General features: G+C 50.1%; 23 protein-coding genes across 47 annotated transcripts; 14 read left to right on the forward strand and 9 right to left on the reverse strand.

Annotated features, from left to right (window-relative positions):
- Positions 1 to 4,654: 4,654 nt before the first annotated feature.
- GRHL3 (grainyhead like transcription factor 3) lies at positions 4,655 to 26,702 on the reverse strand. Of its 2 annotated transcripts, XM_052698818.1 has the most exons (17): positions 26,581 to 26,679; positions 20,297 to 20,532; positions 19,232 to 19,418; positions 18,503 to 18,564; positions 16,908 to 17,244; positions 16,563 to 16,642; positions 15,258 to 15,411; positions 14,340 to 14,451; positions 13,562 to 13,656; positions 11,382 to 11,540; positions 10,511 to 10,589; positions 10,008 to 10,141; positions 9,127 to 9,161; positions 8,357 to 8,445; positions 8,138 to 8,223; positions 7,124 to 7,188; positions 4,655 to 5,514 (listed from the first exon to the last, which is right to left on the reverse strand). In XM_052698818.1, exons 3-17 carry the CDS (start codon positions 19,397 to 19,399, stop codon positions 5,400 to 5,402), a joined length of 1,770 nt encoding a protein of 589 aa, XP_052554778.1. In that variant the 5' UTR covers positions 19,400 to 19,418; positions 20,297 to 20,532; positions 26,581 to 26,679; the 3' UTR covers positions 4,655 to 5,399. The 2 variants fall into 2 exon arrangements, with proteins under 2 accessions (XP_052554778.1, XP_052554777.1); XM_052698817.1 differs by lacking the exon at positions 20,297 to 20,532 and having other exon boundaries at positions 26,581 to 26,702.
- Positions 26,703 to 54,090: 27,388 nt separating this feature from the next.
- IFNLR1 (interferon lambda receptor 1) lies at positions 54,091 to 60,031 on the forward strand. The gene is given in 8 exon segments (XM_052698759.1): positions 54,091 to 55,560; positions 56,413 to 56,536; positions 56,801 to 56,982; positions 57,501 to 57,643; positions 58,146 to 58,302; positions 58,839 to 58,963; positions 59,173 to 59,872; positions 59,875 to 60,031. Coding segments are annotated over 8 exon segments (1,530 nt in total). The 5' UTR covers positions 54,091 to 55,502; the 3' UTR covers positions 59,916 to 60,031.
- Positions 60,032 to 61,273: 1,242 nt separating this feature from the next.
- Positions 61,274 to 71,227, forward strand: IL22RA1 (interleukin 22 receptor subunit alpha 1). Its single transcript, XM_052698758.1, has 7 exons — positions 61,274 to 63,188; positions 64,889 to 65,021; positions 65,720 to 65,898; positions 67,543 to 67,727; positions 68,202 to 68,337; positions 68,557 to 68,678; positions 70,107 to 71,227. The coding sequence occupies exons 1-7, from the start codon at positions 63,146 to 63,148 to the stop codon at positions 71,112 to 71,114; spliced, it is 1,806 nt and encodes a 601-aa protein (XP_052554718.1). The 5' UTR covers positions 61,274 to 63,145; the 3' UTR covers positions 71,115 to 71,227.
- A 4,920-nt stretch (positions 71,228 to 76,147) lies between these two features.
- MYOM3 (myomesin 3) lies at positions 76,148 to 100,324 on the forward strand. Its single transcript, XM_052698822.1, has 34 exons — positions 76,148 to 76,165; positions 78,435 to 78,592; positions 79,701 to 79,796; positions 80,456 to 80,544; positions 82,632 to 82,676; positions 82,889 to 83,029; positions 83,563 to 83,724; positions 83,998 to 84,139; positions 84,229 to 84,428; positions 84,766 to 84,819; positions 85,567 to 85,694; positions 86,266 to 86,449; positions 87,244 to 87,418; positions 88,039 to 88,160; positions 88,695 to 88,882; positions 89,047 to 89,173; positions 89,642 to 89,820; positions 89,892 to 90,006; positions 90,478 to 90,634; positions 90,811 to 90,920; positions 91,388 to 91,432; positions 91,565 to 91,701; positions 92,814 to 92,958; positions 94,244 to 94,303; positions 94,663 to 94,730; positions 95,021 to 95,131; positions 95,510 to 95,597; positions 96,228 to 96,266; positions 96,808 to 96,913; positions 97,828 to 97,991; positions 98,598 to 98,634; positions 98,746 to 98,768; positions 98,853 to 98,908; positions 99,430 to 100,324. The coding sequence occupies exons 1-34, from the start codon at positions 76,148 to 76,150 to the stop codon at positions 99,727 to 99,729; spliced, it is 3,969 nt and encodes a 1,322-aa protein (XP_052554782.1). The 3' UTR covers positions 99,730 to 100,324.
- Positions 100,325 to 102,439: 2,115 nt separating this feature from the next.
- On the forward strand, positions 102,440 to 106,780 carry LOC128088309 (fatty acid-binding protein, liver). Of its 2 annotated transcripts, none has more exons than XM_052698690.1 (4): positions 102,440 to 102,571; positions 103,368 to 103,540; positions 103,865 to 103,954; positions 106,574 to 106,780. In XM_052698690.1, the coding sequence occupies exons 1-4, from the start codon at positions 102,505 to 102,507 to the stop codon at positions 106,604 to 106,606; spliced, it is 363 nt and encodes a 120-aa protein (XP_052554650.1). In that variant the 5' UTR covers positions 102,440 to 102,504; the 3' UTR covers positions 106,607 to 106,780. The 2 variants fall into 2 exon arrangements, with proteins under 2 accessions (XP_052554650.1, XP_052554649.1); XM_052698689.1 differs by lacking the exon at positions 106,574 to 106,780 and adding an exon at positions 104,713 to 104,823.
- A 285-nt stretch (positions 106,781 to 107,065) lies between these two features.
- On the forward strand, positions 107,066 to 117,669 carry SRSF10 (serine and arginine rich splicing factor 10). Of its 5 annotated transcripts, XM_052698685.1 has the most exons (7): positions 107,077 to 107,345; positions 109,111 to 109,215; positions 110,907 to 111,010; positions 112,615 to 112,777; positions 113,063 to 113,116; positions 113,289 to 113,390; positions 116,454 to 117,669. In XM_052698685.1, the coding sequence occupies exons 1-7, from the start codon at positions 107,281 to 107,283 to the stop codon at positions 116,470 to 116,472; spliced, it is 612 nt and encodes a 203-aa protein (XP_052554645.1). In that variant the 5' UTR covers positions 107,077 to 107,280; the 3' UTR covers positions 116,473 to 117,669. The 5 variants fall into 5 exon arrangements, with proteins under 5 accessions (XP_052554644.1, XP_052554643.1, XP_052554645.1 ...); XM_052698684.1 differs by lacking the exon at positions 116,454 to 117,669 and having other exon boundaries at positions 107,066 to 107,345; positions 113,066 to 113,116; positions 113,289 to 115,483; XM_052698683.1 differs by lacking the exon at positions 116,454 to 117,669 and having other exon boundaries at positions 107,070 to 107,345; positions 113,289 to 115,483.
- Positions 117,670 to 118,135: 466 nt separating this feature from the next.
- On the reverse strand, positions 118,136 to 121,987 carry PNRC2 (proline rich nuclear receptor coactivator 2). The gene is made up of 3 exons (XM_052698688.1): positions 121,829 to 121,987; positions 120,992 to 121,197; positions 118,136 to 120,292 (listed from the first exon to the last, which is right to left on the reverse strand). Exon 3 carries the CDS (start codon positions 120,272 to 120,274, stop codon positions 119,849 to 119,851), a length of 426 nt encoding a protein of 141 aa, XP_052554648.1. The 5' UTR covers positions 120,275 to 120,292; positions 120,992 to 121,197; positions 121,829 to 121,987; the 3' UTR covers positions 118,136 to 119,848.
- Positions 121,988 to 124,383: 2,396 nt separating this feature from the next.
- CNR2 (cannabinoid receptor 2) lies at positions 124,384 to 128,157 on the forward strand. Its single transcript, XM_052698698.1, has 2 exons — positions 124,384 to 124,569; positions 126,559 to 128,157. The coding sequence occupies exons 1-2, from the start codon at positions 124,538 to 124,540 to the stop codon at positions 127,673 to 127,675; spliced, it is 1,149 nt and encodes a 382-aa protein (XP_052554658.1). The 5' UTR covers positions 124,384 to 124,537; the 3' UTR covers positions 127,676 to 128,157.
- Positions 128,158 to 128,174: 17 nt separating this feature from the next.
- FUCA1 (alpha-L-fucosidase 1) lies at positions 128,175 to 133,327 on the forward strand. 4 transcript variants are annotated; one of them, XM_052698694.1, is made up of 8 exons: positions 128,175 to 128,497; positions 129,367 to 129,501; positions 129,711 to 129,848; positions 130,512 to 130,617; positions 130,923 to 131,123; positions 131,333 to 131,523; positions 132,293 to 132,392; positions 133,096 to 133,327. In XM_052698694.1, the coding sequence occupies exons 1-8, from the start codon at positions 128,190 to 128,192 to the stop codon at positions 133,234 to 133,236; spliced, it is 1,320 nt and encodes a 439-aa protein (XP_052554654.1). In that variant the 5' UTR covers positions 128,175 to 128,189; the 3' UTR covers positions 133,237 to 133,327. The 4 variants fall into 4 exon arrangements, with proteins under 4 accessions (XP_052554654.1, XP_052554655.1, XP_052554653.1 ...); XM_052698695.1 differs by lacking the exon at positions 128,175 to 128,497 and adding an exon at positions 128,612 to 128,975 and having other exon boundaries at positions 133,118 to 133,327; XM_052698693.1 differs by lacking the exon at positions 128,175 to 128,497 and adding an exon at positions 128,613 to 128,975.
- Positions 133,328 to 133,695: 368 nt separating this feature from the next.
- Positions 133,696 to 137,282, forward strand: HMGCL (3-hydroxy-3-methylglutaryl-CoA lyase). 2 transcript variants are annotated; one of them, XM_052698701.1, is made up of 9 exons: positions 133,696 to 133,778; positions 134,000 to 134,074; positions 134,186 to 134,293; positions 134,639 to 134,734; positions 135,072 to 135,220; positions 135,828 to 135,891; positions 136,174 to 136,362; positions 136,486 to 136,611; positions 136,788 to 137,282. In XM_052698701.1, exons 1-9 carry the CDS (start codon positions 133,728 to 133,730, stop codon positions 136,887 to 136,889), a joined length of 960 nt encoding a protein of 319 aa, XP_052554661.1. In that variant the 5' UTR covers positions 133,696 to 133,727; the 3' UTR covers positions 136,890 to 137,282. The 2 variants fall into 2 exon arrangements, with proteins under 2 accessions (XP_052554661.1, XP_052554659.1); XM_052698699.1 differs by lacking the exon at positions 133,696 to 133,778 and adding an exon at positions 133,807 to 133,925.
- A 125-nt stretch (positions 137,283 to 137,407) lies between these two features.
- GALE (UDP-galactose-4-epimerase) lies at positions 137,408 to 139,539 on the forward strand. Its single transcript, XM_052698697.1, has 11 exons — positions 137,408 to 137,531; positions 137,635 to 137,757; positions 137,828 to 137,943; positions 138,035 to 138,148; positions 138,248 to 138,424; positions 138,505 to 138,618; positions 138,701 to 138,767; positions 138,845 to 138,930; positions 139,021 to 139,098; positions 139,222 to 139,336; positions 139,412 to 139,539. Exons 2-11 carry the CDS (start codon positions 137,637 to 137,639, stop codon positions 139,465 to 139,467), a joined length of 1,044 nt encoding a protein of 347 aa, XP_052554657.1. The 5' UTR covers positions 137,408 to 137,531; positions 137,635 to 137,636; the 3' UTR covers positions 139,468 to 139,539.
- A 784-nt stretch (positions 139,540 to 140,323) lies between these two features.
- LYPLA2 (lysophospholipase 2) lies at positions 140,324 to 146,707 on the reverse strand. Of its 3 annotated transcripts, none has more exons than XM_052698702.1 (10): positions 146,568 to 146,707; positions 144,862 to 144,965; positions 144,478 to 144,509; positions 143,858 to 143,923; positions 143,672 to 143,719; positions 143,438 to 143,508; positions 143,118 to 143,191; positions 142,859 to 142,960; positions 142,586 to 142,762; positions 140,324 to 142,471 (listed from the first exon to the last, which is right to left on the reverse strand). In XM_052698702.1, the coding sequence occupies exons 2-10, from the start codon at positions 144,937 to 144,939 to the stop codon at positions 142,421 to 142,423; spliced, it is 699 nt and encodes a 232-aa protein (XP_052554662.1). In that variant the 5' UTR covers positions 144,940 to 144,965; positions 146,568 to 146,707; the 3' UTR covers positions 140,324 to 142,420. The 3 variants fall into 3 exon arrangements, with proteins under 3 accessions (XP_052554662.1, XP_052554663.1, XP_052554664.1); XM_052698703.1 differs by lacking the exon at positions 146,568 to 146,707 and adding an exon at positions 146,157 to 146,283; XM_052698704.1 differs by lacking the exons at positions 144,862 to 144,965; positions 146,568 to 146,707 and having other exon boundaries at positions 143,847 to 143,923; positions 144,478 to 144,510.
- A 123-nt stretch (positions 146,708 to 146,830) lies between these two features.
- PITHD1 (PITH domain containing 1) lies at positions 146,831 to 148,459 on the reverse strand. Its single transcript, XM_052698705.1, has 6 exons — positions 148,260 to 148,459; positions 148,146 to 148,189; positions 147,983 to 148,060; positions 147,538 to 147,642; positions 147,281 to 147,389; positions 146,831 to 147,118 (listed from the first exon to the last, which is right to left on the reverse strand). The coding sequence occupies exons 1-6, from the start codon at positions 148,440 to 148,442 to the stop codon at positions 147,017 to 147,019; spliced, it is 621 nt and encodes a 206-aa protein (XP_052554665.1). The 5' UTR covers positions 148,443 to 148,459; the 3' UTR covers positions 146,831 to 147,016.
- A 1,699-nt stretch (positions 148,460 to 150,158) lies between these two features.
- Positions 150,159 to 161,889, reverse strand: ELOA (elongin A). Of its 2 annotated transcripts, none has more exons than XM_052698692.1 (11): positions 161,712 to 161,889; positions 157,943 to 157,999; positions 157,215 to 157,333; positions 155,116 to 156,331; positions 153,712 to 153,826; positions 153,166 to 153,318; positions 152,658 to 152,755; positions 152,368 to 152,548; positions 151,749 to 151,860; positions 151,394 to 151,545; positions 150,159 to 150,847 (listed from the first exon to the last, which is right to left on the reverse strand). In XM_052698692.1, the coding sequence occupies exons 1-11, from the start codon at positions 161,781 to 161,783 to the stop codon at positions 150,786 to 150,788; spliced, it is 2,337 nt and encodes a 778-aa protein (XP_052554652.1). In that variant the 5' UTR covers positions 161,784 to 161,889; the 3' UTR covers positions 150,159 to 150,785. The 2 variants fall into 2 exon arrangements, with proteins under 2 accessions (XP_052554652.1, XP_052554651.1); XM_052698691.1 differs by having other exon boundaries at positions 153,166 to 153,321.
- A 2,034-nt stretch (positions 161,890 to 163,923) lies between these two features.
- Positions 163,924 to 166,958, reverse strand: RPL11 (ribosomal protein L11). The gene is made up of 6 exons (XM_052698846.1): positions 166,873 to 166,958; positions 166,381 to 166,531; positions 165,942 to 166,048; positions 165,435 to 165,566; positions 164,615 to 164,725; positions 163,924 to 163,997 (listed from the first exon to the last, which is right to left on the reverse strand). The coding sequence occupies exons 1-6, from the start codon at positions 166,876 to 166,878 to the stop codon at positions 163,968 to 163,970; spliced, it is 537 nt and encodes a 178-aa protein (XP_052554806.1). The 5' UTR covers positions 166,879 to 166,958; the 3' UTR covers positions 163,924 to 163,967.
- A 65-nt stretch (positions 166,959 to 167,023) lies between these two features.
- On the forward strand, positions 167,024 to 171,063 carry PPT1 (palmitoyl-protein thioesterase 1). Its single transcript, XM_052698845.1, has 9 exons — positions 167,024 to 167,171; positions 167,262 to 167,371; positions 168,040 to 168,167; positions 168,465 to 168,535; positions 169,376 to 169,478; positions 169,570 to 169,660; positions 170,173 to 170,271; positions 170,489 to 170,560; positions 170,875 to 171,063. Exons 1-9 carry the CDS (start codon positions 167,048 to 167,050, stop codon positions 170,995 to 170,997), a joined length of 921 nt encoding a protein of 306 aa, XP_052554805.1. The 5' UTR covers positions 167,024 to 167,047; the 3' UTR covers positions 170,998 to 171,063.
- Positions 171,064 to 171,824: 761 nt separating this feature from the next.
- Positions 171,825 to 183,333, reverse strand: CAP1 (cyclase associated actin cytoskeleton regulatory protein 1). 3 transcript variants are annotated; one of them, XM_052698826.1, is made up of 13 exons: positions 183,241 to 183,333; positions 179,259 to 179,370; positions 178,805 to 178,905; positions 178,176 to 178,253; positions 176,695 to 176,838; positions 176,511 to 176,596; positions 175,904 to 176,009; positions 175,615 to 175,792; positions 174,754 to 174,941; positions 174,441 to 174,564; positions 174,257 to 174,339; positions 173,593 to 173,736; positions 171,825 to 173,216 (listed from the first exon to the last, which is right to left on the reverse strand). In XM_052698826.1, the coding sequence occupies exons 2-13, from the start codon at positions 179,350 to 179,352 to the stop codon at positions 173,133 to 173,135; spliced, it is 1,410 nt and encodes a 469-aa protein (XP_052554786.1). In that variant the 5' UTR covers positions 179,353 to 179,370; positions 183,241 to 183,333; the 3' UTR covers positions 171,825 to 173,132. The 3 variants fall into 3 exon arrangements, with proteins under 3 accessions (XP_052554786.1, XP_052554787.1, XP_052554785.1); XM_052698827.1 differs by lacking the exon at positions 183,241 to 183,333 and adding an exon at positions 182,471 to 182,494; XM_052698825.1 differs by lacking the exon at positions 183,241 to 183,333 and adding an exon at positions 180,090 to 180,424.
- A 1,410-nt stretch (positions 183,334 to 184,743) lies between these two features.
- Positions 184,744 to 192,483, reverse strand: MFSD2A (MFSD2 lysolipid transporter A, lysophospholipid). The gene is made up of 14 exons (XM_052698824.1): positions 192,350 to 192,483; positions 192,119 to 192,241; positions 191,456 to 191,580; positions 188,622 to 188,745; positions 188,427 to 188,505; positions 187,818 to 187,990; positions 187,633 to 187,723; positions 187,057 to 187,178; positions 186,811 to 186,894; positions 186,130 to 186,213; positions 185,907 to 186,019; positions 185,664 to 185,807; positions 185,414 to 185,590; positions 184,744 to 185,107 (listed from the first exon to the last, which is right to left on the reverse strand). The coding sequence occupies exons 1-14, from the start codon at positions 192,437 to 192,439 to the stop codon at positions 185,050 to 185,052; spliced, it is 1,587 nt and encodes a 528-aa protein (XP_052554784.1). The 5' UTR covers positions 192,440 to 192,483; the 3' UTR covers positions 184,744 to 185,049.
- A 3,693-nt stretch (positions 192,484 to 196,176) lies between these two features.
- Positions 196,177 to 200,022, forward strand: MYCL (MYCL proto-oncogene, bHLH transcription factor). The gene is made up of 2 exons (XM_052698833.1): positions 196,177 to 196,803; positions 198,532 to 200,022. Exons 1-2 carry the CDS (start codon positions 196,314 to 196,316, stop codon positions 199,086 to 199,088), a joined length of 1,047 nt encoding a protein of 348 aa, XP_052554793.1. The 5' UTR covers positions 196,177 to 196,313; the 3' UTR covers positions 199,089 to 200,022.
- A 1,815-nt stretch (positions 200,023 to 201,837) lies between these two features.
- Positions 201,838 to 215,416, forward strand: TRIT1 (tRNA isopentenyltransferase 1). Of its 3 annotated transcripts, none has more exons than XM_052698828.1 (11): positions 201,838 to 202,020; positions 206,884 to 207,024; positions 207,464 to 207,562; positions 207,763 to 207,911; positions 208,733 to 208,881; positions 209,143 to 209,254; positions 209,461 to 209,573; positions 210,601 to 210,678; positions 212,107 to 212,216; positions 212,547 to 212,664; positions 214,806 to 215,416. In XM_052698828.1, exons 1-11 carry the CDS (start codon positions 201,847 to 201,849, stop codon positions 214,943 to 214,945), a joined length of 1,383 nt encoding a protein of 460 aa, XP_052554788.1. In that variant the 5' UTR covers positions 201,838 to 201,846; the 3' UTR covers positions 214,946 to 215,416. The 3 variants fall into 3 exon arrangements, with proteins under 3 accessions (XP_052554788.1, XP_052554789.1, XP_052554790.1); XM_052698829.1 differs by having other exon boundaries at positions 208,733 to 208,875; XM_052698830.1 differs by lacking the exons at positions 206,884 to 207,024; positions 207,464 to 207,562.
- A 2,143-nt stretch (positions 215,417 to 217,559) lies between these two features.
- LOC128088373 (CYFIP-related Rac1 interactor A-like) lies at positions 217,560 to 223,172 on the reverse strand. 5 transcript variants are annotated; one of them, XM_052698835.1, is made up of 13 exons: positions 223,027 to 223,170; positions 221,638 to 221,713; positions 221,162 to 221,242; positions 220,068 to 220,147; positions 219,627 to 219,748; positions 219,455 to 219,560; positions 219,210 to 219,346; positions 218,962 to 219,039; positions 218,768 to 218,884; positions 218,563 to 218,642; positions 218,363 to 218,489; positions 218,100 to 218,170; positions 217,560 to 218,015 (listed from the first exon to the last, which is right to left on the reverse strand). In XM_052698835.1, the coding sequence occupies exons 4-13, from the start codon at positions 220,138 to 220,140 to the stop codon at positions 217,952 to 217,954; spliced, it is 975 nt and encodes a 324-aa protein (XP_052554795.1). In that variant the 5' UTR covers positions 220,141 to 220,147; positions 221,162 to 221,242; positions 221,638 to 221,713; positions 223,027 to 223,170; the 3' UTR covers positions 217,560 to 217,951. The 5 variants fall into 5 exon arrangements, with proteins under 5 accessions (XP_052554795.1, XP_052554797.1, XP_052554796.1 ...); XM_052698837.1 differs by lacking the exon at positions 220,068 to 220,147 and having other exon boundaries at positions 223,027 to 223,172; XM_052698836.1 differs by lacking the exon at positions 221,162 to 221,242.
- Positions 220,178 to 226,562, forward strand: HPCAL4 (hippocalcin like 4). 4 transcript variants are annotated; one of them, XM_052698840.1, is made up of 4 exons: positions 220,178 to 220,349; positions 224,871 to 225,040; positions 225,158 to 225,373; positions 225,563 to 226,562. In XM_052698840.1, the coding sequence occupies exons 1-4, from the start codon at positions 220,178 to 220,180 to the stop codon at positions 225,758 to 225,760; spliced, it is 756 nt and encodes a 251-aa protein (XP_052554800.1). In that variant the 3' UTR covers positions 225,761 to 226,562. The 4 variants fall into 4 exon arrangements, with proteins under 4 accessions (XP_052554800.1, XP_052554799.1, XP_052554801.1 ...); XM_052698841.1 differs by lacking the exon at positions 220,178 to 220,349 and adding an exon at positions 224,010 to 224,115; XM_052698843.1 differs by lacking the exon at positions 220,178 to 220,349 and adding an exon at positions 224,227 to 224,351.
- Positions 226,563 to 227,777: 1,215 nt separating this feature from the next.
- On the forward strand, positions 227,778 to 234,750 carry NT5C1A (5'-nucleotidase, cytosolic IA). The gene is made up of 6 exons (XM_052698831.1): positions 227,778 to 227,978; positions 231,635 to 231,802; positions 232,069 to 232,198; positions 232,508 to 232,630; positions 232,993 to 233,177; positions 233,937 to 234,750. Exons 1-6 carry the CDS (start codon positions 227,793 to 227,795, stop codon positions 234,300 to 234,302), a joined length of 1,158 nt encoding a protein of 385 aa, XP_052554791.1. The 5' UTR covers positions 227,778 to 227,792; the 3' UTR covers positions 234,303 to 234,750.
- The last annotated feature ends 8,748 nt before the right edge of the window (positions 234,751 to 243,498 follow it).

A 243,498-nucleotide genomic window follows, 5' to 3' on the forward strand; every position in this document is an offset into this window, starting at 1 on the left:
ACAAGTCACATCACATGCAAGTTCTCCTCCTATTTGATTCTTTAAAATTACTACCATTTCCATTTGTGACTATGCTCAAGACAGATCGTATTGCCTTATCAGTGTCTCTTGAAGCGCTTTTAAAACCCAGAATTGGTTTCCCCACACAGTCCTGTTATACCGGTTCTTTTTTCCCTACGTTTGCTGACTGATATACTCTCATTCCTCAACACCAGTGTTGTAGCCATATTTTGTATTTACATCTCTTTCCTGTTTATTTTGTAGGTCACTACAGCATCAACAATTCCCTCATCAAATTGTCTCCCAAGGGTATAACATCTTGCTTCAAGTCAAAGACCTCCAACTGACAGGGGCAGACAGATATGCTACAAAGCTTGCAACCTACTGGCCACATAAACCTACCAAGGAAGCAAAGAGAAATCATTTCGTATTAGTCCAACTCTGGAAAAAAAGCCACTTTCACATGACGTGGGAAACTATGTCAGACAACAGAGCAATCCTACAGCGTCCCACTATATCACCTGGTCCAATTTGGCCAGTTATTGCCACACATTTGCAGGAACTGGCTTAGAGATGGAAGGGCTACAGTACATAGCCTTGAAGAAGACTGTGGGCTGATAATGCCCTGGAGCAGTGTATCAGGGTACCAGTATCAGATGATCTTTCAGACATTTACAAACAGTAATTAAGTACTGCACCACCTTTGTGATGTAGGGGTAATTTCTCACCCCCTATTTTACAAAGCAAGAAGCCAGAGCACACATGACCTGGAAAAAGAACCTTCTGCTCTCATATCCCAGTCTGGGGCTTTTACACTAGGCTGTGTTTCTTTTCCATAGCCGGCATTATGCCCTAAACTTACACCCCAAAGAACACACTGCCATTTCCCCAGCTCCTCCTGGGGCTGGGAATTAGAGCTGGAAGGAGGCTTGTAAAAGTCTCAAATACTTCCTTCAAGTCAGAACTGCCATTCCCACATATCACATCCTACCCCTTTCAAAGGGATTATAGCCATGGAAGGAAACTCCCTTCTCCAAAGCCCTCTGTTCCCTTCATAAGACTTATGAGAAGACAAATAAATCTGCCTATCAGCAAATCACTCAAGTAAATTTATTGTCATCATGCAGAGTCTTTGCCTGGCCTTAGATTAAGATCAACAATAAATTCCTGACCACAAAGACATGAAAAATCCCATGGCTCTCCTTACTCAACAAGTGTATCTTCTCTACATCTCTCAGCAGTTGCATCTTTTAGCAAAGGTTTTGTAAAAGGATTGGGAAGCTGCGGGGTGGGAGGGAAGCAATGCCAAGTGGCATTTGATAAAGAGAGAGTGCCAGAGGAAAGGACAAATTAACTATGAGAAGTGAAGATCTCTGCTCCATAACATAGGAAAGCACAAAAACATTTCACACTCAACTGCTGGCATTAAAGCTTGCAGCCTCTCCTTTTTCAATCATTGGGAGAGAATGAGAGGAATTCCCTGTTGGAGTCATTTGGCATTGCTGCTTTGGCTTTAGTGCTATTTTGCTTTGGAACAGCTGAGCATCAGGTCTGTGCAGAAGCTGGATCTCTGACAAGGCTTTCTATTTTACCATAAATAAAGTGAGCTCACTGTGGCATTACAATTGGACCTTTTTTTCTTTTTTCTACCTCCCCCTCCCTCCCCCAATCATTTCCCAGGGATTTTGGTTGAGGAAATTAACTATTGACCTCTTCAAGGTATCTGTGTCATTGATCATCTCCGAACATACTGTGTGGGTGTCCTAACAAAACACAGGATGCTGTTTTTCCCTTCACAGCAATGGAGAACCGTGCCACATACTGAGATCTTCAGCTGCTTGAACAATGATACAAGGAATGAATAAAGGAATGAATAAGCATGAATAAAGGCATAGAAACTGGGTGCTATTTGTACAAATGAGCAGCAGAGCCCTCCACCCAGCATCAAGGACACCAGAGCTCTTACAAAATGCAGCTCACTGCCATGTTCTTTTTTCTTAATGCATCTCTGTCACTGCAGGTGTTTATTCACCCAGAGCACTTGGGAAGCATTCCTTCATCTGTGAACAGAAGTGGGTCTCAGTGCTGTAAGCAGCAGAACCTGCGCATCAGAATCAAGTTCCTCAAACAGGACTGCTTTCAAAGTCTGCAACATGCTTACTCACAGCAAGCAGTGCTGTCCTCAGCCTGATAGTGCAGCAGCTGATCTGTAGCACATAGTGCTGCACATTGGAAGATGATCATAAGCTGAGGTTGACTTAAAAGCCTCTAATTTCCTTGATGTTGAATAATTGCTATAACTAATGGGAGTTGTAAAAAAGCTTCTCTTGGTGCTTTTATAAACTAAAAGAAAGGCGCTGCAGGCTGACCATGCCCATAAAAACATAGCCCCTGAGAAGGGAGTATTTTCTTATCAACATCTGAATATATGAAAACAAGAGCACAGACAAATCCTACACTTCTGCTCTGTGCTCGTTCAAGGGATTGACACTTCAGGTTGTGCACCAAAGCCTGATGCTGTGTGACAATACCTGCACAGAGTGCGCATCATACTTGCGCGATGCAAGTTGCTTGCATGTATAGACACCCTCCACCACATACCCCAGTACATTTTACAAACCTTTTTAAGCATTTCTGACTCAGGTCAGCACAAAACAGCTGCTGAATGTCCAGAGCAGATGCTGCTCCAGAGGGAGCTTCTCTCATTTATCAGTCAGTGTAGGGCCTTTGCAAAACACAAGTGGGTTCATACTTTCACACGACCTTTGTTCACTTAGAGATGGATTGCCTTCATCACTTGTATCTTCATCTTCAAAAGGAACTGGTGGGCTCCAGGCAAAGAGTCAAGAATGCTTTCACACATATTTGGGAGCTGCTTTACGCAACCTCTACAGCAACTCACATTTGCTGGAAGGGATGAATGATACCAATCAGCAAAATACCCACCCTCCTGTGATGGCAGGGGGTGGTGACTGTACTTGTTCTGACACTGAAGAAAGCTGGCATGAAGTAACCAGCATTTCCTTGCATGCAGTATGGTTACTATGATTAAAAACCTGACAAATTGAGGCTAACCTAGAATCTGCACCGGAAAAGTACATGTATCTTAGCCACCTTTCCACAAACAGAGAAAGTCGTTTGAATAGTGCAGATGAGCTCAGCTCCATTCTGGGCTGTTCTTACCCTGCAAAATTTAAGACACTCTTGTAGCCAGCATGAAGTGGAGCCTTGTACAATCCAGCAAGACTCTACATTTTTGTGCTGGGAGCCCAATTACCAGCAACACAGCTTTTGCTGGTTTTGATCGAAAGTAATATTACTAGAGTTAGACTTGTGAGACTGTGTGGAGAATCAGATGGGTGACAATGACTTTATTCATACCAGCAGGGAGTTAGCTCTGAAACTAAGACGTTCAGTGTAACTAACAGAGATTAGCAGTCAGCAAGAGCCCATGGCATTGCATACACACACCAGAAAAAAAAAATCCCCAAACAACTAAAACCAACAAAGCTGCAGCCCTTCTAAATCCATACTGCTCCCTCTGAAGGCATGGAAAACACTTTCTTTCCCCCTTCCACCTACCTTCTTGTCTAGCACGCTCCCCTCCCACAGGCAGCAGAGGACCTCTGCTCTTACCTTGCTCAGTAGCCCAGAAGGATCCAACCCACCTGCAGCTACCAGCCATGGCAGCCAACCCAGCACAGGCCGTCATGCTACAGAGGTCTTCCCAAAAGGAGCAGAGTCTGTTCCTGCCTCTACTCCTTGGGCTGGGATGCTGAGGGGACCTGTTGACTTTGGAGCCATCTGTTCCAAGTGCTGTGGGATTCTTGGTGTGCCTGTTTTCTTTTTAACTCAAGCTGAAATTTGGCTATAGCAGGACAGTAGGTAGGCACAGCCCTACAGAACTGATGGTGAATGAGAGAAGTCCTGCTGAAGATGAAGTCTGAAGTATGAAAATGAAGGAGTGCGGAGTGCTGAGAGAGATCTTCAGTGGCAGATAAGTCTTTGGACTTATCTGAATCTCATCTCAAAGGCCCTCCTCATCACAATAACAGCAATTAAGTAATCCAAAATTCACCAGGCTGACACATTTCAACATCTCAAAACCCCCATTCCAGTGGGTGCAGAGCTCCTCTCTCTCTGTGATTGAAGGATTCACGTGCCTTTTGCTTTTATGTAGATAGGTAAATCAGAGGATTAAAAAGGGAAAAGGAAAGTTCCCACTTTTCAGTCATTTAAGGATTAATGAGAAAATGGAGGCCTCTGCTTCCTGTTTTTTGTTTTGTTTGTTTTTTTAACCTATGAGGCAGCTGCAGATGTTTTTTTTAGCACAGGAGACCCAGAGGTGTTAGGAGACAGCAGGTGTGAGGAGTTTGGGCAGCACAACACCAGTAGAGGAAAGTATAGAGCTGCTACCTGTAACACTGCCCTGCCCTGGAGGATTGAGGGTGGGAGGGTTCAGGAGGTATCCAGGCACAGACCTATGTGCACAAAGAGAACCAAGGCTGTTTAGAATGACAGACTTCTTGTGCTGTTAAAAAACACGTGGTGCAAAACCCACCTGGAATCTTTTCTGTTCCTCTCAGGTCCTCTCCCTGCCCTGGCTTCTCTCCAGCCCTTCCTGACTCAGACCTCCAGAGCCAAGTTAAAATGGTTTGTGTTCTGTCTCTGAACCTTTATTACTATGGAATATCCAAAACAACAAAACCAACAACACAGTTACAAAAGAGGTTCACGGAGAAATGTGAAGCAGCCTGTGTTTGAAATGCTCTGTGTCACTGCACTGAGTCAAATATAAAACAATACATATTCATACACATATAAAATATAAAAGAATGATACATTAGAAATGTATAAACGGGAGGCTACGGAGGCCTTGGTGGTATTTACAGAGAGATGATGGTGGAGGGCATGGAAGTAGGCAATGTCCATTTAACTGAGTTTTAAACATATCTCCGAAAGTCTCTGCAGACAGAGAAGCTCAGAGCCAGGCTTAGCCTTACTGGAAATGGTTGGAGGCTTTTGTGGAACTGATGGGCTGGAGAAAGCCAGAGCCCACAGCTGGATCGGCCATGGGCAGAGGCAGGTGGCAAACAGAGGCTGTCCTCACTGCTGCCCAGAGCCATCAGCCACGTTAGTGCAGCTGCGCCTTCCCAGCTTGAACAGAAGGTCAGGCCTGTCTCCAGAAGGGAACAAAATAAAATAATGAATTCAACAGAGAGAAGTTCTACGTTCACTTCAGTAACAGATCTTCCAGCTGGCTCTGGCCCAGCAGTGCAAGGTCCCACCCCGCTGGCAGTTTTCAAGTAGAGGCAATGAGGTGGGATACTCGGCTGAGCTCTGTTGGGTCAAATGTGCTGGTTGGTAGAGAAGTCCCAGTAAGTGCTGACTGTAGCTCCTTATAGCTCCTTGAGGATGACCTGGATCTTGTCCTCCGCTTCTACCATGTCAAGGAGAAAGGCCATGTGGTTGCTGTAGTGCTGGATGATGTTGTTGTCCATGTTGACCAGGATCCTACAGGACAGGTAGAGCAGCCAGGTCAGACAGTGCGTTCCAAGGCTTGAGGTGCTGCTTAACCCGGAGAGTTTGACAGCACCATATGCTCTGGGTCCCCACTTGTAATTGCACCACAGACAAAGTCTCATGGCACAGGGCAGCCCTCTCCAAGCAGATTTTATGTTAAAAATGGCCCATGCTGCTCCATTACTTATCAGTTCTGTGTTACCACAGCATGGAGGAGAAACTTCTGCTTCTCCCCTCCCCACCTTGCAGCTGCCCACAAGTCTCACTTTAGCTCTGGGAGCAAACAGGTCCTGCGGGGGATCAAGTCACAGTGACACCAAATGAGCTGGAAGATCACATCCAGGGAGCTTTAGGACCTTCTCATCTCATGAAATCAGAACCTGAATGAAGAAGCAGAGCATTGGACCAATCCTCAGCTTCCCCTGGCTTCTGCTCCCCTGTGTTTTTATGTGGAGCACCACTCTGCTGGCTGTGCTAGTAAGAATGTAGGACTGCATAAGGCAGGACCCATCATTGGCCTTTCTTTTCTACCAGTCTCTCCCCGTGCTCAAAACTGGGATCAGGGCCAGTAAAAACAATGAGTTCATTTCCCAGGCAGTCACTAGTGCTTGCAAAGCCTGATCGTATATCACTTGCTCTGCAAGAAAGACTCTGGACTTAGCTTTATGGAAATAACTTGGGAATTTATGAGCCCTTCTCTTTCCAACAGCTGGAGGGAGAACTCACTGCCAGAGAGGCGGATAGTCCTGGAGTTGTTCTTCAGTCCAGAAAACATCTCTTAATATAGCACCAGGCCCTACATCTAGCCTGCTGCCTTCCACAGAAGATTCAGCAGCTGGTCCTCTGCTCACGCAAGCCAACATCACTCCATCTCAGCCACATATGTGGTCCATGTTGACTAGTCAATAATAAAGATCACTGTGGAATCATTTGAGAAACCATTTTATATTTACTGCAAACTTCTGTCCATGCCCTGAGAAGCTGTGCTGGTCCCCCAGTAACACCTGACAAGTGTCCGTTGTGGGACCTGCAGCACTGCACTTGGGCTGCATGAGAGCCCGTGTGTGCAGGAGGGTCTGATCCACCTCCTGAAGTCAGAGTGGAACTTCCTGCTGACCTCTTTGATCTGGGGATAAGATGGGGAAGTCGGAAATGAGCACTCCTCTTTTAGAGCTCTTCAGTTCTCTACTGGGGCTTTTACTTAATGGGTACGATCTCTCTCAGGGACAGGGACATTCAGGTGTTTGGTTCAAAGAGGCAAAGATTTATACATCTCTGATGACAGTAAGATACATACTCTAAACCCCCTGCCTTTCAGACTGAGACATAAGGAGTCAGCCATTAACTCCCCCAACATTCCTCCGTCCATCTGCCTTTCCTTGGAAGCCTTTACACTACATACAAATATAAAACAAACAACCACTATCCCAAATCTTTAAAGCCCTCAAGGATCTGCGTTTTATATGGTCCAAGTAGTGCAGACCTCACATGGCTTTCCTTTTTACTGTCTTGTTAAAATGCTATTTCAGCCTATGGCAGCGTACCAAAGAGAATCGGGTTGTAGAAGTACAGCATAAAAGCAGATGAGAGATTAGCTTACCCTCTTTTGCATTTTTTGTAGACTTTATAAATGCTTTCTTCAGGCAGTCCATATTTTTCTGAAATCTGCAAGAGAAAACGCAGCAATTCTTGGTACTTGTAAAATGAAATTCCTATGATAAACATCAAAGAAAACACTGAGCCAAAGGTATTCGGCAGCAAAGGATTACCCCTCCCTTTTTACTGAAGAAAAAATGGCTGAAGCAATGGTTTGAACAGAACAATTTGAGCATGGTTCTGTCTGGTGCTGGGCTGACGGGAGCCATGCAGCTTTCTCCCAGCTGTTTTCAGTAGCTGCTTTTGTCTGTCTGTGGTGAAGTAATTAGGGACGGAAAAGATGGCAAAGAATCTTCTGAATCCTCTGACTCATCTGTACTGACGTTTCTCAGACTCTATTTTTAAAAGTTTGTAAAAACCAACAAAGCCTGAAGTGCAGTTGTAAAGCTATCCCCAGTCCAGGATATTGTTTGTTTTCTTCCTAGTAAGCCCCGGAGAGAGGTAGGATATCAGGGACGCTGCTGATGGTCACTGCAGAAATACAGCTGTGTGCTCCCCAAATACTGCACAGGGAATTTCAGCACAAGGCCAGGGCTGCCTTCACACTGCACATATGTAGCCAGCATGAGAAGGGAGCTTTACAATAGAATTTGCTGTCACAAGATGACACTTACATGATGCTCTGAACAGAACACAGAATCATAGAACCACTGAATTGGAGGGGATCCTTAGAGGCCATCTGGTCTCACTCCCTGCAATGAACAGGGACGCCCCCAGCTCCATCAGTGCTCAGAGCCCCATCCATCTTGCCATATGGTGTGTTCTTCCTCACTGTGGCACACTGCATAACAAGCATTTCTGGGTAGACTTCACCTGTCCTCACAGTTTCCATTTCCATTCTCAAAAGAAAGCAGACACGAGATATAAACAGCCTTATATCCACTTTCCTATATGCGAAGTGCCAGCACCCTATGATCTGTGGTTTGTTCATATGCCGCCATTTTTGGGAAACACTCACAGCCATTCTGAGGCCCTGGAGATCCGGTGTCTTCAACATGAGAGCATCAAACACCTCCTCTGATTCCCTCCTCACATACAACAGCACTGAAATGAATGAAGCACAGCACTGAGTCAGGGCTCTTCGCAGAGCAGCGTGGCCTCACATGCTTCAAGATCCAGAGCTACCTTAGTCCATAGAAACATCACATCCAAGAAGAGTTCCCACTCCAAGGCTTACCTCTCTGAGGATCTTCTTCCTTGGTTTGCTTTGGAGGCACTGGGTCAAATTCATCTGTGAATGAGGCCCCGCTCCGCTTTAGGGGCAGCCTGAGAAAGAGGAACACGGTACTCTCAAGAGGACAGAACAATATAGCAAACAAAACAGTGGCAGCAGTTTGACTTTTGACTGAAAAACTGATTATCCCAATAAACACCCAGCAAATAAATATTGGTTCTGTAATTACAGCCACAGAGTATCTCCAGATCTGCAGCTTCCTGCCTAATGCATATGGGACATTGGTGAATGTGGGCAGTGGTTTTGGTACCATGTAATTAAAAAAGCGTTTTCTGTCTCCATGTCCTCGTTACTCTGTTGGTATCAGCACACACTGGATCAAGCCAGGGGGTAAATCCTGGCTTTTCCCCACACTAAGCTCATTACAAGCGTGATTTCTACTTCATTCCAGTTTCTTTTATAGCAGTGAAAAGATGATGAGAACACTTAAGTGGTCATTCTGTGAATTATTTTTTGCCTCTTTTCAAATTTGGTCTCAGTAAGAGCAGTGGCCAGACACTTGGAGAGGGGCTCACTGACAGGGAGGAAAGAAGTGTCCTCTTAGTATCTTCTAAGCCAAACTTTAACATATACTTTGACACTCAAGGCTTCAGGGAGACACCATGCTTTTATTTTACATCTACAGATATGTACCACAGATATTAAGCTGCCATGATATGCCCAAAGAAATAGAACAGCTGATGGATGGAAAATACAGACTGCTGCATTCTTACCTGTTTGCAGAATTGGGAACAGCAGGAGTAAGAGCCTTGAAACAAAAAGGAAACATCGATCATTTAGTTTGTGGTGTTGGGAAACAACAAAGCTGGCGGGGAACACAAGGGCACATTCTTAATGTAATTCCTTCTCCCAGTCCATCCATTTTTCCTTAAGAACACAATTAAACTCTATGGGCATCTTGGATTAAATGAAAACTGACATAAAGCACTCTCTAGACTCCCCTCCTCTGCCTAGAAGAGGCCTGAACGCATATCTGACTACACCAAAAAGCAGCTCAAATCCCATAACCTGCTTGGGATCAAGCACCAACTCCTTTCTCAGCGAGGTCTTTAGTTGCAACTACATTCTTCCAGTACCTGTTTTGCTGTGATGCATCAGTACAGCAGCCACTACAGTGCTGTCACAGGTGGCTTTTCTCCCTTCTTTTGATAAACCGACAGCTGTTTCATGAGGAAATGGTGATGAGCTCTGAAGGAGGCTGTGTCTAGGATGTCTCAGGCTCAAGGGCAGATAGAAGGGCAGAGGAGCAGTGAGAGATGTCTCCTGCACAGGGACAGATGTGGCTGTATTTTTCTACAGTTTACTTTCTGCCAATATTTCTCCCACCACTCTCATCCTCTGTGGCTCCAGATGAAACGTGTAAACCACAGGACTATCTGCAAGGAACACAGAAAAGTCATCCTGCCCATCACTGCTGCATGGCATCTAGGCTACTCCTGACAGCTTCATCTTCAAGTTCACCACATTTCCACAGAGGAGTTGTGGTTTGGTTTTCTTTTTTGACATAACACAAGTCATGCTGGGGGGTCTGATCAGGTTGGAAATGATGGGGGTGATGTGAGCAACAGGTTGGCTGTTCTGCAAAGGGACTTACCGTGCCACATCTCTGCTGGTTTGAAAAATGGAGGTTGGGGATGAACAGGACTGGCTGGGTTTCGAGGTCAGTCTCTGGCCTCAGGAACGTGATCTCATTCCCTCTGAAGCCAGACAGCACACAGCCTTTCAGACCTACAGATGGAAAGTGCAGTTCACTTCAGTCCAAGCACTTAAGAGGTGACTATATGTGAGTGGGAAAGTGCCTGCTCAACATCACTCAACAGAAATATTAGAAAATGGATGGATCCCAAGAGACCCAAGTCTTCAGGGCCTGCTTACTACCATGTCCTCCAGGACTATTCTCTTGCATGATCCCATGGCAATTCAGAAGGGTTGGTAAGTATCAGTAATGAGCTTTGAGAGTCTTGGCAGGAGGAGACCTGACTGACAAGTTGTTTCTGAATGAGGCTGATTCCATCAGACATGGCAATACTCAGGGCCAGATCTCATGGAAGTTAACAGACAGGCCACCATAGATTAGGTGACAAACATCGCACTAACCATTGTTATTGGAGTCCAGGCATTTTCCTTTCCTTCTGAACTGTTTCCGTTCATCATCCCTCATTTTCCTCTCTGCTCCCTGTGGGAAACGTGAGGCAAAAATTAGGGCACTGACAGCTTTAACGTAATGTTGGGAGTAGAGGGTTTACTGACAAGAAGTTGAAGGTGAATCACAGAACGGCTGAGGCTGGAGGGGAACCTCAAAGCCCATCCAGTTCCAAGCCCTGTCATGGGCTGGGTGCCCCCACCAACTTAGGTTGCCCAGGGCCCCATCCCACCTGGCCTGGGGCACCTCCAGGGATAGGGGCACCCACAGCTCTGGGCATCGGTGCCAGTGCCTTGCCACCCTAAAGGCAGCCTTTATTAAAAGTGATCATCTCAGAGACCTCCTAAAGGCCATCTGAAAAAAAAAAAAAAAAAAAAAAAAAAAAAAAGAGAACTGAACTTTCTCATACTTATAATTCTTATTATTTTTTTTTTTTTTTTTATCTTTTTAGAAACAAAAAATGCAGACAAAAATAGCTGTTAGAAATGTTTCAGTGGAAGGATGTCTGAGGCTGGGGAAGAACCTCAGAGTAAATTCTCATCTCTTCTACTATTTAAAAACTTGTCAGAATAGGAGAATCAATTAAAAAGGTAAAACGCTCATGCAGGCCTGAAATGGAGAAAACTTTCTTAGGGCTTTGTTCTACAAAGGTCCTGGTGGTGCAGACACATCCTGGCTGCCTTGTCTTGCTCAACCAAGCATGCTGAGCCATCAGTGCTCCAGTACACTGCCTGCTGCACTGTTTGGCCTCTCACAACTTCTCTTTTTCACCTCCTGGAGTTTAATGTTTCTCTCAACCAAGCTGGCGGAAGAGCAGTTTTGTACCTTATCACAGAATATCTTGATCTGGCAGACAGCGCGGTGCACCAGCTGGTTGGTCCCATTGCCATAGTCATAAGTGTCAATCTGGAGGTTCAGCGGGACACCTTTCACTCCTTTCTGAGAGGAGAAGTCGGTGCTCAGACAATTCACCCCAATAAACACCTGCAAATAGGAACAGAAATGGCTACAGCTTGTTGGCACTGAAAACATCCTCAAACATCCATCAGAAGTTTGATGGAATAAAAGGAGCTCACAAGACATACCTCAACGTTCCCGGCCTTGGCTGTACTAGTAGGTTGTGGTTCCCCACCTGAGCACAGCTGTGGGTTGTTTCTAACTACATGCTCCCCCATCACCCACAGCAGCAATCCAGAGAAAGAGTTTTGCACAAGCAGCTCATAAATCTCCAGCTGTCTCCTGCTCTCTGTTGGGTCATCCACTCCCATCAGTTTAGGGAATCATAAAATCCTTAGAGTTGAAAGGGACCACTGAAGGCCACTTAGTCCAACTCCCCCGCAATGAACAGGGACACCACAGCTAGATCCGGTTGCCTAGGGCCTTATCCAGCCCTGCCTTGACAGTCTTCAGGGATAGGGCATCAACCACATCACTAGGCAACCTATTCCACTGCCTCACCACTCTCACTGTAAAATATCTTTTCCTTATATCTAACCTAAATGTAACCTCTTTGAACTTAAAACCTTTCTCCCCTTGTTCTGTCAGCACAGATCCTCCTAAAGAGTCTGTCCCCTTCTTTCAGACCAGAAAGAAACTCTGGCCGGGGACATTCTTGCTGATATTTCTGCTCTTTCAGCTGAACAAGTGACTTTCAGATGGCAGTGCCCCAGAGGAAGGGAGAAGGTCTAGGCTTCATCTTTCAAGAATCAAGAATCACTGTTGTTGGCTAAACAAATACTCCTCTGCTGGTCTCCCTGGTCACTACTATGGAGTCAGTTACCTCCAAGTGGGAACTTATGAAGAAAAGCTGTATGCAGGTAATCCGTGTTATATCTCCAAATTATCAACTCATTTGTGTGACTCTGAAATTTCCACCGGACTCCCTGGGAACAGATTTGCAGCGGCTGAAGCTCATATAGCTCCCTCCACAGAGCTTTGGCTGAGGATTTCAGCCTTAAATCTAGCATCAGATCTACTCACTATCTACAGACAGAAAAGAAACCACTTATCTGTGAAATTTAGTTGCAAGAAAAGAACAGGTGCAATGGAAGGCCCAGACACTGGACACCCTCACACTGTGGCTCCCAGAGGAACTCTCTGAAGTCTCACTCCTACTAGCCCCAAGCGAGTGCATGCACAGAGTTTCTGCTGAGAGTTAAATCCAGTTTTGCTGAGGTGCCCCTGAGGGCTTGCCGCATACCTGACATATTTCCATTTCTGACAACTTTGCCTTGAAGACATTTGTTAACCTCTTGGGTTGTAAAAGAGTAAGGTTGCCTTTGGGCTAAAAGAAGGGCTTAATGAGATTCCAAAGCAAACCAGAATTTTCCCAAGATACCAGTTTCAGGGAGACAGAATTTATGTTCTTTTTTTTTTTTTTTTTTTCCTTAGGTCTTTCATCTTTTTTTTATATGCTCCTTTCAATCTGCACCGGAAAGCAAAGCATTAACAAGAGACGAAGAGATACAGAAGAGACAGCAGAGCTCTTTCTCTTTGTAGGAAAGATGTTGATATAAGCTTTGCAGATTTTAAGGTCAAAAGGGATTTTGTGACCTGCTTGGCTACCTTCCACATCACTCAACTCAGAAAAGGGTGGTCAGTCAATTCTGCACCAAAACTCCGCCTTGGAAGAGTTCCCTGAGCTTTGTTCCCTGAGCTGCAGTTTATTTAAATAGGCTTCAGCCACATGTGAGTAGAGCCCTGATCACTGCTGGCTGCAAAGGGCTTTTTTCAGGAGTCATCCATCAGCACTAAGAAAACATCTCTGAGCCAGTCTCAGGTGTAGCCAGAATGTTTATTAGCTAATGGCAATGCTTAAACACACAGAGAAGCACTGTGTCCTTCCCTGCAGTTCTAGCAGACAAACACAACCTGGGGCCACTGGAATATCATTGTTTGAATTTGAAACTTTCTCTGTCTTCCAGAGAACCAGAGAGTGGACGGACATGGCTGTGCTGTTTGAGAGGCCTAGGGCTTCCCATTTCCCCTCCATAAGCAGATTGTACCTTTGCTTCTTCATGGATATTCCACACAAAGGACAGCGCGTTGTAGGCCAATTCCTCAATGTTCTGAACTGTGTTGAAGTTCTCCTTACAGTCAGCTGAAACACAATGAAGAAGCAGTTTATACTCTACCTGCCGAACTGTTCACATTCCCTGGGCTTTCCAACCCCTGAAAGTCTTCCTTTCACTGGCTGACCACTGCTTAAACCTTAGCATGCATCTGTAAAGCCAGGAATGACCCAATGTCCTAGCTGGCAACTGCTGTATGAGCAGTGATTTTATACAATGTATATTGGTTCTAAATTCAAACAACCACGTGTCCTGCTCTGAGCCATGACATGTTCCAGAAGATGCTACTCCTAACCCTATCTCTGTCCCTACCCTTTGGCCCAGCACAATGAGCTACAGACCCTGTGTGCTAGCAGTGGAAAAGGACAAGCAGCATCAAAGCCTTTCCTAACTTGGATTCCTAGATTCCAAGAGGCCATAGGTCACATCTCTAAGAGCCAAAAGAGTTCAGCAGTTTCTGCTCCTCAGACTGAGGCTCTTCGTTGGTATATTTTGAGCTCCTTGTGCATATCCCAACACTTGGCAAACAACATCTTAAATGCTGGAGGACCATTCAGACAGAAAAGATCTGAAGCCAGCAGATCAGCCTGCTCCCCTCTGCTTCCCCCCAGGCCAGAGTTTTGAGCTGCAACAGTGTTATTGTGTATTGGAAATGCAGTAAACTGATGATAGAAGCTGTCAACCCAAGCCATTACCACAGCCACGCTCATACCAACGTCAATGACTCTCTGCTTGGCTGTGGGCTGGCGAGAATGCCAGTGCTTCCAGAACTTGAGCTGCTCTGTCGGGATCTTCTCGTTGTCAAAAACAATCATCACAACACTCTGTAACACAGTGAGAATATCCCATATCAGTACACAGTGCAGGCTCATGCTCGGTGCCCTCACTGCCCTTTCCATCTGGTGCATCCATGCACGGGGCAAGAGCAAGGGCAGCTTAACATCATTGTTAACGTTACATTGCTGGGGAAACTAAGGCAGACAGGGAAGGGACTTGACCACGACCCTGCAGACATGCAACCACAGAGTCAGAAGCAGAACCAAGGTGCCCTGCACGTCCCCTACTTGCACTATCCATGTGTTTCCACTGACACCAAGGCATCCTGCACTGGAGAGTTGTTAGCAGTGCGACAGTAAGTATTAGGCTGTGACATTCTAGAAGGTCTCTCGAGATATTCTCAGTTTCAGGAATCCTGTAAGCTTTGAGTTGTCCAAAATCTAGCTCCTAGACACAAGTCAGGGTTGGAGGACTACGTTTCTTTGGTGGAAGCTCAAGTTCAGCCATAGCCTTGGGGGTGACTGAGGCCTGGTCACACACACCAGAAGCAAGACAGAGCACTTCCCTGCAGCTCTGGTCTTTCTACCAGGCCCCTCAGCCAACCAGCAGCTGGGGGGCATTTTGTGCATCCCAAACTCAACTGCAAAAAGTTTCAGCTGGCACATTACATGAAGGCTGTTGCTGTGCATCAGAGGATTAGCCTGCTATGACTGAATCCATTCCATTCATCACTTTAAGTCAACAAGAGCCACAAAGCCATTACTCTTTATGTTCAGCTGCTTTCCCAGGCCAGTACAATTGCTGGATGCCTGACTACAGCACATGTCAGCAAAATTGTCAGCTTGTCTCTTACCTTCACTTTATTTGAGGACAAGTGTAAACATTTGCTGTCTCCAGCTGTCCGCAGCGTGATGGGGTAGAACTGTCCTTTGTTGAGGTAGGCCATGGGAGAGTCCCCAGATTTTATATGAATGGCTTTGGGCGACCCCAGAGTATATTCAAAGTCACTTGTATTGAACAAAGAGAGAATGATGAATAAGTACATGCTGCTGTTTCACTTCAAAAGCAAAACAAGGCATGCCTCCATCCTTACAGGTGACAGACACTGCACACACAAGTCTCTACCCTATTCCCATCTCACATCGAATCATAGAGCCCTTAGAGGGTCAGCTAGCCCAACTCCTTTGCCATGAACATTCCCCTACGGCTGTGGCCAAGCACCTTGAAGCACAGCACATACTGATTCTCCCAACACCCTGAGGAACAGCACTTTTCCAATAGCCACATTTTACCATTTGTTATATTTTCTTCAAAAAAGAAAAATAACATACATTGCTTTGACCCATCTTTTTGTGTGGATGGCTACAGAAACAGCACACAATCAAAAGCCTGAATCCAAACAAACCAAAACAGGCACTGCCAATGACACTTTCAAAACATCCTAAACTCAGATTCCTGTTGCCAAATTGTCTCCTGTCACCTGTAAACGGATAATTCAAGAGGACTGTGTCCTAATGGGTCTGTAGAAACAGGAGGACTTGCAGGATGGGGATATCTCCAACTCCTGTTTAGTCACCTGCTCTTTTTCCTGCCCCGCCTTCCTGTGGTGCCATCTCTGAAGACAGACTCAGCAGCTTCTCTTCTCTAGAGCCAGGAGAGCCTTCAGTGTGGGGACAGACAGCAAGCAGAAAGCCTCTGATTCATAAATGCGAGCTGCTGTCTGTCATAAAACTCCCACAGCTGATAGCTGAGTCATAGAGTCAGGTGACTCAGGAGGCAAATGAAAGGTGGGAAGTGGGATAATGCCTACTTGGAGGTTTGGTGCAATATCAAGAGCAGGAAAGCTCTCTGAGGGAAGGATGGGAAATGGAGAAATCTCCCATGTTTTAGAAATGAGAGGCAATAACATTACAGCAAAAGCCTTCCAACACTAATCTTTACTTCAAACACCAAACACTAAAATTCATAACTCCTCTGCATCTAAAACATCAAAGAAGAGCAATTTGCTTTTGAGATACAACCTCTCTGCAAAAGATCCTGGAGTTTGCTGTGGCTGCTGCCAAGGCCAGTACTGGGACGGGGAGAGGGCTGCAGCCATTCCCTAGGAAAGGTGCACAGTCAAGAGCACTGGAAACACAGAGTGTGGACTGATAATTACCTCTTAACATCACCTGTAGAATAACTCTCAGAGCAGGGTGGCTCTGGCTGGGGCTTGAGGATATCACTGAAGAGTAGTGACTATGGAAAAGTGGAAATGAAACAGTCACATTTAGAATCTTTCACCGCTTTGTCTGTTCACCTTCTCCCACTCGTTACAACAGAGGCCTCATTTCAAAGCCTTCTAAAACTAATGTAACACCCCCAGTAATTCAGTGGAAATGCCACCAAGCTTTTAATGCACAAGCAAAGCTCCCCCTGACTCCAGCACGAGGAAATCCCAAATTATAGACATTCTTGTGTGGTACCCCAGCACTGCCAACGTGTAACCCACTGTATCTCTGACCTCCTGAGGATCCTCTTTGAAAGTGCTGTCTGGCTGCCACCTCTGCTGTGGTGTGGTCACGGAGTTGGTCTCGAAGAGGGAGTTCAGTGAGCTATTGTCGTACAAGTCTCCTGGAGGGAGCATGTAGGTATTTGGGGTGGCATCCAGTTTGTTGGTTCCTGGTGGAAGCATGGCTGGCTTGTGAGGTGTAGGGATACCTTCAAGACTTAAACCATTCTTCTTCTGTGGTTCACAATATTCTTGGGTCATGGAAGTGTTTTCAGACAAGAGCTTCATGAGATGGGCTGAGCCGTCAAAGGACATGATATCTGAGTCATACTCCATTCCGTGGCACTGCCTGGTGGAGAAAGGGGTCTATCTCAAACTAGAGAAGAGGGTGGACCACCCCAGCAAGTTGTTACACCAAGGTGCAGATGTGCCGGTACACAGCTGAGGAGCAAGCTGCACAGTCTAGCTGTTGAGCCAGCTATGTACATCTGCTTGGTACGGGAATCTGACAGGGCCAAGGGTGATCTCCACTCACTCAAACACCTCGCAGTGTGAGCCAGAGGTGCTCTGCAGGTAAGAGCTGATTGCACAGAATCAGCGAATATGGTTTAGACTTGGTTGGGAGCTTGGTTGGGTCCAGAGCCTATATCCACCATTTCTTGTTATGGGCTATTAAATGTTTAAAGCAGTGGGGAATATGAAAAAGAGAACTGCTATATGGACAAAAATGCATTCCCGTCCCTCTCAACAAATCATCCTTCACTGCAGCATTCCAAGAACTGATCCCCTCTGCTGGAAGAGGCAGTTTGTTAACCCCGTCACCATGCTCAAAAAAAAAAAAAAAAAAAAAAAAAACCACAAACCAGCCCCCACACCTTTTGGGAGATAGAGCTGAATGGATAGCTCCCACCCGCTCTGCTTCAAGACTTTCACCTTTTGGTATGTGCTGGAATCTGTGTAGTTAATAAATATACTGCTGTTATAAATACGGTCCAGAAGTCTTTCAGAGAGAAGAAAATAACTTACTAAAGAAGAAGGAATGGAGGACCATTTAAGAGGCTTATTCTGTTGAGGATTTAAAAATAGACAACCAGAAAAGGTTGCCAAAGTACACAGCACCCAGGAAGAGGAACTGAATTCATAGTGGTGAATGAGCTATTAATTTCATAGTTAATTATCTGAAAACCTCAAAGGACAAATGGGATTCACCGGAAGAGAATCCTGGGAGACTGCAAGCAGTTGGAACAGAAATCCTTATGAGCCTGGTGGTGGTGGAGAGGACTTCACCATTACCTTCCCTCAGTGCCTATCCGATTGGCACCACATAGGAAATAAAGATAAAATCTTCAGCTACTGCACATTAGCGCAACTCCTTCTGAACACAGTGAGATGGATCCTCAGTAGTGTAAATGGGTGTAGCTCAATGTATACCTGCTTGGGATTTGGCCTAAAGAATTTTAATACATGTCTCAGGGTTAATAACCTCCACTGTTGCTGGTAATAACACTCTGCTTTGATGTTTATTTTATGCAAGTGAGGAGATCTATCATGCATGCAAGCAGCTGCAGGGAAATGAGACAGCTAGGGAGAGCAAAAATGAAGCTCACCTCTTTCCTAGTTCATTACGTCCCATCATACCCGATGGAAGAATCCTCTTCTCCTTTGGGACCTAGAACAAGGCAGAACAAAGAGTTAGTTTGTTGTTAGATTTTATTCATGGAAAGCAAAGGCAAATTCCACCCTGTCTGCGTGGCACAGATAAAAAACCAGGTGAATAATAAACACAGGGTGAGGATGCAGAAGACCCAGACCCTCCTTCTGGTTCTGGCATAGATTGCCAAGGTAACCTGAGGCTACCCAGCACATCACGTTCTCAAAACAAGTCTGAAAAGCACCCAGGTGAACGGGAACATCAGTTTGTCGGTTCCATTGCATTCCTATCTGCATTTCACGCAGCCCCAGCCTAAAGCACTGCTGGAAGTGAGAAAGCTGGAGAATCTGCAAGGCACCAGGCTGTTTCAGCTTTGTGTCTCTCAAAGCATCCCCACTTCTTATCAGAAAGCTGTTATATACAAAGAACCCCATCCTGAGACCCAAGACACTCATGTTCAGTTTTCCACTCTGTTCCGGCTTTGTAGAATTATGTAGAATGAGATCAGTTTACTTCTGTGACTGGGGTCAATAGTGGTCCTCTATTGCTGGGTGTTTCCTAAGGATCACTGCACAACCAACAGAGAGCTTGGGGAGGTTCCCTCAGAGGACTCAGCATATTTTACCTTCACACTTGTCCTGTGTGACTGACTTCCCCAGGAAACCCAGCCCCAGTAGTAACGTACCATATAGTAGTCATAGAGGAGGCTCAGGGCAGCCACACTATCATCATCTCCATTCACCCTCATCATTGCCTTAGTTGCTGCAGTCAGGGGGTTCTCCAGGTAGGTTTTCCAGGCTTCATCTTCATTAGTGTAGGAGAACTTCTGGAAGTTCATGGTGTCATTCTTCATCAGACGCACAGATCTAAAACTGAGCCAGACAGAGGGAGAAGGGGATGAAGGACATGGATTTTTCACAGTAACTTCCATGCCACCCAGCTGGAGTCATGAAGGGCTTCTGAAAGGCACTGCTGCAATGGAGGAAGGCCACCTTCCTGGTCCTCAGCTCCCAAAACCCAAGATCTCAAAAGCAGGCCAGGGTCACGCTGGGGGCTGCATAGAGGGGCAGGATTTTCTGTCATTTGTAGGCGATTTCTCTTTGAGGGAAGCAGACAGGCCAATCTCAGCACACTCCCTTCCCCTAAGAAATAATACCTGTCAGAGCTGAGGCTCGTGGGACTACGCGTGCTGAGAAATAATGCACCAGAATACTGTCCCTCCTGTTCTCTTCTGGCACTTTCTCCAGGTCTCTCTATCTGATGTTAACGAGCTGCCAGACACATAGTTATCCAAACACTGGTCACCCTTCCTTCTTCTCCAGCAAATCCTACATGCATACCCCCTGAGGCTCTGCACTGTGGGCTCACCCCACTCGGGGCGGATGAGTCAGTGGCTTCACACTGTCACATCCACACAGATATGCTGTTGCTGCAACAGCTCATGGTATTCCCCATAAGAAAACACAACCTCTGTGCCCAAACTTACAGTGGTTCCCAGCCTCTCCCACAGCAGCACAAGAGACCAACAGTTGTCCCGTTGTCCTCGCACAGGAGAGAGCCTGCTATGGGCACTGCTAACAGCCTAGCACCCAGTCCCCACTGTTGTCAGTGCCCCCATGGAGGCATGGCAGCAGCTCCTAGTTACGGACAGCCCCCAGCACTGCTGTAAGGATATGCTGAGCTCACTCCTCTTCCTCACGCGTCAGGACAAGACACCAGCAGAGGTTTTAACCCATGCATGAAATCTCACCAGGTGCTCTGTGAGTTCTGTTGTCTTTAGCGTTTCTCACGCAGCCTTCCCTCCCCATCAGTGCCACTGCCATCTCCAAGGCGAGCAATAGGCATGACTCAGATTTCATCGGGTTGGCTTGGCGATAGGCAGACGGTCCTGTCTGGGCAGGACTGCTCACCCGCTCCCAATCCTATCTTCTCAAGGAAGAATAGGCAGCGACAACACACTCTCAGGGTGAGATGCAGCTCCTGTTGCTGGTAATCAACACAGATAAACACACCATGGGAGGATGTAGCAACAAAGCACCCAGGAGCTTAAAAAAAGAAAAGATATCACAAGGAAGAATGCTTCAGAGCATTTTTCTCCCTCACCTAAGCCCTCAACCAGGCCACTGTTGGTCGTGAAGATCCATGAGCCACTGTGAGCTCTTGAGCATCTTCCCATACCGTGGGGGAGATGCAGATGGGGCAAGGGCAGAAGCTCCTAACTGCTCACAGCTGTGTCCAGTTTATGAAGAATTAAGTTTGACAGGTGCGCCAGGAGCCTACATCTTGTGTCCACATGTGGCTCTGTTTTGCTGGCCAGCCCAGCCGTGATGCTCACAGCATCACTACCCCAGCACGTGCCTGCCCCATCATAGGCTCCATCCCATCTTTTTGCAAGCACTCTGCTCTGACCTGAAGGCTAACAAGGTGAGCCCAAACCTGCAGAAAGAGGGTGATCCAAGGAGATAAGTAGATATGATAACAGGTTTGAGCCACCTCTTTGGCACCAGGTGCATCTCAATCCATGCAACTGCAACATACAGTCATGTCAACATGTTCTACACCTACCTCCAACCCAGCATTAGCAATCTCTGTGAAGTAGAGATCTGGAAAGAAACATCCAAATCCAGATCCAAAAACATATGAACTTTACTTTCATCACTCTCCATGATGCCTCTTCTGTGTGGCTATGTCAAGTTTGTCCACAGCAAACTGTCTGCTCTGTTGAACAAAATGATCTTTCCTTTGCAGGCACTTGCCGTGGTGCAGAGGCTCAGACAAAATGGGGATCAGTCAGTAGAACACAGACCCATGGGGCCAGAGCTCTCCTTTCCTGGGAGCCTTGGGATCATGTGCAAAGCAGATTTGGGAAGGGAGCAGTCTGTTTCCAAACAGCTCCCAAGTTTGACACAAGGTGATACCAGCCCTTTTTCCCTGCTCCATCCAATTCCATCTGTTTTTCCAACTTATCTGCCCAGCCTAGCATAACAGAGGCCTCCTGATTATGAAAAAACACTCAGGGCTACGCTGAAACAGAAGAATATAACCAGAGGATCTGGGTGGGGAGATCAGTCCTGAAGGAAAGAAGCACTCATACTCCTTTCACTTTTTCTTGGTTTCAGTGGATGATTTGCTGGCCTTTAAGCTTTGTGTTGCTCATCTTTGTTCTTGCCCCTCTAACTGCAACCCAAACATGAGCAGTGCCAGATACTCTGCAGAAACATCAAATTGTCCATGGCAACCAGCAGCAGAACTCAGAGCAGCACAGCGAAGCCCGCAGCTTACAGCACTGCAGAGACACTGCTGGTTCTCAGCCCCGGTTTAGTGCATTGCGCTCACCTCCCTGCTGGGATAGCCCCAGTGTTCCCCAGGGCCCCGTATGAACACATGGGAATGGACCAACACCACACTTAAGAGCAGGGCAAAAAAAGGAGCGCTCAGCATAATGGCTGCATCAGAGCAGAAGTTTTATCCATATCTCAGGCCCTCCTGCAAAGGAAGGACAGCATCCCCATGTCTAAACCCAAACTTCTGAGCAACATTCTAATTTTTACCCTATCTTTGCCAGTTTAATAAATAAGCACATCTGAAAACACTCAGCACAGAGCCATCCTCAGCTCTGTTGTCTCCCCCAGAACTGGGCTGTGCATGAGGCAGGCTGACCCTTGCACCAAGCAAAGATCCCACACTGTTCTTTACTGTGTGTGGAAACCACCAAGCAGATGCACGCTGCCTGAGATGAAGAGGGAAAAGGCTGTTGTATGTTTGACAAATGACTCCTGTTCCCCACAGACTTGATCCTGCTTAGTGAGCACAAATGAACAGAACTAGGCCCAAATCTCTGCTCCCAGCTGCCCTGGACCATTCCGCATTGGGGACACTGCTGGCACCCTGCTGTACTTAACATCATCCCAAAGGCATCCACCTATACAGCCATATTTCACAAACAGTAGCACCTTTCAAACAGCACCCTTCCTGCCTAACATAACAGGTTACAGCACAGAGTTTGTTGGCAACTCAGGAATTACAGCTGCTTTTTCCCAAATCTGCATGTGATATCATGTGCTTCAGCCCTTGGTTTCAGGGTGATCTGCCTTCAAAGGCTGGATATTAGAAAACCTTCTACCAAAGAGTGGTTGGACAACGGCACAGGCTGCCCAGGGAGGCTGTGGGATCACCAAGGAGTGTTCAAGAACCATGGAGATGTGGCACTTGGAGTCAGTGAGCAGCATTGGTGGTACATGGACCATTGAACTGGATGATCTTAGAGGTCTTTTCCAACCTTAATGATTCTGTGAATGCACAGCACAGCAGGCCCTGAACCAGTGTCCCTGGCAGCATCTGCCATTCACCAGCACATCTGAAGCACTTCCCACTCATATTTGCATGGCAGACAGATCAGGACACACCTCATGTATGTGTTCAGAACACAAACCATCCTCTCCACCAACACACATAGTTCATTTATTTTCTACTGCTCTCCAGGTAATTAGTTTTTAACATAATAAATATTTGTGGGTTATGAGGTTCCCAACAGAACAGAGACTGTTTCTGTTCACAGTTCCATTCTTCCCTCATTGCATCCCCCAGAGAGTCGTGCAGTCAAACACTAGGAGATGGGGCTGTCTCCTCCTTATGTTGTTTCATCTACTTCTCAGTGCTCATTTACAAATGCCATAAGAGCAGCGGTGGCTGTTAATCTCACAGAAGGTTTGCTCTGTCGGTACATAGCCAGGTCAGTGCTGGAGCCACAGAACCACTACCCCACTCCACAATGCATTTCAAGAAATGCTTTGCCCTACAAGTGATTCAGGTTGTATAGGAAAAGTTTCTTTTCTGAAAGGATGCTCAGGAGCTGGAATGAGTTGCCTGGGGAGATGGTTGAGGAAGTGTTCAAGAAATGTTTAGATGTACTGACGGAGATGGTTTAGTGGGGAAATATTGGTAGTAGGTGGACAATTGGACTGGATGATCTTGGAGATCTTTTCCAACCTTGGTGATTCTATATAATTCTGTGATACAAGTATGAATCATCCCATCCTGGGTGTAAGCCTGTTAAACAATGCATTTCTTGAGAGCAAGCATTCCAGCTCAGATGCTCGGTAAAGACAAAAAAACCAAAAAGAAACAAAACTTTGGCACCAGGAGTCAAGTGTGTTGGTAAGCAACTCCTGCTCTTTGTCTTTGAATGCTAAAGATTATAAACACTGCAGGGACAAAGAAGTACTCTGGGATCAGGTACCTCACACTCCACTACTCTCACCCATAACCACAGCCACCAGCCAGAACAGCAGCACTGGGAAGGACAACAACAAACATCAGTGCCACCACACTCCCTCATCTCCTGAGCCTCCGAAACTTGCATATTGGCAATAGAGTTCCAGCCAGAACACAGTCACACTCTACTCCACTCACTGTAGTGCTCACAGTGCAGCGCGACCCCAGCAGAACAGTTTACATCAACCAACAATTCCAGTGCCAGACTGAAATGGAGAGAGCAAACTCCCATCACTGTAACTTGTATCCATCAGTTGAAACTGTGATTCAAAACAGAGACACAATGTAAATGTTGACTTATGTCTGCTTTGAGTCTCCAGTTTATTTGGGGGGGGGAGGAGAGGGGGGTTGGTTACTCCTTCGTTTTGAATTGCATAGCAGTTATTGCATCTTTAATTTGCAAATCCCTACTCATACAACTTATAAAAAAAACAACACATCCAATGCACATTTGCCGTGGAAGTGTACTTTGCTTCAGTGCAGTTATCCCTTGTGTGCTTTGCTGCCAGCATTTCATAAAAGGGCTTTAACTTTTCATTCACTAGGAGCATAACTCAAGTTTTAATAACACGCCTTATGCATGACAAAAATTTGCTTCTGGCAATCATGGTTTCGACCACAAAACCACAACTGGGAGTAACTCCTGGTTAACTCCTTCAAGCCCACGCACTGCAGCACTAGACACAAGTTCAATACAGGCGACAATGGAAATTATCAGTCAGAATATTTTAGAATAGGCAAAACATCTCATTCTCTCATGTCATGCTAGCATCTTCCCAGGTCTTTCTGTGAAATTAAAGTCACAAAGACGAAGATAATAAATCACAGAATCACTGAGGTTGTGGGGAACCCCAAAGCCCATCCAGCTCCCACCCCCCACCATGGGCTGCTTGCCCCCACCAGATCAGGCTGCCCAGGGCTCTATCCACCTTGGCCTCAGGCACCTCCAGGGTGGGTGGGATCCTGGGCAGCCTGATCTGGTGGTTAGCAGCCCTGCCCATGGCTGGGAGAGATGGCTCACTCTGCCAATTTTATGGCAGCAGCAGTGCACGGGACTACAGCAGGTACCTGACAGCTCTGCCTGGCATGTTCCACAGCTTGGATCCATCCTGGGATCTGTTCTGCTATCTGTCCTGCTGTGCTCAGCCTCATGCGAGGGCTGCATTACAACACCTTATTTGTGAGAGAGACACAGACACCCACCGTTGCCCTTCCTGAACCTTAGCTGCAGTCCCAACAGCCTATTCCTCACTGGGGTCTGCACACCTGCCCCCAGGAAACCCTCTCTCCAGCTGCGGGCTGGGGACCTCTAAAGGGAGATTTTCACAGAGATCTGCAAAGGTGTCCCTGGGTTCAACCTACAGGAGCCTTTCACCTGCATTTCACTATGCTATCTGAGAGAAGATAGCAGCAACCTTTGTGTGTTATCAGTCCTTGGAACTGAATGACAAAGGGATGCTGCCCCTGCCAGCCCCCCCTTCCCAAGTGAAAGGCCCAGAGTTAACAGTCCGTTAGAAAAAGGAGTCAAGCAACCATGTAACTCATGGGTCACATCATGCCCTGCTCCATAATTACCGATACATCAATCTCAGTTCTCAGTCTGCAATGTGCTCGTGCACTCAGGATTACTACACAGCCTGACTTGAAGCCCCAACACAGTGACTGCAGATCACCTGAAGAGTTCAGAAGGTGAAAATTTGTCACTGATTCTTAACTGACCCCTGAGTGTAAGGATCCCAGTATTTACATTAACCAACAATTAGCTCTGCACATTTTCAGGGCTCTTAATTAGGAAGAAGTCAGTTGTCACAATGCCTCTGTCAGGTCTGTAAAAACACACACCCCTGTGCATTTCTTTCAAAACAACCTTCTGAAGTGCCATATCTGTACACAGATACATCCCTGTCTGTGCATATACTGTAAATATATCTTGTTGTACCTATATTTCTAGATACGTTTTATTACACGTACGTATTTCATACACGGCCACACATCTGGGCAGCTCGGGAAAGCTCCATCAACAACAGCATTCACTGATTTTCTTCATCACTTTCCAGCATCGATTCACATCACACTGATGTCACACTCCTTAGCTTTGTTACAGAGGTGCGGGATGCAGGGTGGCAATACACAGCCATCAGCATCCGCAGCCACACACACGGAGGACAGGGAGTTATAGGGCATCAACAAAAAGTGCATTTTCTTGTTTTAAAAAAAATACATGTCAAAACGAGTTTGTACAGTCAACTACAGTTATTTGATGGAATAATGTGAAGCCATGTACCTTAGCATGCTGTCCCACCCCCAAAAAAATAAAGTAAAAAAAGAAAAACAGAGAAACTCATCAAAAACTGTTAAATAATTTATACTTTTTTTTTTTTTTTACTAAAAAAAAAAAACAAACAAAAAACCACAAAACAACACCCGGAAAAGCACGGGATGGCTGCAGATTGTGTTAGATGGCAGATTTCCCCTAGATAGACCTGATGTGTCACATTTTATCCCAGGGGAAAAAAAAATAAATAAATAAACCAGGTTTGGGACTTAAAAACCTGCTAAATAACACGAGTGGAGTGGAACCTCTGCCGGGCAGCAGCAGGTGGGGGGGGGAGTAGAACATCCCACAGACATCCAATCCTCCATGCTGCTGGAGAGGATTCCCTCAGAGCTCCCTGAGACCTGCAGTCCTTCAATCAGCCCCCAAAAAGACGCTCAGCCCCATATTCAGGGGGGCCAGAATGACAAAAACACTCTACTTACTCGAGTTCATTGGACATCTTTCCTTGTGTTCCCAAATCCTTGCCAACGGTAAAACCCCCAATGACTTCTTTCGTCTAGGACCTGCTGCTCACAGACATTGCCTGCGAAGTGTTTGATTTATGTTGAGGTTTTGCAGGCAGGCATGTTGCTGACAGCAGCCCCGGGTCGGCGCCCATTGGCTGTCGGCACAGGTGCGGTGGGACAGGTACACCCAGACAGGTGCAGCTGTAACCCTGTGTGCGCCGGCACGGCGCTTCAGGAGGAGGAGGGAGAAGCCCTGGGGGCAGACGGGGCGATAAAGGAAGGAGTGGGTTTGGTTATTCATCTCCGTGATAATTAGTTTCAGTTTGGCGGACATGTTCCATGTACTGTAGTGCCAAGAAGCTGTCATTTTAATGGATCTAGTTGATTTCTCTTCTTTATAGATAAATATACGGACAAAAAATGCATACACATATACACACAGGAATAAATCAGGGAAGAAGAAAACATCTTCATTTTGTCTCGTTCCTAAATGGTATTTGCACTTACAGACCTCTTCTTCCTTTTCTCCCCTTCCCTGAGCTGCTCCCTCCAGGAAGTCTATGCAGGTTGGTGTGTTTTCATCTTAAAACAGCAATTTATAGGAACCCAACTGTGAGATGCCACAACACGCAATGAGGACCCTGACTCAGAATATCTCTACCATTACACTGAGTGCATAAAGACTGGGATGTGGGATAACTCCTCTGTATGGCCTACACAGCTCTGCCACACTCCTCTGCAGGAATACCACCCGGGCAATGACTCTAGAGCAACTCACCTGCAAAGGGCGAGTAGATTTATGCAATAGAACAAAACTCATCATGGATTCAAGCACTCCTGTTGGATGGTTTCTGTCATCCGTGTTGCAATGAGAGGCAAAGGATGGGCTCGGTGACTCATGTTGACTGGATTTGAAAGGCAGGAGAGGATTTTATGAGACAAGTTGGTGCAAGTCTTAAGACAAAGGGAAAAAGAAAGGCTTCCACCACTCTATACCATGCCCCCATCACACCGTCTCACTGAATCTACCCGATTCAGTGCCCTGCACCAGCAGATGGATACAAAAGGGGAGAGGGCTGCTGAACTCTCAGCCTGGTGGCCAGTGGCCTTCCCAGCCCACTCAAGCAGGCAAAGGGCATGTCCACACAGGCAGATGTGGAAACAGCACATTACTCTGAGTACAACACCCTTTAAACACAGCTACACAGCACATGGCCATGTGCTGGGTCTGGCCCTGGATCAGGAGCCAGAATGCAGTCACAGCCTGTCCTCTGGGAGTGAAACCAAGGGCCTGGAGAGCACCTACTACCAGAGCTGGGGACAGGGGAGGAGGGCAATGTTCAAAAATCAGTGGAGTGAAGGCTGGAATCAGAATTAATGCCACAATAGGGGTCATACCATGTGAGCACAAAAAAAAAGGAGAGAATACGCACACCCTTTCCAGCCAAAGAAAAACATAGAACTTAGGCAGAGGTAGTCTTAAGTGATCAATACTCTGATTATACCTCCAAATTAAGGAATCCTTGCCCAGGGCATGGCAACCAGAGTGGGAGCACTGGGAACTTGCCCTTCACTGGGGTCCAGCCAGAGGGAAAGTCCCCTCTCTAGGCAGTGCAGCAGGGAGGTGCATCCCTTCAGGGCATTTCCAATCCCTTCTGAATTTTAGAGAGACTTACTAGATTCCAGCAACAAAAGTGAAGGAGGGAAAACGTTTGCAGAGCCTGGCCATGCTGGTGAATAGCAGGGCACAGGATTCTGACTTTCCTAAGAAAAAGCTAAGCTGAAGAGAGGAAGAAATGCATGTGACAAAGCTGACATGCTTTCTCTTAGAGAAAGGCTCCCCAGCACCTCTATTGGATAGGTCCCATCTCCCCCTCTGGATGGAAAGGTTCTGATGTCCAGACTCCACTGATGGCTTAATAGTGGGGTTGATGTTGTCTGCTGCTCTGTGACAGGGGATAGCTAGGGAAGTTTGCGAACAGTCCCATTCCCTACACAATTCATGTGTGCCTACTGCAGCACCGAGGAACCCCACAGCCTTCAAGAGTTACAGGGCCTCATTAAAACTGCTGACATCAGAAAACAGCCCTTTAGTGACAGCATGTATGGCCTTGCACATGTCCTTATGGAAGCACTGGTGGGCTCTGCTCTCCCTGGTACCTTCCTGGGGCCGAATAAGTCCTAGCTTCCCACAGTGAGGATCCTCCAAACTGTAATGATGCCAGAGGACCAGGACTCTTCTGCACACTCCAGGGGATGTGGGGACCACCACCCTCACCCTGCCACATCCCTTCTCCAAGGTATCTCTGTCTTTTTTCTAATAATGAAAGTTTCATTGTGCTCATGTGCCCATCGGGCCTTTGGGCCCAAATACCCTGACAATTCTTTAGACTATGATTTTAGTATTTTTAATAATTATTTTTTCTCTTTTTTTTGTCTACACTCCACCCTCCAAGAGTATCTGGTGAGAGGGTGGGATAGAAGAAAAAGACCAAGAGATTCATTCCCTGTGCACAGAACCCTCCTACTTCCCTTCCACTCCCCTGTTAAATATACCTTGAAACAAAAGCTCTTTATTATACTCTAAAAATAAAGCATGCAGCAGTCAAGACAAACTGCAAGGTTTAAAAGACAGGGCCAAATTCTGTTCACAGCTACACCCTCTCTAAGGCAACAGGGTTGCATTTGTGTTTGGATTGTTAAACCCTCTTTAAACATCCAGGGGCAAACTGTGATTAGCTGCATTTCGTTACCAGTAGATCAGCATGTGACTAAGGACAACATCACTCACTGGCCCCCCAGTACTCACCCCCCAGTGACACTGCTGCCCTGTGACCTGGCCACCCTAGTGCTGCCACTTCACCCTCAGCCACCAATCTGGCACTTCAAACCCCCTGCTCCCAGCTCTACTTCTTTTCCATGTAACCTGAAAGTAACTTCAAAGCAAGGTTTCTCACAGAGTTACAGAAGCACAGCATGGCTGGGTTGGAGGTGACTCCAAAGCCCCTCCAGCCCCACCCTCACTATAGGCTGGCTGTCTCCACCAGCTTAGGCTGCCCACGCATGGCCTCGGACACCTCCAGGGATGGGGCACCCAGAGATCTGGGGCAGGAATGCCAGCACTTAACTGCCTTCTGGGGAGAGAATTTCCACCTGACATCCAACCTGCATCTCCCCTCCTTTAGGTTAAAGCTATCCCTCCTTGCCCTGTCACTGTTTGCCCTGTAAAAAAAGTCACACTCCCTCCTGTTCTAAGCTCCCTGTAGGTACTGGAGTCCTTTAGCACACAGGGCTTTCCACCTGAGAGCTGTCAAACATCCCTCCTCATTGCCCTGCAGTGTGCCAGGTATTTCAGCTGTGCTCAACCAAGGGTTATCAACACACTTCAGCAATTAATACACAGTAAGTGGAAGCAGCCTGAAGCGGGTTAAAACAAGTTGCTCTGCAAAGGGAGATGTGGCTGCTTCAGGTGCTTTTCAGTATTAAAAAAAAAAAAAAAAAAAAAAAAAACCAAAACGCTTGCAACACACAAATTTTAAGAAACTTTTGAAACCCAAAGCAGGCACTGCTACTCAGTGATACCCCCACCTCCAAGAGCCCTTTCCTTGGAGGCAGAACAAAAGCTGAATGGGCACCACGCACAACACAACAGCAGCCACAAAGAATCACTCTGTTGTGCTACTGTAATAGCAGTAATGCAGAAAAGAAAAAAGAAGAATTTGCTCTGAAGTGAGCAAGAGACATGGACCCCACAGTAACCCTCCGCAGCGGCTATCCTAAGCCAGTGCCTGGGGGGCTGCAGGGTCTACCGGGTCCCGGTACCACTAAGCAGCCCAACCCAATGCTAAACCATCCTTTTAACAGAGCCAGGCCTGTTTATTATTACCTTTTGTAGCCCACAGGGCTATAGGAAAATTCCTGTCATCTTTATCTAGTTCTACCTGTTCTTACACAGTAACAAGTTGGGGTTGCAAACAACTGATTCAACCAACAGTCCTTGGGGCAGCACCTTCAGCTGAAAAGAACAAACACAGCCCACAGCCACAGCTTCTCTCTGTGGAAGGAACTTCACTTTCTCACTAACTAGAAGGATTGGAGTGCTTGGGAAATTTCCAAAATGGACCAAGTATTCTGAAATATTCTGAAAGTATTTCTGAAATGGATCAAGTACTGCTCCCAACCATTCCTTCCACTGACACATTCTGATCGGTTCTGCTCCCCTCAGGAAATTACCTGCCATCTGTCAGTAAGGATACAGCAGAGATGGGTCTGGTCTCAGATACCTCAGCTGACCCTACTCATCATCAGTCAGCCCTCTTTGAGGACAGGCAGGGAAACATCACTGGCAGAAGCTGCTCAGAAGAAATAGCCCCCATTAGCCAGTGGTTAACCCCCAGCAGAAGGGACTGGGCTAGGGTTCAGCCTCCAGCTGCGGCCTCGAGGGTTTGCACTCCACTGTCTGCACAGCCACACATCTGCAGCCCAAGCATGGCACAGAAATGGATTTCATCCATTGAATTCCTAACTAGTGAATTAAAAAGAAAATACGAATATCAGTCAGCCGTAGTGGACCATAATGAATCTGCTTACAGAGCCTAGAAAGACCTGTTTACATGACTGTTTCTTTTCTGTAATGGTTTAGAAAAGCTCAGGCCAGAAATCCATAACTACCTGCAACATCTGTAACTCATAATGTCTTGGGGAGGTTGTGAACTTCGATGGTTTCATCACAAATCTGCTGATACCTGTAGTACTGTTACCAGTTCATTTTATTGCCTTTTTAAACCTTGACTTCCTGTAATTATGCGATCATACTAAAGTTTTTTCTAAATAAAAATCTCTGTCCTACAGGATCTTTGCAATATGCCGCAGAACAAAACCTCAGTAAGCTTATGAATGGAGAGAGATGCATGAAAATAACCCCCTTATACACCCAAATCAGTCCTGTGGTTGGCAGGACCATGGCAGGTGATGCTGGGGCTGGTCAGCATTGGGATCTGATAGCAACAGGACAAAGAGGGATGGCATAAACCAAAAGAGGGGAGTTTTAGCTTAGATGTTAGGAAGAAATGTTTTACTCAGAGGGCAGTGAGACCATGGCACCGCTGCCCAGAGATGTTGGGAGTGCCCAAACCCTAGAGGCACCCAAAACCACGGATAGGGTCCTGGGCACACTGGGCTGCTGGGAGGCATCCAAGTCATGGTTTTTAAGGTCCCCTCTGAGCTCAGCCATTCTGTGGTTCTATTATTTCTGCACCTCAGCCCTTTGGCGGGAGCCAACTTTCCCACAGTACGTTCAGAAGACAGCTGTTGGACCTGGTTATCTATAGAGAAAAGGAAAGAGAAGTTGGCTTACAAGCTTGATTTGACTCTAAAATTAACTCTGGATTTAGTATTCTTGTGCTTAAATCCCAGGTCTGGTTTGGAGCCACCTTTCACTCCCGGAGCATTCAAACAAAAAGGCAAACATGGAGGGAGGGAAGCAGCAACAGGCTGGGCAGGGGCTTGGTACATCAACTGTGGGAAATGCATCTCATTTCCACTGGATGCATCAGATCCCCTGACAAAGGGCTGCCAGGTGACCAAGCTGTCATTCTGTTGCTGAGCTCTAGCTCTCGGCTACTTACAGGCAGGGAGGGATTTACTTCCCTTTGAAAAGCCCCATCCAGCAGGCCCAGCATTGGCCCTGCTTGCTGCCCAGGGGCTCCAACTTTGCCATCAAAGGAAAAAGCAAGACTCCTGCAGAGCACACTGCACACAGGTGCCGCAGCAAAGCTAGCAGTGCCAGAGCCTTTTGTAAAAATGACAATTTGGGGCTGGCAAAAGGGGAAACGTGGGCTTTCACAATTTATCTTCTGGTGCAAGCACAGCTCAGCAGAGGTCCTGCAGGACATCAACTCCACCTGATGGCTCACTGACTACTATAGCTGCTCATACTGCCCTAACCCAACAATGAAGGTGAAAAATCTGCCCATCATAAATTAAATTTGAATTCAAATCACATCAGTATATTGCCGTTTTGGATAACAAATCTAACTAAAACTCATACAAACTCACTAGATCCTTTTTTAATTGTCCAGTGCTGGGACAGGCTGCCCAGAAAGGTTGTGGATGCTCCAAACCTGGAGATGTTCAAAACCAGGTTGGATGGGGCCCTGGGCATCCTGGTCTAGTACCAACCAGGGAGGCTGGTGGTCCTGCCTGTGGCAGGGGGTTGGAACTCAGTGATCCTTGGAGTCCCTTCCAACCCTGGCCATTTTATGACTCTATCTCAGTGAAACCAATAAATTCACAAGCTTTCCTACATAGAAAATTCAGCAGAGGAGTTTGCTTTCAGTCTGAGTACATAGGAGTAGAACCCCCACCCCAAGGCAAGAGGTTGAGGGATTAACAGAAATTTAACGGCATGGACCCACTGTCCCAAGGAGTGGAAAAACAGCAGGTAGTATTGCAATACTGAAAGAGATACACCATGATGCCTTGGGTGGTAGTTAGCACATACAAGCTGCCGGCCCTTAGGGGCTTGCAGATTTTCCTTCCCTGTAGAAAACACCTGCTGCAAGAACAACATACCTCTTACAAAAAAAAAAAAACAAACCTGCTGCTTCAGCTTTGCTACATCGATGACTCCATCAATTCTGTTTTACTTTCAGGTCTGTGATCGGACTCTCTTCGAAGCTGACATTTCCATGCTTTCCCCCCCACAATGCTGTGTAGCACTGAAATGTGAAGTTTACATCAACTTTCTAAGAACAGCACACTTGATTCACCTGCAAGCCTCTGCTGCTGGGATTGAGCAGAATGGCACTCGTCACTGATAGATCTGTTGTCACAGGGAGGATCTGTTGTCACACCTGGCACCTATGGTACAGAAACGGGAAGCGGGAAAGCAAAGCACTGCTCACCACATATCAGTGTGCTGAGCTTTGTCTCACACAACCACTGCATCCCTTGGACAGATGCCACCCCTGGGGCTCTCATGGGATCCCTAGCCATGACCGTACAACAAGTAATTTTATGCAACTCAGAAAAATTTGCCTACCTGCAGTGTCTAGTCACCCACGCAAACCACTGGTGGAGATGTGACTTATAGCAATGCATTTTTACCCCAGTTTGAAACAAGATCAAAAAAATTGCACTGCACCAGCAGAAGCCATGCCTGTGCTAGAGCCAGAACTGTGCTTGTGGCCAAAGCCTGAATGCACCTGAGTCCTAGAAAGACACAGAAAGGAAGATACAACCTCATCTGGACCTGAAGGGTTTATAACCACGAGTTATAACCACGGAGTCCTTCTCCTGTGAGGTCCTACTGTAGCTTTAGGGTTAATCTCTGCCCATGAAATCAGTGCTTGCTGCTCAGATTTTCAGCACAGAACAAAATCATTTTAGGATGAACTGGAAAAAAAAAAAAAAATCTGGGTCAGTCCTGGGAGAAGCCAGAGCTCAGTGGAAAGGTTAAGACAAGAACTGGGTTTGGATGAGCGATGCCACACTGTAACAGGAAGCCTTTCACAGGAGAGGAGCCCAGAAGAAAGCCTTGGAGGTAGAGTGTATTTTCCCCATTCTTGAATAAAAAGTCAAACAAACACATCACAAGGCCACTGCCTGGCCCCTGCCTCCCTGTATGTTCTTGTGCTTGCAGGCCTCAGTAGGGGAGGGCTTGCTCCTTGTGCTTTGGATTGCGGACCGGTTCCTTTCGACACAGAAGAGACAAATGCCTTACAAAGAGCCCAGGGGGCAGTGGACGCAGCCATGGGCAGAGGATGGCATTGGGAGACATCTCCCCCTTGACCTGAGCATGACTTCTCACCAACATTCATGTAGAGCTCATCCCTGCCATATCAGATCCTCTCTCCCTATGAACTCATCTGTCCAAAGGACCCTAGGCAGCTACCCTGGGTAATGTGAACCTGCATCCAATACCAGCCATGTGCTGCCTGAGGTCAAGTCATAAAATGAACAATCCAAAATTGCCCTGAAAGGCAGATGTACTAATTAGAGAAACTTGGGTGGCAATTCTGAATACGATGCTTTTAATAACTGCAGGGATGTTGAGAAGCAAATAAATTACATGATGAAAGTCTACCAGGCTGCAAAACTCAGATATGTAATAAACAAGACTGGCACCACGTCTGAAGTTCTGCCCCTGGGCTTGGCATTCTGTAGGATTGCCTTTCCAGATGAGAAGCAGCTGGAGCTTCCTGTCCTGCTAACTGCCTGACAGAAAGGGATTTCTCAACAGCATCCTGGGAAATCATCCCAGAGAGGCTGGAATTAGAGAGGCAGAACTCACCAGGGACAGGCAGAGAAAAGGTGGAATGGCTTTGAACTAGAAGAGAAGAGATTTAGGTTAGATTTTAGGAAGAAATGTTTTACTCAGAGGCTGGACCTTTCCTAAATGTGAACCCCTGGACATGTGCAGATCCCTTCAGTTGTGAGACAGCAGAGACTGCTGATGAGGAGCAATGCAGAGAGTGCCTGTTCAGCCCTTGCCCAGAGCTGCCCTATGAAGGACAGCTCAGCAGCACTGCACCTAGAAGAGCTTCCACTCTCACACAGGCTGCTACAAGTCCCAAACATGCCACACACACAGTTATTTTCAATGGCAATTAAAGGCTAGTTCTTGTTTCAAGGGCTGAAGAAAGAAATTGCAGGAAGAGCTGCCCTGACCAGTATGCCAATTCATTTCTATTTCTCCTGACCTGACATCCTCCTGGAATAATACATGGAGTTTGTAGCCATTGCGTAAGGTACTGGAAGCAGCACTTGCTTTAGAAATAATCAGCCCAGCAGGAGTAAAGTTTCTCCCTGCAGGTCTGAGATCCTTTATTGACCCTGCCTCAGCACAATGATAGTGCACTTTGTCAGTTTTGCAGAGAGCCTCACTGGGCTTTGCACTGTTTTGTCCTAACTCCTGTGTGGCTCTATTATGATTTTTTCAAAGACCTCTGATAAGGGTTAAATGACCTCACATTAAGTGCAAATTTGGGACTAAATTTCCTATTCAGCACATAACAAAGCAACTGCTGTTCACTCAATTCCCATAAAGTGAAGAGACCACACACAACTTCACTGCCCTCAGCCCTCTTAAGCTACTGCTGTCATCTTAGAGACAGGGAGGAAAACAGAGAGGCTGGTGGAAAATCACCACCCAAAAGCACTCCATGGACCAAACTGAAGCACCAGCAGAGCATTCTGCAGCAGCTCAGATGCCATTCATATAGAGCAGAGAATGGCTATCTTTCCACTTCCCTGCATGGCTGAATTGCAACCCGCTGAGTCACAGCCCCACAGAACACTTGCCTGCTTCATTCCTTAGCTGCTTTCCTTCTCCACAGGCTCCCTGTTAAGTGAATTTTGCTTGTGTCAATTTGATGCCCATAAATCACCACACAGCTAATAAATTAAACGTCTCATTGACCCTGCATCTGGGATGGGAGGGGTTGGGCACAACAAGGGTAGTTGTGTGACCATCACCACAAAGGAACTGCCAGCCTCATCCCATTCACTGCCACATGATTAATTATGGATGCAAAGTAGGGCAGGCTGAAAGGAAGAACAAAGCGTGACTGATGTTCCCAAGCACAGAGTTAAGACATTCAAACGGTGCCATGACTGGAGCTGCACAGCACACCATGCACCAGCACTGCTCGTGGCATCAATCAGACATTTGTGGCACAGTTGAGGTTGGTAGGGGCCTTAAAGACCATCAGTTTCAACTCTCCTTCATGGGATATATGCCCCCCCAACAAGTCGGGCTGCCCAGGGACCCATCCAAGCTAGCAGAGACAGAATACAAACATGTTACTGGCCGAATGAGGAACCATTTGGGGCTCTTTTGCAATCAATAATGATAGTAGAAGGAGCGCATGAACTTCCTGCACACTGCTCTGCAGTTCATCCTGAATGCAACTAGGGCATCTTTTACGCAAGAGCTGAAATTCGCCTAGATTGATTTAAGTATAATTTCCTCTTCAGAACTGCTGGAAATTAATCATCACTTCTCCATGCTCCATCTGGAATTCACTCTGTCAGCACAGCAATAGCGGTGGCATCTAAGAGAAATGCATGGTTGTTGACTTTGCTCAAGTATTTCCTATACTTAGGCTGAGAAATATCCCAAATATGCAGCAAAGGCAACTATCCCAGCATGGCACATGCTGATTTTTTCCTCTAGTGAAAACCATCATGCAGCCAATAATCCCAGTTCTTCTTGTAGTAATTTTCATGGAGGCAAGTGTATCAACTTAACAGAATGAACTGTAACTTTTAGGAAGTGAAAGTGGTGGAAGAAAATAACAGAATACTTTTAAAATAAATTGAAGAAATACATGCAAGTTACAGTTCTTCTGCATTCACACATAAAAATGTCAATTTGTGCATGCAGTCACCTTGTTCCTTATTTTCAAGGTTATCTGCCCAATTCAGGTGTGCAGACAGAATTTGGGCAGCTCAGAGAGCAGTGAACGTTTCTGCTGTGACAGTTATCTGGATTCCAAGAAATCTGTTCTTTCCTTCCACCAAACTCAATGAAAAATCAATAGATGGAGTAAGACAAAGAAAAACAAGAGATAGGCAATTTCATAGTATATGGGGGCACTGCAGAATTGACTAGCAGCTAAAAGACTAGAAGGCTTCAGAAAGAAAACTGTTTTGTTTATTAAAACAATTAACATAGCTTAAAAGGAAGAGCGCTTTAGTAAGTAGGTGTGAATGAACTGCCCTTCTCTAAACTGAGGTGTGGCTGCTCCAGAGGTTTTCCCAGCATTTTGGTGCCTTTTGATGTGAACCACAGAAACTGAACTATATGAATTAAAATCAGAGCTCCTTAAAATTCACCAGTTCCAGAATTATTCTAGGGATAGGTCAGCTCCCAAGAATACCTCCAGGTGTACAGTCACAAAGGAACTCACATGAAAGTTTGAATGAGTCTTTGTTGACTTCTTCCACCCAGTGCTGACCCATTTCCAGCTATCAGTAGCTTTCAGCTTTTTTTTTTTTTTAAAAAAAAAAAAAAATCTCTATGAATTCTCCATTCTTACGTATTTAATGAATTTAAACCAACTGACAGTAAGCTTTCTTTCCTCAGTTACCATCTGCGGACTCACGAAAAGTCATGCAAGTCTCCTTAGAATCTATAGTTAAAAAGACTTGATGCCCATCCCTTCATCGCTTTTCTTGGGAAAAGCCAGAATTTACTCCAGCATATTTTTGTTCCAGGCAATAAAAGTTAGCTCAGCCATAGAAAGCAGCATATTGAAAGTACTCTACTTGCACCATCTAATTAAAGCTAACAGCATCCCTAGGAGATAAATAAACCCAGCTAATTATGTCTATTGATAACAGGAAAAAATAGAATCAAAGGTGTAGTAACTCACTCAAGAGTACAGAATGAAAGAGCAGCAGAACCAACAACAAGCACTACTGACTTGTCATGCTGTTTCAGATTCTAGTTGGGAAAAGAGAAAAAAGGCTCCTAAAGTCTTCCTCTTGCTAACTTTCTGCTTCTCTTTAGAGAGATAAGGGATGGAAATTGGTTGGATATTAAGAAAAATTTCTTCTCAGAAAGAGCAGCGATGCATTGGCGTAGGCTGCCCAGGGAGGTGGTGTGGTCACCATCCCTGGAAGTCTTTGAGGAAAGGGTGGATATGGTACTTAGGGAAATGATCAGCAGGCAATACTGGTGGCAGGCAAATGGCTGGACTGGATGATCTTAGAAGTCTTTTCCAGCCTAATTACTCTATGATTCTAAGAAATCCATTGAAAATATTTAGTCTTAGAATACCTCCATCCAGTATTGCCAATAAACCCCCTAGCGAGGAAAAAAGATAACTAGCTGGGCTCTGGGATGCAGAAACGCGTAAAAAGTGATCATATAATGGATGGCAAAATAGATGTGTAGGAGACAGAGTTACAGACAATTCCAATAGGATAAAGGAGGATTTGAATTTCCTTTGCAAAAGAAAAGCCACAAACCTGGGAGATGTGTGGACCATAAGGAAAGAAAAGGTGGGGTAACTGCACCAAGTAGGAAACTGCCACAAAAGACTTCAAGCTTTATAAGTCTTCTCTTTTATCTACAGAGCTCTAGGGTAATAATGGAGCAAGATGGCGTAATAAGCATAGGTGCACAGGGCATCTCCATGGAGCTTTAGATTAAAGACTCCAGAACCTTGGGGAGTAAAGGAATCTGTTGATCTTGGAGACAGTAGGTGGGGAGGCAGCTGCACCCTTTGTTACCAACCTGCCTCCCTTCCCCATCTGATCATGTAAATGAGGGCTACAACTGCTGGAGTTTACAGCATGCAACATCTGAGCTGGGATCTCAGGAGAGACAGGGATGGATTTATTTACACATTCAAGTTATCTCTGCAAACCATCTGACAGAGGCCCCCTCGCATTTGTGCTGATGAAAGTAAAAACATTGTGCCTGGGTGTTTCATGCTTTTAGCACTGAAGACCAGGTCTCCCTCTTAGTGCTTGTACTGCTTATAGTCTGCTCCTATGAAGCCTGGCACACCCCTGACAATGAATACGCATGCTTTTTGGGGGGTGGAGAGGGGGAAAGCAGGTTCAGACTCACTCCTACAATCCCATCCCTTTGCTTTCCTCTGCCAACAGCAAAGGGGAACAATAAGAAACAAAGCTGCAATCATTGCAGGGGAAGAAATACTGCTGCTCCACCAACACCAAGCCTACCTGGCATAACACCCCAATGCTGTGCCTATACTGCTGTACCCAGAGAAGTTTCAGCAGAAGAAAATTGGCTGTAACCCTAAGACATGGGAGCTGTTGGGCTGCAGGCATCGCTCACTCATCCCAAAACCCTGGAAGTTCCTGATTTTCTGCAGGGCGATGGTGGCCCAGGACTGCTGAATTCACCATGATTCATATGCTCCTACATGACTGACCTTACACCCGCAGTAACAACATCAGAGAGCTTTTGGAGCAGGCTCTCATGGAGTAAGCAGTCTTCATTCTCGTCCATCCATCCACCCACCCGCCCATCTATCCCTTAATACTGGGGGATAGAGGTAGAAAGAAGCATCAGATGAACCGCCCTACAAATCAGCCTCTGGAGCTATTTGTAACAAGTGTGCTGGCAGGTGTGTAATTACTTGCCCTCCTACCATTATCAACTAGCACTCACCTACAGTCCTGAGAATTGCAGTTCTGCAGCAGGACCCAGCTCTGCTCTCCCATAAAATAGCTTCTGCTGCAGAGCAGTTACAGCCTTGTTTGCCATATCTGCTACACAGAGTTTTTAGTGCTGGCTCAGGGGACAGCAAAAACACAAAAAGCTTATCTATTCCTTTTTCACTAGAGCAGTTGCTCTTTAGCACGGTTGAGGAAGATTTTGCTTTCAATAACATCCTTCCTTTGAAATAAAAAAAATTTACACATGTGTTATGGAAAGATGATTCAGAGAGCTCCCAGTAGGGCTGCTCTGCTTGCAGCAGGTATTGCCAAAACTGTACTCTTTGCTACCAGCATTGTGGTGCTGAGCAAAGCAAACAGCTCCTGCAGTATCACAACAGGAAGACTCTGTGCCCTGTGCATCTCTCCTTGCAGCTCTGCTGGCCCTAAGCTGGTCCCAAGCAGGATGCAAAATTAGGGTCAGTGTGCAATGAGCTTCTAAAAAGTTAAAGCTGTGTCCAGTGCACAGCAGAGCAGAGGTATCTGCAGCCACAGGAAGACTGCTGAGACAGTGTTGACTGGAAAACATTATGGCTCCTAATAACATTGGCAGTCATATAAGGGAGGAAAAAAAGGGATAATGAAATCTCCTGCTTCAAGACATGTGCAGGTGGTCTCTAGGGACAATGAAGATTTTTTTCTTCCCATGCACAGCGTTGCTCAGGTAGTTGGGTGCTTTCTGTCAGGTTTTTCAATCCACAGAAGTACCATGCATCAGCAGGTGATGGTAAAAACAGATACTGCACTGGACTAGCCATTGGATTAGTTTGGTAAGAGCCTAGAAGAAATAAGCCGCGCAGTAGTACAGTAACAAAATAAAGAGAGTGCTGGAGGTGAATCTGGCCCTGGGATCCTAAAGAATCAACAGGGAGCTCTCCAAAGACGAGAGAGGAACAGATCAGACATAGAGAAAGAACAGGTGCGGGCCAAATCACCGTGCTTTGAGTGGTGCAGCATATTCCATCCTGTAACACAGCCAGGCCAAGTAATGCATCAGCAGGGCTGATTTTCAGTGCTCCAAAAAGGAGTTATCTCGAGTAGACTAAATGGCCAGTTCTCCTAATTGCCAGTTGGTTTGACCCAGGACCTCTTCCAATTCACTGATCATGATTTCAGTATTGCCTTTCCTCTGAAATAGTTCTCACTTTCCTAGATGTTCTTTTCGGTATTTCTGATAATTTCTTGCAAAACCAGCCTCGTGCAAGGGCATTTACTCTTCTCTAACTCCCCTAGAAATACTTTCTTCCTCCATGCATCCTAATAGCTCATCTGACTTGCTCCAGTCCCCATAACCCACAGTTTTGCTGTTGGTACACTCACATACTTCTTTTGTTATCTCCAAATTAAACACTCTTTGTTTATAGCTGGTTAGTTATCAATCCCTGAATGCCTGAATTTGCATTCTGCACTCTTGGTGTCCTCTGCTCTGAGCAGTTGATACTATCAGTGCACACATTTTTTGGAAACACACACATTTGGAAAATACTGAATAAGACCAGGCCCCAAAATGATTCTGGAAGAATTCTTCTACTGACTCCCCTCCTGTAAGTCCTTCAGCTTTCAGCTCTACCTACGAGGTGAGTCCTGCTGCATCTGTTCTCCCTTCTGCTTCAAGTGAATTCTCATGTCTGGACAGCATCTCATTTTCACAAGGCCTCAGACATTGCTACATGCTGATAGTTATTCTTTCTTCCTGTGTTGCTTGGAGATGGGCCTGTAGAGGGGAACAGAGCCCACCAGATACAAGCATCAAACCCTCTCCATTAGAATGATTTGGAAACTTCCCTCAGGAAGATCTGTGCAAACAGCAAGAGAAGAAAGTGCCACATGGAGTCTCTCAGCTGTCATTCATGTGCATGAATCAACAGATATTGTTTTTCTTCCCAGTAATTAATTTCAGTGTATTATTAATTGTAATAACCAGCAATTTTTAATGACACAGTGAGCCTCTCAAAGCCCTAGCACAATTAAACTGTGGCATCTCCTAATGTATAATCAATGGATATTAAGGTGTTACAAACACAGTATAAACAAGAGAATTAGGTGAAGTAGATTACGATAACAAAGGAGAATAAATGGAAGGCTTACCCTTATGCTGGGCTCACCACAAAACACCAGAAGGAGGGATCTCCAGAAGAAATCCTTCCCCCCCTGGGAGCCAGCTCTTAAATAGGTCTAGGAGGGGTGCAGCCAGGCTCCACCCCTTCCTGCAGCACAGGTGAATTGCCTTCACTGTGCTCCTCTGGCTGACTCATGGCTCGCCTCAGGTGATCAGTCAGAGGTTCAGGCCGTGACTCAGCAGTTCCCATACACCTAAGCAGCAGAATGGTTCCTGCCGTGTCTTTCCGCTCTGCACAGCACAGCGCCCAGGCCTGGAAAGCGAAAAGGAGATCAGGGGCTGCAGATTTCCTACAGGATGTTGAGGGAAGCTCTCTTTGCCTTCATCTCATCCATAAGATCAATCCTGCACTGCAACAGTTTACCTGGGGATTAGCTTGTTTAAAAAAATGGGGATTATTCGGGTCCTTAGGATCCATGACATGGTGTCTGCTGAGAAAAAAGGCAGCATTCTGGAAATATGGCTGAAAATGGCTCCAAAAAAAGGCCTCGTTCAGGTTCTAGGCTGACTGGATGACCTTAGAGGTCTTTTCCAACCTTAATGCTTCTCAGATTCTATGGTCAGGCAGCTGTTGCACTGGTTGAACGTTTAACCCAGGCTCACACAGTGAAAGCATCACAAATGTGGGTCATTTCCTCTGCACAGATGCACCAATTAAAAACAAAACAATGGATTGCCACATCTGCCATTCACCTTATCCTTCTCACATCACAAGTACATTATAATCAGATAGAAAAAAAACCGGTATTAACTACAGCATGAATATCTCAGGCACATCCTGGTCAAAACAAAATCTTAAAAAATTATCATTAAAGAAAAGATCTTTCAAATGAGCAGGAAAACACCCCACCTGAACATGTTAATGACAGATCCCATAGCAGCTGTAGTCTCCTTCAGACAGGGACAATCTCCTGTTCTGTCCTGGTCCCGATGTAGCACAGGAGGCCCTGCAGTTGCAAACACTACTACAGTATCAATTAAGTTTCCTATTAAGACGCATATACCTTATTATCAAGAGACAGTAGTCAACATTACTGTAACAAAATACTCAAGGTGAAGTCAGTAAATGGATAATTGTTTTATCTCAATTCACTATATTTGTTTAAAGAGCTCATTTTAAAAATGTTGTCAAGGCTCTAAGAGTCAAAACAGCTAAAAAGACCAATAATTCTCAAGTCAGAGCGGAAGACATGATTAGATTGGGATCTTGGGCAGACAGATCTGGTAGTTGGCAACCAGCCCATGACAAAGGGTTGGAGTTTGAAGATTTTTAACATTCCCCTCAACATAAACTGTTCTATGATTCTGTGTGACACTAAAGTTCACTTCTGTCTTTAACAAAATTATGTGGATCAACTAGACAAAGAGAAAAGGCTCTTGCTGTTTGTGCCAGGTTTTGCTTGTTAGCACAAGTTCCTGTAATGCTAATAAGACCAATGGACTTCCAGGCTGAACCAGCTTCATACTGGGTTGGCACACAGGGCATGGAGATGAAGTTCCTGATACCTGTGAGTGCCCACATAAACCTTAAGATTGAATCTAAGAAAGAAGTTTTTACAGTACGGGTGGTGCTGCTCCATCCCTGCAGACACCCCAGGTCAGGGGATGGGGCTCTGAGCACTGATGAAGCTGTGGGTGTCCCTATGCACTGCAGAGGAGTGAGACCAGATGGCCGTTAAGGGTTCCTTCCAACTTAAAAGATTCTGTGATGTTATGAAACCTGGTCTAAGCTGTGGGCAGTTACCTGTTTAGTCACTTCCTTGCTCTGACACGATCAAACTTACAGATCACGTAAGTAGGTGTAATGTTATCACCTAGCAATGTTTTTTTAAATGAAAATTCTGGACAATAACCCAACATGATGGTTTTGGACAACAGGTGAATCTCAGAATCTTGCTGTCATAAACCCCATCCTCCCTTATGAGTCTGCACCCCTTTGTTTATTGCAATCCCTTCCTGTAGGACATTGCGCCTGGCTTGTAAAGTCCTGAGAGCAGAATCAGATCATGACACATAAACAGCTATTTGCATCCTCTGGGAGAGCAACCTGACCCGAGACTCACTCAGAATGGTAGAATCAAGATCAAATACATTTACATACATGCAAATTTTCCCATTTGCTGTGCAAAAATATTCATCTGAGATACGGGAAAATATGGTTCTGACTCAGAATTGATGCTATCTTTCCAGTCAAGATTAGAGTCTAAATTGTGCAACGTAGTTTAGCTCACAGTATCAGTTGCCATGCAAAAGACTGTTTCATGCAGAGGTGTGGTCTTCTCAATGATTGCAACAAATACAGACCGCAGTTGGCTTCTCCTTCAGATCCAATACAGTTGGAAAGTGCAGCCAATTTTTCAGGTCTGATCCTAAAATAAACTGATTACTCCTCGTGAGCTGTGGACTGGCTTTAAATAATGGTGAAATTAAAGGGATCAAAAAGGTTTTGCATGTCTGTGAAGAATCTGTCTCTGAAGACTAAAACCAGAAAAGGTGAAAGCACTTAAAAAGAAGAAGAAGGAGAAGAGAAGCAGAAAAATAAGGAGGACGAGGAGGAGAAGGAGAGGGAGAAGAAAAAAAGTTTTATTTTTCCCACAGGAAACTTCCATCACTGCTGAATTCTCCCTAAGGATGTTTCTATATCTGCCATTAAAAATTACTGCTGTCAACTGTAATGCATCAGCACAAACCAGAGGGCTAGGCTTTGGTGGTCTGAAAGGCAAAGAAAAAAGTTGTTTTTAACCACCACCTCAGCTTAATTCCAGTTAATATATTTATTATGCAATAAATCTAATTTTGGATGATGTTGGAAAGAAAAATTGTGTGGTGATTTCACAAGCGCATGCCTGATGCTTAATCAAGGCTGAGAGAGACATTTTGCTCAGATAAGGCTGAGAACTGCCAAAACAGAGGTGAGGGGATTAAATCAAAGGTGTGTGATAGGGAAGCAAATGTAGGAATGCCAAAAGCCTTTGAACCCCTGAAATGGCAAATCCATTTTCCACCAGGGCCCCCAGACAAAGGCTTTACAATTTCAGTGGCAAAAGAAACAAGCCAAAAGATTTCCTTCATACCCTGGAATAATCCCCTAGAAAATTGCACTACTGATACAAAGCTTGTGACAATGTCTACAGGGAGCAGTTTTTCCTCTCCAGAAAACTTTAACCTGTCCTTCCTGATCTTAACGAATTCACCTGCCATTCTGACATGCTTCTATGGCACTCAAAGCCCCAGAAATCAGTGTGCAAGCAGCTGTTCAGTGACAGCCTCTGTCCCAGTGGACATGATGTAACTCCTAAAAAGCCAACGATTGCTCATTATTTGTTATTTGCAGAGGGAATAAAAAAGATTTATATGGAACTAACGTATGGGTAAGTGTATCATTAGCAGTAATTATAGTAGCTGCCTCTATGATCCTCCTCTGTTATATGTGAGACTTCTTAAGTACAAGTTTGTCTGCTAAAAATCCTGTCACAACAGAGAGCCCTCTGCAAGCTGCTCTCACCAGTCCTTTCTGGTCGAGTGGGCTCCTTGAGAGAAGCAGTGCTTCCTGAAGGGAAAATGCTACACAGACTGCTGTGTCCCTTCTCCCACATGTGTTCACCAACGGTTTTGATACCAGAGACAGGGCTTTACCAAATCCTCCAAGGCACCGCACAGCAGAAGGCCCTGACCCCTGCTCTTGGTGCAGTAAAACTTCCTGCTTCAAGCTAGAATTCAACAGGGGACCAGGGGTGTGAGGAAAGTCTTCTGCATAAGCGTTGTTGCTGGGTAAGGGGAGCATTAAATAGGATGAAGAGGGTGTGGACTGAAGATTGGCAGTGAGATCTGCTGTGATGCAAGCAACAGCTTTGTGCAACAGTGCAGCACAACACAGAGCCCAGAGGCTGCAGCTGTGTCCACCCAGTGCCAGTGGTTCCCTCTGTGTGACTGCAGAATCACAGAATCGCAGAATCACAGAATGGGGACCATAAAGACTATCTAATTCCAAACCCCCTGCCATGGGTTGGGTGCCCCCCACCAGATCAGGCTGCCCAGGACCTCATCCAACCTGTGCTTGGGCACCTCCAGGAATGAGGTACCCTCAGCCTCTCTGGGCAGCAGTGCTAGTGCCACACTGCCCTCTGAGTAAAACATTTCTTCACAGCATCTATCCTAAATCTCCCCTCTTTTTGTTTAAAGCCCTTCCCCTTTGTTCTGTCCAGGGCCCTGGCTTAGCCCGTGCTTGCACCCAAGAGGCAGTGAGGAGAGGAGCACCAACCACAGCCTCATCACTCCCACACACCCATGAGTTGCCTTCTTTCTCTTAATGAGGTGAGGATTAATTAGAGGAGGTAATGGGCTTCTGTGGACAGTACTGTCAAGTGCCACTGGCTGCTGTGTGTTGATTCTGTCATCCCACAAGTTGCTTTGCAGTGACTACAGAACAGGCATAAAAAGCACTTGGCCTTCCCTAGTTCACAGCAGATCCTTTAGGAAGGATGGCTGATGCTGCGCAGTACTGAACAACACTAAGTGTACAACTGGCACTCGAATAACTGTTCATGCCAGAAAAGAGCAAATCTGTAACAGACACACTGTTTGAGAAAAGGTGACGTGGGAAAAGCTATGTTTTTATAACTCTAAGCAAAACATACATAAAAAGGCATTTTCAACACTAGTGGCGGTTAGTCCAGGCCATGTGCCAATGGGAGCATGATGACGAAAACCACAAATAAGCTGGAGGATGTGAACCAACAACACAACATTTATATTCTATTACTGTTGAAAATCAGGGGCAGAAAATATAGGGAAATTGTCTTTGGCATTTGTTTCCTTTAAACAAAAAGTTGCTTACCTTAACTTTTTCTTACAAATGCACTTTTCATCTGCTGGGGGAAATGCTTCTCAGAGAGGGTCCAAAAATTCCCAATGAAATGGCTTTCGCTTTATTCATTCACTCATAGGGTTGGGGTAACTCTCACCACCCTGGCCAGCCCACCTGGAAGCCAGTGTGCACCCTTCTTCATGCAACTCAGTTCAGAGAGAATGAACAAGCATTAGGTTTAAGCTGCCCCATTTCTGCATTTGCTCTACACAGACCTCAGGGCAGAGTGCCAATGCTGTCTTTGTGTGTACAAAAATAACTGAGCCCTGACTTTTCTTCTTAGATCCTGGCAAGGAAGGTTAGGAATTCACTCACCTGCAGAAAACTTGGGGTCCCTTTAACAGCTCCTCCAGGACTGTGTTTGCCTGTCCTGTGGGACAGGTGATGCATGAGATTCCATTTCATTTTCTCAAGACATGACATTTTTTTTGGCTCATGGAAGGGGAAGATATCTCATGCCCCACTGACGATTTTTGCATGAGCACACCTGAGGGCAGACAAAGCTTCTGCGTTCCCAGGAGACCCTGTGAAGTAGGATGTGCTGTGAGGGGGGACATGACTCCTTGAGAAGTGTCTGTCATGAAGGAAGAGCGATCATTTTGGGAACAGCAGGTGTTCTGGGCCTCTTCTACACTGCCTGAGTCATCTGGGACATAGGCAGATCCCTGCCCTATGGAACAGGGTAGAAAAATGGCACTGAGATCTCATGTTGTTGCTGCAGTTTGGAATCTGATGACCTTCTCTGATCCTGTTCATCAAAATACACTTCGAATTAAATTACAGTAAATCCAGTGAAGACCCTTTTCTAATGGTAATCGAGTATGCATGGACCACTCTGACTCCGACTGAGTGTAAAGTGTAAAGGCTCTTAATAGATCACTTTATACTCACATCTTTAAGACACTATCAAAAAAAACCTTGAAAACACAACACAAACATAACTGTTCTCAGACAAAGAGATCACCCCGTGTTTTTCTATGGAGGCGTTTGAGGAAACAGTGGATGTAGTACCTAGGGACTAGGCTTAGTGGGCAACATTCGTGCTAGGTGGACTGGATGATCTTAAAGGTCTTTTCCAAGCCTACTGATTCCATGATTCTATGATTCCATGAATGTAAAACATCAGGATTTTCTGAGTTACTACATTTAGCTACAGAAATGCCATCTAGAAATGTCTTGCTTACTACAGAAGCTGCAATTGCTGAGTGTACAATGCAGACATCAGAGCAGAGATCCCAACTGTGGGCCCTCCACGTGCCCTCCTGACTCATCACAGTCTTCCTGCTAAGTTGGGCATGCGGCACTGCCTACAGCAGAGATCAAAGCAGGGCCGGAGCTGGGCAAATGGGCTGAGAAACAGAGAAGCCACAAATGGAGCTGCACACTTACTAATGAAAGCCAGGGCTTTGCAGGCATCAGGGCAAAATGACCACATTGGGATGGCAAAAAGCTGGTTCTTCCTGATTTACAGAACTTGCTGTGGGAAAGGCATGTGGGGAAGGGGAGTCTCTTGTTAGGGTGAGCCAGATCCAGGATGGTCCAGTGGCAGCCAGGAAAGAGGACAGGAGTTTGGACCATCTCAAGAAGCAGAAACACACGCAAGTCTTACCGCAGCCTTGCAGTGCTGAGGCTCTCAGTTAACTGAGCTCTTGAGCAATGTCTTGTCTCTGACCATTCCAGAAGTGGCTTCTTACAACTGAAAAACCAATGACTTATTTTCTTTCAGTGTATCTGATAGAGTTAAAAGAAAACACCCTGGCAAATGCCATTGCATCATAGGACAGGCTTCGATCAGCTGGAGCTGCCAATGCTCCTCGATGCATGCTGTACATCACTGACTTGGCTGGCTGCATCCATCAAGTGTTCCTGCAAGGGAACCTTCTTCTGGGAAGGGCAGCATGGGGGAGAAATGGAGTTACCGGATAGCCCTTGAGTTTTCTCAGAGGGAGAACTCAAGAGCACTTTATGTTTAGAATACCATCCGGCTATGGTAAGCAAAGGCCAGATGAAAGTGCATTTCTGAGCAAGATTTCTGCAAGAACTGACCTTCCAGCAGTAAAAAACCTTCAACAGTTCCCATGGAGCTTGGGTGCTCATTCAAACTCAGCAAAGGAGGTTCAGTGCTACTGGACCTCTTAGGCACTACTATGGTGGGGAATTGTCTCTCCACCCCTAGTGTGCAAAAGTGTTCCCGCCTGGAAACAGCACTGCTCAGCTCAAGGACCAGAGCACAGATTTCAGATTGGCTTCCAAAGATTCTGCTCAGGAGAGGAGATAGAGGATAGAGACAAGTATGGAAGAAGGAGAAACACTGTTGCTGAAATGCTATGGCATTTTGACATAAAATATGCTGAGAGATTCCAGAAACTTGCTTTATGGTTAAAAAAAAAAAAAAAGAAGAAAGAACAAAAGCAAGCCCCATTTCCATTAGCCTTTTATTTCCTGCTAATTGTTCAGTACTCCTTCCAGTTTGAAGCATGAAGCACCACGGCTGGCTCATCTCCTGCCTACCCAGCTTTGTAGGTTACCTGGGGTGCGGTGCAGGAGGAAGGGGGAAAGGGAATGATGGAATGCGGTGCAGATGATGCTCATTAATTTTGGAAGAAGATATAAAAAGTAAGCATTAAAGTCTATCCTAAATACAAGGATTCAGCTGACTGAGAGCTCATCTGCTTCTATCTCTTGGCTAATCGTGAAGGCACTTCTGCTGTGTCACTTCAAAGGCTCAGCACAGCTGGGAGGGTTTTCATCAAAGCTTCTACATGTCTGGGGGAGGTTTCCCCCCCATGAATATACATCACTGGAGGCTCATTTTCCCAACTTTTCCCATGCCTCTCTCTGATTGATCCTCATTTCATTCAGATGAGTTCTTTCTCTCTGGATGGCTAAAGGGCAAGAGACAGCTCTCTCCAAAGCTTTCCCACTTGCCTGATGCCTCTCTGAAGCTTTTCCTCCCATCAGAGTGGGGGAGGGAGGGAGCTGTTCAGACAAGAGATTGAGCCTTTAAATTAAATTCTTGTCATCCAAGGGCTGGGCCTGATAGCAGCGGGGGTGGGAAGCATTTTCTCCCAGTATCGAGATTCTGGCTGGATCCTCATCTGGTGTAAATGTGTATCAGTGGACCGACCTCAGCAGTCATGCAGTCTGAACTCTGACCCTTAAAACACTTCCCCTCTGTAGCAGCTGGATGAAATCAGCATCATTCCCTGTGCTCTGCAGAGTACGTGAGCTCCACAGCCAAGGAACACTTGCTATTCCACCTCTTTTGCTCAGTTCCACCTCTTTTTCAGTGGGGAGGGAGGGCTGGGCAGCCTGGTGGAATTTCAAACACTCAGCCACCCTCAGCCAGGCTGGATTTCACAATAGCCCAGGCCCTGGGTGCACGCAGCACGTGAAAAGTGCTGGTGGAAACGCGGGCCCCTCTCCTAAGCTCAGAAGTGAGCTCAGCCCTCCTGGAAATTCTGGGCCTGGTGCCATGCAGTTACAGCACGTCTCCTGGCTGGTGGCCAGGCCAGGAAGCCCAAACCTCACCCCGGCTTTTCCACCCTCCACTCTCTCGTTGCTTATTCCCTGGGGCCAAAATGACCCCAGTAATCGGCAGGTCAAGACAGTGCTGGAGCAACTAGAAACACTCCCTTATACCACTGATAGAGGAACTCAAATTGAGTGATACTACGTTGTTGGTGATGCCTTTTTAAAGAAATATTACAAATCTCCTCTGCAGTAACCGATGGAAATGAGACAGACTTAAGAGGGCACCATCTGGTTGGTCCTCTCTTGCTCCAGTGGCAACCACAGAATATGGGGACATCCCAAGGGCAGCAGGGCAGCAGAGCAAGCATGGACCATCCACCAGCAAGTCTTACAAGCAGAGCCTGCCTGTGTCCTTACAGCAGGGAACATCCTCTCTTAGCTCAGAGTCCCACCAGCCTGGAGCTCTGACAGGGAGATCTAATAAAGTCCCTAAGGACACGTCAACCTCCTGGGGACTCTTCCACCGCCACGATGTCTGTTGGCACCTCCAAATCCTGTCCATCATATTCAGTTCCAGACTGCTGCCCTCCCCTTCACAGCAAGAGGCTCTCTGGAAAGGCATACAGAACCCACTCAGTTGTGTTGCTCCTGCATGGGACTGGGATGTTCCTTCTCCCAGACCATGATGGGATTTTCCCTTATCCATCCCCTAAATGGGTAATTGGATCTTGAATAGTGTACCACTTCTTTCACTGGGATGTGTGGTTGCATCTACTTTGACACAAGCCCCTTTCCGAACTGCAAGTTGGCAACAATAAAAAGAAGTCTTTAATTAGTTATCTGGCTAATTAACTTTTACAGCACTGTATAGCTTTGGCATCCAAATACTACAATGCAAAACATTGCAAACATTCAAACAAATGCTGCCCTCCCTGCCAGGAAGTGCAGCTGCCGCTACAAGTGGTTGCAGAACAGCATCTCGCTGCCTCAGCATGGAAATCCACCTCTGGGCACCCTACACACCCCCTTGAGCAGTAATTCACCTAATGTTGATGTCCACATTAAAGACAGAGTACATACATAGCTTCCCAATGTCGTGTGTTCCCTTCCCAGCGTGTGCATTCACTCCACCATTGAGTGAAATCCACCAAAGACAAAATGTGTTTCCTGGTTGAAAGGAGTATGTAGAGATCCCTGCATCCCCTGTCCAGAAAGAGGAAGAAGAGCCTCATAACAATGGCCAATGCACTGCATCCTGCAGTCCTGAGCCCACAGAGAAACCCCCAAATTAGGCAGGGTGGCATGGCACACAGTACAGAAATGCTCTCAAGGCATCTGAAGCCTGTGGGATGATCCCCGAGAGCATAGTTTGGCTTAGAGAATACAACAGACAGGTTGCTAGAAATAAGTCACTCTCTCTGTTGGAACACGCAGGGTCCCCACCGCTTTTCCCACGCTGATCGGTGAGAGGTGGGGGTTTCGAGAGGCACGGTGCCCCCAGGAGGTTCCCGTGTTGTTGTATCTGCACTGCGGGCTAGCAATCATTTGACTCTGTGCATTGGAGTTTCACCGTTACTGCAAGTCCAGGCAAGCTCCTTGACTGCCTTCAGCATGAATAAAAAGGTGCTGTAAAGGGGAGGGGACAGATTTCAAGAAACATGAGAAAAGCATAAAACCCTGCAGTGACTTGAGTCCACTGCCTGAACAGTGCCATCTTACACTGCTGCCCTGCTGCTTGGGGTGGGGGCACAAAGACAGGACGAGTCCATGATTTCAGTCTGGGACCCAAAATAAGTCTGCTCTGTTGCAGTTCCGGCTTTACCTGAGATCCATATAACTACTGCATTTAATTCACTTGTGGTAGAAAACCAGGTGGCAGGTTTGTGGCCCTGCTGGAGAAGCAAGTGGTTGACTTTCTGGTGATGCAGCCAGCTGCCTGTGAAGGATAGCAGCAGGGGAATTTTGGCAAGGCAGCACGATGTTTGCACACCACATGGCTGCATGCAGAAAGCAGGTCACAGGGAAGGTGAAAATGAAGTCACTTTGGAGCCACAGCATGAGCAACTACTCCTGCATCAGGGGCAAGGCTGTTCCGACATCCCTTAAACATGCACACAGGAGACTCTTTTCATTATTTGTTTGCTGTGAACAAATTAGCAAACTCTCGGGAGGGAGTGGGCTCATCCCAATGAGAGCAGGGTTTTTGCCTTACTCAGCAGGGGCTTCTCCTGCTGAGGAAAAAAATCTCTGCAGATTTGCACCTGTTTCACAACAAAGTAGCCGGGGACAGGGCAAGTACAATGGTCCACGCCACTGTCATGGGACAAGAGATGAAGAGAAGGTCTTTCCCTTTGGAAAAGGGAAAGACATGCATCAAACCTGTCCTCCCCAAAAGAGAGGAAGATCTGAACCTGGAAGTGACAGTGATGCCTGTAAAGGCCCCTGCTCATCTGTCTGAGCTGCAGTCAGGACAGCTGTTCACCTGCACACAGCAGCACCCATTCCACCTGACTGCAGCGTTAGTGGTAATGAGGTTGGTAAGGGAGGAGGGTCTGCTGACTGGTGACTGCACACTGCTTGTGTAGGTATGAAACAGCTGGAAATGCTGCACTCTCTTGGCAAGCACCCTTATTACCTACCAAAGCACAATGGCCTAATGAAGCTGTGACACAAATCCAGTATTTTACACCCTGTTGGGATTAACAGGGTCCAGGTGTCTTTGTGGGATTACTGTACCATGCAGAAGCAGACTTTGAGGTGCATACATTCTTTAATTGTGAGCCTTGTATCTGGAACTGCATCAGTTATAGCTGCTGTGTGTGCTTTGGCGACCCTGAGTTCCTTGAAAAATCCCAAACCAGAAATAAAAATAAAGAATTTGTAGCATTTGTATGGAAAATATGGTATGTCGTTTGTTTTGTTTTTCATTTTAAATATTTCCAGGCTTGGTTTAAAAACCAAATGAAGACTGTTCTTTTTTTCTTGGTGACAAGTTGCTGAGATGCCTGTCTGGGTCAAGGGGACACTGCTGTATTTTATTTGGCATCACTCAGCTCTGCCGACTTTTTAACCCTCTCATTACCAATAGCAATTTGTTCTTTTTCAGCAGAAAAAGGAAAACATTTTCCCCACCAACTCAGGCTTCCCAAGGCCCCAACCAACTTGGCCCTGAATGCCTCCAGGGATGGGGCATCCACATCCTCTCTTGGCAGCAGTGCCGGCACCTTATCGCCCTCTTAGTAAATAATGTCTTCCTAAACATCTGATCGAAATCTCCCCTCCTTTAGTTTAAAGCCATTCCTACTTGTCCTGTCACTATCAGAGCGTGTAAAAAGTTGGTCCCCCATTATAGTCTCCCTTCAGTACTAGGAAGCCACAGTGAGGTCTCCCTGCAGCCTTCTCTTCTCCAAGCTGAACAGACCCAACTCCCTCAGCCTTTCTTCATAGGAGAGGTGCTCCTACCCTCATATCATTGTCACAGCCCTCTTTTGGACCCATTCCAACATCTCTGCATCCTTCCTGTGCTTGGAGTCTGGACACAAAACCAAGCAGAAAATACCTAATCCTTCCTGCAAATTGTGGTCAACTGAAATGTTCTTTAACTTTTAGTTATGGATCATTATGGTTTGGTTTCCCATGGTGCCACTCAGACCAGAGATGCCTTATTAAGTGTTGCTTACACGTGGGCTTTTTCTCACCTGGATCTCAGCACGCAGCACACAGCACCCTGCCAGGACCAGTGCGCGGGTGGGGCAGGGCAGGAAGGAGTGGCATGACAGCACTTTCTGCCGGCCAGTCCCCCCAGCAGTTTCACAAAGCCACACCACAGCATGCAGTGACCGCGCCGCAGCACGCTTCCTGCACTGCCCCTCCTCAGGAAGGGATGGGGCAGGAAAGGTTACTCAGACAGGGTTTGCCCTCGTAGTCTGAATCATGTAGCGCGGACAGGCCAGAGGCGGCAAAACAATGTGTTCCTCAGCTGCCAGCTGTACGCAGAGGCCCAGGCACAGCGCACTGAGGAGGGACAACCCCTGTCCCAAAGCATGGACATGACTGAGTAGGCCAGTGGGAGAATGCGGGATTTGCGCAGTGATGGATGCACCAATGCATCACTAACCCAGACCCTGCAGCAGCCGCATGGTCGCTATGTGCAAACCGCCAGGCTCCCAGCAGCGCACTGACGGCTGCAGCAGCGTTCTACCCCACACATCCCTGTAGATGTGGCTCTGCGTACCGTGCAGGTAAGGCGGAGCGGGGGGGTCAACGCCCAGTGGCACGGGACGGCCAATCGCACTACACAGAGTGTGGCGCGCACACGGCGTCCACCCGGAAGTAGGTTCCGGAAGTAGGAGTGGGTTCCGGTAGTCTGTTCCGGAAGTACCCGCGGCCGGAGCGCGGCTCATCTCTCCGGGCGGCAGCGCCTCCTTGCGACCGGAGCTGGGAGAGCAGCGCAGAGCCCGGCCCCGCCCAACCTGGCCCTGAACGCCCTCAGAGGTGGAGCTCAGAGATGGCTAACCTCTCCGGCCAGCAGTGCGAGCGCTTCACCGTCTTCTGAGCAAAACATTTCTTGGTACCATCTAACCCAAACCTCCCTCTTTTAGTTGATGCCACTCCCCTTTGTCCTGTTCACCCTGGTTCAGAGCAAAATCCAAACATGGAGCATCCCAGCTCCGCACTCTGCTTTCCGCGCGGCGTCATTCTGTATCTTGTAGAACATACTCTTGGCCTGATAAAATACACTGAGAGAATACACCTTGGCTTCTCGTAAGTATGAGGCTGACATAACTTCACATAGTTCTGCTAACAGATTTCTATACCTTCTAGGTTATTATCAGGTATCTCATGCAGTAAAACGTTGTTTGATTTCTATAAATATTTGACAGCCACACAGGTAAATTCCAAAGGTCACTTTTTACGAGGTGCCTCAGAGGAAAGGGCTCATGCCATGTTCCGTTCTCATGTAGCCCATTCCAGAGATCAACTCTGTTACACTGGAGGGCATTGTGCTGCAATCTTTGCAGCATTTCTGCTTTCATCCTAAGCAGTCTCACCTCTGCTCCCTCTTCAGTTCGATGAGTAGTGCCACGCATGGGCTGCACAAGGAAGTGAAGCTGTGCACATGCGTGTCAGTAATTAACCACATATTCCTCCACCATCTATACAACTTAATACAGGAAAACAATACGATGACAAGGTAGCAAGGAAAGAAATAAATTTCATGTGGAAAAGTTCTGCTTCAGTATGTCTGCATGGAGAATCAGAGTGCTGGCAGTTCTCTGCTTCCTGTGGCAGCCCAGAGGTACGTCATGGCTTTGTCACTTTCGCTTTGCTGGGCTACGTGGCTTTGCTTGGGGGACAGAAGACATAGACAACATGTTGAAAGCAGTAAGGATGGGAATGATTTTCATAAAGTAAAACATTTCACTGTAAAGAAATGGCAATTTAAAATCAAAGAATCATAGCATGGCTGAGGTTGGAGAGGACCCTAAAGACCGTCCCACTCCAACTCCCTGCTGTGGGCTAACTGCCCCCCACCAATTCAGGCTGCCCAGGGGCTCATCCATGGTCTCGGGCACCTTCAGGAATGGGGCACCCACAACCTCTTTGGGCAGCAGTGCCAGTTATCTGACTACTGAATATGTCTTGTTGAAGATTGCAATGTACGTGTTTATTTACTGGAAACAGCTGGTGCCAAAAAGTGCAAGTGGTGAGCCTGCATGCTGCATCCTGCTGTACTTGTGACATGTCTGCCTTTATGAGTTGGAAGTGGATGGGTGGAGCAACCCAGTGCCTGATCTGAGCTTCAGGATGTGAGAGAATAAGGGAGTCAGGCTGGAGTTTGTGGGGTTGTAAAACAGATCACAGGAGAATCCAGTGAAACTATGGGGGATGCTGCTCCAATTACAGAATTGGATGGCTCACACACATTGCAGTCCTAATTCTGACAGCTGTTGAGATGAAGATGTTTTGTGGTGAGGTGAGGAAAACGCAACAACATCACAGACATACCTGTTTCCTCAACTAGTTTACAGTCATAAGTGAATTGAGCTGCTGTGCCCCAAATTTTGAAACCACCTTTGTCAACAACAAGTGATATTTCCTATTTCCAAAGCAATGTTTAATAATTCACTTAATTTTCCTTTTTGATCAGGTCATGGTCAACTTCCTCCTCCTCAAAATGTTACATTACTGTCAAAGGATTTTGATATGATTTTGACATGGACTCCAGGAAAAGGATATCCACCAGATGTGTCATACACTGTGAGATATGAAAGGTGAGTGCTTACAAAAGGATCTGATGGGAAGTATGGCACAGAGCAAACATCTCTGGGTGTGCTTAATCAGAGTCATGATCAGTGATCTGACTGCTTCCTTTCACCAAAGTCAATCCTTTTCTGTCCGGAAAGCAGAAAAGCATTCTGCATGGATGTTGAATCTTTCAGTAAGATTCAGCATCCATGCAGAAAAACACTTCCTTCACTTGCCATATAAGTTATAACAAAAGATGTTTGATGTGGTGCATTTGTTTCTTGTTTTAGCAAGACACGCATGGACAAATGGATAAAGGTTCCTCATTGCAGAAACATTCACAGTATCTCTTGCAACCTCACGTGTGTGATTCCAAACTTCTTCATTAAATTCCGGGCTCAAGTAAAAGCCGCTTCTGGACGACTCCATTCGCCATGGGTAAAATCACAGTTCAAGGAGTACCATTTAGATGGTGAGTGTCTGTCAGGTACAGCCTGGCTGGAAGGACACCCCAGCAACAGTGTCTGCATGAGCAAATTAGTTAAACCAGGAAGAGAAACACGAAGCTTTATGAATGCCAGAATTGAGTGGGCACAAGCAACAGTGAGCCATGATGATTTGAAATTAAGTTTTGTGTCTGGTATCAGAATTTGTTTCATCAATGCTCTAAGTGAATGAAGCGGTTTCAAGCTCACCACAACAGAAAGACAGTATCACTGAAGTTATGTTACATTAAAAAAAATGAGATGTTCCTTTACCTTTCTGTTTCTTTTCTCTGGAAAAATAGGATCTTGAGCCCTAACAACTTCAGAGATCTTGGAAAGAAAAGCTGACCACATGTGTCCATTATTAGCATAAAATATAGCACCTCCTTCCCTCATGTCCACCACAAGATATCAGCTAGAAGTTTAGATCAGCCAAATAAAACATTAGTTCTGTGAAACTACGATGTCAGCAAGCACTATTCTTACGTCTGTCACTCAATTGTAGTGGAACTGGCTCCCCCACTGCTAAACATGAATGTAAAGGAAGACGTAATCCATGTGAGTGCCACTTTTCCTATGGCCATCTGTGTGGAGAGTTTATCTTGGATGTATGACTTCAACTTTTGGGAAGCTGGATCCGAAGACAAGGTCAGTAAAAGAAGTACTATGTAGATGAAACAGAGGAATGAAGCTGAAATGAAATAGATGCAAATATCTATGCAGGGAGTGATTGGAGGCTTGCCTAGAAAAATTGAAATGGCCAAACCAGAGTTAACTAAAGCTGGAAAAGATATGAGTGTGTTACATTCAGTACCTTCGTTTTATTGGTAGTTCCGTTTCTTACTGTATTTTTATCTATTATAGATGTGATGTTCAGAAGCAACTGAACAGTCAGAGAAAAATCCATGGTTTAGAACAGCTAGTTTGGGTGCTGCTAACAGCATAGCTGTGGCAGCAAAAAGCATAGCACAGACATAAAGAGATGCTTACTACAAATAGCAAGCAAGGCAAGTGCCTCACTATGCACCTTCCAACCACTGGTGCCATGCAAACAGGATGATGAGACTTATGGCAAAAAGGGTAGAGAAACACCATCCCAAAAATGAAAGAGTCATCTTTCTAACCCTCTGTTCCTTTTGTCTCAAAACAGAAGCAATACAAAAGTATCTTTAGGAAAAAGGCAGTGACTATCGACACCACTGCACTCAGAGGCAATTACTGCTTGAATGCCAGATCTTCCATTCAAAGCATCGACTTCAAGCACAGCAAATTCTCTCAGCCAGTGTGCATGCTGTTAAACCATAAAGGTATGATCTTCCTGAGGAAGGATGTACTAAGATATCAGATGAGGTTACAGAATGTCAAAGAATTCCATCAAAATCAGCTTCTTGGAAAAAAAAAAAAAAAAAAAGACTTTCTGTTAAATTGTTTGGATTTGGATTTTCAAGTAAAAGGTTTCTGCCTTCTATAGCAATGTTTTCATTGGAAATATCCAGTCCTAAGATATTTCCCAAAAATCCTGAATTATTATACTTGGGTTATGCTACCACTAAAGCCTTGGGAATTTTCAAATTTCTCCTGGCAGAGAGAAAAAAGAAATCAATAAAGCCTTACTTTTTACCTCCTCTAATTAAGGCACTGGCTGGTATCAACAATCATTTCTAACTTAGAGGCTGGTCTTAGGCACATCTGCCATCATTTTCTCTAGAAAAACAGGATCTCGAGCTTTAACCATTTCAGAGATCTTGGAAAGCAAAGCTGACCAAGACACAAAGGTGTGTGTTATTAGCATAAAATATACCACCTTCGTGAAATTTGTTTTTGTCTTTTTCTGTTTCACTAGGGGAATGGAAGTTCCCTTTTTCCGCCACGATCCCGGTCTGTGTCCTCCTCATCCTTCTGACAAGTGCCTCCATCATTTGGCTGCTGAAACAAGATGCAAAGCATAAGCAGATGCCTCAAGCTTTGGTATGGCCCAAATGCTGGAGTACCTTCCCGGATCGAAGTTTGGCTGATTTTCAGAGGGTATCTGGGAGGGAGTGTAAACGTTGCTTATGGTCTGCGCTTCTCAGTTCTGCATTCAGAAGTCCCCTTACAAGACAGCTTTGATTCTGGCATATCCTATATCCAAAATTTTCTTTGAAAAGCTGACCTATTTTGTGTCTTTTCTCTGATAGGATTTATCTAATTGTAAAATTGCTGGACCAACCTTTTGCTGTGAGCGCAAAGAAAATGAATTCCTCACAGACTGTCTTATCTGCACAGATAGGCCAGTGTCACAAGGGAAGAAAAACAAAACTTTAGCACAAAACAACAAACTATGGATGGCTTCCTTCCTACCATCATCATCATCAGAAGAGGAAGAGGAAGAAGACAGTAGTAGTTTCATACCATACACTGAAATGCTTCAGTTTCCAAGGAGACACTTCATCTGTCAAACATCCAGAACAGCTGACGCAGAAACTATCTTGGGCTCCACATCTGGAGGTCTCACTCTGGATGGTGGATCCGCATTTGACTTAAGTGCCCTGGGTTTCTCTTTCTTTCCCACAACAAAAAATGAGGTGGACACCTCAGGATCCCAAGGAAATGAAAAGGCATCACATTCTGACAGTTCCTCTTTGGGAAGACTATCACTCACTGATGTGAGATTCCCAGCTCCCAGGGAACATGGACAGCATGACACAGACAGCGATGACTGCCTGGAAGTGAGCATTCTTCACCTACTAGCAAACAAGAGTTGCACCAAGCTTCCAGCTGATGAACACTGTCTGTATAGGAAAGATCATGATTTTACCATATATTACCAGAAATCAACACTTGATCAGCCTGTCCAGGTCAGTGAGAACTCGCTGCTCAATGAGGATCCCACCATGGAGAAACTCATTTACTTTCAGACATCACAGGTGGCAGAAGATGAAGGTATTGCAAGTGACTGTGACAGTGATAATTGCACAGGAGGAACACCTCCTGCATCCACAGTGCTAGGTGATGCATTTAGAACTTCAGATATGGAGAAAAGATATGATAAAAAGTTTAAATTCAAAGGCTATCAGCACTCACATTACCTGAGAAGGAGCTAGAGTATACCTTGCAGTTCTGCAGCATGCCTGGAAGATGCTAGAGAGCTATACAGATCCAGGCAATGATACCTGGACAAGGACAAATAATCGATAGTGCTGTGGATTGTTTGTGTTTGTTTTTTGATGTCTTTGGTTTTGTGTTTTTTTTTAATTTATTACATACTTTTTAATTTATTAGATATTAGGTACTAGATAAGATTTTTTTTTTTCTACTGATGTCTGGTCATCAAAGATATGGCTTTGGGACACAAAAGGTATATTTTACTGCTAGGTAATGTACATTAACTGTGCCCCTGTAGGAATACAGCTGTGACAGACATTAAAACTATGACATGGGACACCATCTGAACCCAGCAGGGGCGAGGCATGCAGTGATACCTCCTGTAGGTATCACATTGCAAACACGCAGTGCCTTGTGTTCTCTTGAGATTTGCCATCAACCTACAGAGATCACCTTCTATGTTTCAGTGGAGTGAACCAAAGTCACAGTGAGAAATGTGTAGCATGTTTATTTATTTATTTTGCTTTTTATACAGATGTACTTACTGTTTTCTCCTGCTGTGCAGGATGTCTGGGAGATGCTATATGCAGAAGTAATATATTTTCATAGATAAATCCGTGTGTGTGCTTTCATATTTCGCAGATCTACAAAGAGTGGCTCAGCTATTCTTGAAAAGCAATTTAAAACAGAACTCTGTCATAGGCTTTCCATTTCTACTCTTTTTTTCCCTGAGTGGGGTTGTATGAGACTTCCCAGCCAGGTCTCCATCTGGGTCACTGAAAGAGAAGGATTGCAGCTCTCTGAGCCAAGAATCAAATCAGAAGTCCACCAAGAACAGACACAGGAGATACAGGGCGTCTCTTTGCTGGGCAATGCTGACTTCTTCAGATTATTTTTAATTTGTGCTCTTTGCATCTCATGGAAACATATTCTCCTAGGTTTCTTCCCTCTCCCCCCCCAGCCCCCCCAGTAAAAGGACATGGAGGAAAGCAATGTGTTTGAAGAAAGAGGGAGAAACAGAACTGTTTCATGTGAGGGAGGGGGTATCAATGTTAACATCTCTAAAGAACCGGAAGAACAACATCAGAAAGAGGTAGGGAGGGATATGAGGTGCTGGGGCTGCTTCAGAAGAGGAGAGCAAGGCATACTAATTAAAATCCCACCTTAAAATTAAAGAAGAAGGTGGTTAAAAATATTACTGGAGTAGAAACCTCTATTTCTTACCCATCACCCCCAAGGTATCCTTAGGTTCATCCTGTATTGAAATCCCTTCTCTTAATTTAGAAAGATACAGATCACCCAAATATAATTACCAACCAACTTCTTGTGCAATCAAGAAAATCCCCTAAGCCTTTAGTTACAGGAAGCTGAGAAGTTGAGTAACTTCTACAAAATTACTTGGATGTGTCATAACTTTCCCAAAAAGGCCTGTGATTAATTCTCTGTCTTGTCCTGGTTCTCCCAGGATGAGAGCTGGAGGGAAGGCTGCCAACCAGATGAGCCTTACTGGTGGAGGCAACATCCCACTCCTGGATGTCCTTTGCCCAGGCTTGAGACCTTCTTTCCACTGGAAAAGGATGAGGAACACCAGAGCACCTTGCTCCCTCTGTCAGTCTGTACCTTCTACCTTACCTAATGGCTGTAGCTATGCAATGAGTAAAGAAGCTCTCCCCTTTCATTGGAAGAGCTGTGATCCAGTTCACTAACAAGTCTGGCTATTGCTTAGCTGCTGAAGAAGCCTGGAGGAATTTGAGCCTTATGCAGTGGCCTAGTTAGCCCTACACATAATCAAGAACTCAGGACAGGACTTTCTCATTTTGTCAACAGTTATGTCCATGGGATAAAGTAATTCAGTGAGGTTACCCAGTCTGTGTTGAATGAGTAGTTAGTGATAAAAATTCAAAAGCAGTGCCTAAGAGAGCTTTCTAAGCTTCAAGTTAGGCTATACGTGTGAAGCTTTCTCTACCGATGATATCATAGGAAAAATAAGCAGCATGCGATAGTACCAGTTCTGGTTTTACACACTTCTGCTGGTTCTAAATCCACAGCTCTTGAAGACAGACTACTGGTTTTCACTAAAGAAGGAAATGTCTTCCCTTTTTCTGAAGAGAAGTTGAAAATGTAACTGAACAACATCCTAAAAGCCTAAGAAAGGAATGGAAAACTATGAGCTATGTCTGTTTCTTGCTTAGATTTCATATAAATGTGTAGTTTTTTATTGGATGGTATTGATGATATCCAGTATAGACCCTCATAGTGTCATTAGCCGCTAAAATTAACTGTAGGTCTACAGATGAGAAAAGCTATTTAAAAAAAAAAAAAAAAAAACAGTGGCAAGACACTCCTGCTACAGGAAAGCAGCCTCCCATCTATGTGAAAGGAAGATGCTCTGCAGCCACCCAGCAGGATGCACACCTTGGCAGACCCGATTTGTGCTCTGCCCAGTGCAGCAGGGCCACATGAGTCATTTGGCTCCCATTCACACCCACTATGAATAACAGCAGAGCTTAAAAAAAAAAAAACTACTGATCTATTTTGACTTTCATTTCAGGAAAATATCAAAAGGTATTTCCTAGGGAAATAGGTGTCTTGTTCGCAGCAGTTACAATGCCAGCTATGTGCAGAGCAGTAAGTATTCACTTCCAGAGTTTTAAAAAGTTAAAGCTATCCAACTAGAAGAGCAAGCCCCAAAACTGAAAAATGTCAACAAGGGCCTTTAGTCAAGGAGCTCTTTGTCAGGAAAATGGCATTTGGCTCTCTTTCAAGAAAAAAGACGGGGATTTTCTAAGCCTCTGGCTTGTGCACCTTTGTACAGTTACGTGTGTATACTCGGAAGGAGTGTTCCTGTTTGTCCCTTAAATACTCTCTTATGTGCTCACACATGCGTACAGATCTTTTGCTGGTGATCTCAGACGAGCACGCATGCGGGACAGCAGCTCTGCAGCCAGTTACTGAGCAACAAATCCAACCTGGCCTCACAAGCAAGAATTTAGCTGCTGTAAAAGGTGATTCACCAGCACACTGGCTCAACCGCCTGCTCTCCCAGCCCGCCTTGCACTGCTATTCATGAAGAAACTTCTGGTCGTCTTGGCTGTGTGTTCAGTGGTCGGTAAGTCCTGACTTCTATCTCTGATGGTGGTTGTTTCAGTTTGGATCTGTATTAGTGGAGGTAGTTCAGTTGTGTTTCCTGAAGTAAGACCTAGAGAATGAGCTATCATTCAAGACTGTCCAAAAGCTCTCTCCTGTGTTGCTCTTACCTTTTAACATTTTCAAAGATAAGAAAAGACTCCTTCAATCTAAAGTGTTTGCCACTGATACAATACAAGCTGAATCCCAGAAGAGCAAAGGATATTTACGGAGTTCAGTCCCTTTGTCTTGTGCAATGAGGCATGTGAACAGAAGAACCAGAAGCTCTGATTTTGAAAGAGATACAAACAAATCATGGAATCATGAAATTGGAGTTGGAGGGGACCCTTGAGGCCATCTGGTCCCTCTTTTCTGCAGCACACTGGAATGACCACTACTCCATCAGTGCTCATCCCCTGACCTGGGATGTCTACAAGCATGGGGCACGACCACCTCTCTGGGAAACCTGTGCCAGTGCTTCACTGTCTGTAGTGTAAAAAACTTCCTTCTTAGATATTGAATCTCCTCTCTTTTAGTTGAAAACCATTTCCCCTGTCCTATCACAACAGACCCAGCTAAAGGTTCTGTCCCCTTTCTTCTTATATCCCCTCCCTAAATACTGAAAGGATCTTGTCCAGGTCACCTCCATTCTGGTTATGAATTTTTGTATAGGTGAAATGTTGCTTCTTCTACCTGCTCAGCACACCACTTTTTTCCAGGGATGAAGACATTTACAAATGCCATAAGGGGGCTGCTCCTTTCCAGCAAGATCAGGCTGAAGCCCAAACTATTTCAAGGAGTTGGTTGACAGTGAAAAGCAAGAGTTAAGAATAATGTATGTGCTGTGTAACTTTGAGGACTTGCCTACAGTTCGAATTTACAGAGCTTATCAGTTCTGAAGGTTACTGTCCCAGTTAGGTTTTCTGAATCATCCTTCAGGAAATTCTGTGCTGTGTTCCCACGATGGAACAAAACCCAACTTCTCCAGGATATGTCATGTGTCGCAGGTGGATTGCTGTTCTGGTGTGCTCTATGTGCTTATCAGACACAGAAGACACTGCTGCTTAGCAAAGCCAGAACCCACTGCCCCTGGCAGGCCAAAGGCTGCAGAGAACCTGGAGAGCTGTGTGCTTTACACTGGCACACCCAGAGCAGAGTCCAGGCCCCAGGTTCTTGGCATGTCACTTTGCACAGGCAGTCTTCATCCCATAAAACATAGACTGTGGGAGGTTAGTGGCTGTCATACCCACAGCGGTGTGAAACTGATCTCAGCACATTACTTCCCTGAGTCTGGGCAGACAGCAGTGGCATTCCTAGACATGAATCTAGCCTCAAAATCAGTCTGTTCTTCATTTTCCATCCACTCAGCTGCTTTAAGAGAAACCTGATAAGACACTCCTGCATTCTCTTTTTGACTCTTAGGTTTTGAAGCCCATTCTGTATAAATTCCTGGCTTACATTCCTTTGTGATGAGCCAGTGATCTGCAGGGCCTACACAGCAGTGTGCCTGATCCAAGTACTGCTTCTGTTCAAGCTTCTGCTTAGCAGCCCCCCTTTAACAAACTGGGAGTGGGATGTCTGCTACTTCTGTTCACCAAAGGGCTGAGCACTCATGGATTCATGTTCATCTGAGGGCTGAGGTGCCAAAATACACATTTTAACACGGTTTCTTTGTTACCATAGGCATTGCGACTACAGAGAGGTTGTCATGTCTGAAACGTGCAGCATTTTCTTCTACAAACTTTGAAAACATCCTAACTTGGGAAACTGAAGCAGATATCCCTCCTGGCACTGTATTTGATGTCCAGTATAAACAGTATGTGAAGTTTGCTTCTTTTTGGGATTTAGTGGGTTTTATGGCCACTTTTCTCAGAGAGAAGGGCCATGAAAGAAAAGTCAACATTGCCCTTTCTGCTGCTTATTTTGCTGTTACAGGCATGGTTCTGCTTAGACAAGAATTCAGTAAAAGATAGGATTATTTAAACTGGCAGATGGTGCTTAGTTAAGCAATACTTTTACACCTTGACTCCATAACACAGTTTTGCCTTCAGCAACTTCTCTCTGTTCTGCTGTTTCCCAATCTGTAAGTGCCATTAATAGCAATTGCCTTCCTCTGGTTCAGTCACCAGAGCTGCAAGAATTCCACCCTCTACTGCATTATACTTTTGTTGCATTTGTGTAAGTCTGCAAACTCAGCAGCAAATCTGCATGCAGTCATTGGGTAAAAGAGCCCAGCAACTGCTGGCTCGCAGGATGTTCCTGTGTGTGCACCTTGAAACAAGCTGGCCTTCCTCAAAGCAACAGCCACGCAGAAGTGCCAATGGGAATAGATTAAGGGCTGTACTCGGGGGGGGGGGGAGTGTTGATTGCCATTTAATTCCCAGCCACTTGCAAATTACGGTAATGAATTTTAAAACTATTAGAGTCGGCAGAGCAGCCTGTCTGCATTATTCTGAAGGACTATATTGCATCTACTCTACCAAACAACCTGAAAAATTTTTTGTCCTGTCAAAGGTATGGCGAGAAAGCCTGGCTTAACAAGCGGGAGTGCCAGAGCATCACACAGCTCTTCTGCAATCTCACTCGTGAAACAGAGAACTTCACAGAGCATTACTACGCCAGGGTGAGGGCTACTGGCCACCGCTGCTCCTCCAACTGGGTGCGCTCAGAGAGATTTGAGCCCAAAAAAGAAAGTATGTACCACTGCTGGGGATTCATCCTAAGCTGGGGATTCATCCTAAGTCTCACTGATGTTTAGGATCATGTCTCCTCCACTTTCAGTACTGCAAGATTCTGTGCTTGCTAGGGAGGGAGTGAAAGCTTTCCAGGGCTGAAGAGGCGTCCAAGGCCAGGTAGAATGGGGCCCTGGGAAGCTCTATCTTCTTGGGAGCAACCAGCCCATGGCAGGGAGTTGGAAGTGGATAGCCTTTAAGGTTCCCTCCAACCTCAGCCATTCTGTGATTCTATGATTCTATGAAGAAGATTTGCTGGACAAAGCAGCAAACAAGCACACAGGCAGGGCCACCCCTGAGGTCTGGCACCCAGCTACAATTACAGGGGAATGTCATCTTGTCCTTGGAGGAAGAGCTGCTCTTCAGGTGGCAGGGGAGCTTAGTGAGAGAGATGATGGGCACCCTGAGTCCAGGCAGTAATGCAGGCATCAAAGCCACGAGACGTTAACTCCAGCAAACAAGCAGCAAGTCCACTTGATGTCCCGGGTTCCCAACACCCAAGCGGGCTTTACCAAACACACAACAAAGTCTCTGGAAGTTCTCTGGCTGACTCTGTGTCTAAAGTTTTTCCACTGCATGTGTCAAGAACAATTCAAGGATTCAGTAACAGTCAGTGGAAGTGAAGAGCCTTCACATCTTTGCACAAATCAAGCCATGAAGGAGCCATATCATTGCCCTGATCGTTAAACATTCTCTTTCCATTGCAGCATAAGCCTTAACAATCCCAGTTAGGCGATCATACTCCCCAGAGCCATTCTTTTGACTTCCTTAAGCTACGCACCCTTGAAGGAGTACTGAATGCTGCTTTTAAACATCATGTTATAGATTGAGTTACACCTGTGTATAATCAATGGCTATCAAGATGTTACAATCACAGAATAAACAAGAGAGTTAGGCAAAGTAGATTATGATAACAAAGGAGAATAAATGGAAGGCTTACCCTTATGCTGGGCTCACCACAAAACACCAGAAGGAGGGATCTCCAGAAGAAATCCTTCCCCCCCTGGGAGCCAGCTCTTAAATAGGTCTAGGAGGGGTGCAGCCAGGCTCCACCCCTTCCTGCAGCACAGGTGAATTGCCTTCACTGTGCTCCTCTGGCTGACTCATGGCTCGCCTCAGGTGATCAATCAGAGGTTCAGGCCGTGACTCAGTAGTTCCCATACAACCTGTGTTTAAACATTCAGTATTGCCCACACTTTTCACTGCAGATGAGAGTAGATGCACAAGAGCTGAATGGCCCTAAAGACACAATCTGAAGTAGGAACAGGGATTTAAGCAGCAGTGACCTGTGATGTGATCATCTCATCACATGCATGTGAAGGCAAGGGAACCAGTGCACAGTGAGAACTTGGTCCTAAGGAAAAGCCTTGGGAAAGAATTTACAGAGACAAATGTTGGCTGTAGGCAGCAGAAACCTGAGGGAAGACAGTATCTCTCGTCTCCTGATTTTTCCAATGTCCAACAAAGCACAAATCAGAAACTTTTTTGTATGTAAGCAGACATCATCTCTTACAGACTGGGGTGCATGTATAAGATAGATTTAAAACTTGATAACCTATCAGCTTTCATCTAAACAGCTGATGCGTTCTGTTCTGTATTTTCTAGCTATTATTGGAGCACCAGAAGTGGAGTGTATTCCTCATGTACGGTCCATAAAGTTTCTTATACACCCCCCTTATACGCCACTGAGAGGTGAGGATGGCCACCAGCTAACCATAGAGGACATTTATAGCAAGTTCGGTGCTGTTGATTATCACTTAACAATATTCAACCTAAGGACACGTCAAAAGGTAACAGACAACCTCAGGGCATGAGGCATTGACTTTTGTGATCAGATTTTGCGATCAGGTGGAGAAGGGCATCGAAACTGATACACGATGGATACAATTTCTGATTACTGAAATCCCACAGGGGATTTTTCCACGGGGGGAACTCTCAGCCTTTGACATTCAGCGGACAAACAGAACTTTAAGCATTTCTCTGATAATTTCGAAAAGAAGCCAGACTTCAACAGTCTAAGTAGACAAAAGTACCTGACAGAGACTGGAAAAGCAAGGGATGTAGTTCTAATCTCAGTGAATTGAAATGCAAAAACTGAATACAGTAATAGTGAAAAGTAATTGTATGTTTAGAACTGTACAGAATTATTGTTTCCTGTAGCACCTTATTAGTGAATAAAATATGCTGTATTTTGCAGTCTGAGTTCAGGAAATCGTATGTATGTAATCTTTCTGACATACAGACTTTGCTTTTGTTTTAAATAGTGGATAAAGAATGAGCATAACAAAGAACTTGAAGTTTCCAATCTGGACCCAGACACAGAGTATAATGGAACAGTGCATCTATATCTCCTTGAGAGAAGCAGCAAATCTCAAGTATTTTGGGTTAAAACACTACCAGGTGAGGCTGTTAACTCTGCTCAACTAAAAGTCTTTCTGGGATACCAGGTGCACAAAAGAGACCAATTTTTAGCTGGTATAGAATAACACAGCCTTTACAGAGATGTTGAAGCAGTGCTAGTTTAAAATTCTTGTCCAGTGCAACCTATAATCATTTGGGTGATCCCTTGCAACCGTTCTGACACTACATTTTCTCCTTGTTCTTGCCTTCATTGACCAGATAACACATGGCTCTTCTACTGTTTCGTGGCTCTTGGATTCTGTGCTGGGCTGGTGTTTGCTGCTATTGGTTACGTGATCTATAAGTACGTCAAACAACACAGTGCACAACCCATGTCTTTGGTGAGTGTTCTTAAGTCAATACTGCAAATCTTTGAACTGTTCGGGACTTCGTATATTGCTAGCTGGGGAGGATGCATGAGCAGGTGAGGGCATCGTCTAGGTCATGGTGTCCAACCTGTTGGCTTGCCTGGGCTGCACTGAGTGAACAGGAACTGTCTCATACGTACAAAAACATGTATTAGCAGAGGGATCCCACTGTTGCTGCCACCACTGCTAAAATGCAGCAGATGCTGCCTCTCTGTGCTAAATCCTCTGGTGGGTCTCCTTAAATGCTCACAAGTGCCAGTGAATGTCAATGAGCATAGTTTTCCTCCACATGGAGGAATTCAATTCCACCATTTGCTTCATTCACAAGTCAGTGTCAGATGCCATTCTATCAGACTGTCCCTCTGCTGTTGTCTGTCTCAGGGAATGGCATATTGGTGGGAAGGTTCAACCTCTGCCAACCACTGCCATACCACCAACATCCGCCTCTGACATTGGGGGGCTGACATCATAAACCAGGAGGCGTTACTTTAAGAGCAGCTCTCATTAAATATAAAATTATGTATTTAAGTAATACAATTTAACTTTTAATATTTGCATTAAAACGTAAAAAAAGGAGAGCAACAAAACCAAAATTCCTGTGGGAAATGTGACTTCTTTGTTGAGAAACTGACACATCAGTCCCTGGTTTGATGGCAGTGACTACAGTTCTCATGGTGTTCATCAGAGATTTTTGATGAAATTTTACTCCTCCTGCATTTCATCCTTGACAACAATGGTTCACAAATGTGCTTACTGCCAAAAGGCAATGATATGAATAAGGTATGATGGAGAAGTGAGGGGTATTTATCTCTAGTAAAAGAGGGATTATGGACATCTGGCAAAGAGACATGATCAGATTTTTGAGCTGCATATTTGATTGCAACTCTATACGTTCCATTTGGAAATACTCAGTTCATGTGTTTAAGTCAACTGAAAATGGAGTTGCAAGTATAAATTGATACTTTTTTTGGCCATCTTGAAACCTACCCTCAGGTTTCTGTATCACAATGGAAAGCGCATCTGCATATTTTCTGCTGCTTGCAGGGCTGCATTTGGCCTATTATCAGAATGCATGCAATGATTTGCCATCATGTGAGTCAACTGCACTGCGCTTTCCCCACGTCCTGGATTCAGCCCAGACAGTGCTCATCACACATCATTCCTTGTATCAGCATTGCAAATGCCTGGTGGTGGTTGCTGGCTCTTACTGGTGTTTCTCCAAAGAAAATTTCATAGACTCATGGAATTGTTTGAGTTGGAGTTGTTTGAGTTGGAAGGGAACCTTACAGGTCATCTGGTCCAAATCCTCTGTGATGAACGGGGAATTTTTAAGACCCTTAAGCAGATCTTCAAAGTCACAGAGTTCTTGTTGATAACGCGTTTGTCTGTCTCCTTGAATAGGACTTCAGAGGGATCTCATCGTTCCAGCCTCTAACTCTGACAGTGGAACATGTTATAAAGCCTATAAATTTATCCAAACCTTCACTTCTCATCCCCGAAGCACAGTTCCCACAGGTAGGCCAATGTTTGGACAAAGCACTGGAGCCGCCACAACCATTCCATCCATCACTGTGTACCTACCAGCAGCAAGCCAACCTATCGGTGTTCCAGGGCGCCCATCTGCTGTGCCCAGTGAGTGCAGCTCCTACTGGATATGCTCCTCAAACCTCTGAGCAAAGCACTGCCAACCTCCCCATGACCTATGGTGTGTGTGTTGATCGCATAGACCATGGCAACAAGAATAACTTCCGTCTGAACCAGTTGCTAAAGGAAGTTTTGTCAGATAGCTCTGCTGGTGGGAAGCTTGTCAGTCATACGCTGGGTGAAAGCTGCAGCCCTTGGAATTACAAAGAGCAGCGGCCAAATGTGGCACTGTGGGATAGCAGTGCCATGAGAGACTCAGCTCTTGTACATGGGAGCCCTCAGCAAATACAGAAACTGCTGTTGCAGACTGATGGGGTTGAAAGCGAAGAGCATCTGCTACAGCTGCTGCTGCCTTCAGTGGAGCAAGGAGAATGCTACAGACAACAGACAGCAGAACTGCCACTGCTACTGTCTTCAGTGACAGTTAACACAGACTGTGTTCCAGAGGATGAATCTCTGTCACGGCCATCAGCAGCCCACCTCCTCTCAGTCAGCACTGGTAACAACTTCCCTGGAGAGAACACAGAGTGGTGGGTGTCACCAGATTCAGTGTCACATTCTGAAAATAAAATGCAGTTTCAGGAAATTTGGGAAGCAGAGAAGCTACTGGAAGCACAGGAGTTAAACTGCATGAAACTGGACCGTGTCATGTCCCAGGACACCATCTCGGAGTACAGCAGTGGCATTTCTCTCACTACACTGTTCAAAGACCTGAACTTAAAAGTACTGTGGGATCAAGCAGATGAAAACACAGAATTTTATTAAGGAGAGTTAATGATGTTAAAATCCAGGTTCTGTTTGTTTGTATGAAATAGAAGTGTGTCCTGCAAACAGCACATGCAAATAAATGTAGATAGTCTTGTCTTGTATGTAACACAGCACTGACAGTTTCCACTATGGTTCCCTCATAGACATAAGTATCTTACTAATGTAAGTACTTCCTACTGTACTATCATACTGTATCTTTTCACTTAGTACATTTTTAGTCTGTGGGTATTCCTCAGGTTGCTTATGAATTGGACTACTTTAAAGCTGAGTTAAGATTCAAGTTCTAATTCCAGATCCAGTTTCCTGAAAATTTAGCTGAGTTCACAGCAGAAACTGCATCTGCTCTTTACCAGCACCAAACCTCCAGGTCCAAAACAAACCCTCCTCTGAAGAAATTAAAGTGCAGACATATGCAAAGCTGAAAGAATTAAATATAACATACTACAGTGGAAGAAAGAAACAGAAATTGGTGTTCTAGTCTTGCCGTATGTGATTCTTTCAAAACAATTGGCTGCTTTGCAGAATGGACTTTGCCTTCAAAGCAGTCATTGAAACTGAGGCAACAGCTCCTAACGTGGCAGTTCTAAGAAACAGAAAGTGCTCTGCCCTGCTATGTTCTTCAGTTCTTCTAGAAAGATAAAGCCTTTTTCATCTCTACAACAGAATTATGCAGCCTTGTCCAAGTTCTAATGCATATTTTTCAGCTGCTGCTCATTTCTTTCTGATGAAATAGTTACATTCTCTTCTTTTCTTGAGAGCTTGAGGCATAAGGCAGCGAGGCTCACACTCCACATAGGTAGGAACACTGGGATTTGCACTAATCAGGGCTCAGCCCCAGGAACCCTGAATGAATTCTGAGTGCATGACAGCCAGTGACCTCCAGAGGAGAACAGGGAGGTGCTGAGCTGCTTCCTCTCATCCTTTACTACCAATGAAGAATGCACTCCATTGGAATGATGGAGAGGAATCTACAACTGCGGAGCTCTCCTTTGCTCCTGTGACCACCACACCATGTCCAGGGCTGAAATGAACCCAAACCAATTTAAAATGAGAGCCAAGCTCCCTTAGCGCTGCACCTTTACCAAAAGCAAAATGGTATTTATTTGAGGGATGGAGGTAGTAATCATTTTGCACTGAGCAGAGTGTAGTTCAGTCTGTTGGTTTCCACTGATGTAGTGAAAAGTGCAAGTGTCTGATGACCTCAGGTTTACAGGAGAACTGAAACCAGGAAAAAGCAATTTAGAATGGGATGAGGAAGTACTCACTTGAAAAGTAATGCTAGGGAAAGGTTGACCAGAAGCAAAAATCAGATGCTCTCTGAGAAGCTGAGACTAAATGTTAAATTCCACTTTTTTTAATGTGCAATTTTGCAAATAATCTGTGGCTGTATGAAGAGCTTGTGATGATTCAGCCCGGGATTGAAAGAGTAATCTTAGAAATGCCGGACTTTATAGGCAAAAATTCAGCCCCTGGCTCCAGCATTAGTAACAACCAAAGCATTATGGCCACGTCATATGAGATCAAAAGGTTGTCAGAGGCCCGAGGTAATGCTCTGTGCTCCCAGCCCCCCTGGGGAAGCTGCATTTCAAACCAGTGATGCCCACTCCTTTATCCGGAGTTGCCACAGGTGACATATCTTATGTCAACAACATTCCCAAGGATGCTACTCAGGGAGTCATCAAATGCCACAGTGCCAATATTTTGGCTCATGTTGTGGAACACAGTTTTCTGTTCAGAGTCAGTATGGGCAGCACAGAGGGAAAGGGAAAAGAAGAGAAGGGAACTGGGTGGGCTTTAAGGTCCTTTCCGATCTGCCATTCTGTGATTCTTTGTGGTGACCTTATTGCCTTCCACTTAATAGCTTTTCGTAGTAATATCGATAGCCTTGTTTGCTTCAAAATGCATCACAGCCAACAGCTCTGGTAGGATCTAATTATCTCATTCCCATTCCATGTAAGAACACTTTTAGATAAACAGCATGGTTTCAGTGCTGTTTCAAAGGTCATGTCATGCAAGCCATCTGTACCAAACAAGAGTCTGTTCTTTGTTTCTCTTGACTTTCCCAGACAACAGCATTGATAGCTCTAGATAAAGAAAAGCAGCACTGCTTCGCAACAGAGACTGTGCTTATTCCCAGGCAGATGTCATGACGGTGACAAGTGAGCAGTTCCAGTTGTCCCAAGGATGGCAGTGCAGCAGGTGGCAGCTGTAACCCTAGAGCAGAGCATTGCTCTTTGTCTTCTCGGCTAAATCAGGGAGCTGTCAGCGAGCTGCTCCCCGTGCCAGCAGCCCTGCTCCAAGCAACCCGGGGAGCTTTGCGTATCACTGGAGTGAGGCTCACATTCTCCATGTCAGTTGTTTTGGCACAGGAAGGCAAACTAGCTGAAGACACTCGTAATCACAAAGTACTTTTTTGATGCATTCCTTGAGGAAAATCATACTGAAGGAACAAATGGAAAGCTCCTAATTCTGGAGATGGGATGAGGCAGAGTTGAGGGGCAGATCTGAAAGCATTAAGACCAGGTTAGAACAGACTTTATAGCTTCCCTCTGGCATCACTGTGGCCTAAATATCACTGTTCGCAATAGGGAGGAATGATGCAGCAGAGCTGCATGAAAGAACTTGCACAGCAGCTGGGCAGTAGCCTTACACTCACTGGTTCTTAAATCATGGAATGGCTTAGGTTGGAGGAGACCCTCAAGATCATCTCATTCCAACCCCCAGCCATGGGTTAGTTGCCCATGTGGTGCATGTAAATCTTTTTCTTTTCAGAATGAGCGTTTTTATTTTGAGAATGAGCATTTCATTTTCCCCACTGATGACACTAAGAATGACTCCCAGAATCAAGCCTTCATTTACGTGTTATGAGGAACACATAATAGTCACAGCCAGCTGAAACGTAAGAGCTGGTGTTGACCCTGATCTAATAATACATTGACATGATTTGGCTGGGGTTGCCATTCACTAAAGAGACATCAAAATAAATGATTTCAGTCCATTATGCATTAAAGGCAGCATCAAACCAAGGGAAATTCCCAGAAGAGGTTAAAACATTCATAATTACTTTTTGTTCCTCTGTGAGCCTCTATCCTAAAGAAGCAGAGGATAATACATTTAGTTACCCAAATTTTGGAGGCACCTCTCATTCCTTGCATCACTGGCAATGGCAATAATTTGCTTGGTCTAAAAATCAGTTTGCAATTAGTTGTCACTGCAGCAAACGGCTCAGGCAGCCCTGCATGGGTCTCCCCATTGTCACAGCGATGGCATGGCAGGATGCTATATTTAAGACTTGAGGATGGGCACTCCAACATGGGGAACATTCTTTTGGGGAGAGTCATTCTTAGTGTCATGAACAGGGAATAGGAAACGCTCCTTTGTCCTTTCTCTTTCGTGGAGACAGGCACTCTCACTGTAGTCTTCATAGGGTAAGTTGATTTATCTGCAAATAAACTCTGGTTTACAGCAGGATTTTAAATGATTTCATAGCAGCATCTTTGTATGATCCTGTTATTTGCATTGCACCACAGAGATGGGTTGTGCTTTGTGATTGATCTGCTCTGAAGTGTTGTTGCTGTTTTTCCAGTGTTGTTCTTAGGCAACTAGTTTTAATTCATGTTTGCTCACATGTATCTATTTTGCTTCGTTGATTTGTTAAGAAAAATGCACATATTTGGATTCAAAAATGTATCTTTTAACTGCTCAGAACTCTACTGCTTTGCAACAAACACCAGATTATAGAGCACTGGAAAATTACCAGGAAGAAAAACAGAAAGCAGTATATATTAAAAAATAACCTCAGAACAGTAACTGTCTGTGTATGTGGAAGCAAAGATTTGATGCCCTGCAGTCATTTTGTGGCTGAAATAGTCCTGAAGAGAGTCATATTCTGGGAAATAAAAAGATATTTCTTTCTATAAAGATCTGTTTTATTTTCCCGTATTTTGTTTTTGCCAGTGCTTCTTTGATTCTGCCAAAGTCAACATCCGCTGAGGAAATCTGTATTTTCATCTGCATTTGGGGATATTTTGCTCTAACCAGAACAGTGCTTTGCCGTGCTGCTGTGCTTCTCCATGGGCTGGTCTTGCACTAGTTGTTTACTTTGACAGAAAACCAGAATGCTTGTCAGAGATGTGGGGTAGTCATGTTTATTATGAAGTATTAAGAAGAGGTAAAGCAAAAATGCAGTGAAAAATCTGTCAGGAGAAAATTCCAAGAACAGAGTATAAGACAGGAGCAGATTGGCAAGTGTGTTTGGTATCATTCAGCACCATTACATCTCCAAAGAAGCAAAGCAAGAAGAAATGAGTGTTGAGCATTCAGAGTGGTAGCTGAGCCTCGTGCTTTTCCCATGCAGGCAGGCTTACAGGAAAAATTAGAGCTCGGAAAAGAAGAATTCCATTGCTTCAGGTGGCAAAAATCAAAGAAATAACAATCACTGACATTTACTTACTCCTGTATATTTCCGAATCAAAGCCCGACTCCTTTCCGTAATAGTCTACAAGACAAGAAGGAAATGCATTTAGGAAATCTATTCCGGTGTTTATCTTCCCCTCAAATATGTACAATGACACTCAGCAAACTGCTCTTTTCTCTCAAAGCAACTCTTAATGTGACCTTCAAAGTGTCATCAGGCAGTAAAACATCAATTTGCTTAATGACAGAGGTCGTTCCTCATCTGGAGGGCAGAGAGTCTCCCACAGAATTCCTCTTTCAGCAGCTGTGGTTCTTTGGAGGCACTGCCCGCACCACCCAATGTTGCCCCAAGAGCTGTTGGTATCACAGCACAAAATGAGATGATTTGGAGCTGGACTCTAAGAACCAATGCGCTGAAACGGGATGAAACCGAGGTGCTCTCTTACCTCTAAGCCCCAAGAAATGCACATAAAATAAGATATTTTTTCATTTTGGCAATAGCAAAGCTCACTCATAAGCACAAGACAAGTATTGCCTGTAAACAGCTGAAGTGGAAAGAAATGGAAAGGATGAGAGGGGAAGCACAGCCTCATGCTGGGTCCTGTGAGACCTCCATGATGTCTGAAGGCACAGTGAGTTATGCTGCAAGAAGCATGGAGCCCAGAGACCATTACCAATTGCTTTCAGGGAGAAACAAGTGATTCCTTGGGATTCACTCGCAGGACTGGATAAAGCATTACCCTGTTGAAGTACTCACTGTAACTATCAGCAGCTTTGATATGCAGTTGTGTTATATGGGGGAAGAATTGCCCTGTGTCAGCAAATGATTAATTACAGCTAATACAGCCCCTAAGTGATTCCTGCCCACATGTTTGGTGTAGCTGCACTATAGGATCCAACCTCTGCCACATTCAGGCAGGGTCAGAACACGGTGCACTTACAGTCTGAATAGCAGGGCACAGGCTATTTGGCATCCACTCCCCCCACAACATTGTTTCCAGACTGAAAATCTGCTTATATTTTAAACTTTTCATTCATAGTTCACTACCTGATGTTCTGTATTTATTTTATCCCTAATCATCAGTGTTCCTCTCATTTCGCTTCTCATGGCTCTCACTTGCCTGTATGCTATATTGGGGGTCTGAGCTAATGGAACACCCTGGAAGAATATCCAGCGGCTTTAGAGCATCAGCCTTCGGAAAACAGATCAGCCCACAGAACGCCGCTTGCTTACTCTTCTGTTTAAACTTCAGCCACCTTTAAAGACTTTCTGACTTATTTGTCTGAGTTCACTTTCGGCTAATGGGTCACAAAACATCTCTTTCTTAGTTCAAATGACAGAAGGCGGTATTATATGAACTTTCATTTGCAGCATTTGAATGTCAAAGCAAAGTAAGGACATAATGTTAACTGAAGGGCACTTTGTTCAGCTGCCTTGTTTGAAAGTCACTTTATGTTTTATTCCATTCCAGCAAGAAAGTTTGCCTCTGACTTCACAGCATGGGAACTCAAATATTCTTCCACCATAGAGAGGAGGAACAAAAGGAGGAGAGGCAGCAGAGGTTGCAAATGACCTCCACGACTAGAAAGAAAAGGTTCAAAACCAGGTAAGCACAGAGCTAGGGATGGTCTGAGTAAATCAGGTCCACACGGGACTTTCTGAAGCACTGCACTCAGTATTGAATACAAACAGCTTTGTTGAATGTTTAATTTATGAAATTATGGGCAATTGTCTGGATTCTTTTTATGTGCATCTATCTCTGGAAGTGAGGAAGAAGAAACTTTCAGCCTTTCGGAGTTATCCATAGCAGCTGCTCTTGCCTTGACCTCTGAAACACCACAGTAAGTCAAAAATCGCTATAACAAAAACAAGCATTGTGTCCAATATCACCTTTCTACGGGGGTCACAGGTTCCAACTCATTCCATTGGAAGCAAAAAGACCAGGTTCAATCAAGAGGTTTTTCTTTGAAAAACGCCATCTGCAAATGCAGGAAACTAAATTATATTCCCTTGGTTCCTGTAGTGCTGGGTAACACTACCTTTCTCACAAACAAGAGCTTAGGAGAAACTGTATTTCATGGGAATAAATGGAAAATACAGATTCAAATTAACAAATAATGGCAACAGATGGAACTCCCTCCTCTTTTATAAAAAATCTTGGCACTGGTCGTGCTGTCCATACTTCTGCGATGGCTGAACAACACAAGTAGTTAGCAGCATCTCTCCTCTCTTTAGCTCTTCTGCCAGCTCTCCATGTGTGATTAGAAGTGATTAATAGCAGATCCCTTTCATGTGCCTTTAAAGCACTATAACTCATGGTAGCAGTGTTGGTTTCTGTGAGGCACAATTGCCTGACATCATACTAGATATGACATTCAAATTGATATTTCTATCCTTGACACTTGTTTACTATAAAACAACAAAACAGAAAGATCAAAATAAAAGAGCATTATCCTAACTTTTGTTAGCTTTTGACATCCTCTGTTGCAGGAATTACAAGCTAAGAAGAGAAGCTGCCATCTTAGAGCTTGAGCAGAGGGGGCAGAAGAGAGTTTGTTTTGGGAATGAGATGGAAAAGTTGGAAGAGGAGGTTATTAAGAACTGCAGATTGCTGCGTGTGAGAGCCGACCGGAGAGTGCTTCGGAGGAAGGTCAGATCAGATATCTCTATTGATAGCAGAAATGCCTACAGGGTTATAATTTCCAAGACTAACTATCATTCAGGAGAGGATACCAAACCTAATCAGGTGATGGGACCACCTCAGTACTGTCAGCAATAAGGACAAGCCCTTGCATCTCTGTCACTGAAGCATTATCACACATGTCCCTTATGTAAGAGAACTTGTGTAACTGGAAAACAATCTCTTTCCACTGCCTTTATTTAGTCTGTCCCTGTCACAGGCTGTAGAGAAGGCACGCAGGGAGAAGGAATACATTGAGCTGTGTTCGGGTCGAGCACCTATGTTCTGGATCCCCCTCAGAGTACACGCAGTCTGGGAGAGGATGGAAGTGACACTGACATGTACAGTCCTGGCTTCCCCACTGCCACAGGTGACCTGGTATGTCAGTCGATGCCAATAGCTCATGTTGCCAGCATGGCTAAAAAGTCTGTGTGCAAGTGAGGAGGCAACCAGAGCGGTAACATCTGTTCCTGACAGAAGAAAGGGAGAGCTTAACAGGTCACGGAGTTTCCCATTTCCACTATTAGGACTAGTGAATATGTGAAGTACTCAGTGGGTCCTGAAGACAGCGGACAGTCTTATGGGGCTCCTTTGAGATAGCACAGACACTTTGATCTCCAGGCCTCCCTTGGTGCTACATACTCTGTCCTGTGGGCAATCTCGGGATTTAAGTGCTACATTTACTATTAATAATCAAGGGACAGAAAGAACCGTTGATGTATTAACCATTCCTCCCATGAAAAGTTCTAAGTATGCAAACATTTGAATTATTAGTGACTCTGCAGGCAGATAGTGCTGGTACTGTCAGAACTCCTGATGAGGAGGACAAGAGGGAATGGCCTTAAGTTATACCAGAGGAAGTTCAGACTGGATATTAGGAAGAATTTCTTCTCAGAAAGAGTGGTGAAGCATTGGCACAGGCTGCTCAGAGAGTTGGTAGGGTCACTGTCCCTACAGGCTTTTAAGGAAAGGATGGATGTAGTATTTAGGGATATGGCTTAGTGGGTAATATTGGTGATAGGTGGATGGTTGGACTAGATGATTTTAGAGATCTTTTCCGACCCTAATGATTTTATGATTTCAGAACAATCTCTTTGAATTATTCAAAGAGCAAAGAGAGTAAGAACCTCCCACACATCTCCAGTTGACAAAAGGAAGCAAGAGACATTGTCTCAGACTCCGTCAAATGACCTGCACAGCAAAGAGCATGAGAGGAGGAAGCAACAAACCAGTGCAGAACAGCCTACAGGCAGTTTCCAAGCGGCCCTAGAGAAGAAATACATGTAAAGTTAGGGTGGATTCTAGGTTAGCTGCAAGACTGTTCCAAGTTGATTTGGGATGAAAACAGTAACAGAGAGATGTGACCAGCTTTCTACTCCTCTTCTGTGCCTCTGTGGTGTCAGACATTGCTAGCTTTAAAAGGAAGTGTTAATTGCATCAGTCAGTCTCTTCATCCCTTTCTCATGTCACCTGTGTGTTCAACTAGGTATAAAAATGGAGTCCCGATTGACCTCCGTTTAGCCCCAGCAGGAAAATACAAGATCAAAAACAAGTTTGGAATGTTGACCTTGCGCATCAGCAGGTAAGGTGTATGCTCTTGTCTTTGAGGAGGTTTATTTTACTTGAATAAGACTCACTCTTCTAAAACAAACACTTTCTGTGTGCTGGAGAAAAAGAGAGCTGTTCTGGAATCTGACCCAGCTTGGCATCGTTGTGTTGTGTTTGGGCTGAGCCTTTGCCATTAGTAAGCAATCTCAACAGTTCATAATGTTAAATATTTGTTATTACCAAAATTTTACAGCCTCGTTAATTTTTACTTTTGGGTTTTTTTTGGCATGGCCAGAAGCCAGAACTTTGTCATTCGGGATGATACCATGCTCATTAAGAGCAATTCACAAAAAAAAAGGTGTACCAGTGTGATTTGGGACTGATCAACATGATTACAATTATGGCGGTTCATCAGCCCTGTAACCCATGTGATAAATATTCCTGCATATCTTCACTGGAATGTGGTGTTTGATGGGTCTCTGCTTGCTTATTACATGTGATTCAAGATAAAAGAGCTGATCCCTAAGAAATTCTTCCAAGCAACAGGAAAAGCAGCTTCTCAGTGGAAAAAAAAGTGTCTGCTTCTAACTCTAGGGATTAAAGGGAACCTCTCTGAATTTGTCCTGTGAAGTATGATGACTGAAACCTAAAAAGGATGGGAATTTTTTTTTTTTTTTTTTTTTTTTTTTCCAGATGCTCCATGGAAGATTCTGCTGAATACAGCGTTGTAATTGAGAATCAGTATGGCAAGGCTTACTCATTTGCTACAGTGCTTGTCAGGAGTAAGTAGAAAATGTTCCTTTGCTTTTAAAATTTTCACATTCTTGAGATTCTTTCAAATATTTTCAGTACTATATGTTATATCATTAAAAACCACCCAAGCACCCTGGAAAAAAAATAATAATTAAAAAAATTAAAATAGAAAGAAGTGAGCACTCTGCTAATGTGAAAGGAGAACACCTCTCGTTTATTAGGGATGGGAAAGCACAACTGCATGAAATACTATTTAGCTACTGCCAACCAATGTGCAATCGCAGATATAATGGCCCTTCTGTCACTTCTGGAGTCAGGCAAAATCTTCTGGATTGCTTATGGACACAGCTGTCCTATCACTACACTGAAATTGTACTAAATTTAGATAGTTGGATATATCTGGACTGATATAAAACTTGTTTTCATGTAAAACAGACAAACACACACAACATACAGAATACATAGCACTCCTAGGAGTCTGGTTCACTTCTAAAGTTAAGCATGAACTTGGTGAACAATTGGTTTTCAGCGGGCTGTCTTAATGCAGTACTGCATGGAGTACCATATTCGTCTCCCACAGTAGTAACCATGAGCTAGTACAGTAGCTGGCACAGACTCTTTGGGGTCTGGTGCAAGCCAAGCTCAAACGTGGTGAAGGAAGTAAACTATGACTGCCTGAAAAGGGAAATTATATCATGCTTTAAGAAATGTGCCACGTAATCTCACAGAATCATGATTTGGCTGTTCATACTTCCTAACTACATATATAAACATATATAGATCATAATTTTGTATCTAAAAGCCTGAATAGTCTAGGCCTACAGAACAGCAGACAACTGAATGCTTTCAGTATGAGTCCAGGGTTTCTGAACAGTTTGCAAGTGTTGTTCCTTGTGATTGTGGTGAGAGGCCCACACTTCTCCTTTTCCCTTGACCCTGTCTAATATTATCTTAGTAATACGATTCTTCTTTTTGCTATTTGTGTTTAACCTTCTGAAAATAGAGACTATACCAAGGCATTAATCCTTCCTCCACTGGAAACATTCCTCTTCTTGCAGGCAGGCTGATCACACCTCTTCTCCCAGCCCTATGCTGTCTGGAATATCTTTGGTGCCAGGGTGAGGGTCTCTAGGCTCAGTGATTCACTATTTGCTGGGTGAAATTGGTTGGAGGGCCAGGTCCAGCAAGTGGTGGTGAATGGAGATGGATTCAGCTGGCAATGAGTCATATCAGTAGTGTTCCCCAGGGGATGGCTGGGGGGCTGGCCCTGTTTAATATCTGTATTGATGATTTGGATGAAAGAGGTGATGGCCTCAAGTTGTGCCAAGGGAGATTCAGGTTGGATATACGGAACAAATTATTCTCAGAAAGTGTGGTGATGCATTGGCACAGGCTGCCTAGGGAGTTGAGGGGTCACGGATTCCAGAGGTGTGCTTTAAGGAAAGCATGGAAGTAATACTTAGAGACATATTTATGGACAATATTGCCAATAGGTGGATGGTTGGACTGCATCTCAGAGGTCTCTTCCAACCTTAACAATTCTATGATTCTTGCAGCGTAACTCACTGTGCCTTCAGACATCGTGGAGGTCTCACAGGACCCAGCATGAGGCTGTGCTTCCCCTCTCATCCTTTCCATTTCTTTCCACTTCAGCTGTTTACAGGCAATACTTGTCTTGTGCTTATGAGTGAGCTTTGCTATTGCCAAAATGAAAAAATATCTTATTTTATGTGCATTTCTTGGGGCTTAGAGGTAAGAGAGCACCTCGGTTTCATCCCGTTTCAGCGCATTGGTTCTTAGAGTCCAGCTCCAAATCATCTCATTTTGTGCTGTGATACCAACAGCTCTTGGGGCAACATTGGGTGGTGCGGGCAGTGCCTCCAAAGAACCACAGCTGCTGAAAGAGGAATTCTGTGGGAGACTCTCTGCCCTCCAGATGAGGAACGACCTCTGTCATTAAGCAAATTGATGTTTTACTGCCTGATGACACTTTGAAGGTCACATTAAGAGTTGCTTTGAGAGAAAAGAGCAGTTTGCTGAGTGTCATTGTACATATTTGAGGGGAAGATAAACACCGGAATAGATTTCCTAAATGCATTTCCTTCTTGTCTTGTAGACTATTACGGAAAGGAGTCGGGCTTTGATTCGGAAATATACAGGAGTAAGTAAATGTCAGTGATTGTTATTTCTTTGATTTTTGCCACCTGAAGCAATGGAATTCTTCTTTTCCGAGCTCTAATTTTTCCTGTAAGCCTGCCTGCATGGGAAAAGCACGAGGCTCAGCCACCCTCTAAATACAAGACAAAAAATATGGTACAAGCTAGAGATCTCTGGGACATCTCTCTCATGCTGCATTTCATTTTTGTTTCATAGGATCTCTTCTTGCCAGAGAGGCAGACTTTGCCTCCTCGCTGAAACCACTATTTTCAAGAGAAAAGGAGCCTTTCACCCTCTCCTGTTACTTCACTTCTGATTTACTTGAACACCAGCGAAACATTACCTGGTTCAGAGATGGTTTGTATGCAGTAGCTACGCTTATACATATAGAATACATATACATATATGACTACATCATTTGATTTTATATGCTTATATGAGAGGATTAGAATTAGGGATTCATGAGCTGCTCTCAGCTCTTATCTCAATAGAGATGTTATTTATTTGCATCCTCAGGTAGAACTGCTAAATTATCTGTCAGAATTCAGTGCATCCTGTTCCCAGCTGTGAAGAGTAGCTTTGACTCAGTAATTTCACTACTCTTTATTGCTTGGATTGTTCTCCAGGACAGGGACTGTTCTTTTTGATCTGTTCTTTCTGTGCACAGTGAACACAGAGGGATTGCAATAAAATAGGATCAGAGTCCATGAGTATAACTGTGAGGTATATTATCAGGAGTGTCTTGCAGATCCCTTATCTTGCTGCTCTAGTTTTGTTTCTCTGGTTTTTGATGGTGAGTTTGGTTGTATTTTATTTTTCCATTTGGAAATGCATCGATCCTCACTCCACCAGTTCAGGTGGATCTCCTTTACCCTTTTCATGCTTTACAGGTGAGTTGCTGCAGAACTCAGAACATCAGGAACTGAAGTATCAAGACCAGGAAGCTTCTCTAAGAGTGTCATGTGCTTACAAAGAAGATGAGGGGTTCTACACAATCCGTGTCCCCTCACTGGGTGGATGCAAAGAGCAAACCACTTATGTGTTTGTTCGAGGTAATAACAGGGTGCTGTCCTACTTAGAACAAAGGCTTGTCCCCTAATACTCTGGCATAAAGGAATTCACTGCCTCATTCTCAAGAAAGTCTGTCCCAATTTTGTGCTTTTTTTCTGTTACAATTAACAGAATGTCCAAATCTTACATTCAATTGTGATTAAGATGTAAAAATATGACTTGTATTGCTGGGACACACTTAACCTTGACTCAGTAACTTAATTTTTTGATACAGAGAAGAAAGTCTTAACCAAAATAGCTTGGTGTTCCTGCAGATGCTGCAGCAGAATCAGCTGGTGCACCTGGATCCCCTCTCAAAGTGAAATGCCATGACATAAATAAAGATTGCTTGATTCTTTCTTGGATAGCGCCCAGTGATGATGGAGGAAGCCCAATCCTTGGATATTTTATTGAAAGGTCTGTACTTCTATCTGTTAGAGAAAGAAACCTCATGATTGTGTTGCGGGAAATCACAAAGGAACTCCATGGGATACATTCCATTCCAGGTGTACGGCTGGGTCAGAGAACTGGGTTCCATGCAATGAAAAGCCTGTGAAAACCTGCAGATACCCCGTGCTGGGCCTTGCTGAAGGACAGGCATATCAGTTCCGAGTGAAGGCTGTCAATAAAGCGGGGATCAGTCATCCTTCAAAAACCAGTGATCCAGTTATAATGTATGACCCCAGCAAAGGCAAGAGAGTGACAGGTGTGTACTCAAAGCAGGAAAATTTGTTCCTTCAGTACAATGTGAGGCTGCAGTACAGATGAATGCAGTTTGTCCAGATTCTCCTCGTTGCTAAAAACACCAATGCAGCACCCTGCTGTGCTGTTCTTTCACGAAGCCCACCTCAGTACTACTCTGGAACAGAAAACATCAAAACACTACAGATATGAAATGTCACTGAGTATGTCATGAAACATACATAGTTATGCATAAAATTATACTACACAGTTCTGATCTCTATCTTTTTCATCAGTCTCCAAGCATTCTGACACAGCTCTGTATCTCCTGCTGGATAACACTGTTCTGTTTGATATTACAGTTATTCCATATGATGAAGGCAGGATGATAGAAATTTTCAAGGATGACCTAGAAGGTAAGCTCAATCTATACTGGGCTGTTCCCTTAAAACTGACTGTTAGAGAGTGTATGGGAACTGCTGAGTCACGGCCTGAACCTCTGATTGATCACCTGAGGCGAGCCATGAGTCAGCCAGAGGAGCACAGTGAAGGCAATTCACCTGTGCTGCAGGAAGGGGTGGAGCCTGGCTGCACCCCTCCTAGACCTATTTAAGAGCTGGCTCCCAGGGGGGGAAGGATCTCTTCTGGAGATCCCTCCTTCTGGTGTTTTGTGGTGAGCCCAGCATAAGGGTAAGCCTTCCATTTATTCTCCTTTGTTATCATAATCTGCTTTGCCTAATTCTCTTGTTTATTCTGTGATTGTAACACCTTGATAGCCATTGATTATACAGAGAGCAAGGAGAAAACCTACCTGTAAGCTGCACAAGGATATAGAAGCTATCATAAACAGTACAAACTCTTGTGAAAATATTGGTTTTCCTGTCTCCAAAATACTTAAAATACTTAATTCTCCTCCTTTATACTGAAGGATCTTATTTTACTCCAGGAGAAAGTAATCTGTTTTAAAGTAACATCGTTGGTTTTGTTTTTTTTTTCCTTTGGCACTATATCTGAAGGCTGGATCAGGCCCTGAGCACTGATGAAGCCGTGGGTGTCCTTGTTCATTGCCGAGTGGGATCAGATGGGCTCTGAGGATCCCCTCCAACTCAAATGATTCCATGATTGTATGATTCTAAAGCATATTTGGTTCTGACTTCCCATAGGACACATCAAGATTCCCCTGCCACCCACCAATGTTCACGCAAGTGAGGTCAGGGAAGATTATGTGGCTTTGGCCTGGGATGAACCAGATCCGAGAGGCAGAGAACCACTGCAATATTATGTGGAAAAGGTAAGGAAATAACATCACAAAGAAAGGAGATTGCTGCTACTCCTGGACAGGAGTGTTTATTTCTCACATGGCCTGAAGCACAGGAATCATTATTGAATGCAGATAATTGCTGATGGCTGTTTAGAGTGGACAGTAGAAATAAGCCATCACTGCGCATAAGGTGGGGGGAAGCCTTGCTCTTAAAAAGACAAAGCGTCAATTAGTGAAATGTAATCCACAGAATGGTAGAAGAGCGTTAACAGGAAAACTGTTTCTGCCCCATGGGCCTCCCAGGTGCGGAAAGGCTGTGAAGAACTGTACAGTAGTCCACTTTTCAATTCCCCTTTAGTCCTTTTGCTGGTTAATGAGTACCTCCTACCAATTTACCGGTACTCATTTCCCATTTGCTGTACTCTTCCTGCTGCAAAAGGACCTTCTGTTTCCAAGGAAGATAACATATGTCAACAAGAAATTGATCATTTACCCTTTTTAATAAAGGAAATACACATATTTTTCTAGGAAGACTGACTCTGTTGTCTGTCAGGAGTTTTAAGCTTTTGTGAATTGTAAATCGCCACCTTTTTCCTTACAGTTGCTTGTGGGCAGCGACTCCTGGCAAATGGTTAATCTGGATATGCCAGTTAATTCCCCAAGATTTGCACTCTTTGATCTCACTAAAGGAAAACCGTACCGTTTCCGAGTGCGGTCCATTAACAAGTATGGAATCAGTGAGCCATCCCTGCCCAGCGAACCCATCACTGCTGGAGCAAAACTCGGTAATTATTTCACTGCTATGCACTACGCTAATGATGGAAGAGGAGATGTGCTACAAAGCTAATGTGTGGATTCCTCCCCGTCCCCCATGCCACCTCCTTTAAACTTCATGTTATTTTGTTACACAGCCGTTGCTTTGATGTCAGGAAACCTCTTAAAGCCTTAAATCCTCCTTCAATTACTTTGCAGTTGGTCAAAGCAGTATAAATCTAACCAAGCCACAGTAAGGGAATTACATTTAATTAAGTAAGGGATGGTGGAAGCCTGTGTTTAATCCAAGTGTGCTTCCAGCACTTGGTTACATGTCGGTGTTGGAAGGAATGATACAACTGTGATTGCAGAAGCAGCTGCTTTCTAGGGCCTTCAGATAAAGAGCAGTGCTTAGAGTGCTGATTTGTTTGGGTTTCTTCCTGGGACTGATGAGATAACAGTCAGACTCATGTCCATGCTTCCATTAGGCAGAGAGGAGTAGCTGTTTCTCTTATTTCATATTCTTGCATTAAATCTTCCCTAGTGTTCATTAATACTGTCCTTTGTTTCTCAAGAGTGAAGCAGGTCCCATTTCATAGAGGTTACATGGGTGTAACTGCTGAAGCAATGGGCTGTCGGGGGAAGGAGAACGAGGAGCAACAAACCCAAATGTGAACAGGGACAGTGTTTATGGTGATTTGCTCTAATTTGTAAACAAAGCTCTGGGGAAGGTGAATAAATCAGTGAACTCGCTTAATAAACACATTTGAGTTTACCTATTCTTCTAAATAACCAGCTATTTTTCTGTGTTTTTTTTCTTTTACAGCTCCTTTACCACCACCGTCTCAGGTTTTAGCTTTCAGAGACACCAAGACATCTGTTGTTTTGCAGTGGGATAAATTAAAGGATGGTCTGGAACCTTTGGGCTACTACATATATTGTCGGGAGACTGGAACAGAAGAATGGCAAACTGTCAACAATAAGCCCGTGATGTGTAATGAGTGTGTGCAGCTATTGTACTCCATTGAGATAGGGTGCAAGCTTGGATTCTTCTCTTTATGGCCAGAGTCATGTTTCAGTTAAAAAAAGAACTTCCTTCAGTGCACACACAGGCATGCATGCAAACACCAGATCGTCTTTTAGCACTAAGTGCTGCTCGTCAGCCAAAATGCCCAGTCGCACTTTTATGCCTAAAGCCAGACTGACAGCAGCGTCTGTGTGTATCATAGACTCTCAGTCTGCAGAAGATAGACTTTGTGGCACGACTGGTAGAACCACATTCCATTTTTTTATGTGCTTTCCAGCAGAGTGTGTTGGTGTCACATGCACAGTATTTAGAAAATCTCTCTTAGTTGTGAGAGTCGCACGTCAACTGCGAAGTCCACTGAAAGTCCTATTTGTTGTACTGGCAGTGCCAGGCAGCAGTGTGACACCTTGCTATCTGATCTATGCTAACTGTCTGACCTATCAGTATCTATTTTATGTGATGCTTCAGTTTGTAATGAGAAATAAGGATTTTGCAAGGAACAGTTTCTTATTAAAATATATTGCCATCTATTCAAAAGACCTTTCATCTGTTTTCTGAACAATCAGCACAAACGGTGATTTTTTTTTCTCCTAGATTTACTGTCCCTGGGCTGAAAGCTGGAAAGGAGTATGTCTTTTGTGTGAAATCTGTCAGTGAGGCAGGATTGAGTGAAAGCTCTCCAGAAACAGATCCTATCACTGTAAGGCCAGCAATAGGTAAGTAACAGATGTGCATGTAAATCCCTCCGAGACAAATCTGCCATGCACAGATATTATTACACGTTATGGGAATAATACTGAGCAGATAAGCAAAGCAACAGGGAACTGATTTTCTTGTATCACCCTGCTTCTGTTGTCATTTATGCTTGGCAAGAGTGGGCGATGTTAATTAGCATTTTGATTCAGCAATGTGTTACACTTTTAGTACTCATTTGGCACTGGTACAAGTGATCATTTTAAATGTACTGTTATCCTGGTAACTGCTTTTACACAGCAGAAGTCATACTATGAGATCTTGACGTAAACAGAGTCACATCAAATGTGCCAGGTATTTCTCCAAGCTGATTTGTCCAATATGTACCCCCCTTTCCCTAATCCCTAGATCGTAAGCCATTAATGTTGGAAAAGAACTCTAAGATCATCCACCTACCGCAAGTGTTACCCATTTAACCACGTTTCTAAGTACTACATCCACCCTTTCCAAACCTGCACTGAGCAGCACTGTCCTTTGTCTGTCCCTTTGCTGCTCAGCTCGCCCATCAGCACCACGTGGGTTTGTTCTGCTGAGCTGTGGGAAGACCAGCATGACCATCGGCTGGAAACCCCCGAAGCGTAAAGGAGGAACAAAGATTCTGGGTTATTTCCTGGATCAGCATGATGCATCTGAGCTGGATTGGCATGAAGTCAATAGTCAGCCGATTCCTCAGCGAGTTTACACGGTATTAATTTCAGATACAACGCTGTCCTTCTTTATGTATAGTGGGAACCATGGGATAAGGTGCTTTCTTCTATTTCCTTCAGTCCAGAACTTTCTTCATACTCTCATAAGGTTACCACCATGCAAGGCCATGCTAATATTTTCTCTGCGTTTCTGAACACGAAGGTTAGCAACCTTGAAGAAGGCCATCTGTATGAATTCCGTGCATGTGCAATGAACATGGCAGGTGTTGGGGAAGTATCTGAGCCCAGCGACTTGTTCAGATGTGAGGAGTGGACAATGCAAGAACCAGGTACCTCTCACAAAATGAACAGGCAGAAAAACACTTCCACATACACTAGTTCTGTTCTCACTTTTCAGTGACTCTGAGGGACTTCTCAAGACTATAGGTCTGTGTAAGGTGAGGTCCCAGTAAACAAATGCACGCAAACATTTCTTGGGATGTTCTGATTCAGATGTAGGGTACTATTTCCACACTTCACTCATAAAGCATCGAAGTACTTTTAATAACATTGTTTAAAAAAAAAAAAAAAGAATATAGCTCTAATATCTTAACGTTATTATACCAAAGCTAATAACATTAAATCATGTGTGCATTTTTTTCCTAGAACGTATCTCTCCAGTTAATTAGCATAGAAAGTGTTGCTTCTGGACACACTGTTCCCAGCTTATCATAAAACTCTGCTTTCTGATTTCAAACTTGTATGATGCATCAAATCTTTTAATGCCGTAGCTTGACAGCACACTCTTCCTTGAACAGGTCCTCCTTATGATGTGAAGTTCTCTGAAGTGAGAGACTCTTCCCTGATGCTGCACTGGCAAGCCCCATTGTACACAGGTGCAGGTCCAGTTACAGGCTATTATGTAGACATGTGTGAAGAAGGGACAGAGGAATGGAAGCAAATAAACAAGCAGTCCACGGCTGCCACTCATATGAAGGTCAGTATATGCACTCAGTATCCAAGCATTGCTTTGCAACACTTATTGATTCCTGTCACTGGTTCCTGCAGGTTTCAGACCTAGACACGGGGAAATGCTTTATTTTCCGAGTAAGAGCGCTGAACAAGGCTGGAATTGGACCCCCTTCACTTGCCTCAGATCCAGTGGTGGCCAAAAGCAAGCCAGGTATGAAACTGAGTGATGAATTGCTATGTCTGTACATGTTATGTTGATTCCTGTGAAAAGAACCGTGCTTTATTAAATATTTGCTACGCATTCCATGGCAAGAAAAAAACCCAGACAAAATAAAGTTTAGTAAATTAATCTGCCCAAATGAATTTACTCTAGCTGTACATTCTGGCTTTAACATCTAATGTCCAGAATCAAAGAGTCATCAAGGTTGTGTAAACTTCTAAGATCATCCAGTCCAACTGTCCACCTGCCATCAATATTGCTGACTAAGCCACGTCCCTAAGCACCGCATCCACCCTTCCCTTAAACACCTCCAGGGATGGTAACCCCACCACTTCCTAAGCAACCTGTGCCAGTGCATTGTCTCTGGGAGAAGAAATTCTTCCTCATATCCAGCCTGAGAAGCTAAGTTGGTCTTTGTAAGTAATATTTTCGTTTACTTTTTTCTTTCATTCTATCATTCAGGCACAAATGAAATTGAACTCGGGGTGGATGAAGAAGGGTTCATTTATATGGCTTTTGAAGCTCCTGAAAAGAATGACTCCTCTGAATTTATCTGGTCAAAGGACTATGAAGGACCACCAGATGCTGACAGAGTTCAGACAGAAGAGAAAGGCAATAAGTGAGTAGATAATGTGCAGAGAAAAATGTCCACTTGCTCCTCAGTGTCATATACAAATGACTAAGTACTAAATTTGATGTTGCAGATGTATCAAATGTGTTGTATCCTTTTAAAAAAAAATGCCAATGTAACTTCTGAGTGAAAAATAAACATTTATTATTGCCTTTATTTTTAAGATCTAAGCTTATATTGAAAGATCCATCAGAAAAGGATCTGGGAATATATTCAGTGGAGGTTACAGACGTAGATGATGATATCTCTGCCAGCTGCACTTTAACACAAGAAGGTAAAAACTTATAATTAACAAGCACAAAAAACCAGTGTGCCATAATTTTCTAGTATTAGATGTCTAAAGGAAAGCTTCTCCCAGAACAGTGGTGGTTGATGTCGCTTAATGATAGTTGTGTCATTGGAAAGATGTTTCTCGTTCCCTGACAGACAGAGGACAGTTTTGTTTTCAGGCTCCTAAGAAAAATTACGATGATCTTGGAAGTAATTTTTTCCATTCAGATTTCACACGCTGTCATAATTATCTAAAATTTCTCTACTGTATTTCTTGAGTTGATACAATCAATGTTCTCTTCAGACAGAACTAAGAGTTACCTCCACCACCTTCTCTAGTTCTCCCTGTTTGGAATGTTTTGTACTTATCTTCTTGACATAAATAAGGCTCACTGACAAATTAAATCCAATTGCTATAATGATTTTGCTTTGGTCTAATTGTACTAACCTAAACAATTTTTTGTATTTCAGATCTGGACAAGTTGCTGAAACGTAGCCATGAAATCAGGAACCCATGTAAGTTGGATGAGTAAATAAGCCACTTCCAGACATACAGATTTTGAAAAGGGAACACTGGCAGAATCTGGGCTCAGCTGAATTTTGTGGCTTACATACGAATTCCTGTGGGCAGTTCTCTTTGTTTTCTAGTAATAAAGCTGATATCTGGATGGAATGTTGATGTTCTGGAGAAAGGAGAAGTGCGGCTGTGGCTGGAGGTTGAAAAGCTGTCACCAAATGCAGAGCTGCATTTAATCTTCAATGAGAAGGAGCTTACAAGCACACCAGTACGTTCTGGTATTTTTAATTCTGACTTACTTTCCCCTTCCTGAACAGGGATACAGACCAACTGGGCACATGCCACATTTTCTAAATTTTCATCAGGCGTTTTGATGTGCGTCTTTGGGAGGCTCTGGGACTTGGTTTCACACTGTGCATAAACAGAAAGCCAACTGTCTGATTCTCAAGCTGTCCAGATCTAACGTCAGGCCAAAAACGGAGAAGAGAAATGGAAAGGGAAAGCAGAAGGAAAAGGGGAAAGAAAAAAGGAAAGGGGAAAAGGAAAGGAAATGAGGGGGGGGGGAAAAACACACACACAAAAATTAAAAATAGGGAAAAAACAACTACCAAGCAAATAAAAAGCAGGGATTAAAAAAGGGATAGGAGTGTGCAAAGAACTTCAGAATTTCATTGCAATCTTTTGGGGTTTTTTTGTTGTTGACTTTTGTTGTTGATGTTATTTTTCTCTTTTAAAGCAGTATGCAGTAAACCTTCGTAGACCTTGTCCATTCTTAGAACTATATTTTCTGCACTGTTGAACTGACACAGAAATGCACGGTTACCAAGTGTTTTCCAAGCTCTTTGTAATGATATTATGTGCCTAAAGCAAACAAGGTGGTAAGGCATAATGATTGTATTCGCATGTGAGCATTAGGCAGGTTTCGGGGTGTGTGTGTACAAGGGATTCAGTAGTGCTTGCATGGTGTCAGAGGGTGGCAGTATTATTTACCATTGCCCAAACATGCAGTTACATGCCCCAGATATGTAATTACGTGCACTGCTTTCATTATACTAAAAATCACAGAGATCCTGGTAATCTGAGAAGTCTGTAAGACACAGCAAGAAAGAAGACATGGTGTTATGTGGTTGTAACAGAAGCTGTCCTGGAGGAAAGTTTTGCTCTGTGAAGTTCTATTATACCCAACCACATAAAGAAACAGCAGATGAATCTCAGGATACAGAATATCAGAATTGGTTCTTCATACCCGTGAGATGGGGGAAATGGATGAGGATGCACACGCAGAAGGGTTGTCTCATATCTGAGTGTTGTAGAAGATGCAGTGCTGGAATCTAGTTTTGAAAACCATTGAATTTATTATATTTGCTTTGTTTTATGCAGACACATAAAATAAACTTCGTCAAAGAAAAAGGTCTGGTTGAACTGATAATCCAGAACTTCTGTGATGACGATAAAGGAGTGTACACAGCCCAGCTGCAGGACGGAAAAGCTAAAAATCAATTCACCCTTGTTCTTCTGGATGAAAGTAAGTGAAAATTCAGTACTGAATACAGGCTGTCATGCTGAGTGGAAATTTTTCTAGGCATGAAAGGACTCCAGGGACTTCTGGCAGTTGCACTGACTGCACTGACACTGAGAATGTGGAGAGCAAATTTTAGCACACATTAAAGTCATAGAATTGTTAACGTTAACAAAGACCTCTAAGATCATCTAGTCCAACCATACAGTTTCCACCAATACTGCCCACTAAGTCCATGAATCATGTAAGAAATAATCTGAATTCCTCTTCTCTTCAACATAAACTGGAGATTCTGATGTTATAAATAGGGTCTCTGATAATAAAGAAGATCTACTGGAGGAAAATATCCAAGGGAATCTTTTGTTGCTGTTTCCAAATGTTTCACATATCATCTTGCTGTGTTGAACACTCTGTATCTTGGCAGTAAGCAGACTGACAAGAATTATGATTTGTGCGTATTTATCTTAGCACAGGATCAGGTTGAAAATTCAGAGTATTTAACAGCTGATTAATTGCATCAAACTGAATGCAGCAAGGAGACCAGTGTCGATTTTACTGGAAGATGAGTCCAAGCAACATGAAAAGGCTAACATAAATCACACTGGGTGAAACACATAGGGTGTATGTGCTACTACAGAGAGGCTCTTTAATTATTTAAAACTAGAAAACAAGAAGTTTAGCACTAAAATACTTCCTATACAATATCTATCCCTATTTTTAGTTCCTGTGAACGGTTTGACCGTTTTAAATGACTTTCCAATGCTTCCATGTTCTGTGAACAGAAGTTACCCACACAAATGTCATGTTACTGGACTCTCTCTAAAAGCAGTGGGGAGAATAAAGTGCCTTTATAGAGCAATTTGGCACGTGGTAATTTCAGAATACAAAATGAGTTTGACTTGTAAACTGTCAGTGATCATTTTTATTTACTGATGATGAAGAAAAACAGTTGTCTGAAACTGAGATAAATTTTATGCTCGCTGCCCTATTTTGTTTCTTACTTTTAAAACATTTTATTTTCAGGGTTTCCAGCCTGTGTTTTTGCAAGGCCAAGCTCCTGTTTCATTTCTTAAATGCATACTGCTCAAGTCTTCAATGACACTTCTATTTTCATGACAGTAATATTACATACTGTTCATAAGTTAAGGTTGTCAGTGGGGCATAAGAAATGCCTTATAGACATATGTTAAAGCTTTTAAGAGAAAGCCTTCTGTAACCACGATCTCTACAGCATTATATGAAGAAACTGTTGTTGTTGTTGTTGTTTTGACTTTGATTACTGCTCCTACAGGTTTTGATAAAGTTGCAAAGGAAGCTGATGCAAAACAAAAGGAATGGAAGAAAAAGCAGGGTAAGATAAGCAGATTAATGACTTACCAGGACTGTGCCAAAAGGATGGCAAAACCTGAGCAAAGGCATTTCATCAAATGCTCTAAATGCTCATATCAACTTTACTAAGTGTATTGTTTATGTTGATTAGTTCACTGACATTTTAAGATCTGATTCCTCAGTGAATACAAGATCTGTTGCCTTAGGACATCACAAAGCCAGCAGTAACTGTGTGATGTAAACTGTGTGTCTGATGCATGTCTGGTGCATGACTGCCCCTCCTAGGCAGCACTGCTGGGACTCAGCATGAGATGGGGGCATCCCAGTGGATCATTTTTGAGCTGTGGAGCTGCACGGCAAAATATTTATTTTCTTTTCTAGGGCCCTATTTTGTAGAGAATTTGAAATGGAAGGTTACCGAGAACTGTGAAGTGCTCCTTACCTGCAAGGTATGTACATCAGTGCAACTTCACAGTCTGAATTCCTTTAGCGTTACATTTCAGATGTCCATTTTAAGGTCTGGGAATGAACAATGCTCATTCCAATGGTTATTTGCAGACTGATGAAGGGTAAGAGACAGCAGAACTCAAACAGACTTTTTAAACAGAGAGGGAAGCTCACAGTATTCTACAGCAATCCTGTAGGACTGTTGTGATGCTTCACATTTAAAAAAAAATCTCTGCATTTATAAAACCAGATGTTTTGGGGACCCCGACTTCTAAGTCTTGACTTTAAACAGGCAACAAATCTGAGAAAGGACACCAGCTTCCAGTGGTTCTTCAATAAGAAAGCCCGAACAGGCGGTGTGTTTGACCCAAGGACTGGGATAGGAACTCTCCATATTAAAAAGGTGAGAACAGAAAAGCAATTTGTTGGCTTTGGTGACCACACTAACTTGAAAAAACTAATTATTAACCTTGTGCTTAACAGTCTGCATGTGTTTTGGGTGATGCCAACTACATGAAAGAATAATTAACATTATAGCCTGATGGATTAGAAATGAGATGGTTTTTAACAGGGGCTAAAAAGGAAAGTGTGGGCTCTTCAGGTTCAGGCAACCTGTCATGGTCAGGTCATGTTCTAGAGACAAACTGGAAGAAGAAATAAAACCTCGGCTCTCTGCCTTTTTTTGTGTCCTGTTTCAAGGGCATGTGAAAATTCTGTTGAGGGTTGTAATTATTTATTTACATTTAGTTTAACGTTATATATTTGGATATATATTTGCCAGATAACCAAAGCAGATGAGGGTCAATACAAAGCAGTTGTTTCGGATGACCGAGGAGAGGACTACACCCAACTTGATCTCATAAAAGGAAGTAGGAGAACTTACTTTTTATATACATGGTGATCATTTTAAAAATCAGAAGCATTTAATGTCAGACTGGGGTCATAAAATAAACTGTTTTTTAAAAAAATCTCTTACTCTTCAAAAGTTATACAAAGCCCAGTGAACAGATTGTTTTCAGAGGGCTTTGTGTACAATCCCTACTCTTTTTATCTATCCATGCCAGGATTCATTTGATAATCCACAAACAAATTCTCAGCCCTGGAACTTCAGCCAGTCCAAACCACTCAGAAAACAAAATTCTGTTTCCATTCTGCAGCTCCACCTGTGGATCAAAACTCACATCTGAACCACAACCACAGAATATCAGTTAAAGACAACACAAAGCACAAAAGAAATGCCATATTATTTCAGCTTCCTGCCTTAATTACAAACTGAGTGCTAACAAAGACAGGAACATCTAAATGTAGTAAGAAATGTATCTACCAGCATATTAAAATAAATCGGTGGCAAAAATTCCATATCCAGCAAGATTTACAGCAGAAAAAGACAATGAATAACTGATATATTACACACATAAGAAAATTAAGTTGCCAGATGAGATGTGATTTGCTCACTGTACTGTATTTATAAGTACTTAGACATCATTATATCTTTGCAGCCTTTGAAGACCTTCTCAAGGAGCTGTGTAGGATCAGTGGTATGTCCTTTTCTCCTCGGTGACGACAGCAGGGGAAGGGGGTGGGGTGCCAGGATAAGAGCAACCAGGACAGGAGCTGCCCCTGGATCTAGAGTCAGTGTGTACCGACTCAAGTACAACATACTGCCCTTTTAATATTACTTTGGCAGTAGAAGCACCTTTAAACTGTCAGAAAGGGCAGTCAGCAAATGTGTCCAGGGACACAAAGCCCTGTGCACTTACGAATTATTTCCATGATCTGCACGTGCCAGCAGCCTTTTCCTTATCACGTCATTCGCTACGTGAATTTGGACAAGTTGAGCTTTTTCTGTCTGTGAGATGCCTACTATAGGTCTCCAGAAGAGATGATGTCATTTTTTTGCTCTCTGCTGGCTAGAAGAGGAGCCTTGCAGAGGCAGAATACCATCCAACATCCAACCAGTCGCATTCTCCAGAGATAAATGTCAATAGGTTGCCTGGGATTTTCTTTGCATAACAAGTAAGATTGCGCAGATGTTTTTGGATTCCCTCTTCAATTCCAGTCTTTCAATTATACCATCAGCTCTTTCTGCTACACCTCTGAAAATTCAGCCTACTGACGAAGGCATCAAAATCTACACAGACGTGAAGTACTACACAGACTACATGAAAACAACCTGGTTTCACAAGTGAGTCCCCTAAAGGCACTGGGAAGGGTTCTGAGGGTACTGTTGCTTGAAATTGTTTATCACAAGAACTGGGTATCTTAAGCCTCAGACCACAGTTTTTTAAGGCAATGGGAGATTTTTCAGAGTCAGGTCTGAAAATCACGATTCTCTATGAATTCTGAAACACATCTGAGAATTCCAAAATGAACGATCATGTTACAAATATTCTGGCGGTGCTGAGATACAAATAACTGGTCATCTTAACTGGAATAGTAACTTTGGTCACAAACAGGAAAGGAAGCTGTTATTTTCTTGTTTCAAGCCCTTTATTGCTACTATTTTTATGCTTCCACAAACTACCGTGTTGCCCCACTCTGAATAACACAGCTCTCAAACATTACAAGGCTCTTTCCAAACGTGAGCTCATTTAGTCTCATAACAACTTGGTAAAATAGAGAAATACTGTCTCATTACGCGCATCCTACAGACTCATGGAAGGAGGCCAGTTTTAATGATGTTTAAGGACTTTATGCATATCATAGGATCATTGGCGTTGGACTGGATTATCTTAGAAATCTTTTCCAGCTGTCACCTACCACTAATACTGCCCATGTCCTGAAGCACTGCATCTACTCCTGAACACCTCCAGGGACGGTGGCTCCACCACCTATCTGGGCAGTCTGTGCTAGTGTGTCTAATTCTTATTTAATCTCCCAAATAAAAACTATGAGGTATTTTGTAGAAGCTGAGAGCTTTAGCAAGCTACCTGAAAGCATGGATGCCCAGTGAGATATTCAAGTGACTGAGTACGTAACCCTTTACAAAATGATGGTCAAGGTCCTGACTCCCACTCTGTTGTTCTAACAGGTAGAGGTCTAACAGAAAGCATGCAGGTCTGCTAAACTGTATTGAAATTGAAGAATTTGTTTATTTAGGGAGAAGCGACTGGAAATTCGTGACAAGCTGAAAGCTGGGAGCACAATGAATCAGATCTGGCTCCACATACTGAACCCAACAGATACAGATAAAGGAAAGTACATCCTGGAGTTGTTTGATGGGAATGACTCTCACAAGCTGTCAACTGACTTGTCTGGGCAAGGTAAGCTGCATCAACAACTGCATTGCAGGAATTAGATCTCCCTGAGCTACTTTCCAAGATTCCTTCAGATCTCTGGCAGCATTACTTCTCTTTCATTTGAGTTGGAGCTATGGTTCTGTGACAGCATGCTACTAAACTGGGCTAAGAACATTCAAGTGCCCAACAAAGCCAAAGGGAGGACAAAGGGAGGAGAAGGGATCAGTGGAAAGGACAGAAGCCTTTAGGGAGCACTGCTGAGCATAAGGCACTCCTGGGGAGGGATGTGGGAGGGCAGCTGCTCCCAGTCTGGGTCCTGGAGGCTGACAGAGCTTATAGGGGACATCCTGGAAACAACATGGCTTCAAGTTTATAAAGACTTGTCCAAACTGTTCAAAAGATTTTTTCCTCCTGAGGAAAGGAAGTACGAGGCTCTATTTTATACACTTTTACAGTTTATAAATAGATTCAGATTTCCTTATGGCAGATGCTCATGCCAAGATGAGAGTTAATAACGCATAGATTTGTGCACAAATACCTGCAATTCCAGCATTGATGCATTATATTAAACCCACTATATCAAAAGAAATAAACAGCAACATTCCCTAAAACCATTTCATTTTTTTGCAGTCTTTGAAGATGCTCTGGCTGAGCACAGAAGGCTAAAGTAAGTTCCTGCCTAAATATTTTTACAGCCAAATTGATCTATTTTGAGTGTTGTGTTCGGTACCATACCTAATAAATCATTATAATTTTGTCTTTGTCTCTTCACTTTTAGAGAAGCAGCAATTGCAGAAAAGTGTAAGTAAATGAATTTCTTCTGCCAAACAAAACCAAGTGGTACATTGAAAGTAAAACTGAGGGGTCATATTTGCTCATTCCCAGGTCGTGCCAGAGTTGTTCAAGGTCTGCCAGATGTAGCCACCATCATGGAGGATAAGGTAATGTTGAGTAATCACTCGGATAACTGGACCTTGCACAGATGTAGGGAAATGACTGCTGGGGAGAAAACTCTTGGTTTTAAATGCTCGCTGTCATTTCTGGCATCGTACTACCACGGATGTGGAAGTGACTCAAAGTCACTATTGTAAGAATTTTCTAGTTTCACAGAAGCAGCAAGAAATATTAATAACATTAAAATGAGCACCGCTATTTACATGGATCCATGATTAGACAGCAAGTTCAACGTAACTGCAAAGTAACAAGAATAACCAAATAACACACGCCTTTCAGGAACTGTCACTCTCATTTTAAGTAACACAGACCTAAGAAAAAATATGTGCGCTCTTTGATGAAGTTAATCTGTTCTAATCTGTTTAGAACAGAGAGATTATAGATAAGAAGCTCCTGTGGATTTTTACTGATCTTGATTTTTTATTTTTTTTTTTAATTATTAACATCATCACATCATCTTGCTTATTTGTGTCTTCGTAATCTATCTCTACTATTTGTTTTACAACAGACCCTTTGTTTAACTTGCTGTATCTCTGGAGATCCTTACCCAGAAATCACTTGGTTCAAAAATGAGAAAATGATCGTCTTTAAAGATCGGTACAGAATGGATGTGAAGGGGACAGTTGTCACGATTACCATAGAGAAAGTCTGCAATGAAGATACGGGAAAATACAGCATCTATGTTAAGAACAAATATGGCTCCGAAACAGGACAGGTGACTGTCAGTGTCTACAAGCGTGGAGAGATACCCATTGGAATGGAAGAAAAGGAAGACCCAAGTGAGACCATAACAAGAAAGCTTAAATGAACCAGGCAACTATATCTCAGTGAATTTAGAAGGAATTTAACCCCTTTGGTTTCTTTTGAGTGTCTCCACCCTAAAATTTAGGCTCATTCCTTTATTTTTGTTTCAGTAATGTTGCAGTATTTTCACTTTTTGGTTGCTAGAAAACAATTCTCATTTGTAAGTAATTCTCGAGTTTTTTACTGTGAGAGTGGTGAGGTGCTGGAGCAGCTGCCCAGAGAGGCTGTGGATGCCCCGTCCCTGGAGGTGTTCAAGGCCAGGTTGGATGGGGCCCTAGGCAGCCTGGTCTAGTATTAAATGTGGAGGTTGGTGGTCCTGCATGTGACGGGGTTGGAAATTCATGATCCTTAAGGTCCTTTCCAACCCTGGCCATTCTGTGATTCTGTAAGTGTATGTGTGCACATGTACTCACTCTCATGCTCTCTTTACAGAGAAACTGCTTCCCTGTAAAAACATGTTGTGTAGGAAATACCAGAGGGTACGTGAGAACCAAGCTATTAGTATAGGGGCTTTTTTTTGTATTAAATTCTTGTATGTTACTTATTATCTTGTAGCTGAGAAACACTTACGTCTGTTATTAAACTTACAAAGAGTGACACCACTGTCGTCAAGTACATTCATTTTGAAATTAGTCAGAAGTTTTCTAAGTACCACGTGAACTGGGACTCCAAAGTGTTGACCTTCACAAACATGAATCGAATGGGACGAAAACAAGGCAGCGATACTCCCAAGGCTTGGAGCTTTGCAGAAGAACGCGGACAGCTTCCCTCTGGACTGGTGTGCTGTAATTGTTACACAAGAGGGCAGAGTGAAAGTCCACAGAGATGGAAGGCACTGTTCACATTGCTCTATGGTAAGGCAGATTATCACATCCTAGAATAACTCCAGTATAAGCACCCAGGCTTTGCAGTCATGTGAGCGACATCCCACGCACACATCCAGCGTTATCCAATACCAGGACCTCATCCCTGCCACTCAGACAACAAGGTATTATTCTGTGTAAATTAAATTAGAAAAATTGTGCATCTTGATTTAGAATATATATATTCACAATTAAAAAAACTAATACAGAAAAGCATTTACACTGGTATTGCAAAGTAGCTCTGTAAACACTGTAAACATGTGAATTCCATCTCAAGTGTGTGGCATTTCTTTTTTGGTTTCTTAGTGTCAAGTTTAGCTTCCCAGAGACAACAGTGCTCTTTAGAGGACAATGGAAAGATTACTAGAAAAGCTTTATCTAACTCTTTGATTTCACACTATTGCTCAGTTTGGAAAGGACTTCTGGAGATCAACTTGTCCAAATCCTGCGCAAGCATGGCTAACTACAGCAAGTTGCTAGGACTATTTTACCAATGATGAGGTGTTTTTTTTTTTATAGCCAGAGACTATGTTACGTACATGAGGAGTCCTTGAAGAAAGTATGTTACACTTGCTGGTATATGGATAGTTTGCAGTAATAAGGAATTTCCCGAAGTCATGAGAAGCGAGCCATCTATTGACCTCCCACTAACTGTTCTGGTCTGAGCGCTGCTAGGAGGAAGAGGTTTGTTTATGCATGTGAATGTAAAAAAAAAAATCAGGATTCTGAAAACACAACAAAACAGATGACAGCATGTATAAACGAAATGTGGTCTTGAAACCATAACATTGATTAATCAGAACTAGAGCACAAGTTTTCTCAGCCCAGAGCCTTGCATGCTCCCTTCTAATAAAAACCAGAAGAGAAATAGGCTTCAGCATGAACATTTCCTCCACTTCAGGCATCTAGCTCTTTGTCTGCATTTTCTTTAAAATTACATACTAAAAATAACTGTGAAATTGTAGGAAAAAGTTCAGCATTGTTTTTCCTGTTGAAATGGAAGAATTACTGATTAGTATGGAGTAATAAAAGTTAACTTAGGAAGGTCGGCAACCCCTGGGATATGGGCTCTATTTGAATTAAGCAATATAACTGCAAGATAGTAATTTAGTCAATGTCTTCCAAAATCAACAATCATTCTTGCACGGACAACAAGGAATATCACTCGCTATCTCTGGGTGAGGAATTCTTGGTGTAATTGGTGAGAAGAAAAATACTTCACGCATTCCACTTACTTCTTTAATTTTGGTCTCCAAGTAATGTTTTGTATTTAATTTTACCTTTAATGTTCCTGTGTACGGTGGCTATTGGAAAGAAAACAAACAACCCTACATTTAATACAGATTTAGATACACTTTACTGACATCTACTGGATGAAATCAAAACTGACTGCTCCAGAATGATTTTCTCTGCTACCACGAAACTGGAGTACCACAATTCCGGAAGAAGCATTTGTGGCTTTATTTCCACCACTTACGTTCCAACTGCTCATAGCGCATACACTATATGCTGTCCTATCACATGACAGTAATCATCTCACATCTAAATTATGCTATTGTATCTGAAGAAATAAAAAACATATTACAAATAGAAGTTGTATACAAAAATAAAACTAATTAATCAAGGCAACACTTTGCAACTATTATGAATAATTATCTGAGTTCAGTGACCCACCAATAAACAGAACATCCCAAAAGATTTGGTCAAGGTAGGACTCTGTAGAAAGCAGAATGAACGAGAGGTTATGATCATTGAGAGCAAATATGAGATTAATAAGTGTTACTTTGCTGTTAATAATTAGCTGATCATCTCGCAGTCTGGGCTGGTGTCACCCTTTCTATAAATAGCACCCGGAGGACCAGCCAGAGCTCTGACTGCTGGCAGCACTGCCCTCACACTGCGCCTTCTCATCCACAATGGCATTCAGCGGCACCTGGCAGGTCTATGCTCAAGAGAACTATGAGGAATTTCTGAAAGCTCTTGGTGAGTGTTAAGTTCTCAAATAATTTGCTCTGTTTGTGACACGTGCTTTGCAGACATCTTTTATTATAGTATTTCTACGTTGTTTTTTTCTTTTGTTTGTGTGATAAACTACTCATCAGTTAAGTCTATTATGTCTGATTTGAAAAAGAAAAGAAACGATGACAAGTCCCTTAGGAAAGAATAAGTACAAGTAATAAAGTGTCTTATTTTGGTTAACGCATGATGTTATAAATACGTTTAACTGTAACCAATTTGTTAATGGCTTGCAGATTTTCAGTGCTCTTTAGCAGAGGGGCACTTTCGATAGCGCTACTGATTAATGTATGTGACAGCTACTCAGTAATCTGTAAAGAATCAACTTGGTGGTTATGATTTCATGGGTACCACATAAATAAAAATGCACTTACCTTCTTGACAATCATGGCAAAACATTCACACTTGAGTGTTTTAAAGCATGTAATAGATACTCGGTAGAATTAAAACTCAGTTATAGTTGAAAAGCCCAGTCCTGCAGCGCGATGCCTACACCAACCCCTTACTGCTAAAGGTGGTACTTTCAAGTCATGCTAAAGACGCACTGAAAAAGTACCTTAAGGTCATTATAGTGCCAAAATCTACACAGACTACGTGGAACGGAATGCTATGTCCATAGAGAAGTGAGGAACCCAAAACAGCATTTGCCTTCAACCTCGCAGACTATTTTCTGTTATTGGTTTGTACATTCTGCATCCTGATTTGCTATTTCATATAAATACACAAATCCATAATAGAAGTCCTTTTCTGTCTTTCTTCACAGCACTGCCAGAAGACCTTATCAAAGTGGCTCGAGATATTAAGCCCATTGTTGAAATACAACAAAAAGGAGATGACTTTGTCGTGACATCAAAAACACCCAAGCAAAGTGTGACTAACTCCTTTACACTTGGAAAAGAGGCTGACATTACTACTATGGATGGCAAAAAGCTAAAGGTAATGTATTTCAGAAACAGGTGAATTTCTCTGCTCACCCTTATACTTCACTTTCTGTTCTGCAATGAGATTTGTTTTTACCATTTCCGTTAGCAAAAGTAAATAAATAAATAAAAAAATAGAGCAAACGCATGCATTTTGACCAACAGAAATTATTATTCTAAAACTCTTATTAAAATACTCCTGCTTCAATCAACAGATGCAATTACAAAGCATCGATGTGACCTGCATTTTTTTCCTATCTATGCTAGAGTCACTTCCTATCCATCTCCTAACTGAAATTCAAAATCTCCACTGTTTTCTGTTTTCAATCTGCTTTAACAGTGCACTGTGCAGTTGGTAAATGGGAAACTTGTGTGCAAATCAGAAAAATTCTCACATGAACAAGAAGTTAAAGGAAATGAAATGGTAGAGGTAAGTGATGGAAAACTATGGTTTATTAAATGCTGAATGAAAACACGTTCTCTGTTGATCAGCTCTTCGTGTAGGGTCTATATGTTCAAAGAATACTGGCCCCCAAATGACTACATTGCTTGCAGAGCTCTTAACAGATGTGTAAATCTGCAAATTCAGAATTTTAGTATTTCAGACTAATCGCAGTGGAAAACACCAGTGTCCCTTACTATTCCTGTTATAAAAACTGGGTGCCCTGAATGACTCTCTTTTAAACAACGCTTGTACATTTAATGCATCTTTCTTAACAAGTGCTTATTAATTGTTATGCTGGGGACAATTCTAAGCACTGAAGTGTGAATGGCTTTAGCTGTTGAGCACTGCATAGGAAAACCAAAAAAAAAGTGCAAAACACTATGCAAAAGAACCCCTTACTATTTGGCATGATGTATTTCCACTATGGGAAGTATATCTTTATGCTCCTTAAAACAGTGATTAAATGCAGCTGATAATGGCATTTATATTTAGATTACCCCTCTTCAGAACTGGTTTTGTTTAAAAAAAAGAAAAAAGAAAGAAAGTAACCAGAAACACTCTTTGATACGAACATTTTTCACATATATTTAGGCAGGCATTGTAATTTCTGTAACTAAACTCTGTAGAATGTTCTTCTGTGATAATCTGGGTTTATAAATGAATTACAGAAACTTCTAATGACTTAACTATTAATAGCTATCCTGAAGTCCAAATGAAAAACAAGTTGTATTTGTCATCTACAGACTCTTACTTTTGGTGGAGTTACACTTGTCAGAAGAAGCAAGAGAGTTTAAAGACAGATCACCTTCTTTGTGACATCTTTACATACTTAAAATAAAGTGCACTTTCCATAAGATGTGTCCATCTTTGCTATTGCTGTACAGTACAAAAAATAATGATGACTTTTACTTTTATACATAAAATCACTTCCTGTTACTGTAAGATTCTGTTTTCCCCACGTATGCTTACAGATCTCTTCTATACCCACAACAACTGAGGTCTCCCTCTCAGACAACCAAAGCTGGACATAGTTGAAAAATGCTGATTTACCATAGTGATCATTGAGAAGGGACAGAAGCTGATATGTTTCTCACTTCCTTACCAGATTAATAAACATATTCAACATTAACCGCTTTTTATAGGAAAGTGCCATGTTCTACTGGAAATTCTTTTCTCTCTATGCTATTCAGCAAAAAAATGAATAGATACCTGTTTAGTTGACCCACACTGGGACTGCAGTGAGAGCAGCAGTAACATCCTAAACGCTGTGAAGTATTTAACAGTCATTACAGAGTGGCCCCTCGAGCCAGCCTACCTGGATCCCTCTGCATCATCAGTGTTTGCTCTGCTTTGGCAGGGGGGTTGGACTCGATGATCTCTGGAGGTCCCTTCCAACCTCTACAATTCTGTGAATCCGTGATTCTGTGATTCCGTGCACCCTTTTCCAGACCTTAAATTCCATGTGAGTTAACATAACTAAAAACAGAATGGAAGCCAAGACGCTGATAAACTCAGGAAGACTTTTAAAGCATCAGGACTGCAGGAGGCCATGTAAGAGTTAGGCAAATTTCTGTCTGGAAACTGCTGTGTAACTGCTGCTAACCACACAGTGACATATGACAACACAACTGTTTTCCAACAGCATGCCTGCAGAACAGTGAAAATCTTCAATGATCAAATGCTCTGTTAGTAAGTTGTAGGATACAAAATAAGAGATATGCCAGCTTGATTTCTGAATGACTTTAACTAAGTCAGATCACTGGACAGAGCGCTTCCAAAGTTACAAAACCGTAATTCTTTGCTTTTGATTTGACATAAGATAGGGTTGACATTAAAGCAAAACGCACATATGTGTGTTTCTTTTTAAAATAAACACCTTTAAAATAAAGGTCTCAGTGGTGTTCATGGACTATTCAGACATTCCCTGCACACTTGAAAAGATGCTCTTCCTATTTGAACTCCTCTCCAAAGTTCAGGCTCGGTACAGGACTGCCAGAATCGAAAGGGGCACTGCACTCCAGACTGCAGATACATCACATGTTGAAAATATCACATACTAAAGCATATTCATTCATATATGGTATATAAAGTGATGTCATTTTAATTTGAAGGCACCAAAAAATTATTAAATTCTTCACAGTTTCCAGGACGTCACATTTCCAGCAACTGTGCCCATCCTGTCAATCCAACGCTCTTTTGCCTTGGGACACCAAGGATGTGGGAAAATCCTCAGCATGGTTCTGTTGGCAAAGCCACCCAAACCTGATGACTGCGGCTGAGTTGTGAGCTTTATCCTATCGCTGGCCGGTGGTACTGATCCCCATCCACGCAGCCGCCTTCTGCAGAGGGCTTCATTTGAATCTTGATGTTAGTACTATTTAGATCTTGTTGAAACTGCTCATTTGCAATTCTAAAAGCTCTAAAGGGGTAACCCTTGCAGCAGGAGTTCCTACCCTTCAACACTCTGCACCCTTCGCTGGTTTCACTGCTTATGTGTCTGCAATAGGAATTTTCCCCGTTTTACCACAGATGTTTTGTGTCACGCACTCCCACATAACTCTGGTCTCTAACGCTTTCCTGGCTCGTGTTCCTGTTCTTTTACAGCTCGCGTACGAACGCAGCCCCTTAACGTGCTGACACACGGAGCCCGTGGGGAGCAGGGAGAGGCAGGGGCTGTTCCTTTTGTGTCTGTGGGTCTGAAAACCCCTCACCACAGCAGGTCGCAACACAGCCTTCATGCTGCCTGAGGTAACGAATTCAGCCACAGAATGAGTTTATCGGCACAACGACCATTAAATGTCAGCCACAGAACTACCTGCTTTATTGTTCTCGTCAAACAAACGACTTAACTGAAGAACGGCCGCTCGCCTCCGCGCAGGGTCCCCCGCACGGCCCCCTACGGCGCCCCACCCGCTGCCACTTCAACAGCGAACAACAAACGGAGCGCCCGCGCTCCCCCATCTTGGGGCGGGAAAATACAGCCCTTCCAGGAGAGGTTCAGAGCGCATGCGCGGAGCCTGCAAGTGGGAGGGGTCCTCTCCCGCATGGGCCGCGAGCGTCTGGTGGTCGCATTCTGCGCACGCGTGAGTCGAAGCCGCACGCGCAGTAAGGGCTGCGCGGGTTTTGGCGCCCGTGGCTCCTTTCTGCGCGCGTTCTTTTTCGCGCGGAGTTCTCGCCGGAAGCCCTGCGAGAAGTCTCGCGAGAGGCGGCGGGCGGGCGGCGGTGGCGCTGCGTGCTGCTTGGAGGGTCGCCTCAGCCTCGGCTCCCGCCGCGCCCGGGCCCCGCCGCTCGCCGCCCCTCGTGCCGCCGCCATGTCGCGCTACCTGCGCCCTCCCAACACTTCGCTCTTCGTGCGGAACGTGGCCGACGATACCCGGTGAGTCGGAGCAGGCGCCAGCGCGGCGCGGGGGCTGCGCAGGCTTTCGCGGGCTCGCCAGGCCGTGCGGGACCGGGCCGCCCACCGCCTCCCCGCGGCGCCGCCCTCTTCTCCTCCACCTCGCGCTGATCGCTTCCCAGGGCCTTGCTGAGAACAAAGCTCGGCCGCCCCGCGGAGCGCCGCTACCCGGGGATGGGGGAGGGGGGACGCCGGCAGCCGCCAGGCTTTGCGGTCTGGACTTAAATGGGCGGTGCTGCCCGAAGGCGTAGCGGTGCCTTCGTTATGGACGTCCCCGAAATTCCGCGCGCTTCGTTCCGTTACTGCGGTAGTTGCCGCCCGCTCGTTCACGCTGGTTGTTACGGGCTGCGGCCTCCGGTGGCGCTCAGTGGGAGGGGAGAGACGGAAAACGTTTTTCTCCGTAATAATTATGTTGTAGCAAAACGTAAACGTACGTGCAGGGGCTTAGGGGAGAGATCTTCGCAATGAGCGAAAAGAATTAAAAGGAATCCATTGCACGTGGCTGTCGGAGTATTGGCGTTCTCCGTTCCGTTTCTGCGACGCGGCGGTTCTGCTGTTGGTGATCGTGGGTTTGGTGTGGCAGTCGTTGCGAGGTCTGGCTGTGTAAATCACAAGCCTGAGCTCTGAGACCTGCTGCCCGGAAGGTTGCACAAAAGGTGTTCAGTTAACAGTGGCGTAGGCATGGCTGAATGAATTAGGAACCTCATGACCGTAAAGAATATAAGTAATTTCAAATTAAAAGTGATTCTTCTTGCACGGCTTTTCTTTCTTCTTTGCCTGCAGATCATTTTCTTCTAGAAGTCATGGAAGAAGGCTCGTTTTCAAACTTCTTTTTTTAACTGACAGTGCTCCCTTTTAGGCTTTCAGTGTAAGCTTACTGTTACATGGCTCATTCCTGTTAGAGATGGTTCCATTGTGAGACCCTGAAGCTGGTTGTTATAGCTGCCTTCTGCTGTCATTGATAATGTACAGTGTAGTTATTTTTCCAACAAATGTGAAAGAGGAATAAGCATCAGTAACTCCTTGATGTAATATTGTGTTTACGTGATGTGAATGTTTCCCTATTGTCCTAAAATGACACCAGAAGATATGAGTAAAGACGTTCCTCTGTTGAGGAGACAGCACTTATTTCAAGTGCTGTCACAAACTTGTTGAACAGTTTTGTCTTCTGCTCTAAAGCCACATCTTTGGGACAGTTGACCTAAGGGCATGAATGGTTTCTCACTCCGGCTTTGTTCTTTGATGTGGTTGTAAGTATTGATTATTCCATAGAAGTCAGTAAGAGTGACAAAGTTATTCTTGTGCTTTTCCTTTGGACATTACAGCTCATGTTTACACTTTGTAAAATCAATGTTAATGATTAGTATAATAATTGTTAGATTCCTTTTTTCACTTTCTGCCCACCTTTGCATTGAACTGGCTTGGCTACTGTGTGTCACTTCTTGTCTCTGTTTACATTTATGTTGCTGAGTTGTGCTGAGCACTGATTTCAAAATACCGAGGTTATCCTAAGCATCCTGAACCGTGGTGGTGATCTTGGGCAGCCTGGCGCGTTGCTTTAGCAATGAACAGCTCATACACTTCCCCCAACATTATTTGCTACATGCATCTTCTACCATATAAAAAGATGAGTGATTGTAGATTTTTAATATATATATATATATATATATATATACACACATATATATAATTATTTTTTAATACCTTAAATAGTGGGAAGACATGTAAGATATTTGTGATATTCTAGGTCTGAAGACTTGCGCCGTGAGTTTGGTCGTTATGGGCCTATAGTTGATGTATACGTTCCGCTTGACTTCTACACTCGTCGTCCCAGAGGATTTGCTTATGTTCAATATCCTTTCTTCAGATGGCTGGTTAGTGAGGGGTGTTGAAGTTTGAAATTCAAGTTTGTGTAAGAGGTAACATATCTAAATGAAAAAGCAGTTTACTTTTGTGTTGTTTCTGATAAGTGTCTTATATGTGTCTCGTTATTTTTTTAAGATTAACTTTTCTCCAATTGTCTTTACCTTTTTGCAAAACTTAAGTCCAGTAATATATAAGCCTTCTTATGTCACTGAAATTGATATTATGCGATTGAAATGAAAATTTATCACTGATTCAAATACCAGGTTTCTATTATAACTGGTACGTAAGTAAACTTGCGCTTAGCAAACTGTGGCTAGTATTTATTGTTAATTTAACAAATGGGAACTGGAATCACTTGATCAAAAGCAGATTGTATAACAAATGAGGTGAACTTTCTTTAATATTGTCCCCTAATTTACTGTCCTCTGTTGTTGCCTCAGAATGTAAAGCTGTACAGTATTGGCGACCCCAAAGAGAAAGCATGAAAGAACCTTTAGAGTAGAGTTCAACAATTGAGGCAAGTAGACAAGCCAAAGACCTCTTAAGGATCAGGCTTGAAGAGAAGGGACAGTTTGGGAAAAGAAAAAATAAAGAAAAGCTGGAAGAAGGACAAGCCATAATGGGAGACAAAGCTTCGCTTTATCTGCAAAAGGGGGAAAAGGTTGTTTTTCAAAGTTAAAGATAAAGCCATCTGTCATTTTTGGCCAAGCATCTCATGACAAGTCCTTCTGACAAGCCCTTAAAGAGTTAAAGGTCAAGATGAAGTTGAATGGTGGCCAAGCTTAAAGGAGTCATACCTGATGTATCCTACAGAATAACAGTTTTTCTTCTGTTTGTCATGTAAGCAGTAATTTTGATGAATGATGCTGGTTTAGTCCATTGGCAAAACCTGTTACATTGTGAGTGCTGTCATAACTGTGGTCTGGAATGAAAGTGCATTCATTCTTTGGTAATGGAGATACTTATACCTGCCACTTGATAGTTTGTTTTCTGTGTAGATGCTGCTGCTGAACTGAGTTACTGTGAGAAGAAAGGCATCTGGCTCTTTGCCCCATAGCCGAAAGGTGTGTGAGTTAAAGTAGCAATCAGTCTCACAGATAAAAATTAGTAATTATTCTGTTCCTGAACGTTGGAGTGCAGGGGCTTCAGTGTATGCCTTTATCTCTGGCTGTTGAAGGTCTGTATGTATCTCCTTGGCATTATGTCATTTAAATGTAAAACAACCAGTGGACAAAAAGGAAAGCATCATCCCAATTTTAAAATTAATAGATAAATATTGATTTCTATTGTTTGTATGCCTAGCAACTTCAGAAGTAAGATTTCTTTTCAGTAAAGTGAATATAGTGCAGAAAGTTGAACCACCGTTAGCAAATAATGCATTTTTGAGAAGGATACAGTTTTCTTCCTTACGAGTGGAAGAAGAAGTTAGGATATTGCATAGCAATTGCTTGCTGATTGGTAAGTTCGTGCCTGCATTGTGAGTTTTTAATTTTATTATAGGAAGTCTCAGGTAATTGGTGGCTAATTAAAAAAAAAAAAAAAAAAAAAAGCTGCAGTACTTACTGCTGTGAACAAAACATTCAGAAATAACGGCCTGTAAAACTAGAAGATAACTGATTTCTTCTCAATACTGAATCTGTAAGCTACTCAAATTCTCAAGTACCTTAACACTGCCACATTTGAAGATGTCCGCGATGCTGAAGATGCTCTCCATAATTTGGACCGAAAGTGGATTTGTGGTCGGCAGATAGAAATCCAGTTTGCGCAGGGCGATCGGAAGAGTAAGTGCCTCCCTGGGTATTTCATCAGATCATGGCTTCAGCCATAATGCTTAGTGCCAGATGACGTTACCCCTGTTATTAATTGTTATGATACATTATTGCTGATATATAAATAGTATGTGGTTGTGGGTTTTTTCCTTTTATCAAAGGATGTTTTGTATTGAAGGCACGTTATTAATGTATCCTGGCTAATTAAAAACAGCTAGCTAAGTGTAACAGTCACCATGATCTAATTCTTGCTACTCGCTGAATGTACTTAAGAACTATCTGTGCAGCTGTCAAGCTTTTTCTTTTTTTCAGGAACACACTTTCAAAAATTTTCCCTGTCAAAATGAGTAACCCAATTTTAATGCATTGCAATGTTTATATTGTGGTTAAGTGTGTTCTTGATTCTTTGTTGATGTTTCCCAGTGCGGTCCGGTTTCCAGGATTGAGGTAAAATCTTCATTTTCATTTGGTTTCAGGAAAATTAATTTCAAAGCATCTCACTTCAACTTGAAAAATAAGTCTTGTTTTCTGAAGAAATAACTGTTATGTATTTTCTGTTACTTATGAATGTATTCATAAGTATAGGTAGATACAGATATATTAAAGAGAAGGAGCATAAGACATGGCTACCTACTGGTATAGAGTAGAATTATAATAGTCATGTGCAGCTAGTTAATAAAAGTGCCTTAAAGATTTTTCAGTTAAAACTATCAAAGTAGCACTTGAAACGTGCACAGTTAACTTTTACTGAACTCAATGGAAATGATGCTCTGCGCAGCAAGCATCTGTCCTGTATGTAAACATTGGGATTTCTTTTGAGTTTCTGAACAAAAAAATTAGCTAGTCTGTTTTAGTATTGTCAGCGGGAGCCATTAAATCATGGAAATGGTAGCTGTCAGTACAGGTAGCGCTCTGTACAGCGTGGTGCATTTAAATCTGTGCTTTTTTTGTTAAGAAAGAAGACTTCTGATTTGTGTTCTATCTAATGATTTTAATGTTACAGGGTGAAGTGCGTTGTTATATAGGGGAGAGGGATCCTTGTAGGATCAAACCTCTCTGTGTGACTTCATCAGTTGCAGCTTCTGTATAAGTTGACTTTTAATAATTAAGACTGTGGATCAGGTTTAATGCGTGGTACTGTGTTTAATTAATTCACTGTTAGCTGCTTAGGTACATTTAGGAATGCTGGGCCGTTTTGCTCATGGTTGAGTTTTTCAGGCAGCCTGTCACTCTTTCCAGGTGGCCTGAAATTGCATTACAGAAACAATTCTGTGTTTCTGGCTCTGTGAAGCATTCCACTGTTGTTACTGTCTGTGCTGTTTTTTTCTGTCTTCCTTTGGGTTGTTTTGGTGGTGTGTGGGTTTTCTGGGGGGGTTTGTTTGCTTTCTTTCTAGGACAGTATTACTCACAAGGCAACAATGCTTTTGTCCAGCATTTAAAGCAGCAAAATGCAAGTGGCTTGCTGCAATCTCTGTCCTTTCCATAAGCGCCTTTGCTAGAATCACTAATAGGTTCTCTACTAAATGTCAAATGTGTGGATAGCGGGAGTGCTGTCACTAAAAGGAAAGTAGGGTACTTAGAAAACTTTCAATGTTAAATGTTGTTGTTTTTTCCAGCACCAAATCAAATGAAAGCCAAGGAGGGGAGAAACCTATACAGTTCTTCTCGTTATGATGACTATGACAGATACAGGCGATCTAGGAGCCGGAGTTACGAAAGGAGACGATCTAGAAGTCGCTCTTTTGATTACAGCTATAGAAGATCATATAGTCCCAGAAAGTAAGTGTAGCGTGTGTTTGGCTTCAACAGCACAGCAGTCTCTTGGAAGAAAAACACCACATAGGCTGTTTAATTGTTAAAAATCTTGAGTTTTCTTTTTTTGTATTGTCTTGTGGAAGTTATGTGCTTGCATGCTGCATCAAATCAGACACTGAATGAAATGCTTTTGTGGTTCATCAAAAAATAACTGAAAAGCAAATGCATGCTAAAAAAAAAATATATTAATCACTTGTATACATACATAGGTATTTGTCACTGTTTGCTTTTTCTGATGTGCCTTTCTAGCAGTAGACCTACTGGAAGACCTCGTCGTAGCAGAAGCCATTCGGACAATGATAGGTAAAATAATTTTTACGCTTTTTACATTGAAAAGTAGACCATTGTATTCCCTAAATGTAGGTTTAAAAAAACGTTTCTCCTGCAAAAAAATGGTAAACAATTTTTAATGTACTAGATGTCTAAGAATAGTGTTTTTACATTCAAATCTCCTCTCTCCCCTTTATTCTGATAGGTTCAAACACCGCAATCGATCTTTTTCAAGATCTAAGTCCAATTCAAGATCACGATCCAAGTCACAGCCCAAGAAAGAAATGAAGGCTAAATCACGGTCTAGGTCTGCATCTCACACCAAATCTAGAGGCACTTCTAAAACAGATTCTAAAACACACTATAAGTCCAGCTCAAGATATGAAAAGGAGTCGAGAAAAAAAGAACCAGCTAGATCCAAATCACAGTCAAGATCACATTCTAGATCTAGGTCAAAATCCAGATCAAGGTCTTGGACTAGTCCCAAGTCCAGTGGCCACTAATAGTGAGTCCACGTTGGTTTTAGGCATGTAAGACTCATTTACACACAGTTCAGTTTACTTAAATTATCAGGAATATGATGTTGCAACAGTGCTAAAAAAATCTTTTCTTCGTCAGTTTTCCCTGTAGCAGACAACAATGGTTAAAGTTTAAAACAGTGTGGAGCAGCCACTGAGACAGAGGGAGAGAGAGAGAGAATGTCCTCTTGGTTACGTGTTATGGGCAGCTCTGAATTGATTGTGGTGTCTCAATGTATATTTTTGTAAAGATTTGCATTTTGAATGCTTAGATATCGGTGATGACTTGATTGGTCGTAATTTGCAACCTTGTCCTGTTCAAAATGTCATGCCCATAGCAATTGATACCAGTTTGTACTGAACAGTTAAACCAGCTGTTTAACGTGTTCTTTAACGCTAAACGTTGTGATGAAATGGAAAACTGGACAGCTGTAGCGCAACACTGACTGCTGTGAAATGCAGACTGGTAATTTTACGTTTTCATTGTTCAGAGGCAGGTTTCTGTGTTCTCCATGCCCAGTGACAAGTAGGTTTGTAAATGGAGCTCTGTGGAGAGAGATTTTTGAAATTTCTCTGCCATCTGGAGAGGTGGAGCTAGCGCTGCATGTACTGCACGGGACACAGCTGGTCTTGGAAGCCCGGTCAGAGGCTGTGCAGTGTTGTGACTTGTCAGGAAAGGGGCTTCACTGCTCTTGGCCTGGCTGCTAATACTAAATATGTGAGGGTTGAGGGGGGGGACCTTGAAATGGAAAATTAAATTCGGATTCCAGAAAATGGCAGAGCATCTAAATATTAGGTTGTGTGTATATTTTACGCAGTTTTTGTATCTATTCTAAATTTTAGTGAGCAGTTAACCATGAAATTGCTTAGTTTTCCCGCTGTTAGATGCAAGTAGATTGTTTCAAGTTGTGTGTGTACAGTATATAAGAACTCAGCTTTTATGCCAATGACTCCTGTGGTTAGTTGGTGTATTCATAGGTATAAAACTGTAGCCATCTCTCTTCTCGAGTAAAAAAGGCTTGCTTTTATACATTGAGAAATATTTAGTCAAGCAAGTCTGAATCACTTCTTCCTCAGAATGGATAGTGGTTTGGTTACAAAATTTCATTTTACTTAAGAACAAGTGTTTAAAGTTGGATATGAACAAGAGCTGCATCTCTAGCTATTTAGTTTCACTAATGCAGTGCATTTAGTAAATCAAATGTGAAAAATAACAAAACCAGTGTGTAATCTTAACAGTATTTCTCTAGAAGAAGGCAAGATATTTTGTTATGAAAATGGCTTTTGGCATTGTTTTTTTTTTCTCTTTGTCTTAAAAAGCCAGCATCAGACACCCGGTGTTCCATGCTGTCTGTGTAGTGAATGAAGACACAAATTTCAAAAAGATCATCTTTAGAGAAGTGTTTTAGGGTTTGGTTTTAGTGTTCAGCAGGGCCTTTCAAGAAATGCAAATGGCTTTTAAATGTTAGTGGCAGAACGTGCTTAGGGGATTGATTCTAGGAACCTTGGTACGTTTGATGGTGTTTCTAACTTTTTCCTTTACTGTTTGCAGTTACTGTTCATGTTCTGCTATGCAATCATTTATATGCACGTTCCTTTAGTTTTGTAGACTTTCCTGGATGTATAGTTTAAAAACAGCATAAAGTCTATTTAAAACTGTAGCAGTAGTGTGCAGCTCTAGCAGAGGAAAGTTGTGGGATTAAACTTTGTATTTCCTTTCTTATAGAGGCTTCTAAAAAGGTATTTTTATATGTTCTTTTTAACAAATATTGTGTACTACCTTTAAAACATCAATGTTTTGATCAAAATAACTAAAGACCCAGCTTATTTTCTGCTTGCTGTAAATTTAGCAAACATGCTGTAATAAAAAAAATGAAGGAAATACTGATCCACTGGAATTATTGTAGCTTTAGAATTTGACTCCAAAGCATGGCTAGGAAGAGCTGTGCATCCCCTATGGAGTAAAATCCTTACTATAGTATTTCAGTAAAATCAGGAATTTATCATTTGTTGCCTGAGTAAATATCATTTTCTATCTTTAAAGGGGTACTAGATGAAATAAGAATGATAAGCATATGCTTTGGTCTAACATATGGACATTTCTTTTTGGTTAACTTTCATTATTACTCGATAGGCTTCTCTATGGTTTTAATTCAGATATTAGTCACATTATGAACTACTGAAAATCAGTGACTGAAGATTCACATATAACCAAATTTCTCGCAATGGCTCATCGCCGTACATTTGTCATATTAAAAAAGTGCCAGCTGAGGTTCTCTAGCAACTTGGTGCTTAGAATTCAAGCTGCCTGTGGTATATACAAGTAGTCCTTTGTCAGCTACAGAATAAAAACTATTCTGAGAATCACTTGAATGCTTAGGAAGTGTAAGAGTGGGCTTACCGGTCACTGGGCTGTGGATATCAGTGTTGTGCATAGAAATGGCTTGCAACAGCAGAAAGCCCACACTTCTTAAGCTTCTATAAATGAATGTGCTTTTCAGAACTGAAATACTGCTTAATGGTTCACCGTTCTCTTGGGAGTGTGCAGTTGTGTTTTAATCAGCAGCCTGCAGAGGATTGCTGCACCTAAAGTCCACATTAGCCCAGCCAGAATTACGGGTACAACTACAGGGAGGAAGGGAAGGAGAACATCTTTGTAGTCCAGACTGTTTCTGATTTGTATTGAAAGAGTAATAGTGACATACCTTAATTATTGTGTCCTTATATTGTGTGCCTCAACATTTGTATATAGCACAGTTTTTATTTTTTTTTTTTTTTGTTTTGAAAATCCAATTCATTGCAAGTATAATGTAGTATCTGACACTTCTGATGGTTCTTTCTTTCTCTCCCAGAGGTAGGACTAAACTTTGACTTGACTTGTGTATATGAACAAGCCAGAAAAGCCGAACACAAACCCACGATGTTTCAAGAGTGCATGAATAAAGATGTTGTCCTAGTTCTTGCTCCCATGGAAAAATTGTGAAGAAGCTGTTCTGTGGGCCTTTCAGTTGGGGACGAGTTAGCAGGATGTGGCCAAAAGGGCAGGGAATGTTTATGCATTCATGCAAGTCAAGCCACAGCCTATCTAGATAACATCTCCCTTCCTTGATGCAGGTATCCCATTCCTGCTCTAAAAAAAACAAAACAGTAGCCTGTCTAGTGCAAGCTACCTGCAGGTTATGCACAGCTGGAATGCAAGAACATGCAGGCTGCAAAAGATCATGTATAAGCATCTTTCTTTTGGAGTCTCAAGAATGGTGGGAATTATGTTTTCTGTGGTAAGCTAGATCTTGTCATTCCTGCAAAATTTGTAGAATTGAAGTAGTGTGTAAAATTCTGCTGAAAGTAATGGCTGTACTCCAAAATATTTGCAGAATATTGATTTATCTCAGCAGTAATAGAAGGCTCTATTGGAACTTCTTTTTCACTAAAAGTCCATGCACCCAACTGATAATTAAAAATCTTAAATTTAGTGGTTAAGTAGCTGGGTGTTTAAACTAGGGACTATGGCAGACCGGTCTCTGAAAGCTAAATGTTATCCTTTCTGTGTCTTTTAAATATGTTTAAATGTGCAGTATAATGGCTTTATTCAAAGTGGAAATTTTCAATTTAAATGTTATTTTGAACTCTGCTCTTGGAAAGAGCTTTTTTTCTTTTTCCTTAATGTTTAGTCTGGGGTAACAGCTTGGAATATACTCAGAGGCCATCTGGATTGATAAACGCTGCAGCACTGCTATGATTTTTGGCAGGAGTGTTGCAGATAATGGTTTGAAGTACAAAGGAAAAATTCACACATTTTTAGGACGTAATCACCCATTAATATTTGCTGGTTTTCTCCATTTATCTTGTAACATGCTTAAAGTCTGTAGTCCATTGCTATAATAATTGTCTAGAGATGCTCTTACTGATGAGACTATAATAGGAAGGGAAAACTATGTACCCTGTAGTGTGTTTGATCAAAAGATGCTAATGTTTTATTCATACACATCCTTTCTTCTGGAGTTTTGTGTTCCATCTGTGCAAATAACCCTGTGAATTGGGAATAAAATGTAAAAGTTTTGACTATAACTTGAGAGCACCTTCTGACTTAATTAATACAGCTGTAGATTGTTGCAGACTCGTCACCAAGCACTGAAACAATCAAGGATGTTTCTCTTCTAGCTCAGCTCTTGAGCCAGCCACTTATGAGGTAACAGAAAGCAGGAGTGCAGCTCTGCTCAGTTACACGAGCTGCATCTGCTCAGACTGGGTTGTCTTGCTTGCGAGTCGCCTTCTGGAGCGGAGCCTGACAGAACTTCAGGGGGCGCTGAAGTTTTTCTTAACTCCATTGGAATTAAGAATTGAGCTCTGTGTTCATAAATCATGGGCAAGACATGAAGGGCAAGACATGAATGACAAGGCCATCATTCAAAAAACATCCTTCACTGCTGAGTTTAACTTCCAGGTTCCTCTGAGATTCATAGACTAGAGCCATGCAGTCAGTACTTTATAGCACTCCATAGAAAGAATGCCATCCCACTTTTCCACGACCATCTTAAAACACTTTTTGGGGGGTATTTTATTTTTTTTTCCACTTCAAATTTGTACATGTGCAGTAAATGACAATTTGAAATACAGTATACACAATTGTAACAATTGTACTCTTACAGCTGTAAAGGTCCAAATCAGAAAGACTTGAGTTTAAAGACAGCCACTTCCATCACATTTTGAATTGACAGATCTGTAAGCATTCAACCAGCTGCCACCACATTTGAATGCACAAAAGAACATTAAGAAGCATTCCATAATGTCGCCAAAATTCCCTTTTGAGTTAAACCACTTTTTCAGTTGTTATTGGATTTTTGCATAATCTCAGACTCTAATTGCTACAGTTCAGTTGTTTTTATTCTAGGATCAGCTGAACTGTGACAGCACTGAAATCAATATGTTGACACTGACCCAAGAACTGAACTTCACAAATTTTAGTAAATACTAAAATTCTGCTTCCAAAATGAAGCAGTCCTTCACTGTCATCAAACTATCCTTTGTGACACCCAATTTGATTGTAAGCACAACATTCAGAGCATAAGTATCTTAAACTAAGCAGTTCTGTTAAATTTTATTACAAATTTCTAAATAATTATTTTTTGCACTGCATTCATTTTAAAAATGACCCCAACACCAAGTAAAATGTACACATTCGCTGTATATTAAGTCCAAGGCTACAGCCACAAATGTCCTTTTGTGTTTAACAAAATAATTTTTTAATTATATTTTTTAGATCAGGCCACAAACTCAGCATGGTCATCTTACATTTACCAGTTTCTAAAAATACCTCTGTGCAGGAAAGCCCAGCATAAATTTACATATGCTACAAAGTATTACATTTATTTACATGGCTCTCTTTTCCCTATCAAACACTACGTGTGCCTACACAAGGTATCGTAACTTAATTATAGGGTAACCAACTTAGTTATCTTAAGTAACCACTCCAGCTTTCTTAAAATTAGCAAATGATACCAAAAAAAATTTTTAGAACTTATCAGTGCATCAGAATACAAATAATTTTTGGAAGATCTTTTTGGCAGTCACCTGGCAATGCATGCGTGTCATTAATTGGCACAGTCTACCTTGCTGAGGTTCCAGTGAAATACTGCTGGAATGAGACTGAAACACAGACCTCCTTAAAGTGTTCTTCCACCTTTTCAAGAACATGTAAAAATGTTTCCTAAAACTAAATTTTAGTCGCAAAAGTTTGAGTGTCAGACCTCAGAGGTATGAAAAAAATTATCTTTGCATTTCCACTGGCAGCTGGGTACAACTAGGAAATTCTGCTCAGAAGACTTTTAACTAGAAAATCTGATACTAGGTTAAAAGGCAGAGTACCTGACTAAAGCTTTCAGCGTGTTGGGTTTTTTTGCTGCATTGAGTTCCATAAAAGCTGGTCTTCCAATACCATTAACAAAAAGGACTCTCAATTTCAATTTTTAGGGACCGTCTCATTTACTCCTACAGTAAGTGGTGACAGTTTAGGATTTAATCAAATTAAGTATTGAGAAATTCCCTATGTAACAGCAAAATCAACAAAGTACACAACTTCTGAGGTAAAACACTGGGGATTTAAACTTCCCCCCCATCCCCTTCTCTTTCACTTATACGCAGCAAGAACATCTGGTCCTGTTACCTGTGCATCTGCAGTTCTGAATAACTACTCTCAAATTTGGAGGCCTATAAATTTAAATAACTGTAAAAGATTTAAAGTTCCATCTCAAGCCTGGACTTTAAGCAGTGTTTTAAGCTGAAATGTCATTATTTCTTTATCAGAAGGTTTAAAAGAAACAGGTACCCAGTGGCTCGGAGGCTTAGGAAGAACACTTGGTGAGGGTGGTTCACTAAACTTTGCTCCAGCATAGTTCTGACTGGCTTGAGGCGAGAAAAACAGCTTACAATTTGATAAATTAGGACTCCAATTTTGATTACAGGGGAAATCAACGCTGTTCTTTCCTGCCTTCTGCATGGCCTGCCATGCACCGGACAGTGAGTTGCATCCATGTCCTCTTTCTTTCTTCATATAGGTTTTCTTCATCTGTGAATTTTGGTCTTTATTCTTCTGCCTGTTTTTAAGTTGTTGATGGTTCTTGGTAATATTTCTAGACTGGGGAACCTGAACGTTGAACCTCTCTCCACCACCCATTTTCAACTTAAATGTCACCTGTAAAGAAAGGGAAAAGTTTGGATTTTTCTTTTTTAAACCCAGGAAAACTGATGTGTCTTAACAATTCTGCTGCTAATGGCTGACCTGCTGGTCATCATGCATTGATCCATCCTGTACACAGACCACTCCTTTGTGTGCAGACCTATACCAATGCGCACCTTTGTCTACCTATTTATGAAAAAGCTGGTCCTCTGGACAGTCCAACCACTGGACGTGCCACCACTTCTTCCCTAACAAATTGTGCTACGAGGAAAATGTGAAAGTTTTACTGTTCGCAAAACACAATATCAAATGAAAAGTGTTAGTATTTATTATTCTTTAAGACATTTAAACCAAACCTGTATTATACTTAAGTGATCTGGGTGAAATCTGCACTGATAAAGCATGCCCCAGTCTAAAAAAAGACTATTTTGATTCCTGATATTCCTAAGTAGTTACACAGTCAGTCAAGGCAAAGTAGAGATCTACTTTCCAGAACCGATTTTTCTGGAAGGAGACAAGGAGGTAGCACACAGAGGCAGACCAGGGCACACCTGTGGAATACAAACTAAAAACCTAAGTGGACTAAAACACACTCAAGTGTGAAGGAGCCATTTGTAACTGGATCTCTGAAGGAAAACCAAGATGCTGCCACATATCTGGCACCTTGATGCTGACTCTCCTGCAGTCATCCTATTTCCTCCATGTCTCATTTACCTTTCAGTAGTCTTCTCCGATTCGACTCTCTCCAATTCTTGCCCCCTTTCTTGCTTCCAAGCCTGAAAGAGTAAGTGCTGCCTTTCGCTACACTCCTTCCTTTGGCTAGGAACAGAAGTTTTCATGGGCCGATCCGCTGTATTCAGCCAGGCAGCCGAGCCCAACATCGGATTCTCGGCACTAAACTCCAAGGGGAGAAGTCGCAGCTGCATAAAAGAGAGTCTGAAATCAGGCACAAGAACAACTGTTTTCCCTTTCAAGTTTGGAACTACAAAAAAAAAGTTATCAAAAGAAGATAAAATTCACGGAATTAGCAGTCAGTTGTGTCCCTCTTAGTTGTTAATGCTGAATATACATTCGAACCTGGCAGCACTGGTTTTATTTTATTTATATTAACCTAACATCGCACTTAGGTTTACACAGAGAACAGCGTTTTTCCTGTACTGCTGACATCTTAGTCCAATGAGCATTTTAATTAAGGAGAGACGATCAAGACCCTCATCCTTGGTCTCATGGAAAAAAAGTCAAATCCAACGGGAAGCGCCCCGCGGGAGGCCGAGGGCCGAAACCTGACGGCACGCAGCGGGCGCAGCTCGGACCGCACCGCCAACCCCCACCACTGCCTCGGGCCGCTTTCCCGCTTTTGTCGGCCCGTCGTCGTTCCTCGACAGCTCTTAAACAATTTCTCGCTCGGCCCACGGCTCGCCCTCTCCTCAGCTCCGTTCTCAGGGGCCGCGTTCCCCTCTCCGCCCCCGCCCCCGCCCCGCTCCCAACAATGGCGCGGCGTCGCGAGCACAACATGGCGGCCCTCAGCCGTTCCGCAGCGCCCCGCCTTACCGACTTCTGTCCGTGCCGTCCGTCTGTAGCCACAGACGCGAGCGCAGGCCCTTCCGAACCGACCCCGCCGCTCACCGCTGTCACTTCCCCGAGCCCCCGCGCAGCAAAACCCAACCACACCACCGCTTCTCCGTCTCCCACACAAAATGGCGGTCGCTCCCGTCGCTTTTTAAAACCTCTTCCCTCTCCATGCCTCCCAGGTCACCGTGCTCTAACCAATAGTAGCGCGTTGCGTGCTCCCTACAGCCAATGAGAGACAAGTCCCGCCCACCGCCATGACGGGGCGGGGTCCGGTTCGAATCCCCGCAGCGCGGGAGCGGCGCTTGGCGCCTGCCCGGAAGCGGCTGCGCTCCGCGTTGGCACAATAGCCGGCCGGGGGCCGCTCCCTTTTCTCCTATCGTTCTATTTCCTGGCACCTACTGTTATGTCTGAGGCCTTGCGGTGGTTCTCTGAAAACTACAATGCCTGCTGTAACCGAGCATTTCAGCCTCGGAAGTGCCCCAGCCACCTCAGACACGGCCTGTGCTGCACCACTTAGCTCTGGTTGCGATCGGTGCGTTCAGGTCAGCAGAACCATCAACTCATGGGGCCCAGCCCCGCGGCACCACCTGCACTGAGCTTTCAGCAGTGGAAGAAAGGAACAGAAGCTGTGGGCACACGGAGCTCCAGGTGCTGCTGCATCCTTAAGACCCAACACAGACCTCGGTCCTCACCAGGGATCTGCCTTACTCAGCTCTTCTACCACACTTCTACAGCTGTGACAACTGAATGAGGCTCTTCCAGCCATAACGCCCTGGTCCATACCACCTGTCCCTCAGACAGGACGCTGCAGGAGACAACATTTTTCATAAATGTTCCATTAAATCCTCAGAGCTTCATTAGCCCCAAAATGAGATGCTCCCAGCTATTCACCATCTCGCAAAGCCTGTTGGGACATACAGCAGTAAGTCACAAGAGCTCATGAAAGCCCTCAGCCCACTTAAACCAACTGACTTTTCATCCTATCAGCAGGAAAAGCATTTCCACCCTTGCAGTGCAGACAGAGGAGTTCTCAGAGCAGCTCCCTTTGATGCAGGCACTGCCTGTGGGAATGGAGGGTGAGCCCAGCATGCTCTGCTTCTGAGCCACAGTATGCAGAAAAAAATAATGCTGTGTTGTTTTTTTTCTTTTTTTTTCCTCAGTGTTTCTTCAGAAGTACTGTCTTGTTGGTGCCTGGGCGTGCTGCTACGTTTAGTTCTGCTAAATGAGATTGATGCACTGAACTCCCCAGGTGATAGAAGCAGACCTTTAAGCGCAGCAGAGCAGGGGGTGCTCCAGCAGTGGTGCTGTGGTTGGTTCTATGCTTGTTCAGTGCCAGCTGACAAAACAAACAAACAGGAAGAGGGGAAAAAAGAAGAAAAAAAAAAAAAAAAAAGCAGAAGGTGACTTTTGTGGGAACATAGAATTGACCACTGATCTCAGCAGTTGGCATGGAGTGGGGAGTTTCCAAGCCAGGGCTGCTCGCAGCTGTGCTAGCTGCAGATAAGGGAACAAACTCAAGCTGGAGGTGAACACAAAGTCCTCAGGCTATCGCAGTCATTCTGCCAAGGCGCATCAAAGTGCAGGTCGGACCGTGCTTCTGGATGTGCTGCGGAGAAAACGTTTCTTTCCTCCGAACCGTGACAGAAGAGCAGAGCAGGCCGGGCGGGGGCAGCCGAGCGCCGCGCACCGCAGCCGCCCGCTATGGGGCAAAATCCTTCGGTTTGGGAGCAGACTCTCACGTTCCCACCATTGCGATGCCCGTGGGCTTCCAGGGGCAGCTTTGCTCCGCGTCACCGCCTCCCGTCCCGGCTCTGCAGCACAGATCCTGCTGCACGGGCAGCCCCAAGCAGTGGGAGCTCCGCCCTTGTTCTCTAGGCCATGGTCTGTCCTGTCTGCAGGCCTTATTGTGTCACTTAGGCTATTATCTTTCCCTGCCATTTACAGTGAAAATACAACCTTACTCTTCTGGCATCAGCAGAGCGTGTTGGTGCACAGAGAACTGGCCCCAGTGGCACAGAGAGGAGGATTCGTGCTGTGAATGGGGCCCAAAGGCTCACATAGCAGTTCCCCGTGTGTGACAGCTGAACATAAATTATCTGCCTTCTGATTCTTTTCCTTCCCTTCCTCTTCCATTCCCTCATAGAAATCAGGAGAAGATACTGGAGGTCTCTTGCCTCAAAACTGCGTGAGCATAGCAGAACCGGGGGGGATTGGGCACATGTGAGTATGGCTGAACAAGGTGGCATTCATGGCCAGCAGAACACAGACACAGAGGGGAAGTGGGGAAGGAAAGAACCACACGCTCACTAAAAGAATGCGAAAGAAAGCAAGAAAGGATGCGTACTGATGGGTTTGCAGCACTGATGGGTTTGCAGCACAGGAGAATAACACGTCATTATGCGTGGAGCCCAGATGAGAGCAGAAGAGCTGTGAAAGAAGGGGGAAGCAGTTGCAGCTGCAGGAGCTGCCCTGGGCTGGAGCTGGGAAGGCCCAGCCACAGGAAGAGGTGAGAAGCAAGCCCCAGCCCCAGGGACGTCCCATAGCGCACCATCCTTTCTCAGGGTGAAGCATCATTCGCTTACTTCGAGCCACAATGCTGATGTGGGGGAGAAGTCTGGTAATATTCAGGACTAACTGCACTGTGTAACAATTTTTGTTTTGTTTCCTTTTTTTTTTTTTTTTTTTTGGATGAATGCTTTCTTAACAAGAGCAAAAAGGAGGTAAGTGTTTCAGTGAAGACTGACTCTTTACAGCTGGTTTTAAAAAATATTTACGTTAAATATACTGGGGAAACTTCCAAATGCTTTTTAAACGTGAGTGGTGCTGAGCTCTGAGGCCAAGCACTCTGCTGATTGATGCTGTGTTTGGCTCCCTGTGGGAATTCAGTGGAGCACTGCTCTGCCATGTCGTGTGCTTCATGCTGGCACAGTGTTGCAGCTCTGCAGCAATGCACTAGTGTGCTTTGGACACTGTTATTGCAGTCACACGTGGGCAAATAGTGACTGAAAACAAATAAAGCAAATAATCCTCAACGTGGCACTTGTGCCATAGAGTTTTTAATGCCAGGAAAATAACTGCTGGGCATTTCTTAATGTAGCTAGAGGGACTAGCCAGAAGGAACAGTTACTTCCAAAATAGTGCCAAACTGTGCAAAGAAGTAGAGCTAGGGCTGAGCAAGGCCCTGTGCCTTCCCTTGCAGTCACCAGAGTTGGAAGGAGGACTGGGGGGAGTTCAGTCCAAACTGCAGAAAGCTATCCTTGTCTGATATCCAGCCTGAGACACAGCAAATATGAGAAGAGGAGGTCTGGGCTGCCTGGCTGATGTCTACAAGCCCAGCACAGTGGCTGCATTTTGAACCTAAGGGCTTCTCTTAATTGTATCAGGTTAATGGAGGAAACTGTCCTAGAACAGTCAGTATGGTGGTTATTTTGCCACTATAACCAGTTTCTCCTGATGCAACACTGCACAGAGGACAGCGCTTTGCTTACCTACAGGCACTTGCTTTTTGTTCAAGTGGTTTCCCGTCTCCTCAGCGTAGAGTCATAGAATCATTAAGGTTGGAAAAGGCCTCCAAGATCATCAAGTCCAACCATCCACCTGTCATTTCCCCACTAGACTGTGTCCCGTAGTACAATATCTAAACATTTCTTGAACACAGCATTGTAGTGTTCTTTGGACACTACATAAATGCAGGTATGGAGAATTTAAGAAAGGGAAAGCCGTTTGCAATTAATAGATATCAAAGTAGAGTTTGCTTAAGTGATGTCTTGGTTTGGATGGCAAGGTTTTGCTGAGGGAGTTTTGGGTCCCCAAGGGCCCTGGTGAGTCCCTAGATGTGTGAAAACCCACCTGGCTGCACAGTGCACTCCTCTGGGGAGACAAGGGCTGTCAGATTTGATAATGGCATCGAGCAACTACTGCTGCATTTGTAGTGTTCTGTGAAGAGCTGCAGGAAACATGAGATGCTGAAGTTGGAGTGCAATAGCTGTGGTCCTGTGTGGTTGCCCTGTGCCAGAAAACCTGACGTAAGAGGAGAGCAGCTTGCTGCAATGCTAAGCCATATTTCATCCCAAGGTCCAGAACTACTCCAGTCCAATACGCCAAGAAATGCAAATCAGGATCAAAATGCTCTGGGTGTAACAAGCAACTGAATACCCTGCAGCTGCCAATGTGTTTCCCAATGGGCAGGTGGGAGGAAAGTGTGGGGTCAGGGTCTTCTCAGTGGGTTCTGCACAATATCACAGGCTGATGGGTGTTTGCAGCTGCTGCAAAGCACAGGAACAACAGCAGCAGTCAGAGGAGTGGGTACTCAGTGGGGAAGGAAGTAATGGAGACAAGTACAAACATCTCTTGCTGCTTAAATGTGGTGGATGTGGTTTTCTAGAGTGTTGGTCACTGCTATCTGTTGTAGCCTCCAAAGACATCTGCTGTCCTTGATGAATGAGAACAAGCTCTTCGGTGTGGTAAAAATGAAGGGATCTGAATGCATTAAACTGCAGAAGTGTAGAGAAAAATGGGACTTGACTGCCACAGCATGCACTGAGTTGCTCTGCACCCCCAGCAGGCATTTCCCCATCACACTACATTTCCTTGAGAGTAGGTTGCAACAGGATCATCTCCTTTTGTGTAAAAGGAGGGATACCACCAAGGGAACTGAATTTACTAATTGTAGTGTTCCTATCCTTCACCTTCCCCTCAATCTTTTTCAGAGCATTTGGAGTACAGAAAACCAAAACTCTCCCTGCACGTTCCTGGCTCCAGTTAAGTATAATGGATAACTGTGAGATGTATGAAAATACCTCCAAATGCATTGCGAGCTCCAAGAGCATGGAATGCTTCATGGTGCTCAGCACACAAGCACAGAAGATCAGCATTGCCACACTTTGTGGCCTCTTTGGAATACTGTGCATTTTTGAGAACTGTCTGGTGCTTTACCTGATCTTCTCCTCCTCTGGCACAAGGAGAAAGCCTTCTTACATCTTCATCAGCAGCCTGGCCTTGGCGGACCTCTTGGCCAGCATCATCTTTGTAGGAAGTTTTGTTAACTTCCATGTCTTTAATGAAACTGATTCTTCTAAAGAATTGTTCCTGCTGAAGCTGGGAGGGGTGAACACATCTTTCACGGCCTCCCTGAGCAGCTTGCTGCTAACAGCCCTGGACCGCTACATCTCCATCAGCCGCCCCTCCAAATACAAGCTGCTTGTGACGAGAAAGAGAGCGTGGACAGCGCTAGGAGTGCTCTGGCTGGGATGTGTGGCCAATGCCTTTCTGCCTCTGATGGGCTGGAACTGCTGCACACTCAACTCAGCCTGTTCCGAGCTGTTCCCTTTTGTGGACAGTAATTATCTGTTCACTTGGATCTGTCTTGTCTTGATTTTGCTGGGGTGTATTGTCTGCGCTTACTCACATGTGCTGTGGAGGGCTCACCAGCATGTGGCATACATGGAGAAACACCAGGTGCATGCGGGAAAGCAGAACGCCAGGATGAGGATGGACATCATGCTGGCCAAGACCCTCGTCATGGTGCTGACCGTCCTTGTGCTGTGCTGGTTGCCGGCCCTAATTCTCATGATTTACAGCATCTTTGTAAGTCTGAACAATCACCTGCGCAAGGTGTTTGCCTTCTGCTGCACCCTCTGCCTACTCAATTCTATGGTGAACCCGATTATTTATGCCCTGCGGAGCAAGGAGCTGTATTCCTCCCTGAGGATGCACCTTTCCCGATGCAGGAGGCAGCTGAGGACCTCAAATGACAGCCCGGAAGCAGAGAGCGCTCGTAGGTCCTCCATGATGGAGACCGTCTGTGAGGACATACATGCCATGTAGGGATGCAGTGCCAGGAAGTCTGAGCTCAGCTGGAGTGTGGATCATTTCTCTTTCGGATTGTTTTTATTTTCTGTCCTTGTAGAAGTCCTGGGAGATGACAGATCGGGTTGTGGAGTCAGCTCCTACTTACGCTTTCTTAGACACCGGGACACAAAATGCCCAGACCTGTACAGACTGCCATTCCCAGGGCTGCCAAGACCCGGTGCCATGCCATGGTGTGCTGCACACAAAGCAGAGGGTGATGCCATACCTCGGAACAGCAAATCCTGTCTGCCTGCCAGTAGCTACCTGACACTTTTCCTTGTGCTCAGTTATGTCTGCCTCAGCATTTCACAAAATGTTGTCCCAGCCCTTTGCTTGGCACGGGCAGAGTTACACAAGCACTGCCAGCAAAGCTCTAGCAGCACATCACTGCATAGTAACAGTACACCTATTTATTCCTGCCTTGCAGACTTACAGAAACTTAAATCTCAGCCACAAATTGTTGGATGTTATACAATTAAACATTAAATAAATGTTTCAGCCTTTTCTTCCACTAGCCTCTAAGGCAACAGATTCTTTTGCAAATCACACAGAAGCAGCAGCTTTGGCTGTAAAACCTACAGGGCCCTTCACCAGCACCCTGAGGACCACAGGCCTGCCTCTGCTGTCTGGGCACGGGAGCGAGGCCCTTGGACTCTGCCCTGGCTCAATTGGAACACGCAGGCGACGCGACCCGGGAGTGAGGGACCTCAGGGAAGCTGAAGTGCCGACCCTTCAGCCTTCCCTTCCTCCTCACAGAGTGCAGGCAGCAGTCACGGACGCGCCGCGGGGCAGAGGCGGGTGAGGAGGCGGAGGGCAGCCTCCGGCCTCGCCGCCGGGCGGCCCGCAGCCTCGAACTGCGGGCTCTGGGTTGCGACGGCGGGAGCCTTTGCCTCGGTAGCCATGGCGGCGGCCGCGTGACGTCAGGCGGCAGCATGGCGGCGGCCGGGCTGCTGTGGCTGGCAGCCGCGCTGGGGCCGGGGCTCGCCGCGCCGCGCTACAGCCCGGACTGGGCCAGCCTGGACGCACGGCCGCTGCCCGCCTGGTTCGACCAGGTGAAGGTGGGGGTGTTCGTGCACTGGGGCGTGTTCTCCGTCCCGGCCTGGGGCTCCGAGTGGTTCTGGTGGCACTGGCGGGGGGAGCGCCGCGCCGACTACGAGCGCTTCGTGCAGCAGCGCTTCCCGCCCGCCGCCTCGTACGCGGACTTCGCGCCCCATTTCACCGCCCACGACTTCCAGCCCCGTGAGTGGGCTCGGCTCTTCCGGCGGGCCGGTGCCAGGTCAGTGCGCAGCACCGGCCGGATGGCACCGGTGGCTGCGGTCCGTGAGGGGATGGGGCCGCGTCGGGGGGTCCGTGAGGGGATGAGACCATTTCGGGGGATCCGGAAGGGACTTGGGTCCCTGACAGCCGTGCCTGAAGTGCTGCAGAGACGGCTGCTCTTACTGCTCCGCGAGACTCCGCTGGTCATCTTTTCCAGAATTAAAATCCATTTTAAAACTTTGCTGTTCATGTCATCTCTTTTTAATTTTAAGGATAATGAAAAGGGCTTCTAACGAGGACCCCTCACGGTGTGGTTTCTCAGTTCCTTGCTTTCGTAGTTTTGGATTTGGCAGTGAGGACTGGGGATGACTCAGCTCCTTTGTCACCCTGATCCAGAGCCTTTCCCTCAGGTACGTGGTGCTGACCGCGAAGCACCACGAAGGCTTCACCAACTGGGGGTCTCCTGTGTCCTGGAACTGGAATTCTTTGGACACAGGGCCCCACCGCGACCTCGTGGGAGAGCTGGGACAGGCGCTCAGAGAGAAGTATGGCTACACTTTGCTGCTTTGTCATCTTCATGCACTAAATTCTCTTGGCTGTTCTTGGCAAACAGCAGAAAATGATGAGTTTGATATGAAAACAGTGCTTGCAAAGTCACGAAACTGTGAAATAATAATGCCAGTAATCTACTCTACACTGATTCTCAATCCCTGCTGCTGGCCTAACTCTTTCCTTTGTGTTTTCTATCCTTCAGCAACCTACGCTACGGACTATATCATTCTCTGTTAGAGTGGTTCAACCCTCTCTATCTGTCTGACAAAGAAAACGGCTTCAAGACCCAGAACTTTGTTTTAAAGAAGACAATGCCAGAACTCTATGATCTTGTCTTAAAGTAAGAGCTGCAACTAGTCAGGATGCAACAGCAGTTCTTGGCTTTCACACTATCTAGAAAGATGCTAAGTAGATGCAGAGAACAGAGATGACAAATGCTAATTTTTGCCAAAGGAAATCTGTTTACTTAGCAGTAATGATTTGAGGTAATTAAAAAAGGCGTTCACGTTTGCCTTGTCAGTAATCTAACTTGTACAGTAAGATAGGGGCAGATCTTGCGTACAAGAGAAATGCCCTTTAATGCTGCCTTTTCTGAGAGCAGTTCTGAAAAAGCAGCAAGCTGTTTAGTAAAGTAGAAGAGCAATTTCGCTGTGAATCTGCATCCCTCCTTTGATTTCCCAGTTGACCAAACTACCAGGCTTGGACACATGCTGCTCACAGTAGCCATTGTAGCAGGTAAAGGATGTACCTCATAACTGCCTCTAAGATGCAGTCTTTTGTGTTTGGAAGAACTGCATCCTGTGCTTTGAGCCATGATAATCACTCTGCTGCTACGAGAAAATCACTTGCAGCTTTTTCTGGAGCAGGAAGTGGTAGCACGAACCTCCTGGTAATGTCAAGTGATGGGAAATGAAAGTGACTCCAGAGACAAGAAATTCTGAAGTGCTGCTTTTGGGGTAGGAGCAGATAAGCCATTCTGAAATAATGTTAATCTCTCTGTTAGGTATAAACCAGATTTGATTTGGTCAGATGGAGACTGGGAAGCTCCAGACTCATACTGGAATTCTACCTCCTTCCTTGCCTGGCTGTATAACGACAGTCCTGTCAAGGTAAAACCTTCAGCTGTCCCTCATGGCCTGCAGCACCGTATAGGTGTGGAAGGTCTGGCAGCATGGGGATATGAATGCGATCAAATGAGTAACCTTCTTGGCAGGTGCCAAACTTGTTTTATTCTTTCACCAGAATTAAAAAGTCCACATTGTGCTTTTAAGAGAAGCCTCTGGGATTCAAATCCCAGGGGATAAGTACTTGGCCCGCTAACTTAGATGCCTCAGGTAACTCAGGACAGATGGATGCAAGCTGAAAAAGTCCCAGACAAAACCTTCTGTTTTCTGAGCTACGTTTCTTCTTCCAGGATACTGTTGTTGTGAACGACCGTTGGTGTAATAATTGCTCCTGCCATCACGGAGGCTTCTACAACTGCGCTGACAAATACAAGCCAGGGACCCTGCCTGCTCACAAGTGGGAGATGTGCTCCTCCATTGACAAGCTCTCCTGGGGTTATCGAAGCAACATGCACATTGATGAGTTAATGGATGTAGCCAGTATCATCAAGGTAAGAAATCAGAATTCAAATGAACAGGTGTGGGAGTTAACCAAGTATTAAAGATTTCTTTCATTCTGCTACATGGAAAAAGATCTGGCATGGGCTTCGTACAGGCAAGTGGAGCTAAAGGAGCATTTCATGAGGACAGAGCACTCTTGAGTTTCTTTGTTGTCAGAAGTGAAGAAAATGCAATTGTGACCTTAATTTGTCTGCCACAGGAGCTAGTGCAAACTGTGAGCTTTGGAGGCAACTACCTTCTCAACGTGGGACCTACAAAAGAGGGAGTGATTGTTCCCATCTTCCAAGAGAGGCTTCTGGCCCTCGGGAGATGGCTGGGCACAAACGGGGAGGCAATTTATGAGTCAAAGCCATGGAGAGTACAGATGGAGAACAGCACAGACACCATCTGGTAAGGACTCCATTGCTCAGCTGGGCTGGGACTTCCAAAGCTGATGCTGCTTCTTAAATTTGGCATTTTCTGAAGGGTTGCCATTAGGCACAGGTGGCCTTTAGGTGATATCCTAGAGCTGGAGTGCTCACTTACTGCCACATGTAATCTAAGGAGCATCATGTGGAAAGAACGGAATAAAATTCAGATCTTCAGCCATCTTACGTGATTTAAAAAACAGTCGTTCTTTGAAAAAAAAATCCATACCATTGCTGTCAGGACTGATTTAAGTAGTGGTGATGGCTAGTTTCTTTCAATGCATATAATCTGAAAATGCAGTAATATTTGCTTTTAGGACGTTAGATAACAGTCCTGCTCACTGTTACCCAACCATTGTACTTTCTGAGAAAAGCACAGTGAGTGAATCAATAGCCAGAAATGCTACAGAACAGAGCTTTTAGTTCTGAGTGTGCCCAAATGTGTTCAGTCTAGAAATGCAGAGCAATGACAAGATCAGCACATGGCAGCTCATCTGATGCATTGACCACAGTCTGAGGCAAGGACTGATGACATTTGCTTTTAGGCAGCATGTGTGGACTTTGTTTCTTTGTTTGGGTTTTATCAGCCAGCACTTTCTGATGAGTGCAAAGTGAGAGATTTTGGAATGAGGGGAAAGTAGGTGACCCCTGTGGAGTGACGGTGGGCAAGCCAGTGTTCTCATGCTGCCAGGTTGGGCCATGGTTGATTCTCTCTTGTGGGCTCTTTACCTCAGTGAACCTTCCTGCCTTAGGTACACTTCCAAAGGAGCAGTTGTCTACGCCATCTTTCTGACCTGGCCTCAGAACAGTGTGTTGCAGCTGTCCGTGCCCATTCCATCCCCAGCCACACAAGTAAGGAACTTGAAGGAGAAAGACCTAATGCACTTTTGGAGCCCACCTTGGGCACACATGGGCTGAGAAGGCCCAGCTTGACTTCTACAGGAGATAACATGAAGTTGTTATCCCTTCCTGATTGGTATGGGGTGCTTTCACCCACACCCTTGCAGCATCCTCTGTTATTCTTCAGGTTTGATCTCACTGTTTAACATGGAACAACAGACAGGGTGAGTTCATCTCCCATAGAATAGGTAGGAACATTTCTCCCTGCAACTGTTTGATCCTATTGACGCATGGAGGTAAAGTAAATAACAAGCCTCACACACAGAAGGGATCACTGGTATTACATCTCCAATTCAGATGAGGTACACTGACTTGCTAATTGTAAATGTAATTGTGACGCAAATGCTACTGTGCCCTTTGCTCTAAACAAACACAGGTAAAGCCTTCTCAGTTGCTTTTTTTTTCTTTTTTTTTTTTCTTTTTTTTGGGGGGGAGTAGGGGGGTAAGCCACCCAAAACCCAGCACACTGCAGTCAAATGTTTGGCCCAAAAATATCCCTTATGCTGTCATTTGTGTTTCCACCACTGAACGGTGGGTGGAAAAGTACAGGGCTGCCTTGAATGTGTAGCAAGTGCTGCAGATGTAGGGACTGGTGTCCTGCAGTGTTCAGTGTCCATCTGAGCTGCAACTAAGTGTCCCTGTGCCCTTTCTGCAGGTGACGATGTTGGGTTTTGCAGGAACTCTGCAGTGGCAGCAGCGTCTGGGTGAAGGGCTGCTCGTGACTTTGCCCTACGCACCTCCATCTCCTGAGCGCTCGCAGCCAGGTTGGGCTGTTCGGCTGGAGGGGGTGCAGTGACAGCCACGGGGTGAAAGCAACCCCCTGTCTTTTCGACTGAGTCTCAGAAGAGTTGTTCATTCACTGTTAAATAAATGGTTTTTCAAGACAGGATTTCTCTTCTAGCCATTCTGTGAGGCATCACCAGGCCTTGCTGCGAAAAAGGGGTCTTGGTCTAAATCTGAGCCTCCGCCCCGCTGCTGCTGGGGCTGGGGGCGAGGCCGGGCAAGGGCTGGCACGGGGCAGCCCATCGCGTCCAGGCACCGTGTCAGCCCGCGCGGTGCTCCGCGTCCCAGGGGAGGCGGACGCGCTCGGAGATCTGCGGCGGCGTTTCCCCATTCGCGGGCTGCGGTACGGCCCGCGCTGACGGCCCTGGCACGGGCCCCCCCCGGTGACGCGGCGCGGGGCGGCCCAGGGCAAACACGGGCTGTTTGCTCAGCGGCGCGGCGTGCGGCTATAAGAGGCGGCGCTCGGCGCATCCCGAGCGCGGCCCGAAGCGCCCTCAGCTCACAATGCCGCGCTTCGCAGCAGGACCGCTGTCACATGACACCACCCGGCGCCAGGTACCGGCACGCTCTGGCGCCGCTCTCATGTGACTGCAAAGCTCCGCCCGCTTCTAAGCACGTGGCAGCTGTCACGTGAGGGAAGTTCGGGCAGCCATGGCGGCGGCGCGAAAGTTGCTGCCGCGCTGGGCCGTGTCGATGCGGGCGGTGAGCGGGTCGGGGGTGGGCGGTTTGTTCCGGTTCTGTGCGGTCCCTCATGCTGCCCTTCTCTCTGCCCTCAGGTCAGCACCGCGGCCTTCCCGCAGAGAGTGAAGGTGGTGGAGGTGGGGCCGCGCGACGGGCTGCAGAATGAGAAGGTACCGCCGGGGCGGGTGCGAAGGGCTCTGTGCGACGCGCGGGCACCGCCGTGTTTGCTGGGTTCGCACAGCGGCTCAGGTCTCATCCCCGCTCTACTCCCCTTTCCTCAGAGCGTGGTGCCGACGCCGGTGAAGATCCGCCTGATCGACATGTTGTCGGAGACGGGGCTGCCGGTCATCGAAGCCACCAGTTTCGTGTCCCCGCGATGGGTGCCGCAGGTCAGCGTTGATGTGGGGTGGCAGCAGTGCGCTGCCAGGAGCAGCCGGTTGATGTCGGACCCGGTGACGGGGCACAGGTCCCTCTTGCAGTGCCTCGTGCAGGCACCTGCAGTGCCCAAAGGCTTCCCTCCGTGCCCGAGGTGCACGCTCAGCTCAGGACGTAGCTCAGGTGTGCACAGCTGTGGTGGGCTGGAGACCTGCGGTGCACCTTAGGCACTACTTCCCCCAGTTTCCTGAGCATTGTCGCTCCCTTTCATAGAAAGTGAATAATAATAATTTTAAAAAGTGTTATAAGTTGTGGAGTGGGTTGTCACCCTCAGAAATCTTTCCCTGTCTCCCTTGCAGATGGCTGATCATGCTGAAGTCATGCAAGGAATCAATAAGTTGCCTGGTGTGAGTTACCCAGTGCTGACCCCCAACTTGAAAGGATTCCAGGCAGCGGTAAGAGGTCACGGAGCCTCAGGGCTGCGCGGGAGGGAATACTTAAGCCGTGGTTAAGGGTGGAAAACACATCTGCAGCTCTGACAGGCAGCAGCTTCACATCATAGCTCCTCTACAAAGGGATCATTCTGCTGGGGAAACCTGTTGCTTATGATGGAGAATAACCCAATATATTTTATTAAAAATCATTTTTAAAAATTCAAATTTGATTTTTAATTAGGTTGTCCAGGGAAATACTGTGGGGAAAAAATAAAATGAGAGAACTGCTGTCTTGATCATACTTGTCATTTCCCTTGCAGAGAAGTCATCTAACATGGTTAATGCTTTCTGTTGGCAGGTGGCAGCAGGGGCCAAAGAAGTGTCCATCTTTGGAGCGGCATCTGAGCTCTTCACGAAGAAGAACATTAACTGCTCCATAGAGGAGAGTCTGGAGAGATTCAGTGAAGTAATGAATGCTGCAAGAGTAGCCAACATCCCCGTCCGTGGGTAAGGAGAGTCCAGCGCCGAGCAGCCCAGGGGCAATGAAACTGCTCCAGGTTTCCACTTTGGAGTCTGACCCACGCAGCACTGGAGAGCGAAATTGCTTTTAAACTTCACTTTTTGGGGAGGAGTGCCTCTGTCTGGTTGAGTGCAAAAAACAAGTGTGAGCTGTGTGCCTTGGGAGTGTTAATTTGAAAATGACAGCAAGCGGATACAATTTCAGGTGTTGGCTTGCTGTACTCTGGACAGCTTGTGACAGTTTACACTCTTCTGCTCAGTTGTTCATTCTATCTTCAGCTTTACCAAATAATCTAAAATAATACTGGCTTCTTGGCAGACTACACACTGAAATGCTTAGATATAAAATGCTTAGATATAAAACTCTCCTGGTCTGGCATACTTGTCTTATCTAACTTTTTATTTTTATGAAAGAAGTAATTGTAGAGTAACTAATGACATTAGTTTTGTCCACTGGAATGTGTGCTGACTTTTAAAATAGAAAATTAACTCTTCTATTGTATAGTGAACACAAAATGCTGCACAAGCTCTGAACAACTTGGCTTGTATAATCTCATGCAGTTCTCTTTCTAAAGGTTTGCTTTTTTAACTATAGATATGTTTCATGCGTCCTTGGATGTCCCTATGAAGGGAAGATTTCTGCAGCTAAAGTTGCAGAGGTGAGTTCATAAACATAACCAGAATTTCTGGGATATTTTTGGCTCCTTCTGGACTCTGATGGCTGGAGAATGTGTTGAACCATTAAACTAAAGATTGGGGGAAGAGACGGAGGGAGGTTGCAGCTATCTAGGCTGCCTAGCTGATATGGATGGGGACATTGGGCAGGTGAATGTTTCCAGAGAAGAGTCTACTGGCATGCTATGGTTCCTCTGTACTGCTCTATGCAGCTCTGGGGAAGGCCATGACAAAGCTGTCTTCTCATCGTCTTGGCTTTTGGGCAGGTCTCAAAGAAGATGTACTCGATGGGATGCTATGAGATCTCCCTTGGTGACACCATTGGCATCGGAACCCCAGGGAGCATGAAGGAGATGCTGGCAGCGGTCATGAAGGAGGTGCCAGTGGGGGCTCTTGCTGTTCACTGCCATGATACCTATGGGCAAGCCCTTGCCAACATCTTGGTGGCACTTCAGGTAGGACTCTTGCTTTGCAGCAGAGCACACTTGCTTGAGTTTCTTCTACTTTTGTTTTTTTGTGAACCATGTTTTGGGAGCCTTTTATTTAAGGAGAATTTACTGAGAATGGTGTTCTTGCAGATGGGTGTGAGTGTGGTCGATGCTTCTGTTGCTGGCCTTGGAGGCTGCCCCTATGCCCAGGGAGCATCGGGAAATGTTGCTACAGAGGACCTGGTGTACATGCTGAATGGCCTGGGCATTCACACGGTAAGTGCGAGTGGCTTGAGTGCAGAGCTCAAGGACCTGGCACAGAGAGCCCTGGAGTAGGGCAGGGTACTGTGGGCCTTGTGCAACTTCCTGTCCCCACTGCCCTGTGCTGTGCCATGCTCCTGGGGCAGTGTTGTGGCAGTGGCACTGACCTTGTTCCCTCTGTGTCCTGGAAGGGTGTGGACCTGCAGAAGCTGATGGATGCTGGCACCTTTATTTGCAATGCTCTGAACAGAAGAACCAATTCCAAAGTGTCCCAGGCCTCATGCAGACTGTGATGTACCCTTGATGTGGGTCAAGGACAGTGTAGCTGTTGTGCTAGCCCTGCTCCCTCCACGGTGTTGCCTTTGGGGCTCCTCCCAGGGCTGTAGCAGGAGAGGAAGTGCATAATCTGATGGAATCTCCGAAGAAATCAAAAAATGGGAATATTTTCCTGAGATGTGGGAGGAGAGGAGGGGGGGGAGAAGAGGCAGCTGCTGTGCAGCTGCGGGTGGTGGGCTCAGCACTAGTGTTGCCATTGTGATTTGGGTACCAGGAGGAGCCATTGGCCTTCTCCGTGGTGCTCAGCACTGTGAGAACCTTCAGTATCTGTTGTAAGATACTTCTGAATAATCGGCGTAATAGACACATTGTTTGATCTAAACTAATAAAGATGTCGTGTAATGACTCGAGATCGCTGCCGGGCTCCTGTTCCACTTGCGGCCTCCCGCCGCCGGGGGGGGGGGGGGCACCCCGCCGCTCCCGGCTCCGCTTGCCGCTCGCCCCGCCAATGGCCGTAGCCGTTCAGGCGGAAGCTCCCGCCCTCAGCGCCCGGCTTCCGGCCAGGCTGACACGTCCGCAGGTGGTTCGGAGCGCGTGGCAGCGGGGGCGGGAGGCCCCGGCCGGCCCGGCCTTAAAGGCGGGGCGGATTTGGGCGGAAGGTGAGCGGCAGGATCGCGGCCCGAGAGTGGCTCCTTACCCCGCGGGTCGCTGGTGGTGATCTGTCCGGAGCGGGCCGGGCTCAGCTTCCCCCTACCCCTGCAGCCATGGCGGAGCGCATCCTGGTGACCGGCGGCGCGGGTTATATCGGCAGTCACTGCGTGCTGCAGTTGGCCGAGGCAGGCTACGAGCCCCTGGTCATCGACAACCTCCGCAACGCCGCCAGAGGTACGCGCGACCCTGCCGGCTTCGATCCCTCCGATGCGGAGCCTTCGGACCCACCCCCCCTTCCCCCCAGGGCCCGGCGCGCTCCCCGAGAGCCTGCAGCGCGTGCAGCGCATCGCGCGGATGCCCATCGCCTTTCAGGAGCTCGACATCACGGACGGGGCCGCGCTGCAGCAGCTCTTCAGCACGGTGCGGCCGCTGCCTCCTGATTCCCCGCGCACTGAATAGCCCTGGGCGAGGACCGAGCTGCTATTGCCTTAACGCGTCTCTTCTCCCTCAGCACCGCTTCTCGGCCGTGATGCACTTCGCGGGGCTGAAGGCAGTGGGTGAGTCTGTGCGACAACCATTGGAGTACTACGGTGTGAACCTGACTGGCACCATTCGGCTGCTGGAGGTGAGTGGGAACGGGAGTGGGGCTGCGGCACGATGCGGTGCTGTGGGGCATGATGTGGTGCCGTGTGCTGGGCTCTGCAGTGCTGCTCCCCGCTCCTAGGCCATGGAAGCACACGGCGTGAGGAACATCGTGTTCAGCAGCTCCGCCACTGTCTATGGTGACCCACAATACCTGCCCCTGGATGAGAAGCACCCAGTCGGGGGCTGCACCAACCCCTATGGCAAATCTAAGTACTTCATCGAGGAGATGATCCAGGACCTCTGCAAAGCAGAGAAGGTGCGGGGCTGGAGCATTGGTGTTATGTCACAGTGTGCTGGGGTTGGGGTCAGGGCTGCCACGTCTCTGTCTCTCCCCAGGGCTGGAACGCCATTCTCCTGCGCTATTTTAATCCCATTGGTGCCCATGAGTCTGGAATGATCGGAGAAGACCCTCAGGGCATACCCAACAACCTCATGCCCTACGTGGCACAGGTACTGCCCAGCAGGAGCTGCAGATTCGCAGTGCTGTGTGTGGCAGAGGCTGAGCAGATTATGTGTCTGTTCCTCTGCACAGGTGGCAGTGGGGCGCCAGGAATTCCTGAGTGTGTTTGGAAATGACTATGAGACAGCAGATGGGACGGGTGCGTTACTGTGGATGGGTGGTGTGAAGCTGTCCCGTGACTCAGGAGGACTTTGTGCTCATCCCCTGTCCCCACAGGTGTTAGGGATTATATCCACGTTGTGGATTTGGCCAAGGGACACATTGCTGCTTTGAAGAAGCTCAAAGAGAGCTGTGGCTGCAAGGTATGAGAGTGGGGCTTGGGTGAACAAAGGGTGTCTGGCTCTCCTGCCTTTGCAGCAGGAGCTGATGTGTGTCCCTTGTCCTCCTCCCAGATCTACAATCTGGGCACTGGCACAGGCTACTCTGTCCTGCAGATGGTCCAGGCCATGGAGAAGGCCTCAGGAAGGAAGGTAGGTGCTGAGTCAGTGACTCCCGCAGTGCTCCCTGCCTGCTTGAGAGGCCCCCATGCCAGTGTTGGTGCCTTCTGCAGAGCCCTGGCAGTTCCCTGCCACATAGTGCTGCTCTCCCTGCAGATCAAGTACAAGATCACGGGCCGGCGGGAGGGAGATGTGGCTGCCTGCTATGCTAACCCAGAGCTTGCTGAGCGTGAGCTGGGCTGGAAAGCTGCATTTGGCCTGGACAAGATGTGTAAGAACATCCCCCCTCCCATCTGCACCATGCCCACCTCCCAACCCTTCCCTCACTGTCTCTCTCCTTGTGCAGGCGAGGACCTGTGGCGCTGGCAGCTGCAGAATCCCACAGGATACAGCAAGAACTGAGCCCAGGTCCGAGGGCTCGTTCTACGGTCCTGGGTTCAGGGCCTGCCCACCCCCACCTGCCTCCATGCTTCCTCATCCTTACCCCACCAGGTCCTCTGCATCTTACAGAACTGAGCCAAGGCCCAGCCTCACTTTCTAGAGCACTAAATCCTCTCCCAGAAAGGTCTGGGACCTGGCACAGGAGGGCGCTTGGTGGGGGTGCATACTGCAGGGGAAGATGTTTCCAGTGCTCCCACATGCAGTCTTGGGTGACCAAACTGTGGAGGAAATTGCCCATTCTTTATAGCCCCAGCCCTGGGACCTAAAAGGAGGCCTGGGCAAGGACCTCCCACCTCTTGCGTGGTCCCAGGCCTTCCTCTCTTCCCCCACAGGACCACAGTCTGAAGCCCCTCAAAGGACCAGCCCCTGCTGCCTGCCAGGGGCTCCCCTCCCTCCCCCTCAGGTGATTTTGGGGACCAAGTCTTGCCTGCTACGTGCTGCTGTGGGGCTGGAGGAGCCCCTGCCTGCAGCCGTGAGGGATCTGGTAGCTGGTTCTGCTTCCACAGTACCTGTGCAGCTGCTTCTGTAATCATGTTCCTAAAGATTGCTCAGGAGCAGGCTCTGCTTGGCTGTCACACACTGATCCTATTTATTACCGGCAGCAATACTGGCTCCCTTAGGAAATGATGACTCAGCTAGCCCAGTTTGCTGTCATGTAGATTAATAACTTATGTTACTAAATTATGAATAGAGCTTTTGATTTGTTTCTAAATAAATTTTCTTACTTTCTGAGTAGCAGCTCTGTTCTATGCCTGCTGCATCTAGGCTGAGCTGCTGGGGCACAGCCAGCGGAGAGTGAATGACAAACACTGCCAGCTCATATGGGAGAGGTTTATGATTTATTTACCTTGTATCTGACTCTGTGGACCACACACAAAAAGAGACCAGACGAGGAAGACAAAATAGAGCGAAAAAGAAGGAAAAAAAAACCAACCCTAACAACGAAAAGGTGTTTTAAGGAATGGAGAGAAGCCATTCTCCCTCCCTGGATCCTCAGCACAGCCCAGCTTAGCACGTGCTGCTCCCTGGGAGCAGGGAATGTGCTACAGAGCTGTGCCTGAGAATAGCCACGGCTCCACAGCCCCTGCTGGCCCCACCATGCGCCCAGTTCCAGTTCGCAGCTGAGATCGGGCTGCCTACCCCCAAGCCTCACTCCCCTCCTCTTGCCAAGAGCAGGAGGGACAGGCTGCAGCAGTTTTAAACACACCAAGCAGAAGAAATAGCAGGACATAATCCCAAGCAAGGGGAAAAGCTGGGCTCCCCTCATGCCAGCAGTGTTTGCTGGTTTAAGACTTTCTAAAGGAAAAAACCGAAAGCCCAACACAACCCAAAAAACCAAGGATGGGTCTGACAGACCCGACTCTCCAGTAAGCAGGTTATTGCTTTGCACATCCCCAGGACTGCAACGAGGTTTCCTCTGTCCCACACAGCCCCTGGGCACAGCTGCAGGCACCAAGCAGGGCTGCGCAGGGCGAGAACAGAACAGACCCACAGAGGCAGCACAGGGGAAGGAGCTGCACCCCGTGGCCCAGACAGGTTGGTTCGTTTTGTTTCTTTTTTCAAAGAAGACAATGACAGCTCCAGCCCAGCGGGCCCAGCAGTGCTGCGGGCTCAGCCCGGGCAGGTGAGAAGGGCAGCACTGCTCAACAGCCTCTGCCCGTAGCCTGGCAGGAGGGGAGAGGGTGACGGGAGCCCACCTGCAGCACTGGAGGAGGTGACTCTGGGCTGTGCCCTTCCAGGCCAGGGAGAGGCACAGCTTCAGCTGGGTGAGGGGCACGGTGCTGGCCCTGGCCAGCCTGTGATTGTACACTGAAAGGCCAACACGGTCTCCACCCTTCACCCAGACCCAAGCAGCACAGAGACCCACGCCATGCTGCCCCACAGAACCAGCACAGCAGCTCCCAGGCATTAGATGCTGGTGAGGTAATGACTGGGAGCCAACCTGTTGCCTCCAGCCATGTCAGCCGGGGCCAGGATGCCTCATCCCACTCTCCACCTCCCTGAGCCAGCCAACTCAGGTCCAAAGGGAAGGAGAAGCAGCAGCAAGAGACATTAAGGACCATTCAGCACAGGGTAGGCGTTGTGGCAGAGGTGCTAAGCAGCCAGCTGTAAACAGCAGCACCTGGATGCAGAGCTGGGCTGATGGAGGGTGAGATCCCTCTGGGCCCCCATCCAGGGCTGAAGAGGAGATTGTAAAAGCAAAGACAGGAAGAGGACGAAGGAGGTGATTATCTGTAGGACACAGCTGCTGCTAGCCCACGGGAGTGTGCGTGTGCGACAGGGCAGGGGCCACAGCCCCATGCAGAGGTGTGGGAGCTGCACAGCTGTCGCTCTGCCAGCCCCTGGGGCTGGGGCAGCCTTTGACGGTACCAACCCAGAGCAGAGCCTCTCCCTGGGCCTTGAGGATTCTGCAGGAGAGTCCCGGGTTCCTGAGCTCTGACTGAAAACCCGTGAGTCACCTGAGTAGAGGGCGAGAGCAGCCATGAGGCCTTGTCCCGTGCCCGCCCCCCTCCTCCCGCTGCACCAGGCGTGTCCCACCCCTAACACTGTTACGGAAGAAACAAATAACAAAAATAACTGGCTTGCCCCACGCCAGCCCCACACACTGCAGTGCCTGAATGGGAAACTGAGAGAATGGTGGTCCCCACGGAAACTGCTCAGAGTGAGAGGAGAGAAAAGGTATCTCAAGGCTCGCCTTAGAGAGCTCCGACCTCAGCTCTGAGAGCAGCAGGGGGGCAGGGCACCCCCGGCAGAGAGGAGGCAGCGCAAGGAGATGGGAAGAGGTGGGGGCCAGACTGCGGTGGGAGGCAAGGGTGGGTGCCATGGCTTCCGTTTGCAGCAGACGGGTCACAGGGCAAAGATTGGCAGCTGCAGCCTCGGCATCCTTCCCTGCGACAGTCTCGACTGGCTCTCCTTAGATCCGGGGCAGCAGCTTCTCGATGAACTCCTTCACCGCCATCATCTCCTGCAAGAGAGCAGAGCCCATCGCACCAGGGCTGCTCAAGGGCCATGCCCACAAACCGATTCCAAAGGTGTGGCTGTGAAAGCCCCTTCCCCTCCCTCTGCCCAAGGCACTGACCTGAGGACAGGAATTGTGCATCACACCAGGGTAGGTTTTGAACTGGACCTTGGCAGGGGTGACAACTGATTTCAGCTTCTCAGCTGTGAGGGCGCCGAAGCGGACAGGGATCATAGGATCCATCTCCCCATGACACTGCAGGATGGCAATGTCCTTGTTCATGCTGTTACTCGCTGCCTGCAACAAGGAAGAAGCACTTAAGGGTGCCCAGAGAGGGGATCCCGCAAAGGCAGGTGCCCCATAGACACGCAGGGTAGCAGCAGGGCAGGGTACCTGTGGGAAGGCCTTGTGCAGTGGGAGCCAGCAGCTGAGCGCCACGATGCCAGCCAGCTGGTGCTGGCAGGTGAGAGCCGTGTACAGCGACAAGGCACCGCCCTGCAGTGAGGAGGAAGGTGTTGGCGCCACGTGGCCACACAGCCCCAGCTCTCGGCCCCTTCCCTGCCAGCAAAGCTCCTCCCCGTCTTTAGGAAGGAAAGAAGGGGCCCAAGCCCTGTGTCTGCCCTGCCCCACAGCCCCATGCAGCTCAGCTCACCTGTGAGAAGCCTCCCAGGATGATGCGGTTGGGTGGGATTCCATTTTTCATCTCATGCTCGATAATTGCTTTAACTGGAAAACAACAGAGAAATGGTCACTAAAAGCAGGGGCATTGACCAGCATTGCCTGAGATGTGCACAGCACACAGGGACAGGCAGCCTCTAGAGGTCCCACAGACTGAATGAGTTTGGCTGCAGCCTGGGAGAAGTGGGCTGGAACCACAGGGCAGGAGAAAGGAAGGAGAAGTAGAAACAAGACACCCGCCCCAGAGAAGGAGAGGCACCCAGGAGGCACCCAGAGGCATCCAAAGCCTCTTACTGCTCTCTGCAGCTTTCTTGATTCCGGCTTCATCTTCAGGTGCATCTGGAGTCAAGCCCATCAGGTCAAACCTGGAAGAAACAGCACAGTCAGCCCCAAGCCTCAGCCAGCACCCGGAGCGCAGAGGGAGAAGGGAGTCGGGTGCTCTTCCCCAATCCTTCTCACTCCCCACAATACCCCTCAAGGATTCCACCCTCTCTGGAAGACCTCACCTCTGCCATCCAAAGCACTCACCAGGAAGGCATCACCATTTTCATGTTCAGGGTTACTGGGATCCGGGGTCTGCAGAGAAAATAATTTGGATGTTCCAGGGAAACAAGTGGCAGAAGGGGCCCGCAGCTGCAGGACGTCTTTACCAAAGGACCGTGGCAGGCTGGGGCACCCGCCCAGCCCTCCCAGGACCCCTTACCAATCACTTACGCATGAGGGCAAATGTACTTCACGTAGGGGAGGCGGATGGAGGAGAGAGCTTCAGCCCAGCTGTGTCTGGGGAGAGAGGAGAACAGAGAAGCCTGAGCACCTGGGGATGTCGATGAAGATGAGAGACTTCCCCTCAAGGATGCTCAGCTTTTATGCTCCTACTCCCTGGCCTCAAGCAGCTCAACCCTCACGAATCTCCAGCAGCACAAAGAGCTCATTAGCTGGAGGCAGGAGAGCTGCCATCAGCAAGCAAAGGGGCAGAACCTTCTGTGCAGGGAGCAGTCTTTTGCTGCTGCTGTATCTCACACTGTCCGTTAAGGCAGCCTTGCACACTCACTCAGATACTCCCAGCCCTCCCAAGGATGGGAAAAAGTATGGCACCTGTCTGTTTGTCTTAAAGCAGAAAAATCAAACCCAGAGGGGATAGGGAGCATCATAAATATTCAAGCTCAAACTCAGACAGCCGCTGGCCAGAGATTCCCTGTTTGGGTAGCACAAGCTCAGCTGCTGTGGCTGAGATCAAAGGCCCAGACACATCCTTGAGATGCTCTGTGCAAAGCAGCAAATGGCCAGGCCCACATCTGGCCACGTGACACAGACGCAGCTCCAGCAATACTCACCCTGTGTCTCCAAGGCCATGTAAAAAAATGACCTGTTAAATAAAGCAGAAAAACGAATTAGCTGATGTGATGACTGTGTACCAGGAGAGAGACAGGGACATTTAGTCACTAAGCAGCAGAGAATCAAACAGGCAGAAATTAGCTGACGCCAACGACATTCCTTTGCAGCTCTGAGCATTAAAGATGGGCGGAACAGGCACGCCATCCCCATAATCGCTGTGCCACAGGGCCCTGGGTGTCACCTTCCTCAGCCCAAGCCACCAAAAATCCCAGGAAACTCATCCTCACTGCTCCCCATCTAAGAGCAGAGCAGCCCCAGAGCCAGAAGGGCCGGAGGACAGAGGGGTGAGGTAGGAGGGATCCCCACCAATGCAGCCCCCTTACCGCGGCAGTCTCCCGCTCTGCCCCTGAGACAGTCACTGCATCAGCGAGGAGGGGGACAGACATGTTGTTACCACACATACACCGAGAGACTCAGATACTGGCACCTGTGGGGCAGAGGGACAAAGGTGAGGTAGGAAAATAACTCTAAGCCAGCAAATGCTGCCCACAATGCAGCTCTGTAGACACACAGGAGCCAGGCGAGTAGGGCCACATGCTTGTGGGGCATGAAGAACATTAAAATTAGCTCAGTGACACCTTATAACCAAAGCTATTCCAGTGACAGCAGCAACATGGGCAGGGAGTAGCCTCAGCATTCTGACTCTTGGTGAGGCGAGGAGGAGCCTGACCCAAATCTGCAGCAGTGGGAAGCAGGAAGCGCCAGAGCAGGCACGCAGCAATTTTTATGGGCATTGATGGCTGTGTAAGAGCTTCAGCTCCTTATGGAACCATCCAAGGATGAGCCAAGCTGTTAGTCCACAGACCCCGGGGCAGCAGAGCCCTCCTGTACTGTCTGCACAGTTCATGTAAGGTGCTGTGCTTCACACAATAGGCACAACTCCCACCTCTGGCAGCAGCCCATGCTCAGCACTAACTAGATGGGAGTGCTTCGGAAGCATCATCTCCTGGCTCCCATCGGGAACACAATCAGACTGCAGTGTACCCTGTCTGGGCTACGACCTGCATGGTTTGTCTCACTGAACACTCTTCAGCTTATCCCCAGCTCCAACAAAAACACTGGAAGCTGGCAGATGCACGCCTACGCACTGCCATGTGTACTCCAGGGTCAAAACAAGCAGACAAACAGCACCTGCCAAAATCCCTGGCAGCCACAGCCACAAATAACAGCAGCTCTCCTGTGGCCTTCTTGGGCACAACACAGCCAACACGAGGCAACAGGAGCTGCAATTCTATCAGACAGATAGCCTGAAAAGTGCGGCCCGGAGCAAACAGCACCGCAGCACGATTCGGTTGGAAGAGACCTTAATGTTCACCCCCTCTGCCCCGTGCGGTGGGCTGGCTAACCCACATCTGCTCAGGCTGCCGAGGGCCCACATAGCCCACACCGGAGCTCTGCCGTCCCCACGGGAGTCCGGGGCAAAGAAAGAACTCCAAGCGCTGCCCACAGTGCCGCACCCCACAGCGCCCACCTCCATCCCCCACGAGAGAACATCTGCGTGTTCCCATCCGCTGCCACGCGAACACCGCGACCCGCGGGGCCGAAAGGTGAGCAAGACCCCCCACCCCGGACCGCCAGAATCGGACGAGGCCGCGACCGCCCGCGACCGCCCCCAGACCTGCCGCTGAGCAGCGTAGGGTCACTCCGCTCCGACGGAAGTAGCAGCGGCGCCGCGAGGCGCTTAATGACCATCGCTAAATGATGGGCCGCGGCCCCGCCGCTCACGCAGGCGCAAAGCGAGGTCAGCAGCGGGAGGACAGGACGGGCCTGCGGGACAGCTTCCCCGGCTCCGACACGGCCGCGGCTCTCTGTGCAGATCGGGCGTCTGGGGACTGGCTACAGGCCGTGCCGGCGCAGCGCCTCGAGCCCGGGCTCGGAGCGACGCCCCACGCGGCCCGCTCAGCGCCCGGCCCGCCTCAGGGCGCGACCGCCTGGAACCTCCTCCCCCCCGTGCCCCGGTGTCTTTGGTACGATCTGCCTTCCCCCTCCCGCCCCGGTGGTTCTGGTCCAGTCCCGCCCCGTCCCGCACCTCCGGTCGGGCCGCCTGCGTGCTGCTCCCGGCCCCGCCGCGCTCCACCGGAACTTCCGCCCGCGGGGTGGCGGCCGGGGCAGCGCGACGGAAGTGACGCTGCCCCCGGGTCGGCCATCTTGGCTGCGCCCCGCCCAAGCCGGAAGTGGTCTCGGCCGGCACGTGGGGCAGCGCCGGAAAACGCGGCGCTCGGCTCCTGCGCACGCACGGGAGAGGCAGCCGCGACCCGCCGCCCCCTCGAGCCCCGGTGAGGCCACTGCGGCTGCTCTGAACTCGGAAGCTTTATTGGCAATGAGAAGGGCACAGTTCGGCAGCAGAGTGGGCAGGCCCGGCCGTTCAGCACCGGCGCTCCACCCCGGCACACCGGGGCATGGTCGCAGTCCCCGGGGCCTCGGGCACCGTCTCTGTCCGTGTCCGTTTCCAGCCCCAAGCACAGAGCAGTGCCACAGTCAAGAGATGCAGTGGCTCTGAGGGGTGACCTGCTGCAGCCGGTGGTCAGCCGGGTTGGGTGATGCTTCATAGTTGCAGATGGTGACCTTGTGGCGGTGCGCCTGAATGGGGACACGTCAGTGGCACTTAATTCCTTCCTGCTCCCCACCTCACAGATCTATCTCAACCCTTCCCACCCCTTCCCAAGAGCCAGAGTTCAGCTTAAGCCGTGATTAAAGCTCTTCATGCACCAGTAGCGCAGTCCTGCTTGTCTTGGCTCTCACCTCCGTCCATTCTCCTTTCAGACCAATGTAAAATATCTTCATTGTCTCGGCTCCAAAGTTCTTTGGGAAGTACATGGAGAGGTCATGGACATTGGAGAAGCGAGCAATTCTGGAAGAAAACAGACGGACAGCAGAGCCTGCACACATCAGGCATGGAGCGAACAGCTGAGGTTGCAGATGCAACTTTTCCCCTCCCCGCAGTGCATATCTGTCACCACCAGCAGCCATGGGCAGAACTGCATGGGCCAGGTCCATACTTGGTGGGGTACTCGAGCTGGCCCACAGGGTCAGGGTTGAGGCTGAACGTCTGCTCTGGCTCCCGGGCAGCATCATCAAAGGACATGTGAGGAATATTCTTGAACCTAGGAACAGACAGAAGAAACCCAGAAAGTTATTAAAGTGCAGTATCACTAATGCGCTCCCTCCCCACATATTAATGCTTTCTGGATCCCCCTCAGCAATAAGGCAGTGCTTTGCCTTCTGCAGCAGAAATTACCAATGCCATCACAAAGCACCACCACAGTCCCAAGCACCAGGAGCAGGCTGGGTTCAGTGCAGCTCACAGCTGTGGCACGAGCAGCCACGTTCACTCACATACGAGCTCCAGCTTCTTTCTCCTCGTGGCTCCGGGCTTCTGCCCAGTACCCAGGCACCGCATTGACCTGTAGCTAAAGAACAGCGCAGCCCAGCAGTGTTACTCACAGCCGCAGCTCAGAGGGGTGCGAGTCATCGTCCTCCCCCATCACGATGACGGCCTTCAGCTTCACGCTGCCTGTGAACCTGGTGGGAGGGAGCACAGCAGAGCGGTGACAATTGCGCACCGCAGCCTCTCACCACCTCTCGCCCGCCCGGGCCGCGCACTCACGGGACGTTGAAGAGCAGTTCCGCGTCCTCGTCGCTCTCCACGAACTGCGGGCGGAAGAGCGGCTCAGGACGGGCCCGGCCTCACCGGCACCGCCCACACGCCCCGGTACCGCACCTGCTCGCGGTCGCCGCGATCCTCCCAGGCACGGAAAACGCGGGCGCCGCTACCCTCGCGTCGCTCGTTGAGGCACTGCAACCGCCCGCGGTCGATGCGCAGATGCAGGCCCCAGGCCGCGCCCCGCTCCCCGCCGTCCGCGCCGCAGCACCGGCAGCGCCCGGGCCCGTGTCCTTCCGCCATGCCCGCAGAGTCACGCCCACCCCGAGCCACGCCCCCCAAACAAACATCCGAGCCGCCCAATCACACCGCGCCCCCTGCAGGCATCGCTCGCCCGTCGGCCCCGCCCAAAAGCCGTGTGCTGGGGGCGGGGCCGCGCATGCTCAGAAAGGAACAGGCGGCCGGGCGTCCAGTGTTTGGGTTTTATTGAGACACGATTGTTCTTCTTTTTCATATAACTTATCTAATTAAAATATTCATCTTAGTTACCACAAAAAAAAAGAACATAGAAAATTGTATATACACATCGGGGACAAAAATACAAACACGTGTCAGAGTCACTCCCACCCCGGCCGCAGCGGGGCGGGCAGCGCTGCTCAGGGCCATCGCTGCAGCTGGACGGACTGCGCGAGGCCGAGGGCCGGCAGTGGGGGATCCGACACCCTCCTGCCGTGGGGCGTGGGATCCCTCCAGCTGGGAACAGGGGGACAAATGAGGATGGAGGAGGGACGGGTCCCAGGGGCTGGATATGGTCACAGCTCAGCACCTGCAGCCAGGCCCAAAGCCAGAGCTGTGCCCCAGGGTAAGAACCGGGAGCACAAGGGGCAGCAGAAGGTTGTGAATTGTCATGGAATTAGAAGTACAGCCAAATTAAATACAGCGAACTGCAGGAGCCGGGAGCAATTATCTTACAGCAGGATGCACTGAAATGCTACACTGTAACATTGAAGCACCTCAGACCGTAACAAACATACAGCACAGAAGAGCTGAAAACACCTTCCCAAGACCTTCAACACAAGAAAAAACTCAACAGAGGACACTGAGAATGGATTAAAACAGAGCAAAAGGAAGGAAACCAGAAGCAGCAGGGTCGTTCCTAAAGCCACCCAGGGAGGACACTCCCCAGAGAGGAGCCCTGGGCAGCGACCCCCAACCAGCAACCCCTACTGTGATCACCTGCACCTTTTTCACCCAAAGGCCTGGGGCAACGAACACAGCCCAGAGCCTCCCCTCTTCCCCAGCCCCCTGTGCACCACTCCAGCACTGTGCAAGCAGGTCCCACCTGCTTCCAGAGGCTGCAACTCTGCTCGCGCTGCCTCCAGCTGAGGCTGTTCCAAGGCAGATGTACCCCACTGTAAGGCTGCACGAGCCATAGCAGTGCTGCAGCGAGCCCTGGAATCACACCTCACACCCTGGCACCTTGCAACGCAGCCACCAGCTGGCATTCCAGACACTGAATACAGCCGGGAGTTCAGCGCTCCTGCCATGAAGTACGTGCACATTAAAACCAACACATTCCATGATGCAGTTCTTTCAAACAAGCGGTTCCAGATTCTAAGACTAAAATCCTCACTCTTTCTGAAGTTGGGCAGAGAAGAACACACAGGGGAAGGACAAGATTTGAGCACCAGCCTCCAACTGGAAACAAACCTTCCCAGTTCCACACAGAAAACAAGATAAAAATATTCCTTCTTACCATTAAAAGAGGCAAAGCAGTGCCTCAATGATGTCTAAAAACTATTTTTAATTCCAGAGGCAGACAAAGTCCACTCCCTTAAAATGAAAAGGAAAAATACTCCTCGGTGCACAGTAAAACTTCTCCTCAAACCCTTCGTCTTTTTATTCCCAGTAGCCAGCAGAAAACAGCAGCAGCAGAGAAAGAGTCCTCAGTGGCTCCTGGCATCCCTGACCAGCAACATAAGCTTCTGTTCGAGATCTACAGTAACAGCAGAGAAGAGGTCAAGAGCTAAGATTTTATTAAGTTACACGATTAGAGAGCAAAGCCTCAGGACCTGATCTGCTTGCCAATGGACTGTTGAGCAGAAGGGTAACCAGTGCCATCTGTCCCAGAGTCCAGACGGGACTCCGGGCCCAGCAGGTATCAGGCTACAAGGACAGGATCCTTTGAGAAGCATCTCCCATTCGGATAGATTCCTGCCAGTGCAGCCAGGGCCTGCCCTTGTGCTGGGCTGGGAGGGGGGAGACTACTGGAAGCGACATAAATAGTACCAGTGGGGTGAGGGGTGAAGAATTAATTAAAACCATTTCATAATTTATTAAGAGGTTAAATAGTAAATAGTCTCTGGATTTTCTACTCTCAGCAGGTGCCAAGACTTCACATTTTCTCACATCTGGAGATCCTGTACATCTTTCTTTAGAGAGAAGACAAGGCCAGAAACAGGAGGTTAGGGAGAAGGGATGAGAATAAAAGATAAAATACTGTGCTGTCATTTTGTGCAGATCAAAGTCTCTCCCAGCAGCTGCAGCCTCCGCAGAGTTCAAAGGACTTGGGCTGTTTTGGTACCTTCTCCCCCATCAGTGCCACTCCCCCACGAAAGAGAAAAATCCCAGCTCTGTGCTTCCAACCTATCTCCTAGAGAACCTGTTTTTGAAAGCTTTGATAGTCTTTGCCATCATGGGTGCAATTTCTGCAAAACAGGAGGAAAAAAAGAATAAACAAAAATCAACGTTAAAGCAGAGGTTACAGACAAGAAAGCAGGAAGTGATTCAGAGCTGCAGCCCTGGCCAATGAAGGCCTGCAGTGCCCATCTTATTTTCAGGTCACGGACAGAGGAGGGCCCACACATCCTCGGTAAACTCACTGCCTTCTTCTGAAAAGAGCGAGCTTTTCTTTATTACAAGCAGCTGGATGGAACAAAGACAGCACAAGGGAAAGGGCAAGCAGGTGAAGCAAAGAAAGAGTGGAGCACAGCAGCTTTCTTAAATACTGCCAGGACCTCCAGAGAGCCCAAAGCAAACTCCAGGCCCCACATCCCGACCCTGCACCTCCAGATTTTCCTTGTGCTTCTTCTTGTGCAAGAAGTTTGAACTGACTTCACTATCCTCTCCGCAGGGAGAGGACAGCTCTCGACCCTCCCCCACAGCCCGGATTTCTCTTGCAGCAGAAAGTCGATTCATCCATGTGCAAAGGAGAAGCTATAGGAGACCACAGATGCTCTGCAGCTTGTACTTACTCTTCACTGGTGGCTTCCTAGGGTCATAGGATGAGAAGGTGCTGCCTGATGATGGGACAGAATGGGCACTGCTGGTGCTGGGCCCATCATAGGACCGCTCCTCGCTCACGCGAGCATGGCTTTTGCCAGATGTGTAGAGGACTGGTTTTATTCTGAAACAAAGACAGGGCAGGTATTTCAGTAAAGGCATCACAGCAGTTTGATGCAGTTCATCAGACAAATGAGCCACATTTGTTAATACTAACATGTCTTTTATCACACAAAGCCAGCACTAACTAGGATCTCCATTCTTCCCTGTAAGAAAAAAGCCATTACAGCCACAAGTTTCACACAAATGCTACCGAGAAACACTTACTTGGTTCTCTCTGGCACAAGAGCACCTCCAGTTCCAAACTTCTCTTGTCTTCTCCGTACATCCCGAGGGGGCTTCACTGTAGAGTTCACAAAGGCCATTTTGGCCACTCTACCTGTAGGTGGCCAGAGGAAAACAGTGCTTAGATCCAAAAAGAAAGCTTTTGGGTATTTGTCTTATTGCAGCAAGCTCCAGACACATTTCTGCAGTTCATCTGTTGCAAAGCTCAGCAGACAGCCTACTCCCTTTGGTCCGAACCTCCTGCAGTCACAGGGTTGGCTGTGGTAAGACTGACTGATTGGGCCAGTAGTTCTCACTATACTCACCAACGAAAGGACGGATGTTTTATCCCACCCTGATATTCTTAAATCCTAGCATAAAGAAGTCACAAGGGTTGTCTCAGCAGCTATTCTGTCCGTACAATACTGGTCCGCAACACCACGGAAGAGATCTACAGACTGCTAAGCTGTTAAGTGAGTGCTACCACAAAGAACGGAGTTGAGCAACTTTTACATTGCATTGGATTCAAACTAGCCACTCCTAAAGACCTTTCTCACACAGACTCCCCCTAGGCATCCTTCCCAGACCTGTCTGGCTCCTCAGTCATTCAGCCCTTCATTACCTTTAGGTTTGTTAGCATGAGCTGAGCCTATGTTCCGCGCCAGCATGAGCAGCCGCTGCTCTCGAGCGTCGTGAAGTCGGAGGTACATCTCCCGCCAGGACTCAAATTCTTCTGGCTTCTCATTCTTGAAGTCTCTAAGACAGTGATTATGCCATAGTTGATCTGTTTCCTCAATTAGGACCTGAAACAATGTAAGCAGAGGTTGTTCCTGACACCTTCATTTCCTTGTCTCTTAGCACATCTATCCACATCCAGACATCAGCATCCCTTCCCCAGACCCAGGCACTCACGTGATTACATTCCTCAATGCGGTACAGCTGCTCTGGGGTGCATTTCTCCAACACTGGCTCCAGCACTGAGAAAGGGACACCACCCACTTCATAGATTGCTAGAAAGAAGCAAGATGCACAGTATTTATCCTCCTCCTTCCTTGCCAAAGATAGGGCTTGAGACCCTGAAAAAACAGCAATGCTGCATGCTGCTGCATAATTCATGGGGAAGGAAAAAGGAACTAGGGTGCAGTACTTCCAGCGAGTCATTAGGCACCAACAGCTCCAAGATAAAAAGTTCCTGTGCAGAGCTCTGTTTACCAGTATTTCCAGTACTTTAATCATTCCTTACAACGTGCTGCACTACTGACTCCTGCAGCACCAGAGCTTTCAGGGAGATCTCTCCCCTGTTACACAGCTTGCCTAGTGACTGAGATACAGAAAAAGAATTGACCAGGACTTCAGTGGGGACAGAGTTACATAAATCTACACGGCAATACAACTGACACAGACCTGGAAAACTACTTACAGTCAATGTTGTTACTAAGGACTCTGATACACTGCTCATGCAAAGTCATCATCTTTGGGAGGTAGGCAGTTTTAGAGCCTGAATACACTTGCATCTTCGAATTCAACCGGCGACCTATAAATCCTGCCTCGCTCTCTTCAACTGGTGAGGACACTGCTGTGGAAAGCAAGACTTGGAGTAAGAAGGAAACAGAGAAACCAAGAGATCACCCTGACAAATGGCATGGGAGACACAAGCCAGAATTTCCCGAAGAAGCCCAGAGAACCACAGTCCGCTCCAGGAGACTTGCAAAATGCCACCCAATTCAGGAAGGGCAATTCCAGAGCTCAAGCTCAGGAAGGGTCAGCAAAGGATCTTCCTCATTTCAGTTAGAGCACATGGGGGGGACATAAAAAACAAACCCCTTTTTCTGAAAGGCTCCAGACATCAAGGCAGGACACAAGATCCCAGCGTAAAGAGAGCAGAACCCAGCCTGCATGCATTCCTGCCACCTCCTGCTACCAGTGTCTGTAGCCCATTACAAACCCCTTTTCCTGCCCAACGTACCTTTCCTTTTTGTCTGGGAGCAGGTAATGGACTCAATGGAGGGAAGAGGGCGGTAGTTGGCCTGGATTGGGGGCAGTGGGATGTCTGGTAAGGTTGGCACCACATCTATCAGCATCTGGAAGGAAAGGATGTATATGCAACAAGCTGAGAACGTTACATCCTGCCAATGTACAAACAGCACCGAATTGCTTTTTGTTTGGCACTGCCAATAAGCCACAATGATGATCAGCTTGCACCAGGAAATAGGAGGAAGCTACACTTCGGCCACGTTGCCATGACTATCTAAGCTGCCAAATACACAGAAACCAAAATTCGGGATCCAAATTACTCAGCACCCCCTAATAAGAGACATCTATGTCTTTAGCCCATTAAGTTCACTAGTAAAGGGCTCTGTTGAGAACCCAGATCAGATTAACAATGCAAAGAACTGAAGGAAAAAACAGCACAGAAAAGGAGACAGAAACACCTCCTTGACCTCAAACACTTCCTAATCTGTGATGTCTCCTTTTGTCTTTCCGCACTCCTGCAAAAGATTCAGCTGTGATGGAACAGAGGGGAACATCAAACTGGGGGAAAGTCTTAAACTGCTATAAGAAACATCAGAATGAATGGCAAGGTAGGATTGTAAAATGCTGTTAGGATTATAAGAGCACTGGTTGAGGAGAAGCGTTTCAAAGTCAAGTAAAAAGAAAGTAGCAATGGCTTTTACACAGTACTCCCTACTTACATAGGCAACTGGCATCTGTGAGGCAATGAATACATACAGAAACATAACTTTTTTTCCAAGCTTTCACAAAGGAAGTTCAGGCTTCTAGAATAAGCTGCACTGTAGCACCAATTCTCCCATCTCTCCCCGATTCCTGGGGCCCAAGACATCCAGTTAATAAAACTACAGTATTGACAAAGAAAAAAAGTTATCTATTGAGATCAGAATTGAGCAAAAGACTTGGGAACCTCTCTAGGAGGCAGAGATGCCATTGCATATTAGGCAAAGTTCTAAGTTTATTCATAACTAGAGACATTGTTAAAGAAGTGTTTCACACTTAGGTTTTCTTATGAGTATTTGCCTGAAAGTAGTCTCTCTTACTTCCCCTGTTTTTGAAACAGTTGAACTCTGGCTATTGAATTTCCTTTTCCCTCCCCTCCACTCACAGCTCCAGCAGAGTTCCACCCCAGCAGCACACACGGGTGCCTGTGGGGCTGTCCTGCAGCAGGTGGGTGAGACACAGCACATCCCAGCAGGAGCCTGGGGTCACCGACTGCACCGATGACACACCTCGAGCACAGCCTGATTCGGGGCAGCCCAGCACACACCAGGGAAAGCCAGAAAGCCCCGGATAGCAGAGGACTAAGGGCAGCTGATCCCAACTTCTTTGAAGGATCTGAAAGCGAGCAAAACCTTACCCTGTTTGGTTTAGGAGGCTCTGCTTGTTTCTTCTCTGCTTTTTTCTCATTTGTCCGCTTGTGGCTTGGGCTCTTGTGACTCGAGCTGGAGCTCTTGGTGCTGGCTTTGGATCCATTCTGTTTGCTGTGCCCTTGATCTTTCTCCCCAGCTGACATAGAGGGTTTGGCCACTTTCTTTTTCTTTTTCTGGGGCTGGTCATAGCTGAGGTATGACTCAAAAGACATAGTAGGTTGCTCAAACTCATCCTCCACTTCCCCGTCCCCAAAACTCGAGGACAAGTCAGTAGATTTTTTGTCCAACTCAGAGGCTTTGTGCTTCCCCTCAGATGTTTTTAAGCTCCCAGAAGTCCCCTTTTCCTTAATCCTATTTGAGGAGTCACTCTCACCTTTGTGTTTCTCCCGCTCTGTGTTAGAAGTCTCCAGGCTTGGCTTGGACTTCCCCACTTTGCTTTTTTCAGAGTTCTGATGTTTTCGCTTCTTAGTGTGGTTGTCCACAGGCTCTTCCAAGCGTGGCTGCACGTGCAGCTTCTCTTTTCTGGAAGAGCTATTTTCTCGGTTTTTCTCCTTCTTAGTGCCATCTGACATCCTGTGCTTTTCCTTGCTGCCCCCTACCACAGGGCTTTCTCGGAGATGCTCTTTAAAAGAGGTCTTGTGCAATTTGTCAGGACTGAAGGCAGAGGTTTTGTTCTCCCCTCGGCCATCAGATCGCTGCTTCTCCTTGTGAGAAGACTTGTGCTCTTTGCTTCCACTCGCATTCCCTTTGTCATGGAGATCACCAGGGTTCCTCTCCCAGCTTTCCCCCAGCTTCTCCTGAAAGCCATGGCCCTTACTGGCTTTATGATGAAACACTGTTGGTTCTTCCTGCTCGTCAGAGGCATAAGGGTCTGTGTACGTATCCTGAGGGCTCTCACTTGGCTCAGGTGACACAGCTTGTCCATAGTCCGAGTACTCCTGATCTGAAGAGAGCACTGGGGAAGATCTGTCCCATCTCTTATCCTCTTGGCTGCTACAACCATAAGCCTCATTAGATTTCTCAGGCCCTAAATACCTTTTGGATTTCTTTTCTCTATGATCTGGGCTGTAGAGCTGGCTGCAGGAAGGCTGGAAAGGCTCTGAGTAGTCCTGGTCTTGTTCCTCATCCTCCTGGGGAGAAGGTGCTTGTCTTTTCCTTGAGCTGCTCCTCTCATAGTCACAGTCTTCAGAATCCAGATTATTTCTAAAAGGACGAGAAAACAAATTACTTAGACTGAAACTTCCCAGTATGAATGGAGTCACTCCCCGTGGGCAATATGGATGGGAATCTCTTACAGAGGACTAAAATTGCATTTGGAAGCTTTGTGGCAAGAATACCAAAACTCTCCCTAGCACAGCAACATTCAGGGATTTAGGAACCACATTTCTTTCATAGGAATTAAGCATTTTTATAAGGACTAAAAACTTCACAGTTCACTGGGCAAGTGGAGGCAAAGGTGTACAGAGATGTCTCTGTGTCATATGCTCCTGGCTGCATGGTGTGTAAGGAAACAGGAGCTCCCAGTTCACTCATTAAAGCAGCAGGGACACCACTGCCATCAAGGTTATCACGAGTACCTGAATCTTTATCATCCAGATCTACATCCCGATCTTGCTGGAATCAGCACATGGCCACATAGTGCCAGCATTAGCTTCAGTTTCTGTGGCATCTGTACACACAGAAATCTTCTTTCAAAGCAAGCCACTTCCTTTACTTGGGCCTAAAACTTCCTCTCTTTGGCATCATGAGTGGGAAGCGAACTGATTACATCTCTTGCTTCATTAGAAGCCCTTTCTTGGCTGCTACTGATAATCTTTTCATCAAACTGCAGTTTCTTGGAGGTTGGTCCCTGCCTTCATTCTGAACTGCAGCCGTCAGCAACTCAACACTGTGGTGAGGACAGGGAGGAAGTTTGTTCCAAAACAAGGCAGACGCCCCACAGAGCACACTGTGTTACAAGTTTTTCCAGAGCCTTCACTTGTTTCCATGATCAGAGTAGTTTGTAATCTGCACTGCAAAAACTTAAAAAAAAAAAAAAAAAAAAAAAAAAAAAGCAACTTTTCCATAACTGAGCAGGTTTACTCACCTATCTGCCTCCTGGGAGACCGGCACCAGCTTCTTCCACCTGGCAACAAGGTTCTTGGCAAAGTCTCCCACCAGCTCATGCTTCCGTAAGCTGTTCACTGTCTTTCCAACGCCTGTCTCCTTCAGGAGAAAGAAAAGATAAAAACTAATCTCAGCAAAGCAGAAAGCACTCACAGCCCCACAGAGCTTCCTGCAAAGTTAGCCTGCTACCTACGAGTTCTAGGTCAAAGTGAGCCTCCTTAATCTAACAGCAAACCACACGTAGCGCACTGTGTGTCCAGCAGACACTCTATAGCTTGCTACAGCACTGTAAATTAGTGAAGACGTAACTCTGTTTTAAGTCAAAAGTTACTTAATTGGCTTAATAAACCAAGGTATTATTTACCATAACTGCTTGAAGACAGAAGTTGGTCACTAATAGTTCCAAAGATTTGCAGCTCCTAATGCGATGCTGCTTCAGTCACCATTAGGAACTGTTCCGACTCGCAAATCCTGAGCAACCGTTAATCTTGGGAAGAGCTGAGCACCACCACCTGTCCTGCTTCACACCCAGAGGAAGGGCTGAGATCCTCTCTCTAATTCTAGAGTTTCATCCCAGCCACATCTATGACTTCACATTGGAGCAGCTGGTTCAGACAGCATATTCTGCTCCAGAAAGCAGCATTTTTCTAGCAGATAGATTGTGTAGCTTGACAGACTTGAAAGCACAAGAGATTTCACAGCTCTTACCACAAGAATGTCAACTGTGATGGGCAGCTCAGACAGCTTCTTCAGACTCTTCAGCAGCTGCAGAGGCAAGGAGGACAGCATTCAGACTTGTCAGACCGAAACGCACTATGATTAGAAAGGGAAGCTCTGCAAAAGCTAGTTAGAAAGATCCAGGTGGCAGACAGCTGTTACCTTGCTCCACATCAAGCCCCTAAGAAGCCAAACTTGAGGGCCAGCTGCAAAGAAGTTACTGCCACTTGGCCAATGAGGGCCACCTGAAAAATCTTAAACTTACTAAAGTACAAATTCTTTCTTTACAGAGAACTGCAACTTAACTTTGCCTTACAGTATTAGTAGCAAAGCCATTACACAGCCCTGAGGCACAAGAAGCTGAAGGAAAGACTTAGAAACTTGTAACTCTCAGAAGTGGCCCTGAGAAGTGCATCCCTTTGCAAGGGAGAGAAAATTAAATAAAGGAGATAACTTCATCAGGTTCTGCAAACCAGACACCGAAGAAAGCCTTTCAGATGTTCCTGAGGATGCACAGAATCCTCATCTCCCTGCAGAACCTCCCCGGGCCAGTTTGCAGACAGCCTCTCCCCTCTCAGACACCACTTGAAAAACCAACCAATGCCTCCAGAACTGCTGCCTCCAGCCCCACTCTCTTCATGCCTTTCCCCAAACCCACTCACTGACTGTGGGGCTGGGCAGCGTGGGCATAAATGGAGCAGTACTGGTGCTTGGGCATCACCTCACTGCGATGCACAGAGGCTTTTTAGCAACAGCACAGACCTAATAGCACCACCACTTCTTGTATTATCTCCCACAGCTACAGCCAGAGCAAAATTGTCAGCATTCCCATTATTGTGGCACCTCTACGACCATCTTTGTACATACGCCATACAAAGGGCTGCCTCGATCCAGAACATCTCCTTAAAGCATTGTGCTCGTGCTGAAATCAGTACCGTCAACCTAAGCAGCTCCCATCACCCTGCTTACACCACACAAGAACCCAGAGGTTCAGGAAGCTCTGCTCTTTTTGAAGGAAATAAATTCTTTTTGCGTATTTGAAGAACCAACAGAGAAAAGAGCCCACCTCACTTAAGCACAATGACATTATGGATCCTATTCACCACAAACCACTGCCCCACTGGTCATATGTAGGACTTCATTACTATGAGCAAAGGATTAGGTCTTCTCCTTGTTCTGGAAGAGTTATACATTCCAATATCAGCATCATGGCATTTTTCAGCACTCAAGTTAGGGTGCCAAGGAGGATGCAGCAGTTCCAGATCTGCTCTTGTATATCCAAGCAGCAATTCCACTCCGTGCCTGCAGCTACGGGCTCAGAGGCCCTGGTGCAGATAACACAGTCCTCCACCTTCCTCAAGGACCAGAAAAGCAGAAACCCATTGAGCCAGGAATCCCACTGTCCCTTCAGCACTCCAGGGCCACCAGTTCTTCACCAGCACTGCTGCTGAACAGACTCACTTGCAGGTGGGGACACGGAACCAGCAGAGGCTCTGTGGCCACAATCCAGCTCAGTGCAGCAATGCTAATGGTGAGGACAGAGCCCTCCCAGCCAGGATCCCTTCAGCAACACAGCAGTTTGGACTGATGCACAAAGAGCTTGCTGGAAGGGAGCGGGCACGGCATCCAAATGCCGGATCCTGCACTTTGGCCACAACAACGCTGGGCAATGCTACAGGCTTGGGGCAGAGTGGCTGAAAGACGGTGTAGAGGAAATGGACCCGGGGTGTTGATTGATGCTCGGCTGAACACAAGCCAGCAGTGTGCCTGAGTGGCCAAGAAGGCCAATGGGATCCTGGCTTGCATCAGAAACAGTGTTGCCGGCAGGAACAGGGAAGTCACTGTTCCCCTGTACTCAGCTCTGGTGAGGCTGCACTTCGAGTGCTGTGTTCAGTTTTGGGCCCCTCACTGTAAGAAAGACATCGAGGCCCTGGAGCGGGTTGAAAGAAGGGCACCAAAGCTGGGGAAGGGCCTGGAGCACAGGGCTGATGAGGAGAGGCTGAAGGAGCTGGGAATGTTCAGTCTGGAGAAGAGGAGCTCAGGGGAGACCTCACTGCTCTCTATAACTACCTGAAGGGAGGTTGTAGTGAGCTTGGCTTTGGCCTCTTCTCTCGTGTAACTGGTGATAGGACTGGAGGGAATGGTTTCAAGCTGCACCAGGGGAGATTTAGGCTGGATGTCAGGAAATACTGCTTATCTGAAAGAGTGGTCAGGCACTGCAATGGGCTGCCCAGGAAGGCGGTGGAGTCACCGACCCTGGAGGTGTACGAGGAACGTTTGGATTTTTTGTTGAGGGATGTGGTTTAGTGAGAACTATTGGTGATAACTGGATGGCTGGACGGGATGATCTTGAAGGTCTTTTCCAACCTTGGTGTTTCTGTGATTACTGTGATGAAAGGAGAGGAAGGTGGACCTTGTGCTGGATAGAAGAGAGTAGAACAGGGTGATATTGAAACAAAGCACCTCTCTAAGCTGATCACCTTCTTAGAGAGTTTGCTTCATATTAATAAAAATGGCAGTGTGAGAGTACATGCCAAGGGAAAACTCCTCCTATTATCCTCAAGGCCACCCTGGCTATATTCTAGCTTCACTCCACTGCAGTATCTCCAACAACACTTTTATTATCGGGGTTGTGACGAGTGCAGCTCTGTGGCTCTGTCTTTCTGACACAGTAAAGCTGTGCCTGCAACTGAATTGTGATAGAAACAGCAGAAGCCTCTACAAGACAAGGGAACAGCACAGCTGACATCACAAGAAAGGCAAACATCTCCCTGGATGCTGTTGAAAAGGTACCAGAAAGCAGTAAGTACAGGTTACAGGTCCTTTCTCCTGAGGAGCTGGAAAGGATTAACAATACAACTGCAGCCAGTAGCAGCTAGCTAACGCTTAACATCTCTCTTCCCCTTGCACTGGAGCAGCACAGAAAGGAATGAGTTCACATTGCAGTGCTACAGGAGACAGCAGCCCGCAGAGTGCTGACTGATGCCTCGCAGGGCCCAAGCAGCAAACAGGCAGCTCTTGCTGCACAATTACAGCGGGGTCAGGAACCAGGAGCTGACACTGCTCACACAGCCATCTCACAATCCAGGCACACAGAGCTCAGCCTCCCCAGCTCCATCTCAGTATGCAGGGCTCTGGCAGTTCCACTCCGCTCTGGTGTTGGCTGAGGTGGAGGGAGAGAGGAAGGGGGGTGAGAAAGGGACTGGCAGCCCCAAACTGAGCCAGACAAGAGGCAGAGCTCCCCGTGCTCAGCCTAGAGGGTTGGGCACTCCGTGGGTGCGTGCTGCTGCCGTCCTCACGCTGAACGAAAGGAAACGTGACCCAAACACCTACAAGAACACTCCTAACAGATGCTGCCCGGCAAAACGCCACGTCCCAAGGAAGGGGAGAGCAGCACGTGCTGGGAGCACGCCAACCCCCGAGCACCGCTCCACGTCCCAATTCCCGATGAAGAAAGCGGCTCAGGGGCCCCGAGCACAGCGGCTGTCAGCGGCCCCGAGCAGTGCCGGGACGGGCCGAGACTTCGGGCACTGCCACCGCGCCACAGGCCCAGCTCCGCACCGAGCAGCGGCGGCACGGCCGGGACGGCCCCGTACGGAGCAGCACCAAGCCGCCGCGGACAGCCCGACAGGGCGCGGCCCGAGCGACAGTCGGGACACCGAGCTCCGCCGCCCCGGGCAGGCCCTGACCCCGCACCTCCTGCCCCTCACGGCCGCACCGGCCCCGTCCCTTCCCCAGCACCCCGCCGAACCCCGGTCACCTTCTTGGGATCCGCGCTGCCCGCGAGCCGAGCCTGCAGCCGGCCCACAACTTCCAGTACCGACTCCGCCATTTTTATTACTGGACGGGCCGCGGCGGCGGAAGCGGCTTCACCTCTCACTCGCCACACGGCGCTTCCCGGCCACCGCCGCCGCCATCTTGGTTGCGGGCAGGAAGCGGAAGCTGCGTGAAGCTACCCCCTTCGTAGGCGGCCACGGCAAGTGAGGGCAGAGCCCGATGGGTGCCATCTTGGGGCCTGGCGTGGAGCTGGCGGGTGCGCCATCTTGAGTGCTGGCAGAGCGCTCCTGAGGGGCAGCGGGGCTCTCGAGAGCAGCGGTCAGCTCGGAGCTCGCGTCAGCTCGGGCCGAGCGCCGGGTCCCAACGCTGAACCGCAGCTGGCGGGAGTGCCAGCGGCGCACGAGGCCGCGGCCAAAGGCCGCCCGGGGAGCCCCTCAGCCCCTCCGCTCGCTCACGTGCAGCGCTGCTTTGTGCCCCCGGTGCCTGCTGGGCGCCAGGGGGCAGCTGGGCCTCGGGCCGCTCCCTAAGGCCGCTCTCTTGGCAGCGGTCGGGCTGACTCGCGGCGACTGCCCGGAGCTGGCTGCGCCGAAGCCTCGGCCGGGGCAGCGGTCCCTGAACGCAGCCCTTCCCGTGCTGCTGGGATGCGGCAGGTTGGCCGAGCTCGGAGCCCGCTGGAAGCGCAGAACTGATGACGGCAAAGCGAGGGGCAGTTGGGGATCGGGGCGTTGCGTGGGGAAGGGTGCGGACAAAGACTGCGCACCCGCAGAGCCCCGCGCTGCGTTGCTTCCCTCGGACCGACCGCTCGGAAGTCACGGCAAGAGCAGGGCCGGCCTGCGGGCGAGCCACGGCCAGGCCGGAGTTTGTGTGGGGCACAGAGCCGCTGAACAGCACCGAACGTGGCACGGGGAGACACTGCAGTGGTGCTTTTTTTTAAATGGTGGGTTTTAATTATTGGCAGCAGAGCAGCAGCCGGAGTTCAGTGCCCAGGTGGTTTCCCAGCTTGGTGTTTGCTGTGACTTGTACCCTCCTCACATGTGAGCTGGGATCATTGGCAGCTAAAGGAGATTGATTAGATACTAAATAAGCTGGGTGCAATTTCCTACATGCACAGCATCACCCGGGATAGCTGCTACTTTGCTGTTAGATCAATAACACGCTACTGCCTTTTAAGAGTAGTCTGAATAACTAGAAAAAAAGCCCAGCTTTTCTACACTGTCTGAGTTCTCTCTAATCTCTTCATGCCACTCCAGCCCCCTAGATTAGTACAGCAGACAGGATTAACCTGTGAAAAACGCCCCTTATCACTGAAGTGGTATTCCAATCAGAAGCAGCAATTATATCCCATTTTATATTAACTGCATGTGGCAGTTAAAGATGGCTCTGCTTTCCTTCAACCAGACGCTGGAATAACACAAACATGTGCTTTCCCTCAGCCTGTCAAAGGTGCCTAAAGTGTTTCGCAGTATCTCACGGCACTGAGATGAGCTGAAACCCAAAACCTCTCATGGCTGCACAGCATGAAGCATTAGATCCAATTAGGTAACTCCTGTCTTACCACAGAGCAGCTTTCTTTTCTCCCTTGACAGAGGCACTGGTGCCAGGACAGAAGGGTCAGCACGATGCTGACTTACAAAAACTCTTCTGGGACAAGATGGGTTACATCTCAAGTTCCTGGTGCTGCTGACAAAGCTCACCCTTCCCTTTACACAATAAAATAAATAAAAGGAGACATAGCTACTATCCCCAGACACCTGCTACAGGAGGTGCCCAAAGTGCTTTGAACTGGAGTAGCTCTGCCAGGCACTGCAATACCAGGGATAGTTCAAGTGCCTGGGACTTTTCTCCCGAATCCCAACAGCTTCTTTGAAAAGCCAGTAGATCCCTCGGCTGTCAGCAGCCAGGAGATTGGGTCTGGTTTCTGGAACTGAGACAGCAAGGCCTGGGCTGACAGATCTACTCTTCCTCCCCAGGGATGACTCACACTTCAACAGCTGGCTGCACCTGGGCAGCAGGCAGCACCAAAGGACACACTGCAGCCTGAGCACCTGCAATGGGCTTCACTGCTGGAGGGTGCAAAGCCAAGGGTGCACTGGCATCTGCTGAGTGCTGTCCCCGTCTTTCTGCTGCCTTTTCGGTGCAGAGTTCCAGCAGCTGCACAGGTCAGGAGGAACTCCCATAAAATTCACTACAGAAGCTGGGGTTAAAAAAGTTTTATTTGCTTTTTGGTAACAGGAACTGCTTATTTGCCAGGAAGGATGATGCCATCATACTGCGAGAAAACCAGAAAGAACTAAGTGAGAAAACAGTCAGGTAAAGGTACAGCGCTGCCGTGGAAAAACTGATGACCACATTCATTCCAAGCCAGACAGGCAACAATGACATTAAACACCACTGAGCTAACTGCCTTTCCACCTTATGCCACGTGGCTTATTTCCATGGTGGAGGTAAGAAGCATTGCAGGTAAGCACTAAGATCCACAAACCAGCCAAGCAAAACAAGAAGGCCAACCCTTCACATGTTGATCTGCCTAGAATACACTCACATCCCTTTCACAGCCCTGTTATTCGACCCCAAAAGTGAAGTACACCGGTTACCAGAACTAGGAAAACGCCAGAGAAAAAGCCACTCAGCAGCAGCAGGCTGGAGCTTCCCCTGCACTAGAGATGACCAGCGCAGTTCATACAAGAGCTGACACTTGTAGGTAGCCTACACGAGCTGCTGCAGCTCAAATAGTTTATACTGCTCCAGAAAAACACACAGTGCTTTGAGCAGAGATCTCTTGCCCAGTTGCTCCATTCCTCCCATAAGGAATATCAAACCAGCCATGTATTTTGCTGACACTTGCTAGGAATCTTGCAGGGTAAAAAAAATGAAGTTGGACTTTACCTTTTGCTGAAACCAGCGCATGGCTTCTTCCTTTCCAATTCTGTGCTTGGCTCCAATGTTGCCAGTCCTGCGCTTCTTATCAGCGATGCTGAAACCAGGTCTGCCCAGCACCTGCCAGGAGAGGACAGCAATCGCACCGCCTGATTCTGGTCTTAAAATAAACCTTTTCTTAAGAAGGAACAATCTAGAACTTCCGGGTCAGCAACATCTCATTATGTGAAGTATTATCATTATTATGGTCAGGACTTAGAGCGTTATCTTAAGCAGTCTTGATGCAACTGAAATCCAGGTAACTGAACAGGCAGGTAAACTGTCAGGACAGCTCTTGGGCCAAGCAACTTACCGCATACACAGAGAAACCAAAGCGAACAGGCAAGATGCACTGTTGCATAGCCAGAGGCCTCAGCTCTCAAGAAAAGATACTGAGCAGAATGGGTTACGTGTGTGGAACAGCTTCCCTCTGCTTCAGAGAGAACAAGTCAAATATGCCGACCACCACCTTCTCATGACCCACCATCCCCTCAAACTGGAGAACCAGTCCACGTTTGCGTCCTCACCCCTGAAGTCCCTCACACTTCTGCCTCCTCCTTCCCAGCAGACTGACCCAAATCCAGGGGTTTCTCTCAATATCATCCCAGGAATACCACTAACAGCAACAGTGTTTCTGAAAACGCCTTAAATCAGGGGCCTTACAGCAGCCCTGTGAACCTCAGCTTAGACTTGGATTCTGATGGCATCTTTCCACCTTTCAGCAGTTGCCAGACTCCTTCTCCAGCTTTCACACAAACCCAATGAGTGCAAGGCAGCAGAGAATACTCACCACATAGAAGTCCAAGCCATAGATGCCAATGCTGGGGTCATACTTGATCCCTAAATCAATGTGCTCCTGGATTCCAAAGCCAAAGTTCCCAGTATCTGAGAAGTTGTTTTTTCTCAGCTCATATTCTCGCACCTGAAACACGTATTGTCAGTCACTACCTCATAATCAACCACAAAGGGAAGTCCTACATGTTCTACTAAATGCCTTTTTACATGACGGTAAGCTTTTAAGATTTCAATCCCACAGCTTGCTTGGGAATAACCAAGTTAAAAACCCAGAAGACAGCAGCAGCTGTATTGACGACCTCTTAAACCTCTTAAACACCAAGGAAAAGAACACAATCACAGTTCGTGTACCACGGATGCTAATCCAACCCTCTGCACCAACGACTGTAACTAGACCAGATGCAACATTTCTCAAAGCTTTTCATCATCTTTCCAGCTGATAACAGTTCAAGTTTTGTTTGTTTTTCCACAGACAAAGGATTCAGACAAGCCCCATTCTCACCTTCAACCCCTTCTCCAGAATCTCCTCTGCTTTGGCCCCACGAACTGTGCAATGAACAGCAATCTTCTCATTTCTTCTGATTCCAAAGGACCTTACAGTGTATCGAGCTGTAAGCAATAAGAGTGACACTCAAGGGGCCATTCAAAGAACTCAGAGCTTGCTCAAGACCAAAGAAGTTACTTAAGAGGAAATAAAAAGAGCCAAGACAATTTCACATTCCCTCCCTGGACACAAGGACACAAATACAGCAGCAGAGACCAAAGACTGCCAGCACTGAGCATTTAAGGCCCATTCAACGCACACGCCAAGGCCTTTATGTGCGTAACTGCATATTCCTCCACATTGGCTCTACTGAGGAACCTCTTCCCACAGCCACACCACCACCGAGGTGCTCAGGAAGACGGGACAGCAGCCTGCAGCGCCGGCAAGGCCACCTCACCTTTGGAGAAGACGGGAGTCTGCCCCGTGAGCTGCTCCAGGACCTTGGCCGCTCGGGTGAGCCTATCCCCGCTCTCCCCAACGCAGATGTTAAGGCACAGCTTGCGGATGCGGAGCTCTCGCATGGGGTTCTCTTTTTCACCCTGGTCTTGCTGCGGAGAAACGCCGGGAGGAATGAGCACGGCTCGCAGGGGAACGGCGCACGGCTCGGCGGCCAGACGCCGCTGCACCGGGCGGGCAGCAACGGGAGCAGCCCGCCAGAGCCCCGCGCCGCAGTCCCAACCCGGCACCGCGCAGGTCGCGGCCTGTCACGACAGCCGCAGCCTCGGGGCGGCCCGCAGTCTCCCCGCCGCCCGTGCCGCCCTACAGCCGCCCGTCAACCACCCCCTCTCCCTCCCGCATGGGCTGCCGCTCAGCCGAGCCCCGCCGCCGGGCGGATGGCAGCGGATAGAGACGAAACGGCCCAACCCGGCCCACGGGTGCCTGCGCTCACCGCCATGATGGGGGCGGGGAAAAGAGCGCCACTACGCCGCGCGGGGCCTTATGGGGCGGCTCGGGAGGGCGCGGCGCGGCTGTGGGCGCCCCCTGGCGGTCAGAGAGGGGCGCTGCGTCGTGAGCTGCAGCGTCCCCGACTTCGCGTGCCGCGCGCGGGTCATGTGACAGCCAAGATGGCGGCGCTCGGGGCGGCGGTGCTGGCGCTGCTGTGTCTGGGTCTCGGTCTCGGTCCCGGTCCGAGTCTGGGACCGGGCCGCGCTATGGCCGCCGTCCCACTGGTCATCTGGCACGGCATGGGTGAGCCGCGGGGGGCGGCACGTGGCGAGGTGAGGGAGGCGGCCGCAGCCTGACGCTGCCCCGCGCCCCTTACGCCCTCTCCTCCTTCAGGCGACAGCTGCTGCAATCCGCTGAGCATGGGCTACGTCCGGGACATGGTGCGGCGCAGGATCCCGGGCATCTACGTTCTGTCGCTGCGCATCGGCAGCTCCCTGGTGCAGGTACTGACTGTGGGACTTCCCGGCGGGTTTGTTCCCTGGGAGGTAATCGGCGGAGACGGGAGAAGTCTGAGTAACGCCTGCTGGGAAAGCCAGTCCGCGTGTAAATGGGATGCGCGTGCAAAGCCTCAGATCGCCACTCTTACTCCGGGTAATACAGAGATGTGATAATATGCCGTTCTCCTGTGATAGGGTGAGAGGTGGTGGCCTCACACCGCGCTGGGGAGGGTCAGGTTGGATGCCCGGAACAATTTATGGGGGGGAAGAATCACTGTTCCTGAACTGTGATGTGGCAGCTGGGGACGTGGTTCAGTGGATGTGCCCCACTGAATGTCTGCAAACTGTCCTTTAACGTGCAATGTGTGCTATCTTCTGGGGTCTGGAAAGGATGATAAAGGCTGATTTATACGTAGAACATACAAAATCTGAAGGGACTGAAGTTGTGGAGGAGTAGAGATGTACTACTGCTCTGCATGGGACTGCTCTGCAGGCAGAACAGGAGGAAAGATGTGATGATGGGAAGCCTCAAAGCTTCAGTTTCACTTCTGTCCTCTTGTGAAGATTAAGGTCCTCTTTCACAAGCAGAGCTGTTAGACTGGTCTGCTTGCAGAGATTAAAGTAAGCCGTTTTGAAGGTACAAGTTGCACTTTCTAACATGACCAGTCTGTCAGGATGTGGAGAACAGCTTCTTCATGAATGTCAATGACCAAGTGAGAGAGGTGTGCAGCCAGCTCGCAAAGGACCCTCACCTGAAAGGAGGATACAATGCAATGGGCTTCTCCCAAGGAGGCCAGTTCCTGTGAGTTTACGTTCCTGTTCTGGCTTTATTGTTTTTCTGGTGGGTTTTAGATTCTGATTTTAAACTTCTGAACTACTAAGCAGGTTTAAACAGACAAATGCTTCACAAAGGTAGGAGCGCTCCAAAGGAGACAAGAATCCAGGAGAGCTTGGCAGGCTGTAACTGTTGTACTCTCCTCTACCAGAAGGCACACGTAATCCATGTGCCTGGGCCCAGGCAGCAGCTGACTGAGCACTGTGAGCACAGCAACACTCGTGGCCACGCGGGCTCTAACTCTGCTCCTTTCCCTGTCTGCAGGAGGGCGGTGGCCCAGAGGTGCCCTTCTCCTCCCATGTTCACTTTGATCTCCGTTGGGGGGCAGCACCAAGGTAATGCCCTCTTCAGCTCTCACAGGTCCTAACCATGGGTGAAGGGCATGGGGGCTTTTGTTGGTGGGAGGAATTAATTGTTTGGCCCTCTTCCTAAAAATTGGCTGTATTCTACTAAATGAAGCGGTCCCTTTTAAATCCGGTGGTCTGCTTTGGTTAGCTGAGCACTTTATCTTCTGGCTTGGTCTTGCTTGACTGGCAGCAAAAAGGGACATTCATAAGCAGATGACTTCTTGTCTCAGCAGAATTCCTATGTACTTTGAAAGCATCTGGGATTTGTTGTTTCTGAAGAACAAGTTTCTAATTGTTTGGCAAAGCCTTGGTGAAACGAAACCTTTTGGGTCACAGGGGTATTTCTCAATCGGTGCCTGCAAGACTAAAGCACCAAAAGAGGCGCTTTTTGCAGTGTATTAAGGAGGCGGTAAGAAATGTAATTTAGGAGCTGTACAGTTAAGAGTATCTGGCAGTGAATTTCAAATAGTCTCCTCTGGGAAGTTCCATGGCTGGAGTCTATTTCTTTGTAGTGTAGGGGGAAGAATTGTAGGGAATCAGCCCCAGACCTGCAGGGATCACAGCAGGCAAGCTGCAGAGCATTCAGCTTATCTGCATGCCCTCATTCTCCAGGGCAGTATCCTGAGTTCAAGAGCATCATCCATTATCTTTGTGTGCAATAGTGCCCAGGGCCAGGAGAGCTGTCTAATGAGATTGCAGGATTAAAGGCTTCCTGATTCCCTTGGTAATTCCTGCCCCTTTTCAGTAAGAGGTGGTTCTTTATCAGCTGGAGGGATTAAGGATTTCTGTCTGGCTTGCTGAGCTGTAAGATGTGTCTTCATACCTCAGGAGTGTATGGCTTTCCACGCTGTCCTGGTGAGAGCTCCCAAATCTGTGACTGGATCCGAAAGATGCTGGATCTGGGTGCCTACACACAAGCTGTTCAAGAGCAGTGAGTACATTCCAGAGGCTAGAGACAGGGGCTGGGCCCAGGTGAGCAGCTCTGGCTTTCCAGTCTGATCCTTGATTTCTCCCTTCTCCAGCTTGGTACAAGCACAGTATTGGCATGATCCTTTGAAGGAGGAGGACTACAGGAAAAAGAGCATCTTTTTGGCTGACATAAATCAGGAGAGGGTAAGGACTTAATTGATGAATAAATGCTGGCAGGAGAACAGAAGCTTTAGTAGTGAGCTCCTTCATGTTCTCCATGCTGAGAACATGAACTCCTTTGCTGGAGCTCAAAAGGAGCATTTTTTTTGCCCTGCAGCCCAGGAATGTACAAAGTGTTTTCACTGATAGATACCAGAATGAGATTTATCCATGCCAGAGCAGTTCTTGTGTTGCTGTGCGTTTCTGGAGTTCTCTGTGGAAAGCTCTACCAAAGGCTCAGTGTGCCCCTAACCTTCCAATGGACAACAACTCTGCGGGCAGGGGAGGACTGTCCCTTTTTTACAGCCTGGAGATAAAGCTGAATGCCACGAGCACAGCAAAGGGAGATAGAGCTTAGAAATTCACATTCCTGCCTGCAAGGCTGGTGCAGTGCAGGATTTCATTTGTTGGTACAGAGTAAGTTGGAGCAGGCAGTTTCCTGGCCACTGTCTCTCTCTGGGTTTTCACTGACCTGGAACTTTCTGTCTTGCTTTCAGAGCATCAATGAGACGTACAAGAAAAACCTGATGGCTTTGAAAAAGTTTGTGATGGTGAAATTTCTCAACGACACTATGGTTGATCCTCCGATCTCTGAGGTGAGGCAGTCAGGGCAGATGCTGTTTCTGGTTTGCGTTTTGGTTCTTCCTTGCCTGTGTTTCAGTGGGCAGAACTTTCTGAGAAGGATGCCTGCACAAATAGGCCCGATGCTGCACCGTCTTGCAGCAGCGCATGCTGGCAGGAGTTGGTGAACTCCTGGCCTCTTTGCCTGCCGGGAGTCCTGCAGCAACTGTGTTTTGTTTTTAATTCTGACAGTGGTTTGGGTTTTACAAAAGCGGCCAAGCCAAGGACACCATTCCTTTGAAGGAGACCTTGCTGTACAGAGAGGTACGTTCTTCTGGGCAGTGTCTGCAACTTTCACTCTAACGAATATCGCGTTCTGAGGACCTTTGGGAGCTCTGAGCCCCGCAGCCTGGCTCTGCTCACCATCTCCGCTGTTCTGGGGGCACGGCCTTTTCTTACCAAGAGCTGTTTCCCTCTGTGCCGTTTCCTGGCAGCAGGAGTTAGTGGTGATTTCACCCCTGGCTCAAGATCTCTTTCCACATACGTTTAAACTTTGCTCCTTTCCCAACCTTTGTTCTGAATCATCCCAAAGTGGCTTTTTCCCCCACCAAGCTGCGGTCACGCTTCTCTTCCTTTAGGATCGCCTGGGGCTACAGCAGATGGACAAAGCAGGAAAGCTGGTGTTCCTGGGGGTGGAAGGGGATCACCTGCACTTCACAGAAGAGTGGTTTTATACCCATATCCTCCCCTTCCTCCAGTGAAGCTAAGGCACCTCATGGGAGCACTCAGAGGGTTTCACTGTAGTGAATGCAGCTGCTACTGCGCAACAGTATTTTGTGTATGTGCACGGGGATGTGGGAAGAGTGGGGCTGGTTGGGGTGGGTTTAATCTCAGCAGTGGCACCTGCTAAACACTGCAGCAAGAGCCTGGAAATCACCTGGATGTAATCAGTTCCAAGACTGGGGGGTTCAGCCTTGCACTAGCTTTGAAGCACTCCATCCCACACCACCCCTGTCTACTCCTGGTCTCAGAGCTGTCGCTGTGCTGGTCACCTGGTGATGGTGAAATGACTGAGCTGGCTGAAAGGTTTAACAGCTGCCTTCACAGCCTCTGTTGCCTATTCCTCTGAAGAAGCAATGGCAGTATTAACCGAAACCACTGGAGCCAGAAAGCTGTACCTCTGAAAGGGAGGAGCAAATGGAATGACAAGGCTGTATGCAAAGAGATGAGCATCTCCTTCACTGTGAGGGGAAAAAGACCGCTTCTAGGAGGTTCTAAGGAAAATGGAGGGGTTTTAATTAAGTGGGGTTTTAATTTAATTAAGTATTAACAGCTTGAACCATTTTCAACTAATGGCTTGTTTTAGATACTTTGGAACAGCAACTGAAATCAATAAAGAACTTGAATCTAACAAAAAAACCCAAAAAACAGCCAGGGTGTGATTTGAAGACCACTGTCAAATTGACACAAAGGGAGTCGAGTCCTGAGCTCCCCGTGGAGCGTCATCCTCTGTGCAACCCAGAAGGGGTCGGGCAGCAGGGGGCATCTTTCCTGCTGAGCTCCTCGGAGCAGAAACCAGGCGCTGCGATGAGCAAGTTGGCATTAACTTTATTCTATCTTCTGTATAATCTTACGTACATAAGAAAGGTTTTTTTCCACAAGCCTCAGGAGAAGACGAGTACAAGTCACAGGACAGTCTTAAAATAAAAAATTGCATATTTTTGTAAGTCTTGTCCTAGAGAAAGAAACATTGACACTTTACAGAGGAAATGCATTTAAGATATGCTTATGCCACCCGAGGCATTGGAAAAATGAAGGTCAAAGCATGTGCAGCTCCCTTTATGGGTCAATACAGTACTATGTCTTAGCTGCAGCTCTCTGTTCCAGTGCTACAGAACAGAGGCTACAAGCTTCCATCAAAATAAAAAGCCAAGCAACGGGGGAAAGGGGAGTCTGAGAAGATTCACCTCTGGTGACTGATTGCAGATGAGGAAGAGAGCAATGAACTGATTTGATCCCACTTGGGCAATTTACAATACTGCACTACTGACCCTGGAATGAAGGAGACCTTTCCTCTGCAGGAGGAACAGGTTCAGAGCTGTCTGGAAGACTGAACCTGAGTTCAGCTGCTCAGAGCAGGAAGCCCTGGAACAAAGCCTCCCTTGAGAAGGTGGAGGGCTCATGGGAAGAGATGCTCAGCTCCAAATTACCAGCAAGACTGCTGGAGGGGAAAAACGCAGTTAGTTCTCCGCAGTCTTCCTGTGGCACTGATTAATAGAAAGCCTCCTGTCATGGCACAATCAGAAACACACTGAGCTAATAGGAATGATGAAAGGGAAATCGGGGTGGAATGCTATGGTCCAGGTCCTCAGCCTTTGGTCCAACAAAGCCATTCCCAAGTCCTGTAATGCCACTGGTTAGTATAAAGAGCTGGAATGGGCAGCTTCCAGGACCTTCTTCAGATATTTGCAATAGCAACCGTGTACTTCTGGACCCCAACAGACATCATTTGTTAAAAAGGGAACAACACTCCTCTCACAGGATCAATTTGCCTGAAGGCAATACAAAAAAAAAAAGAAAACGAACAACACTCTGAAAGCCAGCTGCCAGTACTGGCTTTGAATTCACCCAAAATCTGACATGATTAATTGGTGCAGTTAGATCAGACAAGGGAGGGGGGAAATAAACCTTCCTGCTAATAGATGTGGACAACACCTGGCCCGTCACACATACCAAATCCCAGCCAGAGGTATTTCAGTGATGGCAGGTAGCCGTGTCTCTCGGGTAGAAAAGCAGTTTGAGAGCAGAAAGGTACGAGAAATCTAAGAGAATCATCTGAAAGCAGATTTGTCCCACAGCAGAGCCAGGGAGGGCACGAGCCTTGGAGCCATTCTGCTTAGCCAGCAATTTCTGTCACAGTGGTAACCAGCTTCTGACCGTTCCACACTGTCTTGAACTGTTCTGGGACAGGGAATTCAGTCTGGAGAGTAAGAACAGAAATCTGTTGTCACGAGTCTGTTTATGACCAAGTCTGGTAACTGCTCCTGTTGTTTTAGGAACTTTAATATATGTGTTACGTCCCCTCTTGTACCAACAAACACCTCCCGTTCTGTCCCCCCCACGATCCTGAGGAAGAAGCAGATCTCACAACACAGTCACTGTAAAGACAAACAGCCCCATTTGCTGATTTTAGCATCTAATTGTCATTCACAACCTCCAAGCCTAGCATTAGAATGGCAACTCCAGAACCGTCCCTCCAGGCTCATCCCAACTGTGGCCCATTGTGGGCCGTTCCCGTGGGCCTCAGAGCAAGAACCGCGCGGCGCCCCTCAGCCGAGGCCCAAAGCGGCACTTACAAAGTCACCGCCCTCGGCGGGAATGAGGACGTTCATCTCTGAGGACTTGGCACTGACGATTTCGCAGTCTAGGGAGTTCTTGCTCAGATACACGTGGCAGCCGTCTGTTTTGTTGATGGAGATCGTTGGCACTTTACCCATTACCTACGGAGCGAGCAAAGGAGCCGCTGAGGATCGTGAGCTGGGCAGCCCTGCTCCTGGCCCTTGCCCTCAAGGGAAAGGTTTGCCCCCACTGCCCCCCACAGACACACTGAACTCAAGGACTTCCACCACTGGCAAAAATTTAAGGTTATTTCTTGTTCTGATCTCTTTACAACAAAACCAAATGGAAGACTGGGCAAGCTGCTCGCCCCGGATCCAACATCGAAAGTGGCATCAGGGTAGATTCTACTGCTGACCTCCTCCTTCGGCTTGCTGGCCCTGTTGCCCACCTCACATAGGCCTTTATCTCAGTCCCTGAAGCAGCTCAGTGAGGCACAGTTCAGCCCTTTCCTGAAGATGGGGCAGCCTCAGCTGCACAGCAGTAGGATGGGTGCTTTTTTTCCCAGTCTTTTCGCAGATGCCTGTTGTTATTCCAGAAATCCAGCTTCTCCCAGAGGCAGCTGCTACCGGCACCCTGCGCAGCAGTCGCACTGCAGGCAGAGAGCAGGGCATCGACACTCACCTGAACTTTGATGTCCCTGCTGTTAATTATCTCTACGATGCCCACCACATCATCAAACACCAGACCTAGCTTCTTGCAGTTATCTGCAAAGATAAGACAGGGTAGCTCACAGAAGGGTTTTAGAGATCTAACCTGCAAACAAAACACCATGCAAAAATACAGTTTTCAGGGTTGCTCTACTTACCAAGGGTGATGGAATTGATCTTGCCTTTGATCTGGAGTGTACTATTTGTGCACTTGAAAACATATGCTACCTGCTTCAGTTCTGTGTCACTGATTACCAGGTTAGTGGCGTTTTCCTGGTTTTCCTGGAAAGGCAGGGAAAATGCACCTTATTTTTAGAATGCAGACCAACTCATCAGCACAGCACAACAGTGGAGCTCCCTTAAAAGCAAACTGCATGTATCAGGCTAATGCCTCTTACAAGAAAGGAGACTCTCCTCCCCTGCTGCAAAGCTCCCATCCCACCAACCCTCACAGTGATGCCAGGCACTCACCACTCTCCACTTTTTGCCTTCTAATTCTAGCAATGCAGGTTGCTTTGGAGAGGTTTTTTGGGAGGGATTAACACTACAAGCTGGTTTGGAAGAAGTGAAAGGCTTGGGTCCACTTCTTATAGGACCTCCTTGGTTCTTCAGTGCTGGATTCTTGTGGGTCTTCATATCATCTGAAACATGTCTTAAGCCTGCAAAAGAAATCCGGCCTGAGCTCCAGCTTTCCTCCAGTAATGCAGTTTCACAAACACCGGACAGCAGTGGTCAATACGATAACATTTTTTCAGAACGAAAGTAGCTCCTGAGGTTGGGCTGAAGCCCAAGCACAAATGGTAAGCAAGTGAAAGAGGAAGCCAGAAACACAGATGCAAGCGATGCTAATGAGGAAGTACTGCAGAACCAGGAGGCCCTCACTGTTCTGCTCTGTAGCTGGAAAAAGCCTTGAGCCCAGCACCTTACCTTTGTTCCACATCTGTCCTGAATGTTAACCAGGTAACGTATGAAGGGTAAGTTTTGTGCAGATCTGAACAAGTACGAGATCACATCTTTTGTACTCGAGGAGGACATGCAACTAAAGAACTCCCCATCTCCACCCCAGCCAGCCATTAATCTCTGCCTACACCTGGCAGATGAGGCTGAGAACACCAGCTCAGACGGACCTCCTTTGTCCTTGTGAATTGCCTCAGGGCTGCTCTTGGCTGCCAGCCTCTCTCTCAGACCAGATGCTCTTTTGTTCTGGGGAGCCTGCTTTCTAAAAGCAGGTACAGTCAGGGATGGCAGCAAAAAGCCAGTCCTGTAGCCGCTCAGCACGGCATTCTGGCCCGAGGCTGCCCCCTCCCCCAGCTCGCCTGCTGCGCCACTTACCCGACGTGATGCCCTCTCCCCGATTGATCTGGGCGAAGAGCGCAGATCGGGTCGCAGAGTCGTCTGCACCAGAGCTGGGGGGGGAGGAAGCAGGGGGCGGAGGAGGGCCGGGGGGAGGCGGAGCCGCTGCAGCGGGGGGCACGGATGGTGCTTTGGCCCCTTCTGTTGCCACAGGACCCTGCAAGAGGCGGCAGGAGGAAAGGCATCGCACCAACTCAACCTGCTGCAGGACTGCCGTACTCCAGCAGCGCTCTCTCAAGAGGCGCCCGCAGGCCTGCTCAGCAGTTACCGTTTTGCTCCAGGTCAGCCCCGTGGTGTGGTACTCCTTGATGTAGGCCTGCAGCTCGCTCCAGATACGCAGGTAGGCCTTTACCCAGTCCACTTGCTTCTTATCTCTGAGGACACAAGGAGGTCATGCGGAGGCAGCAGGTGCATTTGCCATCACAGCTCAAGGACTATAGACAGATCATTACATATCTGCCTCAGCTGGACCAGCACTGCGGTCTCACATCTCCAGCACTGAGTTCTAGCCTCACTATTCATCTTGCACTTGCAGGCCAAAGGCTGCAGGCCTGCTCTGCACTGTAACCCATTTAAACTGAGGGGTCTGATGACTCTGACAAGACCATATCCGAGACAAGACTTGTTCCCTGAGAAACAGTCCAGCCACCAGATGATGCTGAGACAAGAATAGCAGGACAGGGCTGCAATCTGAATGCAAGGACTCCCAGCTGTGAGGATTAGGAATGAACAGCTAGGTGAGGTTTTATAAATACAGCCCACCTTTAAAAAAGAACGAATTAAAGATCAGGGTAGCTCTGTTAGCTACCGGCACCGGCCCTGCACACCCTGCTAGCTGTTTTCAGAGATGCTTTTAAGAGAAGAGATGAACTTACACATCCTTGTACTCCTTAAGGATACGGTTGGTGTAAAACATGGCAGCATCAGTCATTTCCTTTACATAAGGACCAGGCTTTGGAGACTAAAGAAGAATGAACATCTTGGTATGAAGCAGCTGAGGCAGCTGGCTCACCAAGCAGCCAGACTCTTCCCACCAGCCAACTTCCCTGCATTTCTTACCATGGCCACCCAGCCCAGGGCTGGGATGCTCTCACTGACTGCTGATAAGTGATTGAACTGTTTGCTGCCTCGGTTCTTCTCCCTTAAATTCTGCACCATCTGGATTTGCTCTGAAATCGGTTTCAGAAGCGTTGAAAACACATTCTGCAAGGCAAGAGGGACAGTAACGATTGAGAACATCAGTGCTGTTCTGGAAGAGTTGCATGCCCTTGTGAGTGGCTCTGCTGAGATGACTCTCATCCAGAGGAAGACCAGCGGGCCTAAGCTGTGGCCGCAGCCCTGCCCAGGTCTGGCCCTCCCACGAGCTGAGTGTGGTCCCACAGCCCAGCTTCTCCAGGGCTGAAGTCATTGCTCCCCACTGGATTGGTACTATGGGAGTACGCCAAGAACTGTGACTCATGTGCAACCCAAGAAACACTGACAAAGCTGTTAGTAACAAGGACAGAAATAGCATTGCCTTTCCAGTGCTCTTTTGTTCTAAGACAGTTTGTCAGATGTTTCTTCTCCTTCAAAAACCCTTAAAGAAAGGTGCTGTGCAGGCTTTTGCAGTTTGAGATTTACAGCCTGCATTACGATAGCAGTCACATAAGATTCTCAACTCATCCTATCAACTTCAGAATTCAAGTTACTTCTCAAGTCAATCCCAGCCTTCAACACTTGAATGATAAGGACAGTTTCTGTATGCTGGTCACCTGGAGCTCTGAATGCAAGTGTTTACAAGATCTCTGAGGTCAGAGTAGAGCAGCCAATTACACATTTTCCGTTATATTTTACAGTGACTGGAAAAGTACCACAGCTATCACAACGTAACAGAAGATGCTATGACTGAGCCAGATAACAACTGCAAAGAAAAGCAAGGTGGGATCTCGTTGCTCGGGAAAAACAGTTCCCAAAAAGGAAAAGCCAATGCACTCAGAATCAAATTCTCAGTCATGTATCCTCCTGAGAGCGAGCAGTCTAGAGAAAAGTGTTAAATTACTTGCTAAGGAGAAATCAATCCTAAAAGCCAAGCTTTTATTCAGAAAACATCCAAGAGAGACAAATGTCTGTTCTACTTCAGGAGCTTCATGCCTGAAGCATCACATAATGAAAAGCACACTACTGAGATCCCACTACAGCTCTTGTCTGGTTTGCATCTTGGGGAACAGTGATTGTCACAGTGTTGATGCTCAGGTGAAACCTGAGAGGGGCAGAAGCAGAGAGATGATATCCAGTGCTGCTCTGACAGCTACGGATCTCTTTGCATCTCTGCAAAACGCCCGTTCTGTAGCTCCACAAATCAGCCTTCAGAATTCTGCCCAGTACCAGTGAGCACCCACAACAGTTCACACCTTCAGCAACTCCTGCCTTATTGATCCAGGAGTCTCCGGTCTTCCTCTGGTTCCTCTTTGGAGGAACTGGAACATCCCAGCTTTCCCTACAACTGCAGGCATCCCGTGCTCTCAGGTAAGGGCACGCAAGGTGTGATTTGCCAGACTTACCTCTGATGGCTGTTGATGTTGAGATGCTGTCACCAGAAGAGACCTCTCGGTCATCAAACCTGCATGAACCATCTCAGCCTGAGAATAAAGAGAAACATGAGAGAGCTTCCATTTTCTCCAGCATAACACTGCCAGTCATTTGAGCTCACGCCGTCCCTTCTTTCTAGTTTACAAGGCAGATATGGTGTCCTAAACACTGGGAAGCATAAGGAGATAAGGTGTGAGTGATCTAGTGGTACACAGAGCTGCCATAATGTTCTCCACACACAAAAATCATGTCGTAGCCTAGGCCAGATCAACCCTCTGCCCTTCTTCTGATTTGAAGGCACGCATAATCTGTTATTCAATTTGATAACACATCCTTGAAGACAACTATCTTCAGGGAAAGCTGATGAGAACCGTGCAGCTCTCTGGGTGGGCAAGGCACAGGCATCCTACGAGCCCAGACCAAGGCCTGTGAGGAGAGCCAGGTTCTCAGCACCCAGAGAGTTCAGACAGTATTGTATTCATCTCATGTGTGGGTGACAATCCACCAGAGGTTATCTGGGCAACTGTCTCGCATCCTCAGGGTGACTAACATCTGACAACACAGTGCTAAGTAACGGAGGGAGAAGAAAAGGATTCCTTACATGCTTCTGCACATCCCCGCCAACTTCTTTGCTGATGGTGATGTATTCAGCTACTGGGCCAGACAGAATGGCATCGAAAGCCTGCACGTACTGAGCCACTCCTGCAGAGAACAGCACAGATATCAGCACATGGCACACGGAGCTCCCACAACCGCTGCTCTCCCACCCCCTGCAGCCGAACTTCTCGGAGTTGCGAAGGCGGTGGCTGCAGCCAAACGTGCAGCTGGGCACAGGCAGGGGAAGTGCTGCAGCCACAGGAAGCTGCCGTCGGGGCCGGATGGCAACCACAGGCTCTGTGCACTTGCGCAGTAAGCTCCACGAAACTCGCTTCCTCTCACACCCCAGCTCCTGCAGCAGCCCCTGCTCGCACCCAGGGCACCGCCTGCTCTGCAGCACATCCCACCGAGGCCCGGCGCTGGTGCTCAGCAGGTGCTCCGGAAGCCACGAGACTCACCCGGGGAAGAGCCATCTCCACACATGCCAGGCCCTTGGCACACGGTCTCCAGGCGCTCCACGGCCCTCTCCAGCCGTTCCACCAGCCGCTCCATTGCTGCGATGTCCTCAGCCTGCACAGACAGACCGCAGTGATTCACGTCCTCTGACGGTACAGAATCCTACACTGAGCGTCGGAAAGGCTTAGCAGCAGCCTGCGATCCTGTGAGACAAACCCTCCCAGCTCCAGAAGAATTTCTACCTAGCGCTGCGTCCCAGTGACAGACAGACTCTCACATCAGCAGGGATTTCGGATTATGCAATGGACATGCACGTGGCTGCTTTATATTGCCACAGTCACTCCTTAATGGCTATATTGTTCCTGTTCCACTGCACAAGCCTGCTAACCTTATAAGGATATTAAAGCTTACACCTTCCAGCCTTGCACTGACACCACCCAATAAAGCAAATATCTGTGCAGAATCTTAGTGCAACTGATTATTGGCCAAAGTCCCATTCACAGCAAATCAAATCAAGTATGACTGCTTACCAGAAGGAGTCTGTAGCTCCTTAGGGTTTCAATTCTACAAATGCGTCCACAGGGACCTCCTGGAGCCCTGAACGCCTCCACAAAGCACTTACAGCTCCTGCATCGCTGCTGCACAGCGTCAGCACAGTGTGGCACGAGCTGCCCTGGCAGCACCGAGGCGAGCAGCTGCAACTGCTGAGATGGCAGAACTGCTTCCACAACAATATGCCCCTGTTTGTGCTCCCACCAAAGGCTTTGGCATCTGAACTACAGCATCTACTCTGCAAGCACTGCACAGGAAAGTGACTTAGGCACATAAATCACCTGAGGCTTCTCATCTGGAGGAGTCTGAAGCGTAATACGAGCTTTCCATTGATTTCTGCTTTGTAAAGACTCTGCATGGAGGAGCATAGCAAGTCACCCTCAGAGCACACTAATGCCCAGGGAACGCAGGGAGGGAACAGCAATTCAGCAACCGTGTTTTTATCTTATCACCACTCCGTCAAAATATTTTACAATGTGAATCACCGCTGTGGCCAGAACAGGCTTCCTTCTGCTCAGCCCTGCCTGAGGAAGGCTCTCCCCAGCCCAACAGGAAGGCAGCGCTATCCAACTGCCCTCGCCAGCTGAGACCAGATCCTCGGAGCCCAAACCTGCAGTTCTAACACTGCTTTGCTTCTGCTCACAAGCTTCGGTCGGAGATCAACTGTGGCCATTCTCACCCCTCAGCCGCCTGCCCGCGGCAGCAGTGAGCTCCGAGAGGAGGCAGCAGCGTTCTGCCCACACAGCAGCGAGCCGGGGTGGCCGCCCTGCATCAAACTGGTCAGCAGCCTCTGGAGGGCTTCCAGATGCATCAAGTTTAGACAGGCTGACACTTGTGGGCGGTCACCCACAGCTGGCAGTAACGAATACTTCTTTTTTTAACTCGTTATGATGCAGAAATCCTGACCGCAGGACCACCAGCACCCTGCTGCAGCAGGATGCATCCAGAACCAGGTTCACATCTACAAGTGGGAGTGCAGACAGCAGCAAGGCCTGTCCCCACTCATGCAAGCTTAAAGAGGAGCTTTTTTTCCCCAAGAAGTCACCACTAAGGAAGCTCTCCCATGCCTTCAGCACAGCAGGACACAGGCACGCAACACAGGGGCATCAGGAAGGACAACAGGTTCACGGAGTGCTGGGTGCGCAAAGCTGCAATTCTGCACCCTTGATCCCCACCACATTCCACACCAGGCTCTAATCTGATCAGCCCCATTACCCAGTCTCAAACTGCAATTCAAATCGGGATTACGACCAGTAAGTCCAGATGGAGAGCAGTTCCTGTCCCAGCAATAAAACGCACTGTTGCACAGGGCGTAGAGTGTAAATTCGAGATACTCTGTTGGGCTTAAGGCCCCTTAGAAGGAGTGTTCCTCGAAGTCCTGGTTCCTGCCATTAGGCACATCCGTCCTGCACCTCGGCTGGGACTCCCTGATGGGAAGCCATGAGCCCATAGCACTCAGTGCCAGCTCTGCAGACCTGAAACTGCCTGGCAGATGGTAAAATCACTTCCATTTCTTTAGTGGGCAGCATTAAAGCAACTTGGAAGAGAAGTCATTTGGTAAAGGGTCTGAGAGGTGCGAGCTACGTGCAGGCAGCACAAGTGCCAGAGCAGGCAGCTACACCATCACTCCTCACACAGCCATCCTGCCTCACCCCCACTGTGCTCTGTAGATGCTCTTTTGATCTACAAACCCAGCCTGGATAAAATAAAAAGGTTCAGCTCCACAGACAAGAGCCTAACTGATATCAGTAGCCAGAACATGGCAATTCAGAGAAGGCAACGTTTACAGAGGGGAAAAAAAGATCACAAACAGACCTGCCTGGGCAGCACCTGAACAGCAATTTAACTATTGGCCGTTGGGAATGAAGAGGAACTTGTCAGTAAGCGACAAACTGACTTCACAGCTCTCAGAACGCACAGCGGGATGCCACCAGCCTTCCTCAAAGAGGAAACTGAGAACCGATCACATCTGAGTCATTTCTGCTCTGCGCTGTACCATGCCCAGAAAAGGGAAAGGCCCCAGAGCTGTGCCATGCAGGGCCAGAGTGCAGCGACGGCAGCGGTGTTCAGCTGAAGCCCTTCCTGCTGGGGCTGCAATGCAGGCCTTAAATCCACGTCTTGTTTAAATTCAATTGAACTTTGATTACCAATGGAGCGGAAGCTACGGACTCTCAGCAAACGCTTGTGCATTTCGCCCTGGTGCAGAATGCCTATTAATCTGCACAGCATGTTTGGTTAATTTATTAGCTAATCTTTACTTCCTCGCAGACTTGGGAACACAGGTTTGAGCACACTGCACAGCATGCAAGCTCTCATCAACAAGACCACTTTATAAAGCAATTGGAGCAATAAAGGGACGAGTTTTTTTCTTGTAAAAACAACACAGCCAATCCTACACCACAAACCCTGAAGAGGAGTTTCCTGTTTAGAGACCATCCCGCGGTCAGCGCATCCCCGGCATCCAGCAGGCGCTCAGAGGAACAGCAGACACCAAACTGCCACAGCCCCAGTCTGATGGAGCCGCAAACTGCAGCTCCAGAACAGAGCCCAGCCCACGCCTCGGTGCAGCACAACGGAACGCTGTCAGCAACACGTTTGCATCAGCTACTTCCTGCTCTGCAGGCAGAGATGTAAAGATGGGAGAACTAAATTAGGAACATACCACAGCTTATTCTGGGCTGACACTGGAATATCTCAGGGGATCAGCTGCCAGATGACTTCCAGCGTTTATATCTTCCAAAAGACCAAATAATTTTTTTTCCTAAAACGGTTCAGCTCAGAAAGGAAGGCCCTCTTTGCAGCGCCGCGGGGCGCAGCCCGCCGGTAGCCGAGGAGCACGGAGCTCCCCGCGGCCACACAGCAGCACCTGTTGGCAGCGCCGAAGACCGGGTGCCCACCGCTGGCGGCTGCGATCTGCCGCGTCGAGGAAACCAAAATCGCCTCGAAGAATTCACCTGAGCCGATCTGAGCTCTGCCAAATAACAAATTCTCCCGAACTCGTTACAGACGGGACGCGTCACGGGACGGGGGCAGCCGCGGTGTCCCGAACTCCCCGGGGACGCGGGGAAGGCTCCGCGCCGGGCAGGGAGCGCTGAGGAGGAGAGGGGAAAGGAGGGGAGCGGCGGTGCGGCCGTCCCGCAGTGCTGAGGAGCGGCGCCCGCGCCGAGCCCCGCCCTGCGCCCCCCGCGAGCAGCGCCCCGGGGCCGAGGGCAGCAGCCGGAGCGGGCAGCGCGGAACGGCCGAGTCCCGCCGCAGGGGGCGGCCGGGGAGCCGCGCGGATCCCCGCCGCGGCCGCCCGCCCCCACCGGCGATACAGCGCCGCTGCGGCCGAGAGAGCGCTGCCCCGACGCTCCTGCCACGCCCCGCAGAGCGCCCGGCCCGCAGCACCCCGCGACCCCGGCTGTGGCGACACTGCGGATCCGCCGCACTCACCTCCCGCTGCCCCGCTGCCGCCGCCGCCCAGCACCCCCCGCACCCGCCGCTTCCGGCCCCCGCCCCGCGCACCGGAAGTGCGCACGGCCAGGCGCGGCGCGCGGAGAGGGGAGGAGCCTTGGGCGTCGGCGACCTGCGATTGGATGAGAGGTGGAGGGGGAAGACAGGAGGGGCGGAGCCCCAATAGGGAGGGGCTTCTTTGGGGGCGGGGTTCCCGCTCTGGGCGGGGTCTCGTGGGCCGCTGTTGCGGCGGGCGCTGCTCGGAGGGCGGCGGCCGTGCTGCCCCCTGGTGCCGGTCCGTGCCGCCGCCCCGCGCCCTGCCGGAGTCTCGTTCTGGGGCAGAGCGAATGGGAGCTCCGCTCCGCCACGAGACGGTGTCGGCAGCGCGGGGCCGTCCGTAAATCATTAACAGCAGCCCACCGAAACGCGGCGGCAGCCTTTGTGTGAGAGGCTGTTTGCAGAGGGGAGCGTGACCTCCCTCACAGCGCAGCGCAGCCGCTCCGCGATCATCTCCCGTGTCGGAGCGTTTCCGCACGCCGTCATCACCGCTGCACGACGTGGCCTTCACTGCGGTGCTGGAGCTCAGCCCGGGCGGTGCTGTCAGTTCCTGCGCTCATTTCCCCCCATCTCCTTTCTTAAAAGTCCCGAATAGAAGAGATGCACTCAGCAAGGAATGTCTGGGCACGGGCTCAAGCTGACAGTGCTTTTAGCCCCTTCAGCTGCATGCAGAGCCTGAACGGAACCTCCTTATGAACCCCACAGAGGCAGAGAAGAGGAGGTGGGGAGTGAAATGCCACTGTTTTATGTCCGAAATCTAAGAAAAGGCAGCAGCAATGGGCAGCTCAGCTTGTTTTCCCCTGCTGAGGTCGCTGCACTTCCACTGGGCCGGAGCAGCACTGGGTGCACATGGAACCCCCCCAGCCCGTGTTCTCGTTCCTATTTCTTAATGCTCCATTCTCATTCCCATCCTTTATAGCTGGAAGTGGAACAAAAGTGAGCCCTCTGTAAGGGACTTCGGCTTTGACCCAGCTCAGTTCTTGTTTGACAAACATGCTTCAAATGGCAGCCACAGCACAGTGCTCTAGGGACAGCACAGAGCTGCACAGCTCTCACAGAAGAGGTGAATATGAGCACACAGTATAAATATCTGCACAGATCAGCACTTGCTGAGAGCTCTGCCTGGGGAAGAAGTGTTGAGTATCACCCACCATCACGTTCCATTTCCCCCTGCTTGGCAGCTGCTGTTCCTGTTTCCAGCACAGTGCTCGCACTCTCCCTCAGCAGCACCTCAGTGTCATTCCTCCCTCCACCTCCCTCCCCCTCCTCTTGAAAGGGAGAAAATAATGGTGCCTTTGTTGGTCTGCTGTAGCGCAGGCACTGTGCAAGGAGCAGGGCTGTGAGGTACGGCTGCGGGTGCCACTCAGCTCCTCGACACAGCTCTGCAAGTCCCCCCACTTTCATGTGAATCAATATTAGCAGGTCCTCAAATTCACTCCCAGTTCATTATATACAAATAGCAAAGTTTAATATTTACACCATTAAGTTAATCATCTATATAAAAAACCCAACCAAACAAACAGAACAGCTTCCTGACTTAGTGTCGTATGTACAGAGCGCAGCGGTGAGCTGCCCTTGGCACGGTCACAGTGTAATGTACACTACCACGGCCCGGCCCCGCCGCGGAAGGGGGCTGCGCTCTGCCGGGCCGGGGAACGGCAGCTCCAGCTCCGCGGGTCCATCTGTGTAATGTACACTACGGGCAGCCCGCGGCCCCCGGCCCCACCGTGCTGCAGGCGGGCAAGCTGCGGGTCACACGATGTTGGCCAGCTCTGTGGAGTCCGACTCCGAGCTGCTGTTGCTCTCCTCCCTGCGGGGGAAGAAGGTGTGAAGCACGGCCCGCCTCCATCCCACAGGGCCGCTGCAGCCAACAGGGAACCCCGCAGCCACCGCGCGCAGACCCAGCCCGGCTCTTTAGCAACCAGGGCCGGTTCTGTGCCAATCTCCAACGCTTCACGCCACCTCCCCGGCAGCCGGGATTGGCAGAACCGCCGCTCCTCACTGCCGCCCACAGCTCCCAGACGCGCCCCAGTGGTGCCCAACGAGCCCAGGCCCGACCCGGCCCTGCAGCCCTGGCACGCGATGCGGCCGCCTCTCGGCACGGGCCCACGCCCACCTCAGGTCCTGCAGGGCCTTCTTGTTCTCCCTGCGCTTCTCCTCGTCGATGGGGTACAGCTTGAAGAGGAGCAGGCCCAGCAGGATCAGCCCCACAGGCACAGCCGACACCAGCAGCTTCAGGGTGACGTTCACCTCGCTGGGCTGGGAGCAGCCCCGCGTTTGGTACCCTGCAAAGCTGTGGACGAGCACACGTCAGATGGGAAAACGGCAGCCGGGCTGCACCCCGCTGCCATCCCCACCACACTCACTCCAGGCTGAGCGTGGAGATGCCCAGCGATACCCCAGAGGTGAACTTGGTAAAGAAGACATAGAAGGAGAAGAAGATGGCTTCGTGGCCGCGGGATTCGGGGTGCTGCAGCTTGAAGTCATCTATGACGTCTGGCAGCATGGACCTGTGTGGAGACAGGTGAGCATCTCCCACCAGGACCCCCAGGGGTCACAGAGTGCCCCGCAGAGCCCAGCCCTGCTCTCAGCACGGGGCCTTTGCTCACCAGGGCAGGAGGAAGGCAGCTGCCACGCTGATCCCTGCTGCCACCGCCACGATGTAGGTGATGACGAGGTTACTGTCCAGGACAACCACCATGATGAGGAAGGGGACAGCGGACTGCAGGGGGGAAAAGAAGTTGGGTTGGTCTCCCAGAGCCCTCAGCTGCTGCCCTCAGCCCCATCCTCCCCAGTGATGGCCCCAGCAGGCAGCTCTGTGCATCCACTCACCGAGATGCCCACGTAGACAGCAGTCTTCTTTCCAAAGCGGGTGAGGAACCACTGCCAGAAGGGGATGGTCAGGGTGGCTGACAGCTATGAGAAGGGAGGCTTGTGGTCACTGCCTGTCCAGGGTATGCCCATCAACCTCAGCCCCTCACCCAACACCCCAGGCTTTCACAAGCCACCCACTCCCAAGACTGAAGTAGGCACATAAGGACACTGCAGAGCGCCCCAGTACCATTCCCCTCAACCAGCCAAGGACCCGCCTGCCGTGGACATGGGAAGGAGCCAGATCCACCCCCGCTGCAGCCAGGAGCCAGACTCTGCAGGGCTTGGCACTTCAGACCTCCCCATCCCATAGGACTCCCAAGGAGATGTTGTGTTCTGTCCCAGGCAGTGAACACCGAGCTCCTTTACTCAAGGGGGGGGAAGGGAGATTAGTGGCCAGATTTGGACAAAAGGCCCCCACGGCTCCTGTTCTTCCATCTCTGGCAGCCTTCATGTGGGAACAAAGGCTTTGCTGTTCCTGCCAACCCACCCCGCTTTTGTGACTCCTTCTCTCTCCTCTGCTCCCAAGGGACTTTTGGTCACTGTCCCCACAGCCCTTGACCTCCCTTGCTCCCCAGCTCAGACATGGGATGCTATTGTGTGCATCCCATCCCTTGGGGGGGTCCAGTAGGACATACGCACCATGATGGCCAGGAGGATGTTCTGGAACTCGTTGCGGAAGCCCAAGGTGTAGGTGCAGAAGAGGGCGAAATTGCCCTCCAGCAACTGCAAAGGGAGCAGACAGTGGTCAGGGGAGGACACCCTGGGCACTCTGAACAGACACCAGTGTCCATCTCCATCTACATCCCCGCTCTGCTCCAGATCACTGATCCTGGCCCACCAGGCTCCAGTTTGCCCCTGCTCATCTTCCAACCCAGCCCTCCTCACCATGAAGGCCAGTGAAGTGAAGAGGAAGCCGGTGATGAGTTTGATGTAGGCACCGTGGTTCATCACCAGCTTCAGTCCTCGGAAGAAGGAGACAGGCTCATCCGACTGCAGCTCAGAGGACTCTGGGGAGCAGAATGAGCCCACTGTCAGAGCCACAGACAGCACCCTGGGGAAAGTACCCAAACCTGATGCAGAACAGCACACAGGACCTGGGGGAATAAGGGCAATGGGGGAAAGGAGCCCCCAGCAGAGTCTCAGAGGGTCACTGCCTTGCCCAGGATAAGCCGAGCTGGGTACAGAACAGAAGGGCAGGACCAGAGCCCTGGACTTTGGATATCACCTTGCACTGGGATGCCCAAACTGGCACCACAAACTCAGCCAGCCAAAGCCAAGTGAGAGGAACATTATCTCTGGCAGCGCAGTGAGATGAGCCAGAGATGCTGTGCCCTCCTCCCACAGCACTGCCATTCTGCAGAGCCATCCCAGCTCCTCAGCCCCTCTCTATGGGGCAGGACCCTCAGATGAGACCACAGCTCCTCCAAGAGCCCCACACATCACAGCCCCTCTCCGTCTCACCTCTCTTCTCCCGCACGCCCACCGATAGGATGACAGCACAGAGGATGTAGAGCCCCCCGATGACCCCTGCTGCGACCATGTAGGCATTTCTCTGTGCGAGAGGGGAAGCAATAAGGGAAGGCCTCATCCCGGCAGCCAGTGCTGCCCAGGGGAGCAGCAGAAACCAGCAAGCGCCCTCAGTTTACCGTGTCTGCCAGCGAGCCGCTGTAGTGGGTCATGTTCACATTCCTTATGGCCGCTGAGAAGTTGTTCTCACTCAGGAAGGGGGGGTTCTCAATGCAGGGGGCAACTGCCTTGCCCACAATCTGGCCCTGGATGGCGGTGCCCAGCACAGTGCCCAGCACCTCAACTGTCATACCTGGGGAGACGCACCGGGGCTGAGCTTGGGGCTCTCTGCTCCCCTTGTCAGCAGCAGAGATGAGCCAGCATGGCTCTCCTACAGCTCCACCCAAACCAGAGAAAAAAGCCCTGTGCTATGCAGGGAACATCTGCTGGAAAACCAAGACGGGAGGCGAGGTATGCCTGCACTTGGGCACAGTGCTGTCTGCCTTATAGCAGAGAGGGAGGGAGGACTGAGGAACAGCTCTCAGACTTAACAGGAACGCGTGCCAGAGGAGATAGGAAAGAGGAACAGAAAGACCTGGACCAGCTGCAGCTCAGGCCCTGAACAACACTCCTAGAGATGGGAGATGCAACCCAACAATCCTCTCCCTGCACCTGCACGAGGATCACACCCCAGCGGGAGCAGCAGCGAAGAAGCTGAGCACCGTGCGGCAAGGGGAAGAAGCACTTACGGTAGGCAGTGGCTGAGTCCCTCTCGCTCTGTTCCCTGCTGATGAACATCGTCAGCGCCGAGTAGGGCACGTGGAAGCACTGCAGCGGCACCAGAGAATGGGCTCAGGGCTGCGAATGTTGGCGGGACCTGGACAGAGGTCCCGTCGCCCTGCTCTGTCCTGCCCTGCTGGCCCAGCAGGTAGAGCCCGACTCACCGTCACAAGGGTCTGGAAGATGCAGTAGAAGATGAGATACCACATCACTTGGCCTCTGGAGATGTCTGGGACGAACCAGATGAGGAAGTAGGAGATGACAGCAAATGGGGTAGAGAAGATGATCCTTTGGGAGGACACAGCGTCAGTCTTGGAGGCAGAATTTAATTCCACCGGCCCAGCTCTCCCCACTGCTGTATGGACAGCAGGGAACAGGGCCATGATTCCGGGGACCCCCCGCTGCCCCAAGTGGCCCACCCTGCTGGACTGCGTGCCACAGGGCTGCAGGCAGCACCTCAGCTCTCACAGCAGGGAGGGGAACGGGTTGACTCAGACTTTCGCAAAAAAGCTGCTTCTGCATGAGCAGGCATCCCTGCTGCGATGGAAGGGACTGATCTGCTCCTGCCATCAGCTCCCCGCCCCGACCCTTCCTGCAGGCAGGATGATCCTTGCTCAGCAGGATGCCGTCACTCTGCACCTCCTGGCAAGGGCTGCAGAGCAGCCAGGAGCGCAGTTCCCTGCCCGCACCTCTTGCCCTTGCCAGCACCAGGCCCTCATCCCAGGGTCAGCCCTGCTCAGCTGGCAGGAACAGGGCGAGTCCCAGCCAGCAGCAACTGCTCCTTCCTGCAGCTCTGCAGTGTGCAGCAGGACATGGGGTGCAAAGCACAACAGGATCAGGGAGGGGGCATTGCTCAAGTACCAGAGCTTGGCACTTGGCTGTCAGAACTGGCCAACAGGCAAACAGCGGTGAAAAGCCACCCACTGTGTCTTGACTTCATTCTGTCTTTACTTGCAGACTTGCAAACACCCTATGCTCCGCAAGACACTGAATGGGGGCTGCACTCAGGAACCAAACCAGCAGAGCCGGGCAGAGCCACACAAGGTCAGAGCTGTCTGCAATGAGGGGACAGGGAAATCTTTCCATCCAAGCTGACATACAGGACACAAAGTTAAATTTAAGTTGAGGAGAGCATTGAGAAACCGTATCTCCATGGATGAAGCATGCAGACACATTGCATGGGACGCAGCACACGCACATTTTTCCGCACAGACGTCACCCCGGCGGGGGGAGGAAGGGGGCGCCCAGCTCACAGCCACTCCTCTCCGGCGCCCTCACTGCCACGCAGATGTGAGCCGAGGAGGTCGGAATCGCTCACTGCAGCCCCACGCACGGCGGGAAGCGGCCGCATTGCTGCGGCACCCAGGTGCACGCGGGGCGAGCGTCACCCCCGCGGGACCCCCAGGGTGCCTCCGGCTCCGCGATGGGGCGCCGAGCCCCGCGGCCACGGGGGGAATGACTGGAAGTGACCCGCGGGCGCGGTGCCGGTGACGCGCAGCTGCGCTCATTGGCTGGGAGTGATGGCGTGTTCCTTTGTGCTCGCTTCCCAGTCCGGCGGTTTAACCGTTTGCAAACGGCCGCTGCCCGGAGGAGGAAGGTCGGAGCCGGGACGCTGCAATCAGCAGCACGTCAGGGGAAAGTTTGGTCATCGGAAAGAGGGGAAATGCTGCATGAAAGCAGCGCAGCATGCGGACGAGCTGCTGGGAGGAAGCGTGCCAGGAAGGGCTTCCAAAGAAAGAGCTGAAAGGAAGCAGGAGCTGCCTCGTGCTTTGAGTCAGAGCCCCACGTCAAGCACTTCAGAGCCTGGCAGAAATTCACCCCCGGGATCCCACCGCAGCGTACCGAGGGTTGGGGGTCAGGCGGCAGCCCAGGGCCGTCACCGTGCCCGGGGAAACCAATGCAGCAGCAGAGCTGCAGTAGCTGGGGGCTGCCGGTTTCCCCTGAAGACAGAAATAACACCTGCAGGCCGAGGGGCCCACCATGCCACAAAAGCGATGGCTAATTTTAACAATGCAAGAGCCGTTCGGAGGAATGCAGCAGCTCCATCCCCACCCCTGCCCTGAGATTACAGAGCAGAGCTGCAGCTGAGCACAGCTATCCTGCCCAGCCCCATGCTAATCTCCAGACCCCAGACCCGCCACGCTGCCTACAGGGAGGCTATTTCAGGCCATGCATGGAACCCAGCTTAACCAGGCAGCTGCCTCTGCCCACAGCTATTCACGGAAACCCCCATGGAAACAGAGGGTGTAATTGCAGGGAAAAGCAGCGTGTCTCTGCAGCCACAGCCCCCTGAGCCTGCCCCCTTTGCTCCACTGTGTTTCAGCACCCTGCAGGTTATTTTGGTGAGAGATACACCACACTCAGATATTAGCACCCTACAGCTCTCATCCTGCTCCTGAAGATCGCGGCGCTCGCTGTCCTGCACAGGGACAGGTGTTGATGGACATCACCTCTGAGCCCACGCCCAGAGCCTTTGGGGTTCTGCAAACACACACACCTCCAACTTCCCCTTGCTCTGCACTTCGCTCCCAAGGGCAGCACCCACTCCTGGAGCTGTGGCAGCTGCTCTTCCTGTTCACACCACATCCTTGTGACCATCAGCTGGTATCCCACCTTCCCACATCACTGCGCACACCCTCCCCCTCCCCCCCCAGCTGTAATGCCACCCACTCTGCAGACAGCATGTCCCTGCCACTGGCCACAGACGGGGGACTGCCACAGGAGCCTGCACTCAGCACCCACGTGTGGCACAGGGCACTCCTGCAGGGCTGGAGCCCGTCCAGGTGTCGTGGCACCAGGGTGCACCCAGGGACAGCTTAAGTACAACGGGGTCACAGACAGAGCAACGCTTCTGCCAGCACCCTGGGCTTTTGGGGCACTTGCCACCTCCGCTGGATGAAATAGGCTGCGGGCACATCCTGCCCTGCCAACCTCATCCAAGGGTCACCCACAGCTGATGGCAGCCAGCACATAGGGAAGGGACACCGACAGCACTCACCATGGCATCAGGCGGCCAAAGCGCGTCCACGGCGTCTTGCTGATGAAGAAGCCCACCATGGGGTCTGTGACGGCATCCCACGCTCGCCCCACAAACAGGATGATAGAAGCATAGAATGGGTCAAGCTGCAGGAGTCAGAACCACAGAATGGCTGAGGTTGGAGTCCACCCAGTTCCAACCCCCACCAGAGGCAGGTTGCCCCCCACCAGCTCAGGCTGCCCAGAGCCCCATCCAACTTAGCCTTGAATGCCTTCAGGGACAGGGCACCCACAACCTGCCTGGGCAGCAGTACCAGCATCTCATTGCCCCCAGAGTAAAGAACTTTTTCTTAATATCTAACCTAATCTCCTTTCTTTCAGTGTAAAGCTACACACTCTCCTCCTATCACTGCCAGCCGGCGTAAGAAGCCGGCCCCCCTCCTGTTTCTAAGGGACCTTCAAGGCACAGATGGGCTGTGAGGGCACAGAACCGCGAGACCGTCTCGCTGAGCTCCCAAGAGCCCGCAGCCGTCCCCCCAGCGAGACTCGCCGTTCAGCAGCAGGGACGCGTGGATCCGCGCGCTCCCAATGCGGAGCCCGGCAGCGACTCCCCCCGCAGGACCCGGATCCCGCCGCCCCACACGGAGCCCGACCGAGAGCCGCCGCCTCCGCCCCGTCCCGGTACCTGCGCCACGTCCAGGAGGTAGATCTGGAGGAAGAAGCCCAACGCGCAGCCCGTGGTCTGGTAGGGGGCCCCGCCGACGGCGTAGCACAGCTTGCTGCACACCGACAGCCGCTCCCGGCTCTCCTGCAACGGCCCGCGGCGTCAGGGTCGGGGAAAGAGAGGAGAACCGAGGACGGCTCGGAGTGGGGCCCAGGAAGCCCAGGGGGAAAAGGGAGGGAGACGGCAGCTCACCCTGCGGCGGGGCTGGCGACAGGAAGGCGGCAGCAGCCCCGCAGCCGCGGCCCCAACGCGGACGCGCTCCGCACCGCCGCCCCCAGCCATGCTGCGCGCGATGAATGGGGCGCGGAGCCGCCGCCCGCGCGGCCTTGTACGCGGCCGCCCCACCTCCTGCCGCCCCGCCTCCTGCCTCCGCCCTGCCCCCTGCCGTCAGCCTCCTTCACTTCGGCCTCCCACCTGCCGCCCCCGACCTTCCCTGCCCCCCTGCCCCCCTGCCCCCCTGTCCCTACTCCTTCGCACACCCCTATGCCAGCTTCGTGCTGCCCTGCAAGGGTTCGGGGCAGTGGAGTCACTGTCACCTCCCAGTGCCACCATCATCCCTCTGTGCCACCATCACCTCCCTGTGTCAGGCACCCATTGCTGATGGCTGGGGATCAGCTCCAAGGGCGCCCTGTGCCCCAGTGCAGCCCCACTACAACCCTCCGTCAAACGGACCACAGTGAAGCACGACTGCTGCTCTCAGCCCCCCCAGTCCCCTCACTGCTGACTCTGTGCCATGCGGGCCCTGGTTTGTGGATGGCAGATGGCAAAAAGTCGGGGCACAGGGATGATCCCAATCTTTACGAGCCCGTGCAGGCTACAGAAGTCTCTTCTGACTCAAATTACCCCAATTTCTATGCTTTAGAAGTCATCAGCAGAGAAGCAAGGCAGCAGCTCGTGTTATCAGGGTACCCTGGAAGCACTGGGATGGAAATGAGCGCTCTGATGTATGCGACATTTCAGCATGCGATGTCTTTATCCTAAACCAGTGAATGCAATTCCAAGTCCTCGTGTTGTCATGAAAGTCAGAAGTTTATTTTCTTAAAATCCCAAATCGTGAAACCCCTCGTTGGTGAGGAGCGTGGCCTTTGTTTAAAACCCTTCTGGACACAGAGTGCCCTGAAGGCCTGGCTGTGAGACAGAGGCAGCAGCAGGTGATGGGAAGAGCACTCTACTGCTGCACCTCAGCGCTGCTCAGGGGGCCGGGCTGTGCCTGCAGGACGACGGGGCTTTGGGATGCAGCGTCTGGTGACAGCATCCCATGCAAGGCAATGAGTTTGGCAAGCTTAAATGTCCTCTTCTAGCAAAAACAAAGCCTTGGTGCCATGTCAGCGCAGTGACAGCCACCAGCATTGCTCAGGCCACCACAGAGCAAAGGTCACACTGAGAAGTGCCACAGGATGGGGCCAGCATGGAATTAACCCCATCCTCAGCCCCTGAGCGCTGCTACTGCCACTGCTGCCATCCTGAGAGCTCCTCGGCTCCTGGTGGAGCTCCTGCTCTCAGGCACAGTGCGAGGAGCTGCTCCTCAGTTTTGCTTTGTGCTGAGTCTGTGCAGAAGGGCCACAAATAGGCACAGCCCAGCCCTGCTGTGCATCTGAAGCAGGAGAAGCAGAATGACCGGGATTTGGAGATTTCCTGGAATTAGGAGGATTTTCTCCCTGCCTGGTGTTGTGCAATACCAGGGAGTGGGTAAGATGTTAAACCTTCTGCCAAGCAGATGCCCAGGGGATACTCGCAGCTGTGAAGCAGTCGCTGAGGATGGCACCCGCGCGCTGGCCCTGGGGTCACAGGGGATGGGGACAGGGGAGGGGCACGGGGTCACACTGATAGTGATGGCTCCGCCTCCTGCCTGCTGCCCGTACGTCCCGGTATCACAGGTCAGGCACAGCCCAGAGCTGAGCGTGTGTGAGTGCACCCAAAACCAGACAGCGCTGCTGGTGGTGTCAGCGCCGCTCCCTGTGGGGGGCAGCCCCAGGGCACCTCCAGGCTCAGCACATTGCTGGCACTGCACGTGGGCAAAATGGGTCTGGGAAGGGATAAGGAGACACCGGGGACAGTTTTCCCCCCTGTTTACTGCACTTTGCTGCCTGCTGCACTCAGCATGATTCTGGTAGTGGTGCTTTGTGTGTTCCTGTACCCGTGGGGCCTGAGGATTTTGCAAGGGCCCCATGGCTTCACAGGGGCAAAGGAGACACGTTGCATGGTGGTACGTGGCAGTCCTGCCCTGATCAAATCCATCCCATGGCACCTCAGGCAGAATGTTGCAATGGGGGGTGGGGGACAAGATGCAGATGCGGGTTGGTGGAGGGACTCAGCCCAGGAGCCCCACGGGGATGACAGGGGAGCTGCTGCAGGATGGGAATGGCCAGAGGCGGGGAGCAGCCTGGGGAGCTCTGGGACACCCTTCGTGATGCACTGATGGGAGCCCTGGGGCCAGAACAAAGTCCAGCCCTGCTGTCAGCGGGGATCCAAAGGGCACCCCTGGCTGGGGACTGCCTCGTGCCACCTTGGAGCTGTGCCAGCCGCTCCTGTGATGCAGCCCCTGCAATGCAGCCCCTGCAAAGGGAGCACGGCTGGGTGTCTGTCCAGCCCCGGGAAGCCACCTGCAGCGCTGCGTCGCCAGGCACCCCAATTCTGGGCACCCACTTCTGTTTGCACAGCCCACGAGGAACAGCTCTCATGCGCTCTTTACTGAGATTAAAGGGCTGCGCGGCTGCTCCAGCCCCTTTCGGCGGTCCTCTCATACCCTCAAAACATCCGGAGCTCCTTGAGAACGGGACAAACTCTTGCCGCACCTTGGGAAAAGCTGGAGAGGTCCAGAGGCCTCGGGGAAGGCAAGGAGCCGCGGCCGAGAGCCCCGCATCGGCTCAGCCTGCGGCAGAGACGGTCCTGCGGGTGGGAACGGGGCGCTCAGGGGGCACCGACCCTCCCGCTGACCGCGGGGCACCGCGCGTTCGGGGCCGCAGTTGAAACTCGGCACGGAGAGGAGCATCTCTGCCCCGCCAGCTCCGCGCCCGGCAGGTGGCGTGCGGAGCCCGCGGCTGAGAGCAGCCGGAGCCCGGGGCCGTGCGGCGGGGTGGGGGTGGGATGGAATGGAACGGGGATGGAACAGGGACGGGGCTGGGGATGGATGCATCCTGGACGGGCTGCTCATCCTGGGCGGGGGCTCAGGGACTCAGCCCCCCGGCTCCCAGCGCTGCTGATTGGAGCTGCACATCCCAGGTGGACTTTGTAACGGTCGTTAGAGCTCGAGCAGAGCCTGGCAGCATTTCCACAACGTTTATTACCCTTCTTAGAAAGAACTTGGCAGCAGTGAAATGCAAAGTGCCAAGGATAGGAACTAACTGTACAGGTAGGGCTCTGCTGGCCCCGGCGCTGTTGCCCCCTCGGACGTCCCCAGGCAGCATCTGTGCCCTGTCTGTGCACACTTCATTCCTCGTGTGCAGCCGGATGGTGAAGCTCACATCTCCATAAGCCAACTTTTCCCATGCACAGCTGCATGCTGCCAGCGGGGCCTGGGTGTCCTCAGTCAAAATCCGCCTTGCAGAGGTCCCAGCTCCTCCGTGCTTGTGGATGGGGCTCCTCAAACCGCAAAGTTTCCATGCGGCTGAGGTGCACTGGGACGCAGAGAAATGGATGCTCTGGGGTGCTGAGGCCGATGCTCTCGGTTTCCCCATTCTCACGCTCGCTCCGCGCAGGCGATTTAGTTGGGAATGTGCAAATCCGCGTTAATGGGAAGAATTTGACAATCAAATGAAGCTTTTCTCCGCCCGGCACACGGCGGCAGTGGGAGCTCCGCCGGCTGCAGCGCCCCGGGGCCGCCACGGGCCGACTCCGCGCCCCTCACGGGGGGAAACTGAGGCACGGCAGCAGCATCCCCAGCGCTGAGCCCCCCCGTGGAGGAGGAGGGGGGCGGGGCGACAGGACAGGCCACTCCCCTTATGCAAATATGGAGGCGTCGATTGGGAGCGGGGCGGGCCGGCGGTCTCACATAGGCTATAAGAGAGGGGGGAACAATGCGCCCGCGTCTCCGTTCCGAGCCGCCGCCGCCACCCGCAGCGCCGGGCGAGGTGGGCGCGGGGGGCGCGGTGGGGGCGCGGAGGAGGCGGCTGCTCCCGGCCCCGCCGCCCCCAGGCTGTGGGCCCCCCATGCAGCCATGGAGCGGGATGCGTACCAACACTACTTCTACGACCACGACGCGGGGGAGGATTTTCACCGCTCCACGGCTCCCAGCGAGGACATCTGGAAGAAGTTCGAGCTCGTCCCCACACCACCTCTCTCGCCCCTCGGGGAGCGGCCGGGCTGCTCGGCGGCGGAGGAGCGGGGATGCCCCCCGCGCTGCTGTCTGCCCGACGAACCCGAGTATCTTATCGGCACTGGGCAGCTCTTCGGCAACCTGAGTGCCTTCATTCTGCGGGACTGCATGTGGAGCGGCTTCTCGGCCCGGGAACGGCTGGAGAAGGCGATGACGGAGAAACTTTCCACGGGAACTCCGCGGGCAGCGCCGCACAAACCGTCCTTCGGCCCCGATCTGGGGTTCGGCAGCTCTGTGAGTGACTGCGTGGACCCCGCCGCCGTGTTCCTGTGTCCCCTGGCCGAGAGCAAAGTGCCCCCGTCCTCGGGGTCGGAGGGCCAAAGCGATTCCGGTAAGGGCGCGTCCGGTGCGGGGGCACCGAGTGCGGAGCAGAGCCTTTGGGGCGGCCCAGCGCCAACAAAGGGGACGCGACGCTGCCTCCTGGGGACGGCTCTGTCCCCTGTGAGGATGGGGCCGGGGACGCTCGTGCCTTTTTCCCAAGCTTTTCAGCACTGCTGCTGGCTCGGAACCTCGAGCGCTGCCTCGCATCCTCGGGACAAAAGGCGGAGCATCTCCGGGGGGGGGCCCGGAGCGGGCGGAACATCACCGACGCCAGCGGACGCAGCGCTGCGGGGGCTGTGCCCACCCCTCGGGGCAGCTCCCGTCCGCCCGCGCTGACCCCCGCCGGGCACAGCTCCTCCCCGGGTCGCGGGTTTTCGGGGCTTCGCAGCCCCCCCGCCCCACACCAGTTCCCATTCCCGGGCTCACGGCCGCCGGGAAGTGCTGACGCGGGGCCGTGACCCCGTTAATAAATCTGCCGGCCGGTGAGTCACGGCGAGGGCCGGGCGCTTAATGCCATTAGCAGCCCGGGCGCGGTAAGCAGGTCGCGGGCGTAAGAGGCTTAACCCGGATCCGCGGGGCTGGGGCGGCCGGGGGTCCCGGGTCGGGTTCTGTCGCGCCACGTGGGCGCGAACAAAAAGCAACAGATTGCAAACAATGAGAGTGGCCGAGCGGATGGGCAGCGCCGCGGGCCAACGGGAACCGAGCGAGGTGGTGCTGCTCCGCCAGGTGGCCAATGAGAGGCCCCCGGGGGCGGGCCCTACGGTCCGGCTTTCATTAATGGACGGCGGCGGGAGTTGTGTACGCACGTGGTTGAGATCGGCCGCGTTGTGACAGTGGTGAATGTCGCATTCCGGCCCGCAGCTCGGCTACCGGGGGAGGCTGGCGAAGGGCCGAGCCGAGGCTGTGCCCTGGGGGCCGATGATGCCGCACCGAGCACCTCAGGACCTGGCTTCAGAGCCAGAGAGATGGAAAAGGTGGCATTGCTCTGCTAAGGCGAGAGCAACAGCAGCGCGTGCGAAGTGGGACCACCTCACTGTCCCCAGCCTTCGCCCCGCTGAGCTTTGTGGGGTCAGCTGCGGTGGCACCGGGCACACAGTGGTTTAGCGGCTTTGAATTATTTGGATCTTGCAGTGCTGTCTCTCCCTCCCCCACTGCCCTCAGGGATTCAGAAGGACTGTCACCTCTGTCCCCGCAGCCTGGGCTGAATGGGGGGATGGGCGTCGGGCCGGGCTCTCAATGGGGTTTGTCACTTGTGAAAAGTAACAAGTCACCACGAGAGTGTGGAATGGGTCGGGGGAACAAAGGGCGGCTTTGCCCCCATGTCCCTCATTTACAATTCCAATGGACCGTGAATGTGTCGGAGCAGGGACAATCTTTGGAGTCGAAGCCTCTCCCTGGTCTCCGGGTTCAGCTCTTCCCCTCCCTTCCCCAGGCGGGTGGGCTGGGGCATTGCCTGTTGCTGCTTTGCCCAGGACATGTGTTACTCCTAGGGCAACAGTGAAGGCCCGGCCCGGTTTTGGGGGGTCTGGACACGTGTCTGTAGAGGGAAATCTGCCTGGTAGTGTTGAAAGAGCATTTAAAATCACACAGATACCTTGTGGAGGTCATGGGGTGGCTTTGCAGAGCATGAGAAACTTCGGGGTACGGCAGCGGGGAATGGCCAGGGCTGCAGGGAGACACACGGGCTGAGGGGCTCTCAGATAACGGGGATTGTTTTTTCCATGTCTGTTGTGAACAGAGGGCGAAGAGATCGATGTGGTGACAGTGGAGAAGAGGCAATCGCTCAGCCTGCGGAAGCCGGTCACCATCACCCTGCGTGCTGACCCCCTGGACCCCTGCATGAAGCGCTTCCACATCTCCATCCATCAGCAGCAGCACAACTACGCTGCCCGTTCACCGCCAGACACCTGTGCCCAGCCCAAATCCCTGCATCAGGACGAGGAGGAGCTGCTGAGCGCTGCGGAACCCCCCGCCCCCTCCCACGCGCTGCCTGACCCCGCTCTGCCAAAAGCTGCCCCCGGCTCTGACAGCGAAGATGTGGCCAAGAGGAAAAACCACAACTACCTGGAGCGCAAGCGGCGCAATGACCTGCGCTCACGCTTCCTGGCGCTGCGGGACCAGGTGCCTGGGCTGGCCAGCTGCCCCAAGACACCCAAGGTGGTGATCCTGAGCAAATCCTCCGAGTACCTGCAGTCGCTCATCAGCGCCGAGCGGAGGATGGCAGCCGAGAAGCGGCAGCTGCGGCTGCGGCAGATGCAGCTGCTCAGACAGATTGCGCAGCTCAAGGGGCTCTAGCATGGACCTGCCTGCCCCCTGGCCCCGCAGCCCCACGGTTCCCTCTCGATTTGCACATTTTTGATCTTTGGTTGTTGAACCCTTGCTGCCGGGGGCGGTGGCTCCACGCTGCTCGGTGACTTCAGCCCAGGGGCTCGCTGCGTCTCGCCGTGCTGCTTGTCCTGCAGCTGTTATCCACCACCAGCACTGCAGGAGCTGCCGCACGCGTCCATCCCAGGACGCCCCCATCGACTGCTGCAGTGGGGCGCGCTGTGTGGCTCATGTTGGGATGGGTTCCAGCAGGGACGGCGATGGGGACGTGTGACCCTGACCTGAGCGGTGCCCTGCAGGCCATCCCCTGCTCCCTTGGCTCGGTGAGGCTGTCCCTCACTTTCTTACCACTTCATGCAGTAGTTTGTGTTGGACTTTGTGTTCTAGGAACTGCTGCTGTAACTGCGAGTCTTATACTGGAGGCTGTGTTTTTATACTGTATTTTTGTACCACTTTTTGAGAAGTATTGGTAAAGAGTTTGCTTTTTTATATAAAAAAAACTTTTTTTTTTTTTTTTTCTTTTTGGAGGGGGTGGGGAGCTTCTGCTGTTGGAAGGCTCCATCCTGCTGCACTTTAGGGAGATCAGGAAGGAGCTGATTCCTGCTGGAACCTTGAGCCGAGTCCTGGCAGAGGCTGGTTCCCACCTCGCAGCTCTCCAACCCACCCGTTTGCAGTCACGGGTTCTCCTCGTTTTCCCCCCCAACCCTGCCGCCACCCCTTTGCCCACAGCTGCCTGAAGCCCCCAGCAATGCTTCAGGCGGTGCAGGATTCGGGCTGGAGGAACACCCTGAGGTGCTGGCAGGGATGGCTCTGCTGACCTGCTGAGAACCATTAGTTAACGCTGTGGTTGGATTTAGCACTTTCTTCATTACCTCACACTTCATAAATAAATAAGTTGCAAAGACGGCCTGGGTTGGCGTTTTCCATGTGGGTGGCTGTGGGTTTCCGTTCATTGTGGGTTTCCATTCATCGCACTTCAATGCTCTGCAAAGGGGAGGTGGAGGGGCCAGCAGCCTGGCTGCTGTTTTGGGCTGTCTGGGGTGCTCAGGGCCCAAGCAGGAGTGAATGCACCCTGCACCAGGGCTGTGTTCTTTGTCCCAGCAATTGAAATGTGAGTGGGTACAGCTGATGAATCACCTGGATTATTTTTCCTCCCTTTAAGTGGGTTTATTGGCACAGGGGACAGAGTCTGTGCAGGGCTCCGAGGGGCCTTGGTGTAACCAAACACTCCGTTAATGGGCTCAGGGCATTCTGTGGCTTGCTGCCTTCCATGGGGGCTGCCAGTAACCCTATAGCTGGGTGGGGGAGAATGCAATCTGCCTGCTTCAAGGGGAACTTTGGGCAGCCGTATCTGCCACGTGGATTAAATTATACATATACATGTACTCTCCCCCCCCTTCCCTGAACTCAGTGCTTTTGGGTTTCATTCATAGTGCCAGCAGAAATCTCACTCCGAGTGGGAGGGATGCAGAGTCCTGTCGCTGCCGAGCAGAGCAGTGCTCACCCCAGGCAGCCAGGCTGAAGCAGCAGTGCTCCTGTGCAGGGTCTCACACATCCCTGCTCCCTGCAATATTTCACACTTTCTGCACGCTGTGTTGCGCTGTGTCAGAGCGCTTCAGAGCTGCATTAGGGGCAGCTCGCAGGAACCACAGCTTAAACATGGGGCAGGGTGACCTAAATCTGACACCTCGCCGGCAAGCAGGAAACAAAGCCTGCATGTCCCCGGCCCGGCGGTTTTGTTGTGTGCAGGCCGGCCATTTCAACGAGGTTTGTGGAAAGGCGGACTTTTTCCTCTCATGCTAAAGGATGTGGGACGTTACAGACTTCACTTCTTTTTCACGGCTCCTGTGGCCTGAGCTGACCATCAGCAGTGGAGGAGCAGTGGCAGTTTTGCACGCACCTTTCAGTTCCCCTGCTTAAAACCCTTGTCCATAAGTAAGTACCTACCCAAACACTCCCAGTTCCTAAAGCAGATGTCTCCCCTTTCGCTGGCATGGTATGAGACATGAAAACGGCGCTGCTAAGTGCACAACATGACCACGCAGCCCTCCTGTCCCCAACTGCTCGCTCTGCATTTCAGGAGTGTCAGCTGTGCCCGCTGCCATCTCGCACCTCCAACCGCAGATGTTTTGAGCCCCCACCCGCAGCACCCCGCTCCCGTTGCTGGAAGGATCCGTGTCGCAGGGGAGCAGCGCCGCCGGGATAACCAACCCCCCCCCGCCGTCACCATGGCAACAACCCCCCCCCATCCCCAGCTCTTCTCTGTTGCCACGGCGACAGCCTCGGCTCCCCATCTCCCGTGTTGCCACGGTGACGAGTCTGCCTCTGCCTTTGGGAGGAGGCCGCCGCGGTTGCCACGGCAACGGGCTCCTCTCTGTTGCCATGGCAACTGCCTCGGCTCTTCTGCCCCGTTGCCACGGTAACGGCATCCTTCCCACCCCGTCTTGCCCCCCCTTCTTTCCCCGCCGGGCGCTTTGGGGCACAATTCAGCTCCAGCTGGCCCGCGGAAGATCAAAAGGGGCCGGCAAGGGAACCGGGACCGGGACCCGGAGCGCGGCCGGGATCAGCGCTGGGACGCGGGCGGGCTGCGGCCGGGAGCCCGGGACACGACGGGGTACGGCCGGGACCGCGGCCCGGGGCGGTGCAAGAGCCCGGGGCCGCCCTCCCGGTCCTTCCGCGGGCGTCCCCGGCCCGGCCCGCCCCCGCCCCGCCCCGCCCGCCCGTTTCCATGGCAGCCGCCGGGCCGGGCCGGGTCATGGCGGCGGCGTTGTGCCTGGGCCGGGCCTCGCCTCCGCGGCCGCTCGTGGTGATCCTGGGCGCCACCGGCACCGGGAAGTCGGCGCTGGCTGTGCAGCTGGGGCTGCGCCTGGGCGGAGAGATCGTCAGCGCCGACTCCATGCAGGTACGGGCGGCGTGGGACCGGGGAGGCTGCGAGGGGGCCGGGCCGGGGGGGGCGGGCAGCGCAGCGGGGGCGGGGAGGGCGCGTCCTGCGCGGAAGGCGTGCGGCGCCGCGGTAGGCCGCAGTAGGCCGCAGTAGGCCGCGCTGCCGGGGAGCCCGGGATCCGTCCGCGGTTGTCTGAGGCGGGCCTGGGGCCTGCGAGAGGCCCCCCACTAGACCCGCAGCCCGTTCAGCGTGTTGGTTACGCTCCCTAAAGAGGTGTTTAACCCCAGCACGGCAGTCTTTGCCGTTCGTGCTGCTCTTTTCATGCCCACCTTCTGTTTCCTGCTCGGGGCTGCTGACGCTGGGCTCAGTGGTTCTCTTGCAGGGCTGAGTTTGTGAGCACTCCGTCCGTCATTTAAAACGAGTGATCAGACGGCTTTAATTTTATTTTAAGTGTTTTCCTTAAACTCATGGGGACAGAGTCTGGAGTTTAAAAGCACGGAATCCCAGAGAGACCTTTGTGCAGGGCCTGCGTTGCCCCACGCTGTCCCACGTCATGGCCTTCGCTCCTGGACCTGTGTCTGTGCACCTGGGGCTCTCGGTGCTCCCAGTGGTCCCCAGGTACCCCCTGGAGCTCCGCACACCTGTGATGGGACTGTGCTGGTTTTCTTGGGATATCTGTCTGCACCAGGCAGCTTTTAGCTGGTGGCTGTGAGGCTTTCAAGGCATGTGCTGCTGCAGTATCTGTGTCAGGTGTCTCTCACCACGCTAACCATCCTGATCCAGAAAAGCTCTAGAGTTATTATTTAGGTCCATTTGTGCACCTTGAAATACTGATTTTTGCAGGCCTTGCAGTGAGCACCAGCATAGCATATGTTGGGTTTTCGTAATGGAAACGGATGTTGACTGGTGTGATCCTGGAATGTGAGGCTGTTGCTGCACGCAGAGCTCTGCACGGTTCTGGAGCTGACTGGTGTGCTGCTCAGTCTTGTTTTGTGCTGGTGGATGCTTTGAAGCATGCATTTTGTGCTCTGGTTGTTTCACATCCCACTGTGGGAATGCAGTCACTTGGAGGATTCTGGCTGCAGGCATCCAATGGCATCTCAGCTTGAGTGGCTCTTGTCCTCCTTTCCTTTTAATCTCATTCTAGCGTGACTGTGGAACGAGAGAGCTGAGCAGCCCGGGTGCCGTTGCGCTGTGCCTGCATTCAGTGTGGCCTCGTGGGGCGGCCGCCTGCAGGCACAGCGCACGCAGCGCGTTGCCCTTCCCCCACCTCGTTCCACTAACCCCCGTGCCCCGCTTAGGCGGCCGCGGCAGCCAACTGGGTCTGCTTTCACACCGGCTTTGTTCCTGTGGAATAGGTTTCTGTGCTGTGTATCCCTCTGCTACACAGCGCTGACACCAGTAGACTTGTGGAAGAGTTGCGGGGCTTTAAAAACCCCACTGCTCATTCTCAAGTGACAGCTGCCAGCGGCCACATCACCCAGAGCCCTGCTCCCCGTTCATGGCTGCGCCCATCTGAGCGCTGCAGCGGTCTGACAACGCTGGCAGTGTCTTTTGGGCAGCTGTTGGAGCTGCAGCCAGGCTCGGGGAGGGGCTGGGAGCCCAAGCCCACCTGTTCCGGTACACAGGCCTCTCCCCAGGGCGCCTTTGTTGTGGCCGTGGGTTGCTGTGATCAAGTTACAGACTTAGCTGGTGCCTGCAAGGCAGCTCTGGAGCTCTGGTTAATCTGATGAGTCTCTTTATTATTTTTTTTTGGTCCTTTCTCTTGCTATTCGTTCTATTCTTGCTATTCTTGCTATTTACATCCCAGAAAGGGATGTGCTTCCTTCAGAAGCATATAGTTTCCCCGGAGAAGCCCAGCAGGGTAAAGGCAGTCCTGCTTTGTTCCCAGCAAAGCAGTGAGAAGACGGCAATCCTGGTGCCAGTGTGCTGGAGGCCCCCCCATCCTCCCTGGTCCCAGTGTCCCTCCTGGATGTCGTACCTCTGAGCAGTTGAGGAAGTCCTCTGGAGGCTGTTGTGGCACGCTGGGTGCGTTTGTCAGTTAGTGTGTCTGGTCAGGACGTCTTAAGAGCTTTGGCCAAAGCTCTGCTGACAGCTTTCTTGTGGCAGTGTATAGAAGGGGGGTGAATTTTTCTTCCCTTTCACCCTGGTTTGCCTTCGGTTCTTCCCTCCACCCCTCGCTGCTGGAGATCTCCAGTACTCTGTGAGCCCTTCCCAGCTAGGGATGGTCTGCTGTGTGGGGTCCCGGGCTGCACAGCCGCCACGACCATGCACAGGACGCTGCCTTGCCCCCTCCATGGCGGATGAGGGGCTGGGGGCTCAGGGCTGCTTTGTGCCTCCTGCATCAGTTTTCCCATCCAGAGTTGGTGCCAAGTTTCCGACCAAGCGCTTCGAGCCCTGGGACTGATTTGCTGGCTCTCAGCAAGAGACGGGAGGCTGTGGTCAGGGCTAAGCACCTTTAGTCCTCAGCTTGTGTGCAGTGTCTCAGAGGCCTGCTGCTCCAGGCTGCTGCTAATCTGTTTTGGGGCCTTGGAAAGCAACAAAGGCTTATCTGAGCTGCCTGCTGAAAATAGAAATTAGTGTCGGGAGGACATCTCGGGTCCGTGGCTGTGCCGACAGCCAGCTGGTGGAAACCTCTGTGCTGGCTGCGTGTGTGTAAAGGCTGCCTTTGTTCCCTCCCAGCCCACACACTGACACCACATTCCTCCTCTTGTTTCCAGATATTCAGGAAGGAGCTCAGTGTTTAATCCCCAGCAGAACCTTGGGGGGAATTCAGTGTAAAGTGTAAGTCCTGGCCCTGCCTGCGTGGGTGCTGGAAGCCCTGTTAGGGCTGCGTGTTGGCTGGGACATTGGCAGACATGTAGAAGCTGCGGGGGGTGCAGGCCCTTGTCGGGGCTGGAAGGCACTGAGTCAAAGCAGCAGGGCAGGCGATCAGTAGGCTGCAGCCCACCACCGGTCACACTGGCACAGAGCTGCCCTGCTGGCTGCTCCTCCTGTCTGCTGATCTCCTGCACCCAGAAGGCAGACAGAAAGAGCACTTGGTTGCCCTGCCTCTCCCCCTGCTTCCTGCCCCCAGGCCAGCCTTTCTTGAGGGGCAGAGCCTGGCACTTGCCTTCAAAGCAGCCAGAAGGGTTAGGCAAGACAGGAAGGGAGAGTCTGCAGGTTCAGCTGCCACAGCTCGCATGACTGCTGAGTGCAGGATCAGGCTTCCCTGCTCCAGTAACCTCAGCTCGTCCTTGGCTGCTGCGCTGTGCCTCCTGCCCACGGGTCACCTCTGTGTCACCTTGTCCTTCTGTCTGGGACCTGCATGGTGGCAGGAGAAGGCCGTGCTGCAGCTGGAGGCTTGGCTGCTTTTCAGGGGGATTAAGGGGACGTTTGTTTCTGGAAGCCTGGCCTCTGGCTGGGGTGGTTTCTGGTAGATAGAGGAGGAAATGACTGCTTCCATATCCAGTCCCTTCTACCAACATGGTAGAAAGCCAGTCTGAGCTGAGAGATGCTGAGCTGCATGTACCTTCCCTGAGCCCTCAGCACAGCTCAGAGCCTTGGCTTCTGCCTGGCACAGGGCGTGCACAGTCCTTGGCTTGGCACAGAGCTGCACACTCAGGACAGAAGGGCTTTATGTGCCCACTGCCCCACGTGCCTGCTGGCAGCTGCCCTCAGCATGCTGGCTGTGGGTCCCCACTCTGCTCAGTTCTGCAGGGCGGCTGTTGGCTGTGCCCAGGGCAGGGGGTTTGGGCTGCAGCGCTGCAGGGATCACAGGTTACTTTGGATCTTTACCAAGAATGCTCCCAAAGGTTGGTTTGGGTGGCTTTCCTTTCTGCTCTGCTTTTAACTACTCAGCTGAGGCCAGCATCTCCCAGGAGTATTCTCCCAGGCTGAATATCCCAGCCTCAAAATGAAACACGTGCCTGGAAGCAGCGAGACGCTGCTCTTGGCTCTCACCAGCAGTTCCTGGTGGGCGGTGCAGACCAGCAGCGTGCAGTCACTGCTCCATGCCAGCTCCACTCCTTCCATTTCAGAGCTCTCAGCAGGCTTGTTTGTTTGTTTCTTGCCAGGTTTGTTTTGTTCGGCTGTTTCCTGATGTAGGTCACTGCTGCCTGGCATGTGAGGGGGCCGGGAGCAGGGAAGGAGAGAGGAATAACATCTTTGACTGTGACTCAGTGACAGCCAGTCTGCAGCCCCACACAAGGCAATGCTGAAGCTGCTGGGGGGCTTCTAGGGGCTCTGCAAGGAGGATGTGATGCTCCCTTCTTCCAGGGGCACTGACCTCCTGATTTTCTTCTCTGCTTGGCTGACTGGCCTGGGAGGAGCAGAAAGCAGGCTTTGAAGGTGCGCATGAGCTGCAACCATCAGTATGTTCAGGAGGCTCCATGACATTGCATGCTGCATACAGAGAGAGATGTGTGTGCTGTAGGAAGAAGTGGTCCTCGTCCCCAAACAAGATTTTGTACTGTGCTGGGGGATGGTGCTTGTCAAGAGGCACACCTGAGCGTGTAGCTGCAGCTTGGAGATGATCATGCTCATTTTGAAGTGCTGAACCTTGGAGCTGGGCTGTGCCAGTTACACTGACCGTGCTCTGATTACTCCATCAGGCTTTTCATCAGTAACTCCAGGGTCAGAACAGGAAAGCAATTGCAAGCAGTTGGACTCATGGTTCATCTCCTCTGTGGGCAGGAGCAAATGCCAACAGAAGCAATTTGGCCCCTTGCAGGAGCAGATTCCTGCTGCCTTTCCTGGGCAGAACACGTCTTGGTAGACCTGCCCAGTCTGAAGGGGTCAGCAAGGACAGAGAACTGTTGTGCCTGGAGGGAGAAGCAGAGGTTGGTGGGGCTCCATAGGGTGTGCATGCTGAGGTGGGCAACGCAGTCTTCTCTTCCTCAGGTGTACAAGGGCTTGGACATCATCACAAACAAGGTTTCTCCTCAGGAGCAGCGCCTGTGCAGACACCACATGATCAGCTTTGTGGATCCTCTCGTGTCCAACTACACAGTGGTGGATTTCAGAGACAAAGCTGTGGCTCTGATATCCTTTTGTGCTGCAGCCTGCCTGGCCGAGCAGACAGGGACTTCCCTCCTCCACAGATAGGCCTGCAAGAGAGATCAGTGCTCACGTCAGTCCTGTGTTCCTTGCATAGCAACAAACTCCTGTTTTCAGGGGATACCGCTGGCAAGAGGGGCTTGGATCTACTTTATCCCCGCTAACAGTGAGGGCAGCCCCTCCTCAGGGCTGGCAGGGCAGGAAGCCTGCTGCACAGCAACAGTGCTGAGCCAGGTGTTGCCCCTTCTGGGTGTCCCTGAATCTCAGCAGTGGCTGGCACAGGTAGAAGAGGGCTGGAAGAGACCAGAGAGCTGTAACACTGCTCTGCAGCCTCACGGGCTGTGTGGCGCAGGAAGGGGGGAGATCTCCTTGCAGCCCTTTCTCCCTGCCATGTGTCTGTGCTTGTGCTCCTTGATTGTAGCACATTGAAGATATCTTTGCTCGAGACAAGATCCCGATTGTGGTGGGAGGAACCAACTACTACATTGAGTCTTTGCTCTGGAAGGTCCTTGTCAACACCAAGGTATTGTGGTGGGGCTTCGAATCCCTCTGGGGAGCAGTGAGCCCTGTGTTCAGGGCAGGCTTCGCACAGCTTGGCATGGTACTTCCTTGCTAGAGTGGGGCACGGAAAACCAAAGGCCCCCTGGGGCCGTAGGTCATCTCGCTCATGCTGGCCTGCATGCAGGTGACTGTTTTGGCTTAGGGCTGCCTTGCACCTCGCAGGAGAAGTCCAGCCTGGTGTCTGGGACAGTCACTGACAGGAAAGTGGAGCTGGAGCAGCTGGATGCTGTTGATCTCCATCGCCGCCTGAGCCAGGTAGACCCAGAGATGGCAGCCAAGCTGCACCCCAACGACAAGCGCAAAGTGGCCAGGTAAGCTCAGTGTGCTCAGCCCCTCACCCTGTCCCAGAGGAATTGTGTGCCCGGGAGCATGGCAGGATCCCATCTCAAACGGGTACTGCGAGCCTTCTAGGAATGTTGGAGCACCGGTGCTGGGAAACTGGAATCTGTGCTGCTGAGACCCATGGCTGTGCAGCCCTGCTGGCTTGTGTGCGATGGGGCTGCTCCCATTACCCTGCCCCAGTAGCAGGGTTTATCTAGAGCTATTTAAAGAGCAAGTTGCTGGGCTGGCTGAGTAACATACCTGAGCTCTGTGGGAACGGCACCGCAGCAAGACCAGGCCTGCTGCTTTTTCAGGCCCGTCCCAGCCTTGCCCTGCCCTGGGGGGAGCAGAACACCGCCCACCCCATTCACACGGTGTGTGTGTGGGGGGGGGGGAGGGGGGGACAGAGGGAAGGACACACTGTGCGGCTTCCTCTGGCTCCCTGGTGTTGATGTCTCACAGTCTCCTCCAGCTTTGACAGTGCAGGCCCCTTACCTGCATCCCTGCCTGGCTGGAAAGGGCAGGGCTGGAGCCAGAAGCCTGTCCCCTGCAGTGATTGTGCCGGTGCCAGGCAGGAGTGGGTGGCTGTGTTCTGGGGTGCCACCACTGTACTCTGCTCTGCACCCCTAGGACTCGGGTGTGGTTGGGATGCTGGGCACGGAGGGAGCTGAAGCCTGCCCTTCCCCCACATGAGAGGGTTGGATCGCAGTGAATGTCTGCGGTTCCCTTTGCTGGAGCCCCCAGGGCTGCTGGGGAAATGGAAAAGCTCATCCTTACCCAGCCTCTGAGCTCTGTCTGTCTTTGTTTACAGGAGCCTCCAAGTGTTTGAAGAGACGGGGATCCCCCACAGTGAAATCTTGCAGCAGCAGCAGCAGGAGGAAGGTGGGGGACCCTTAGGGGGGCCCCTAAAATACCCACACTCTTGTATCTTGTGGCTTCATGCAGACCAGGCAGGTGAGAGTGGGCTTTGCGCAGCTCCTGACTGACTGCACAATGTGATGAGGGGTGAAGGCTGACTCCCTATTCCTGCCCCAGCCTCTTCACTGGAGAAGGCAGCAATTCCTTTGGCATCAGCAGGCATGACAGAGGACTCATTCTCCTCGCCTGCTGGGCTCTGCCTTCTTCGTATGGATCAGGAGGCTGGGAGTGCAGAAGGTCCAGCTGTGGGTCTCCAGGTGCATGACTTGAGCAGCTGAGCAACTCCTGCCCTCCTCCTCCCAGCTCTGGACCGACGGCTGGACCAGCGGGTGGATGATATGCTGGCTGCAGGGCTGCTGGAAGAGCTGCGGGACTTCCACCAGCGCTACAATCAAGAAAAGGTGACCGAAAATCGGTGGGTGAGAAGCCAGCTCCCTCACTGCAGGCATTGCTGTGTGTTCCTGTGTCTAGCTTGTCCCCTGATGCCACAGTCTTGTGTCACCTGGGGTGTCCCTCTCTACAGGTTGAGACACAGAAGCCCAACTGTCACAGGGAAGGTTGGGGTCACCCACTGTTCTGAAAGAGATGGCCCTGACTCTTGGCTATTGTCTTCCTCTCCAGGCAGGATTATCAGCACGGCATCTTCCAGTCCATTGGTTTCAAGGAGTTTCATGAGTACCTTGTCAGTGAGGGGAACTGCTCACCTGAGACCAGTGCCCTGCTACTGCAAAAAGGTGGGAGGAGCACCCTGTGTACCCTACGTCCCTCCGCCCCGCGCAGCTCCAGGTGACAGAGCTTGGTCTGAACCAAGCTCAGACCTGGGACAGGTCTTGCTGGAGCTGGGTTGTACCCTTCTCCGTGCAGTTTTCACTTCAGCTAGACCAGAAGGACAGGGACTCGGCATTCCAGAGCATCTCTGAGCACATCCAGATAATTCCTCCCTCCTTTCCCTCAGATCCTCTTGTAAGATGTATCGGGCAGATAGTGACCTGGGATCTGAAACTGATGCACCAGTGATGTGGGTGATAGAATCCCAGCTGGGCTCTGCATGTTGTGGAGAACAAGGCCAGAAAGAAGAAATGAAATAGAGCTCAGAAATGTGGTGCTGTTAGGGGGCTGCTCTGCTCCTCAGCACAGCAGAGGTACTAGGCAGTCAGACAGTGAGAGTTCAGTTCAAAGGAGATGGACACCGAGGAAACCACAGAAATGATTAAACAGGGCTGGTACTGAAGTGCTTTGTTGTGTCTGTTAAAGAGAAGATTACAGAGGGATACAGTAAGTCTGGTACTGAACACTGAGGTTGTACAGTGACAGATGATCCTGTAGGTTCACTGTGGATGGAACAAGAAATCTTGAGTTCTATTTGAACAGAGAAATATTCAGGTTAGGGATTAGGAGAGCAGGACAGCCCATGAAAAGATTGTCCTACTTGCTGGAAGCTTCTGGGGCACCGGTTTGGGGCCCTTTCCCCCAGTACTTATTTGAGGGCATTTGGGATACTTTGTCCAGCCCTTCTGTGCTGACACTGCCCCTGTATTCTGACAGGGGATTTGCTGTGCTGACTGCTTCTCCCTGCTGGCTTGGAGACCTCCAAACTGATAGCAGAAACATTTCTGTTAAGCAAGCATGGTACTATCCAAAGGGAACTTTTGTCCTGCATGACTTCCCCCCTGTTGGAGCCAACAGGCTCTTCTCATTCTGCTTCAAGCTCAGTTTGTAGAGTTGTGCTGACACAGTATTTTTACATCCTCTGTTTCAAAGGGATCCAGGCCCTGAAACAGGTGAGCAAGAGATATGCTCGGAGGCAGAACAAATGGGTCCGAAACCGCTTCCTGAAACGTGAGTCCTCTGTTCCTGTGCTGCCTCACCACCCCTGCTCTCGTGTCTCTTCTCCCCTGCTTTGATGCTGCCTATGTTCATCTTGCCCTCAGCTGTCTGTCCAGACACTCAGAGAGACAGCTTCTCACTGCTTCTGCTGTGCACACTGGTTGCCTGTCAAGGGAAGATCTTCCCCTCTCAGGAGCGATGCAGCCAAGTGCTTGGCCCTGTGCCAGCAGCCATGGATGAAAGCAGGCTGCAGCATCCCTGCAGCCCCCAGGATCTTGAGGGGATGCCCAGCAGGCCCTCGCACGCATCCCCTGTATGAGGCAAGGAGCCCAGCTGACAGATGCCCGCTGGATTAGGGACCAGAGCCCATTGGCTACACCAGGCCCTGCTTGCTGTGGTGGCAGGGAGCCAGCAGGGCTTCCACATATCAGCCCAGCCTTGGAGCAGGGCCAGCAGCAGCAGCTGGGAGCCGGGCACTTGTTGAAAGGTGCTCGGTAGGGGCAAAACAGTAACAACAACAACAACAACAAAAGGCAGGAGGAAACTCGAGTCAAAAGATAGGCTTTGAACAGAGTGCAAGAGCTTTCATGGAGCCATGTGTTTGGTGGACGTGGCTCACCTTTCTGGTGGCAGGTGTGCTTCAGATCAGTCCTATCGAGAACTTGTTTGTGGTTATAGCAATAAAAAGCAGCACCTGCTGGAGCCTGGCACGCGGCAGCCTCTGGTGGCTTTGTCCGAGCAGGGCTGTGTGCCCGATGGCTGCTGGCAGTCGAGCCACTGTGGGCCAGCACTGCCACCAAAGGGAGCGGTGTGCTCTGGCAGTGGCTGTGCTGCCTGAGTGGGCTGCAGCCAGTGCCCCCCACCCTCATACTGAGTCTGCGAGGGCAGAGTGGTGGATTTGTAAGTGCCTTGTCAGGTGGAGGCACTGACAAAGCAGCTCCCGTTCAGCCCGCTTTTGTGAGCTGAGAACTGCTGCAGCCACACCAGCAATGACAGCTCTGAGCAGCAGAGTTGAACGAGAGCCTGCACCAAAAGATTCATCACCCAGGCTCTGTGCGTGCACCTCCTTGTAAGCACAGCTTTGTGTGATGGCTTTATGCATCCATCTAGCTCTTCATTCTCTGTGGCCTCCTGTGGACCATGGTAGCAATGAAGTGTTTGCTTACTGTGCTCTGACTTTTAATGTTGTCCTGAAGGCAGGCGATCATGAAGTTGCTTGCCTTGAGTCTGAGGTGTTACTGCTGTTTGCCCGCAAGCTGAGGTCTCAGGTAATTTTGGCTCCAGAAAGGCTGGTGCTATTTGCTCCTGAGTGCTGAAGGACAGGTTGATGAAAGAGCAGATTCTCTTGAGGTATAAAAGCCACAGAGCCTGCGTGCTGACTGCTAGGGGTGCTGGGCACCAGGCTGGGGGATGCTGGCACTCACCTCTGTGTCCTCGTAGGTCCTGGCCCCAACGTGCCCCCAGTGTACGGCTTGGAGGTGTCTGATCTCCTGCGGTGGGAGGAAGATGTGCTGAAGCCTGCTCTGGAGATTGTGGAGAGCTTCATCCAGGTATGGGATAAGCAGCACTGAGGTGTGAGCTGTGTTTGAGAAGCCTGTTCCTCAGTTACTGCAGACCCCATAACTTGGCGCTCGGTCTCTCCCGCATTTGGGGCTGTCTGTGTCCTTATCAGCCATGCGTGTTTCTGTTTGCAGTAGCAGTGTTGAAGCTGAGAGTTTCTCCCAGCACTCCACTGGTCTTGCATAGTAAAAGAGCATCTTCTGTCCTCCTGACATTATATCTGAGTACAGAAAATTCACAGCCCAAACCCTACTGAAGTGAACACAGCCGTGGCAGATTTTCTGGATGGAAACTCATTTGAGGCATCATGTGTTCGACAGGGACGCAAGCCGCCCGTGGAGCCGGTAAAGATGGAGTGTGATGTGAAGGAGAACAAACGGAGCCATCGTGTGTGCGAGCTCTGCAGCAGAGTCATCATCGGGGACAGGGAGTGGGCAGGTAGGGCCTGCGGGGCTCGGCACAGCGGGGCTGCGCGCAGGGAGCAGCGTGAGGCGGCCTCCTTGGCTGGCGCTGCGCGGCCAGGTGACCCTCAGCACACGATCCTGGGCTTTCAGGGATTGTTTGCAGCCCTGCGTGAAAGCAGCCATTTGCGAGGCCTGAGGGGGGTGCGGGAGCTGTGCCACAGCAGCCATCTGTCGGGCTGCCCCCGGCCCCTGGGGAGCGCTGTGCTGTGCTGCCGTCACGCCAGGCGCTGGGCTCTGTGTGGGATGCCTGCGTTCGGCCCCAGCTCGTCCTTGTGAGCACTTGAGCTGGTCTAAAAGCAGAGCAGATTCAGATTTTCTGAAATGCTGCGTGAGAAGAAAGGTTCTTAATGTCTGTAATGGTTTTGCTATAATTTTTCTTATTTGTATGTTAAAAAAAAAGGTATTCCCAGCTGCAGTGATGATAGTAAAGGATTTTCTGTTTTCAGTGGACTTAGTTTAAAAGCGCTCTGTTGGAATCAGGTTAACAGAATTTATCAGTGCTGCGAGGCTCATGCTGAGAACCAGAAACAAAAAGTAGTTGAGAAGCACTGCAGAAATGGAACTGATAAACCTCCTTGTGCTGCCCAAATGCGGAATATGCAGAGATAACACACAGATAAGCCGTGCCCAGATCATTGGTGATCAGATTTGAATGAGCCATTCATTACCTCTGATCCAGGGAACTGCTGGAAACAGAGGTGGGAGTTGGCTCGCTGTGGGGAGGCCGTTTCCACCAGACCAGTTTGTAAGTATAACTGGCATTGCAGCCAGTCTCAGGTGTTGGAGCTTGGAGGTACTTTGAAGAAGCTTCAGAGCCAGAGAACTCTGAAAATCAGCAGAATGTGTGCTGTCCTTCCAGGTGCAGCAAGTTGTAAAGATGTATGGCAGGGTGGGAGCGCCTTAAGGTAACCGCAGACACAACAGTTGGAACAGCTTCTCCTCTGGGGACGTCGTCCCAGGTTGAGGTGGATGCGAGCACCATTTCAAACCACGACCAGCTGTGTGTTCTCTGCATCCTGCTGGATGTGGCTGCAATCCCAGATGGCAGGAGAAGGATTGCCCCAAACTTGGTGCTATTTAACTGCAAAATGGGAGAGCTCAAAAGGAAGTGAAGGCAGTAGTGGGGGCTGGGTCAGCCTGCAGTCTGCTCTCCTGCTTTAAGTTGCAGATAGTTCTGGGTCTGCTCCCCGATACCCCACTGGCTCCAGGAGATTTTTAACTTCTAACTGTACAGTGTGTGGCACCGCTGAAATCAGTGCTTCCTGAGCTGCTCTGAGCTTTGGCATTGCTTACAACAAATTGTAAGGGCTGTGACTTTGTTTCAAGCTGGGGGTGACCCCACGGTGTTGCGATGAAGCAGCAGCTTTGCAATTTTATCCTTTGACAGAAGAGGATGCCTGGAAAACACCTCAGGGTCTTGATTCAGCAAGAACATACCATTGTTTAATTAAGGCCCTGCTTGAAAAGTTTGCTGCTTTAATTGCCACTCTGATCTCTTGGCAACAGTGAAACTGCCTTGCTGCTGTTACATTGGTCTGGTTAGACAGAGCTCCTGCTTTGTAGATAATACCACTGACGTGGGAGGCTTTGCTGCCCTTGGCAGTAAACAGAAGTGCAGCTCTTGCTGCCCTGGTTTGTCAGTGCAGTTTGCTTCCTTGGGATCACACCTCTGCTCCCGTCAGACTCCTGCAGGGCTCTCGTAGCTGCAGGCCTTGCCCTGGAGTTGTGCAAAAGCAGAACTGTGCTCTGGGCTCCGTCCCTGCCTGCTCTGCGATGTGCTGTGGTGCAGGCACATCTAGCTTACAAATGATCCTGGCCTCGTTCCATGGGCTGATGGAGCACTGCTCCTCATGCACATTCTGCAGTGTTTGCTAACACTTGCCTTTCTTTCCTCCTGCAGGTGGAAGCTCAGGTAGAGCAAACTTGTGGGGCATTGCATCCTGACAGCTGGGGGCTTTCTGCATACAAACCCGGGACTTTTCCCTTTCCCACCTTCTTCTCCTCAGGGGAAGGCTTGAAGGCTGCGCCCTGATTGTTTGATGCAGAGCAAATCAGGCCAGGAGCTCCCTTCCCCAGGTTCCCCAGAGTTAAAAGCTTGTTTGCCTCTTCCTCCAGCTCACACACGATCCAAAGCCCACCTGCACCACCTGAAGAAGAGAAAGAAGCTGGAGGCTGCTGAGCATGCTGCAGAGACGGCGAGGGACAGCAGGAGTGCAGAGACCTCGGGCGAGGACAGCAGCATGCCTTTTCCATAGGCTTGTGAACGTGCTTCCACCTGGACGGCGGGGAAAGGCCGAGTCCTGGGTGGCCTTGACCCAAAGGAGCCGAGTCATTTTTGGGGGATGAGGCAGGTGTGTGAGTGACAGCCAGAGGGCCATGGCTGCGTCAGAGCCCCTTTCTGTGGCCTCGTCTTGCTGTGTTCCCTGCTTCTCCAGCCTGCAGAGGGCTGGCCCTGGGCCAGTGCTGCTGGGCGTCCCGTGCCCTGCATTCGCTCCGGCCGCAGGCTCACGCTGTCCCTGGGAAGGTGGAGCTTCTCCTTTGTGTCTCCAGGTGTGTTGTTCTCAGAGACAGAAGTACTGTGCTCCTGCAGCTTGGCCAGCGGTGCACCTCAGGGCCCGAGTGAGCTCTCACTGCCTTTTTGTGGAGAGGATTTTTTTTGAATTTATATGGAAATAAAGGCACTGGATTACTGTGGGTTCCCCTGCCTATTAAAAAAGTTGAGCTTGCTTGCTGTCTGTTTCTGTCTTGCTCCAGGCACAGGGTGGAATGTCCAGCCCGGCTCCTTCTTCCCGTCCCCTTTTTGCAGCTTCGCTCCGGGAGCTGAGCAGATGTTCTCAGCGTGGTGCAGGCCGTGCGCAGCAGGTGCAGAAAGAGCTGGCACCTGTTAAACGGGAACTTGGAAATGATCTCATCAGATTTGCAGCAGATGAGTCTGTCCTGGTTCAAGCTGAATTCCCGGGGGTTTACGCTGTGGTTTGGCAGTGGGACCCGCTCCTGCATTTGAATCCGAGTTGCTGAGCAGCAAATTCCTGGTGCTGCGTGTCTGTGAGGCAGTTGCTGCCTCAGCTTTGTTCCTCGAGCATGGGAGCGCTGTCTTCGTTCCCTGCTTGTGGCTCTGGTGAAAGCCGTGAGGCCTTTTCCCGCACAGTTGGGATTCTCCTGGGTTTCCTGGATCACGGATCCTCCTGGGAGGCTTTGGAGGTGGTGGAGCACCGTTTTTTCCTTCGACTGATCACAAATCACCGTGTGTCAGATGGCTCCTAGGGCGCAGCCTACAAGGGCAAGGGCCGCATGGGCAGATCTGGCCCTGGGGCTCTGCAGTGAACCGAAGTTCATCAGCACCAAATTATTTCTGCGGCGCTGCATGAGGCAGCAGCTTTGGGCTGTTGGTAGAAGCATGCAGGAAGCTTGCGCTGAAGTCAACGTCTGGGGAGAGCTGGGAGCACTTTGGAGTGCCAGCACTGTGCGGAGCTGGGCGCGGGCCTTGGGATGCTGTGCGGCTCCAGCTGAAGCCCTGCTCTGGCCCAGACTTGTTTGCCATCTGCTGACCGCAGTGCACTGGCTGTGGGCTCGGCCCTGCTCAGGGCTCGCTGCTCGGGGCCGTGCCGGGCGATAGATGGGGTGAGGCTGGGGGTGAAGCCCCATTCGCTGCTGCCCTGCAGCGCGATGCGTCGCCTCACCGTGGAGCAGCTCTGTGAGTGAGGGGTGGGATCGTCTGCTCTGCCTGCTGGGGGCGCTCAGATGGCCGCGTCGTTAGAAGTGGGTTTAATATCCGTAATCAGTTTAATACGAACTTTGTTATCCCAGCACATACATGTTGTTCCCCACCACAATAACTAGAACCTGCCTGCTCTGTTCGGAGCTTGCTTGTGTGGACGGGTCCCTGCCCCGTGCTGCCCTCTTCCTGTGGGGCAGCGGCTCCTCTATGGCTCAGGAGAACGGGCAGCTGTCAGCATCGCTAACTCAGCCGTGCTGGGAAAGGGAAGGTGGGAGCGCGCACCGGCAGCGCGAAGCAGGTGAGCGTTGTTGCTCCGAGAGGTGGCGGCTGCCGATGTGCTCGCGGCTCCCACGCAGGGCCGGAGGCGGCGTCTGCGCGGCGATTTGCTGCTCGAGAAGCCGGCGCGTTTCAGCTCCGCTGTTGGACTGAGCGCGGGGCGGCGCTGCGCTGTGCGCGGCGGGCGGAGGCGGCGCGGTGCCGGTGGCTGAGCGCCCGGCCCGCCCAAGCGCTGAGCGATGCCTGCGTCTCCCCGGTCCCGCTGGGTTCTGCGCTCTCCGGTTCCAGGCCGCTGCCGAGGCCGAGCGGCTGGGGCTGGGGCTGGGGCGCGGCGCTTCGCTCCATCTGCCCTCCGCTAATCCGCAGACAAACGCGGCTCTTCCATCTGTGCAGCCGGAGCCGCCGAGCCCATCGCGCCGGCCACTTAACCTAAATGGCTTTGGCCAAAGATAAGGTCATTAATTGCACTGGGATTAGAAAACGGTTCGGGCCGGGCCCTGCAACGTCGCTGTCCTCTCCCGCGGCCCCGCTGAGCGGCGCGGCTGCGGTCTGAGCTGCAGCTCCTGGGCGCTGCGCGGGGCTCCCTGCGGCGCGAGGCTCCGGGCCGCCGCTCCGGCTGCGGCAGCGCGAGGCGCCCATCAGCGACCCGCGCCCGGCTCGGCCCCGGTGCCGTCGCGCTGTGCCGCGGTGTCACAGCGCCCCCTGCCGGCGGCGGCGGTTTGGCGGACTGCGACGGTCGGACCCGCGTGTCCGGGATTGGACGTACCGGGCACGGCCCCACTCCGTCCTTGGACAGATTAAATGTCGTCTTATTTCACAACCCACCCCCCAAAGAAAAAAAAAAAAGAGGTACAAAAAAAGAGATGAGAGGCGATTTAATCACGTATATTAAAAATCCACCGGGTGGGGCCGGGCCGATTCCTGCAGTCAGCACAGCGATGCTCCTTCCTCTTCCTCTCCCCTGCACGTGTGGGGCCGGGGGCGATGCCTGTACCCCCGGTATCCCCAGCCCCATCCTGCCCGGCCCAATGTCCCCGCGGTGCCACCCGCACCTCACATCCCTGGGCGCAGCTCTCAGGGCGGTGGGAGCGCATCCAGGAGCTGTTCTGGGAGGAGGGGTGCACAGGAACACGGCAGGGCAGCTTTTTGGGGCCGTTCTGATTTATTTCTGTGTAATCTCTGTTGTCCCTTTTCCCTCCATACAAAATGAGTGGCATGGGCATGGTGTGGGTGACGCAGTGATGTGCGCTGGGATGCGGAGCTGCGCTCACTGCAGCAGCGCCCGGATCTGTTTGGACGTGGTGTCGTCATTCAGGTGCCGGGTGGTGTACCTGGAAGTGGGGACCCTCACCACGCAGCCCTGGAGGGCTCTCGGGAGCAGATGGGTCCCCCTGCTCCCTCCCCCTCCTGCTCACCTCAGCGCATTCAGGAGCCCCTCGGTGCTGGTGGAGGGTTGGTCCTTGAGGACTTTGATGCACCCCTTCATCTGCACAGGGAACAGAAGAGGTGGTGAGTGCCCAAGTGGACCCATATGTTTCCCCCCCCTCCCAGCCCCCAGGGATCAAATTCCCCTCTGGCTCAGCTCACACAGAGGTGTCCCCATGGGGTGTGCCCCATAGGCATCGCTGCTGCTTTAGGACATGCGGCGTGGCTGTGACCTCCCCCCAAGGGCACTCACGTCGATCTTGGAGGTCTTGGCAAAGGCCCCCACAGGGTGGACGTGGTCATAGAGGATGATGACCCCGACCATCACCCGCATGCAGAACAGCAGCGTCTCGGTGTTGGTGAAACGGCTGCGGTACTCCCTGCAAAGAGAGGGTCTGAGCTGGGGAGGGAGCAGAAGGACCCCAAACCAGTGCCCGCAGGGTGGATACGCACGGGGTCTCCAGCATCACCCTGCAGACGCAGGCCATGGTGCTCAGGCAGTCGGTCGTGTCCTCAATTGGGAGCGTCTTGTTCTGAAAGCAAAGGGACCCCGGGAGCTTCCTGCAGGGTCCCCAGCCCAGTCCCAGCCCTGCCTGGAGCCAGAGGGGCTTCCTCACGCCACTGCTTCAGCCCCTCCAAGCGCCCCAGCCCCACTCACCTCTGAGACAAATTTGGTGGTGGCATTGCTGAGTGTTTTGAGCATAGGGGTGGCCTCGGCATAGAAGAGGGACATCCTGTTGGCCATCTCGTTGTTCACCTCGCTCTCCGCATCCAGCTGTGGGGTGGGGGGGCATGGGGTTGGTGGCAGCACCGCTGTTCCTCAGGGAGGTGGTCCTGGGGGGCCCCTCTCACCTGGAGGTTGTTGATGCGGTTTCGGCTGATGGTCCGTCGGTAGTAGCTGAAGTCATTCTGGATGGCGGGGTTGGTCATCTAGGAGGAGTACAGCATTAGGGGACGGGATTAGGGCTGCTCAGTGAGCCCCACGGTTGGGAGGGCAATGCTCCATGGCCCAGCTTCAGCATCATGCAAAAAATCAGCACTGGGGCTGATGTGGGGCCGGGTATGGGGACAGCGTGGGACCTGCAGCCCACGGGGGACACCTTGAGCTCATCAAAGCTGAGGGTGAAGTGCAGAATCTCAGCGAACTGCTTGGCCAAGGCCTGCTCCCGCTCCAGGTGCTGCGTGGGGGGGTACGGGGGGCAGGTGAGGGCCTCCAGAAGGCTGCGCAGAGCGTTCTCTGTAGACAGAGCACTGCTGTCACCCCAGTGCCAGGTTGGGAAAGCGAGGCACGGGCAGCGCAGCAGGGTTGCAATGGCAGTGCAGTGAGGGCGCAATGAGGGCTCACCGAGCCGCAGAGAGAACTCATAGAAGCGCTTCAGCTTGGCAACGAGGGGGCACACGGCGCTCCATGCCCTCTCCTGCAGCTGCAGGTCCCCAGGGTTCTGGATGGCCTGTGGGGAGAGCAGCGGGGTGACCCCCAGCTACGGGGAGAACAGTGGGGCGGGGGCTGCACCCACCTCTCGAATCTCCTGCCCAGCACCCGTGTAGGACTGCAGCTCAGCCAGCACGCCCTGCGACTCCTCCAGCACGGCGTTCACCTGGTTCCACACCGCAGTCTCAGCCTCTGTCGGCTGCGCATCTGCAGAGCAGCGCCCCGGGGAGAGAAACCCGGAGGGCTCTGAGTGGGACGGGGCGGCCGAGGCCTGTGATGTCCCCGTCCAGCTGCCCCAGAGCAGCCCCAGCCCCATGCTGACCCCGGGGGGCTGACCCTGAGGGGTGCAGTGGGAGCAACCGGCCGTGGGGCTGCCCCCTCCCCGGGGAGATCCCTGGGGCGGCAGTGGGGCGGGTGTCTGGGATGGGGGCGGTGCGATGGACGGCGGGCATGGGAACTCAAATGGCGTGGATGTGGAACTCATAAGGTAAGAAACAAAAAAAGGAAAATAAAAATCCCATCTCACTTTCAAAGTCAAGGAAAAAATTAGGGCCTTGTTCAAGTTCGTTATAAGTCAACACTTTAAGAAGGTTCCCCATGTGAAACCTGCAAGAGAAGAAACAAGAGGAAAAAAGCATGACGGCGAGGTGGGATCGGGGAAGAGGTGCTGCGGGCAGCGGGGCAGAGCCCGTCCTCCCGGCCCTCTTCCTCCCGGATGGAGATGGGCGCTGCGATGAACGATGGAGCGGAAGGAGCGGAGCGGAGCGAGGAGAGCCGCCGGGCTCCAGCGAGGAGGGCGATGCGGTGGGTGAGTCCCAGAACGGGGGTCCTGGGGAGCGGCCGCAGCCCCGCGCAGAGGGATGGAAAGGGCTGTGTGCACCGAGGGCCCCTCCTGCTGCGGTCCCAGCCCCGGCCGCGCTGCCTATTTTGGGATGCTTGGTGCTGGCGGCGATGCGGAGCTGCGCGCAGCCTCTTCCCGCCGTGGCTGGGGCCGGGCCCCGCGGTTGCTGCTGCTCTATATTTACGCCCCTCGCTCTCGTTCTGCGCTGAGCTCTGGGAGGAAGGAGGGGGGAGGCAGGAAGGGGCTGGAGGCTGCGCCAGGCTGAGCCCCCCGCCACGGCCACATCTGCCATCGCATCGCTGTACACAGCCTGTACAGGAGCATCCCTGAGCTGCATCCACAGGCATCGTACCAGGAACCCGCGGGCATTGGGGTGCTTGAGCCCAACCCTTGTGCCACAGGTCCTCCTGCCTCGCTCCCGGCATCCCCAGCCTTCAGGCTGTCCCAGCCATGGTGACAGGGGGACGTGCTGCATGGCCTCCAAGTGCCACTGATTAATAGCAACGGGCACGTCCCTTGTGCCGGGTCCCGGCACGTGTCCCATGTCCTCCTCACTTGGCTGGGATGTGTCCCCATGCAGGACCCTTGTGGCAGGTGTGGGACATCTCCTCGGGTCTAGCCTCGCTCCCCAGCCCCATGCAGCCTTTGTAGGGTGCATCCAGGACAGCCTCAAGGACACGATGCTGCTTGAGGACTCTGTGCCTGTCCCCATCTTCTGGGGAGCGGCCACCGCAGCGGCCCCAGCCCCCTCCCCACTTCACCCTGCTCACGGGACTTACTTTCAAAATCCAGGAAAAAATGAGGACAGTTTTCTAAATCTTTGCCCAATACCTTTATCAGGTTGCCCATGGCCAGCAGACCTGAGCGAGAGAAACAGCACAGAGTGGAACAGCACCGCGCTGCCACCGCGCGCCCTGGACCCCCCTCACCCCCCACCATGGCGGCACCTACCTGCACCCCTCTGCCCCCAGCCCCGCTGCCCTCCCAGCTGTGAGCACAAGGCTGTGAGTGGATGTGAGGCTGCTCTCTGTGTTTTCAGTTTCTAGAGGCAGGGAGAGAAGCGCTGCGCTTCCTGTGGGCGCTGCTCACTGCCCCAGAGCAGCCCTCAGGACAAGGTGTCCTCCCCACACAACCCGCTATGGGCAGCCCTAACGGGCAGGGCTGGGTGGGGAGGATCCCACACCAGGATTTCTGCCCCACAGACTCGATTTACAAGCCCATCACCCACACCGTGGCTGCAGCCCTGGTTCCTTACCTCAGTGTGCGGTGCAGCGATGATGAGAGCAGGTGCTGTGCCACGCGCCCTGATTACTGCATGGGCCGGTGGGGACCTGCGGGGGGGTGTGGGGTCAGAGCCCCTGGGCGGCTCACGGCCCTTCGGGGCAGCCCCACACGCCCTCCAGCCTTCACCTTATTTGCCTCTGCTTGCTCTCACTGCCAGCAGCCGGTGCTTTGGAAGCCATCCAGCGCTTCCTCGAGATGCAGTCGATGCCTCCACACCGGCACCGGCCGAGCATCCCCTGTGCACCACGTCCCCCGTGGAGACCTCCCGCGTGGGGACACCATGGGGCACGTGGTGCTGAACCATCCCCCATCACCCCGAAGCACCCCAGGGGTGGCTGTCCCCATGTTGCTGGCTGGCTTTGCTCTTTGCTGCCTGCACCCCATTGTGGGGCACAAAGGGTTGCCCACTGCGCCCCATGGGTATCAGGGAGCTTTTGGGGTTCTGTGCCCTGCAGGGTGGTGCTGGGGGCAGTCAGCCTGGAGGGGGACCTCAACCGCTCTGCTCAGGCGTTTGCATAAATTATGGTATCGCATCTTCACGGCCGCACAGAGCTTGTCCTTGAAGGGCAGAGCACAGCTCTCAGGACTGGGATCTGGGGTGCTGGGCACCCAGGGAGGAGCATGGATGGGTCCCTGTGGGGACATGGGTGCAAGGCCTGGCCCTGGTGTGGGGCTCAGCGCTGGGGGAGGGATGGGGATGGCTGCAGCCCCTCTGCCCTGTGCCAGGGAATGGAGATGTGTGGCAGCGCCAGGCTGGGCCCCTCTGTGTCCTTATGGTCCCCCGTGGGGCCTGAGATTCAGCGCCCCATTTGCACCATTCCTACTCCCCCCATACTGGCCCATGGTGTGAGGTGGGAGAAGTGGTGGGCAGCACACGCCACTGTGGGGGGCTCTCAGGAGGGAAATTTGCTCCCTGCCTCCCCTCTGCCCGTCACCATACAGGGACCACGCACCCCAAATCCCCCACGAAGGACACTCCACGCACTGAGCGCTGTGTGCAGCCGATGCGGCGCTGGGGACAGCAGGGTCCCCCCCCAGCCACGCCCGCGGTGTCCCCAGGATTATTTCCGCACCATCTCCACGCGCATCCCTCCCAGCAGGGGCACCGCGGCACGAGGGCTGGATCCTGCCCCCGGGCGACCCCCGGCGCTGACCCCCCCCGCTCTGGGAGCCGAACCCCCAGCAGTGCCCCCACCCTCCCCGCCGGCTCCGCTGCGGACGCGGCCGATTTATCGCACGGCTCCGGGGTGCGGAGCCGCAGAGCCCCCCCGAGCTGCAGCATCCCGGGGGCTGCACCCTCCCCGCCACCCCCTCCCGGGTCTCCCCACCGCCCCCCGCCCCGACCCTGCCCCGTTCTCACCGTGGCGGCGGCGGCAGCGCCCGGTGCGTGCGGTCGCTCCCGCAACGCAGGTGCGGGGTGAAGAGCCGCCTGCCGCTGCGTGCAGCCCTGCGCCGGCTGCCGACTGCACCACAAAGCCCCCCATGGCCCCCGGCCCCCCCACGCCACCGGGGACGGTGACGTCTCAAGTGCGAGGAAGCCGGGGACGCTTAACCCGCTGCGTGCCGGCTGGCAGCGTTCGCGGCCCTGCGGGTCTCTGCACGCTGTAGGACGCGGGGACGCCTCGCACCCCGGGGATCGGGTGCTGCGGGCCCGGGGCGACGCTCCTCCACATTCCTGTCCTTATCCCAGGGCGTCCTGGGGGGCTGGAGGCTGGGGGGGGTGCAGCGAGAGGGATCCACTCGGTGCCACTGTCATCCCATCCCCGCAACCGCCTCGGGTGGAGGGCTCCGAGCACCGGAAAACGGGGCGTTCCGTGGGGTGACAACCTATGGCGGCTCAGCCGTGGGCACAGCCCTCCCGCACCGCCGGGGGAAGCTGCTGCCCTCTGCATCCCGCGGCGGTGTGGGACGGGGAGGGGTCGGGAGCCGCGGGGAGGGGGCGCTGCGCCGTCCTTGGCCGCTTCCCCCGCCGCGCCCCCTCCCCGCTGCTCCCCGCCGCTCCGTGCAGCCTCGGGTGGGGATCCGGCCCCGCACACGGGCACGGCGCGGCGCAGGGACGATGCATTCGGCCCAGGGGGGTCCGAGGGGATCCGGTCCTCCCGCCCCCGGAGTGATGCATCCCTGCAGCCACGCTGTGTATACACAGCTGCAAATATTTGTGTCTTCTTATAAACCGTTCCTCTGGCCCCGTCGGAGGGGGTGAAATTCTCGCAGGGACTTCGGGTGGCTCTGCGGCTCCGGGCCTAGCCCTGGTGGCTGCAGGCACTGCCCCGCTGCCCAGACCGCGCCGGGGGGGGCGGGTTGGGGGAGGGAAGATCATCGGGGAGAGGCAGAGACATCGCTATGGAAACGCTCCGCTTCCCGCGCTGGGAACGAGCATCTCTCCCGGGCGGCAGCGGAACGGGAGGTGCGGGGGCTCTTCTCCAGGCTGTGACCCGCCCGGACATCGGTGCTGCCGCCCTCGGGTGCCCGTTTCCTCTTCTAGCCCCCCTAGGACGCCCCCCAGCATCGCATTTCGCGCCCCCCACCCACCACCGATTGACAGCGCTCCCAGCCAATGGACGGACGGTGCCGGGGGAGGGGGAGGCGGGTGCTCGAGGCTGCGAGAGGGGCGGGAGCGGTGCGGGCAGAGCCGGGGGCGGCAGCGCTGCCCCTTCGCCAGCGGTACCGACTTCGCTCGGACAGGTAACGAGAGGACGGGGGGGGGCCGTCGGGGCTGAGAGCCGCTGGCCGCGGCGGGACGGACGTCGGGGCCGGTGCCGTCGAGGCCGCGTTGTTGCGGGTGTCGAGGATGGAGCCTCCGAGCCGCCCCCACATCTTGTCATCCCAGAGTGCCCCAGTGAGCTTCTTGTCCTCAACTTTATCCATGGAGAGCAGCTGCGGGAGCTCCATCGAACGCTCTGCTGCTCGGGCTGAGCAGCGGCAGCAGGGCTGTGAGGGAGTGGGCACGGCTGTGTCACTGGGGCTGCTGTATGCAATGCAGCACTGCGGGTACAGCGCTGTGGGGTGGGTGCTGCAGGTGGGACTTTTCCTCGTTTGGATGCCGTGGCACAGAACAGCAGTCACTGCGGTGGCATTTGGCAGTGTGTGAGGGCCACCGGCCGGGACGGTCGGCTCCGCTGTGGGAGTTGTGTGGGGCTGATCGGGTGCTGGGGAGCACGGCCACCCCGTACACCTCGCAGAGCCCCACATTTCCCATCCCAGGCACAGCCATGGGCAAGCACAGCAGCAAGCTGGCCCCAGAGATGTTGGACGACCTGGTGAGGAGCACGGAGTTCAGCGAGCAGGAACTGAAGCAGTGGTACAAGGGCTTCCTCAAGGACTGCCCCACCGGAATCCTCAACCTGGAGGAGTTCCAGCAGCTCTACATCAAGGTGGGCTCTGAGTGGGCACAACCCGTGGGGTCGGAGCACCCCCTCCTGCTGTGCCGAGCTCTGCTCCCTGTGAGCTTCCCTCCCTGTTCCAATCTCTCTCCTCTCCTCTGCCCGCAGTTTTTTCCCTATGGTGACGCCTCCAAGTTTGCCCAGCACGCCTTTCGCACCTTCGACAAGAACAGCGACGGCACCATCGACTTCCGAGAGTTCATCTGCGCCCTGTCTGTCACCTCCAGGGGGACCTTTGAGCAGAAACTCAACTGGGCCTTTGAGATGTACGACCTGGACGGGGACGGGAAAATCACGCGCTTGGAGATGCTGGAGATCATTGAGGTACTGCTGCTCCACTAAACGGGGTAGCTTGAGTTTTCTGTGGGCTTTTCACAGGTTTGGGGCCCATTTGGCCACCAAAGAATGGGTTTTGGTGTCTGGAACCTCGGCTGAAAGGTGGCTGTGTGGGGCAGCAGCCCTGCCTTGTCCCAGCACCTCCCAGCTTCCACCCTGCTGCTCTCCCTGCTCCAGGCCATCTACAAGATGGTGGGGACTGTGATCATGATGCGGATGAACCAAGACGGGCTGACGCCCCAGCAGCGCGTCGACAAGATCTTCACAAAGATGGACAAGGACAGGGACGACCAGATCTCCCTGGAGGAGTTCAAGGAGGCGGCCAAGAGCGATCCCTCCATCATCCTCCTGCTGCAGGGCGATGTGCAGAAATAGGGCCCGGGGCTCAGGGCCGGACTAGCTGCAGCCAACCTCAGCTCCCCATGATGGTTTCTGTCCCCGTGCCCTGCTGAGCGCCCCCTGCCTGCTTGGCCCTGTGCTCCGTTCCTGCTGCCACCCCTCTGCTCTGTTCCTGGGCACTGCTGGCTCAAGGTGCCCTAAACCGGACCTTGCAGCTAAACCTCTGAACTGGGGGAGCATCCTGACACCCCAGGGCCAGCTGTCCTCGCACCCTGTTGCCCACTGCCTCCATGGGGATCCCTGTCCCAGCTCTTCTCCTTCCCACTGACCTGGCTGCTGAAAGTCTCAGGGCCCGGGCCCTGGTGCCTGCTCTGCTGGCGGCACGGCATGGGGCTGTTGGGGCTCAGGACTGGTCCTAGGTTGTGTCCTGCCCTCCCCCCTCCCTCACCCAGCTGTAGATTTTCTGCTTCTGCTTTTGATGGTGGGAATAGTCAAGGGTTGGGCAGGGGATTTCGGGAAGTGCCCGAGGCCACCCTTGGCCATGGCACACATCTGATCCCAGAAACCACCCCATCTTGTCCGGTAGGTGACTTCCAGAACTGCTCTGGCACTACTGAGGATTCCCAGAGTGTTTCTGGCCCTCCTGACTGCTGCAGTGCCTGCTGTCCCAGCCCCCTGCCTCTGCCCTCCTGTCTCAGGACAGCAATATTGTCACAGTGGTATTTATTCTGCACATTGTGGTGACAATGACTGCAATATCTGTTAGGAGGCTGTGGAATTACCTACTTTTCTTCCTTTTTTTTTTTTTTTTCATGGAAAAATAAACTGTCCCCCATTGGTGGCGTACCTCCTGAGTGGCTCAACAGGGGAGCAAGGGGAGAGCAATGCTCCAAGCACCACTTTGGGGCTCCCCGAGCCTGTGACACGCTGGGGAGGGAGCAGTCCTGGCACAGGAGGTGGTGTAAGCATAACCCTCCAGCTGTGCATGAAGCTTTGAGAAGGAATAACATCATCTTGGGTGTGTGTGTTTGGGGAAAGGGGGCCGGGCATCTCTTGCTGGGGTTTCATATGTCCCAGGAATGGGACTGCAGCTGCCCCCTGGGTTGGGGGCTGCATCCTGGGCCCACTGCAGCACTGCCAGCCGCTGGGACCTGCTGTTGCTGCACATCAGCCCTCCACCCCCAGCTTCTCTGCACGTTTCGTTCTTCCCCACCGCCAGCCTGCACAGACGGCGCCTGTTGCTAAGGAGCTCTCACCAACTTTAAGTGCTTCTCCGGATTTAGCAGCAGCTCTGGCTCAGCCTGCGGGCAGGAACGTGGCTCTCTTTCCATCCCACAGTGCTCCCACATCTCCCAGTCCTGAGAAGGAGGATGGGACGGTGCCAAAGCAGCACTCGTGCTCCCGTGCTCTGCGCCCATCCCGGAGGAGTGTGCAGCTCAGCGTGCCGGGGAGGGAGGGACGGTGCGGGTCACGTGCGCTATGGGGACATATGGGTCTGTGCCAGGGCTGCCGTGTAAAGAGCAGTGGCTCAGGGCGATGAGAGGGTGACCCCGGGAATGGGAAATTCTTGCTCCCCTCGGGGCCTCCGCGGAGGAAGCTCGGGGATTTGCCGCAGAGAGCTGCGAAGGCCCTGGGGAAAAGGAGGCTGCGATGGGGCTGCGGTGGCGTTCAGCTGCCAGAAGGGCGTCCCGAAGGGCTTGGGGTGCGAGCAGCTGGCTGAGACCTGGGCATCCCGGGCTGAGCCGCCATGCAGGGAAGGGGGCACCTGAGCTGCTCTCCTGGGCAGGGAGAGGGCTGTGCTCAGCGCGGGGGCGGTGGTCGCCCCGCAGCCCCCCGCCCCCCCAGTCCCGCAACACCGCGACCGCTCGGATCTGCGCACGGCACGGAGGAATCCTCGGCTGGGGCGCATCTCTGTGCAGCAGCTCTTCTCCCACAACCCCGAGTTCGGCTGCCCTGGGACTGAGTCCGCCCTGGAGCGCTCCGTTCCCCCGAAGCCGTTAATGTGGGGTTGGGGGCGGCGGGGCGGAGCGGGCTCGGTCCCGAAGAGGTTAAGCCGCGGCCCGGTGGGATGAAACCCCGGAGCTTCATGGGATGCCGTATAAAGGCGTTCCGCCGCCGGGAGCTCCCGGTGCGCACGGAGCGCTGTGCCATGGAGCCGCCGGGCACCGCCGGGGCACCGGGAGCGGCGGGGCGGCCCTGGGATGAGGCGAAGGCGTTCTACGATAACCTCACACCCAAGAAGAAACCAAAATCGGTGAGAGCTGCGACGGGCGCTGCGTCCCGGCTGCTCCATCTCCGGGTGCTCCGCTCCCCCCTGCTCTCCTCGCCTTCTCCCTCGGGCGCGCATCTCCTCCCGGTCCTCTGCGTTCCTTTTGGGTCTCCTCCAGCTCCCCCCGGGTGCTTTGTCTCCCGGTTTCCCGTGGTTCCCTCTGGGTGTGCGATTCCTCCAGGTGCTCTGGGTTTGTCTGGGTCTCTGCAGTTTTCGTTTGACCCAGCATCTCCTTTCAGGTCCTTGGGGCAGCTCTGGGTTCCCCTTCATCCTCCGTGACACCACCTGGGTCTCTCCAGAACCGGAGATATCCCCAGGTCCCTCCCGGGCTGAGATGTCCTTGCAGAGCTACTCGTGCCCCATGAGCTGCTGGTGCCCGGCGCTGAGCCGTCAGCCGGGAGCTCAACGTGGCCGTGGCAGAGCTAGGGGCAGCCTGGAGCCACGGCCCCTACATGGGTTTGGGGATTCCGTGGGGCACAGCCACCCCACTGGGCTCTGAGAGATTTGAGCAGAGCCTGTGTTATCTAACCAGAGCTGAGCTCTGCTGGGTTTAAAAACGGGAGCTCATCCGTGTCTCAGAATAGCTGCACAGTGCTGGCAGCCCGGCCAGGGGCTGCAGATGGTTCTGGCCTTACTGCCTGTGAGCACCCAGTGCGAGGTTAGTGAGATGGGAAGCATGGGGGCACGTGGTGCCGGTCACACTGGGTCTCCATGTGTGACCCTCGATGAGGAAGGCTGGGCTCTGCAGACCCCAAGTGGGGGCATCGTGCTGGGGAGCCCCTGGTCCTGTACCCACTGGGGAACGGCGCTGCTGCTGCCTTCCACCTGCGATGGGAAACTGGCGGCAGGATACAGCCGTCCGTCTTTCATGCCGAGCTTTCTGCCTCCCGCAGGTGTTTGCCCAAGCTCCTCCTCTTCCTCTCCTTGCGGCACTCTCAGCTTTATGGATGGGGAAACTGAGGCACGGCACAGTGCAGAGGTTTGCCGTGTGCTGGATCCGCGGCGGGGTGTGATGGGAGCGATGTGGGTGCCCGGAGCTCAGGCTGTGCCACCCCTCCATGCAGAGCCGTGCCTGCGGTGCCCACCCAGCCCCGCGCCCTCAGCCCGCAGCCAGGCTGCCGTCCCACCTCATGACGAGCGGCTGCAGGGCACTTTTCTGGATTATAAATAATGTGTTTTGAAAACTCAGAAGCATCTCGGCCGCTGCCGTGAGCTTTAATCTGAACCCAAGCAGGGGGCTTGCAGCCTCCCGTGCACGAGGGAAATGGAGCTGGCCGTGGCCCATCTGTGCCCTTGCATGTGCTGGGTCTGTCTGTCCTGTCTATGCGTCCGTCCTGTCAGCAGATACTGGACCTTCTGGTACCTCTGCTTCCCGCAGCAGGGCTGTAGGGTGGCAGGAGGCAGCGTGGTTTTTTGGAGAGCGTTTCTGGGGAGTGCCTTCCTGGCTGGGGAGCGGGTGAATGCGGTGTCCCCACAGCCCGTGGGGATCCGTGTGCAGGATCTCTGCTCTTCCCGTACTGCTGCAGCCATGCTCCTGCCAGCTGGGGGAGGTCAGCGATCAGGTTTGTCACTCTTCAGCAATGTGGAAAATGTCCCTGGCCTCTCCAGAGTCACGGCGCAGGGCTGAGAGGCTCCCACATTGCTGGGAGCTGCTGCCTCCATGTCTGTAGGTCCTGCGCTCGCGTGCCTTGTCCCACTGACCACATGGCCTCCTGTTCTGGGTTTCTGTGGCTGCAGGGATTTTTGGGATGTTTCAGCTTCAGTTTCAGGGGATCTGTCCTTGACCGTGGAGTGAATCCCACCTCTCCCATTTCTCTGTCCAAATTTCATAACGAAACTCACCTCCAAATTTAAAATTTGGCCATGAGGACTCAGTCTTCTCCTTCATCTGGAGCTGTCATAATTTCTCCGTGTTTTAGGAGGAAGGTGAGTCTGGCAGATCCAGTCCTGGGTGATGCAGAATCCCCGCGTTGGGGAGCGCAGAGGGGTCCCTCGGGGGTGGCAGTGGGATGTGGGTGCTGAGTGCCATCGTGGGTACCCTCAGCTTTCATGGGATTTCCATATCTCTAACGCTGGGGGGGCTGCTCGGGATTTACGTGCGATTAGGAGGGTGATTTGAAGGCCTGCCAGCTGTTGGGTCTGTGGAGGGAAATGTGATATTTGGAGCCACTGCCAGAATCCACCTTTAGACTGAAAGAGGGGTGTGAGGCTGCAGTGGGTTTTGCTCCGTATGGGGCCAGCATGTGCTGGGAAAGTCACTCGTGTCAGAGATGGGATTTGGAGCTCAGGAGCCGCCTGAGACTTTTCCAAGCGCTGGGCTGTGGGCGCAGGTCCTGCACAGCTCTGCTGCGCGGCGCCACCGAGCCCTGCAGCGCAGCAAGCAGGATCCGGCAGGTCTGCGCTTCGCACCCGCGGGGCTCCAGCAGCCCACGCCAGGGCAGAGCTGGAGCTTATGGTTATTTTTATTGCTGTGTTTATTACCTCTTAAATTAACCTCCTGAAGGCTCTAAATGGCAGTGAAGGGATCTGGAGCAGCCCGCTGATGTTTGCAAGGTGCCCGCGCTGCGAGGTGTGTGCTGCACGGCTGGATGCCCTCGAGACCTTTAGCAGTTATTAATATTTTCACATAATAAATGGCCCGTGACACCAGAGTTATTAATTAATGAGTTAGAGCATGGAGATGAGTTAATAGCTAACACCTAGCAGGCAGCTGCACCTGAGGGGGGACCTGGGTGGGATGCGATGCTGTGTGTTTGGGTCCCTCTGGTCACAGTGATGCTCTCAATCTCAGCTCATCTGTATCCAGTCCTAATCGCCCACTGCTTAATCTTCTTGCTGGGGATTTTGGGTACTGATGAGGCTGCTGTTGGCCTCGGGGGCACCGGGTGCTGGGAATGGCATGGGGCTGTGGGTGACTCAGTGCTGGGTGCGCCCTGAGCTGGGCAGGACTGGCAGAGCCAGATGGGGCAGAACAACCCCCAGGGCATGAGTGGGGAAAAAAGGCCCACGGTGAGGATGGGGGCAGCTCATCCTTGCCGGGCTGCTGCTTTTGCAAAGCTCCTCATTGACTGTCAGCATCAAATTTGTTTCCATGTTTGCAAGCGGTGGAGATGAATGGAGAGGAAGGACTGGGGTGGGGGTCAGGGTGAGGTTGGCTTTGCTGGACGCCCCTCTGTCGCTGCCAAGCCCCACCGAAGGCCCCTTGTTGACTTTGGTGGATTACGAACATCAATAATAATGACTCATAAATCACTGCCTGCACCACCTGTTTGCCACGTTCCCACCCACAGTAACTATGTCGAGTGTTTCTATGAGCTGAGCTGGCATGGGCTGCTCATCACATCTGGACAGCATCAAGGGAGCGTGGATCTGGCTGAACAGCAGCGTGTGGCTTTTCCTGGTGAGGGGGAAAAAGCTGCACAAGTCCGTTCTGAGCCGGGTTGAGCTGCTCCTCCAGGGCAGTGCTGTGGGTCTGGAGGTGTTGTGGGAGCCTGATTGTCCTTTAGAGGTCTGGGCAAGGTGCTGGAGCAGGGGAGGGTCTGGTAGCAGCTCCCCACTTCATGCAGCCCTGCCCAGAGGAGCTGAGCATCGTGGTGGGGGCTGACGGATGCCCCCTCCCCACTGTCACCCTTCTCATGCAGCCAAAGCCTGAGAATGCCATCACCATCGCAGTGTCCTCACGGGCTCTTTTCCGCATGGAGGAGGAGCAGAAGATTTACAATGAGCAGGGGGTGGAGGCCTACGTGAAATACCAGCTGGACCATGAGAACGAGCCCTTCCTCCCCGGCGCCGCCTTCCCCTTCGTCAAGGTGAGTGCTGCCCATGGAGCCAAACCTGTTTTGGGGAGAGGGGTCACCGAGGGTGTGTGTAACTGAGCAAGTGCATTATTTCCTAAGGGAAGCTTCAAACCTGTTGTGTTAGACAGCAGGAAGGAGGCTGGGTGATTTTCTCCAAGCCAGCCTTTTCCCAGTGTGACTCGTGGCCGCACTCTGGGGGATGTGATGTCGAGTGGGGCGCTGTGCCCCTCTGGGGCTGCGCCTGGGCTCACCGACCTCCCTGTCCCCGGGTACTGCAGGCGCTGGAAGCGGTGAACGCGCAGCTTCGGGAGCTCTATCCTGACAGCGAGGAGCTCTTTGATGTCGTCCTGATGACCAACAACCATGCCCAGGTTGGGGTTCGCCTGATCAACAGCATCAACCACTACGGTGAGCTCAGCACAACGCCGGCACGCGGGCAGGGAGTTACTGTGAGGCGGTGCTCCCTGCTGCCTCCTGCACCAAGCCGTGTGCCGGGCCGTCGCTCCCCGTATGGTAGAACCATGAAGGCTGGAGGAGACTGCTGAGGTCGCCTGGTCCAGCCATCTGCCCGCCGCCGTGCCGCCAGTCGCTGGGCTCTGAGCGGCCACTGGCACGATGGCCCGGCTGCCGGCAGAGCCGTTGGGTTGTGGTACCAAAACCTGTGCTGGCGGTTCTTGGAGCTCCTGGGAGCTCATCCCGTTGTGTCCCTGCCCACAGATCTATTCATTGAGAGATTCTGCATGACGGGGGGGAACAGCCCCATCGGTTACCTCAAGGCTTACCACACCAACCTCTACCTCTCCTCCGATGCCGAGAAAGTGAGTGGGGCCATTGAAGAGGGTGAGTCCGGGGTCTGGCCTGGGAGCTCAGGGGGATCAGAGCCTGTGGTGTCAGTGGGCAGGTGGGGCCTGCCTTTCCCCCATCAGGATGGGACGTCCTTCATGCCCCAGAGAGCCTCAAGTTTCCATGGGAATAAGGCTTTCCATGAGCCCCGCAGCTCTTCCAAGGCAAAGGCACTGTTTTCCCCCTTTATTTCTTGCATGCAAAGTTAGGTTTGTTATCTAAGGACTTGTTATGGCTGTAAGATGTCTTGGGGCCAAGCCGCAGGCTCTGTTGGTGTGTGCGTTTCCTTGTTGTTTGCCCACATCTTGTTCAGGTCCTTGGGTAACTGCCATCCCTCGCCTCTTGCTTTATGTCCCCAGGGATCGCCGCAGCCACCATCTTCAGCCCCAGCAGAGACCTGGAGGTGTCAGAGAAGCAGCTGCGTGTGGCGTTCGATGGCGATGCTGTGCTCTTCTCAGATGAGTCGGAGCAGATCGTGAAGGCTCACGGCCTGGACATGTTCTTCGAGCATGAAAAGGCTCACGAGAACAATCCTCTGGCACAGGTAGTGGGGTGGGGTGGTGTGGGGCAGCCTCTGGGGCACGGAGTGTAGGGAACTGGGACAACTGGGAACAGACTGGTAGGGAGAAGGGAGTCAGTACTGGGGCTGGTCCTGTGTGGTATCTTTCCTGACAGGGGATGGAGTGCACCCTCTGTAAGCTTGCAGATTACATCCAGCAGGGAGGAAGTGTTGATCTGCCTGAGGGCAGAAAGGACCTACGGGGGGGATCTGGATAAGCATCGATGAGCTGAGCCCAACTGTGTGAGCTCTAGCAAGAGCGAGTGCCAGGTCCTGCACTTGGGTCACAACAGCCCCACTGAGCACCACAGGTGTGGAGCAATGCCTGCAGAAGAGAAGCACGGGGGAGACCTCACTGCTCCCTGCAACTCCCTTGACAGGAGGTTGTGGTTTTGCTCCCAGGGAAGACAAGAAGTAATGGCCTCAAGTTGCACCAGGGGAGGTTCAGATTGGATATTAGGAAAATTAAAATTTCTTCTCAGAAAGAGTGGAGGTGCGTTGGCACGGCCGCCAGGGAGGTGGTGCAGTCAGTGCCCATGGAGGTGCCCAAAAAACGTGGAGATGGAAGGGACACGGTCAGTGGGCATGGGGGGGTGGGGGGCTGGGGTTGGACTCGGTGATCTCTGAGGTCTTCTCCAACCTTACTGATGCTGTGATCCTAAGAGGTGCATCCAGTCCTGGTGGAACGGGGAGCAGAGCTCAGCACGGAGGTCTCCAAGTGACAGCTTCCCTTTGCTCCAACAGGGACCCCTGAAAGGCTTCCTGGAGGCCCTGGGAAAGCTGCAGAAGAAGTTCTACTCCAAAGGGCTGAGGATGGAGTGCCCCATTCGCACCTACCTGGTCACAGCCCGCAGCGCTGCCAGCTCGGGCGCCCGGGCCCTAAAGACTCTGCGCAGTTGGGGTCTGGAGACGGACGAAGCGCTGTTCCTGGCTGGCGCCCCCAAAGGCCCCCTGCTGAAGAAGATCCGTCCCCACATCTTCTTCGACGATCAGATGTTCCATGTGGAGGGAGCCAAGGAGATGGGCGCCATCGCTGCCCACGTCCCCTACGGCGTCGCACAGAAGCACAAGCGGCCGCTGCAGGAGAAGCAGCCCCAGAACAGCAAATAGGGCACGGCATGGAGCTGTGAGAGGAGGAGGAGGAGGGCGCCGAAGGCTTCCTGCCTCCTCAGTGTTTTGTGGTGTCGTGATGTTGTCCCCTTCCTCACGGCACCGCCTCCCCGCTGGGTTGGTGTCACCCATCAGCTGTTCAAAAGTCAAGATTCCCAGAGCCTTCGGTTCGACGAGCGAATGTTGAGGCTGAGCAGTTGGACTGGAGAGGGGTGAGCACAGAAAGCCCCTCCTGCAGCTTTCGACAAAATGCTAAAGCAAAGCCCCTTCCTGTCATGGAAACATGGAATCTTCAGGGTTGGAGAAGAACTCTGAGGTCCTCCAGTCTGTCCACCGCTGCTGCCCACTGAGCCACACTGCCAAGTGCAGCTTTCCTTCAACACCTCCAGGGCTGGTGACCCCACCTCCGCTCCTGTTTCATATTTGGAAATATACAAACAAATGCTTACATGAAGAAAAAAAGATGGGAATCCCATTTTCTGCTTTTGGAGTTTTGGGCCATTGGCTCAAAATTTGGATTCCACAGTTGCACCCACAGTAAGGCAGCCAAAGGCCAGCTCTGGTGTGTGCCTTTCTGGGTCTGCAGACACATCCCTGGGGCTTAAATTAAACCAAAAGCAGCCCTAAGATATTAGGAACATCATTCAAAGTCCATTTATTCAAATCTGCAGAGAATTTCAGCCTCGGGGACTTAATTAAAGGATTTTTTCCCCTCTCTGAGCTGAGCCCATAGGGGTGGATAATCTTTTTCTTCTCAGCTTCTTAAAGCTCTGGTGCTCCCAAAATAGATCCTGGGAGAAAGAGCTGCCTCTGCGATTGGGGGGCAGGAAGGGGAATCGGGGTGTGCAGCTCAGCGGGCTGTGAGCGTCGCACCGACGTCCCCAGGGAGAGCCCCCTCCTGGGGATGGGCAAATGCGAACATTACTTTTGCATGCTTCTCTCCCTTCTGTTTGCTCGTTCTGAAATCAGAGCACGCACCACGGGGTACAGAGGGCACTCAGCATGAGTTCTTTGCAGTGACTTCCAGCTTCCCAGCACCTCCCTGGGACGAGCTCTCCCTGTATGTGCCTGTTCCGCTTTGCAGGACGGCTCCAGCTGACGTGGGGGTGGCTGTGGCCCTTTCGACCGATCCCCCGTGGGCTGACAGCGCCCTCAGCGGCTCTGCAGACTTCTGTTGCACTGAATCTTGCTTTGGCAGCGCAAAGCTAATTGCACTTTTTCCTCCTCCCTGAACGCGTTCGTTTTGACAGACGGTTATCTGTGGCACCTGGGTGACCAAGGCCTGCAATCCCAACAAAAAAACTAGAAAGAACTCTATTAGTATTCGTGTCCATCCAAAAATCCCATCTTCATGTGAACCGCGGATGTCGGGCTCTGAGCCGCGTCTCCCAGCCCTTCTTATCTTCAGTGAACATTTCCCAGGTGTTTCCTGAGCATCCCATCCTGGAAGCCCAGCTGCAGCATGGAGGGGGGTGGGAGAACGGTATTGCCTGAGAGTGAGGGAGGAAGGTGGGCGAAGATGGGCTGCGTGGGGTGGGATGCAGCAGGACGGGCCGTGGGCAACTGCGCGGCTGCTAAGGGCGCCCGGCCAGGCGTGGGGAGAGACCCCAGCACAGTTTGTGTCTGCAGCCCCAGTGGGCGCCGCCGTGGCCTTCGTGCTGCGTTGGCCAACAAGTGGACTTCGCTGCTGCATCTCCCGTCGATTTTGCTTTGCTGTTCTCCCGTGGTTTTTCTTGTGAGTGAGCTGCCGCGGCAACAAAACCCCTTTGGGTGGCGTTCTGTAATAAATGGTGTTGGTCGCAGCCGGACTTTGTTGTCCTTCTCCCCGTGGCCATTCTGGTGTGGGCAGCAAGAGGCTGGGGTCTGTGCCAGGGGCCTCCCGGGTGTTCTGGAGGAGGGATGGGGGTGATGAGGAGGAAGAGGGTGTTTGGGAACGTCAGAAGATGTAACCAAAGCAGCTCCCCAGGAGCTGGAGAGTGCTGGTTGGATTCCATGGTGGGAGATGTGATCCCTCCCTCCGCTCCGTGAGCAGCCCTGCGCTCCTCGTGAAGTCAAGGTTAAAAATACGATTTGGCAGCAGATTTCGTCGGCTTGATCTTTTCCCAGCCAGCAGGTGGGAGGCGGCAGAAGCTTTTCGGAGGAGATTTATTGCTGCTGAAGTACCGGGTTTACCCGGACAGCGACACTGCAGTTCTGCCTTTAGCTCCTCCCCAGCGATATGGGAACAGATGGGTCGAGGGGAGGCAACAGATCCTCCATCCGTCACCAAATATAGCCAAGAAATGTCCCCAGGCCCCAGGGCAGCATCTCTGCACGGCGCTCAGCAGCGTTCCTGAGCAGCACTATTTGCTGGGATGTTTTTTCTGCGCCCATTCGCACGGAGGATTTGAAGTCCCTCGTTGCACCGCACAGCCCTGAGAGCTGCGGCTGTGCATGCAGGAGCCAACAGGCGGCTCTGACAGCCGTGCGAAGGCTCCTGCTTAGCACGGAGGGAGGGAAGGGGAAGTGTGCTGCAGTGAGGTCGGGATGTCCTCTCGCTGGTGGGCTGCCAGCACGGGTTTCTCTGTTGCCTGTTTGCTGAGATTTTCCCTGCATCGGGCACTGAGGGCTTTGCAACGAATGCACTTTAGAATAAAGGACACGGAGGAGGAGAAAGAGGAGCCAGAGCTGGGGAGCGTTCAGCTGCCTCTCCACTGTGCCAGCGCGGACGTATGGGAGGTAACCCAGCCGTGAAGCTGCTTCTGCTGACAGCTCAGGGGCAAACTCAGACCCTGTGGGCCCTATGGGAGGGGGGGCACAGTGCCCGTATCCCTGCGGTGCCCCATATCCCTGCGGTGCAGAGGCCATGCAGACGTGGGGCTTCCCTGCAGTGCTGGCAGTGAGAGGTCCCAGGCTGTGCTGGGGGCCTGTGCCTCATCCCCACAGTGCTGTGTCCCTTCTGCAGTGCAGAGCAGCAGGCCGGCCTGCAGGAGGGTGAAATGTCAGCTAGGGGTGGCATGGTGACAGCAACACCCAGAGCTGGGAGGACAGAAGAGGGGACCTGGTGGCAGGAGAGTAAGAAAAGGGCACCGCTACCAGCGCTGCGGGGCCGTGCCAGGGTTTGGACGGCGTGACCATCGTGTTCCTTCCACGCTGTTATTTATAGCTGTGTTGGCTGATGTTGCTGTCGCCTCCTGTCCCCACACCAGGCTTGGCACAGAGCTGGCAGTGTGGTTTGCAAATGCATCTCCGTGTGCTCAGCGCCCAGCAGTGCTACTCGTGGGCTGTGCTCTGTGCTCGCTGCTCATCCCTTCCTTTAGGGCAGGTTTTTGCATGGTTTTCTCTTGGTGACAGAAGGGGATGCAGAGCCCAGTGCAGGCTCTGCAGGCGATTTTTAAGCTCTGCCTTCATGCTGTGACTGGGTCAGCACTGAGCAGGGCTTCTCCTCCGGATAAAGCAAACCACGTGCAGCAGTGCCCGCACGGATGGACTGGATCCAACCCAGCCCAGCCTTACAGCAGCAGAACCCACATATCTGTGCAGAGAGCAGATAATGGATGGACCATTGTGGGCAGCCCCAGGTGCAGAGCAGGATCCGTGAGAGGTGCAGGGGCTGCACTGTGCAGCTGGGGGGGCTCTGAGGGGTGCATTCCCACAGCATTCCTCCCAGGGCTGAGAGCTCAGGAAGGAATGCTGCCCAATGGCCAGGGCAGGGGCGGCTGTGGGGATCATCGAGTGTGGAATGCAGCGATGGCACACGGACACGGGTGCCACGGGGATGGGGACAGCACAGCCATTGGGGCACCGCCATTTGGGGCATGGCAGCTGCTTCACCACTGTCTCCAATGCAGTGCTGCTCTGGTGCTGTACAGAGGGGCACAGTGGCATCGTGGGGCCGAGGCCACGTGAGCTGTGAGGCTGTGGGGTTTCTGCTCGCTGTGTGTGTGCACAGGGCCCCACTTCCACAGCTCCTCCAGGTGCGGCTGGGAAACATTAGCAGCGCTGCGCTGGGAGAGTGTGGGAACTGGAAGGGAATGCTGTAGAGCAGCCTTTCATCTCCCCACTCCTCCTCCCCTGCTCCTGCCAAGCCCAGCTTCCTCCGAGGCCTTCAGCTCGTGCCAAGCGAGGCAGAGGGATGGGGGATGGAGAGAAAAAGGGAAGGAAAATAAAAAAAAAACCAAACCCACAGGAATGTGTTGGGGATCTGGCTTCATTCAGGCTGCCGTTGGAGAGGGAGCCCGTGGCCGCCCCCGCTATGGGGCAGGGGGAAAGCAAACAGGGATGTGGCCTCTGCACTTTTACTGTGGGGCTGACAAAGGGCTGTGGGGCTGCATCCCCACTGCGGGGCCGAGATCAGCGTCAGAGCAGCTGCAGGGCCGGGGGGAGCAGGCCCTGTGGAGCAAAGTGGGGCTTCGTGCTGGGGGACGGATGGTGGTGGCTGCTCCTGGGGAGGGCATGAGGGAGGATGGGTTTTGGGTTTTGACTCGCTGCCGACTTTATTCCCAGCAAATTAATAATTTCCTTTCACAGTAACAATGAGGGCCCGCCTGTGTGTTTGTGTGCTTGTCCCCGCTGCCCCCCTCCTGCAGGGCTGCAGCTGCACAGAGCTGTCGGGCGGCCCAGCTGTGAGCGGAGCGTCCCGGCGGAGCGCGGGGCTGTGAACGGATGGGGTGAGAACGGGGGAGGAGGAGGCGGGGAGCGCGCTGGGTGGCGGCGATGGGAAGGAGCCCAAGGGGCAGCCGGCAGCGCGCAGTCACCCTCACACCTGCATGAACGCGGTGCTGGGTTGCAGGGCAGCTGTGGAGCGCAGCACGCGGGGCGGGAGCGCCCGTGGCTGCAGCGAAGGGTTTTAGCACAGCGGGGAGTCCTGGCGTTACTGTAGGCACTCGCACAGCCCGTGCCCACACGGCTGCGCCTTCTGCACGCTCGCTCCCACTTCCACAGCGCCTGCACAGAGCCCCTCTCCCGCGCGGGCACACAATGAAGCACGCGGTATCGGGAGATCTGGGAACGCCGTCCATTCCTCGGGCAGCATTGTGAGCTGTTCCTTATTTATACCCCTGGGGTGGCGTCACAGGTGGGTGATTGTTCCAGCTGACAGCCTGAAAAGCGAAGGAACAAGATTTAACTTCCTGCTATTCAATTAGAGAAAGTGAGCATTCATCACCAGCTGCGGGCCGCTGGCAGGAGAGACCCCCGGAGAGGAGTGCAGGCAGCTCCCGCTGCCACGGGCACAGAGCGCTGCCCACCGCCCGCAGGTGAGGCCGGGCGCAGCGCTCTGCTCTGCTCCGGGTCACCGCGTTCGTCTCCGGAAGGCGACTGCCCGCTCGGAGCGGAGCCGCGTAGACGCAGGGGCTGCTTCCCCCGGTACCGGCCGCAGCCCCAGCCCTGCCGCGCCGTTTTCCAGGCTGGCACGTGGCAGCCGCCTGCCTTCCTCCTCCCGGCGCTGAGCTCCCCCAGCACCTCCCGGTGCCCCCAGGACTCCCCGCAGGGCTGTGGGGCACGCAGGGCGTGCAGAGCCCGGGGCTGTTCCTGCTCCATTTCCTTCTCTTTCTCCCCCCTCCTGATGCTGAGCCGATTGCAGAAGGCGCTCGCGCCGCCTCCTCGCCTGTCCCTTCCCTGCGCCATATGCGACAACCGCACAGCTCAGCACCGGTGCTGTTCCGCTAAGGGTCCCATTCGTGCATTTCTGCTACTTCTTAATCCCGCTGTCCCTGCGGGGATTCGGGCTGTTTTCCTTCCCGGCCGGCTGCGATCAGCGGGGACGCGCTGGGAGCGCTTCGCGGTGCCGCGCCGCGTGGCCGCGCCTGGCATCGCCATCGTTCCGCCGTAGGGCGGCACCGAACCGAGCGCTGCACCGCGGGGAGGGGAACAGTCCGCAGCCACGGGCGGCAGCGCAGAGCCGGGAACGCGCCCGACTGCCGTGAGCATCCCTTCCTCCGTCCTTCGGGCAGACTTGCCCCAAAACCCCGAGATTCGGGCCGTGTCTGTGCCGGGGGGCTCCGGGGGTGTTGGAGCGCTCGTGGAAGCACCGCCCGCGGCCGCTCCGCCTGCGGTGCCATCCTACAGGCAGCGATGCGGCGGGGCTGCGCGCGGAGGAACGTTTTACAGCAGAAAGCAATTAACCGAATAAAGCCCTTCTTAAAATCCCAGTAATTAAAAACAGTCCCTCCCTCTTGTTTTCCTTTTAAGCCGAAAGTTACTGTTTACTCATTTGCTTTACAAAGTGTGCCTTGTTGTGGCTTCAGAAGAAATGAAAGTTTGAAGTGGTCGGAGAAGAAAGGCTCCGGGCGGAGCGGCCCCGCGGCGCGCTGCTGTTTGCTCTCGTCTGCTCGCAGGATCGCTGCACACGCAGCCAACGACGGCGAGGCCGCCTGCAGGCCCCAGCGCTCTCAGCGCTCGTGAGAAGTGCGTTAGCATCGCCGTGGAAGGAGGGGGGGCTTTGGAAGGGCTCGGGGCTGCGTGAGGGACGGACTCCCCGCGCAGTTACAAAGGCGTTGCGTTCCTCGCAGCCCTGGGCTGTTTTACCACCCGACTCCCGGTGTTGCTTTTGCTCTGTGCAGCCCTAAGGCCGCCCTCCTCCCTCCAGCGCCCGGCGATGGGGCCGGGATCGGCACGGCGTCAAAAAGGGGAGAGTCGGAGGAGGATACGGTGCAGAACCCGCTGGGTTTGGGGTGGGCCGGCAGCCTCACTGTCAGCGGGATTGCTGCAATATTAATTAACTGCTGCCCATTGCTGCTGGTCTGCAAAGCGAACGCCCGTTGCTGGGGAGGGGGAGGGGAAACGGATGTGCATGAAGGGCAACGAGAACTAAATGCCAACATCGTCCGATGCTCTCGCACTGGGATGCGCTGCTGCTCTGGAGCAGGAATGGGGTCCCGTCCTGTGGGTTGCAGCAGCATCCCGGGGTGCCGATGGGCGCAGCTCTGAAGCCCGTCCCAAGGGGGCTCCGGGCCGGGCGGCATTCCTGGCCGCGGGGCGATAGGTGTGAGCGCAGCGAGGGCAGCACGGAGCCTCCGCCAGCCCCGAGCAGAGCCGGGATCTGCCCCGTCCCTGCCCGGGGAAGGGTGAGGCCGCGGGTTTGTGGGAAAATGTTGTTTTTCCCTCCCCTGGACTGCCCCCAGCAGTCGGCTGGGCCGCCTCTGAACTGCGTGGGCTGGGGAAGTGGGGGGGGAGCGAACAATGCGGTGCCTCTGGTTTGGAGCGGGGCCACAGCAAAATAAGCCGCGTTGGCCGCGCTCCACATCTGACAGCGAGGCGGTGCCGCGGCCGTACCTACAGCTCCCGGCCGTACCTACAGCTCCAGGCCGCACCACCGCCCCGAGCGCCGCGCGTTGAGTCCCTCTGCTCAGCCGCACAGCAGGGCGCTGTGTCTGCGTCCCGCCCGGCATCCTCTGCTGCCGCAGCTGTGGGTCTGGCAGCAGCGGTGGGATTGAGGTTAGGAGGTGATGCTGACTGAAGACGTGCGGACGGGGCATTCCAGGCATGCACGGGGTTGCCGCGGAGGTGTCAGTTCACCGGGAGGTAACAGATACGTCCGCTGCTCTGCGGCTGCCTTGCCCTCCTCCTCCCTCATTCCAGCTGCTGCAGCTTTTCACAGCTGGCCGCTCTCCGGGGACGTTTCCCAAAGCTGAGGAGGAGGGAGGGGAGGAAGAGGTCCCCACACAGGGGTGGTCAGAGCTCTGAGCTGCGGCCCTGCGCTGCCGGCAAGGATGAACGGGGCAGCACGGGGTCCCTGGCGCCGATTCACCCTCAGCCCCGAGAGTTTGCTCCGCTGCAGGGAAGGGCCATCAATCTTCACAGCTCCCTTGTTCCCTGGCCCCAGAGCAGGGCAGCCAATTAGTGCTGGCTGTGATGGATGGCTCAGCCCCGTCCTCGTGACACCCGTCCCCGGGATGCTCCCACCTCGCCGGGCGGGGATCGGCGCTGCGGGGCTGCCGAGCTCAGCCCTGCCCGGCCATCGCGCGGAGCTGCTCCGTCTCGCCGACCCCGGGCTCCGCGGGCGGTTCTGAGCAGCGCTCCAGCAGCGCGGGCTGCAACGCGGATCTGATTACGGCAGAAGTGGATCTCGAGGTCCCTGCTCTGTTCGTAATGAAGTGTGAGCCTAGAAAAACGTGTTGCCAATTACACTTCAATTGAACCCAGATAAAGGCCCAGAAAAGACAGAGTCTGGACTGAGAATTCCTTTCTAACGGAGGAGAAAAGTGTTCCCGTGGCAGGCCCAGGCTCAGCTTGGTTCAGGCTCGGTGTGATGTGAGCAAGGGCCCAAAATAACTGATCTCTGGATCCCATTTACATAGTTTCATCGGTGGAAAGAGCATTAATCTCTCAAAAACACATGTTTATGGGAAATTCACTTTGGAGATGAATGTCTTTGTAACTGAAATCACTCTGCAAAGGGGAGAGGAGGAGTGGGTCTCAGCATCACCAAAGTGACACAGCTTCAATTCTTCTGGTTCCATTTCCCTTTGAACCTTGAAATATAAGCTAACAACTTTCTCAGCCACTCCTTCAGGGGACTCCAACAGAACGGCTGCTTTGCTCCGCTTGGCTTTGGGTGGAGGACGCCACGGTTGGGGCTGCACAAAGCGCTGCGGGGCTGTGCTGTGCCGCGGGGCCGAGGGCAGCGGCTGCTCAGGAGGGCCGGCACGGTGTGGGGCTGCCACGGCTGCGGCAGATGTAGGGCCAGCGTGGGCACGGGGGGGGCGGGCGCTGGGATCGCCGCCTCCGCGGAAAACTTTGGGAAAGCCACGTGTTGCCAGATCTCAGCGCCGATTATTTTTTTCTTTCTCTTATTTTTTTTTTTTTTTTCAAAATAAAAGGCATTATTTTTGTACTGAGAACCTCTGCTCCGGTTCCCTCCCTCCGCCCCTCTCTCTCCCACATGCCCACGATTTCGTTGCCTTTGGGGATTTCAGCTGCGCAGGGCTCTGCCAAACAGACTCCCGTCTCCTCCGTGCAAGCTTAGGGAAAGAGAGGTGCTCTATGGACTGCAGGTCAAAGTTTCGAGAGCTGTGGGATGAGGAGGACAGCAGCAGTTCGCCTCCGTGCCATAAAACCCAGTGCTGGGCAGGGGTCGGCCTGGATACCCTGGCAGCGCCACGAGTGGGCACATGGAGATGCTCTGAGCGGGGTGGGGGCTGAGCTCGCGGCAGAAGCCCGCAGGACACCCCTGCAGGGAGATGTTCCCGTGCACCGTCACTGCCGCCCCTTTGGG

Source organism: Tympanuchus pallidicinctus, unplaced genomic scaffold (assembly GCF_026119805.1).
Source record: "Tympanuchus pallidicinctus isolate F22 unplaced genomic scaffold, pur_lepc_1.0 scaffold33, whole genome shotgun sequence".
Classification (NCBI taxonomy): domain Eukaryota; kingdom Metazoa; phylum Chordata; class Aves; order Galliformes; family Phasianidae; genus Tympanuchus; species Tympanuchus pallidicinctus.

What these genes read in the sequence shown, in the direction of transcription:
- GRHL3 (XM_052698817.1), bottom strand. An exon ending in CGTAATGAACTAGGAAAGAG is followed by an intron (nt 17,245 to 18,502) that starts GTGAGCTTCATT and finishes TTTCTCCACCAG; the next exon opens with GCAGTGCCACGGAATGGAGT. An exon ending in ATATCCATGAAGAAGCAAAG is followed by an intron (nt 11,541 to 13,561) that starts GTACAATCTGCT and finishes TCCTATTTGCAG; the next exon opens with GTGTTTATTGGGGTGAATTG.
- PPT1 (XM_052698845.1), top strand. Translation starts at nt 167,048, where the DNA reads ATGGCGGCGCTCGGGGCGGCGGTGCTGGCGCTGCTGTGTCTGGGTCTC. An exon ending in GGTCATCTGGCACGGCATGG is followed by an intron (nt 167,172 to 167,261) that starts GTGAGCCGCGGG and finishes CTCCTCCTTCAG; the next exon opens with GCGACAGCTGCTGCAATCCG. An exon ending in TCGGCAGCTCCCTGGTGCAG is followed by an intron (nt 167,372 to 168,039) that starts GTACTGACTGTG and finishes CCAGTCTGTCAG; the next exon opens with GATGTGGAGAACAGCTTCTT.
- FUCA1 (XM_052698693.1), top strand. Translation starts at nt 128,632, where the DNA reads ATGGCGGCGGCCGGGCTGCTGTGGCTGGCAGCCGCGCTGGGGCCGGGG. An exon ending in AACAGCACAGACACCATCTG is followed by an intron (nt 131,524 to 132,292) that starts GTAAGGACTCCA and finishes TTCCTGCCTTAG; the next exon opens with GTACACTTCCAAAGGAGCAG. An exon ending in TTCCATCCCCAGCCACACAA is followed by an intron (nt 132,393 to 133,095) that starts GTAAGGAACTTG and finishes CCCTTTCTGCAG; the next exon opens with GTGACGATGTTGGGTTTTGC.
- IL22RA1 (XM_052698758.1), top strand. Translation starts at nt 63,146, where the DNA reads ATGAAGAAACTTCTGGTCGTCTTGGCTGTGTGTTCAGTGGTCG. An exon ending in ATTTGAGCCCAAAAAAGAAA is followed by an intron (nt 65,899 to 67,542) that starts GTATGTACCACT and finishes TGTATTTTCTAG; the next exon opens with CTATTATTGGAGCACCAGAA. An exon ending in ACCTAAGGACACGTCAAAAG is followed by an intron (nt 67,728 to 68,201) that starts GTAACAGACAAC and finishes TGTTTTAAATAG; the next exon opens with TGGATAAAGAATGAGCATAA.
- LOC128088373 (XM_052698834.1), bottom strand. Translation starts at nt 220,179, where the DNA reads ATGCTTTTTTCCTCTTGTTTCTTCTCTTGCAGGTTTCACATGGGGAAC. An exon ending in ACCGCATCAACAACCTCCAG is followed by an intron (nt 218,885 to 218,961) that starts GTGAGAGGGGCC and finishes CCCACCCCACAG; the next exon opens with CTGGATGCGGAGAGCGAGGT. An exon ending in CCAAGACCTCCAAGATCGAC is followed by an intron (nt 218,171 to 218,362) that starts GTGAGTGCCCTT and finishes TTCCCTGTGCAG; the next exon opens with ATGAAGGGGTGCATCAAAGT.
- RPL11 (XM_052698846.1), bottom strand. An exon ending in TTCTGGAGAAGGGGTTGAAG is followed by an intron (nt 165,567 to 165,941) that starts GTGAGAATGGGG and finishes TACGTGTTTCAG; the next exon opens with GTGCGAGAATATGAGCTGAG. An exon ending in ATGGCTTGGACTTCTATGTG is followed by an intron (nt 164,726 to 165,434) that starts GTGAGTATTCTC and finishes CTCTCCTGGCAG; the next exon opens with GTGCTGGGCAGACCTGGTTT.
- TRIT1 (XM_052698828.1), top strand. Translation starts at nt 201,847, where the DNA reads ATGGCAGCCGCCGGGCCGGGCCGGGTCATGGCGGCGGCGTTGTGCCTG. An exon ending in GACAAGCGCAAAGTGGCCAG is followed by an intron (nt 207,912 to 208,732) that starts GTAAGCTCAGTG and finishes CTTTGTTTACAG; the next exon opens with GAGCCTCCAAGTGTTTGAAG. An exon ending in TGCCCTGCTACTGCAAAAAG is followed by an intron (nt 209,574 to 210,600) that starts GTGGGAGGAGCA and finishes TCTGTTTCAAAG; the next exon opens with GGATCCAGGCCCTGAAACAG.
- LYPLA2 (XM_052698702.1), bottom strand. Translation starts at nt 144,939, where the DNA reads ATGTGTGGTAACAACATGTCTGTCCCCCTCCTCGCTGATGCAGTGACT. An exon ending in AAAATGGTGATGCCTTCCTG is followed by an intron (nt 143,509 to 143,671) that starts GTGAGTGCTTTG and finishes TGTTTCTTCCAG; the next exon opens with GTTTGACCTGATGGGCTTGA. An exon ending in TGCACAATTCCTGTCCTCAG is followed by an intron (nt 142,472 to 142,585) that starts GTCAGTGCCTTG and finishes GCTCTCTTGCAG; the next exon opens with GAGATGATGGCGGTGAAGGA.
- CAP1 (XM_052698825.1), bottom strand. Translation starts at nt 180,176, where the DNA reads ATGCTCCTCCATGCAGAGTCTTTACAAAGCAGAAATCAATGGAAAGCT. An exon ending in GCGGGGATGTGCAGAAGCAT is followed by an intron (nt 178,254 to 178,804) that starts GTAAGGAATCCT and finishes CTTTATTCTCAG; the next exon opens with GCTGAGATGGTTCATGCAGG. An exon ending in AAGGCAAAAAGTGGAGAGTG is followed by an intron (nt 174,565 to 174,753) that starts GTGAGTGCCTGG and finishes CTGCCTTTCCAG; the next exon opens with GAAAACCAGGAAAACGCCAC.
- NT5C1A (XM_052698831.1), top strand. Translation starts at nt 227,793, where the DNA reads ATGAAACCCCGGAGCTTCATGGGATGCCGTATAAAGGCGTTCCGCCGC. An exon ending in CAACAGCATCAACCACTACG is followed by an intron (nt 232,199 to 232,507) that starts GTGAGCTCAGCA and finishes CCCTGCCCACAG; the next exon opens with ATCTATTCATTGAGAGATTC. An exon ending in AGAACAATCCTCTGGCACAG is followed by an intron (nt 233,178 to 233,936) that starts GTAGTGGGGTGG and finishes TTGCTCCAACAG; the next exon opens with GGACCCCTGAAAGGCTTCCT.
- MFSD2A (XM_052698824.1), bottom strand. Translation starts at nt 192,439, where the DNA reads ATGGCTGGGGGCGGCGGTGCGGAGCGCGTCCGCGTTGGGGCCGCGGCT. An exon ending in CTGTCTACGTGGGCATCTCG is followed by an intron (nt 186,020 to 186,129) that starts GTGAGTGGATGC and finishes TCCCCCCTGCAG; the next exon opens with TCCGCTGTCCCCTTCCTCAT. An exon ending in ATCTCCACGCTCAGCCTGGA is followed by an intron (nt 185,591 to 185,663) that starts GTGAGTGTGGTG and finishes GCTCGTCCACAG; the next exon opens with CTTTGCAGGGTACCAAACGC.
- SRSF10 (XM_052698683.1), top strand. Translation starts at nt 107,281, where the DNA reads ATGTCGCGCTACCTGCGCCCTCCCAACACTTCGCTCTTCGTGCGGAAC. An exon ending in AACGTGGCCGACGATACCCG is followed by an intron (nt 107,346 to 109,110) that starts GTGAGTCGGAGC and finishes GTGATATTCTAG; the next exon opens with GTCTGAAGACTTGCGCCGTG. An exon ending in AGCCATTCGGACAATGATAG is followed by an intron (nt 113,117 to 113,288) that starts GTAAAATAATTT and finishes TTATTCTGATAG; the next exon opens with GTTCAAACACCGCAATCGAT.
- GALE (XM_052698697.1), top strand. Translation starts at nt 137,637, where the DNA reads ATGGCGGAGCGCATCCTGGTGACCGGCGGCGCGGGTTATATCGGCAGT. An exon ending in GCACCATTCGGCTGCTGGAG is followed by an intron (nt 138,149 to 138,247) that starts GTGAGTGGGAAC and finishes CCCCGCTCCTAG; the next exon opens with GCCATGGAAGCACACGGCGT. An exon ending in ATTTGGCCTGGACAAGATGT is followed by an intron (nt 139,337 to 139,411) that starts GTAAGAACATCC and finishes CTCCTTGTGCAG; the next exon opens with GCGAGGACCTGTGGCGCTGG.
- MYOM3 (XM_052698822.1), top strand. An exon ending in TTTCAAGGATGACCTAGAAG is followed by an intron (nt 84,820 to 85,566) that starts GTAAGCTCAATC and finishes GACTTCCCATAG; the next exon opens with GACACATCAAGATTCCCCTG. An exon ending in AAGCCCGTGATGTGTAATGA is followed by an intron (nt 87,419 to 88,038) that starts GTGTGTGCAGCT and finishes TTTTTCTCCTAG; the next exon opens with ATTTACTGTCCCTGGGCTGA.
- MYCL (XM_052698833.1), top strand. Translation starts at nt 196,314, where the DNA reads ATGGAGCGGGATGCGTACCAACACTACTTCTACGACCACGACGCGGGG. An exon ending in GGAGGGCCAAAGCGATTCCG is followed by an intron (nt 196,804 to 198,531) that starts GTAAGGGCGCGT and finishes TGTTGTGAACAG; the next exon opens with AGGGCGAAGAGATCGATGTG.
- PNRC2 (XM_052698688.1), bottom strand. Translation starts at nt 120,274, where the DNA reads ATGGGTGGTGGAGAGAGGTTCAACGTTCAGGTTCCCCAGTCTAGAAAT.
- LOC128088309 (XM_052698689.1), top strand. Translation starts at nt 102,505, where the DNA reads ATGGCATTCAGCGGCACCTGGCAGGTCTATGCTCAAGAGAACTATGAG. An exon ending in TGGATGGCAAAAAGCTAAAG is followed by an intron (nt 103,541 to 103,864) that starts GTAATGTATTTC and finishes CTGCTTTAACAG; the next exon opens with TGCACTGTGCAGTTGGTAAA. An exon ending in AAGGAAATGAAATGGTAGAG is followed by an intron (nt 103,955 to 104,712) that starts GTAAGTGATGGA and finishes TGTCATCTACAG; the next exon opens with ACTCTTACTTTTGGTGGAGT.
- HMGCL (XM_052698701.1), top strand. Translation starts at nt 133,728, where the DNA reads ATGCCGCGCTTCGCAGCAGGACCGCTGTCACATGACACCACCCGGCGC. An exon ending in ATGACACCACCCGGCGCCAG is followed by an intron (nt 133,779 to 133,999) that starts GTACCGGCACGC and finishes CTCTGCCCTCAG; the next exon opens with GTCAGCACCGCGGCCTTCCC. An exon ending in ACATCTTGGTGGCACTTCAG is followed by an intron (nt 136,363 to 136,485) that starts GTAGGACTCTTG and finishes GTGTTCTTGCAG; the next exon opens with ATGGGTGTGAGTGTGGTCGA.
- CNR2 (XM_052698698.1), top strand. Translation starts at nt 124,538, where the DNA reads ATGAATGCTTTCTTAACAAGAGCAAAAAGGAG. An exon ending in TTAACAAGAGCAAAAAGGAG is followed by an intron (nt 124,570 to 126,558) that starts GTAAGTGTTTCA and finishes AATCTTTTTCAG; the next exon opens with AGCATTTGGAGTACAGAAAA.
- ELOA (XM_052698691.1), bottom strand. Translation starts at nt 161,783, where the DNA reads ATGGCGGAGTCGGTACTGGAAGTTGTGGGCCGGCTGCAGGCTCGGCTC. An exon ending in GTCTCCCAGGAGGCAGATAG is followed by an intron (nt 156,332 to 157,214) that starts GTGAGTAAACCT and finishes TCGTCCTTTTAG; the next exon opens with AAATAATCTGGATTCTGAAG. An exon ending in TCATGCTAACAAACCTAAAG is followed by an intron (nt 151,861 to 152,367) that starts GTAATGAAGGGC and finishes GGCCACCTACAG; the next exon opens with GTAGAGTGGCCAAAATGGCC.
- HPCAL4 (XM_052698839.1), top strand. Translation starts at nt 221,521, where the DNA reads ATGGGCAGCCCTAACGGGCAGGGCTGGGTGGGGAGGATCCCACACCAG.
- PITHD1 (XM_052698705.1), bottom strand. Translation starts at nt 148,442, where the DNA reads ATGGCGGAAGGACACGGGCCCGGGCGCTGCCGGTGCTGCGGCGCGGAC. An exon ending in ATCGCGGCGACCGCGAGCAG is followed by an intron (nt 148,190 to 148,259) that starts GTGCGGTACCGG and finishes TTCCGCCCGCAG; the next exon opens with TTCGTGGAGAGCGACGAGGA. An exon ending in TGAAAGGAGAATGGACGGAG is followed by an intron (nt 147,119 to 147,280) that starts GTGAGAGCCAAG and finishes GTCCCCATTCAG; the next exon opens with GCGCACCGCCACAAGGTCAC.